Source organism: Bombus huntii, unplaced genomic scaffold (assembly GCF_024542735.1).
Source record: "Bombus huntii isolate Logan2020A unplaced genomic scaffold, iyBomHunt1.1 ctg00000106.1, whole genome shotgun sequence".
Taxonomy (NCBI): domain Eukaryota; kingdom Metazoa; phylum Arthropoda; class Insecta; order Hymenoptera; family Apidae; genus Bombus; species Bombus huntii.
The window spans coordinates 1-239,824 of NW_026099359.1; the positions used below are offsets into that span (position 1 = coordinate 1).

The 239,824-nt window shown below is 38.5% G+C and overlaps 8 protein-coding genes and 6 long non-coding RNA genes across 52 annotated transcripts; 5 read left to right on the top strand and 9 right to left on the bottom strand.

The window, feature by feature from the left end:
* Positions 1 to 13,955: 13,955 nt before the first annotated feature.
* On the bottom strand, positions 13,956 to 14,431 carry LOC126876920 (uncharacterized). Its single transcript, XR_007694621.1, has 2 exons — positions 14,292 to 14,431; positions 13,956 to 14,225 (listed from the first exon to the last, which is right to left on the bottom strand). It is a non-coding gene; the product is annotated as an uncharacterized LOC126876920 (long non-coding RNA).
* LOC126876921 (uncharacterized) lies at positions 14,428 to 15,198 on the bottom strand. Of its 3 annotated transcripts, XR_007694624.1 has the most exons (4): positions 15,180 to 15,198; positions 14,779 to 14,870; positions 14,517 to 14,661; positions 14,428 to 14,457 (listed from the first exon to the last, which is right to left on the bottom strand). It is a non-coding gene; the product is annotated as an uncharacterized LOC126876921 (long non-coding RNA). The 3 variants fall into 3 exon arrangements; XR_007694623.1 differs by lacking the exons at positions 14,428 to 14,457; positions 15,180 to 15,198 and adding an exon at positions 14,972 to 14,990 and having other exon boundaries at positions 14,633 to 14,661; XR_007694622.1 differs by lacking the exons at positions 14,428 to 14,457; positions 15,180 to 15,198 and having other exon boundaries at positions 14,633 to 14,661; positions 14,779 to 14,957.
* A 6,054-nt stretch (positions 15,199 to 21,252) lies between these two features.
* On the top strand, positions 21,253 to 76,168 carry LOC126876934 (uncharacterized). Its single transcript, XR_007694627.1, has 2 exons — positions 21,253 to 22,119; positions 75,162 to 76,168. It is a non-coding gene; the product is annotated as an uncharacterized LOC126876934 (long non-coding RNA).
* Positions 40,478 to 182,884, top strand: LOC126876932 (omega-amidase NIT2-A-like). 2 transcript variants are annotated; one of them, XM_050639798.1, is made up of 4 exons: positions 40,478 to 40,769; positions 41,170 to 41,338; positions 41,613 to 41,846; positions 182,661 to 182,884. In XM_050639798.1, the coding sequence occupies exons 1-3, from the start codon at positions 40,686 to 40,688 to the stop codon at positions 41,744 to 41,746; spliced, it is 387 nt and encodes a 128-aa protein (XP_050495755.1). In that variant the 5' UTR covers positions 40,478 to 40,685; the 3' UTR covers positions 41,747 to 41,846; positions 182,661 to 182,884. The 2 variants fall into 2 exon arrangements, with proteins under 2 accessions (XP_050495755.1, XP_050495754.1); XM_050639797.1 differs by lacking the exon at positions 182,661 to 182,884 and adding an exon at positions 41,998 to 42,353.
* Positions 43,870 to 51,127, bottom strand: LOC126876933 (uncharacterized). Its single transcript, XR_007694626.1, has 2 exons — positions 50,073 to 51,127; positions 43,870 to 45,165 (listed from the first exon to the last, which is right to left on the bottom strand). It is a non-coding gene; the product is annotated as an uncharacterized LOC126876933 (long non-coding RNA).
* On the bottom strand, positions 65,370 to 134,168 carry LOC126876925 (uncharacterized). Of its 2 annotated transcripts, none has more exons than XM_050639754.1 (2): positions 131,843 to 134,168; positions 65,370 to 65,423 (listed from the first exon to the last, which is right to left on the bottom strand). In XM_050639754.1, the coding sequence occupies exon 1, from the start codon at positions 134,148 to 134,150 to the stop codon at positions 132,021 to 132,023; it is 2,130 nt and encodes a 709-aa protein (XP_050495711.1). In that variant the 5' UTR covers positions 134,151 to 134,168; the 3' UTR covers positions 65,370 to 65,423; positions 131,843 to 132,020. The 2 variants fall into 2 exon arrangements, with proteins under 2 accessions (XP_050495711.1, XP_050495712.1); XM_050639755.1 differs by lacking the exon at positions 65,370 to 65,423 and adding an exon at positions 68,135 to 68,186.
* Positions 76,108 to 89,827, bottom strand: LOC126876928 (katanin p60 ATPase-containing subunit A-like 2). 6 transcript variants are annotated; one of them, XM_050639776.1, is made up of 10 exons: positions 89,623 to 89,827; positions 87,523 to 88,210; positions 78,559 to 78,629; positions 78,429 to 78,485; positions 77,945 to 78,142; positions 77,567 to 77,855; positions 77,222 to 77,423; positions 77,033 to 77,163; positions 76,638 to 76,837; positions 76,108 to 76,487 (listed from the first exon to the last, which is right to left on the bottom strand). In XM_050639776.1, the coding sequence occupies exons 2-10, from the start codon at positions 87,562 to 87,564 to the stop codon at positions 76,127 to 76,129; spliced, it is 1,551 nt and encodes a 516-aa protein (XP_050495733.1). In that variant the 5' UTR covers positions 87,565 to 88,210; positions 89,623 to 89,827; the 3' UTR covers positions 76,108 to 76,126. The 6 variants fall into 6 exon arrangements, with proteins under 6 accessions (XP_050495733.1, XP_050495734.1, XP_050495735.1 ...); XM_050639777.1 differs by having other exon boundaries at positions 89,619 to 89,827; XM_050639778.1 differs by lacking the exons at positions 78,429 to 78,485; positions 87,523 to 88,210; positions 89,623 to 89,827 and having other exon boundaries at positions 77,945 to 78,134; positions 78,559 to 79,535.
* LOC126876929 (katanin p60 ATPase-containing subunit A-like 2) lies at positions 77,391 to 194,807 on the top strand. Of its 13 annotated transcripts, XM_050639790.1 has the most exons (8): positions 192,272 to 192,312; positions 192,386 to 192,442; positions 192,737 to 192,926; positions 193,016 to 193,304; positions 193,448 to 193,649; positions 193,708 to 193,838; positions 194,034 to 194,233; positions 194,384 to 194,807. In XM_050639790.1, the coding sequence occupies exons 3-8, from the start codon at positions 192,844 to 192,846 to the stop codon at positions 194,742 to 194,744; spliced, it is 1,266 nt and encodes a 421-aa protein (XP_050495747.1). In that variant the 5' UTR covers positions 192,272 to 192,312; positions 192,386 to 192,442; positions 192,737 to 192,843; the 3' UTR covers positions 194,745 to 194,807. The 13 variants fall into 13 exon arrangements, with proteins under 13 accessions (XP_050495752.1, XP_050495751.1, XP_050495748.1 ...); XM_050639795.1 differs by lacking the exons at positions 192,272 to 192,312; positions 192,386 to 192,442 and adding an exon at positions 77,391 to 77,432; XM_050639794.1 differs by lacking the exons at positions 192,272 to 192,312; positions 192,386 to 192,442 and adding an exon at positions 143,880 to 143,921.
* Positions 137,328 to 140,558, bottom strand: LOC126876923 (uncharacterized). The gene is made up of 3 exons (XM_050639750.1): positions 139,436 to 140,558; positions 138,272 to 138,988; positions 137,328 to 138,196 (listed from the first exon to the last, which is right to left on the bottom strand). Exons 1-3 carry the CDS (start codon positions 140,556 to 140,558, stop codon positions 137,328 to 137,330), a joined length of 2,709 nt encoding a protein of 902 aa, XP_050495707.1.
* Positions 142,553 to 193,480, bottom strand: LOC126876926 (katanin p60 ATPase-containing subunit A-like 2). Of its 18 annotated transcripts, none has more exons than XM_050639766.1 (14): positions 166,727 to 167,781; positions 162,628 to 162,812; positions 162,062 to 162,230; positions 161,055 to 161,787; positions 160,785 to 160,991; positions 158,075 to 158,762; positions 145,048 to 145,118; positions 144,918 to 144,974; positions 144,434 to 144,631; positions 144,056 to 144,332; positions 143,711 to 143,912; positions 143,522 to 143,652; positions 143,127 to 143,326; positions 142,553 to 142,976 (listed from the first exon to the last, which is right to left on the bottom strand). In XM_050639766.1, exons 6-14 carry the CDS (start codon positions 158,114 to 158,116, stop codon positions 142,616 to 142,618), a joined length of 1,539 nt encoding a protein of 512 aa, XP_050495723.1. In that variant the 5' UTR covers positions 158,117 to 158,762; positions 160,785 to 160,991; positions 161,055 to 161,787; positions 162,062 to 162,230; positions 162,628 to 162,812; positions 166,727 to 167,781; the 3' UTR covers positions 142,553 to 142,615. The 18 variants fall into 18 exon arrangements, with proteins under 18 accessions (XP_050495723.1, XP_050495722.1, XP_050495713.1 ...); XM_050639765.1 differs by having other exon boundaries at positions 144,056 to 144,335; XM_050639756.1 differs by having other exon boundaries at positions 144,056 to 144,344.
* LOC126876931 (venom serine protease Bi-VSP-like) lies at positions 146,032 to 165,247 on the top strand. The gene is made up of 3 exons (XM_050639796.1): positions 146,032 to 146,635; positions 146,780 to 146,872; positions 164,902 to 165,247. Exons 1-3 carry the CDS (start codon positions 146,584 to 146,586, stop codon positions 165,222 to 165,224), a joined length of 468 nt encoding a protein of 155 aa, XP_050495753.1. The 5' UTR covers positions 146,032 to 146,583; the 3' UTR covers positions 165,225 to 165,247.
* Positions 194,808 to 196,800: 1,993 nt separating the features above from the next.
* On the top strand, positions 196,801 to 200,031 carry LOC126876924 (uncharacterized). Its single transcript, XM_050639751.1, has 3 exons — positions 196,801 to 197,923; positions 198,371 to 199,087; positions 199,163 to 200,031. Exons 1-3 carry the CDS (start codon positions 196,801 to 196,803, stop codon positions 200,029 to 200,031), a joined length of 2,709 nt encoding a protein of 902 aa, XP_050495708.1.
* An 8,600-nt stretch (positions 200,032 to 208,631) lies between these two features.
* LOC126876919 (uncharacterized) lies at positions 208,632 to 210,136 on the bottom strand. Its single transcript, XR_007694620.1, has 3 exons — positions 210,067 to 210,136; positions 209,463 to 209,968; positions 208,632 to 209,004 (listed from the first exon to the last, which is right to left on the bottom strand). It is a non-coding gene; the product is annotated as an uncharacterized LOC126876919 (long non-coding RNA).
* A 17,353-nt stretch (positions 210,137 to 227,489) lies between these two features.
* LOC126876922 (uncharacterized) lies at positions 227,490 to 231,939 on the bottom strand. Its single transcript, XR_007694625.1, has 3 exons — positions 231,636 to 231,939; positions 228,476 to 228,590; positions 227,490 to 227,632 (listed from the first exon to the last, which is right to left on the bottom strand). It is a non-coding gene; the product is annotated as an uncharacterized LOC126876922 (long non-coding RNA).
* Between the last annotated feature and the right edge of the window lie 7,885 nt (positions 231,940 to 239,824).

Consider the following 239,824-nt stretch of genomic DNA (forward strand, 5'->3'; position numbering starts at 1 on the left):
CGTAATACGTTATAACGTCATACCATATAACGTAATACGTTATAACGTCATCCCCTATAACGTAATACGTTCGAACGTCATACCACATAACGTAATACGTTATAACGTCTTACCATATAACGTATTACGTTATAAAGTTATAGCATATAACGTATGACGTTATAACGTTATAAGATATAACGTGCTACGTTATAACGTTATACCATATAACGTAATACGTCATAACGTCGTCCCATATAACGTAATACGTTATAACGAAATACCAAATAACGTAATACGTTATAACGTCATACCATATATCGTAATACTTTATAACGTTATACCATATAACGTAATACGTTATAACGTTATAAAGTTATAGCATATAACCTAATACGTTATAACGTCATCCCATATAACGAAATACGTTATAACTTCATACCATATAACCTATTACGTTATAACGGCAAACCATATAACGTAATACGTTATAACGTCATCCCATATAACGTAATACGTTATATCGTCATACCATATAACGTAATACGTTATGACGTCATACCATATAACATATTACGTTATAAAGATATAGCATATAACGTTATACGTTATAACGTCATAGCATACAACGTATTACGTTATAACGTTATAAAATATAACGTAATACGTTATAACGTCATCCCATATAACGTAATACGTTATAACGTCATACCATATAACGTAATACGTTATAACGTTATACCAAATATCGTAATACGTTATAACTTCATACCATATAACCTAATACGTTATAACGGCATACCATATAACGTAATACGTAATAACGTCGTCCCATATAACGTAATACGTTATAACGTCATACCATATAACGTATTACGTTATAAAGTTATAGCATATAACCTAATACGTTATAACGGCATACCATATAACGTAATACGTTATAACGTCATATCATATAACGTAATACGTTATATCGTCATACCATATAACGTAATAAGTTATAACGTCATCCCATATAACGAAATACGTTATAACTTCATACCATATAACCTATTACGTTATAACGGCATACCATATAACGTATTACCTCATTTTCGAGGATACGCATCGTTTCACGCAGAAGCGCGTATATTCTAACCGGTCGTACTTTATGGGATGGCTACCTGAGCCTATGAACATAGGTAGCCTTCAGGCCTTTAGAAGGAGTGACAGCTGCACCTCCTCTATCTCCCGCATAATCTCAGCGCCAATGTCGGTAGTTATTCGGACAATTATAGCGCTCTTGACATTGGATACCTGTTCAGAGTCGTCCCCAGAAAGGATAATATGACGACTTAAACTTGTTTTATTAGTTATCAAATGTCCATATCGTAAATTATTATGATTAGTTTATTAATGATAAATGGATTAAACAGATGTTAATTAAACAGAAAACAGTGGTTATTAAACATGACCCAATTGCAATAAACGTATAATAATTAAAACAATTAGACAATTAATTAACAATTTTCGTCAACGCAAATTCAACTCTCTTTTAACAACGCTAACAACACTATCTTGACAACGCAATCCGCACTCTCGGACTTCTCAATACATACTCCTGTTAATTCGTTTATCGTCCCCTAGCATCCCCTTGTCTTTTGTCATAGCCCCAGTACGCATATGCTGAGCAACCGCTTGTTTATAATTCACACCTAGGCAACCGCTTGTTTACGATCCGCACAACACCCCTTAGGCCCCTCGTTCATGATACTACATTCGGCCGTACCTGACAATCACATCTGCCCTCGGATGTGCTCATCATCACTAATTTCACCCTCACCTCTGACTTCAACAACGTCCCACCATTTCATGCGGTTAGCCACCGTGGTTGTTGTTCGTGACCCTTCGTGTTCGCCCTCTCGTTGTACCACATAGCAGTCATTCCGCAAGACTTTTACCACGCGGTACGGCCCAAGGAACTGCGACTGCAACTTCGGACCAGGACCTGCGTCCTCTCGATCGCCACTAAATCTCCTGTCTCATACGCTGGTGCCTCTTTACCTCTCTTGTTAAACGTCCGTCTGTTTTTAGCTTGAATTTCCTCGATCCGTTTTTTTTGCCTTTACGCGTAGCTGATCTCGCTCCTCCTAGAACATCACGGCCCACTCGTCTTCGATCAGCTGCGCGCATTCTCATCCGCGTTCCAAACAAGAGTTGGAACGGGGTAACATTCGTACTTCTGCTAGTGGTTGCGTTCAAATACCTTTGCGCTATCTCTAGGTGTAACCACTTGTCTGGTGTTGGCGCAGACAAATTCGTCAATAGGGGAACAAGCGTCCGTTTCACTCTTTCTACTTGTGCATTGTAGTCCAGCCGTGTTGTATACCTTTCTCATCCCAATAATCCTCAAAGGCAACGGCTGTGAATATCGTCCCGCGATCCGAGATAATTCTTCTCGAATTTCCGAAACCTACAGACTGCTTCCTCAAATGGCGAATAACTTCCGCAGAACTTGTTGATTTTGTGGAATACAACCAAACGAACTTTGTGAAGGCATCAATCGCCACGAAGATATACCGGTACCTTTTCTTCGTAGATGGCAATGGTCCAAGATGATCGACACGATAAGTGTCAAATGACAACTCCTCCTTGTCAATAGGGTTCAGGAACTCCTCTCGTTTTCCTTATTTTTTCTCCGCAAGGATACAATCGATGCAACTCTGCACTACCTTATCCACCTTCTCGCGCATGCCCACAAACCGATAGTCCCTTTTTAATAACGCTTCCGTTTTAGTGATGCCCAGATGGCCGTGTTCGTGAGCTCGTCGAACCACTTGAGTCTGCATTGACTTTGGCACGCCCAGCAATGGTATCTCCTTTACTTCTTTGTACAAAACTTCGTCCTTTGAAACGTATCCGCCAGCTTCGTGCTGTTCGATGTTGTCCCGGATCTACCGCAGATTATCTTCTTGCAAATGCGGCTTCCTTAGCCGTGCAACAATCCTTTGTTCGTCCTCGTCTAGCAGCATGATCATGAGCAACGGATTTCGACTTAGCGCGTCGATGTGCAGTATGCTCCTCCCTGGCCTAATTGAATTGCTCTAAAAGAATTGCCCACTTCGCAACACGCTCTGGTCCTTCTTCTCCTCCTTCCTTCCCTTTTTCTCCTGACCTCCATCTCCCTTTCTTTAGAAAGCCGGCATTTCATCGCCTTTGTGCAGAAATCATAAAACCTATTCCAAAACCGCTCCTCCGCGGCCATCTTCTCAACGGCCCGGTTCTCCAATTTAAAGTCTTCACCGATCGCGACCTCCAACTCCGTTCTCTCCTCCGTCCATCTAGGGCACCAAAAGAGCACATGTTCGGCGTCATCCAGCACCGCACCACAATCCCAACAACTGGTGTGCGACTCTTTGCCGATCCTATGACGGTACCAGTTGAAGATACCGTGTTACGTAAGGATCTGCATCTGTATGGTAGTTGATCTTCCTCTTCCTTTTGTAGAAGACCAGCGGATCTTCTACCAGTCTCGTAGTTCAATTGTGGGGGTTGTGGAACGCCCACTCCAATCTCCACCTGTCCTCTGCCTCCGTCTCCAAATCCTTCATTTCTTCTTGCCCAACATGTGCCATTTCTTCAGGGCTCTCGTTGATCCGCCTCTTCACTCCATACTGCTTCCACCGCAACCATGCCTTGATGTAAATCGGCATGCTACCGGTAAGCACACACAGACCCCCATGTGACACCGTACGGTAGGCGGTAGACGTACGGATCAACGCTGCCCTTTATACCCTTCTCATGATCGTCCTATTTGTTTCTCTTCCCAGGGAGGAGGCCCATATCTGTGCGCCATATAGAACCACAGACTCCCAGATACCATAATACAGTCTCTTGACTAAATCGTTGGGCCCGCCGACGTCTGGGAGTAGGCTCCGTATGGCGCCCAAGAACCGTTCCGCTTTATCACAAACTGCTTTGAGGTGGGGGAGAATCCCCTAGCACTATCCAACACTACCCCTAAGTACTTCACAACACGGCTAGTGGAAATCTCGCCCCCATCCCCCACGTCGAAGTTAAAAATCGTCGGTATCCTCTTCCTTGTTAAGAGGATAACCTCCGTCTTCTCCCTGGCCAGGTGCACTCCAGTCTCGCAGCACCACCTAGTGGCCAAGGCTATGATCGCCTTTATCTTCTCATTGACGCCGTGGAACCCTCAGAGCTTGAGTAGAACCGCCAGATCGTCGGCGAACGCTACTGCTTCGGTATCCTTCTCCCGGTCCAGCGACTCCAGCACCTCGTCATACACGAGATTCCACAGTAACGGTCCTAAGACCGATCCCTGCGGAACCCCCGCGTAGACGTTCCTCCCTACGACACCGTCACGACAGTGTACCAGTATTCTCCTCTCAGCCAGATAGTCCGCTAACAACTCCTGTAGCCGTCCCGGTAGCCGTCTCCTTCGATCCTCCTCCATTATCCTCTCCCACCTTAGAGTGTAGAAGGCGTTCTTCACATCAAGGGCGACCAGAACACACGCCAGGTCCTTCCTTCTGCACTCTTCAGCAACTGCGACCGTCCTATCCAGGGCTTCAAGAGTCCCCCTCCTTTATGAAGAAAGCCATACTGGTCCCTATGAAAGGGATCCAGACCAACGCTCCTCTCGATGAGCATTTTCAGCGTGTGCTTCCACACCTTTCTCAACGCCGACAATATGCTAATCGGCCTATACGCCGATGACGTCGCAGTATCTTTGCCAGGCTTGGGTATTAGTACCACCCTAGCCTATTTCCATACCGCCGGTATTTTTCCATAGGTATTTATTCCGTTGAGCACTGTCAGGAGAACGCTAGGCTTTTGCTCCGCCAATAATCTCACTACAGTGCCAGGAATCCCATCCACTCCAGCCGCCTTCCTGGAATCGCATTTCCCAACGGCCATCCTCATGTCTACTTCCTCGATGCCTAACCCTCCTTCTTCGCCAGGTAGGATCGATGTCTCTTCCTGTGCAGTTCGCTTCTTCCAACTCTCCTCCTTGCTACGCCCGATCGCCCTTTTCAGCCGCCTCCTAGCATCCTTGAATTCGGCCACCAGGACCTCGGCATCATCCTTGCGGGCCGCCACCGCTCGCTGGGCTCTTTTTCTAGCTCTTAGAGTTCGCTCCTTAACGTAGCGAGCTCATCGCTCCACCAATAGTTGGCGCTCCTCTTCGCACTCGCCGGGTATCTCCTCTTCAAGTCCACGGCACACGTATGCTCCAGACTCATGTGCAGCCCTTCGCCGCATGCCGTCTCGTCAAATTTAAAACCATTTTCGTCATAGACTCCGTCATATTTGTTTAAAAAACCCTCTACATCCATCTCTTTTGTCAAGTATTTAAAGGCGCCACCCTCCACTCGCTTAATATTATCCCTAAACTTATGCTCAATATAAAAATGGTCAGAGGCTGAGTACCAACCTAGGACCCTACTCCCCCTCCAACTCAGCCTTATTCGTCTATTAACACTAAGTATATCCGGGAAACTAGTCCTTTCATTTCTCAGAAAGGAATAGTTTCCCGTTGTCCTAATAGGTATAAGCTCGTTCCTCGTTGTAACGTCCAGCAGACATGTTCCCCTACGGTCCGTCTTAGACCCCCCCCCCCCCCCCACCGTGGATTTCGCATTAAAGTCACCATAATCGCCGGTGCTCTTTTTCTCCCCTCCTTTATGATCCCTTCCAGTTCCTTCAAATAATCGTTGAACTGGCCCTTACTCTTATTAGGGGAACAATACCCACTGACGCAAAATACGTCACAAACCCTGAACCTTACAATCCCTACATTTCTTATCAGGATCTCGCTTGCCGCATGTTTTCCATTAAACAGCGTGACCCATATCGATGCATCCCCACCCTCGTCATTAAACCAAAATGGCAACTGCCTATAGGGCTCGGAGATGACCACAATGTCCACCCTGCTTTCGCATACGCACTGCATCATTAGCTCTTGCGCAAGCCTGCATCTATTTAGATTTATTTGTAGAACCCTAACTGGGCCCCCGTCTATTCCTAACACCTAAACGCTCCATAGGGCACGCCAACGAACCCGTTACATGCCTTGCATTTATGCCACCATGTTTCAGGCACATTGCGCATCTCGGCTCTTTATCACAATCTCTCATTATATGCTCAGCGCTGCCGCTCCTCCTACACGACTCCCTGCCATGACATGCAGCAGTACACCCTGCCGCCACATGCCCCAACATGTGGCACCTATAACAACGCCGAATATTAGCTATCTGCCTTACAGAAGCTATCGTTAACCCCGTTCTCAGCCTCCTCTCTCTCGTCACTAGGCACTCCACTCGCTGGGCGGACCACCACCGCCTCTTGCGTGCCCCATGGTGCCGCTTTTATAGATTTGACTTCTATATCCGCATTCTCCTCAATTGCCCACTGCGACCTGATCTCGTCCACCAGCTCTTCTTTGCTGGTGAGGGGATCGATGTTCCTTATTTGTAGGGTCGCCCTGTGCACCAGAGCGGCCACCTTCGTACTATCACTCAAGGCGGCTCTCAATTTAGCCGCCTCCTCGCTAACCACCACCGTCCTATCGAATTCAATTAGGCCCGCTCTCGTCCTACGGACCCCCGTGGCTCCCTCCAATGAACTCCTCACCTCCATTATCCTCTTATAAACATGAAGTCATTCGCAACCTTCCCTTCCTCCACCTTAATTAGAATGGCTTCCTTCCTCCTCCTGTTCCTTGGTACGTCTCTCTCTTCGGCACCAACCTGCCGTTTATTTCCCGGACGCACCATCGGGGTAGCTTGCTCTAAGGGAGCTTTCCTCTTCCTCTTCCTTTTTTCTACCCTCATTCACCCTTCGGAGTCCTCGCTGAAGTCACCCCTTATCGCTCTGTTCTCCCTCCCACACGCCTCGGCGTATGTGACCTCTCCTCTTCGGGGCCTCTTATACTCCCCAACTCTCATAATTTCAGCCGGCGATACTATCTTTCTTTTTGGGTATCCGCCCTTAGCTATCGTCACTTCTCTCTTCATCTCTGCCCTGTCTGCCCTTTTTTAAACCTCGACAGGCTCTCTCCTTCTCCTTCTTCCTGTTTCCTTGTGATCCCCACACTGCTCCAAGGAAGACAGGATGCTTTTCATCAGGTTGCCATGTCAGCACATGCCCTGTCACGATCAATCCTTTGAAAACTGCGTTTATGAATTTCTGGAAAACAGCTGGTGAATTGCATAATCCGAACGGCACACTAATAAATTCATACTGTAGGAACTGTAAATGCTGTATATTTCCTGCTACTTTCTCCCACAGGAACACGAAAGAATCTATTCCTGGGGTCCAACGTACTGAATACTATCGATCCCTGTGACAAATCTAATTGATCCTCGATCAAGGGTAGCGGGTATCTGTCTTTCACTACCTTTCGATTCAGTCGCCTATAGTCGATGCAAATTCTAGTTGAACCATCTTTTTTTTCAATCAACGCGATCCGGCTTGCATAGTCGGAATGTGACTGGCGTATTATTCCGTCATTCAGCCACATTTTGATCTGACCGTTGACTTCGACCTTATCTTGCGGGGATAACCTTCGCGGTCTTTCATAACCGGGAAGATCATCTTGTAATATTAGATTCATTTCAACCCCTACTTCGAGCGTTTTCTGCGGCTTATAATTTCGAATCAGATTCTCTATCGCTTGCTTGTATTGTATATTCGTGATATGGGACAAATCTACCTCATGCCTCCCCCACTCCCAACTTTAGCACCCAAATACCTGAAGGCTCTTTCTGGGATTCTTCCGGGTATCCTTAATTTACCAATTTTTATTGCCGGGTCTTTAATAAACCAGGTGTCTTTTTCGCTATTACCTGGAACATTTGACTTTTCTCTGCTGATATTTTCATGCCCCGACCTCTCCAGGTATTTCTGAAGCTCGTCTATCTGGCTTTGTGCCGCCCTCGTATTTTCACCAAGCAAGACGATATCGTCTGCGAAGGCCAACACAGAGACTTTGTTCCCTTCATTTATATTAATGCCACCGATATTCTTTTCGATTACTTCAAGCAGCGGTTCGAGATACAAGTAAAATAGCAGCGGTCATAAAGGATCACCCTGCTTGACTCCTCTGAGAATTTCTACCTCGACCCCTATATTATTATTCGCTTTGATCGTAGTTTTACATCCTTTGTACATTTCATTTATAATTTCAATTATGGGGGTCGGAACGCCTTTTCTCGCCAGACATGGTTTTATAGCTGAATGGGGTATAGTATCGAAGGCCTTAGAGATGTCCAATATTGTGAAAATTCCCCTTCGATTTCTTTTACTATAATTTAAGGCTGCGCTCATTAGGTCAATATTGATTTTACATCCACTTTCGGATGTAAATCCTTTGCGCCTTTGTTGAGAATTGTGGATCTTTGAAGCCGAAATAATGTTATAGGAACATTAAATGTATATTGACAGTTATTACTAAAATAATGATATATTTATTACATGGACGATTCTATATATATTTATCGATACACACTTGCACGCGTCTCAGAACCTTCTACACCCTACTCTTCATCGACGACTCTTAACCGACTGACTGTTTACATTCCTTTGTTTCGAGACGCTGCGCACACACACATACTTCCACACACTGATATATACATATAAGTATTTCTACTACGCACTTAACTCAGTCCAGCACAGAAAATTACACATATCTCAACACACCTCCTTAATTTTTTGTGCTGCATATTTATAGTGGGTCTCGTTGTAACTGTTTTGAAATCGACTTAAATAATTTACACTATAGCTAACGTCTAATCTTGTTCCAGTACTAATATATAACAAAGCTCCTATGAGATTTCTATATCTTATATCGTCTAAAGCTGATTGTGCGGGTTCTAAACTTAAGTTTTGTTACATTGGTGTAAAATATAATTTGCTGTTTTCTATACTATAATGTTTCGCTAATGACTCTATATAACTACTTTGATCCAGTTTCATCTCACACTTCTTATTATCGTATTCAATGTTTATTCCTACGTAAGTCTTTACTTCACCCAAGTCCTTCATCAAAAATTTGTTTGACAATTTTTTTTTAATTTCATCGATTTTTCTTATGTTTTTTCCACATATTAATAAGTCGTCTACGAATAGAATTAAATATATAACATCATCGCTCTCATACTTCATATACAGACAATAATCACTCTTACTTCTTTGAAATCCTAATTTTTTCATATATTCGTCGAAACATTCATACCAAGCTCTTGAACTTTCACGCAATCCATATAACGCTTTTGATAATTTACATACTTTCCCGCTTTTATCGTCGTAACCTATAGGTTGTTTTACAAATACTTCCGATTTTATAGTTCCGTTTAAGAAAACTGTTTCTACATCCATTTGCATAATCGTCAAACCATATTGACAACAATAAGATAGTAATAACTTCAACGTTTGCATTTTTGCTACTGGAGAGTATAAATCTTCCAGTACTTCTTTTTGTTGGAAGCCTCGAACAACTAGTCGCGCTTTCTTACGATTATCAGATTTATTCGTATATATCCATTTCAAGTCTAATACTTTTTTGTCTTTTGGTTTTTCTACTAATTGCCAGGTCTTATTTTTCATTAAACTATTCATTCTCGATCCATTGCTTCTTTCCATGAACCGCTGTCATCTCCACCTAAAGCTTCTTCATAGGTTTGAGGACTGTGTGCACTAACTATATTCACATAAATGAAATATGAGCTCGTTTGGCCATATCTTTGAGGTTTCTTTCTTTCCCGTCCTGACCTTCTCAAATTACTTTCTGTGTCCTCAAGTTTTTCTTCTGATTCGTTACTTAAATTTCTCTCTTTTTTTATTGCAACCTGCTCGACCTTTTCGTTTACATCCGAATGTTCGTCAAAACCCTTTTCTGTCTCATTGCCTGGTCCATCTTCTCCTCGAAATCCTACTAAATTATCATCTTCACCTATAAATTCTACGTGTCTTGCAATTACAATTTTATTATTAACTAGTATCCTATATCCATTGTTTTCATAACCTACAAGTATCCCAGTGTCTGCTTTTTTGTCCCATTTCGAATTTCTTTTAACTTCGGGTATTCTTACGAAAACTCTACTTCCGTACAATCTTAAATTATTTATATTCGGTTTCCTTTTTAAAAATATTTCAAATGGTGTTTTATTTTCATATGTGTTTGTAACGGTTCTATTTTTTAAGTACGCCGCGGCTCTAACTATTTCCGGCCAATATTTAATATTCAGCTTTGAATCATGTAATAAGCATCTAGCGGAATTCATGATTGTTCTATTGTAGCGCTCAGCTGTTCCATTTAACTCGTGAACATAAGGTGGGCATGGTTCTACGACAATTCCCTTTTCCCTAGTTAGATTGTACATGCTTTTGTTCATATATTCTTTTCCATTATCGTATCTTAATCTCTTTATCTTTTTACCAGTAAGATTTTCGACTTTGTTTATGTAATCAAGGGAGCAATTGTAAACTTCACCTTTTGATTTCAAAGTATAAATCAATGCACACTTACTGTAGTCATCTATAAATGTCAAGAAATATTTGGATCCATCAAACCCGGTATTATTATGAGGTCCATTTAAATCGGTATGTACTAATTCTAAAATCTCGCGTGCTCTTCTACGGTTATTTTGGAAGGGTACATTTCTACATTTTTAGCATGAGATTCTTGCCCTTCAATGTAACTACTTATCTTATATAAACCATGATCTTTGAATGCTATCCCTATCAACTTTCTGTATTTGTTATATATCTTTAAAGTATTTCCTGCTGAGACTATCTTATTTTCATTCGTTACTCTCGCATAGCTAATTAAGTTATTATCCATTTCTTTCACGTAAAATACATTAGACATTGTAATTTTAATCCTCCTTTTGTTTACTTCAAAGTAAGTTAAAATTTTTCCGACTTTTGTTCCTTTTAGAATTCTACCGTCTCCTAACTTCACATTTATCGGGTTTTTTAAATTTTCGTACTCAACAAAATAAGAGTCATTATATATAATGTGATCTGAACATCCACTATCCAATATCCAATCTATTTTTCGCGTATCGCTAGTACATACCGTAATTTCATTTTTATTATTTTCGCGCTCTACTCTCGTTAGGAAAGATCCAATTTCTTGGTTGTCGTAGCCCTCGTTGTGTGAATAATTTGCGTCGTGTTGACTTGCCTCGTAGTAGCGTTGTTGCCGGCCTCTGCTTTGTCCTCGTTGGCCAAATCCTCGTTGGCCGTATCCTCGTCTTCTTTGGCCAAAACTTCGTCCGCCGCGACCCCTATTCTACTGCGGCTGATACGCACCTCCTTGCTGTTGCGTTCTTCCATTGTTTGCGCCATTGTTTCCGCCTCTATACGTGTTTGTGCAATTTTTTGCCATGTGACCGTACTTTCCACAGCCATAGCACTTTATGTCCTTTTTTTCGGCTGTAAATACATTTGACTTTGTTCTATCACTTTCTTTCTTGCTACGCGTTTCCCACATTATAATTTTATTTTTCAAAAATTCACAAGTCCGATCACTTTCTTTCACTGAGTCGATTAAGTCACCAACATAGCTCAATGATTCTGGTAGTGCTTTCAGCATGTAGTCGAGTTTTTCACGTTCGCTTACATTTGCACCGGCACTCTTTAATTCATTGATAGTTTTTTCAAATTCCGTGAAAAATGAATTTGATTCTTCAAAGTCTTTCAACCTCATCATGCCTAGTCTACTTCTTATACAAATTTGCACTGCTGTTGATTCCTTCATATACATCTCATCAAACTTTTGCATTATTTTTAAAGCAGTGTCTTGATCACCAACAAATTCTAATTGCTCATTCGTTATACTACTATAGATGTAGTTCATCGCCCATTGATTCTTTTCATCCCACTTATCTTGCGCATCCGTGTCCATTTTCTCTCGTGTAGCCGGTTCATAACATTTTTTACACTTTAGATACATTAATATTCTTTTCTTCCACATTCTGTAATCGCGTCCATCGAATATTTGAACCTTAATTTCGTCGTCCCTTGGCATCTTGATTCGTTTTCTATATTCACACCTTTTTTTTTTTTTTTTTTTTTCAAAAAATATTTCTCTTTATTATCCAAAATCTTTTTATTTGTTCTACCAATAGCCTTTTTATCTCTTCAGAACTTATTTCCAATTTTTTATTCCTTTTTATAAATCGACTTTTATACATTCACTCCCGGTTACACGTGGTTCCATAACCTTAAATCTCGGCAACCACGATCTTCTACCATGTTGAGAATTGTGGATCTTTGAAGCCGAAATAATGTTATAGGAACATTAAATTTATATTGACAGTTATTACTAAAATAATGATATATTTATTACATGGACGATTCTATATATATTTATCGATACACTTGCACGCGTCTCAGCACCTTCTACACCCGACTCTTCATCGACGACTATTAACCAACTGACTGTTTACATTCCTTTGTTTCGAGACGCTGCGCACACACACATACTTCCACACACTGATATATACATATAAGTATTTCTATTACTTAACTCAGTCCAGCACAGAAAATTACACATATCTCAACAGCCTTATATTTTGATCTATACCCCGTCTTAGCCGCCCATCGAGGATTGATGAGAAAATGCGGCCTAGAATTGGGCCGATCGTAATTGGTCGCCAGTTCTCGACCATATTTCCATCTTTATTAGCCTTTGGTATTAAGGCTGTCCTATTTTTCTTCCATGCGGTCGGAAAATAGGAACTATACCATAATATATTTGTCGGAGATGAAAGAACACCGGAGCCTTTGGAATTTTGGATAATCCCGCAACATTGTAACCTAGAGTCTACTATAGCTGTAATTGAACAATTGTAGTTATTCAATCCGATTGTAATTGTTCGAGAGTTGTGATAATGAGCTTGGGCTCGAGGCGACAGTCAGTCGCCGAACGTAGCCGCGGTCACAGGATGAACGCTTTGTCTAACAAAGGCATGGAATAATTCTATAACTCTCCTTAAGAAGGAAATAGTTGTAACACTCGACAGTAAACATTTCAACGGTCCCTGTCCCGTAGCTCGCCACACGCAGACCCTGTTCTTCGAGTAAGATGATCGAGTAAGATCGATCGTATATATATATGTAACTATGCACTAAATTTGAAACGTATGCGATGTATTGAAAGTTTTAAAAGTTTCTTTCAAGTTTCAGATATTTAATCTAAATTAGAGATATATTAGTAAAACATGAAATGAAATATATATATTTACATTATAATTTTTAAACATATTCGTATTTTTAAACATCATTAAGTAAATTTCTAAATAATTAAGAATATACTGCTTCTTATTAAATAGGTACGAAATGTTTTTATTAGCGAGAAGCTATTAAAAGTGATGGTTGACAAATTGTATCGATATACCACAAGTTGACGAAGTATACCAGTAATAATTTAACAAAGCAAATTCTTCACTGCGATCTTCGAGAGAAATTCCTTGGAATTGGAATTGTTGTAACGAACGCAGCTGCATTTATAACATGCGACATAAGTAAACTCTTTTATATACTAAGCTATTTGATTAATGCTAAGTATGTAAGAAATCTAAAAAGCTTTTAAAATCGTATATTTATCATTGTACTATTGATTTTCCTACCATTTCGAAATGTACAACTTTGAGAGTAATTACTATATCTTCGTTCTTAAATAATGGAGCAGCTAGCGAAAAAAATGAAGGAAAGGCGGAGAAACGATGCAGAATATTCATAACGTGCACGTGATTCATCTGCATGTTTCAGTTTTGTTGTATATTTCACAATCGAACATTTTCTTTTCTCTTCTATCGTACTCTTGTATCTTGTGACGTGACTGTTTCTCGTGGGAGATAAGAGCAAGACGAAATGCGGTTTCTAGCATTTCGCAAACAAAAAAGGACGAAACTGTTCGCTTTTCTTCTGTTTTCTTGTTTTTAAATAGAGATGAAAGATAAAAAGACATATCTACAGAATTTATTCTATTTCCATTACACTATTTTCATCTAAATCAATTGGCTTGCTGAATAAATTCTTCTTGTTTACAGGCATAGCTAATAGAGATTTGGATAGTCTAATATGGCTTATTTTCATTCTTTTTCTTAGCTCTAATACTTTCTTTAAATCTTTCTCGCCAAACCTTATAAATTTAAAATTATTCGCACACTGTAATTCATTATTCCAATTCAATAACATTTCACATTGAGTTGCATTTAAAATATCAGAAATTTCTGAAAAATAAAGGAGGGTTTGTACATCAGGATATATTGAAAATAAATTTGGCTGTAATTCTTTACCTATTCCACGTGTATGATATTCTCCTAGTTCTTTCTACTCTAATTATATGTTCCCTCCTAGCATGCTGTCTACTCCTGTTGCTACCTATAGACCTTTTAATAGTAATTTCTTCCATTTCTTCATCATTTCTTGCTGCATACCTTTGGATCAAATATAGAACTATAACTAATCACATCTTTAATGTACAATCTCTGTATCATCATGTGTATACATTTTTGTTTTACCTCCGTTTCTAACAAACTTGCAGTTATCTCTGGAGTATAGGGTCACACGCCTGGAATCATATTGTTTCTGATCCACGATATTTTCTCTCCTATTGAATTCTGTTTTATCAAGCAGGACATTTCTGCCTTCTGTCTATTTGATATTCTGAAACAAAACACATTGTCCATTTCCTTCTTTATTACACAAAAGTATTATATAATCATATAAAATAAATGAAATGTACATAACAAAATCACATAATTTAATAGTAATTGTATTTACTTTTTGGCTTTTTTCGTAATAGCGATAGACTTTCTGCTATTTGGATGTATCATTTTCTTTGGCTTCAGGAATTCTTTTCTCATTGCAGTGGCCTATAAAAGACAACAAAATAAATTAGTTAAAATATTACCATGGCTATGAATTATTTCGATTATCCTAATCATCAAAACTCCAACTCAGGCTATCCGTTTACTCAATGTATAATCATGCACAGGCGAATCGTCGACAGTATCACACGCTTAGAAGCACTAATAGAGTAGACAAAACATCCTACATGCCGCAGCTATCGAAACAATAACCAGATAGCAACGGATAGGCGCCTCTGATATACACCCGACGATAACCGCTTCAGAGGGACTAAAACCTCAGTACAAGAAGTCTCCCAAATCAGCGTTCTATACCTCTTTGTTATAACACTCTGAACCGTCACTCTGTTGGATTCATACAATAAATTTTACCACTATATCTAAAGTTTAATTCTTTAACTTATTTGTGAAACGTTCGAACTGCGACTCGAGGAGATCACCGGTGATTTGTCAATTTCGTGATTTGTTGTGTCTCGTATATGATAACAGCAACGACGGCGACGCCTATCGATAGTAAAAGTAATATCGAAGTATACCTTCCTACCATGACATTTCCGGACTAACAAACTTCAAAATTGGTTTCTTTTGTTTCAAGATATTTTTAGCTATTTTTTTTTAATCTTATAATGATAACCTATTTTAAAATGTGCAATGTTTGATAAATGTACATTAGTAAAATTTCATACGAAGAAAGTTTTTGGGAATCCGTATTATATCCAGCGAGCAGAAAACGAAGACTTGACGGAAGTTGACAACAATGGAGATAAAAGTCTTTATCGTAATATTGTTTTTATTGATTTTAACGTCAGATGGAACGGGTTTCGACAGAAAACGATCCACCAAATTTCAAAGAGGTAACGAGCAAACTTCAAGTAAAAACGAGCAGAAGTCAACACCCGATTATTATTATTACTGCGACTCAACAGAGTTTGGAGTAGTATTATACAAAAGATTCCGTATTTGCGTTCTTGTTCGCCGTGCGACATGATAGAAATTGATTTCTCTTCCGCTTGTATCAGATGCGGGATGTTGGTTGATCCTTTTTCGCCGGTCTCGATTATCCTATTTCTCTTTATTCGCCTATTTTTTAAACACAAATATAGATTTTTTACGATTATTTATATTGTTCATGACATCATTTGACGAATTCTTCGAGAACTTCGCAAGGGAACCAAGACATAAATGATATTTAAAATGTTTATAGCAGTTCTGAAGTAAAGAGAAGCGATATTAGTTTGAAATGATGGATCATTTCAATGACTTTATTATTTATTGCCTTAATAGCTATCTACATATTATTTTAGTTGCGTTTTTCTTTTGGATTTGAAATGACTATCTTGTGTTTCGTCAATAATTTGTCTTGCTTCTCTTGGTGCATTTCTAAACGTAGTATTGACATAAATGAATTTTTTACTGCAAGAGTCAACATCACTTTTTTTCGACTTCTCTTTTAGGTTACAAGAGTACAAAGCTATATATAGGCCAAAACATGTATGTATTTTTCGATAAAAGATAAATTTTTATTCAAAACCTACGAGACTGCACGCAGATATTTCAAATTGCAGCGAATATTATCACGAATACTTCGCGTTAAACATGTTATATCTTTTAACATTTTCAGAGACGCGTAAACATCTGCAAGCTATTTATCACTTTATTCGATTGCATATTGTAGCGGCATATGAGTCATAGGACGATGCGAATCGAGAGTAACTCATGTTGTTGTTTTGCCTCGGGGCATTGATACCGTCTCGAGGTACGAAACTTGATAATAAACAAACTCCAGACAGAACAATATCGCCGCTACGCGCAACCGTCAACCGAAGTCGAATTTAAATTCGTTAAAGGGAGATCGTTAGAAGAGTACTGCCGATAGTTTTAAATACATTTGACTACACCAAATATCAACTCGTCTCATCACTATATACACCAACGCGTTTAATCAACCTCCACATAATCGAGAAATGATTTCAAATTTGACCCACGTTTCTATCGACTTCGCTTTCTTCTTTATTTTGGAAGAAATGCACATTCACTATTTATCAGCTAAGCGAACTCGAAACGAATGAAAATTCCCAACCACCACGTAGACCAAAGCCTATCAGCCTTTTCCGAACCTGTAGGTTACAACGAGATTCTTAATTAATTAATTCGTTTCTTACAGGCTACAGAGTCTGAGAATAAAGAATTTTTTTGACCGTTTTGTTACGACCTATGTTAAAACCACATCATAGCAATAAGATAATAATACAGATCGTAATCATTATATATCGGCACATACTATCAATTTGATTGTGCAATTAAATAACATAATATCAAAAGTAATCAAATGTTGGGATACTTTTGCGCGATAGTGTATATGTGTAAAATAATATGATTCTATAAATTCATTCACAATAAATCAAAAACAATGTTGTGTTGCTTATTCTAGTAAACAATCCAACCATTTAACTATAAGATATTTGGAAAGTTCATGTAACAAGCATACAATATGCCACCCGGAAGGTACCAACTACGTTCCTCTATGAAATCAGTACAAATGTTTCAAGACTTATATATTATTAACATTTCACGCAACGTTTTTATAAGATACGTTAATCCGTAGAAATGACCCGTCGCAGTAAATTTATACATAGATCAGAGTTAGAAAATACAAAAGAACGATATTTTCTCTGAGTATACGAAGTTAAAATGGTGTTGGACGCAAATTAATTGGTTGGAAAGAGGCGCCTTGAAGCGTACTAAAAGAGGTAGCTTACCTCCTTGAAATACCATGGAACGAAACCCTGTTGGGCAATGGGCATTCTGCTGTAGCCTGGAATTCCTTTTGCTCCCGTATTCTTCTTCTGTTTTCCGTGGTTTTTGTTACAACACTCGCGACGTTTTCATTCAAACGAACACACAACGCATAAACGGAGAAAAACAAACGTTGAAGGTTGCGTCGCGTCACGCGAATCACTGACGCTACACTTATACGTTGGAAACAGGAACGAAACCGACGCAGGTGCAGCACGGGGCCCGTGAAATGTAAACTATCGAACTACGTATAATAGCACACGAAAGTATTTCTATTGTTTGTATATATATATGTGTGTGTGTATATTCGTGTGTGTGTGTGTATTCATATATATATTATATATTGGTATATATATATATATATATATATATATATATATATATATATATATATATATATATATATATATATATATATATATATATATATATATGTCGGAGATGAAAGGAAAGCCGAAGCCTTTCCTTGGAAATTTTGGGAACATCCTCTAGTACCTTAGCCTAGATTTTATTATAGTTGTAATTGCTTAAGATTTCTAATAAGCGAGATTGGGTTCGAGGTGACAATCGGTCGCTGAACGTAGCCACGGTCACGGGATGGATGTTTTATCTAACGGAAGTCTGGAGTGGTTGTATGTGTTTTCCGAGAAATGTGGTTGTGGCGGCATGCGGCCTCGAGAGCGGGCCTAGCCACGTGTGATGTTGCCTCGGAGGTGCCGATGCAATGGGACATACATTGTATTAGTAATCAAAACTCCAGGCAGAAACTGCCTAGCAACGGCGTTTGGAACTTTCTCGATGCTTCCAACGAGTGTGCCGAGCAACGGCGTTTGGAACCTTCTCGATGCTTCCAAACGGGTATAGAAAACAAAATGCAATCGTACAGGGAGAAAAATCTCCACGAGGCTGGCATTCTTGCGATTGCCTTGGAGAGTGATACATCGAGCATTTTCGACGATCGCATTTGCGTCTAAGTTAGTTTCGCTTAGTAAGGAGTTATCCCGGTGACCGTGGATTCGTTTGAACTCAAACATTGCTAATAGTATTATTTAATTTAATTATTCGTAGATCGTATTATTCATTAGGCTTAGTGTTTGTTAGACTTATTATTAGTTGTACTTATTATTTGTTAAGCTTAGTGATAGACCTGTATATACGTGTAAATAAAATCTCGGCTTTGTGAAACGATGGCTAGTCCACATGAAGAGTCGTCGCGCGCCCAAAATTCGAATCGTGATCCGACATATATGTGAGTGTATTTTATCAAAAATATGTTTTTTATGTTTTCTATATATATATATATATATATATATATATATATATATATATATATATATATATATATATATATATATATATGTATAAGATTTATAAAATGAATGCTCGGTAAAATGTCTGTGATAAATAATACCAATTAAAATTGAAAAATTTTTAATTGCATTGCTTCGACTATACATATACATATACTTAATGTGACTTACTTTGTATGAGAAAAATTCTGTTTGTCAATTCGATATCGAGAGCTGATAATGCTAACATACGATGAAACGATAACAGAAGAATCCGAATATTCAGAACTTTTCACGATATATGTTAAATAATATTATGAAATAAATTAAATAATTACCCCGCATTGCTTCCAGCGTACGTGTTCACGATTCTCGGCGAAACCGAATATGGCAGCAGGAAATCAACCAATCACAACTTCGGAAGAAAGTAAAGCGCGGGAAGAAATGGCGGCATCCAGCTTCCTGCGAATCTATTCTCGATCTCGATGTAAGCAGTAATCTTTCGATAATCGTTTTGCAAAATGGCGTGCCTTAAACGAAGTGTATAGTAAAATTCGTATTTGAGAGACGCATAAATAAACGATATCAGGCTATTTCCCGCGAGAAATTCACGTTCGGTTGCAACATAACATGTCACGTATGTATTTTCGTCGAAAACTGATTTCGAGGGACGTGTATATGTACGTATCAAGTTACTTGGCGAAAGTTCAACGACAGACTGTGACTTTAAAACAGTATGTAAGCCTATGTTTGTTGTCCGAGAATTGGAAGAATCTGTCATGTTTTGTTTACGTCGGCTGTAATGGAGTGGTATTTTTGTCTTGTGGTAACTGAATGTCTCAAACAACAAACTCGAGATTTCAATCGATCTTCGAAAAGAAGTCATACCCATTGGCCTTGGGTGAGTTGTGATTTCATTAACTTTTTAATTCATAATTGATAACATAAGGTTATTGTAAGACCGATGAAAATATGGATAGCAACCAATTGCAATTGAATATTTGGCCTGTCTTGCACTATTGAAATTTTGCAAGTCACTAAAGTTACCAGCATTAATATGTTCCCTTGCACAAGTTTGACGATAAAACAAATGAAATTTTACTAATTGCAAGTTATTTGATTATTCTATTTAACGAAAAATTATAAAATCATAAAATAGAATTCTATATAACCTGTAAATCGTAACTTGTCAATCTACTAGTACATATATTATAAATTGGTAAACTTTTGTGTGTGGGGGAGGGGGTGCTAGATGTAACACTGATACGACATTTTGAAAAAATATTTATAATCATGAAAGGCGTTATTGAAATATTGAATTTTTATTAATGTTCCTTGCAACTTCGAGTTTGCGTGCTATATTTAAAATGTACATAAGATATAAAGTATATTGACAAGTAACAGTCACAAAATTGTTTCAAATGAGGATAATCATCCTAATATCAACTTATCAATTGTGATCTGATAAACAAGAATTCAAAATACAGTTAAACTGTGTTCTACATACAATAATCTTTTTCGGATGAGATTTAAATATACGAACATATTGTGATATTTTGTCCATAATAACATGAATAATATAAAGTTTCGTATTACATATACTCTATTTTTTAATATATTCTGCATATCTCATTTTATGACAACAGACAAGCAAACTATATTCCCATTATAAGCTTCGCTCTAATTTCGCATCGTTTCACCTGAATATATCGTGAAATTTCATCCCGTCAAAATTTTGCGTCAATCTTTTTTATCTTAAAGGATTAAAGACAGTTGCAAAACGCCACGGTGTTTCGGGGTTTGTTTAAATTTCCGCCAAATGAAAAAGAAGTTTCGCGAAAAATGGTAGTTACTAACGGCACGTCTGGTTACAATTTTCGTTTACAATACTTTTGGCGAGTAAATATGACGTACTGGGTCGATACTAAGTAGTCGGTTATCCCTGAAATTTGAACTGTTGAGAACGAGGTAATAACAGGGCGACTGGTTTGTTGCTGTGTAACATATACACGTTTCTGAATAGTTTTCTACTTTAAATGAAATTAACTGCCACCCGACGGAGTTTCGACGTAGCGATAAACACGCCACTGAAAAAAGCGACGAATGGGAATGGAAAATACGTAAAGATTTTTTTGACAAAATAAAGAATCATTTTGTCAGATTTCAAGAAGAGTTTGGGTAAATTCAATTTATGCTCTTTGCTACTTGACTTATGTTTATAACACTAAAAGTTATCTTTACAAGCAGCGAAGTGATTTAGTTTCATCCGTAGTTCGGTTGCTTCCAATTTTTTCATTTTCACATTGTGTAAATTTCGACCAATTGCGGGGAGACGTAATCGCGAGGAGAGACGTCAACGGGGGTCGTAAATCCCCGTTACGATTATAACAATCGACACCACGAATTGATCGATCCCCTGATTTCCGTTGAGATAATAGGGGTGATTGAGTTTGTATAACACTGTGATTCACAGAATTATAAATTATATATTTCCAACACTTAGATTACACTGACGTAGAGAAATAAATAGTTAACAACTTGTCGCACGAAGATGCGATAGATATGTACGCTAGAGCAGGGCTCTTATAATGGAAATTAATGTATTAATGGACTTAGCACTATAATATATTTAGGAGAGAAGATGTGTGTTCGACAACACCGAGAACCGACAAAAGATTTGCGTGAAGTATGCGACTCTCGCGCTATGTGTAGACTGCCGCGTTAGGCGTTAGTTTTTAGACTGTCTGTCGCTCTTTTTCTAATACGGAAGAAAAGTTCGGTGTGGGTGTGCCCCTGTGCCTAAAGAACGCGGATTCGTTGTTCCCACTTTCGTTAGGAAAAGTGAGGGCAACGAACCGCGGTGTTAATTGGTCATGACCTGCACTACTGCTCGAAGGGATGAGTAGGGAGTCTCCTACCATCGCGGTGGATAGATGACTGTGTGCGTGAGAAAAACCTAGCTTGTTTTATTACAGGGCTATTCGGATTTTCCTAATGGGTGCATACCCGCTTTCTCCGTGTTTTAAGTGCGACTAATAAACCCAAGGACCTCTCTAAAAACCGACTGTGTTTCGAGAATATTTTTAAGCTTTAGAAATTCTTCAAGACAAACGGATTGAAGACACATGGCGAAACAATACAGGGAAGTGAAAGTTATGGTGAGTCCTTAGGTTTATTGATGGTCGAAGTGACGTTACGCAGGTCGGTTGTTGTCCGGTCGCGCGGGCTGGCGTGCAGATGTTTTAGGCGGCATAACACATTGCGTATTACAATATTGATGTTAAAATATTATTATAGAAAAACATGTTAGCAGCTTAATTTTCTATTTGTTCGTTTCTCTGTTTTCCTTATTCTGTTTTTGGATTTGTGGTTGATGATTTAAATAATGACGTGACGAGTTGATACTTGATATTGTCAAATATATTTAAAATTATTCTAAATACAGAATTAATCGCACGGGAGACAAAGATTTTGTAACGAATCCTAGCGGCTGCCATTTGTCGTTCACGCGCTGTTGCCGATACCGGATGCGCTAATGTCACGTAAAATAACCAAATAAAAAAAGAAATTTGAGGTGTAAATAAAAAAGAGAAACTTTATTTTTTTTCTAACAACAATTCACTTTACAATCCACTTCCAAACTCTAGGCGTGACTTTCCAAGACTGAAGCTCTTATGATTTGACTTTCGATCCGATTACTTTCTTTTGTCATCCCTCAACATCCCCACCATGCATTTGCATTTGCTAGGCGTCCGCGACCGTTGCCACGTGCTCTTTCTTCTAGAACCTTCGGCGGAAGGACCGTTGGGATGTTGATGGTTCATTAGACACTTCAGCGATATTGCCGCCGATTGTCGCCGAGTGCCGCCACATCTTTATCTCCATCGTCAGTCCATCGGATTTGAAGTATGCCGGTCGTGACACTAACATTGTGGCGTCAGAGACGATGCGTTTTGACTCGCGAAAGGCATTTTCGGTTTGCTTCGACCACTCGATTCGCCGCGAACAGCTCGTACGTATCTTTGTTCGCGGGTCCGCGTAGTTTGTTGCACGGGTATACGTTTATATTGACACCGGTGTTCACAAGGAAAGAGATCCTTGGTGCCCTGTCCGTCACGAAAATGCGACAGGATACTAAAGCCATCGCCACATGCCGCGTTTACGGACGGCTGGTCTCGTTTCACTGGGTCCAGTTGCAAGGGGCCCGGCACTTCCTTGCGCGGTCTCGAAAGTTCTCGTGGTAATAGCAGAGACCAGACTTTTGCGGTCTGTCCTTCTAACTTGATATCAATCTTGCCTTCCGTATGTAGAATAACGATGTGAGGTGGATAGTGGGTGAAGGTGCCCACCAGAAATACTCTTGATGTTCAACAAAAAAGTTAATTAAATTATTAACAATCAACAGTCAACAATTTATGATCAACAATTAACGACTAACGATTAACTGTCAACAACAATTAACGATTAATGATGAACGATCAAAAACAATTAACGATTAACGATGAACAACAATTAACGATTAACGATTAACGATTAACTATCAAGAGTCAATAATCACGTATCTCTAATTGTGTTTGCTTCGCTATGACGCTTAACCTTTCGCACTCCGCAGCTCGGGGCAGAATGAATTTTTGATTCGAAACCAAATGGATTCTTTTCTTTGTTGCCCCTCGATATCTCCACTACGCACGCGTTTATTAGATGTCCGCAACGGTTGCCGCGTATGCATTCTTCCGAATATTCGGCGAAAGAGCTGTAGGGATATCAATGGTACATTAGGCGTGTCGGCCTTACGCTTTGAAGGTATAGCGCTTTGTGTCGCGAAGCCGTTGGAAAGTTCCATGGTCGAGTGCCACCACAGATGCATGACGATTAGATACAAACGCTTCAAGTATTACAATTAATAGCTGATACAATTGCAACAAAACAGATGTCCTTTATGCAAGACTACTGAAATTACACAGCTACAATAAAATAAGGAATACGTCTGTACTATGGGAAACATAAATAAATATACACATAGTAGCTTATACAACATGTATGTGGAGGACGATTAAACGCGTTGTTGATTACTGACCAGACGAGTTGATACTTAGTGTAGTCAAATGTATTTAAAATTATTTGCAGTACAGAATTAGTCGTCGTTCGCTTAGTGTTGCTCGATATGTGTATACAAGGTAATGCTTACGTTCGTTCGATATTAATTCGCTATAAGAATGTTCGATACTAACTGTCTTAACGATCGTGTTCTTTTATTTATACTCGGGGGAGTATCGAAAACTTTAAATTCAACCTCGGTTGACGATTGCACGTAGCGGCAACATTGTTTTGCCCGGAGTTTGTTTATCGTTACGCTTTGCTTGTCACGTAAAAGTAATGGGAAAATAATAATAAAAAAATGTTGGGTTCTTGAACCAGAGTTCGAGATACCTCTATTCTATAATAGGATTACAAGTGTGCGATTAAACTGTTACCGAAAGACTGAAGCCTCGATCAAGAACCAGCCCTTCTAGATGTTCGTTTATCTTATGCCTACGTGCCGAATTCATAATCCTTTATTTTGGGAGTCGGTGTCGTGTGCAAGGCGGTTCAGGTTTCCTGAGTCGGTTGGAGATATTTGTTGACGTTACATTCCCCCAGTGTTAGAGTGCGGCTGGTCCTCCAGACTCTTATTTTCGGTGTAGTGCCTCCTTTTGTATGCCCTTTTGGAATCTTACATGCCTTGCTTCGAGGATGACTGAATTGGTGTCTTCAGGTAATTCTCGTAATGGTTGTATTTCAGGCGTGGAATATGTGTTTAAAGGTGCGCTAGGTGTCTCTATTGGTCTAGAGATATTGCTTATACCTGTGTCTTTTTTTTTCTTTGGTTTTACAACATAATACGCGAATACATAATTTGGAAGGTAGGCATTTGCTTATAATATCGAATAATCCTATTTTGTTAAATATACATATGTTCCTAGTAATGCTAGATCAATATAACTGATAATTTATAAGACACTTAGTTCCTATTTCTTAAGACTTCTAATTCTATGTTCATAATTAAGAGAGTTTACTTCGTTGGAAATTTGATTGAGGTGCATTCTATACGATTATACATTATTAATGATTTTTGGAGCGTTTTCAATTTTTATTAGGATTTCTTCTAGACTGTCAGTTAAGGGTAAAGCTATAGTTTTGAAATTTGTTTTGTAAGTTATATTGGTTTTTAAGTTATTGTTTTCATCAAAAAATTTATCTATATTTTTATTCATTAATTCTAAATTATCGTTATCCAGAGTTACAAATAGACTTCTAGAAATGGATCCAACAAAATTCAATGACCCTCTTCGGTAACAAGTGTGTGTCATAAATTTAATATGCATGATTACATTGTCTAAATTTCTTTTGCGAGCGCGTGTAATCATTTCATTGGAATACGGGCATTCACTTTTAAAATGTTCTGTTAACATTAGTCTAAATCTTTTAATTTCGCTGAGTTTTGCATATATATCCTTAATGTCTAAACCTATAATTACGTTTACGGATTCGCTATATAAGTATGCATGAGCTAATTTTTCTTGATATATAGAACTACCATTAAGGGGTATAACGTTTAGCTTAGCTAACTATGAAGAAGGTGAAGATCGTCCTGGAAAGTAAGGTTTAATACGGTTACCATGTATTTTCCTAATCGAGCGATTTACTATTATTTCATAATAAGGGGGTTTTCACTTTTTCAATGGTGTATGGCCCTGGCCATTCAGTATCTATCTTGTGTTCTTTATGATCGTTATGAATTAATACTAAATGTCCTTCTTTAAAAATAGATTGAGGTTTGGCAATTTTAGAGAAGTTTCTAATAAATTTTCTATAGTATCCAGCTAGCCCAAGGAATGATTTTACATCTGTAGGATTTTTTGGTAGTTTGAAATTCTTTACTGTTTCTATCTTTTTAGGGTTAGGTTTTACTCCATCTGCTGTCACTACATGTCCTAGATATTCTAATTCGGGCTTTAAGAATTCACATTTATTTGGTTGTATTCTTAGACCTACTTTCCCGAGTCTTTGGAATATAATGATTAAGTTTTTAGTATGTTCTTCTATCGATTGCCCGAATATAATGATATCATCGAGATAAACGAAACAATGATTGTTAATCAAACCTCTTAAATTGGTATCCATCATTCTTTGAAAGGTAGCAGGTGCGTTCTTGAGCTCGAATGGCATTCTATTATAGTGGAAGTGTTCTTGTGGTGTGCTAAATGCAGTGTATTTCTTTGAATTCTCGTCCATGGCTATTTGATGGAACCCTGAGGATAAGTCTAAAGAGGAGAAATATTTCGCATTTCCTAGCTGTGATAGTATATCGTCAATGTCAGGTAGTGGATACGCGTCTTGGTCTGTTAGTTCGTTTAACTTCCTAAAGTCAATCACTACTCGCCACTTTTGTTTCCCTGATGCGTCGATTTTCTTTGGAACGATCCAGACAGGAGAGTTATAGGGGGAGTCGGAGGGTTCTATAATCTCTTTGTTTAACATTTCAGTCATCTGTTTATTTATTTCGGTTTTATAATGTTCGGGAGGACGGTAGGATTTTACGTTGATGATCTTGTTAGGTAGATGATACATTTACACTGTACACGTGAATGTGTGTGTAAGCGTCAGAGGGCGTCCAGGTCTCAGTAGAGACAAAAGACGATTGGAGGCTGTTAGGAGAATCTAGAGGAGGTGATTGACAACAAGCGTGCGTGCAAGAAGGTTATCGAAGTCTTCAGAGTGTAATATATATATGTATAGCTGTTGTGTGCGAAATAAAGTAAACTATTTGTATTTTCGAATCCTCTCTATACCTTAACATGGTAGCAGAGCGTGGTTACTAGTTTTGCAAGCTACTTAGTGCGTGGTTTTTAGTCTTGCGAGTTTAGTAAGGGAAGAAACGTTCAAAGAATATAAAATAAAAGAAAAAGTACTTCAAGCACGTAGGAACGCTTGAGTAAAGAATAGGAAATCAATTAAAATGGAGAGATCGGAAATTATGCTATCGATATTCGATGGTGAGGGTTACGGTATGTGGAAGAAAAGAATAACAATGTTTCTGAGATATAAAGAATGTGATATTGTTATAACTAGAGTGAAGACTGAAACAGACAATCCAGACTGGGATAAAAAGGATCTGAAGGCGATAAATATAATTTACAGTGCCTTCTCAAATAGACAATTAGAATATATTAGGGAAGAAAAAACAGCGTATGAAATAATGAAAAAGTTCGACGAAGTGTACTTGAAAGAATCGACGGCACTAGATCGTGTGCAGAAGGAGATTGGAAAAGATAAGTCTTGATAAATACAGTGATTCAGCATCGTTTTTTAGCGATCTTGAAAAATTAATAAATGAATTAAAAGGTGCAGGCGCAAAAGTGAGTGAGAGGGAAAAGCTGAATTACATGATAAATACGTGTTACGTCGCGTAACACTCTACATAGCCCAGGCCACACACCGCGGGCAAGATGGCAACCAGATGTCTTCGGATACTCACTGCGTACCCTCAATAGTCTCAAGTATCTTCCATAAATCTTAGGAATTTCCTAGTCGAGGTCCTTCAAACTGAACAAACGTCTGTTTCCAAAGCATTTCTAAAGACCTTTGTCTACTACGGCTTGACAAGGGAAAGTTGGTTTTTCTCACGTATGATGCAACTTTCCTCCCACGAACCACTTTCTCTCGAGGGCGGTTAAGACCCTTCGTTTAACCAATTAACAACGAAGACTATTTCCCTCACTCCCTTAGTCAAAATCGTCACCAACAAATCCGATGGTCCCGTGCGCTAGACACACCCATCCTTAGCTTTCCTCCGCCACAGCATCGTTTCCGAACATCACTGATTTTACATCCTTCGAACAGTCAACATCCTTCGACCAGGTTTACACCCGAAGATCAGTCAGTCTCAATCAAGCATCTCGTCAAGCGGTCAGCAATTCGAATACAGTGAGTCGACAAATCCATCAGTATACGCGATAATCCGTCTAGAGACTCAGGTCGCACTCATTCGTAGTCATCTCATAACAAATATTCATTTTGTGTTACACCGAAGTTGTTGGTTTGTGAAAATATATAATAACCTGTTAGCAACAGCGTTATCCTTCATTTAACTACCCTTATTATCCTAAACGAAATAAGGGATCGAGCGATTCGCGGCGTCGATTAGCAAATCGTAACGGGAATTTACGACTCCCGTTGGCGCGCTTCTTCGAGATCGCGTCTCCCCGCGAACGTGCGAAAACAATACGTTACCCGAAGAGTATAGCTACATAGCGGATATAATAGATGCAGTGAAAGAAGAGAAACAAACGGTAGCGTGCGTGAAGAATAAAATAGAAATAGCGGAAAAGAAAGATAAGTCTAATCGAGGAGAAATGAAAACTAATGCCTTTGCTGCAAAAAAGGAAGGATGCTTCAAATGTGGAAGAGTGGGATATTTTGCATGAGAGTGTCAAAATGGCGTCCAAGCGGGAAGCAGTAACAGTTATCGGCGTGGGTCAACACGTGGTCGCAGCAGAGGAAGAGGAAACAAAGGCAATACGAACAGGGGGCGTGGAAACTTCCATCGTCAATCAGCAGCCGGCACGAGCGAATATGGCAACTCAGGAGCAGGCATATGGATGGCAACAGCGCACGCAGCACACAGCAGCGAGATAAACGAGATAAGTGGTAACGAAATAACATGCCTATTAGATAGCAGTTGTACCGATCACATTATTAACGACGTAAATTATTTTGATAAATCTATCGACCTTAAAGAACCGGTAAATATATATGTCGGAGATAAGAGGACACCGGTGCCTTCTCTCTGAAACCTCGGGAAAATCCATAAAAACATTGTAATTAAAATCTACAGTTGTAACTAAACGATTTGCCATCATTCTAACCAATTGTATTTGTTTGAGACTTGTGACAATGAGCTTGGGCTCAAGGCGACAATTAGTCGCCGAACGTAGCCGCGGTCAACGGGACGAACTCTCCACCTAACAAAGGCATTGAGTAATCCTATAGCTCTCCTTAAAAGAAAGATTTGTAGCGGCACGTGGCAGTAAACATTCCAACGGTTTCTGTCCCGTAGCTTGCCACACGCAGATCCTATTCTCCGGGCAGGATGTTTACCAGATGTCGACGCGTCTCCACAGTACGTGATCGGCTAGCCCGAGGACCGTCATAAACACTAATATCTAGTTACCTAAAATCCTTCAACAGATACACAGTCTTTGTCCCAGTTACGGGAAGACAGGAGAGACCTATTTTTCCACGAACGACGTCTCCCACTAGCAACCCTCCCTCAAGGGCAGCTAGCATCCTTTTCTAACTACCGATATGGAGATTGGCCAATTAGCAGCAACGTCAATTTCCCTTACTTTCCGAACGTAGGATGTCCCCGACGAATCCGATGATCTCGTGTCCTTAGACACACCCCGTCATAGTTTTCCTCTGGGGTATCACCGGGACCGAAAGTCATTCTCTCTTGCGGTCTCATCGACAAAAAAAAGGATTAACTCCTTACGGTCAGCGAATACTAACACAGAATCCGACTTAGATTTTTGCGAGTGCGTACGACTACCGTCCCGTTGTCCGCGGATTCGTTATTGAACCTAGGATCATTGTCATTAGTCTCTCGAGTATCTAATCACCACGGTTACTTGTCCGGTTCTATGGTAATCGTATTTGCACTAGCCAATGTCTTCTCTATTGCATAACGACGACGTGTAATCCAAACGAAGATTCGCTTTACGCCCCTAACCCTAATTCTAATGTTAACCCGACATATATTTGGGCGATAATAGATCGATAAAGGCAACAAAAGTATGAAATGTTATAAGATATTTTGAAGCATTTGAAAAACGAAATAAAATAAATATGAATAAAATTTTTTATGTGAAAGAAATGTCCGCAAACTTGATTAGTTTCGGCAAGTTAACGGATAATAATAATATGGTTATTTCAAAAGGAAATATTGCAAAAATAATAGATGAGAACAATAAACTTACAGCTTTAGCGGTCAAAGAGAATGGTACATATAAAATGAAAAGTATATTGAAAGGAAGAAGCACTTAGTAAACAGTGGCGAACGTAGTGATATGAGTAAAAAGGAAAGATGGCATAGGATGCTAGGACACGTAAATTTTAAATACCTAAATATTTTGGGTAAAGAGCAGCTAGTGACTGGCATATCGAATGAATTTGAAAAGGAACTTTTGAAATGTAGGGTGTGTATAGAAAGCAAAATGCATAACTTACCTTTCAAAAATAATCGAACTAAGGCTAGGGAAATAATGGAAATTATTCATACGGACGTATGTGGTCCCTTTAAGACTGCCGGATTCAATGGAGAAAAATATTTTATTTCATTTATCGATGATTATAGTAAAATAGCTAGGATCTATTATATAAAATCAAAAGAGGTCTTTGATTCTTTCGTACAGTTCGTAAATGAAGCCGAAAATTTAACGGGCAAGAGGTTAAAAATATTAAGATGCGATAATGGTAAAGAATATTTAAATAATCGAATTTATAAATTTGCTAGGGATAAAGGTATAAGAATAAATAATTGCCCAACATACGTACATGAATTAAACGGGACAGCGGAAAGGTATAATAGAACAGTGATGGACATGGCGCGTTGCTTGTTAGCGGAAGCGAAAGTACATAAAAGGTACTGGCCGGCAATAGTTTGTACAGCGGCATACTTGAAAAATCGAATATTAGCGAATACTATAGAAAGAAAGACACCTTTTGAAATATTCTTCGGGAGAAAACCAAGTGTTAAAAATCTACATCTATATGGAAGTAAAGTTTTTGTAAGAAGGCCAGAACAAAAAAGAGTTTCTAAATGGGATAAGAAGGCAGATATGGGAATTCTGTTAGGATATAGTGAAGTAGGTTAGAGAGTCCTATTAGGTGTAAAAATAACAGTAGCGACATGTAGAGGTCGTAGAAACAGACAAAAAATGTATCGGTTTTGAGGAGAATTCATTCGATGCAGTTAGCGATGATAGTAAAGATAATTATTTATTGGACAGCATGAATAAGGAAGAGTTAGAAAGTAGAGAAGATGAAAATGATAATAGTTTTGAAAGCTTAAAGATTCCTAGGAGATCTACACGTAATAAGAAAACTCCAGTAAGGTATCCAGAAAAGGAAAACAGTAGTGAGATTCACGCAAATTATTGTAGAGTAGATATCCTTTGCACATTTGAGGAGGCGATTTGTTGTGAAAATAGTGAAGATTGGAAACAGGCTATGGATAAAGAAATAGAGTGTCTCTATAAAAACAAAACTTGGAAATTGGTAGAGAGGGTAAAAGGCAAAGAAGTATTAGATGTAAAATGGGTTTACACGAGAAAATCAGATGACAAGTATAAGGCTAGATTAGTGGTAAGAGGATTTCAACAAAGAAACGTAGTCGTTGATGACATATATTCTCTTCTCTTCTATCATATTGTTGTCAAAATGGATTAATCATTGAGCAAATGGATGTAAAAACTGCCTTTTTAAATGGCGAAGTAAGTTCGGAGGTATATGTAAATCAAGCAAAGGGATATGCAGACGGAACGAATAGAGTTTGTAAATTATCGAAAGCGCATTATGGGTTAAAAGAAAGTCCGAGGGACTGGTATGAGTGTTTTGATAGGTATGTGACGACATTGGATTTTAAGAAGAATAACATAGAGTTGTGCCTATATACTCATGGAGAGGGGGAAAATGTTGTTTATTTGCTAATATATGTAGACGATTTGTTAATCTGTAGTAAAAACAAAAAAAGGATCCAAAATGTAAAGAAGCTATTACCTGATAAATTTAAAATGAAAGATGTAAGTGAAGTGAAAGAATATTTTGGAATAAATATAGAGTATGATTATATAAAAAATGAAATGAAACTAAGCCAAACGAAATACATTGAATCATTAGCGAACAAATATAAATTACAAAACAGCAAATTGTACTGTACACCAACGGAAACAAATTTAAAAATAGAAAACGCTGAGATAAATAGAAATGACATTGGATACAAGAACTTAATTGGTGCATTGCTGTATATTAGTACAAATACCAGACCCAATATAAGTTATAGTGTGAATTATCTTAAGTAGATTTCAAGATTGTTGTAGCGAGACACATTTTAAATATGCTTTGCGAATATTGAAATATTTGTACCGAAATATTGAAATATTTAATATTAAAGATTTAAGGTTACATTAGAAAAGGAATGAAAAGTGTGAAACGATAGATTGTTATGTGGACGCTGATTGGGCAGGAGATCATTTAGATAGAAAATCTACTTCTGGATATGTAATTAAATTGTATGGAAATGTAATCGGTTGGAAATCTAAAAAGCAAAGGTGTGTGACAAAAGCCTGGACGTATGCAGAGTATGTAGCTCTATCGGAAGCGGTGAGTGAATTAATGGCTATTAGAGAAATTATGAAGGTCTTCAATGTAAATCTAGACAATAACCCTGTAAAAATTTATGACGATAACTCTGGAGTGATAAGTATAGCAAAGTACGGAAATTTCACAAAAAATTCTAAACACATTGAAGTTCATTACCACTACGTTCACGAATGCTTAAAGGAAAATAAGATAAATATAATTTAAGTAGGTACAGACGAAAATACTACATAGGTTCTCTAAGAGGTTTTTCTATGTGCGATAGTCGAATCAAAGATTTGAATTTTTCGATTTGATCTACAGTGTTTATATTTTCAATAATGTTAGAAATTTGGACTGAAAACTTACCACCATTGATAAAGCATACTGGCGTTGGCTTTCCCTCGAGGTATACAATTTTTTGAACGATTTCTCCCGATGCGAGGGTTGTTTCTTGCTGCAGCAGAAGGGTATTATTATCTAATTTTAATGTTTTATTGGAGAGTTCGAATCGATATTGATTTAAACCGGGTAAGCCTAATATGCCGTCTTCTATGATAGGGAAATTATCATCTACTAAGGAAAATTCTATCTCTTTGTTGAATAAATTTAGTTTAATTTTGGAATTGGATTCGTATTTGGAATGTTCCATGGAGAATTTCTATGTGTCTGGTATTATTGTTCTTCCTGGGTAGCATCCTCGTTTAAGCAAGTTGATTCCTGCTCCCGAGTCAACGAAAAATCGCAATCCTCGTCGTCCTGGTAATTGTAGTCGTATTGTGGATAATCTTCCTGAGGTAGCATTGTTAATTCTGATTGTTCTTGAATGTGGTTTATTCCTGAAGGGGCTTTTGTTTGAGGCGGTATTCGAAAATTTTGGCATTGATTGGCAAGGTGTCCCAATCGATTGCATTTGAAACATTTCGTTTGTGGCCTTTCGTTTAATGGTCGATTTTCAAGCTTTGTAAAATTATTCATTCTTGGTAGAATGTTTTGTGTGGGTGGAGTTTTGTTATTCATGTTACTTGTAATCGTGAAGCGGTTACCTACTGGACGAGACGTCTGGTTACGATAAGATGGTGGAGTGGTTGTTTGTCGTGTCATCCGTCTGCGAGCGTTGTCTTCGCGAAAGTATTTTTCCACGTCCATTGCCTTTTTTTCTGCATCGATAATGTTTGGGGGGGGGGATTAGCCAATAGCACGTGTCCTATTTCTGAATGAAGGCCTCTTACATAGTCAATCACAGAAACCATGTATAGTCGATCGTTCATCGCTCATCGAGTTAGTTCGTCTTTATATTCATTGGTAATGCTGTATTGAAGTTTGTTGAAAACACGTCGAAATCTAATGTTATAATTTTGCACGCTTTCGGTTATTCCTTGCTTTATCACTCTTAACTGATCTTGGTGTTCCCTTACTGATGCTTGAGTAGCTACGTTACGTCTTAATCCTTCGTACAGAGTTTCGAATTCGTTAATATGGATATTGTGGATTGTCATTGCGGCTTTTCCTACAATTTTCTCTATTTTGATCATTTTTAATAATAACGTTTGTTCGCTACACATCATTCTCATTTCTTTTATTTCACGAATAAAATCTTCTACACCTATATCGTCTTCTCCGTTTAGTATCGGAGATACTAAACAGCTTTTAGATTTCCAGAGTTTGCAGCTGTTGGATTGGATGGTTGGACATATGTTGGTGGCTTTTGTGGCATAGGTGGAGGTGGATTAGTATCGTGTTTTAATACTGATATATTATCGCCATCGTCAGTCATCATAGAACCGAATTCGGTTGATTCTACGTTTATTTGTGGCAGTTTAACACGAGAGAGGTTTCTACCTAATATTTCCATTTCGTTAGCGCGTTTTCTATTTTCTTCGTTCGCTAATTTTAAAGCATTCTTTATTTCGTTAAATTGTTGTCGAAATTCTTCGTTCTGTCTCTGTATTAAGTCTAAAATTGCTCTGGTGGAGGAATCGAGTGATCCCGTTTTATTTTGGACTCCACTTGTAGAGGGTAAACTTGTCTCGGCTATTGAGTCTTTCTTGTTCATATTGTCTCTTCGCTAGAGTTACTAGAGAAACTAACTTTTCGCGTTCTATATTGTTTAAAAGAATTCCGACTTTTCTCACCTTGATACGTAAGTTCGTAGAATGAGGTTCCCTTGCGGTGTTTTCCTCTGTGGCGCGTTCAAATGTGTTGTTTGAGTGTCAAACTCGTTCTGTTGATTTGTTCTATGCTGACAGTGGCCTCGTTGATTTGGTCCACCGTGGTAAATTATTGACAGCAAAGTTCATAACACAAGTAGTTCGAATCCTTCGATCTTCAATAATGTCCGTAGACCGAAATCGTAACTTCGTTTACACTGAAGCGAATGGATCCTGGCAGGATCGCCAAAATGTCACGTAAAAATAATGGGAAAATTATAATAAAAAAATGTTGGGTTCTTGAACCAGAGTTCGAGGTACCTTTATTTTATAATAGGATTACAAGTGTGCGATTTGACCGTTACCGAAAGACTGAAAGACTCGATCAAGACACAGCCCTTCTAGATGTTCGTTTATCTTATGCCTATGTGCCGAATTCATATTCCTTTGTTTTGGGAGTCGGTGTCGTGTGCAAGGCGTTTCAGGTTTCCTGAGTCTGTTGGAGATATTTGTTGACGTTACATGTACGTCAAGACTGTGTAAGTGTCACGAGGCAAAACAATAATATGAGTCGCTCTCGATTTGCATCGTTCTCTAACTCATGTGCCGCCACATACTTATATAGCTATTATTTCTTACAACCTAGCGTATGCAGTTGTGTATGGGGCCTCAAGTTCACTGTTTATAGATACTGCTAGGAATTAATCGAACGAATTCAACGCAGTCGCGTTTACAGTGTTCCGTATTATCGGAAATGCCGAATTCGCGTGGTTTCGCTTTGACGTACGTCCACGTTGACGATTGTTCAAAGAACAACCGAGAGGCCTCCGCGTCGCAGCTACGAAAGACATCGAAGCCGCGACACCCTTCAGTGACTTCCCTATCTTTTCCTAAAACCAAGGATGACGCAACTCAGGCAATCGTTACAAGCGTTCGAACTTCACATTTTCTTACCATACTATCAACAAAAAATGAAAGCTGGTTTTCAATGAGTCATTATATAATTATATGTCGGAGATGAAAGAACACCGGAGCCTTTGGAATTTTGGATAATCCCGCAACATTGTAACCTAGAGTCTACTATAGCTGTAATTGAACAATTGTAGTTATTCAATCCGATTGTAATTGTTCGAGAGTTGTGATAATGAGCTTGGGCTCGAGGCGACAGTCAGTCGCCGAACGTAGCCGCGGTCACGGGATGAACGCTTTGTCTAACAAAGGTATGGAGTAATTCTATAGATCTCCTTAAAAGAAATATTCGTGGTGACACGCGACAGTAAACATTCCAACGGTTTCTGTCCCGTGGCTCGCCACACGCAGAGCCTATTCTTCGAGTAAGATGATTGCCAGATGTCGATGCGTCTCCGCAGTACATGTTCGGCTAGCTCGAGGGGCCGTTATAAATCTTAAGATTTAGTCAACTAAAGTCCTTCAAGCAGACAAACGGTCTTTGTCCCAACTACGGGAAGAAAGGGGAGACATATTTTTCAACGGGCGGCGTCTCCCACTAGCAACTTTCCCTCGAGGGCGGCTAGCATCTTTTTCTAACCACCGATATGGAGATTGACCAATTAGCAGCAACGCCAATTTCCCTTACTTTCTGAACGAAGGCTTTCCTCGACGAATCCGATGATCTCGTGTCCTTAGACACACCCCATTATAGTTTTCCTCCGTGGCATCATCGGGACGGGACGGGCATTCTTTTACGCGCTTCCGTCGACCAAAGAGTAACGTCTTTACGCTCAGCAATTATTTTTACGAGTCAGACTTAGATTCAGCGAGAACGCCCATCGGTCATCCCGTTGGCCGCGGATTCGTTATCGAACCGGAGACCATTGTCACTAGTGTCGCGGACATCTCACCGCCGTGGTAGATTGTCAAACCTGTGTTATTCATACCTGTGTCAATAAATCGTATCTTCGTTACACCGCAACGATGGCTACCTTCAATGAAGACTCCTCAAACACCGACAACCCTATCCCCAATGTCATTCCGACATATATATCCACCGAAAATGCGCTCTTGTAGACAAACGCTCGATTCGCGTCATAGCTTTTAAAGCTTGTCGCATCTCAATCCGTTGGAAAAAGTTTTTCCTGTAGCATATTTTATTTTTACGAACCAACAAGGTCTTTGTTTATTTCCTTCTGCTTTTGCTCCAATTTCCCCATTGTTTTTTCAAGGATAGTATTTCAGAGCCACTAGTCAAGTTTATTGTAACAATAAACGTACGTTTCGGAAACATTTTGTGCTGTGAAACAGAATACACTAAAGTTTGAAGGTCACATCGATTTTCGAAAGTTTATAAATGGAGGTGTATGACAGTATCACCAGCTGTTGCTGTCCAAGTAACTCCAACATCGAAATACTACAACGATTCCAATCGAAAACGCTAAGAGCCTTAATAGACGCACCTTGGTATGTTACCAACGAAACCATCTATCGCGACCTCAAGATACTGCAACGCTCGACATCGGATTGGTTGCTGTTTATCATTCAAAATGTTAATCTGCGCTGTGATGATTAGATCATTGGATAATAATTCGGATGCTATTGGTCTGATATGTTCGGTCATCAACGGAGTCGTCGATCGTCGGCGTCATTGGTTATGTGTTCGTCTGTCACTGGGCGGTGGACTTGGAGTCGCGGCTATTCGTGGTGTTTCCGATCTGTGGTCTGTTGTGTGCTTTTTGCGACGAGTGGGTGATACGTAGGGTGGCAAAGAAGGTGTTGTGGATCGGCTATTTGATGGGGAAGATTTCGGGCTGGACTTGCTGGAACGAGACCCTGAATGGCGTTTTGTCCTATGCAGCATTGTATGATGTCATTCTCCGCATACGCGACATGATCCTGCGAAACAATGCTTCGTTGCGTGCCCTTTCCCGAGGCAGTTGAGGCATAGTGATGCTCTTTTGACCTCCCGAATGCGTTCGCGAAGGGATTTGGTTTTGAAGGTGTCACATCTCCAAATGGGGTGTGGTCCTTGACAGGTGGGGCATGTTGGAGTAACCTGTGTCGCCGTAAGTGCATGTCCTCATGGTGCGCGTTGACGGACCGGAGTAGTTTGTTCCGGTGATTCTCTTGTTTGTTTGACCGTGGTGATCGGTCTGGAGCTTCGTGCTAATCTCTCTAGGAAGTTTAGTAAATGAATGTACGGAGGCACCTCGTTATTGGGCAGCGTCATTTCCCATTGTTTTTGGATACTTAGTGGTATTTTCGAGAGGATGAGGCTGTTGAGCATAGCACTGGTATCGGGGTAGGATTCTCCTAATTTGTTCAATGCATATATGTGTTGTTTAAATGTGTGGACTAAGCGCCTTAATTCCGTTGGAGATTCTTTGGTTATCCTTGGATAATCAATTATTGCCATGCAATGACTGAAAGCTGTGTATCGTGGACATTCGAAACTCTCCTTGAGAACGGCTATAGCCTGACTGTAGTTTACATTACTAAGGGGTAACGCGTTTAAACAATCGGCTGCTTCTCCTTGCAGGGCGGACTGCAGGTAATGGAATTTCTGTATATCCGTGAGACTAGGATTTTTTTCGATTTTGGAAGAAAAGGTATCATAAAACGTGTTCCATTTCTCTAAGCTTCCGTCAAAAGTAGGGAGCCGAAGATCTGGTAATTTAATGGCTATCGGATTTAAACTAGCGGATGATGCACAGGTTGGAAGGTTTATGGATGTCGACGGCGATGCTGCTTGCGCGTTCCTCAGAAGATTTTGTAGCTTTATGTCTACCGGGACGTACTGATTCCTTATTTCGAAGCCGCGCGCTTGTTCCTCCTCGTCTAATACTTCTAACTCGAGTTGGATCGCTTCGAATTGACTCGCAGCTTCGGTCAGTTGTTTCTCGTAGTTCGTTAACAAGGAGTTTTGCTGACGCTCGGATTGCTCGTACTCGTCCAGTCGGTTCGATACGTATGTGAATCGGCCGCTACAATAGCCTCGTCTCCGACGCAGGGAGATGAGTTCATCTTCGCTTGTCATCGTTGCCGAGGATAGGAGATGGTCGAAATAAGGAACGAGCTTACCTTACTATCGTGCGGCGTGAGGTCGCGTGTATGCTTAGCGAGGAACGCCTTGTTCCTTGCCGACGGCCACTCGTTCGGTTGTATTATTAAGTTGTGAAATTCGTTGCGTTGATGACTGTCCAGCTGCGGCGGAAGGCTGCGTGGTTGTGTTCCCTTGCCAATGGGATGTGCTTCTTCGAAGATGACGCGCCTGACGTCACTGGTTTCGCAGTAGTGGTTGCTCCCGCTCCCGCTGCTGGTCTTGATAAAGTCACGTGGCACTGTGTGGTCACTGGTAAGTGCACTCTTCACTGGCACGTGATTCAGCTCGAAAATGTTTCAACCGTTCGCGGAGAGACGCAATCGCGAGATAGCACGTCAACGAGAGTTGTAAGTTCCCGTTACGATTAAATAATCGACGCCACGAACTGATCGATCCCCTTATTTCGATTATGATAATAAGGGTAGTTCAATGAAATTCCACAGAATTAACACAAATAAATTAATGTTTATTTCAACAACTTATTAACTAGAAAGATATAAATGGAACAAAAAAAAAATGTAACTGCGTTTTGGTTGATAAGTAATGCGCGACATATCAGATGTGTAGACGGTTCGACTTCTCGAAAAGTTCTGAACGCCTTTCGATTTTTTTCGTTTTTTCTGGAAGGCGACCCCCACTACGTTCGGATCACGCCACATTCTTTTACGCGAGGTAAAATACGGGCCACGAGTCGACGTTTCTGGAAGTCGCCGTGCTTAATGAACCATGCTCTTGCCATTACAATGTTTGTTTGCCGGGCAGACACGACGATCCGTCGCCGACATTATAGTGCCGCGACCGATAGTTAAGAATATGACCTATGGTAAGCCGCATGGCGTAACATTCTCCCCCCGTTGAGAGGGTACCGATCAAACTAGCGAGGTGTGGTTGAAGTTCCCATCTTATTTCGTCTCGGTGGCTAGTTGTTCGGGTTTCTCGAGATCGGGTTGAATTGGCAGTGGGACAAGCCTTTTGACGCCCCGATCCAAAATGCTCTTTGCCGTCTGAACTGTAGCTGTCCGGATGACACCATCGGCGCCTGGATGAACCTTGATAACTCGGCCCAGAGGCCAATGCATGGAGGGAACGTTGTCCTCTCTGAGGATGACGATTGTGCACTTTTGGATGCTGTGTCCACCCTTGCTCCATTTATTGCGATTGGTTAGCTCGTTCAAATACTCCTTATGCCAGCGGTTCCAAAAATGTTGTTTAACCTGTTGGATATGCTGCCATTTGGAGAGTCGGTTCGATGGAATGTCTCTGAAATCTCGATCACGTAAGCACATTAATGAATCGCCAATGAGGAAATGTCCGGGAGTGAGGGCTAGGAGATCATTTGGATCGGTGGAGATAGGAGTTAGCGGGCGGGAATTGAGGACTGCTTCTATTTCTATTATAAGAGTATTACGGTGTTAAGCTCATATGTTTCTGTTCCTCCACTCGCGCTGCGCCATAATATCCTTTGATATTTCCGATCCTCTGGTCGTACGAGGAATTGCCGATACATTTTCTCGATGTCGCCAGTGAGTACGTACTGATGAGCGCGGAATCTAATTAATATACAAAATAAATTGTGAATTGATTCGAGAATATAGGATTTCCCCATTTTCATGATTATCGTGATTGTTGTATAAATATATTTTTTAAGATACTAATAATTAGGTACTTATAAATTAGTATTATCAATTATTTTGCATTTGTAATTCCGCCTCTAGTATAAGCGTTAATTGAAAACTAACTTTATGTTTCAAAAAGTACTAGCAAAGTCGTTGAGTAACAAGCCACTAATGCTAACACAAATAGCATTGTCGTAATTAAATATTTCTAAATATTCATTTCTCATTTTGAACCTGTAGAAACAATTTATTATATATACTATTAGCTAAGTAATTGCATATTTAATTAAGTCGAAATATAAAACATAGTTATTTTAATAATTTAAAAAATAAAAAACTGACAAACATTTCAATTTAATTTATGGTTGGAACAAAAGACAGTTATTTTTCATTAATTGAAATATTGCAATGCAGAGTACTTTCCAAAATACGCCGAGAGTATTCCTGATGGTGAAACGAGCGTTGCTTTATCGAACGCAGCTAAAGCAAACAACATCTATGTAGTTGGTGGTACGATGCCTGAAATAGAGTGCGATAAATTGTACAATACCTGTACTATTTGGGGTCCCGGTGGAACTTTGATAGCAAGACACCGAAAGGTAAGTAATATATTCCTTTATGGCTTTGAATTTGAAAATATTGGGGTGAAGAAAGTGACTCTATCTAGGAATAATTTAGGAATATACATATGTACATACGTATACTATAACCAATTCTATAATTTACGGTTTATAAAATACGTTATGATACGGGAAACGCCCATTTTTGTTGTAATGTGTTTGTGTTGTATAAATTTTTCACATACTTAAAATATTATTATACTTATTTTTTCTCCTTTTTAAACATTATTAAATGATAGGATTTTTTAATAAAAGAAAGTGATAAAAACGCTGTCAGTTATTAAATAAAAAATAATTAAAGTTTAGGAGTTGGTAACTTTGATATTAAATTACAAAAGTTGCAGCAATAGAATTAGCGACTACATTTTTATGTTATTAGGTACATCTATTCGACATCGACATTCCTAATAAGATTACTTTTCGAGAGAGTGATTCACTCAGTCCTGGTAACTCCCTAACGACGTTCGATGTGAAGGGCTGCAAAATAGGTATTGGCATTTGCTATGATATTAGATTCGAGGAAATGGCACGCATTTATCGGAACAAAGGTACAGTAACTTAATCGATCAATACTTAACTAGCAAAAAATTAAATATCTTTCTTAAATATATTCTATATAAAATTAATATAATCTGTAACTCTGTATAAAAAGAAGCTTAATTTAAAAAACCAGTATATTTGCTGAAAATGAAACAAATAAAAGAATTAAAAGCACAATAAGAGGACTGTCCTCGCATATTCAGAAATGATGGAATGTGAACCGTGCAACTACGAAGTTAATTGGTATTCGGTGGCTTCATATTTCCTGCTTCTCTGGGTTAGGTTGCCAAATGCTGATATATCCAGCGGCATTCAATATGACCACTGGACCACTGCACTGGTCATTACTTCAGCGTTTCAGAGCGAATGATAATCAATTATACGTTGCCTGCATATCACCGGCTCGTGTTCCTTAAGCAAGTTACGTCGCATGGGGACATACACAGTTGACCAATCCCTGGGGAAAGATTCTTTACGATTTGGAAACTCAAGAGAATATGGCAGTCACCGATATCGGTAATTTACAGCTTAAAATTAAAAGCGAGAGATCCATGATGTAATTAATTTTTAGTCTCGTTAATTTATCGATTTAGCCATCTTCCTCTGTATTTGTTGAATTTATTAGTAAGCATTACTTATTACTTCGTATGTTTCTTTTTTCTATCAGATCTAAAAGTTGTTGAGGAAGTAAGGGCTCAGATACCTACATTTTCTCAGAGACGTACAGATTTGTACGACACTGTCTGTAAGAAGGAGTAACTCTACACTAAAACAGAAAATGTTTTTTTATAATATTTCTACTACGATATCCTTTTTTTGTGAATTATTACTAATTTCTTATCATTTGTACTGAATGAATGACTCAATTAAGAAAATCAAAACGTTATAAATAATAATCTGTATATCTTGTGTATCAACATGTAATTAGATATTATAATAATATAGGAATGCTATAATAATATAGGATAATAATATAGGAGAATAATAATATAGAAAAAAATACATGCTTTTAAACACCTTTAATATCGATCACATAAATTGTTATAATTCACAATGATTACGCATACATAAAAGACCCCTTGATAGTAAAATTTACGATCAAAAGGCAATTACGTATCGTTTAACAACATTTAATTTATAACACCTTTTAAACATTTGGACAGATTAACACATAACACTTCTTATATATAAACATCAATTCGAAGTTATCAGCTTGGAAAAATTGGTCGATTAATACCTGTAGATTGTCTGTCTCGATGAAAGACTTAAAGAGAGCAAAAACATGATAATGCCGCTAATATAATATTCCTTCTTTCTTGTATCTGTCTGCCTCTCAGGTCGTTTTACTAATTACAATAAGTAATTTCGACTTCTTTGCGCTCTCTTTTAACGCATTCGAGACCGAAAGAAATTCATATCAGTCAGTAGGCAAGGGTATAGTATACATATTTTATATATAACTTATGTAGTAATGTATATATCATGTTAATTTCATATTTTTTTCAATATAGAATTATTATATATATATATATATGACTGTACATAATACATTATAGAATAACATAGTATATAATTTTATATTTTAAAAATATGAGGCATACTATTTAAGATTGTCATCGATTTAAAATCAAAGTATGAAAAGGATAGAGTTAAACACAGAATCATTCTAACTAAACATTCAGATCGTACCGACACCTAGGTATCGTCTTACAATTAAATCTCGGTCTCGAATGGATTAAAATGAAATACATACTTGCAGCTTCAACATCTTCAATATCGAGGAGATTCAAACTTTACAAATAAAAGCGGCCTGTTCCCCTTTCCACGACAGACTCTCATACCATATCCTCTCTTATCCAGGCTTTTACTTGGAACCAGCAATGCGTTCATTTACAATTTAAATTTACCCGGACCATCCACTGAATCGTCAGCCCTTTATAAATATATAATGAACCCAGAACATGTGCCTGTGCCCCTGGTATCGACGCTTGTGATGTTCGTACCGGAACCTTCGCACAATTTCAATTTGTTACGCGTGAACATCGATTCTTCCAAGGGTCACAGCTTTATGCAGCTAAATCCTTTAGAACGATTAAAATGATACTAATGATATGGTATTTTTTTTTACGAAGATTTAACATATCCATAAAATAGGAAGTTTCGTGCTCTCCTATTTTATATTAATTATAAATTAATAAGTTTTATATGTGTTATTTATAGATCTAATAAATTTTGTATTGGTTTACAGCAGGTGCTCCGGGTATAAACAGACGACAAACGAACAAATAGAAATTCAAACTATTGTCGTTGATTAACTCGCATGGGACTATAAGCTCGAATTGGACTTAAACGTTACGATCGTCGAGAATAATTACTATATGTACCCTGTACGACGGGCAGAGAATCTTAAGTTATTAACGGCAATTCCTTTGTGCATAATTCAGGTTTATTAACAACCTGTAATGGATAATCATCGATGAACTCTTTTTGAATAAAGTTCACATTTATAAAGCAAACACTATAAAATACGACAGGACAATTGTAATCGATAAATAACATTTTATTAGGATATTATAAGAAGCTAAGATATCGAGTTCTAATTGTGAATATCAAGCGCTCGTCGTTCGAGGAGATTACCAATATTTTCTTCCTGCTCCTCTACATGGCGCTACGCGGGACTCGCTTCTGAGCACGTCTTTCTCGTTGGAGGCTTCTTCTTTCTTTTCTTTCCCAGTAGAATTTTTACACAATTCTTTCTCCCTTTTATCATTAAATTACCTTTAATTCTTAACGATCTTTAATCTTTGTCTCTTCTTTCCTATATATATATTTTTGTTTACTTTTCTCCGTAGCGAATTTTGTCTTTCTGACGCGGGATTAGATTCCTGGACTTAGGGAGTTGCTACACGCCAGCTCCACCATGGCGACGGCATTCACTAGGCAGCCTACATAGCCACCTTTCAGCTCACGCTTCGGGATACTTTTTTCGCTGAGATTCTCCGCGATGAGGCATGAAAGCAGAGACCACCGTCTGCGGAGGCATGATTATTCTATTGTTCCTTTTAACGAGTAATCGTTTTACTCGAGTCCTCTTACTAAACCGTAAGTACAAAAGACTATTATACTTAGATAGGTACTTGGTCTCAAGAACCAACTTATTTTGGTCTTTCGATTAAGTTCTTAATTAAATGCTCAATTAGATATTCATAAATATATCTTCATAATATTTCCCTCATCTATTTCTTTGACATTCTAGCAACCTCGTTAAGACGTCCGCCACTTCAACTTCTATCTACAAGTGGCAAAAACTGAAGCTGACCTTCTTCATGGAGAAACATGCCGGAAATGGCATCCGCACGTGTGAATAATTATACTCAGTGTCCAGGTAGTTCTTTCGATCATCCGATAGAAGTCGTTTCTGTTTTTCAGAGTTCGTTCACGCCTCCAGAATGTAAAAATATCCAAGGAAGTACCATTAGGAAGCAATGAAATTCAGAGCTTCTGTGGTTATTCCTTTTTCTGATTGTTTCTTTTCTTTGCCCAAAATGGATGATTTCTATATCAAATTGTTTATTCGTATTTTTTTTTAATATTCCTTGAGATTTTCAATCAACTCGATTTCGAATTTTTTACCACCCGATCTTCTGGTTGACGTCGTTAAGAAAGAGGAACGAGTGCACAGGAAGCATGGTCGGCGTGAGCATGATTAGATCCGGTCTGCCCGATGACCTTGCCAGTGATAATAGCGGTTCGTTAAGGTGGTTGCAGTCTTGGTTTGCTTCTGTTTCGATTTCCAGCGAACTCGTCAGCCGGCATGGCTTCCGAGATGCTCCCCCTGAAACAAGTCGAAGGGAAATAATTAATGGACTCTCTGTTCGATTGTACGTGGATGACAAGCTGACCGTAAAAAGAAATATACAAATACGATTAGAAAATATAATCCGAACCCCTTTCGGTTTGATCTGAAGGTTTCTTTTTCTAGATGGAACCAAAGATTCTTATCTGGTTTATGGTGAGCTAAGGAACTCTTTGAAAACAGCATTTATAACTTTCGAAAAAGAGACAGGTATTTCTTGCGCGAACAATTGAATAATTAATTCGTTCTCTAAATATCCTTATCTGTTGTTCCTAAAATACATAATGATTGGAAGCTTCTTACGGGAAGCGCAATCAGCCGCTGATATCATTGAAGTCGAAACGCCATTAAAACCATATTACGATTCGCATGCGACATGCTCCATTCATGAAAACACAAAAGCAATAAACAAGTACAAATCAACGAAATAAATCCTCCGAGAACGAGACGTTACAGGAATTATACCATTGCGAGGATACAAAAGACTTGCTCATGAGCTACTTCCTTCAAGTAGTCGAGCGGTGTATTTTCCGGTCGTTAACTTCCATATAATGGGATATTAAAGAGTACGGATACAACGCTGCTATTTTTCAACTGTTCATTATCAAATTACGCAGCGGGAATCGTTGCAACGACAAAACTGTAACGACTCGTACCTGCGTATCTTCCATTTAGCTGCGGTAAACGCTGACTTGTCTGCGTTTTTTTTTTTTTTTTTTCACTTCCTCGTTACGGAAACCAGGAAAAGTGATTCACAATACAGTTTCTAACTGTACTTCTCGCGATTCTTTCTTAGAAACAAGCAATTGCTTCTTTTCAATTTCCTAAATCTATAATAAAACAGGCCATTCCTTGAATAGAAATTAACTTTAAAACTTTAGGCGCATACATTGTACGTATCGTATGTATGTATTTTGATTTGAAAAGAAACGCGGCAAACGCCTTTGAAAAGACGTTAGGTTTTCAACGCCTTAACTAACTTAATTCCAGCGAGTTGTAAATCTGCTGCATCTCCAACATCTGAATATCAATCTTTTACAATGACTTGTTCTCCAATTTATTAAAATTACATCTCTCCCGTTGCACCGACCTTCTTTAAAGGTTCCCGCGGCAGGTTGAACCCGCATCACGTATCTTCCCTCTTCCTTCCACCCCCTGTTCCCTTTCTCTTTCTATCGGACGGGAAGAGCGGGAACGCTTAAAACGCGCGAATCACGCGAGCGCCTCACGATTTGCGAAACATCACGTGAAAATCACCGATCCGATCTCCGTGCGCGCGGTGCACCGTGGGGGTAACGATTAAATCGACAGGATATACTTTATTGGCTATTCCGTTATTACAGGCTGTAGTTGGCGGGGAAATAGTCACTATGGATCGATGAACTCCATTGTAACAACGCACCTTCGAATTGCATCGGAAACGCTTCTGTATTGCGTCCACCGTATAACCTATCATCGTGTGTTTAGGGTAAATCAGTGGATCGGAAGTTACGTTTCTATGTTTCTCGCCTGTCAGTATAACACTGTGCAAGAGATACAGCAAGATCCTAAAATCATTCGAGTACAAGTAGCGTAAAATGGTCGTTTAAATTTCAATAAATTAACTATTCATACGTTAATTGTACGCGGTCAGGATTAAGGGGTACGGCGATGGAGAAGATTTTGTTAGCTAGATGTTGAGTAAATAATCGAAGATGATAATTTATAAATGTTTCGTATTTATGATGATGGAAAAGATTTAATTTGAGTTACGTTACATTTGAATAAGATAGACTTTTCCAAGAGTGGAGGATTTGTAGAGATAGTGGACGTAATAGTAGTATGATTTAATACTTGATGTGTCCTTTTTTTCTTTGACAGATAGGTCACTGTGGGGAGTAATATTGATCTAGATATAACTATCTTTTCTGAGAAGTACGTATATGCTTATGGGAACTATGTTTGGTTAATCAATAGAGCCATTCTTTTGAGAAATTGAATCTAGAAGAATTTGACGATATTTTGCCTTGTTTCAATAATACATCATTTTAAAGAAACGCCTGCGATTATAGTATATAATTGCACATAGGTATATGCAAAATTGCATTTTCAAATAATTAAATCAAAAATATAGGAATGTATCAATGGGAAGAATATTTGTTAAAGATCTTTCCTTTGTAATCAAATTCGTCCAACAACCCCATTCTCGTCAAACATAAAATGAACGGTGCCTTTCTCAAAGAAACAAGAAGAAAATTGCTGTCGTTCTAAAGTTCTTCTCCATTGCTAAATTACCGTTCGTGTTTCTAGTTACACTCCAATTATTCGATTGTAAGAAGCAAGCAATCCCTCCATCCAAGGGCTAGATATAGTTTCTCGAGTAGTTCTCTTCAATACCGTTATATCGATGAACTCTTTTTGAATAAAGTTCACATTTATAAAGCAAACACAATAAAATACGACAGGACAATTGTAATCGATAAATAACATTTTATTAGGATATTATAAGAAGCTAAGATATCGAGTTCTAATTGTGAATATCACGCGCTCGTCGTTTGAGGAGATTACCAATATTTTCTTCCTTAACAATATGAATTACGAAGTTTCGATACCGTTTATGACATTAAGATCTCTTGATAGAGTTGTATCGTTAAAATCTTACTGTTCCTAGGGAAAATATATAGTTAATATATATAGTTAAATATATGTCGGAGATGAAAGGACACCGGAACCTTGGGATAGCCCCGCAACATTGCAATCTAAAGTCTACTATAACTGTAACTAAACTATTGTAGTTATTCAATCCGATTGTAATTGTTCGAGATTAGTGACGGTGAGCTTTGGCTCGAGGTGACAGTCTGTCGCCCAACGTAGCCGCGGTCAAGGGATGAACGCTTTGTCTAACAAAGGTATGAAGTAATTCTATAGCTCTCCTTAAAAGAAATATTCGTGGCGACACGCGACAGTAAACATTCCAACGGTTTCTGTCCCGTGGCTCGTCACACGCAGACCGTATTCTTCGAGTAAGATGATTGCCAGATGTCGATGCGTCTCCGCAGTACATGTTCGGCTAGCTCGAGGGGCCGTTATAAATCTTAAGATTTAGTCAACTAAAGTCCTTCAAGCAGACAAACGGTCTTTGTCCCAACTACGGGAAGAAAGGGGAGACATATTTTTCAACGGGCGGCGTCTCACACTAGCAACTTTCCCTCGAGGGCGGCTAGCATCTTTTTCTAACCACCGATATGGAGATTGACCAATTAGCAGCAACGTCAATTTCCCTTACTTTCTGAACGAAGGCTTTTCTCGGCGAATCCGATGATCTCGTGTCCTTAGACACATCCCATTATAGTTTTCCTCCGTGGCATCATCGGGACGGGAAAGACATTCTTTCTCGCGATCTCATCGATTAAGGAGTAACGCCTTCGCGATTAGTGATTATTTTCAGACTTAGACTTTGTGAGTACGTTCTGTTGTCATCCCGTTGGCCGCGGATTCGTTATTGAGCCCGAGAGCATCGTCACTAGTGTTGCGAGTGCCGAACCGCCGTGATCAATTGTTAAGACTGTAATAACTCTATCATTGCAATAAACTACGTCTGTGTGTACCGTATCAATGGCTAATCCTCGAGAAGATTCATTTGACGCCCACAACCCCATTCCCAGTGACGATCCAACATATATATATATATATGCTATTGAGTATTACTGAAGTATTATATTCTGAAATTTCTTACTGTACACATATATTGTGTCATAAAGCGTGTACAATTCTTTCTCATACTTTTGGTCATTCGTTTCCTGCATTTTCATTTATTTTTTTATTTTTTGTAATTAAGTTACAGAGTTACTACAAACTATACGGTATCTGAAGACACGTCAATTCGAATTAACATCAAATCGACGTCTTAAACATTAAAAATAATAGATAAACACAATTTAATAGTTTTGCCCACTTCTCACACCTCGTTATGGTATTTAATCTAATTTCCTTCTAATCTTAGTTTTGCTCAAAATACATATAACATGTACGTTATAAATTGGAGTATTTCAATACACAAATCAATAGAAGATTATTACTGTATATAAGTATAATTTCAATACAATTCGATCGATATATTTCAGTATCTTTGATTAAAAATTTAACGATCCTTTCAGGCTGACCGCGGCGGACCACTGCTGATACAACATGAATTAACCTCGTATTTAATAGGTATTGTGTCTTATGCTTATAAGTGCGGCACAGCTGGGTATCCCAGCGTTTACACTAGGGTCACATCGTACCTTGACTTCATTCTCCAAGCGATGCAATAATATGATATTACTGTTCCATAAATATCATTGTGCAAAAAACGTAAAGTTGGATTTTCTTATTGTGGAGATAAGAAACAGCTCAAATTTACATTGTTTTGTACGTTACAAATTATAGGCTTAAAATGTACGAAATGTAACTTTGAAACGACACTAATTTTTTACGCACGATAAACCTCCACGACTTAGGTATGTAAAGATGATAAACGTATATTAATTCTATAAATTTGGTAATAATAAACCAACTTTCTGAGAAGTTCTGTAAATTTCGTTTCTGTTGTATCAAGAGAATAATGGAATATTCCACTTAGATCGTATACTTCTTGTACGTACGTACAAAATTTTCCGGCTAATCTAAAACACTTCATAAGATAGAGAGCTTCTGGAAATTCGGACACAGAGAGTGCATAAAATACAAGATAAGTCTCGTGTCTTTCAAAATTATTTTTTATTCGCTAAAAACGTCCTGTGTACTCATGCAATCACATGCAACCTCGAAACTTCACTTATTTTTTATCACTTTCCAATTCAATACACAGTTTCTGCATTTTTGACTATATGTAAGAGAAATTTCCATTCAGCCAAAGGTGTACTTACAGATTATAGATTCCTATACGACTCTCAGTAAAAATTTATCCGCACTCCAGATAGTTAAAACTTCTGTCGACCGTATTGATCCATCTGCACTCTTCGTATGACGTCAATATCTGTTCAGTGCTGCTGCGCAGGTTTCTTTGTGTTACGTCAATTCGTTTGTGACCGTTGCGCGAGTAATGGCGCTTTGCAATGGTGATTTGCAGGAAAACAGTGCAGGATGCTGTGATTCGTTTCTTGTGGTCGGAGGTTATGTTTGATGCCTATATTTATCAAAGATTTAATGCACATTATGGAGAAAGTGTTTTGTCACGAAGTGTGTTTGAATGGGCACAAAAGTTCAAAGAAGATCGCACAAGTGTTATGAAAAAACAGCTGGACGCCCGTCCACATCCACGATGACAACATTGAACGTGCTCATGAACTTATGCTCTATGGAATAGACGAGTGACACTGGATAATGTGGCAAATCATTTGCAAATCAGCCACGGCTCTGCTTATGCAATAGTGCACGACAGATTTGGATTTTAAAAAGTTTGTGCGAGATGGATGCCGAAAAAGCTGATGAAAAGGTGAAGACGACGATGCATTCGTGGTTCGCAGCTCAGCCCAAAACATTTTTTAATGAGAAAATACGAAGGTCCTTCGGCAAATGGACAAAGTGTATACAGAAATCGAGTGATTATGTCAAAAAATGATGTATGTCTTTTTTGACAATTGCTTAAAATAAATTCTACACCGACAGAGCGGGTAACTTTTTACTCACCCTCGTAAGACACTTAAATTTCCAATCTATTATGATGAATAAAAGAGCTTATACTATTAAATCTAATTGTATTTTGTTGAATGAGAGTACACGTGTATGTGATGTACATTACCTTTATATCCCCTTGAACGCTTCAATATTGCGCATATATACTATATTTTGTACAGCTTCTATAAAATTTTGTATGTTTGTTTAGGCTGTTAATCTAGAGGCTGGAGTACAAAGAAGTGGCACAATGATGTGGGCTGATGACATTTATAATTATCAAGGAATCACCCCTACATTCGCTCAGGTATATATCGTTGACTATAATGTATTTAACACATATGATTGTTAGAATATTAATAATTAATTTTTAATTCTATCAGAATTTTAATGAAACTGTCCCTTGGGAAGGAAGAACTGATACCTTGATATCACGGTTTGTACATCCTATATATACGACAAATTTTAGAACATTATATAACGAAGAACCAGATCATTTTATCATTAGTTGTATGATAATACAACTTTTTCATGAATTCTTTTATTATAAAAATATTACTTCTAAAATCCCCGCTTTAAGGGACCAAATCACATGGCTAAAATTTTTAATCTTTTTGATAGATAGTCGCTGTTGATACTTAACCGAGTATGGTCATATAGTCGGTTAAATAAAATTTCCATCCTTTCAAATATATATTATATTCGTCAGTGGTAAATGTTATCTGTGTTGGCATAGTGAATAAATATATTGACGTTCCGTGTTTTAATCAGCAGAATCGTAATCAATACGTGTTTTCTATGTGTATAGAGTGTTAAAAACTTACTTGTTATAGCCGTGGGAGATGGTGATCTGTTAGAAAAAATGGATTACAAAATTGATCTGGAGTATAATTTTCAAGGACAACAGTTTTTATTGCGTCATAAAGTTCTCATGACGAGGAAACAGAAGTGTTATAGTCCTTACACGGATATAACATGTTCTTTTGGAAAAAGCTGTTTAAAATTTCATTAACCTTTACTCTGTATTTATTACGTTGTTGAAAGTATGTTTCAAATAACAGTTAATATAAGCATCAAAATAAATAAACAACAATTAATTAGATAATATCGTAATAATATAATATAATGGGTGTAATAATAAGTAATAAAGCTTAGAAAATGTGCTCTTGATGAAGCCGGTGAAAATTATCCTTTGTTCCGTGGTATATATAGGGTAAAACGAATGGTAGACCGCAGCATAGTGGTTTCCAACGATCCACACTTGTTCTAATTCCTCACTCAACGTCTTTCGTGTCCATTGACGTAGAAAAAAGTAAGTTATTGTAATATCGGAATATATTAAAGGTGTAATTTTGTCCGATTAATTATAATTTATTAATAATGGATTGAAAATACAGATATTAGTTAGACAGAGAAACGATGTTTGATTAACAGGAAAACTAAATGCAACGCTCGTATTTACATCAAATAACTTGACAACTATTTGGTAACTCTCTCTCTCTCTCTCTCTCACTAGCAACTCTAACACTCGACAACACTCGCAACTCAATTCTAACGACTCTATGCTTCGACGTCTCGATCAACTCTGAACCTCGCCAATGCATTCCTGCTCGGTCCTGCACACACACACACACACACTTTTCGGCTCACATACTCTGGCCTCTCGATTGCCACTCCTTGAAATATGAAACCGTACTTCTGTTTTGACGCTGCTTATCTTTTCTCGTGTCACTGTTACTAGGCGCTCTTGGATGTAAACAAAGCACAAAAAGACGGCGTACACGGTGTTTTCTAATTTCAGCCGATCTCCAATCAAAGCTATTCTACGATATTACATTATCGTATAATAATAAGCTTTTAATCGTTTAATAATAACTCGTCAAGTAGAAATTCCACACGAAGCATTGTGAAGAATAATACTTGAAGAAGATCTATGTTCTTACGAGATTGGCTGTGTGCAAGAACTTTGTTGGATAGATTGTATCGTTTGACGAAAATTTTATTGTTGAAAGTTAAGAAAGTTGGAAAGAAAACCCACGCTGTCTCGAAGATATCTTGTTTTTCAGATGCTATAAATTGGCAAATAACTAGATATTAGTATTGACATTATTTGATGTCATATCTGACCTTAAAGTATAAATAAAATCAATCTAGGAATTAATGAAATTTCAAACATTTTTTCTAAGAAAACAGAGGTTTCGTTCCTCCTAATGAGTATCACATGATGCAATAGAAAAATAATTTGACATTGAAAATCGTGTCAAGATCAATTTCGAAGCTATAAAATCGTCTTAAAAAAACGCCGTGATAAAAAATTTTTTGACACCTTGTACAAAGGTGTATATCAACGTAAGTGTACCTGTATGTCTATATTCGAGGTTATTTATCTATTCAAGATAGCAAAGTAAAAATACTATATAGAGGATTTAATTAATGTGTATATCAACGTATGTATCACTATATATAATACAATGATATTCTCGATATACGTACACGCGTCATAGAAGGTCGTTCGGGGAAAAATGTTCATGACACCGATACAAAAGTACCATATGGAGGATTTAATTAATGTGTGGATCAACGTATATATCATTATATGTAATTATATCATTATTATCAATATTATATATAATTATTATATTGTTATCATTATATGTAATTATATCATTATATGTGCATTTGGCAAATATTATTTGACATCTGGAAGCGACATGTTATTTATCTATTCAAGATAGCAAAGTAGAAATAGCATATAGAGGATTTAATTAATGTGTGGATCAACGTATGTATCACTATATGTAACAATAATATTGACTGTATATGTACGTGTGTAATAAAAGATTTCCGGTTTACAATGTTTACGATACTGATATAAAAATACCATATAGAGGATTTAATTAACGTGTATATCTACGTATATATCATTATATGTAACAGTAACATTATGTGCATATGCGTATAATATTGGTTAAATGCGTTAAAGTGAAATGTTATTTACCTATTCAAGATAGCAAAGTAAACATACCATATAGAGGATTTACTACTGTTAACACTCGGTATTCTCGTATTCAAAGTATTTAACCAAATAATTTGGGAATCCAGCGGACGAGCTTGTATTTAATATGATTATATTTAATATAACAACTTTACTCAATATACGCGTAGGATTTTAAATGTCATGAGGGTTGCAGTGGACTCAATTTTAATGTACCACACTTATACGTTAAACGTTTTGCTCATTGGTGACCTTATCTTAATCTTTTTCTTCTGCTATGCGAGTGACACAGTAAGTTTGATAAGTAATCGGAACACGCGATTTCTTTAAAACACAATCTTGTTTTCCGCCCGACGAACACGATACGAGACGAGAGAATGATTTATGAACACGATTTTCGAGTGATTCTTTTCGACAACTATTAAGCTTCATTTATAGCAATAGTCACTACCATAATCATGGTCAATCGTGGATGACGCAGTTACGCATTAATTCACTTTAACAATCCTGAATAATGGTTAATATCATACTGTAAATGTATACGTTAAAATTACGCTAATGACAGTTGCCTCGTACAATTTGTTCATTTACTTTGCAACAAAAAGAACGCATCTGCAAGCGTGTTAATCGGATAACGACGAACTTCATTTCGCAAACACCGACACGTGAAACATTTTGAAGTTACGTCGACGCGAGAGTAATTGGTTCCCTTAAATTACTCAATTTCCATTTCTTTCGCCATGTATATTCGAGTATTGCATTTGAATTGCAGAGCAGTCGAAAGTAGAGGAGCACCTCGCCGATATATCGACAGGAACATGAATTTTTTTTCATAGGGCGAATATTTTTTCCATTGAATTATTAAACCGAGTCAAATTTTCAAACTCAACCACTTAATTTAATCGCTTTATATAAAACATTTCAATCTTTTTTCTTCTAAATACTTTACCTATATTTCATCTGGCTGAATATTCCATATTTTTAAAGCTTGTTGATAATTACAAATACGTAATTATCATTCTGAAGCTAGAAATTTGAAATAAAATTGCTCTGCGCGAAAGGAAATAATTCAACGTTTTATATATAGCTGTTAAAATGATATAATAAGTTTCAGTAAAATAGCTACACTAAAATTTGTGGTTTTTTTCCTTTTCTATTCTTTTTTTTTTGGTTTTATGTGTTCAAGGGCGAACGTTCCCTCTCATTTCTTGTATTTTTATGAGGAATTTAGCCTTTTTACACCACGAGAGCCTCAACGTTTTCATTTTAAACGCTCGTTAAACACGTTCTAATGAGACCATGTGCTGACATTGCGAGTTTTATTATTTTCGCACAATAATTTATCATTTTAGATTTCAAATATTACATTCATACATTTTTCGTTGTAAATTTCTTTCTCTATTTAAACAATTTACCATTGTTGCTACAATAAATCAATTAATTAAATTAATTGATCAGTTTAAACTTAAAATATCATTTCATAAGTTTTCGTCACTTGAATCTAAAAACAACAGAAAACGGTATACCCGCATCATACATAGAAAGGAGATTAAAACGCTAGAGTGATCATATTCAACGATCACAAAACGATAATAGGACATTGTGTTTCTTCTGAAGGGCATGAAATTGTCAGGAGATTATGCCATAAATGAAATTGGAAGCTGGCTGGTCAAAGGGATTAAACTCGGTTAAACTCAATTGTGCTATATTGCACAAAGACTTGAGAACTGCTACCAAATATCTACTAGCTTAAAGGTGTGCTGATTACACCTTACAAATTGTAATTATATTTCAAATACAATCTCCTAAGTAATAAGTAAATTAAATTAATACTTTACCTAGAATCTGTGATACATTAATATAACAAAAATACATTTCTTAAATTATTCATTAATTTGCAATGTAATTAGAATATTATCTTTATTTTCTGGTGTCTTTATTATTCTTAAAAGATACGCTGCTTGTTTGCAAATTTAACACTACGTATGCTATTAATAAATCATTTTATATTTAATTTTGCAACCTTCAATCATTGTTAAAATTGATTGATAATACCGTTGGTTAATAGAAATTTGAAAATGCTCTCGTTTCCACTCGATTAAAAGGTAATTGCACAAACTGTCACAGTGTTGACTACAAATCACGTGTGTCGTTCTATTAAATTTATACACAATAGTATTTATTCTCGTTTTAATTTAAAATGAAATATGTTATTCTATGAATAGCAGAATGTTCAAATAATTGAAACAACTTTTTGTCCTCTAATTAATGATTCTCATTTAAAAAAATTTAAGAATTTTAATCAAGAAGATTTTGAAGTCTCGATCTAAAATGACCAAGGATTGAAACAGAGAATATTTTGATGCCAACAAATACATATTCTTCAGATATGAAACAAATGTGATAATAAAAATCGGTGTACATGAATGAATGTTGAAATATTGGAAAATTGTATAATTATATCCATTCTCTGTCGCGTTTAGATGTTTCAATTAATGTTTCATCAGAATTTTTATCGAATATTTTAGAGGTACTGGCTGTAAGGTTTTTTTTTAAATTAAAATTAAAATTAAAATTAAATGTAAGAACAGATTCAAAGTATAACATTTAAAAATTTGTGGTTATAAAATTTGTGGTTATAAAATTTACTTGTATGTCATAATTATGTAAGTGAATTAATCTCATAATTAATTAAATGAATTTATTCTATGTGAGTAAATTATATTTATCTATAATAAGTCTTAACTTATTATTAATAATCAGCTAACACTGTATAATACTAAGTAAAGTAACTGAAAATTCTCGACGTGAGAATTAATTATAATTTCAACAAGAAAATAAAAAAGAAAAGAAAAGAAAAGAAAAAAAAAATTCTATGTAAGTGATTGTTCTATGTAAGTAATTCTATGTAAGTAATTCTATGTAAGTGATTTGGGGCTCGGCCAGTACCTTGCCCTTCTTTGGGATATTCCGAATTATCTGTCCTCTCCGAGCTGCAAATCTGATATCTCAGATGTTAGGGAAACCCCCTGGCCGGTAAGGCACGATAGACAGATGAGACTAAACGGCTGGTGGAGAGGGCAATCATCAACAGAGGGTCACACCGTGCGGATACAATACTGGGGTCTCAATAAAATCTTACAACCGTGGTGTTCAGAACATCAAACTCTGTTATGTTCAATTATATGTATATGTGCAATTATATACTATAATCGCAGGCGTTTCTTTAAAATGATGTACTATTGAAACAAGGCAAAATATCGTCAAATTCTTCTAGATTCAATTTCTCAAAAGAATGGCTCTATTGATTAACCAAACATAGTTCCCATAAGCATATACGTACTTCTCAGAAAAGATAGTTATATCTAGATCAATATTACTCCCCACAGTGACCTATATGTCAAAGAAAAAAAAGACACATCAAGTATTAAATCATACTACTATTACGTCCACTATCTCTACAAATTTGCACTGAAGTGAATAGATCCTGGCACGGATCGCCAAAAATGTCGTGTAAAATTAAGGTAAAAAATAAGGAACTTGTTAATTTCCGACAAGGAGATAAAGTTCTTTTTATTTTTTACTCAATTTATACAATTTTTTCGGTTCGCGATGATACACTTTCGATACTTGGATTAGTTAAGAATTTTTTTATTAGACTGACTGGATGATTTTGAAGGGAGAATTTATATTCTTCCATTCGTTGGAGTGGGAGAAGGTTTTGTTTATACTTAGTGTAAAATTCGGAGAACGGCTGGAGTGATCGAATGCCACTCAGGCGGCTGAGAACGGATGCTGACCGGACGGTCACACGCGATAAGGCGTTCGGAATTTCGGTTTGTTATATACAGCTGCTCGAATTTCGTCTGTGACAAGAGCATCGTCCAGAGACGTTTCCATCATACACAAATAACTTTGTTTTTCTTCTTGCAAGTCGGAAGCGTGGAGAATTCGATGTTTCTGGCTGATCTGTTGTTTTATCATTTGCGCGGCATTTTTTCGCGGTTAGAAGAAAGATGAGATTAATATCTTTGTGGTATTTTGATACTTATCGATCTGCCGATAATGTCGGTGCTGGTAGGGGAAAGCGTGGTTGAGAAGAAGCGCGCTTTTTCGATAAATTATGAATTATGGCTAACGGTAATTCACGCAATTTACATAATCTAGATGGAACAGACGCTTTTCAAGATCGCTTGTCGACTCATTTATGTTTATAATTTTCAGGAGAAGAAAATCTAAACCTTGAATATATTCAATTCGAATATGTACTGTAGCCTAAATTCGGGTCTTTTTTCGACTTTCAACGATATCGATTTTGTCTCGATTGACTTCCTGCCGGTTTACGTGCTTTTATTCTTACTCCTTCTTCTTCTTCCGGTGTCCAATGATTCCTTTGAAAATCGACGCGGTTAGTACCGAAGCGTACGCTTCCGATGCGGAAAGTACGCGATCGAAGCGCGTGGCTTCTAACCGGAAGCGTAGCTTTGCAAACGCGATTAGATTGCATTAGCTACGAGACTGAAATTAAATCTCGAGTCGGAATTGTATTTAATTTTCTTCGGGAAGTTCAATGCCGGAATCGAAAATTAGACGATTGAATAGGGATTCCTAGTTGATTTTAGACGTCCCTCTTCCTGTAACTCCCACCGAACTTGCATTGGGCGTTGTTCGTAGGCTTGTCGTGCGGCAAACCGTTTCGCAAGAGCTTATTTGCATTTCCTCTAACTGCGGTTCGCATAAGACGCATCAAAGGAATATTGACTACTATCTATTAGGTCAGATTTTTTCACTATTTTCTGCTTCTCGTAGGATTGTAATGTTACAGTACCGGTAACACGAAGCTTGATCTACGGCAAATAATAAAATATCTTTGAGATTAAAAAATATAAAGATTTGAAAATTAGGACATTTGAAAGTTTGTACTTACTCGACTGAATTGCTATTAAGTGACGTTTAAAAATTTTAATCACAAGGTTGAAAGTAATATAGTTAGTAATTCTAACGAACACCTATCCTCAGATAGATTGGTATACACACGCGAGTCGACCGTATTCTCCGGAAATGAAAACAACTATATCGAACGTTTGATTCGACTCATGGGAAATTTACGCGTTTTTGAATCGTCCCGAGTCGCACGCGAAATGCAGGTCAGAGAACCGTCTAATATTTATTGTTGAGATCGTGGGCTTGATCTTAATGGCGCGGCGGCACGCGATTCTTTACCAACTATGCTCCTTAACTCCAGCTCTCGACCTTCTTCCCTATTCAACTAGCTCGAGCAGTGAAATTGACTCTGCATGCCTGTGATTTTGGCAGGGAATGGGAGTCGAGTTCGTAGTGAATGCACATTGTGTATACGTGTTTTAGGTGGTTTGTGTGAGTTTGTTGCGGAGATTCGAGACATTTATTTAACCTCTTTATCATATTCGAGCCTGTGCGATATAACCATATCTTAAATGTAATAAGTTTTATTTTTTATTGCAAAGTTCTTGAAATATATAATGCACACAATAAGTGTATAATATTTTATATATATAAATTATATTTAAGAAGTTTGGGATAGTTTAAAGATGAAATAAATTGCTTTTTAAATTTAATCTCTTACTTTCGACGAAATCAAGTTTCTCTGGAATTTGGTGGAGTTTAAGATTTGATATCGGTGTCGTAGGAGTTATGTGACACTTTAAGGTGGAATAAATCTAGCGAGGAGTTTAAGGTGCGGCAAAGGAGCGTGGAATGTTGCAATAGAAATTTATTGCAGTGTTAGTGCATTGGTAGATTGATCAAATTTACGTGTAGCGTGGGTAACCAATGGTAAATATTTTGCAATGTGTATAATTTCTCAGTAATCTGAGGCTTATAAAATCTATTGACAACTAATGGAAATTGTTGATTTAACAGATCAATTTTAAATTCCTCGTTAATCTAAATTTTTTTAATCCTATTTACAGCTAAACCTTACGACGAAAAATTAACGAAGTGGAATAAAAATGGCATTGTGATTCTTCTCGTCGTGTATCGGTGTCACATCAAATTTAAGAGACAGTTTTACTTGCGGATGCTGCGTGTTACGTTGGTGAAGTCGACGAAAGCGTAAAATAGGAGCTCGTCCGAAATACACTAACGCGGAAGGTTAAATTTAACGCAAAAGGCTGAGAAATTAGTTTAGAACTCGAAGTTTCATTGGTACGACGCACTTGAAACGCATTCAAAGAGGTCGGCGACCTCGAAAGGGGATGAACGCAACTGTTTCGTGGGAATTTCTTATTGTGGCTTATTTGGATGAAGCTGCTTTAAAATCAGCGCTGGATTCGTCTGTTTTTTGCCCGGAAATCATAAAATGTTTAGGCCAGGCGACTCCATGTACAGAAAATGTTATGTCCACTTTTTACGTCCGTAGAATTCAACTCTTTACTACTATGCACTTCTTCTCCAAAAAAATATCGCGTTTCAATATTAAAAAAAGTTTCAATAATATACTATCCATTAGAAGAATGATAACATGATAACCTTACAAATTATTAGTATTAACAAATTCTTATTGTCGTATAGAAATGCCAACTATTGCTTCGGTAAAACAAACAAAGGAATTTTACAGGTAAATTTTACAAATTACAAGTCATCTTATAACGCAAAATACGACGTGTAAAATTGTCTCAATTTATTAATAGTATTAATAAATTATTATGATAAAAGATGCAGGAATCTTAGCCTCATGAGAAATTGGAGATGAAAATGAGTGGGAAAAGATTAATCGAGGACACAATAGTATTATTCCAGAAAGTGCTAGTTCTTCCTAGATTCCGGTTACAATGTTCTTAACGCGTGGAAATTAGTCTTGACCAGGAAACATCTATAACGGCATGTATTTTCTGCCGTGATTGTAAATCTGTTTGGAACATGCGGTTTGTCCGTTAATCTAGGCGCTGTTGTTCAATTGAGTCAATATTATTTGTTGGTAGATTAGTGTGTGCAAGAGCGCTCTGTTCATTATTGACCAATTCGAGCACGTATTGGTAAATTTCACACCGGCAATTACGGTGAAATCGTTCGTGGTCGCTGGAAATTAGCAGTATCGTTTGCGGTCGTGAGCTGATTGACACTGCGTGAGCGGGGAATTATGTGAAGCAGCTTTGCTTTGTCGTTTCATGCATTTAATAGGTTTACGGCGGTGGACAGAGTTTGTAAAAAATGAAGACAAGGTAGAAAAAGATTATTTTTCATTTTTTACTATTAGATTATTTTCAAAGTGATCTTTTCAGTGAAATATGATTGACAAAAAATAAGATCTATAATTGAATCATTATAGAAAGTAGAATAATATTGATAATAAAGAAATAAAAATCAATTATAGAATAACATATAATAATAATAATAATAATAATAATAATAATAATAATAATAATAATAATAATAATAATAATAATAATAATAATAATAATAATAATAATAATAATAATAATAATAATAATAATAATAATAATAATAATAATAATAATAATAATAATAATAATAATAATAATAATAATAATAATAATAATAATAATAATAATAATAATAATAATAATAATAATAATAATAATAATAATAATAATAATAATAATAATAATAATAATAATAATAATAATAATAATAATAATAATAATAATAATAATAATAATAATAATAATAATAATAATAATAATAATAATAATAATAATAATAATAATAATAATAATAATAATAATAATAATAATAATAATAATAATAATAATAATAATAATAATAATAATAATAATAATAATAATAATAATAATAATAATAATAATAATAATAATAATAATAATAATAATAATAATAATAATAATAATAATAATAATAATAATAATAATAACAATAATGTGGATAGACTTTATGTTTACTTTTATATGTATAATGATACTGTTTGATCCTTGAATTAAAGTTAAGATTAACGTTGCGATTATGATTATCCTTTGTCTGACTAAATATATTTGAAGTATCAATTACAGTAGAATTTTTGAAAGATTCTTGGCTGTTAAACAAAAGACTGGTTCCTTTATATTTCGCTCAATTATCATAGAATCGTGAAACTGACTTTCACTTCAAATTTTGTCTGTTTCAGGAGTAACAAGTACCTGCAAAAATCATCCATCAGCCGGATATGTGCTGTCGGAGGGTTTTTCATTAGCATTCCCGTCTTTCTAACTGGTAAGAACCAATTCCTTCAATTCTGTCAACTTTAACCTTTTGAAAGATACTAGTACTTAAGTTATACGTTTAATTTTTCTTGAATTCAGGCATGAATCTAAAAGATACTGTGAACTATCTCTGAGTGTATGAAATCAGTTTAGAAATCCAATGGAAATAAAGTTAATTTTAACGCCGAATAGTCATTATTTTTCTTAGAAAAATAAAAAATGATCGTCTTTTAGGGAAGTTTTAACAGATTAATTTATAAAGAGCTGAAACAGAATATTCATGTCATGCATGAATACGGCTGGTTGATGGATCGAGATCTAATCTAAAGTTTACGTTGTGTCATGCTAGTTTACACAGCTATCATTCGCTCGATCGATCGTTAAGCTGTTGAACTCGATTCAAGACGGACATTTTGACTCTGTTCAGAAGAAAACTGCGTTTTAATAAATTTGACGGAATAGAAATTTTGATAGACTACAATGTTTTTTTAATTATATCATAAAATTTATTTATTTTTTTTTAATGTCATGTTAGAAACCTCAAATACTGTCCAAAACTTCGAACGTAATCGTTTTAGAAATTTGTAAATTACTTAACGACCAAAAATATTGAATTCTCTATTGTCTGAAGATAGATTCTCTATAATTTAAGTAATTTATTCGTCGAGAATTGATATATAAAGACTTAAATAATAAATTAATTGAAAAATAATTTGCAACTAGTATTGAAAATTTCAATTAAAAGCATATGTATATAGTTTACGCTTCGAGAATTATATGTATTGAGAATATATATTTGCGCTGATTCTTTGTCCCGCTTGTTATGGCATACGTGTTATAATGATCCTCTAACAATGCTTTCAGATATGATATTGTATATATGCATCCAGTTTCATTCGACGCCGGTAATCGTTGCGTCGGTTTTCATAGGCCTTGGCATCGTGTTTTGTGGATGCGCAATGGTCCATAACGTCTTCGTGTGGCAGAGGGTAAGAACATATCGCTATTAAAAAAGAAAACGAACACGTTCAAACACGTCTAAATCATCTTTTATGTGTATTTCACCCGGAAATCATTTTATCGTAAAATTTTGTTTTTCAGAGTTACCATAATTTATCTGGTAGAGTTCATAAAAATTTTTCTGAAATCAATTGCAAGCTTTTAGGAAACCAGGATTTTTCACATTTTTAAGAAGCGTTATAATTATATTGCTGACCTTTATACGTTCGTGCGAAATTGAAAGGTACGCAAATGGCGCAAAATGCATAAAATGCGCTAAAATATACGTATATAAGAAAACAAATCTCGATTAAAATTTTATTTCTTTCATTATGTTCGTAAAACTACAAACTTGTATAAAAATACGCATTCTAGTTATAAGTGTTAAAACATTCGATCTAGTCCTTATCACATTCATGAAAACCTCCATTTAACCATTCGTTGTATCAACAAACATTCATATGCAAAACTTACCACCTACCACATCCTCCGCGTATTAATATAATCCCCTTTTATAAATTATACACTTTAGAGTGGACTGGTTGGGTCAGAGTGATATAAGCTTACAAGTTCTCGAGGAGTTCTACCGAAGTTACATTTACGTTTGCATAATTTCACCGAAAAAGATACTCTGTAGAATGACAGGTTCGTTTGTTTATGTGATCCGCGATCGCAACTATTTCAAGGGGATTTTATAAATAACCATACACACGATATTCAGTGTATTTTCGTATTCTCGTTTATTTTTGGGAGATTTGTAAAACTGTTGAACAAAATAATTGAGTAACGATTATATTTGCTGAGAAAAAGTCTTTTTCTCTGTACCCCTCCTTCTACTTCAAGCATGTAGTATTGACAATAAGATTGACAATGGCTGAAAGTAATCCAAAAGAGTTTTCACCATGGTTATCGGTAACGAAAAAGATTTGAATCATCTTTAATACTTATTCGTAACTAGAATCATTTCAACTAAAATGTAAATTCTTATATTATAACTTTTTTAATTTGTTATGGCCCCTGACTACAACCTAACCTATCATTCTTATTTCGTAGGAGAAGACGAATGCCGTGAAGGCGTTGCAGCAGCAGCTGCAACAGCACCAGAACCAGCACCAGCTACAACAGCAACAACAACTACATGGCCCGTTAACCATCCACCATGCTGGCTGCCCAACGAAAGTCGGGCCCGTGACGAACTAACTAAATACCAGCCACGCAACGCACGGCCGAGCTGCACAGTACCAACACTATCATCACCATCATCATCATCGACACGTGTCAATGTCTCCACCGCCCTTGTTGCTCTCATCGCCAGCTCCGATCGCGGCGACGCACAATCATCTGAACGTGAGCGGACACAGAAACGTGGTTACGCCACCGGATACACCAGCAGATAGATCGCCACCGAGTCCTGGAAATAAGCTAAATAGATCGCAGCATTTGCCACGGGAAGCAACCGGCAGCGTCAGTCCTGGTCTTCCGGCTGCCACATTGGATCTAAGTAGCGCAGCAACCACCAATAGTCCGCATGAATTGTCCACGTTAGTTTAGAAATTTGGTCCGAACATTATATCTTCACATAGGATTGGAGATTAATAGTTGATAGTTAATTTACACATCCATCTTTTTATTTGTAAATTGGGTCGTGGTTTAGAGTTGGTTTGTAAAAATTCGGTCCTAATTGTTAAATGATGAATATTGATTAAGAATAATAGGCATTGATGTACCAATCTTTTTTTAACTTATATACTTGAGCACACGCATTGGAGATTTCACTTTTATTCAGTGAAACAGCAACTTCATTACTCGCTTATTCAATACGGCAATTGCATATATTTCATGGACATTTTAACAATGTTTTGAATAATTTCTAACGGTACAATTGTGATGAAGTGAAAAAAATCGTGATAAGAAACAGAGAGAAAAGTTGCTCGTTAATGAATATTGACCAGAAATAAAGTAATTTCTAAAGAATATCCCGAAGACGTCGTAGATATTACGAAAGGAATGATTAATTTATACCCGCGTGTATCTTGCCATTACCATACTATTATTATTATTATTAATATTGTTAGTAGTACTCGATTACATTATTATTAATGTAATATCGTGATATAATGTGTTTACAAAGAGTGGACAATAGAGATGTTAATCAGACAGAAAAAGACGATTATTGTTCAACCTGAACTATTCACGCCAAACGTACAGAAAACAGCGCAATCCACACTCTCTCGGCAACGCCACTCGCAACCTCTGTCTCCGCTCAGCTCGCACTCGGCTCCTCGACTCGCACTCTGCTTTTCGACTAACTCTCTGGTCGTTGCCGCATTCTGTTGTCTTTTTCCTAGGCACACCGCACACGTGTTCTGCAGGCGCTCGTGGCCAGGGTCACGTAGGTCTTTTCCACGAAACTATGCACTTGAAAAGACCGATGACACATTGATGGGCCCGACGACGCCTCGGCTCTCGCGACATTGTTCATAGTTCGCCCGATATTTCTTAGGCCTTTCGTCCACGATACTACACTCGGCCATCCTGCAATAACATCTGCCCTCAGATGTTGCCTTCTATCTCGCTGTCATCAGATGCGTCACTTTCGGCGTTTAGGACCCAAGGTTTCATAAAATCGAGGTGTGTGCGGGTCCTTCCTTCGGTACTGCTTCGCACGCTTTCTTCTTTTCTTGTAACTTCGACGATTCTCCTCTTGAGTTGCGGCGATCTTCTTCTTCGCGTCCTCACGTAGCTCGCGACGTTGTTCTTCAAACCTCGCGGCCCCCTCTTCGTCGATCAGCTTTCTAATCTTCGCCTCTTCCCTGACTTGCATTTCGACCCCGACCAGTAGCTGGAAAGGAGTCTTCCCTGTGCTTCTGTTTACGGTGGAATTCAGGTATTTCTGAACCTGGTCGACATGCTGCCCGTTCCCCCTCGGCGCCAGTCTTCGCGGTCTTCGCGCTACCGGTTTGTCGCTTTTCAGAACTATTTTCGCGGTTATCCCGACGTCTCTCTTCTTCTCCGGCCTATACCCTTTAATAATATCCCGAATGGCTTCACGATAATGCGGTTCCTGTACGTGTGTTAGGTCTGTTTCGTCAGTCTGTTCTACTACGTTAATTCTAAACACATCCGACACGTCTTTGTTAGTCTGTTCGTCAAGCCGCAAGAAAGTCACTTCGCCCCGTTTAACCCGTAACTCTACCTGATCCAGAAAATCAGTGCCTAACAACAGGCCGTGCTTCGTCAATATTTTGTTTGAAACAACGTGCAAAGTGATTGGCAGTTTACACCCATCAACCGTCATTACCTTAGTGAATTCACCCCAGGTCTCATTGCCAGCGGAACCAAAACCGTCGAACTTAAACTTGCATTTACCTAGCGGTGGTGACCCTAACCTCGCATACTCGTCTGATCGGATGAACGTGAGATCACTACCCGTATCCACTAATGCCACAAACCTACAGTCATCTATCGCCACTTCTTTCACATACTTCCCTTTTTCGGATCTTGACACTACGCAAGTCTCTTTCGGTCGTGCCGTACACCTCGCTGCAATATGTCCAAATCCGCTGCACTCGAAACACCTAACACCTTCTCCCCTCTCCGGACACTTAACACTTAGATGATCCTCACTATCGCAAATGAAGCATCTTCTTTTCTTCATTGCATCTACAGATTGACTGGGCTTCCCGTTCTTCTGGGCTTTAGCCGGCTTCACAATCGACTTTGCTCTGCGACTCTTCTGTTCTTCGTACATCACTAACCTCTTCCTCAACTCTTTGATTGACGTAGCGCCGTACAATATAGCCTTATTGTTCTCGTCGTCTATTATTCCGTCCACTATGTATTCCACCTTTGCTTCCTCCTCCATGTCCACATGGCTGGCTATTTCGAGCATGCGGTACATGTAGGCCAAACATGCTTCATCACTCTCCTTTTTTGTTTCTTCAAGTTTCTGATGTACTTGCCTACTGTTGACTTTCCTCGAAAATTCTTTCACTAGCCCCCTCTTCAACTCATGCCAAGTCCTGGCATGACACTCGAAGCTCGCGAATATTTTCGCTGATCCCTTCAGCAGCTTCCTGGCGTAGACTGCCTTCTGCCCATCCGACCACATGCACGTATCAGCGACTTCCTCGAACGACTCGAACCATCGTTCGACATTTTCACCTTTGTCGCCACTAAACGACTCTAATGCATCTTCGACGTCTCTAAAACTCAGTGTCGAACCAACGCATGCCCTTCGACAACATTCGTCACGGTCCTGATACACCCTTCGCGTATCTCTCTTGTATCCTCTTGCGTTTTTCTTGTCATCTTCATCCTCACTTTCGTCGTCGCTTTCTTCTTCCGACGATATGTCGTTACCATCCATGGCCGCTTGTAGCCGTGCGCGTAATTCTACTTTTCTTCCCGTCGTTTTTAAACCCAAACTAGCGAGGCGCTCCTTCAACTCCTTCGTATTCATTTTCTCAACATCTTCATCTTCGTTACAATCACGCTCAGCTCTCTGTACGTTTCCTAGATCTCGTTGACCGGTTAGCTCTTCACCGCCCGTCGATCCCTTAGGACACGATTGTCCAGCCCTACACGCCCGATTCAGCCTTGCAATCAGCACTGACCTCGCACCCGATATAGGGAGGTTCATTCGCGCGAGCTTACTCCTCAGCTCCTCCATCGTCGAACCCTCTTCACCCGACAATCGCTCGTCCCCGACGTTTGCCATTTTTCACACTACACAAACTTAAACCGTCGACGATATCGTCTTTTACTGCACCGCGCACCGGTAAATTCACAACTAGCTCGAATAGCTCTGTTAAACCGTTTCGTTTTCTGTCTTGTCCAATCCCGGCTGAGCCCCCAAAAATATGTAATATCGTGATATAATGTGTTTACAAAGAGTGGACAATAGAGATGTTAATCAGACTGAAAAAGACGATTGTTGTTCAACCTGAACTATTCACGCCAAACGTACAGAAAACAGCGCAATCCACACTCTCTCGGCAACGCCACTCGCAACCTCTGTCTCCGCTCAGCTCGCACTCGGCTCCTCGACTCGCACTCTGCTTTTCGACTAACTCTCTGGTCGTTGCCGCATTCTGTTGTCTTTTTCCTAGGCACACCGCACACGTGTTCTGCAGGCGCTCGTGGCCAGGGTCACGTAGGTCTTTTCCACGAAACTATGCACTTGAAAAGACCGATGACACATTGATGGGCCCGACGACGCCTCGGCTCTCGCGACATTGTTCATAGTTCGCCCGATATTTCTTAGGCCTTTCGTCCACGATACTACATTAATATTAATATTATTGCCTTATTATTATTAATGTTATGGAACCTCTAGTCCTAGGTTACTTTCGCTGCCACGAAAGGATAAGATTTTCGAATTTTTTACTATTACGTGTAATTCCAGTTTTCCTGTTGCGCATGCGCAGTAGAAAGAAAGTTAGCGGAACTCAAATCTCGAACTATAGAGAGTTGAAAAGTAGTAAAAGTAAAAAAGCACGAATAACATTTGTATTTGTGCTGGATTAAGTTTGATAATTGAAAATTGAGTTTGATGATAACATTTTTTTCGTATTCGCTTTGGTAAATATTAGTTTTATTTAAAATTGAACAAAGCATTTTATGTTTTTCAAATACGGTACATAATCGTAATATCGAATTTTGTAAACTGATAGTAAGAAACTCTATAATTCGAGACTGGAACTTTGATCAAGTTCACATTGAACGTAAACTGACTTAATTTTGTTATTTAAGCGTGTATACTATACGTGTTTGTTCCTTCTTCTCTTGTGCGCAGGCTATAGCTTAATTACTTCCAATAAACGCAGTTATATCGAATCAATGACCGATACAAATTTAGATATTAGGAATATTTAAACAAGAGATTAAAAACTAAAAAGTATTGTTTTTATACTGCATATGTGTTACGCCGGGCGACTCTCTGCCTGGCCCAGGTCACACACCGCGGGCCAGACGGACATCAGATGTCCGCTCTTCCGTACGGCGTACCCTCAATAGCCTTAAGCACCCGTCATAAACCCGAGTCACTTGCCTGCTAAGGTCCTTCAAACCAAACAAACATCTGTTTCCGAAGAATTTCTAAAGACTATGTCTACCACGGAGGGACAAGGGAAAGTTAGTTTTTCTCACGTACGCTGCAACTTTCCTCCCACTAACCACTTTCCCTCGAGGGCGGATAAGACCCTTCGTTTAACCAATTAACATTAAGCCTATTTCCCTCACTCTCTTAACTAACATCGGCACCAACAAATCCGATGGTCCCGTGCGCTAGACACACCCATCATTAGCTTTCCTCCGACACAGCATCGTCACTCAACTTCACTTCTTCTACATCGTTGGAAAAGTCAACTACTAAGTATACCGCTAATGCCCATCGGGGCAGTCTAAGCATAACGCGAAAGTCGGTCTCGGTATTGTCGAGCATACATTTCCTCTCCTAAATATCTTATAGTGCTACGTCCACTAATACACTAAATCTAATTATAAGAGCCCTGCTCTAACGTACATATATATCTTATCTTCGTGCAATAAGTGATTATCTATCTATCTATGCTCATCAGTGTAACCTAAGTGTTGGAAATATATAATTTATAATTCTGTGAATCACAGTGTTATACAACCTCAATCACCCCTATTATCTCAACGGAAATCAGGGGATCGATCAATTCGTGGTGTCGATTGTTATAATCGTAACGGGGATTTACGACCCCCGTTGACGTCTCTTCTAACGACTACGTCTCCCCGCGATTGGTCGAATAAACAATATGTACATATGCAATATGAACGACAGTTTGTGTAATAATATGTACCTCTCTTCTTAGTTTACTTTTGTATATTTTGCGACAGTTGATATTAATTTTATGAGGAACGTACTTACACTTTATCTTTGTAATTAAATGTGAAATGAAAGAAAAGAAATGACATGAGAAAAGGAAATTCGATGTATGAGTATATACGAATTGACGGAATTAAAATTTAACGCTATATTTAAATAGAAGACGTGAAATATCTTGTCATCTTAAAATAACTTGATCATTCCTATTCTTTTACATAAAAACACTTTTCGACTGTAACTTAAGAAACATGTCTGCTAACGTGAAACGTGCCAGAAAAAATTAACAACTTCCATTAAATTGGCAAATTTCTCATTAATATCGTAAAACTCGCGTTTACAAAGATCAGATCAATGTACATAATATACAAAACAAATGCAGAATATATAAATATAGCACATACGTTCTGAATTATATTCGAATTGGGCAGGGTAACCAAGTGAAAATATGTAAATTTCACGATGTGTAATGTACACTTTATCGAACTTGTAAGTAGTGTAGAAATAGAATATTTTACACGTAACAAAATATACAAACGACAATGCACAAGTTAAATTATTTGTTAGATCCATGTATAACAAGCATAGTACAAAAGTGTTTTAGCTTTATGTACTGGTAATTATGAGAAGTACCAACTTAATAGATGTATTTGGTATGTACCTAGTTAAGAAAACAATAAATTATTCTGAACAGATAAAGCGTTTAGTAGCTTGTGAAGTATGAATTTTCGAAAACGTAAGTATTTTATATCTAAGTAGTTAAGAAACGCGAGCAAGGGAAATCAAACAAAGGAACAAAGTTTTTTTGTTTAAAAATATTTAATTTGTTGTTCTATTATCCGAGGTTAGAAGCGATAATGTACAAAATCTGAATAAATAAGATTCTTCAATATTATTGAATTTTAATTCTAGGGTAAAGTAATATATCCGCATATTTTATTTATATACAATATGTATAAATAATGATGTGATTTGACTAATTTTGTTGAAAGAATATTTGTACTTTTTACGTAAAACTTCAGTCTTTTACAAACTTTCTTGTAATTAATAAACCTTCAGACTTGTCCAAGTCCAGACTTGTTGCAAAATCATTTTTGCTCGAACGATTACCGGCGCGAGCAATCCTAGTGGATCATAGATTTGTGCGATGACTGAGCTGATTGATCGCTTTGTGATTCGGGAAGTGTCACTGTTCGTCTTGACCGAATATAGTATGGTATCGTCGGCTGAATCCCAAAAGACGCCGAGTGTTTTTAACGTGGATGACTCACCGAGATGTAATTTCTGGTTGGTGTCTTCCTCAGGTAGCCCTCGCAGCAGATCCCGATCGTTTGATGCCCATTTGCGGATATTTAGACCGGCTAGCTTAAGTAATTTCGTGAGATCATTCCTGACTGATAGGGCTTCGTCCTTCGTATCGGCTCCGGTCAACGCATCGTCGACATAGAAGTCTCGCCGTAGGATCTGCGCTGCTCTCGGAAATCGAGGTCCCTCGTCTTCTGCCAACTGTTTGAGACATCGGATGGCCAGATACGGGGCTGCGGATAGACCGAACGTTACGGTGTTGAGTCGGTAAGTTTCGATCTCTCCGTTGTCGGCACGCCACAGAATCTTTTGATAAGGACGATCTTCTGGACGTAGGATGAATTGACGGTACATTTTCTCGATGTCGCCGGTAAGGACATATTGAAATGACCGGAATCTCAATAGGATGTTTCTCGGGTCTTCTTGTAATTTCGGACCCGTATGAAGGGCGTCGTTTAGAGACATTCCCGTGGTACTTGAAGCTGAGCCGTCGAACACAACCCGTAGCTTGGTGGTGTCGCTCGATTCCTTGATCACGCCGTGATGTGGTAAATAATATCCGTGGTCGGTGGCGTGATCCGTGTTGATCTTCGTCATGTGACCCAAGTCTAAATATTCTTGAATCACAGCACATTACGCGGTTTCATATTGTTTGTCGCGTTGGAATCGGCGATGAAGAGAGGCGAGCCTGCTCATTGCAGTGGCCTTCGATGACCCTAGTGAGGAAAGCTTTTCGTTGAATGGTAATGCAACGATGTATCTGCCTTCCTTGGTTCGTCGGACATGGTTTCGGAAATGTTCTTCACATAATCGTTCAGATTCCGAAAGATGAGTAGTGGCCGGTCCCTCGCCGATCTCCCAAAACCGTGCGAGGTCCTCTTGCAGAGCCGTTGTGGTTGCGTGGAACGTATTTATCGCGGTTTGGGACGTGGGACTCCCCCCGATTACCCAGCCGAATCGTGTTTTTTGTAGACGTAGTTCAGGTTCGCCTCGTTGCGCCAGATTGACCTGCCCGATGCACAGCGACGCAAATGTTGATCCGGTACTAAGTAAGACATCGATCGGGTCTGGGCAATGGAATTGTGGATCGGCTAGTTGAATATTTCTGGGTAATCCCAGACTCGAGGGGTCGATGGGCTCGCTTGGTATGAAGGTCGATATGGCCGGGATAACAAGAAATCTCAATGTTTTCTTATACTTGCCGTCCGTCGACGTGATTGTGGCCGTGGTGAATCGTTTTGCCGTGGTGCTCAAATTGTCGAGGGCTCCGATCTGGATCGCACATCTCCTTTGCTTTATACCGAGGGAATTCGCGAGCTTGTCGGTCATGAAGTTCATGCTCGACCCAGTGTCGAGTAAGGCTCGGACTCGGATTGGTTGTGCCTGTTTGTTCAAAACCTTGATCTGTGCTGTGGCCAACAGATCATGATGCAGAGGGGTGTGGGCAGATGTGTTTGTTAGTCCGATCCCCCTTGCTGTCGTAGTCTCGGATAGTCAGTTTTGCCCCGGTTGGTACTTGGACGAGGAGGTTGGGGTGGTGTTCTGGATCCGGGCTGAGCGTGACTCGTACGAGGCATGCTCTTTCGTGCCTCTTGGAGCCGAAGATGTATGCTTCCGTGAAGTGTCGGATGTTCGCCTCGACTTGTGGGACGACCGCGACTTCGATGATCCCGATGGTGATTGTTCGGTGGAGGCTCGCTTGTGTGATGAACGACTGCCCGACGACCGACCGCTCGATGCGCGACTGCCCGACGACCGACCGCTCGATGAGCGACTGTCCGACGACCGTGAGTCTACCTGGGTTTGTTCGCGGTGTAGATAAGTATGGTGTCGGTGACCGCAGACACGACACGAACCCGATGTACACTGTGTCGGCGAATGTCCTGTGCCTAGGCAATTTATACACAACGATGCCTTCTTCACGATCTGAAAACGTTTGGTCGCTGATTTGGCCTTGAAGATTTTGCAGTGTCTGATCTCGTGAGGTCCGTTGCAGGTCGGACACACCACCGTTCTGCTGGTTGTAGCAAGGGTTCGCCCATGCGGTATGGTTGTTCGCTGACTGTGGTGTTTGTGGGTTGACCCTTTTGATTCCTTCTCTTTAGAGAGGAATTGAGTCCCGTTCGCCCGTGTTTTGAGAAAGTCTATCAGATGCTGATAGGATGGCACCTTTTGGCGGGGCAGTGTGCGTTGCCATTTACGCAGGCTGGACGAGGGCAACTTCGACGCGATCAATTCGATCATCGCTATGTTTGATGTGACGGGCTCTTTTAGGTGTTCGAGCGCCTTTAGATTTACGCTGATGGTTTCCAACAAATCCTCTAGGGCTTCTGGAGTTTCCTTTTTGATTTCCGGATAGTTGCGCATCAAATTCCAATGGCGCATGCAGATTTGGAGGGGGCAATTGAACTTGTCCTTCAGTGTGTCAAGCGCGATGGAATAGTTGGCCTCTGTGAGTTCTAATGACTGGATACTCTGTGCGGCCCGTCCAGTTATAGATGAGCACCGTCGAATTGGGGCACGCGGACCTCTGGAACGGTGGTCGGCTCTGGTTTCCGGCATGTCTCACCTATTTTTGTAGTCGACGGGGTTGTTGCTGATATTTGCTCAAAGAGACCTAGGAACCGCATGTCAAGCTCCCGATACTCTTGCGATAACGAATCTACACGCGCATCTTCCCCCTCATCTAACACATCTAACTCTTCTTGAACTTCGAGTATCCTCCTCCAAAGCTCATCGAACGAGCTGCGGCAAGATGTTAGGAAGATTCTGTTTGCCTTCCCAGGCGCTTCGTATTCATCGAGTTCGCGCCTTATGGTTGCAAGTCGACGGGCTAGGGCGCCTCGTCTCCGCCGTAACGTGCTGATTGGTTCAGCTTGGGCCATATTTGATTTTAATAATATGAACGATCTTACCTTGATCGAATGGACGTTGATCTGGGATTCGGTTGATAATCGTTACGATGCGGCGTGGGCTCGTGTAGATGCTGAGCGACGGAGGTGCTTCTCTCCGATGGCGGTTCCCTTGATCAGTTGGCTAAGTGGTTGGAACTTGGATTTCACGCGACACTGTATAGTCACTGGTCAGTGCACTTTTTGGCGGCACGAAATCCGGCTCGAAGGACCTTGTAAATTTCGACCAATTGCGGGGAGACGTAATCGCGAGGAGAGACGTCAACGGGGGTCGTAAATCCTCGTTACGATTATAACAATCGACACCACGAATTGATCGATCCCCTGATTTCCGTTGAGATAATAAGGGGTGATTGAGTTTGTATAACACTGTGATTCACAGAATTATAAATTATATATTTCCAACACTTAGATTACACTGACGTAGAGAAATAAATAATTAACAACTTGTCGCACGAAGATGCGGTAGATATGTACGCTAGAGCAGGGCTCTTATAATGGAAATTAATGTATTAATGGACTTAGCACTATGATATTTTTAGGAGAGAAGATGTATGTTCGACAACACCGAGAACCGACAAAAGATTTGCGTGAAGTATGCGACTCTCGCGCTATGTGTAGACTGCCGCGTTAGGCGTTAGTTTTTAGACTGTCTGTCGCTCTTTTTTTTAATACGGAAGAAAAGTTCGGTGTGGGTGTGCCCCTGTGCCTAAAGAACGCGGATTCGTTGGTCCCACTTTCGTTAGGAAAAGTGAGGGTAACGAACCGCGGTGTCGATTGGTCATGACCTGCACTACTGCTCGAAGGGATGAGTAGGGAGTCTCCTACCATCGTGGTGAATAGATGACTGTGTGCGTGAGAAAAACCTAGCTTGTTTTATTACAGGGCTATTCGGATTTTCCTAATGGGTGCATACCCGGCTTTCTCCGTGTTTTAAGTGCGACTAATAAACCCAAGGACCTCTCTAAACCGACTGTGTTTCGAGAATATTTTTAAGCTTTAGAAATTCTTCAAGACAAACGGATTGAAGACACATGGCGAAACAATACAGGGAAGTGAAAGTTATGGTGGGTCCTTAGGTTTATTGAGGGTCGAAGTGACGTTACGCAGGCCGGTTGTTGTCCGGTCGCGCGGGCTGGCGTGCAGATGTTTTAGGCGGCGTAACAATAGGTTTCACGAATAATGAATTTAATTAACGCTATTAACAATGTTCCGGGGTTCAAACGAATCCACGGTCAACCGGATAACTCTTTACTATGTGTAGAATAATTTTAAACACAAAATACAATTGCTGAGGCACCGGTAAATTGCTCGATGTATCACTTTCCAAGGCGATCACACGAATGAATATCTGATGAAAATCTTTTTCGCTATACTACTGCATTTGTTTGTTATATGCTCGCTGGAAACATCGAGAAGGTTCCAATCGTTATTGCTAGGCAATTTCTGTCAAAAGTTTGTTGTATACTCTTTGGAAACATCGAGAAAGATTCAAACGCCGTTACTAGGCAGTTTCTGTCTGGAGATTGATTCCTAATACAACGTGTGTCCCATTATATCGACATCTCTAAAGTACAATTCTATGTGATTTCTAGGGAGAACAATACAACCGATCCACACCTTCGTCAGGCAAAACGTTTATCCCGTGACCGTGACTACGTTCGGCGACCAGTTGTCACCTCGAACCCACTTTCGCTTTCACAAATATCAAACAATTACAAATGACAATTGCTTAATTACAGTTATGATAAAATCTAGGCTAAAGCATTAGAAGGCTTCCTCAAAATTGCAAAGGGAAGGCTCCGGTTTTCCTTTCATCTCCGACATATATAATACAAGGATATAATACAACCGAACATTTTAAACTTAGCCTATAGCGCGTGCGCGCACACACACGCACACACATGACACACATGACACACATGCGCGCACACACATGCGCGCACACACATGCGCGCACACACATGCACACACATGCGAATGATTTCTCGAACGATAATCCATTTATTTATATTTTTCAATATCTGTCCTTACGATTGCGTATTTATTTGTTCCACGTATCATATTTATCTATTTGCATAACTGTAGGTGACATTTTTTGTAACAATTTTGCTAATATTTCATAACTTTTTAATTCATATTTCAAAGTGGTAACAGGTGTTTCTTTCTTTTCAAGTCTCCTCCATATCGGGCTTATTTCTGGTAGCCACGCTTGCTTACAAAGCAATTTTATATCTGCACAAGAATATCTTTCAGTACATTTTACTATGTGGTTTACAATATCTGTATTTTCTAATAAGTGGTTGCTAAGGTATAATTTGAATATACCAAGTCGAGCAACTTCATTGGGTAATGATACGTATATTTGCTTTTCGAGACGCCTGAGTAAAGCTGCATCAATGCCCCTAATAACATATTTACAATAAATATTATCGTTCTATTATACTAATAATAATGAAGGAATACTTCAAACAACACAATAACATATTTGGAATTTGGAGAAATATTACGATATTTTCTACTTAGAAAACATTGAAATAACGTGATATACGTACCAAGGGGAATTAGTTGTAGCCAGAAGAACTACATTAGAATTCTCATTAGACACTAATCCATCCAATCTAGAAAGAAGTTCTGATCTGAATCTCTTTGCAGGTTCAGACAATATACAGTCTCCTTTATTTGTGGCGATCCAGTCAATCTCGTCGATAAAAATAATTGTAGGCGAATGACTATAGGCAAGTTCAAATAAAACCTGTTCAGTTTAACAAATGTATTATTCATTAAATATTATATTCGAAATTCCTTAAATTCATTGCCTCATCACGAATATGATATCATTTCGTTTTCCAAACAACTATTCTATTTATATATAAATGACGAAAAATAAAATCAAATCTTTTTATACCTAGAATCTCTCCTTCATAGACAAAGGAACAAAGAAACTTACATAGACAAAGCAACTTACACGTATATACTTCTCGGAATCGCCTCTCCATTTGCTGACCAATGAGCTGGCAGTTATGTTAAAAAAGGTGCAATGGCATTCTGTCGCGACTGCCTTCGCTAACTTCGTTTTCCCTGTTTTGTATATTTCTTGTAAACATGTACAGAAATGAAAAGAATACGAGTATCTTACCTGTACCAGGTGGGCCGTACAGCAAAATACCTTTCCAGGGGGAAAACGGGCCATCAAAAAAGATATGATACTTAAGGGGATACACAACGGCCTCCTTAACAGCGGTTTTACATTCCTCTAGGCCTATAACGTCATCCCAATGTACATTTAATTTGTTTACTATGATCTCCTGTGACGATACAAAGATAAAATGGCGTCTTCTCTATATTAAGTAAGTGTTACGTAATTTGATATTTGAAGCGTTACTGAAATCACGTCATCGTCGATATACGTTGGACGGTTTATCGACGGGAATTTTATCGTTTAAAAGCTTTACGATACGTATATTAATCGAAAATAACTTACGCATGAGATGTCCTCAGCAATCTTTCGTAATTCCGGATTATCTGAATAAAACTTTTCAATGCATTTCAATATCTTCGATTGCATGGATTGTTCCATTGGGACGTTAAATAGCTCTTCTGATGAACGTCCATCACTCTCATTGGGGAATATTGACGTCACTGTCATTGCGAGATTAATATGATTCGTATTGTCATCAGTTATCTTCTGCTGTAGATTCGTCTCTTTCACAGGCTCACTTCTCGCTTGTTTACTAACAGATTTGGCTTTTGTCTCAATACTTCTACAAACACTGGATCATATTGTAATACGATACGTTGAATACGATACGTTGAATACGTTGAATACCGTTTAATATCGTTAAATAATTTAAATTCTTACGTTTTGCTTGCATTTGTCACTTCCCTCGTCATTTCCCTTCCAGTTATTTTCTTACACAATATGGGATATTTTTGAAATTTCATCTTGTAATAATTTTCATACTCTGCAACGATAATTTCCAAATCGATGTTGTCGCAAACCCGATGTTCGGGAGATAGACGAGCTTCCCGGAATAATACATCGCTAACGTCTATATACCTAAAAAAATGTAGCTTTTAATTAATTATAGTTTTTAACTAATTAAAAATATTTTTCGCAATGACTGAACACTATAAGATAACCATCAAACAACTGTTTTATCTCTAGGTAAGACAGGCAAAAGAATGTATTTACTATATAAATCCTCGAAGATAATTTCTTGTCTTCTGCTTTTTAATTTCCAATTTTTAGATGGATAAGAATAATTTGAATTTATACTTCATATATTTGTTTATAACTAGTTAATCTACATTATCGATTGAGTTATTCTTAACTACTGAATTACCGATGTCGAATTTTCAAATTTGGTTTCGCCTTCTCTCTCCATGATGTCCACTGATTTCTATTTCGATTGGTCACTGACACTATTCAAAAGAATTGGAACTAGGAATATATTTTAATTATAATATACTCACCCATTGTGTTCCAAATAATCACATACAAGGTATAATATGTTCCGATGACTTTCCGAAATACGACTCTCCTCCTAATATAATTATTTTTTCATTACAATAATATAAGGTTTTTCATGTAATTTTTTGTTACATTTGCGAATTCAACGAGTTACACATGATTTTTCATGAAACACGAACGTTAAAAATATTTGATACAGCCTAATTATAAAAATTGTTAGAAGCAAAAGTCATAGATACTATGTGCGAGTATCGCATGAAACGAACAGCTATTAAGAGAACTGCAGCAATATTACAAATCAAATAACAAAACACACTCGTCTGTGACGTGGAAATTCTAAAATCTAAAATCTAGAATATTCCTTACCTTTTTTCGCAGATTATAAAATATCTTATTCATACTACCTTGCATCGATAAATCACCGTTCATAGTGATACTTTCAAATCGCCTATCGTTTCTCAATGGATACGAGAATTTCCGTTTATTACTTTAAAAACAACCCGTCCATTACGTTTCTCTTAAAAAATTCTTTTAACTCCGTTGAAAACCGAGCATCAAACAAGAGACAAACGATTTGTTGTCATGGAAATGTTTGGTTCACACATAAGCAACGCACAAATATAATGATAGAATAGCTGAGTGTGTGTACTGTATAGTAAGATGGATGCAACATGGAAATAGAAAGAGAACACCATGTATAGATACTTCCTGTTCTTGTTTAATCAGGCATGCACACTAGTGGACACTGACGCTGCTCGTATACCGCTGTTACATATTTCCTGTACAAGTGCGCGTCATTAGACAAGGACGGAACATCCTCTCTCTACTTCTCTATCGCGTTTTTAGTTCGCTCACGCGCTCTGTACTTATATCTATTACATTTCCACCATAAGCAGCGGCCGTGCAGTGACTTACAAAAGTTCCGAACGGTTCCATCCTGGGCGGACGGTTAATTGCGTTCGGTACTTCGAGGCAGGAAGGTGAGTACAGAATCGCTCCTCTTAGTACTCTTATTAGAAGTGTTATCATCGAATATAAGTTTTTTCAATAAATTCTTATCGTTTTACAATCTTTCTAGAATACAATGACGTCAGCAATCGATCATTTTCGCGAATTTATTGTAAATTAATTGGGGGAATATCTGGAGTTCTTTATCGGTTTCGACTGTAAAATCAGCAACTATTCGAATTTTTCATTCATAATTGTGACATTTTCGACTCTTCCGTTCCCAAGACCCTCTTGAGAGATTTTTGGCACGTTCCATCACCCTTGTTAAACGAGTGCACATTGGTGGATATATTGATTTTAAAAACCAATACGTGAACGAGGTTTATTATCTCACTGGGACAAAGAAATCCGTTTTATTCGCGAATTTTCCGTGTTTCTTCTTAATTTTCGTGAGTGTCTGGCGCGGAGCATTATTTGAATGAACTTTTCATCGTTCAGATTATATTTCGTTTAAAAAGATTGAAATTGATGTCGAGAAGAAATGAAACAAGGTGCTCGGGCATTCTTTCGTTTCCCGGGGAAAGAGAAATATGAAAAAAACGGTCGTTCTTCCTTCTGCCATTTTCGTCCATTACCAAAATGGTATGACCCAAGTGTCCCGGGCCGTGAATCAATCAAGCGAATTTTGAATAATTTTTGAATAATATCCAGTTAATAATTTGTGAAACAAATTAATTTCATTTTATTGTTGGAAACAAATTAGTTGGATTTTTCTTTCTTTAGCAGTTTTTGCCAGAGTTGACCTGACGTGCTACTTCAGTTTCCATCTTCGCTTCTCGAAATTTCCAACGTCCTTGGTGTTGGAGTCTCCTTGCCCAGGTGAGTACATAGCTTCTAGATACTCGTCACTGTTCATCCTTACGAGCCTCTCGAGCTTTAGTTGTCAATTGTTATCGTTAAATGAAGAGAAGCTCGCGACAGATGTTATCGAACAAATCGTTTATTCTCGAAAAGTTCGAACTTGTTCGTTGCGTTTGAATATATATGGACGGACGCCATTTTTCATGACATCATCATGATTTGTCATGTCGTGAGTATAGCTTCTGACTACCATATGTTTGTGATTTATGTGAAATTTGACCACTATACCGTGATAGAAAAATATTTCCAATGAATTATAAATATTTTACATTGTGAATTATAAATATTTGTTACAAATTATATCGTACTTGAGGTGAAAATGAACCATATATCTGCTTATGGAATATGAGGTAGTAAATCATTCGAAACATAATAACGATTAATTAAGCACATATACAATAACGTTTACGAATGAATATTGCGAATTATTGTATGGCTTTAACGCGGTATTTAATGTTTTGATTGCGGTCTTTGAAATGGTATCATAGGTGCTGATATAATATCGCGCGAAAAAGGAAAGACCAGTGGTTAATATTGCAGGTGCACCAGTGCGTTGCGCTCGTCGAGGGTGGTTCTGACGCTGGTGCCGAGGAAAGGCGCAGAACGTGTTCGATCGACCCGCGAACGTAGCCTGTGCTCATACTGCGACAGAGTTCGTTTCAGTTAGGCTCAGTCACTGTCCGTTGACAGCGTATAGTCGCGTCGGCCTACGATTCCTTTTTTCTTCTTGTTTCTTGCGAACTCTCTCGCAACAGCCGTTCTATACGTACGCCGCCAGTATATCGCGTGATCATCGTTCCCGTTGCTTCCCTTACCCTCTCACGTCCTTCGAAGAAGACCTCCCTTTGGTTTTTCCTTGTTTGGAGGGAATTCATCGCTCGGACACATGGACTGCGAAGCACGAGGGTTGATCGAGGCATCAGCGTGATGTACTTTTCAGGTTTCATATTTTCTCTATGATACTTTCTAAGGAGAATTTGGAAGATATACATTTTTAGGAAATAAAGGTTTTTATGGAGTCATCGATAGGTTAGAATTTAATTAACTCTCTTATAACAGGTATTCCAATTTTTTAATATATAAATTTAGTTTCCTCTATGGTGTTAGAGAACATAATGCGGGCATTTTATGATATAACGAATATATTCGTATATATTTTAGATTATTCATTCGTCAAATTTCCCTAGTAGGCCGGCCTGCAGCTCGCATGCAGCACTTAGTAAAAATTTGTTTTGTTAGAGGTTGGCCATTCTTCTTGCTACAAAAATATCGTGAAGTCATATCATATGATAAAGCACCTTCTGAAAGCTAGATGCTCGATAACGAGCCTAATGATTCTCGGTAGTTTGTAATGTCAAGCTTTGAATTGGCGAGATCGCTCTGCTGGCAAACCGCCGTCCAGCGGCGACCACATTCTTTAACCACGTTCAAGGGGTATATCACGCTACAGAAACCATCAAAGGGTTTGCAAGTTAGTTGCCTTTTAGAAGTGGGGCAGTTGGTTGTTACATGTAATCCGTAGTTGCTGGCTGTTCTCCTTAGTCGCCATACATCATAGAGACGACGGTTATAGTCGCCAGTTGTCCTTGCTAATGGTTGCTTGTTGTCGCTAGTTAGTTCTCGTTATCGTTATGTATTCCATCAATCACGCGAAATTTAACGTATGGGATTTTATTCTTCTTTATTCTTTCTGTAGGGAGATTTTTTAAGACGAGGAAAATATAGAATATTTCAAGACGACGGTAAGGTTTGAATTTAAGTAACTATTTTATGATACAACAAAGTGGAAAAACGATTTAATTTTATAAAGTTTAAGGTAATTTTTTAAAAAACTTCGAATTTAAAAGATTCAAATAGATATCTTAAACGTAATTAAACCCTCCATATCGTAAGAAATTAAATGAAATTGCGCAAGAAAGTTGATACATTTAATGTATTATTTTAAACATTTATTTAAAAACATTTATTTAAAATTTAAGTGTAGGCGTTGACGCGCGCGCGCCATTCGAAGCATTTGTCAGTTCGTTACATCTGCGGTAAAAGTTGTAACTACGAAGAAGCTTAACATATGGTGCGTCTCAAGACGACAGTAAAAAGTATTAAGAGATTTTTCGAGATTTTTTCTTTTAAATTTCCAAGTACTTTTTCTATTTAACTTCATTTTTTTGCATTTTCTCACAATATTCGATAAATAGAGACGAAATATGACAGTTCTTAGTTCGGGGATTTATTGGTTCGAAACTTACTTCAAAAGTGTTTCTGGAGTTCGTGCGGTTAATACTACTGAGTACGACTTATTCCGTATGGCTGGACAAATCTTTGTTGATACTGTAAGCGTAACTGGTCCGGATATTGTCTTGTGGAGATAGAAAAATACACGAAGTATTGATTGAACTACATATTTTTTTAATTCTTTTTTAATTCTTTTAGTTCTTCATATATTGATAATAGAACGATATTCCGCTACTTTGAGCACAATATAGTAATGTTTAAATAAATAATAAAATTTACGCATTTCGTCTTCATGCGTCGATAAGAAAATGCAAAAAAAGTTAAAGAAAGATGATGCGCAGATGCGAAGTTTAGTCAGCAATAATATTTAAAACCTCTAAAATACATTGTACACATTTATTTGCAAATAAGCTCAATGAAATTAAACTGTAACTGTGTTTCCAATAATGTCTTCGATGTATTGCTCGCCATTATGTCGGATTAACAACTCTAAGTGATCGACCTTAATCACTAAATGGCGGCCGTGATTCAGTGGTATAGCTTTACATATGACGGACATCGCAGGCGCTTATAAGACGTCTATTGTGAAACGTTTCCAATAGCACCGTTTATGTGATGGTGAAATCTGAATATATATATATATCGCTGAAATATATATCGCTTATCACTTGAGTCTGACACGATCGTTTTTAAATAGAATCACAATTTTTTATTCTTTACAAAATCAGTCTATAAAGATTATGTGCAAATAAAATAGATAAATAGATAAATGGTTGTACAAACTTATAAAACAGATATTACAAGTATATCTAAATAAATGATATATTTATAAATTGTAATATTTGATCTAAAGTTTAAATAAATAAAAGAGATACTCGTGACTTACAATAAACGTATTTTTTTTCAATTTTTAAACAAAGCAAAAGTGGATAACAATTTTTCAAAATGTAAAAATCAACACAATGGTTGTTTTCTTTAATTAATCAATAACGTTTAAAGTTAATTAATGTCCAGAGTGGTTTGTACATTTTCTATTTCGCCGTATTTCAACGTTCGATGTGTAAATAAAACTTGATGCCTGAAATATCGAAAAAATAATTAAATCCGATCGTTCCGTCGAATTTGCAAATTGTATACTCGTGTAAAATCGAGTGCGCTTGTGTATGCTGATACGAAAAGTGGTAGTATATTTTTCTTTTTTCGATTATCGTTATCACTTTTTGTGTGGAAAAATTAATTCCGTGAAATGGAAGTGCAATCAATACGGCTTATCACGAAATAATAGCACAACGACGGTACATATTGGTATTGACGTCAGCTTCACAAAATTTCTCGAGTATCGCGGTCGACTATTTGGGTTAAGAATTCATTTTCAAGATTCTACAAGCACGAGTATCTTATGGATATGAGATTTTCAGTGTACATTTTAATAACCATATTTCATATTGCATGCTGCGGTCCAAGAAAAATCCGCAGTTAATATTCTGCTAATCCCTGCTGCTTTTAAAGACCATAAGTAGTCGTCCGTAAGGTTTAAAAGATTTCGAGTAGATTTGTATTACGTATTTTATCTTCTAATTTTTAAAGAGAGGGTCGTGTTTAATTAATTGAAAATGACGAAACTGTAATGGGACATTATTATAAAATATTAAACGTGGTTCCATTGGGTACTTTTATGGTCTTTGCGAGATATATATGCATTATACGTTGCTATTAGCAACGCGTAGCGATGAACGATGGAGAGCAGTACCTTCGTTATCTCGTCTCGGTTGTGTACATATCAGTAATGCACAGTACTCGTACTAAATATCTTACAAATTCCATAGAGATTTTCAGATTAGTTTCGAATAATACCAACACGACCATGATAGTCACAGTACAGTATTAAATAGTGCCACTATGCATAATACACTCCTAAAATGTTTCTACAAATATATTTGTCCGAATATTCTTGTCAGCTACTATATCCTAGCCACGATTTATTAAACAATATATAGATTTAAAAAAGAATATATAACGACATTACTTGTTTAGGCTAGATTGGTTTAACTTGTATAGTTTTAATAACTGTGTAAGATCAAACAAGAACTTATCGTTAGTTTGGCGAGATTTGATTACACGAAGCAACATAATTGCTTTGAAACTCAGGACAGAAAACAATGTCAACCGGTAGACGCGTTTGTCTGGCGAACGTGTAACGCGTGAATAATAGATAGCGACAATCACGCGAACGCTAGTTACAGCTGACTTGGCTTACATTGTAGCATTCAAACTAGAGTATACGAGCCGTAAGCGCTATTGAAAGTTCAAAGGCCGACTAGTGAGCTTCATCCTATCTCATTTTTTAATCAGGCGATGGATCGACGAATCGTATTGATTTCGAGGATTATTATAGTTCTGTGGCAATTTTAAAGCGCGGTTTGTCTAATCTTGTCTCGTTAGCTACAGACTCTTTGGCGAGCAACCTGAAACTTGATCCAGTTTCGAGAAAATGAAAAATTCGTTTCTTCTCTTTGCTTCCCTGCTCCTTCTTTCCTCCTTTTTCCCTTTTTACATCGCATTAAGACCCGTTAAATAATATTGACTGCCGTGGACGCTGGCTGAGAAGTGCACTTTATAACTAGCTTTAAAATCACTGACGTCGATGAGGACAAAGGTAAGTTAGAGGGTCATTTATCTGAGCTGGTGTTATTCGACCTGAACTCTGCAGCTTTTCAGAGCTTCTTTCGTTTTTCTTTTAAGAGCAGAGATGTTAACTGGTCTTTTGTTACGTGTAAGAAGTATGTACTAAAGCTTATTTAGCACCAATTGGTTGCTCAAAGTCGAGATATACATACCTATTGTAATATCGTAGAATAATAAATAAGGAGGGATTATTGGTTCAGAGGAATGCGCGAAAAAGTAGAAAAGGTAGTGCAGAGTTGCATCGACTGTATCCTTGCAGAGAGAAAGCAGGGAAAACAGGAGGGGTTACTAAATACCATCGACAAGGGGGAATTACCGCTCGACACCTACCACGTCGATCACCTTGGGCCATTACCTTCTACAAAAAAAAGTTACCGACATATCTTTGTGGTGGTGGACGCGTTCACAAAGTTTGTATGGTTGTATCCCACCAAGTCGACGGGTTCTGCCGAGGTCATTAGTCGCTTGAGGAAGCAGTCTGTGAATTTTGGGAACCCGAGGAGAATCATTTCCGATCGCGGAACAGCATTTACGGCCGGCGCCTTCGAAGACTACTGCAGAGAGGAAGGCATACAGCACGTTCGGACTACAACTGGGATCCCGCGGGCGAACGGACAAGTGGAAAGAGTGAACCGGACGCTTATCCCACTGCTGACGAAGCTATCTGCACCAACGCCGGACAAGTGGTTCAAACACCTGGAGACAGCGCAGAGGTATTTAAATGCAGCTCCCAATGTAAGTACGAACGCTGCCCCGTTCCAGTTGTTGTTCGGAACACGAATGAGGCTGCGGGACGACCCACAGATCAGTCAGCTAATCGAGGACGAACAGGCCGCGGTGTTCCAAGAGGAACGAGATCAGCTGCGTGCAGCCGCAAAGAGACGGATTGAGGAGATCCAAATCCGAAACAAGCGGGCGTATAACAGGAGACGCAAGAAGGCGACAGCGTACAGGACGGGAGATCTAGTGGCAATCGAGAGGATGCAGAAGGGTCCCGGGCTAAAGCTGCATCCAAAGTTTCTTGGACCGTATCGGGTGATAAAAGTCCTACGAAATGACCGATACATAGTGCAGCGAGAGGGGGAGCACGAAGGGCCACGTACAACTTCCACGGCAGCCGATCACATGAAGTGGTGGAATGCCGACGATAGTGATGTAAGTGCGAGCAGCGATGATGAGCACATCTGAGGGCAGATGTGATTGTCAGGAAAGGCCGAGTGTAATATCGTAGAATAACTTTGATTGGAGATCGGCTGAAAATAGAAAAAAACCGTGTACGTCGTGTTTCTGTGGTTCGTTTACATTTAAGAGTGCCTACGTGACTAAAGGCACGTAGTTGGTAGTTCTTACATAGGTATGAGGGAAACAATAGACAACGTTAGAAGAAGGACGGTTTCGCTATCCAAGGCGAATCGAAAAGTGTGCGTGTTGCGAGAATCAGAGCTAATTGAGTCGTCGAAGAGTAGAGTCGTTAGAGGTTTTGAGTCGTCGAAGAGTAGAGTCGTGAGAATTGATAGAGTTGTTAGAGAGAGAGAGTGTGTGTGTGTTAGATTCGTTGTGACGAGAGTGGTCAAATAACTGTAAAGTTATTTGATATAGATACGAGTATTGCATTTAGTTTCCGTTAAATATCGTTCTCTGTCCAATTTATATTTGTATATTCAATTTAATATTAATAAATTGTAAGTAATCGAAAAAAAAAATTTCTATCCTTATTTTTCGATATTACACTATATTATATTAATACGTTACAGAAGATTACGCGTTGGTTAGCTTATGAGAATTTATAGTGTGTCACAGATCACAAAAGCAGAATGACTACTTTTTCATAAACGATATATGTATATGAATTGAAAGTTTAACTATTACGCCACATACTTCTCTCGATAAACGTCGTCGAGTGCATATTGTTAAGGAATATTAGCCATTTGAATTCAATAGTTTCGAAGATACTAATGCTTCTGTGAAGTTTTTGCAGGCTGTTAATTTTTTATTGAGATACTACAAATTTTGAATAACTTCGATTAGAAATAAAAATCACATTACATTAACGCGTAGAATGTAACGTAACGTAGATAATGTAAATATAAATTATATTACAAGGAAATAATACGGGTAAGTAATGTGAAACATTCTGGTTAAAATTGCATCCTTTAAAGGCTAGGACACACAGTACTTACGAAGTAGATTAAGTACCAAATGGGGTACTTAAGAAAATTCATGTTGTCATTGTTTAATAAACATCTTTAGCTAATAGCTTTCTGCAAAAGCTGGTTTAAGTTATGCTAGCTTATTCCTTATTAATTGCAATTATATTGTTCGTATCTCCTAGAGGATTAACAATCCATTTTTATAATGGATAATAAAAGTAAATTCCTATTAGGTTGTCCCAAGTTTCTTTCGTTTTAAAAAGAAATGACAGATGCACAACATATTTTGTTTTATGTTATTCTATATTATTTTACATTAAATTGGAAAAAGGTGGATCACACGTAATTCAATAAAATAATATAAAACGAAAAATGTTGTACATCTATTACTTTCTTATAAAACGAAAGAAACTTTTGAAACAACCTAATATTTCTCTACTACGACGCTTTTACAGTGCTAAAATATTTGATAAAAATGTTAAGAAATTCTAATATTGATTTAAGCGTATCGATTTATCTGCTCTTCATATTTAATCAAACAGAAATTGTTAATTATGATTTCCACTTAAAAGCGGATTGCATATTATGAGGATAAATTATCAAATTCATCTCTAATATAGACATTAGAGAATCATTCATAGCCGCAATCCTGTTTACCGCTAACATTCCTGGTACTCAATAATTCATTAGGTGACTGCTTTAGCCGCACAGAATACACCTACAAATAATTAATCGCGATTAATATTCCATCGACTTTTGAAAATCCCTCATGTGATCTATTTCATGCGATGAGAATACGTATACATTGAGATTGCGATCGACCATCCTCAGTCGGATAAATCGAGTGATTCAAATTATAACACAAAAAAAAGTTAAAACTAGTTACATTATCTTTTTCAATTTTTATGTATTATTTGGCGGAAGAAACTTTGGTAATTGGTAAGTAAAGTTCACCTCCTTAATGTTAATGATTTTAATATGTTATTAAGCTCAAAGTTCTAAGGAATTTTCTATACATATATACATATACATAACTGTGTGCGTATATGTGTAATATACGTATACAACCAAAGTTCAGCTCTCAAGTGTACGCAAAACTTTTATGTTCATTTTACGCTATACCAGTATGTTTCATGAATTTGTTTGCTAACAGTATCGAAACAAATAACAAGCAGAGGACGAGCTATTCATGAATTGTTTTGCCAGCGTGTACGCTCCCAATATTTTCTATTTGAGAAAACATACTTGTTGCTATTGCAACTACAAATATTTTTACAGTCGACGCTTTTGTCGTGAATCATTGGCTAACATGTAAAATCGAGAAAAAACATGGTTTATTGTGATGGAAATGTGGAAAACCGCAAAACCGACATAGAAGGGAAAATAAAGGAAAGGAAGGTAGATAAGTAGAAGCTTGGGGTCAAGTTTAATTCACTGAAACCGAGCTGCTTGTATTATCACAAAACAAAATTGCCAGTACGTCATTTCCGTACTCTCGTCCTCGCGAAAATGGTTTCGCTTGTTAAGGAAAAACGAAGAGACAGGGAAGAGAGGAAAAAGCAGACGGAGAGCGCTTTTAAAAAGCTGGCGAACAGTGTGTTACCACAACGAGATACGCGGTGCTATTTGTCGCTTTAAATTGTGCCGCAACTCGTTTTTGAGATCTTTGCCAGGGACGCGTTAAAACACGCTGCAAATATATTTCTGGCTTTTCTGGGGTTTAACTGAAATATGACAAATAACGTTGTAAAACATATGTACTTATGACTTACAGAGTAATTGAGTGTACAAAATATATAGTATACAAAATAGCCAGCGATTTAGGGCTTTAAAAGATCGAAAGGAAAGAAAAGAAAAGAAAAGAAGAAAGATAATATGTTGTGGCAGTCTAAGTCGATCTAAGAAAATAGATAAAGGGAGGGAGGGGCAAAGCTAGTTAATCTGGAAAGAATCCAAGCGTCAATTTCAAGCATTTACAGAAAATCAAGCGGGCTGGTTAAAGTCGTGGGTTGAGCAATTATCCCGCGTTAGGTTCAATCAGGTTAGTCCCACGCGAGATTGATCCAACCATGCGAAAACGAGTGTATTCTGATTTCTGTCGCAGATACTTCTGGCTAGTGCAGTACCTACACGGTGGTTGTTGAAATAGCCGCTTCTCGTCTATTTTCCGCAGCGCGGACATCATCCTTTGATCCCTTACGACTAACGAAGTTTTCGAAGATGTACGGCAGTTTGAGATTCTACTTGAAAATGATCATGATTGCGGTCTGTGTGCCGTCTGCTCTTCTTTTTGTCCTTCCGTTAAAGACTGGTAAGTAGATACTGATTAATTATGCGATCGAAACCCTATATAATGGCTACAAAAAATATTTGCATCATTATTCTCGTTTCCTAATGAATCGCTGTTTTAATCAAGTTTTATATTGCATCAAATTTCTGTAGTTACACGAAAGTACTAAATTATAGAAAACTTGATATACACGGATTTAATTAATTGATAAATTAGTCAATATATAGGCATTATTATTTCACGTGAAATTTTACAACGTCAAAAACCTAACATTCCTGTACGAGCAGTATTAATCACAAATTGTGAGAATGCCTACTGATAAGGAAGAAAGATAATATAGAAAACGCAGACTTATGGAAAGAGAATCCCTGACATTAGACACGAATACGCGATTTCACGAAATATTTTATGGTATATCTAAGATAGAGAATATATATAGAGTACATATAAGTATATATAGAGTAAGAATATATATAGAGTATATATAAGTACCAAAAATACATCCTAAGACGTGTATGCGATCTACGCTGTATGGGACGTGTTATAAATGGTTTCCGCCACTCAACCGCATTTGAATTTGTGAACACGATCGAACAATTGACACGAATTATTAATTCCCGTCTCTACTCTAGTAACGATTTGCTTTGGAACGAGGTCGAATCGTTCTGATTCCGCGCATGATTAACAAATAATTACAGAGGACATCAATTACTTGGTGGTCTTCGCCATTTCAACGTAGCATCGATGACATCCCGTAATTGGACTCAAAGTGATTTGCTTAAACCGATTAATTTGATCAAACCAACCAATTACTTTAATTAATACAAGCTGTACTCGAGATTCGCGCATCTTGTGTATACACACCGGGTCAGACAAAAGTTTTCATTCATCCCAGTAGAACTTTCGTAGTCTTTGAGGACGAGTGTCGCTTCTCGTGCATCTAAAGTTTCGTTCAAATTAGCCGATTTATTTGAATTCGATCGACTGGAAACCTCTTTGTCACTGTGAATTTGTTACTTAATTGATACTCTTATACTTTAAGCCTTTGTCCTTTAAGCTCTTACATCCATTTTTAATTAGTCAAGTCGTTTGACTTTTCACAAGTATTTTGAAACTATTTTACTAGCGCGAATCTACTTTTTTTACTTGAGATTATCTGCTATTTTTATTGAAATGTATATGTACGTATATACACTTTTGAATTTTAGCCTTCTATTATTCTTATATCCTTTAAACGTCATTTCAAGCTTCAAGCGACTTTAACTCAAATAGCTCGATTTCAAGTTCTAACCTATACTGTAAAGCACACTTGCGAAGTGAAACAGTAAACACGATATGAAAACTCTCTCCCCAGTAAGAAATCGAATATCCAATTTCAATCGTGCTTCATCGATGAAGCATCAATGCTACGTAGAAGCATCGTGGCAGCCGCAATGCGGATCCGTTGCGGATCCGAACAAAAATTTCCTGGCACGATCGTTTTCGTAACGTTATTAGCCGTTTCAGTATCAGGGATGTTTTAAAAATCCGTATCGGATTGTACCATGAAGCGCAATAGCGCTTCGTTTATTTATTTACGAGAAGTGCCGATCAACTCGATTGCTCTTTTTTTTTTTGTCGAAACATACCGTTCAACGCGTTCACGCTTCACTTCATCAGCTATATCAGAAACGTTACACTAAAGAGTCAAAAGGTTGCCAAATATTCGTGCTTTACCTTTTGTTTGTGTGACGTTCTGTAATTGGTTTTCCAATTCAAGAGGTAATTTATACATTAGTTTTTTCTTTATTTGGTTTACGATTATTTGAAAGAAAAGTAATTACGAGAGGAAACTCTGATATGACTAGCGACAAGCTACGTTCGGAACCGAGCGCGTTGTGAATTGACAATCGTAACCAAACATCGCGACACAGTTCACCACACTACGCGTACAGCATGATTACGCTGAGTGGCGTTGAAACGGTTAACGCAACTGCGCGTACGACCGTCGAATGGCAAAGATATTCAAGCTGAGAATCGTCTTCAGATGCTATAGACGACAACTGTACTGACTTTCAAGGAGAAACCATTCGACATGGTCTTATGCTTGTGCCGGGACCTGCGGTTTGCAGTCTCTACATCTGCTATCATTCGAAGCCGAAGTGGTGCCAGGTGATCTCATGCAAACCACCCGTAGTGAGTATATGCTCATTACTTAAACACTTAACACAACCAGAGAGAAACTAAAGCACACCGTTAACGCTTGCACGCTGGTCGTTAAAGCACATGCTACGCGAATAGGGTACACAGCGATTCATCTAACTTGCCTTGAATTACTTTTACAAAGAGACACATGGACAGGAATAATTTTTTGTTACGAGTCGTTTAATTTATTCGTTCGTTAAGACGATTGGTCTGACAAATTCAAAGTCTTGTTCCGTATAAATATTTTTAAATAAGCACGTCATAAGCTTTGTATATTTTTTTTATCGCAAAGAAGAAAGTTCAGAGAAATGTTGAAATTATTAATTACAAAAGAAGACATTTACGTAGTAAAAATGTTAGCGAAAACATTTGTGAAAAAGTTACTTTGTTATAAATTCTAGAAAAAGAAATATTGAAAATCACGTCCCATTTATTCAGTTGCACGTATGAAAAGTATTTTGCATTCGCGCAAAAAAATCCCTTAAGGATACATATTTTATAATAATTGGAGTGTCAAAGTTATTACGCGGATTGGCGTACCTTAACCACGTGCCTTTTAAAGAAACTAGGTTATTCATTTGTTATTCGTTCCTAACTTTCAACTTTATGATTTTTGCGGAATAAAATTTTATATTCCGGTTCAGTTTATGAATGATTCATTTTGAATTTAATAAAATTAGAGTTACAGCAGTGCAATTTAACAAAGAACAAATAATCATTTGTACTTTATTAAAATGTTCTTTTAGCGTCTCGTTTTAATATTTCTCTAATAATATTTTGTTAACCGTTATATTTAAATGAAGGTTTTCAAAGCAGAGACGTACTTTAACGTAGGAAATAGACGTACATTTATAATGAGAATTCAGAAGCAAAAATATTTCATACGAAAATAAATATTCCCCATGTGTAAATAGCTACGTTATGACTTTTATATGACTTTTATCTAACGTCTTTCTAAACCGTTCTAAACCGTTCTAAACCGATCTAAACCGTTGCGCTCACGCGTGGATTTTGCATTTCAATTTTCTTACTTACAGTCCAGTTCAGTGAGACCAAGTTAAATTTTTCAGCCCTCCGAGGTAGAATATGTTTTATAGAGAGACGTACAACGCCATGAAGGGGAGACAGATCAATAAATTGGGTTATCTTTAAATTACTGACAATCATTTCATCGACGCGGTTTCACCGACACCGAGTCCCCCGGCAACGTCTGTCAAAGCTTATTTACCGATACACTGAAATCAACCACAATCATTTTACCGACCTCTTCCTTTGCTGACAGTTATTATACTCGCTGTCATATGTTATCGTTGATTATACATCTTTATTTACAAATTCGTTCCTGTGTATAACGAAACAAAGGAAGAAACGAAAATGATACGTTTCATGACGCATTGTTAAATTATTAATTAACGAGAGTTACATATCTACATGAATGCTTTGAAATGTCAGTTATAATTCATGAAAATGGATACAAGCCATTTTACTATACATAAATAGAATTATAAAGACATGTTACGTACTAATGCTTTTACGAAATATATTTCTGTATACGTTTGACGTTTCTGTATTATTCCTTATGTGCTTTCTGCTCTTGTGTTTAGCTCGTCGGAAGTAAAAATACGTTAAGCGAATCAGCTAATCTATTCGAGCGTTTCAATGGCTCAGTCTTCTCTTATGCAACCATCAAAAGAGAAGATAAGTCTTTGGTTATACAACATTTCATAACGTCCAAAGTAACGGGGCACTAATTAGTTGAAACTTTAAGACAGACCAGATATCAGTCATCGTCCGTAAATACATTTATTACGATCGTTTAAAGTTTAAAGAAACACCGTTATAAAGTCGTAATACGAGACAAAGCGAAGAGAAAGTAAACTGTTGGATATATGACAAAATAATTCTATTTTAAATAAGAGACTGGTCAGCGTGGTTATTTAGTTTACAAAATCAAACGAATTTAATGAATGTAATGGTAAGGAAGTAACTATAAGTGGCTGTTAAACTATTTTTATGCTTGAAAAGTAATTCGCAAAGTAATGTAAAGCAGTACTACTGAGTTGTACATAACCTCTTTCAGAATTTGTTCTTAACCTCTTGCTTCATAGCTTCCTTAATTATACTCTTCAAACTTATTGACTACTTCGATGTTGTTACGAACAGAAACTGATAAAATATTAATCTTAAATATAGATTGAAATGAAAGCTTGTCACGTAAATATATATATATATATATATATATATATATATATATATATATATATATATATATATATATATACACATATGTACTACTTACTCAAACTATGGATCACATAACCTATACAAAAAAAAAAAAAAACGAATTATTGTACACTATAAAGCAAGAGGTTAAATCTTTAATCTGTTAAGAATTAAATTTTTTATTGTAACTGCGAAAATTATAAAAGTACCAAGCGAAGCAAGTACGGAATATATGCGGAATATGAATCGCTCAACGAACCAAAGAGCGACTCAGTGACAAAATTAGTAAAGTAAAGACCACAAATATTACAACATTATATTCTACCACAAAATAATTCTCTATACAAAAAAGGTACACAACGAATCGATTTTTCACAACGATAAGAGTCAACAGAACCAATCAAGACCAGGCGAGACTCTCATAAGACAACGATATCAGAGGGATCAAATCAGCGACTTCAATCTATGTTACAGAGTATAGTTATCAAGAAAAATTGCTCTTTTCATGAAAAGTATGGTAATGATACTCTTATAATACATTGTATATCTGGCAGTCGGATGTGCCCGTGGCCATCGGAAATGTAAAGACGACGCTTTTAGAAAGTGATAGCGCCATCGCGTTTTAAAAACGCGTTAGAAGAAGGACGGTTTCGCTATCCAAGGCGAATCGAAAAGTGTGCGTGTTGCGAGAATCAGAGTTGATCGAGACGTCGAAGCATAGAGTCGTTAGAATTGAGTTGCGAGTGTTGTCGAGTGTTAGAGTTGCTAGTGAGAGAGAGAGAGAGAGTTACCAAATAGTTGTCAAGTTATTTGTTGTAAATACGAGCGTTGCGTTTAGTTTTCCTGTTAATCAAACATCGTTTCTCTGTCTAACTAATATCTGTATTTTCAATCCATTATTAATATATTCCGATATTACAAGTGGGGGCTCGTCCGGGATTGAATAAGACAGAGAAACGATACGATTTAACGGAGCTATTTGTGCGGGAGTAGAAAAGAATAGAATAAAATGGCAAACGTTGAAGACGAACGATTGTCGGGTGAAGAGGATTTGACGCTGGAGGAGCTGAGGAGTAAGCTCGCACAGATGAATCTGCCTATATCCGGTGCGAGATCAGTGCTGGTTGCCAGGTTGAACAGAGCGTGCAAACCTGGTCGATCTACTCCTAAGGATTCGAAGCGTGGCGAAGAACCAACAAACCAGCGAGATCTAAGAAGCAAGCAGAGAGCCGAACGCAGTCAAGAGGGAGAGGAAGACCTCGAGAAGCTGAGGACGAAAGAGCTGAGAGCGCGTCTCGTTAGCTTGGGGTTGAAGGTAACGGGAAGAAAATCCGTACTACGCGCGCGGCTACAGGCGGCCCTAGAAGGAGACGATGTATCGTCGGAAGAAGAGAGCTCCGACGAAAGTGAAGGCGAGGACGATAAACAAGGCGCGCGAGAATACAGGAGAGGCACGCGAGCGGTGTATCAGGACCGCGATGAGTAGCAGCAGAAGGTATGCGTCGGTTCGATGTTGAGTCTTAAAGACGTGGAAGACTCATTGGAGAAATTCAGCGGGGATGATCTGCTGAGTGTAAATCAGTGGGTGGAAGACTTCGAGGAAATGGCAGAAGTGTGGGGTTGGTGAGACGCCCACATGGTGGCCTATGCTAAGAAATTACTCGCAGGCTCCGCTCAGGCCTTCGTACGACAAAAACGATGCGCGAAGTCCTGGGCAAAGCTAAAAAAGGCGTTGAGGAATGAGTTTGAAAATGTAGTAAGCGACCAACAGATACATGGCGAGTTATCCCATAGAAAGAAGAAAGCAGATGAGAGTCTGCAACAATATATGTATCACATGTGCGGGATTGCAAAACAAGGAAGGGTTGATACGCAATCCTTGATAGACTACATTATTCAAGGCATTCCCGACGAGGTCGCGAACAAGACTGTGCTATACGGAGCCAGGAATATCGAGCAATTAAAAGAGCGTTTCAGGCGCTACGAAACGATAAAAAGAGATATGGAGATGAGGACAAAATTTGAGGAGCCGAAGAGTAACAGGGTAAAGCCGGTGGCGAAGCTGTCCGAAACCGAGAGGAACAAGGAACCCGGTCGATCTGGAGATGCGAGGAAGACGCGATGCTACAATTGCTTCAAATGTAGGGAGTACGGACACATCGCATCAAGTTGCGACAATTTGGGTGAGCCCTCAAAAAAAGTTTACAGCGTGTTTCGGTCGTTACAAACAAGGCGTGGTAAGGATGTTAAGATGGAAAATTTCAAATTGAGCGCGTTGATAGACACCGGTAGTGAGCTGACTCTAATGCGAGCAGATCAGCATGTGAAAATCGGAGCGCCCAGATTAAGTCGGGAAATCGTTGGATTTGGCGGTGTCGGTTTCGGAAGGAATTTTACGCTCGGGAAATTTTCCACGAACATTATTATAGACAATGAGTCGTACTGTATAACCATACACGTAGTTCCAGACACAGTGATGCAACATTCGCTTATTATTGGCGCAGACTTTTTGGACACTGTTGAAATAAGTATAAAAGGGGGAGAATCTTTTATTAGTAGAATAAAGGACGAAAATCCCGATGAGTGTCCGGAAGTCCTCAAGATAGATGTAGAGACACAGGCGAGTGAGATAGATTTGTCACACGTTAAGGACATGCAACATAGGCTAAAAAGAGATTTGAAGAGAACCAAAGCATTGCTAAGAGACGCTCAAACGATGCTGGAGAGATCGAAAGGTGACTCGACGGGTAAAGCAGCTTTACGACAGCTGAAGAACCAGTTAGAAGATGCAGAATGCGCTAGAGCAGTTGCAGTTAAAGCGAAACAGGCACTGGAGCAAGAACCGAATGAGACGCAGGCTTCGTTGCAGGAAGTACTGCGGCAACGTTCCGAAGCAGAAGATCGTGTTAATGTAGCTAGTCGCGAACGAACTGAGCTACTGTCGCAATTGGAAGAAAATAAAGAAGAGTTAGCAGAAGTTTTGAAGAAGTATCGGGCAGCTGTGCAGCAAGTGTCGGAGGAACGGAGAATAGTGGCAAGACACGTGGTGATTGGTAAAGTGGACCAAGAGATGGTGTCCTCGTCGGATTCTTGCGGCCAGCAGGAGGACTTAGCGAACATCACGAGGAGGAAGAATCTGGCTAAGGATGTTGTTGATGATATTTGCGAATTTACTGAGAAGGATAGCGTTGCGGGTGTGAGGGTTGTTTCAAGTTTTCGGATAGACTCGAAGAGAGTGAATGCAAGGCGAACGAAAAGACAAGGGAAGTCGCACGTGCGGAATCCCTCCAATAATATCGATACGAAGATTCGATATACAGAGGATGTGGATGACGAAGACGACGATGGGACTGTCGAGGACACGATGAACGTGAAGACCTTCGAAAAAGAAGAGATCATAGTCTCGGTAGATGGTAAGTTGTTAAAGTCTTCCATGTACGAACCGAGCCTACGAAAATGTCACGATGCTGCCACGACGATCAAAGCCCCTGACAAGAGTGAAATGGGTAAACAAACAACGGAGAGGAGGATAGAGGAAGAGCGAAAGAGGAGCAGTAGCATCGAGGACGAACAGGCCGCGGTGTTCCAAGAGGAACGAGATCAGCTGCGTGCGGACGCAAAGAGACGGATTGAGGAGATCCAAATCCGAAACAAGCGGGCGTATAACAGGAGACGCAAGAAGGCGACAGCATACAGGACGGGAGATCTAGTGGCAATCGAGAGGATGCAGAGGGGTCCCGGGCTAAAGCTGCATCCGAAGTTTCTTGGACCGTATCGGGTGATAAAAGTCCTGCGCTGTGACCGATACATAGTGCAGCGAGAGGGGGAGCACGAAGGGCCACGTACAACTTCCACGGCAGCCGATCACATGAAATGGTGGAATGCTGACGATAGTGATGTAAGTGCGAGCGGCGCTGATGAGCACATCTGAGGGCAGATGTGATTGTCAGGAAAGGCCGATTGTAATATCGTAGAATAGCTTTGACCAATCAAAGATCTCCAAAGATCGGCTGAAAATAGAAAAACCGTGTACGTCGTGTTTCTGTGGTTCGTTTACATTTAAGAGTGCCTACGTGACTAAAGGCACGTAGTTGGTAGTTCTTACATAGATATGAGGGAAACAATAGACAACGTTAGAAGAAGGACGGTTTCGCTATTCAAGGCGAATCGAAAAGTGTGCGTGTTGCGAGAATCAGAGTTGATCGAGACGTCGAAGCATAGAGTCGTTAGAATTGAGTTGCGAGTGTTGTCGAGTGTTAGAGTTGCTAGTGAGAGAGAGAGAGAGAGGGAGAGAGAGAGAGAGAGAGAGAGAGAGAGAGTTACCAAATAGTTGTCAAGTTATTTGTTGTAAATACGAGCGTTGCATTTAGTTTTCCTGTTAATCAAACATCGTTTCTCTGTCTAACTAATATCTGTATTTTCAATCCATTATTAATAAATTATAATTAATCGGACAAAATTACACCTTTAATATATTCCGATATTACATTACCGTGATGTAATATTTATCATGCTTATTTTGTACGTAAAACGAATCGTTGGAATATTCCCGAAGCTAACGAAGCATTTCCCAAAAGTTAAACCGAAGAAATTAACGCGAATAGTTAAGTGAAATTTTTCCATTAACTTGCTGACCAACCGGCAAATAAAAAATCATAAAAATTGTTTCAATGTGTTGAGGTCACGCATAACTTCTTTTTTCATTGACGATTACCAAACAGGTAAAATTTCGAAATTGTACGAAGGCCACGTGACCAGATCGTATTGGAATTGGAAGTGCATGGAAAAAGACAACTCGAAGTACAAACCTTGAGCTGTACTACTCGAAGTACAAACGTGAACTAATGGATGCAGAAAAGCAATTAACGCCAAACATCCGAACAGCATCTTGGAGCCCGTCATTGTTCTGAAATAAAAGAAGTGACGAATTAAAAAGACGCAGGACTAATAATAATAAAGGAAACTTAGTTCGTATTATAAATTGAATTTACATCAGAAAAGAAGCACGATCAAGCGAAACAGATCGTAGAAATGACAAATATCATCGATATACGTTTCAGTGTAATTTCACTTTTGAAAATTATTTAGTTTAATACGATCGTATTCATCGCTCTGAAACTTTTATTGTGCTGCAATTTGTGCTGCGTCTTTTTAATTTCTCTATCTTTCTGTGTTTTCGGAAAAATTACTTGAAAGATTAAGAATTGCTTGCCTTATTTTATTTTCGATTAGTTAGGATTTGATTATTCCAGGTAAGGTTTATTATTTATAACAGGTTTTATCACTTGTTTATTATTTAGGAGTTTGTTATTTTAGGATTAGTACCTTTTAGGATTTCTTATCCTTCGAGTTTCTGTTTCAGATATCTAGGATTATTTATTCGATTAAGATAATTTAAGAGTTTCACAATGTACAAAGAAATAATCGTGTGAAATTTAGATTTATGCTTTAAACGTATTAAACACGCGGTAATTTCAATGTCTATAGCCTCGAACGTGTTCTGATTAGTTGTGTCATTGTCTGTGACATTGAAATCACAAAAATCCATTGCAAGTGTGCTGTCATGCAATGTGGATGTAATTGGGTTTTTTGGGTATTTCCTGTATCTGATTTGTACAGTACTATTTTAACGCAAGAACAGGAAACTTATTATATATTTCCCGTCCATTATTTGAATCGTTGTGAAGTGTAACGAATTATATTCGATTCGAGGAGATGTTAATGAATTACCCATTTCATATGTAATTACATGGAAATAAAAATCATTGCAAAAATAATTGATCTAATGACAACGGAATTTCCAATATTTTTTTGTTTCGTCACGTCTTTTTCATAATATATCTTTTATAGGTACGTGATTTATTAATCGTTCGAATGGAAATAATTATTCGTATAATATTCAAATGATTCTAGCCATAAAATAAATTAAAACGATACCTGTCAATGATATGCAATCTGCGTATGACGTCAACCTCGATCTATGCTTATACAAGAAATTTTATCAATCAATGACTAGATATACAATAATCAAATATCATAAAATTTCCTGAAAACCTTTAGGTGTTAATATTAAGGTGTTAATATCTTTAATATTTGCAAGTTATTGTTTAGCGCTAATTAGTTAGAATGTAACAAGTGGTGTACCAGAATTGAGATAACTAAGCCACACGAACAATCTTATTTAGATCTTTTTAATTTTTTAATTCTCTTTTGCTCTAATACTTCGTAAAATTAATCTTCATTAGCTACTACACTTCATAGAATAACAAGAGATAATTTTTCTTATATAACGTTTCATTCATAAAACCTATCATTAAAGTATATCTTCATAAAAATATCATTCCATACTAACGGTATATTTGGTGTCATACGAGATAACAGTTACCAGTGATGACATATGTAACTTTATAAAGATATCTCGTTTTATTATATATTAAAAGAATGTACTCATTGCTGCTATATTTCAGATGAAAAAAAGGAGGCAACGATTTTACAGTAAAATCGTTCGTTTACAACTGATTCATTTACATTTCATGATAATACTGTGCATTCTGAATATGCTATGATTTGGTTTAAAATAATAAATAGTCCATTCTTGCATACTATTGCTCCAGCTTTACTTGTATTTTCGATATTGGTATAAATAGAAAGACAATTAATGTCGTTCGAGTCTATTTTCGGATCATTTATATTACGTTTAATCCATATAGTTATTATATGAGACATAGTATCGTAAAATTTGGAAGAATAAAACGTTCGTACAGGAAGTACATTTTATAAGAACTCCAACAAATCTGCGTGTGCACCTAAAATACAAACTGATAGTGATTGTTCATAAGTTTATATACATTATCTAATGTCAATCGAAGGTATCAATTCTTTTTCTCCATAAGAGTACTTTTTCATTTATATGTGTTCAAAAATACATGTGTTCAACCGTGAAGCATATGTCACCTACAACGAAAAAGAGTTTTCCTATACTTAATATTTCCTTTATATACCTATGAAAGTCTATTCTTCGCGTAGTATGAAATTATGAATAAATCTGGAATATTGTTCAATCTGAAAAGAAAAATAACTTATTGACATCATTCATTGATACGAGATTCAGAATGTTTGTTTTGTCTTGCAGAAAAAGAAGGCAGCCCTCCCTTTCTTTTAATGTGAAATAGAAAGCGAAAATTTGAAAACAGATTTTTTGGAAATTTACTTGCAAATATCGTTTTCAATATCGTGATTTTCTTCCCAATGGTACTGTACTTTCAAATTTTCCAGTATTCCTCTAAAAACAAAAAGTCGAACCTCGTTATTATTAACATAGGCATTACAAGGAAGAGAAGTATTAGAAAGCAGCTCCTTTTTATTATGGATTTCTTTATAATCATGTAAATAAGAAATTCCGGAAATTTTTTCCTAAAGAATTTAATTCTTGTGTTTTGATTGATAATTATTACAATACATACTAACTTTTCGCATACTGTTCGCGTCTAACAATTTCCTAATAATAACTACTTCAAAATAACATATGTTCTTGCACGAATTCAAAAGTACGTATGATACAATTACAATTGATTCTAAAATAATAATTATTTAAAGATATTAAGATACTAATTAAACGTTTCACTATATTTCAAAATCTGGAACAACAAATTTTTATTTATAAAAAATGAAACTGTGTTTATATATTCTTTGTCATGATGCTATTTCTTATTACCATGTCGACATTTTTTAAAATTCATTTTGTTATCTCTACGCAATATGAAAATTCATATACTGCTTAATATTTTTTACATATTATCCATCCACCGCATGATATCTCCTGAAAAATCAAAATATTAATGTTATATTATTACAATGCTTCTTAAATTTCAATTTTTGACAAATTTGAAATCCAATATATTTTGCACAATTATTATTTATCAAAAAATTCCAAGTTAGTAACTTTCTTTTCAAACGGCAAATATCATATACTTTGACTTACCTGTAAGTTTTTGTTCCTAATCATCATTTCCTCTTATAGAACATCATTATTGTTCTTATAATTACTACCAGTGTCATAGATATTGTAGTGGCTACAACTGAATTAATAGAAAATGATAAATAACTGTGTATAACACTAACACATAACTGTGTATAACAATGACACATAACTTTTACTTACATATCAGTCGATAAGGGATTACTGTGATATCCTGTTGATGTTTCTTAAGGCACTTGATTAGGTGTGATACGGTATCATTCCTTATGGTATACTGTAGATAAGTATTTTAGAAAATAACAAGAATAAATCTAAATTATTCAGAGGTTCCAGTTTCGGCTTAGACATAAATACAGGACCATTTGCAAAGAAGAAAGGGTGCGTTTCTACAGCCTCGTTATAGTAACCATGAATACCAATCTCTGAATTACTGGTTACTAAACATAAATATCCCATAAAATTTAATATATTTCTTTAATTTTTAATACATACATGAGTTAGTAGTTCTAAATTATGAATCATCCTACCTGTGATATTACGCTTTTCCTTATAATATCATCACTCGAGTGAACAACATTAAGATCATGTAAACCATGTCATCCTATCTTACTGTGAAGATACTTAGTTATGTTATCTAACATTATAAAAATATCATCAAATTCAAGTCCTTTTATTCACATCACATGGCCACGACGATCTGGTTCTTCGTTATATAATGTTCTAAAATTTGTCGTATATATAGGATGTACAAACCGTGATATCAAGGTATCAGTTCTTCCTTCCCAAGGGACAGTTTCATTAAAATTCTGATAGAATTAAAAATTAATTATTAATATTCTAACAATCATATGTGTTAAATACATTATAGTCAATGATATATACCTGAGCGAATGTAGGGGTGATTCCTTGATAATTATAAATGTCATCAGCCCACATCATTGTGCCACTTCTTTGTACTCCAGCCTCTAGATTAACAGCCTAAACAAACATACAAAATTTTATAGAAGCTGTACAAAATATAGTATATATGCGCAATATTGAAGCGTTCAAGGGGATATAAAGGTAATGTACATCACATACACGTGTACTCTCATTCAACAAAATACAATTAGATTTAATAGTATAAGCTCTTTTATTCATCATAATAGATTGGAAATTTAAGTGTCTTACGAGGGTGAGTAAAAAGTTACCCGCTCTGTCGGTGTAGAATTTATTTTAAGCAATTGTCAAAAAAGACATACATCATTTTTTGACATAATCACTCGATTTCTGTATACACTTTGTCCATTTGCCGAAGGACCTTCGTATTTTCTCATTAAAAAATGTTTTGGGCTGAGCTGCGAACCACGAATGCATCGTCGTCTTCACCTTTTCATCAGCTTTTTCGGCATCCATCTCGCACAAACTTTTTAAAATCCAAATCTGTCGTGCACTATTGCATAAGCAGAGCCGTGGCTGATTTGCAAATGATTTGCCACATTATCCAGTGTCACTCGTCTATTCCATAGAGCATAAGTTCATGAGCACGTTCAATGTTGTCATCGTGGATGTGGACGGGCGTCCAGCTGTTTTTTCATAACACTTGTGCGATCTTCTTTGAACTTTTGTGCCCATTCAAACACACTTCGTGACAAAACACTTTCTCCATAATGTGCATTAAATCTTTGATAAATATAGGCATCAAACATAACCTCCGACCACAAGAAACGAATCACAGCATCCTGCACTGTTTTCCTGCAAATCACCATTGCAAAGCGCCATTACTCGCGCAACGGTCACAAACGAATTGACGTAACACAAAGAAACCTGCGCAGCAGCACTGAACAGATATTGACGTCATACGAAGAGTGCAGATGGATCAATACGGTCGACAGAAGTTTTAACTATCTGGAGTGCGGATAAATTTTTACTGAGAGTCGTATAGGAATCTATAATCTGTAAGTACACCTTTGGCTGAATGGAAATTTCTCTTACATATAGTCAAAAATGCAGAAACTGTGTATTGAATTGGAAAGTGATAAAAAATAAGTGAAGTTTCGAGGTTGCATGTGATTGCATGAGTACACAGGACGTTTTTAGCGAATAAAAAATAATTTTGAAAGACACGAGACTTATCTTGTATTTTATGCACTCTCTGTGTCCGAATTTCCAGAAGCTCTCTATCTTATGAAGTGTTTTAGATTAGCCGGAAAATTTTGTACGTACGTACAAGAAGTATACGATCTAAGTGGAATATTCCATTATTCTCTTGATACAACAGAAACGAAATTTACAGAACTTCTCAGAAAGTTGGTTTATTATTACCAAATTTATAGAATTAATATACGTTTATCATCTTTACATACCTAAGTCGTGGAGGTTTATCGTGCGTAAAAAATTAGTGTCGTTTCAAAGTTACATTTCGTACATTTTAAGCCTATAATTTGTAACGTACAAAACAATGTAAATTTGAGCTGTTTCTTATCTCCACAATAAGAAAATCCAACTTTACGTTTTTTGCACAATGATATTTATGGAACAGTAATATCATATTATTGCATCGCTTGGAGAATGAAGTCAAGGTACGATGTGACCCTAGTGTAAACGCTGGGATACCCAGCTGTGCCGCACTTATAAGCATAAGACACAATACCTATTAAATACGAGGTTAATTCATGTTGTATCAGCAGTGGTCCGCCGCGTTCAGCCTGAAAGGATCGTTAAATTTTTAATCAAAGATACTGAAATATATCGATCGAATTGTATTGAAATTATACTTATATACAGTAATAATCTTCTATTGATTTGTGTATTGAAATACTCCAATTTATAACGTACATGTTATATGTATTTTGAGCAAAACTAAGATTAGAAGGAAATTAGATTAAATACCATAACGAGGTGTGAGAAGTGGGCAAAACTATTAAATTGTGTTTATCTATTATTTTTAATGTTTAAGACGTCGATTTGATGTTAATTCGAATTGACGTGTCTTCAGATACCGTATAGTTTGTAGTAACTCTGTAACTTAATTACCGTACAAGAATCCTCTCCACCCTGAGCATGTTCGGCGCATATTATACCATCAGTGATATCAGGTGCATTAGGAAATTTGGAATAAGCTATTTTGCATTCGGCGTTCTTAATCACTGGCATTTGTACTTCCATTAATGCATTAGGTCGTGGTCGTCCTACGAAGAAAATGAGAAAGATATTTAAGACTGGAACTGTTTAATTTTATTATAAAATTGATATCACTTGCTATATCTTAACGCTCCCCATCCAGCAACAAGGGGGTTATAGCCGACGAAGTTGCTCTTTCGTACAAATGGGATATACGTACCCTGAAAAATAAAAAAATAAATGAAAATGCAGGAAACGAATGACCAAAAGTATGAGAAAGAATTGTACACGCTTTATGACACAATATATGTGTACAGTAAGAAATTTCAGGATATGATACTTCAGTAATACTCAATAGCATATATATATATATATTTGAGGACTTACTCGAAAATGGCACCTCCTCCACCAATCTAAGAATGGCAATATTATGATTGTGTATGTTTTCTATTCCATCCATATGTGCACAATGTGCTGCGGTCAAAACATGCCTAGCCGATATCAGGGAACCTCCGCACTTCCATAGTGGTTTGTCTGGGTTTCGGGGATTACGAAAACCTAATGCAGCGATCCATGGCCAAGCGCCTAAAATGCAATAGTCATAGTTGTGAATATACGTAATTTTTTCTCACATAACGAGTAACAACGATTATTACCTATTCGATATTCGATCATACAGCAGACGATAAGTACATACGTACAAATACTCTGAAATAGAGATTTGATAAAGACAGAAATTAAATTTTTATTCCAGTGGAATACAAATTATTAAATAATTCTATATAATTTCTATTTGAACTATACTGAACTATAAAGTTCAAACGTGTAATTTCTGCCCTAACAGTTTTTGATCTCTATCCATATTATTACTCCTATATCAATTTTTTATTTCAAGCAAAAAGATACTCTTCCTAACATGAAGTAAAAGAAAGAAATAATTCAAGTTAATAAGTAAAGTTACTACCGATAAAATCATGGCATTATTATTTAGTCTAATTGAAATGTACATTGATGTGCTGTTTAATGCCTTTAAAGTTCATTCTTTGCAGTAAATGGCTTATTATTAATCGGAAAGAAAGACATAAAACGTACCAAGTTCAGCTGGTTTACCATCGACCACCACCCTGGTATGAGAGACGTTGCTAAAACCACAGTATGGTGGTCGCAAAGCCTTATACTTATACACAGTTTTGATTAAAATTTCTCTCTTCTCTTTGTTTGGATCGTTCGGACAGCAAACGATCGTAACATTGCCCTGGTATCTGCACACTGATCGTCTATAAAAATCGGTGGCTGTACGGTACTGTATCTGCCATATTTCTTGCAGAGGTTTACATTTTCTGTAGTCAAGGCACCTGCCTTCTTGATTGTCCGGTGTGGTACATTCTGGATCAAACAATTTTAAAACATTTATACAGTTCAAAGATGCGTAAGAAAGCGACACCGATTACTCAACTTTCGAAGTAAAAAGCCGATCAAGTCCACCGGATTGCCCTACAGACACGTATTAATCCGTAAGAGTTAGTCATCATGTTGATAATAATTATCTAAAGAAACTTTTCACGTGAAAATATAAAATTTTAATTGATTAGATATTGTGTTAGCCATACTTAAGAAAGAAAATGAAAATGAATGAAATGAAAGAAAAGGACGACCTTCAACCTCATTTTTTAAATAAACACTTTGTCAGTTTTGCGGTAAATAAATTCTTAGGAATTCAGGACAGTTTTTAGTGAATCATTTTGTTTCGACCGTTCGCGGAGAGACGCGATCGCGAGATAGCACGTCAACGAGAGTTGTAAGTTCCCGTTACGATTAAATAATCGACGCCACGAACTGATCGATCCCCTTATTTCGATTATGATAATAAGGGTAGTTCAATGAAATTCCACAGAATTAACACAAATAAATTAATGTTTATTTCAACAACTTATTAACTAGAAAGATATAAATGGAACAAAAAAAATGTAACTGCGTTTTGGTTGATAAGTAATGCGCGACATACCACATGTGTTGACGGTTCGACTTCTCGAAAAGTTCTGAACGCCTTTCGATTTTTTTCGTTTTTTCTGGAAGGCGACCCCCACTACGTTCGGATCACGCCACATTCTTTTACGCGAGGTAAAATAACGACCACGAGTCGACGTTTCTGGAAGTCGCCCTGCTTAATGAACCATGCGCTTGCCACTACAATGTTTGTTTGCCGGGTAGACGCGACGGTCCGTCTGCGACATTATAGTGCCGCGATCGATAGTTAAGAATATGACCTATGGTAAGCCGCATGGCGTAACATTCTCCCCCCGTTGAGAGGGTACCGATCAAACTAGCGAGGTGTGGTTCAAGTTCCCATCTTATTTCGTCTCGGTGGCTATTTGTTCGGGTTTCTCGAGATCGGGTTGAATTGGCAGTGGGACAAGCCTTTTGACGCCCCGATCCAAAATGCTCTTTGCCGTCTGAACTGTAGCTGTCCGGATGACACCATCGGCGCCTGGATGAACCTTGATAACTCGGCCCAGAGGCCAATGCATGGAGGGAACGTTGTCCTCTCTGAGGATGACGATTGTGCCCTTTTGGATGCTGTGTCCACCCTTGCTCCATTTATTGCGGTTGGTTAGCTCGTTCAAATACTCCTTATGCCAGCGGTTCCAAAAATGTTGTTTGAGCTGTTGGATATGCTGCCATTTGGAGAGTTCGATGGAATGTCTCTGAAATCTCGATCACGTAAGCACATTAATGAATCGCCAATGAGGAAATGTCCAGGAGTGAGGGCTAGGAGATCATTTGGATCGGTGGAGATAGGAGTTAGCGGGCGGGAATTGAGGACTGCTTCTATTTCTATGATAAGAGTATTACGGTGTTAAGCTCATATGTTTCTGTTTCTCCACTCGCGCTGCGCCATAATATCCTTTGATATTTCCAATCCTCTGGTCGTACGAGGAATTGCCGATACATTTTCTCGATGTCGCCAGTGAGTACGTACTGATGAGCCCGGAATCTAATTAATATACAAAATAAATCTTCCTGTAACTTGGGTCCTGTGTAAAGTGTATCGTTTAGGGAGGTTCCAGTAGTGCTTGGTGCCGATCCGTCGAAAACTACACGCAGTTTGGTGGTTTGACTCGATGCTTTGGTCACGCCATGATGGGGTAAATAGTATCCGTTGTCGTCGGAGTGGTTGACATTGACCTCGTCATGTGTCCCAATGCCAGGTATTCCTGTATTACCGTTCGATATTCTGATTCGAAGCGTTTGTCGTGCTGGAATCGGCGATTGAGTGAGGCGAGTCGTTTAATTGCCAGCGTTTTAGAGGATCCGAGTGACTGAAGCTGATCGTTGAAAGGTAGAGCGACGATGTATCGTCCTTCGCTGGTGCGTCGGGTGTGGACTTGGAAATGTTCTTCGCATCGTCGATCTGCCCTCTGAGATATGTTTAATTGAGGGTCCTTCATCGATTTCCCAAAACCGCGAGGGGTCTGCTTGTAAAGTCGTCGTGGATGGTTTGGGAAGTTGGACTCCCCAACTATAATTATTTTACTACAGAATCCTCAAAAACATGATGTATGTATATATATCCTGAAATATTATCAGTCTATTGTCAAGTTATAGAACATTATGGAAATTGCCAGTTAAAGTCATAAAAAACAAAAAATAGGGAAGTTCGTTAAAATATGTGATTTTCCAATCAAGATATAGAATTTATTCGAGTAAAATAGATTACGGTAGAGATGGTGACGGTAACAATGAGTGGACTGATTCTTCGTGCGAAAGCAAATTGGAAGCGCAAAGCGATGTATTGTTTCAGCGAATATCGATTTTAAAGCACGGTTTTAAAGTACGTGTGCGTTTGACTAGGTGTGTTAATTAATATTGCTGTCTGATTTTCGATATGTAAATACAATATCTACATATCTTTAAACTTATAATAATTGAACTAACAATTTTTTTAAATTTAAATTAAACTTATGATAATTGAACAAACAATTTTTTTAAATTTATATTAATATTTATCCTTTTAAATGCAACAATTTTTTTTAATAATAACTTCACGCGTAAGTCAGCTGCGCACATATTTGATCGTTCTTTAAAGCTTGAATCTCTGCGAAGAGAAAAAATCTTTCAACCAACAAGAACTGGTTCTACGTTTTCTATCCATTTCCTTCCAGATAAATCTCTCTATCTAAAATCCTTATTTCCGTATTTCCTTGAAAAGGTTAAAGTCGTTTTGTATAAAATCCAATGTAGAGAAGAAGGAAGATCCGCAAAAGATTCTTTCAGCTTTCCCTATGTTTGAGCTCGAATCAAAGCAATCCTATTCCCAATAGGGTGACTATGCGTTTAACTTCTCATAGAATCTCTCTGATTCCGTGTGATACCTTCGGTGTTTTTGAAGTATGTAATTGATGTCGTAACGTCAACGCTTTGCAGTGCGAATTCAATTTTGCGTTGCAATTTCCCTGTTTGCGTGGCAAAAGCATAAAATCGATAGCGCACGTTTCGATAAACACGTTTTCTTTGCTGATGGCGCACTGTAAATATAAATATTTGAATAAATATCGCGAATTTCATGTTGCTAAAAGATTTATACTATTTATTCGTAAATAACTGTTGGATATGTTTAAGTTGAAACCACTGCATTAGGTCTTTTTTCTTGTTTAAAATTATTTGTATTGGTAAATTGAATGAAAGTTCTAACATGTAATTTGTTCTTCTTTTATAAATAGTTTACAGAGGATAAAGCGTGGGTAACTCACGACTGTCGCGATCATGACACTATACATACCTATGCATAGCACGTATACTAAGCTAACTAAAATAGCAAGTCAGAGAAATGGAAACTTAGGAAAATCTAAAGGAAGATAAAACGTTCGAGCCTTGCCAGGAATATAAGATGCTAAGTAATCTTCCTAAGTAATCTCCTCCAGCTTTTTCTACTTTGATCAATAATTATTAGTACATGTTAGGAAAACAAATAGAATTTTTGTTCTCAAGCGAGGTATAATTTAAATTTTGTATGTACACAAAAATGTTAAATATCTGTAATAAACATGGTATAATCAATTTTTTTACATAAAATTATATTGTATAGGCTATTGTTATTTAAACATTTTAAATTGGATGAAGAAAAAAAATGACGCAAATAAAACGTAGGACATTTTAATTAAAGAGACTAATATAGAGGTTTATCTACTTAACTGTGATTAAATCATCTCCACTTAACGCTCTACCTCTTCTGTTAATTATGCTTCGTTAAACTATGATTACAGAGGATGGGTTTTTTGATAAAATGACATTCTGACAAATATATATAGATCGATATATATAGATATAGATAGACAAATATATAGATTCTTACAACAGTAGTTATGAATGAACAGTAGATATTGTATCAATTCCGTTCTTCAGAAGCTTCATTTGTGAAAAGACAATTCGCCAGAATATGGATTCACTGTAGTTATAGCTATAGGATTTCAATCTAGTTGACAGACTTGCTTTACGTAGAGAATATCTGTCTCTTGTTCTACCTTATCGCGATTCTCTCCTCATCTTATACGCTTTGTCGAGCAACGTAATATTGGCATATATCTCGGCTCTGGTTACAATCATTAGTTTCCGCCTAAACGGTTAGAATCACATAGCTCGCGCTCTACTCTCGTTTATTCAACATTCAGGCCATATAGTCGCATGCGACGAGTTTTATGTTAATTCCGACCGATTACAATACCTTTCTTTCGTTTACAAGGAACGACGAGACTGGCAGTTGCGTGATTTCCAATGCAAAAGCCGCGATATCTGCACGATAACCTAACCTCAACCGATTTTGTTGTACTATTCTTATGTGGACAACGAAGCCTATTCCCTCACTCTCCTAACTAAAATCGTCACCAACAAATCCGATGGTCCCGTGCGCTAGACACACCCATCCTTAGCTTTCCTCCGAGACAGCATCGTCTCCCAAGACAGTTCTGATTTCACATCCTTCGAACGGTCAATATCCTTCCACCAGGTAGAACACACCCACAGATCAGTCACTCATTCATCTCATACATATTCTCAACGAGAGAATTGATTGTAATTTCAACAAATAAATAAAAAAAAAAAATCTCGTACATACGCACCAGCGTAACTGCCTTCGTTATAAGTTGTTGGAATAAACGGTGAAATATAACTTACCCTGCTGTGTCATATTCATTTAACCACCTCTGTTATCTTAACCGAAACAGGGGAACGACTACTTCGCGGCGTCGATTCACCGAATCGTAGCGAGAATTTACGCCTCTCGCTGACGCGTTTTCCTCGCGACCGCGTCTCTCCGCGAACGGTCGTAACACTGTGATTACCCTCAACGGACACGCCGTTTTGAGTTTTCTCTTCGGTTCTTTAATTCCGTCCTTTTTCTTTCGCTCAGTTTTTGGCCAGTGGCGGGTCTTTTATCGCGTGGCGAGTTTGATTCGCGTGGGAAAATGTCGTGTGCTCTTCGGCAAATAGAAAGATCATTGTTTCTTAAAGCATCCAGACGTTGTGCGTGATTGGCATATTAAAGTTTCTTGCGAATGTTACCGTGTGACCATGTCTCCCTTGTGACCGTAATCGTGCGACGATGTTTCCCTGCAAATATTACCATCTAACAAGTTTTTCCAACGAATATTACTGTTCGATCAGGTTTTACTCGAATCTTGTTCTTCCCTTGATAGGGTCCTTTCCTTATATAGAGTGTCCCAGGATTTCGCAGTCAAATCTATGCCACTATATTCCACTGACTATTTTAATGTACCAAACTACGAAGATGCGGCTGATATTGTGCTTGTTGCGTTATTCCACAACTAGGCTTGATTGGCAGGCCATTGGAACGAGATTTGTTCAAGCTGTTCGAAATGTTGGAGAACGAGCCGTTAACATTGTAATGTATGCAACTACAGAGACGTATCGTAACTTTTGTTTCGAGAACAAATAACAGAGAAGAAGAGAATAATGAAGATTGGACACGGACGAAATTAGCTGTCGATCTTGAAACTCGTGCACTGCGATTTCAGATAATCAAATTAGCATAGAATGAGATTTGGGAACGGGCAGAGTATATTCCGGAGTTTGGATATATATATATGGCGGAGATGAAAGAACATCGGAGCCTTTGGAATTTTGGATAATCCCGCAACATTGTAACCTAGAGTCTACTATAGCTGTAATTGAACAATTGTAGTTATTCAATCAGATTGTAATTGTTCGAGAGTTGTGATAATGAGCTTGGGCTCGAGGCGACAGTCAGTCGCCGAACGTAGCCGCGGTCACGGGATGAACGCTTTGCCTAACAAAGGTATGGAGTAATTCTATAGCTCTCCTCAAAAGAAATATTCGTGGCGACACGCGACAGTAAACATTCTAACGGTTTCTGTCCCGTGGCTCGCCACACGCAGACCCTATTCTTCGAGTAAGATGATTGCCAGATGTCGATGCGTCTCCGCAGTACATGTTCGGCTAGCCCGAGGGCCCGTTATAAATCTTAAGGTTTAGTTAACTAAAGTCCTTCAAACAGACAAACAGTTTTTGTCCCAACTACGGGAAGATAGGGGAAACATATTTTTCAACGAGCGGCGTCTTCCACTAGCAACTTTCCCTCGAAGGCGGCTAGCATCTTTTTCTAACCACCGATATGGAGATTGACCAATTAGCAGCAACGTCAATTTCCCTTACTTTCTGAACGAAGGCTTTTCTCGACGAATCCGATGATCTCGTATCCTTAGACACACCCCATTATAGTTTTCCTCTGTGGCATCATCGGGACGGGAAAGGCATTCTCGCTCGCGATCTCATTGATGAAAGGAGTAACTCTTTACGACCAGTGAATATTACGCGTCCGACTTAGATTTTGTGAGTACGTTCATCTATCATCCCGTCGACCGCGGATTCGTTATTGAACCTAGGATCATTGTCATTAGCATCTCGAGTACCTAACTACCACGGTTACTTGTCCGGTTCTATAATAATCGTATTTACACTAGTCAATGTCTTCTCTATTGCATAACGACAACGTGTAACCCAAACGAAGATTTGTTTCACGCCCCTAACCCTAATTCTAATGTAAACCCGACATATATTTAGATTAAAGATTGGTTCTTTGCGAGAAACGTTTTTAAGCAACATATGAAATTCTTCGTCTATTTATAGTATATTTCATATTACTATAGTGGGAGCAGTATTCTATAAATCGGTTTATAAGAGTGCGAATTTATTATCTTAACGCTAGCCTTGCTAAACCCGGTCAAATGACCGGTTTCAAAATTTAATTTGAAATTGTGCGTTCGTCGTTGTTTCTTTTCTTCCTCCAACTTTATGTAAATTCTTATATTATCCGACTAATCAATTTCTCAATTTTTGTTAACGTAAGAATCTACATAAAGTTAGAAGAAGAGAAGAAACAACAATGACTGTACAATTCTAAATTAAATGTTGAAACACGGCCTTTTGACCAGGCCTGGTAGAGTTAGTGTTAAATCATGCTTTGTAATTATTTATTTTGGCTGGTGGTAAGCAACGGTAACGCAAACACTGATCGAAGTAGACAGGTGTTCGTTAGACAGGTATTCAGGCCCCAGAATTTCCAGGTCACCGATTGGGGCCCCTGTTGTAAATTTCTGGTGACTCGCCCAACTATTGGTTAACTAAGAGTAAAGAGAAGAGGACAGTTTACATCTGAGCTACTGCTTCGATTAACCACATCTGGCTGAATGGCCTTTAGGGAAGAAAGTGTACCGTTTTCTGTGGTCGACCATCCTTTGTTTTCTTTTCTGAACAATAGATCTAGCTTGGACATTGATAACTAGCGGTTTATCGATCGTTCGATGACACAGGACACAGCCATTCTTTATGCTACGTTATCACCACGACTAACTTTTACAGCTGTCTGCCAAGTTAATATTACCGGTTGTGTCACACTATCGCAGTGTGCCCAGAAGAGATAACCGGAGGACGATTAAAATTGCAACGTCACCGGACGCTTCTCGTTTCCCTTCTTTCTCTCTTTTCCTCGTCCTTTCGCTCAACGGTTGTTTCCCCTGCTTTGCTTCCGGGGCTTCCAGACAATTCAAGATTCTGCTGAATTGGAATGCTCGATTTTCTCCTAGAGAGCTGTTTAGCTAGAAGGAATAGTCCGAGTGTCGACGGGTATGCGAAGAACTGTCTTCTTGTGCTCTTAACCATTTAACTACGTTCGACGTGTTTATTCGTTATTGCTTGATTTTACCTGCTCATCCCATAGAGGCATTTTTGAAATTAAACTTTAAAAAGTTAAAAATTAATTGTTTCCAAAATGTTTTCAAATACTCCGAAGATCGTTGGATATTTTCGTGTTAAAATTATTAACAAAGTAAAATATACACAGCTGTATCCGTATTATTAATAATTAATTATCCTACGATATTTCCCGGGTTACTCGCGCTCCTGAAAAATTTCTACCATAGATCTCCCCCAAATGTAAGGAAATAAACTTCACAGTTAACAAATTAATTGTTTCCAAAATGTTTTCAAATATTCCGAAGATCATTGGATATTTTCGTGTTAAAATTACAAAGTAAAAGATGCACAGCTGTATCCGTATTATTAATAATGGAGGCTGACTCCTACGATATTTTTCTACCATAAAAATTTCTACCATAGACCTCCCTCAAATGTAAGGAACTGCGGCATAAGTTCCCTAATAAACAATAGGAATTTCTGTTGTAAACTACAAATTACAAATTACGAAACCTTCCGCTCTAAATTAACTAAAGATCACCAACAATTCTCCTTCGTTCTGAAACTAATTCTCCGACAATGGTGTTCCCTATGAATGAGTCAACTGGCAACGAAAGACCAAAAGCAAGAGGGTTCTCGGTCAGTGTCTCTGGTGCACGCCAGCTAGGAAGCCTCAGCCGAAGGTCGTCCGGCTGAAGATAACTGCGAAGTCTACAAAGTGGCATTGTTAGCGAAGGAGAAGGAGCCCTGGGGTGTGCAGACGTGCTCCGAAAGAAGCACGAACTTTAATGGTGCGTCCCAGTAGTAGACGGCCGTTCCTCTTCGCTTGCTCATTGTCACTCGAAGCTCGGTGCCCGTCCCTCCTTCCGTACCACGCTACCGAGTCTGAGACGCGAGGATGAAAGAAAAAAAAGCCGAAGTATGACACAGGTCCAACGACGACACCAACGACGACACCAACGACGGCGACGACGATCACAGAGACACGAGAAGAATGAAAGACAAGCGGCGCTGCTAAGTGTCGGCTCATTATTTAAATGGTCCGTGATAAGGGATCTCTGGTGCTGCTGGCGCGAACACGCTGAACAGCAGACTTTTCGAATAAAGCCACTTTTGGACAAAGTAGTTGCTGGCTCACGAAGTTTTCTTCTTTCGTTGTTAGATGGCGCGATCCTAAAGTAGGCGCGCATTTCGATCGCGGATTTCGACTTATTGGGGAAACAGGTTAATTGGATTATTACTGGAGAGACGTGGATGGATGAACGTTTTCATCGTTTCGTTCAATGACGGGTGAAACGCGTGAAAAGAGTTCGTAAGGTTTAAGCTGGGTGAGAAAATACAGCTTTGAATTTCCTATAAATGAGAGTTTAACAACGACGTGTCAAACACGACGCATGGAGCATTTGTACTAAATTTCTTATTAAATCTTGTTAATTCACTAGCTAAAAAACCAACTATTACATCGAACATGATACGACCAATAAAAATAAAGATATCGATACGAAGAATACGAAACGTAGATTCTTATGAATATGTGCGTTTCTTTAGGTGTATCGCTCCTCCAAACGACAATTCGCCGAAACACACATCAACTTTAACCAATGTATGAGAAATCGTCTCTAGCGCGTTTTTATGCCAAGATGAACGCTACTGTGACCCCGAACGAACCGTGAAACTGAACGATTCGATCTGTCATTGAAAACGCCCATCGGTCGCGAAAGTCTTGTTCGTTTTTCATCGACGGCCCGGTTTAACGTTACACGCGTGTCTGGTTTCTGTTCACGGGCGGTTCTTCGTGCGTCAGAGCGTCCGAGCATACGCGTGCACCCGTTCGTCTTTCCACCAGAAAGAGAGAAGAGGGCTCTCTGTCGTGGCTGTTGGCATTCCACGCCTTCGAATCCGGCATTTCAAATTTTTTCACCGACACAGGGCACTACGGAACGGGAATAAATTTGGCGGGCCGTGACTGCGCCTTAATATTCCAACAAGCAGACAGAAAAATAGAGAAAGAAACGGGCACTCGCGTGTCTCAATGCTTGTAATTTATTTTTCGATTAATTCCCAATCACCAGCCGATAATTTTGATGTTTCCAGCTGATGATAAATCGAAAAAGTGAATAGAGGACTTCCAGTAGAATTTGCGTGATTCATTCTTGGCGTTGATTGGCGTGAATTGTTCGTCAAGACGTTATTTTTCCAAGGGTATAAAAATCTGTCAGTTAGGTGGAAACTATCAATTTGTATACGAAAGATACGATCGTATTTGAAGATTCTATCGTATAGGCTTCGAGGTCACGCTATAGCGCTAGGGGGAGGCTGTGTGGCGAATCGGTATCAACAGGACGCTCACTGGACGAGGCATCAACGCGGCGCAACACCTCCCGGGCGATCCGCGGGTACCAACCGCCAACACTAGAGGGCTACGACGACAACGAGTCTGTCTGTCTAACTCGCTAGTGGTCGAATATACGAGCGATTGATATAAATACCGCACCTAGCGAGACTCGCTCTACGTCTAAGGCAGGGACTACCGGGCATAGCCTTACTGACGAGTCCACCGGTAGTCCGGGGAGGAAACGCTCTCTCTCTCTTCTTCCGTCACATATGTAATGTTCGAATTTGTAAACTATTAACTTTTTCGACAAGGAGGTATAAGGAACAAGTTAAAGTAGACGTCATGTTATGAATCATCTGCGAGATATAAAAGACTTCTTTTATGAGGGATCAACACCTCGTGAAGTCAGATTTTATTTATAACATACTTTACGATTTTGATTTATTTGTTTGAGGTGGTATTTCGTGATAGGGTCGGAAGGAAAACTCAGATTTCTTGAACGATAAATGTTTATTCACTCTAATGTCAATGAGTACACTTGATACAGGATTCGCGATTGTATTCGGTTCGCGAATGCGCGGTTATAAGATAGAGCTTGGAGCGTCATGGCGTATAAATACGTATGGTGATGTTTCGAGCTCGCGGAACACGAAGGTTTTCTTCTCGCCGTGTCGCGTAATCGGGTGAGGACTGATTTTCTCTATTCGCTCCTTTAAACGGTTCGCGAATTCCGAGTTGGCCTGTTGCTTCGTTGGTACGAAGAATTCTGTCGGCAATCGTATGCCAGTACCGTAAACCATTTCGACTACCGTTGCGTTCAGGTCCTCCTTGATAGCGGTTTTTATGCCTAATAAAGCAATTGGTAGGACTTCTACCCAGTTGCTCATATTGTGACATTTTATTGCTGCTTTTAATTGTCGATGTAGGCGCTCTACCATTCCGTTGGATGCGGGGTGATAGGCTGTTGTGCGTAAATGCTTAATGCCGAGCAACCGGCATAGTTCATTGAATAGGTTTGATTCGGACTGGCGTCCTTGATCAGTCGTTATTTTTGAAGGTACGCCGAAACGAGCTATCTATGTAGAGAGGAGGGCCGAGGCAACGGTTGTCGCTATATTGTGAAGTTTCTGCCTTCTCAGGCGTGTCGAAAATGTTTGACTGCGGTGTATATCGCGAGTAGTTCGCGATCGTACGCGCTATATTTTTGCTGAGCGGGGGTCAAAGATTTCGTTGCGAATCCTAGCGGTTGTAATTGGTTATTCGCGCGTTGTTGTAATACTGCCCCCATTGCGTAGTCGGACGCATCTACCGTGAGGCTGATAGGCGCACCTGGTATCGGATGCGCCAGCATCGTGGCGTCCACGAGTGCACGTTGCGATTCGCGAAAGCTGTTTTCCTACTGCTCCGACCACTCGATGGGCGCGTTGCCCTTTTTCGCGCCTTTTAACAGGTCGTTGAGCGGCTTAAGTGTTTTTGCGGCCCCCGGTATGAAACGTCGGTAGAAGTTTATCATACCGAGGTACCTACGTAGTTGCTTGGCGTTCGCGGGCTTCGACAATTTTACAATCGCTTCGACATTTTCGGGCGGCGGCTTAATTCCGTCGGGGTTTACCGAGTATCCGAGGAATGTGATTTCGTGCACGCCGAATTCGCATTTCGTGGGGTTCATCACAACGCCGTAATTATTGAGACGGTTGAGCAAGATTTTCAAATGTTCGCGATGTTGGTTTTCGTCGTCCGAGGCTATGAGAAAATCATCGATGTACGCGTAGACGATATCGAGCCCGCGTATAATTTCGTCGACGAACCGCTGACATGTTTGCGTGGCGTTCCGAAGTCCAAACATCATATTTGTTGTTTCGAGAAGTCCGGTAGGCGTTGTTATCGCGGTTTTTTCAATGTCCTCGGACGCAATCGGAATTTGGTGGTAAGCGCGGACTAGATCGATTTTTGAAAAGATTCGCTTACTATGCAGATGTTGCGCGAAGTCTTCGATATGTGGCGGTGAGTATCTGTCGGGTACGGTGCGGGCGTTCAACGCACGGTAGTCGCCACATGGACGCAGGTTTCCGTCCTTTTTCGGCACTACGTGCAGGGGTGATGCCCACGGGCTTTTCGATGGTCGCATCACGCCTTGCTCGATCATGTGTTCGAATTCCGCTTTTACCTCTTTAAGTCGATGAGGTGCAAGCCGACGCGGTTTGCTGTAGACTGGTGGACCAGGTGTAGTTTCGATGTGGTGTAGCATACCGTGTCGAATTCTCTCTTTTCCGAAGATCGGTGGGCGGGTGAGGTCCGGGAATTCTGCCAGGAGTTGGTGGTATGGTGATTCGCCGATGACGGTCTTGTCGGACGCTTCGTCTGTTGTGGCGGTGTATCCCCTTGATGACGTCTGTGTTATCGTATCGATAAGCCTTTTGTTTCGCGAGTCCACGAGCAACCCGTAGTGGCTTAGAAAATCCATGCCGATGATGGGTGTTTTGACGTCGGCTACGGTAAAATCCCACTTAAATGCTCTGCGTAGGGACAGGTTTAGGTGGGGACAGGTTGGCCGCGAACAGCTCGTACTCGCTTCTGTTCACGTGTCCGTGTAGCTTGTTGCGCGGGTATACGCAAACATCTGCGCCGGTGTCGATGAGGTAGGAGATCCGCGAGTTCTTGTCCGTTACGAATATGCGGCGAGATGCCAAACCGTCGTCGTTTGCCGCTTTTACGGACGGCTGGTCCGGTTTCCCGAGTTCCAGGAGCAAGGGGGTGTGCACTTTCTCGCGCTTTCTCGGAACTGTGTGTGATAGTAACACAGCCCGTCTTACCGCTGCGTATCGCGAGGGCGCGAACGGCGGCGGGATCGTGTACGCGAGCGTGATTGTACTCGTGCCCTACGGTGTTCATTGCTTCTTTGCTCGGCTACTAGCGCTCGCATCTCGCTCATATGGGCGTCCATTCGCGCTACCCGCTCGGTGACCAAGTTGGCGAAGGCTGCCACGGCGTCGCCTATTCCGCTATTCTGGCCAGGTGGGAGGGTTATCGCAGGTAGTCGGCCTGCGCTGGCCGCGGCGATCTGCCCTGATTCCAGGGTGGCTTCGTAAATGTTATCGGCAATTTGTATGCGGGAGTCCGGATCGTTGTTCTGTACAGAGGCTAGGATGCTCCGTATGCGCTGTGGAAGTCGACCTTCCCAGACGGTGAAAATGACATCGTCTGCTAACGAATTGGTGGCTAGGCTTTTGAGATCACGGTAAAACTAAGAGGGCTTCCTGTCCCCCATTTGCTCGTTCTCGATTACCTGTCAGAGTCTCTTGGCGTACGACTCTCCCAATCGCTTGATGAGCTCCTTTTTGACGTACTCGTAACGCTCTGTCGCCGGTGCGGCGTCGAATACGTCTCGAATTAATCTCGCGTGCGACTTGTCGAGATTCGCGATGACGACCTGGTATTTTTCTTGGTCACTAGTGATCCGGGCAGTTTCGAACTGCACTTCCAGCATCTTGAACCACAAGTCGACGTCGTCAGACCAGAACGGTGGCACGCGGAGAAGGGCGCTAATCGAGTCTGCGTTGTCCCCGCCAGCCTTCGTACGTGCGGAGTGGGCGTTATTGGTCATTTCGAACTGATTTAGATTCATTGTGTTACGTTTCACGAGCACTCGGGGATAATCACGTCGGGGTCACCAATTTGAGGTGGTATGTCGTGATAGGGTCGGAAGGAAAACTCAGATTTCTTGAACGATAAATGTTTATTCACTCTAATGTCAATGAGTACACTTGATGCAGGATTCGCGATTGTATTCGGTTCGCGAATGCGCGGTTATTAGATAGAGCTTGGATAGCTACGATTCGAGATACGCTGCGAGTGCGGACAATGATTGCACGAGATGTCGAGAGCTTAGATAATTATTCGGCTCGAGCCGTGTAAGTATAACGATCGTGATATACTGCGGTAACTCGCGGTAATAGACTGACATTTTTGTCGCTATGCTGCTGCGGAGGAAGACTCGTTGGGATGTGTCTAAGGATGCGAAGGCATCGGATTCGTTGAGAAAAGCTTTGGTTCGGAAAGTGAGGGAAATGTACGTTAATGTTTATTGGCTAATTCGTGTTGGTCGTTGGAAAAGGATGCTAGCTGCCCTTGAGAGGGTGTTGCTAGCGGGCAGCGTCGTACGTGAGAGATAGCAGATTTCTCGTGTGTCCCCGTGGTAGGTGGTCGACTTCGAGACTGATAAACAAAGACTGTTTGTCTCTTTGGAGGACCTTAGCTAAAATAAATCCTAAGATTTATAGCGGTCCTTAGGCTAGCTGGAAATATTCGGTACGAATGTATCGACATCTGGCAATCATCTTTTCCGCAGGTATAGGGTCTTTGTGTCGTGCGTCAAGCGACGTAAACTGTTGGGAAGTTTACTGTCAAGTGCCGCCACATGTTCAAGGAAAATGTATCTGCAGCCGGTTATAGCGGTATTTACCTTACGGATGATCTATGGGAAGATTCACACGAACAAACCTTTATGGACTAACCAAATTTATTTTGTTATTAAAAACGATCTACAGAACCGATCGACGACTGGTGTTCAATTTAAAAATTGCTTCTCTATAAAAGCAAGAAATCTAATTTACATCGTGTTCTTCATCTGTCGCCTCCATATACATCCTGGTGGCAATAAAATTCTGAATTTACGAGAAATCCGTATTTCGACTTAAACTTATCGATGTTACCGACTGGACAAAGCCTTCGAGAGTTTAAATTAACCGATCGACCCTTCGTTGAAAGGACGAGCAAGTGCCAGGAAACTATCGCGGGAACGCTCGTAAAAGCGCGCAATGGTTCGGCGTGGTAACCTAGGAAGAGGAACAGGTGCGACTGAATCGTAACGGTTGTCGTGGCCCCTTTCAAACGATCCGTGGCCACCCTTCAGTTTCGGCGTCATTAACCCTTCCCTTCTTTCTTCCTGGTTCACTTAGAAACGAAGAAAATTCCGGAGGTAGTTTGCTCTTAGCAGCTGCCATTTTTTTTTCTTTGTTTAGTCGACACGAAGCATTTTGGAGAATTTCTGTGATTGCATCGCGAAGGTACAGAGAATAAGAAAAAGCGCTCTTTGTTCGTTGACGACTTTCTGTCAATTAGAAATAAGAGTAAACGGCATAACAGTTTTCTTCTTTGCCACTGTATACGTAATTTTTGTTAGACTTTAACAACTCGTATTTTTCGTGAGCAAATACTGTCGAGTGGTTATACACTGTATATGTGAAGCTTCGTTTTCTTCGCGCGAAATATCCATGTTGTTCTTTCTATACTTGTGTTCATATATCATGACGTTCAGCCTACACGTGCCCGAGAATGTAATGTAACAGATAATTGGGTTCGAGCTGTAAATCTTTCATTTGCAGCATGACGCGAATCTAACAATACTTCTTTCCTTGTTCAGATCATGAATATTTTTGTCGCGTGCAGGTAGAATCATATGTCTAGAGTATCCACGGGTTTCGTGTTTACTTATTTCTTTAACTAACTTCGGTTTTAACCAACTTCCTATTAACCAGCAAATTAATCAAATACTTTCAGAATCAATGACAAGAATATACCGAAAAGTGTCGAAAGAATTTTAAAGGTACAATCATTTTCCTAAAAGTTATCTTGAGACGTATTGTATCGTTAGTCTCATAGAGTTAACCACTTTTCTCTAGAATAATACTCGAACACAGCTGTAGCTTTCTATAAATTTCCTCGATATTCGATTGAATTTCCCGAGATCGTTTCCAATGACGAGATCGCAGCAGTTGTTACGAAGAATATCGGAAGAGCGAAGAACGCGTATGTGTGTCTGATCCATCATTCACGATAGTCTCTACGGTCCATGCGTATGATCCATCATCTGCGTAACCATTTTACAATCCTCACCGTGGAAATGCCGATCCGCGATGCTATTCTCGCGCGCACTCGACCGCTTAAGAGTGTCGTGTAAAATTAAGGTAAAAAGTAAGGAACTTGTTAATTTCCGACAAGGAGATAAAGTTCTTTTTATTTTTTACTCAATTTATACAATTTTTTCGGTTCGCGATGATACACTTTCGATACTTGGATTAGTTAAGAATTTTTTTATTAGACTGACTGGATGATTTTGAAGGGAGAATTTATATTCTTCCATTCGTTGGAGTGGGAGAAGGTTTTGTTTATACTTAGTGTAAAATTCGGAGAACGGCTGGAGTGATCGAATGCCACTCAGGCGGCTGAGAACGGATGCTGACCGGACGGTCACACGCGATAAGGCGTTCGGAATTTCGGTTTGTTATATACAGCTGCTCGAATTTCGTCTGTGACAAGAGCATCGTCCAGAGACGTTTCCATCATACACAAATAACTTTGTTTTTCTTCTTGCAAGTCGGAAGCGTGGAGAATTCGATGTTTCTGGCTGATCTGTTGTTTTATCATTTGCGCGGCATTTTTTCGCGGTTAGAAGAAAGATGAGATTAATATCTTTGTGGTATTTTGATACTTATCGATCTGCCGATAATGTCGGTGCTGGTAGGGGAAAGCGTGGTTGAGAAGAAGCGCGCTTTTTCGATAAATTATGAATTATGGCTAACGGTAATTCACGCAATTTACATAATCTAGATGGAACAGACGCTTTTCAAGATCGCTTGTCGACTCATTTATGTTTATAATTTTCAGGAGAAGAAAATCTAAACCTTGAATATATTCAATTCGAATATGTACTGTAGCCTAAATTCGGGTCTTTTTTCGACTTTCAACGATATCGATTTTGTCTCGATTGACTTCCTGCCGGTTTACGTGCTTTTATTCTTACTCCTTCTTCTTCTTCCGGTGTCCAATGATTCCTTTGAAAATCGACGCGGTTAGTACCGAAGCGTACGCTTCCGATGCGGAAAGTACGCGATCGAAGCGCGTGGCTTCTAACCGGAAGCGTAGCTTTGCAAACGCGATTAGATTGCATTAGCTACGAGACTGAAATTAAATCTCGAGTCGGAATTGTATTTAATTTTCTTCGGGAAGTTCAATGCCGGAATCGAAAATTAGACGATTGAATAGGGATTCCTAGTTGATTTTAGACGTCCCTCTTCCTGTAACTCCCACCGAACTTGCATTGGGCGTTGTTCGTAGGCTTGTCGTGCGGCAAACCGTTTCGCAAGAGCTTATTTGCATTTCCTCTAACTGCGGTTCGCATAAGACGCATCAAAGGAATATTGACTACTATCTATTAGGTCAGATTTTTTCACTATTTTCTGCTTCTCGTAGGATTGTAATGTTACAGTACCGGTAACACGAAGCTTGATCTACGGCAAATAATAAAATATCTTTGAGATTAAAAAATATAAAGATTTGAAAATTAGGACATTTGAAAGTTTGTACTTACTCGACTGAATTGCTATTAAGTGACGTTTAAAAATTTTAATCACAAGGTTGAAAGTAATATAGTTAGTAATTCTAACGAACACCTATCCTCAGATAGATTGGTATACACACGCGAGTCGACCGTATTCTCCGGAAATGAAAACAACTATATCCCTGGAACCTGGAACACGTGATTTTCCGCATATCCATTAAAGCAACATCGGTCAGTGACTCGTCTACGGTGCAGTCGCTAGACTCAATTAATGACCACGTTCTGGTCGTAAATATAGAAAAGGCAGCGAGATATTTTAGTTTGTTGGCTAACTGGGCTGAGGTTGGATCAATGTTTCTGTGGATTTCATTTACCTCTTCCGGCCTCCTTATATTTTCTGAATTCTTACAATTTCCGAGATACCAGTTCATAGCAAATTGATTCTTATTATGGCGTAGGATATAGTAAATCTTATTGTCTAAAAATACAGGAAAAGATTTCATTTTAGATGATTATTTCATTAAAAGATTATTATTTTTTTTAACATTTTATTCAAGCGTTTCTTAAGACATTTGTTCAAAGAGATGTCAGGTTATAAAAAATTGAATCAACCTTCCCAAAGCTCCTTAACCTCTTGTTATTTTTGATAAATCAATAGCATTACGCAATATATACCGTGTGATTTCCCTAGACGATCTAGTAGCACTCTTCTTTACAACCTTCTTTCAAAACGAGAAACAAGAAGAGGATTTACCAAATATCATTGTCATCGAAGCGCAGAGACGCTCCGGTGATTCTTATCTCCATTCATCTCTCCGAGTGAAACTATTTGACGTCGCCTTGAATAGGCTCAGACAGTTTTGTCGGGGGTCCGTGTCGTCGCCTGTAGCCAGCTCGCACGATCGTGAATGGAAAGACTCGTATAAAATCAAAGGGCCGACAGACTCTTCCTGCTTAGACGAGATCAATGAGATCTCGTTCAATAGAGAAGTTACCTTCTCGACCGCCGGCGCCGTATTACCCTTCAAAGTCACCGGAAAGTCATATAAGCCAACCGATGCAGCCTAACCTTTATCCACAGATAAAATAGGTTTCTCTTATTCCATCTGAATTTCTAAAGAAACCAAGACTTGATTTCAGTCTGGTTAAAAGCTTCGCTCGATTAAAGCTGTTTTTCAAGCAATAACCTACTTTGTGAATTTCATGCACGCGAATCCAAGTATGTATGCGGCAGAAATGAAGCTTTCGTGCATGTCTAATTGTAAGTTGATGCGAAACAATGCGCATGCGCCGAAATCCCACTACTTTGCGGACCCACATTGTGCCTTTTATTAAGGCGCCTTGTTTGTTTACTCTTCTCGAGCTAATTCTTCACTATTATTATCTACATTATTTTCACTGGCTAACAACTGGTTGGTCTGCAATTGACTAACCAATACAAATTTTTCGTTACGTGCATATATTCGAAAGAATTCGAAATTAAATTATCATGTATTACGGGCAGTTACGATAGAGTGACACAAAGCAATCTGTGTTTGAATGCCTCCACTCGTGGACAATATCGATATAACCTAAATGCGATAAATCGCGAACGTTTGATTCGACTCATGGGAAATTTACGCGTTTTTGAATCGTCCCGAGTCGCACGCGAAATGCAGGTCAGAGAACCGTCTAATATTTATTGTTGAGATCGTGGGCTTGATCTTAATGGCGCGGCGGCACGCGATTCTTTACCAACTATGCTCCTTAACTCCAGCTCTCGACCTTCTTCCCTATTCAACTAGCTCGAGCAGTGAAATTGACTCTGCATGCCTGTGATTTTGGCAGGGAATGGGAGTCGAGTTCGTAGTGAATGCACATTGTGTATACGTGTTTTAGGTGGTTTGTGTGAGTTTGTTGCGGAGATTCGAGACATTTATTTAACCTCTTTATCATATTCGAGCCTGTGCGATATAACCATATCTTAAATGTAATAAGTTTTATTTTTTATTGCAAAGTTCTTGAAATATATAATGCACACAATAAGTGTATAATATTTTATATATATAAATTATATTTAAGAAGTTTGGGATAGTTTAAAGATGAAATAAATTGCTTTTTAAATTTAATCTCTTACTTTCGACGAAATCAAGTTTCTCTGGAATTTGGTGGAGTTTAAGATTTGATATCGGTGTCGTAGGAGTTATGTGACACTTTAAGGTGGAATAAATCTAGCGAGGAGTTTAAGGTGCGGCAAAGGAGCGTGGAATGTTGCAATAGAAATTTATTGCAGTGTTAGTGCATTGGTAGATTGATCAAATTTACGTGTAGCGTGGGTAACCAATGGTAAATATTTTGCAATGTGTATAATTTCTCAGTAATCTGAGGCTTATAAAATCTATTGACAACTAATGGAAATTGTTGATTTAACAGATCAATTTTAAATTCCTCGTTAATCTAAATTTTTTTAATCCTATTTACAGCTAAACCTTACGACGAAAAATTAACGAAGTGGAATAAAAATGGCATTGTGATTCTTCTCGTCGTGTATCGGTGTCACATCAAATTTAAGAGACAGTTTTACTTGCGGATGCTGCGTGTTACGTTGGTGAAGTCGACGAAAGCGTAAAATAGGAGCTCGTCCGAAATACACTAACGCGGAAGGTTAAATTTAACGCAAAAGGCTGAGAAATTAGTTTAGAACTCGAAGTTTCATTGGTACGACGCTCTTGAAACGCATTCAAAGAGGTCGGCGACCTCGAAAGGGGATGAACGCAACTGTTTCGTGGGAATTTCTTATTGTGGCTTATTTGGATGAAGCTGCTTTAAAATCAGCGCTGGATTCGTCTGTTTTTTGCCCGGAAATCATAAAATGTTTAGGCCAGGCGACTCCATGTACAGAAAATGTTATGTCCACTTTTTACGTCCGTAGAATTCAACTCTTTACTACTATGCACTTCTTCTCCAAAAAAATATCGCGTTTCAATATTAAAAAAAGTTTCAATAATATACTATCCATTAGAAGAATGATAACATGATAACCTTACAAATTATTAGTATTAACAAATTCTTATTGTCGTATAGAAATGCCAACTATTGCTTCGGTAAAACAAACAAAGGAATTTTACAGGTAAATTTTACAAATTACAAGTCATCTTATAACGCAAAATACGACGTGTAAAATTGTCTCAATTTATTAATAGTATTAATAAATTATTATGATAAAAGATGCAGGAATCTTAGCCTCATGAGAAATTGGAGATGAAAATGAGTGGGAAAAGATTAATCGAGGACACAATAGTATTATTCCAGGAAGTGCTAGTTCTTCCTAGATTCCGGTTACAATGTTCTTAACGCGTGGAAATTAGTCTTGACCAGGAAACATCTATAACGGCATGTATTTTCTGCCGTGATTGTAAATCTGTTTGGAACATGCGGTTTGTCCGTTAATCTAGGCGCTGTTGTTCAATTGAGTCAATATTATTTGTTGGTAGATTAGTGTGTGCAAGAGCGCTCTGTTCATTATTGACCAATTCGAGCACGTATTGGTAAATTTCACACCGGCAATTACGGTGAAATCGTTCGTGGTCGCTGGAAATTAGCAGTATCGTTTGCGGTCGTGAGCTGATTGACACTGCGTGAGCGGGGAATTATGTGAAGCAGCTTTGCTTTGTCGTTTCATGCATTTAATAGGTTTACGGCGGTGGACAGAGTTTGTAAAAAATGAAGACAAGGTAGAAAAAGATTATTTTTCATTTTTTACTATTAGATTATTTTCAAAGTGATCTTTTCAGTGAAATATGATTGACAAAAAATAAGATCTATAATTGAATCATTATAGAAAGTAGAATAATATTGATAATAAAGAAATAAAAATCAATTATAGAATAACATATAATAATAATAATAATAATAATAATAATAATAATAATAATAATAATAATAATAATAATAACAATAATGTGGATAGACTTTATGTTTACTTTTATATGTATAATGATACTGTTTGATCCTTGAATTAAAGTTAAGATTAACGTTGCGATTATGATTATCCTTTGTCTGACTAAATATATTTGAAGTATCAATTACAGTAGAATTTTTGAAAGATTCTTGGCTGTTAAACAAAAGACTGGTTCCTTTATATTTCGCTCAATTATCATAGAATCGTGAAACTGACTTTCACTTCAAATTTTGTCTGTTTCAGGAGTAACAAGTACCTGCAAAAATCATCCATCAGCCGGATATGTGCTGTCGGAGGGTTTTTCATTAGCATTCCCGTCTTTCTAACTGGTAAGAACCAATTCCTTCAATTCTGTCAACTTTAACCTTTTGAAAGATACTAGTACTTAAGTTATACGTTTAATTTTTCTTGAATTCAGGCATGAATCTAAAAGATACTGTGAACTATCTCTGAGTGTATGAAATCAGTTTAGAAATCCAATGGAAATAAAGTTAATTTTAACGCCGAATAGTCATTATTTTTCTTAGAAAAATAAAAAATGATCGTCTTTTAGGGAAGTTTTAACAGATTAATTTATAAAGAGCTGAAACAGAATATTCATGTCATGCATGAATACGGCTGGTTGATGGATCGAGATCTAATCTAAAGTTTACGTTGTGTCATGCTAGTTTACACAGCTATCATTCGCTCGATCGATCGTTAAGCTGTTGAACTCGATTCAAGACGGACATTTTGACTCTGTTCAGAAGAAAACTGCGTTTTAATAAATTTGACGGAATAGAAATTTTGATAGACTACAATGTTTTTTTAATTATATCATAAAATTTATTTATTTTTTTTTTAATGTCATGTTAGAAACCTCAAATACTGTCCAAAACTTCGAACGTAATCGTTTTAGAAATTTGTAAATTACTTAACGACCAAAAATATTGAATTCTCTATTGTCTGAAGATAGATTCTCTATAATTTAAGTAATTTATTCGTCGAGAATTGATATATAAAGACTTAAATAATAAATTAATTGAAAAATAATTTGCAACTAGTATTGAAAATTTCAATTAAAAGCATATGTATATAGTTTACGCTTCGAGAATTATATGTATTGAGAATATATATTTGCGCTGATTCTTTGTCCCGCTTGTTATGGCATACGTGTTATAATGATCCTCTAACAATGCTTTCAGATATGATATTGTATATATGCATCCAGTTTCATTCGACGCCGGTAATCGTTGCGTCGGTTTTCATAGGCCTTGGCATCGTGTTTTGTGGATGCGCAATGGTCCATAACGTCTTCGTGTGGCAGAGGGTAAGAACATATCGCTATTAAAAAAGAAAACGAACACGTTCAAACACGTCTAAATCATCTTTTATGTGTATTTCACCCGGAAATCATTTTATCGTAAAATTTTGTTTTTCAGAGTTACCATAATTTATCTGGTAGAGTTCATAAAAATTTTTCTGAAATCAATTGCAAGCTTTTAGGAAACCAGGATTTTTCACATTTTTAAGAAGCGTTATAATTATATTGCTGACCTTTATACGTTCGTGCGAAATTGAAAGGTACGCAAATGGCGCAAAATGCATAAAATGCGCTAAAATATACGTATATAAGAAAACAAATCTCGATTAAAATTTTATTTCTTTCATTATGTTCGTAAAACTACAAACTTGTATAAAAATACGCATTCTAGTTATAAGTGTTAAAACATTCGATCTAGTCCTTATCACATTCATGAAAACCTCCATTTAACCATTCGTTGTATCAACAAACATTCATATGCAAAACTTACCACCTACCACATCCTCCGCGTATTAATATAATCCCCTTTTATAAATTATACACTTTAGAGTGGACTGGTTGGGTCAGAGTGATATAAGCTTACAAGTTCTCGAGGAGTTCTACCGAAGTTACATTTACGTTTGCATAATTTCACCGAAAAAGATACTCTGTAGAATGACAGGTTCGTTTGTTTATGTGATCCGCGATCGCAACTATTTCAAGGGGATTTTATAAATAACCATACACACGATATTCAGTGTATTTTCGTATTCTCGTTTATTTTTGGGAGATTTGTAAAACTGTTGAACAAAATAATTGAGTAACGATTATATTTGCTGAGAAAAAGTCTTTTTCTCTGTACCCCTCCTTCTACTTCAAGCATGTAGTATTGACAATAAGATTGACAATGGCTGAAAGTAATCCAAAAGAGTTTTCACCATGGTTATCGGTAACGAAAAAGATTTGAATCATCTTTAATACTTATTCGTAACTAGAATCATTTCAACTAAAATGTAAATTCTTATATTATAACTTTTTTAATTTGTTATGGCCCCTGACTACAACCTAACCTATCATTCTTATTTCGTAGGAGAAGACGAATGCCGTGAAGGCGTTGCAGCAGCAGCTGCAACAGCACCAGAACCAGCACCAGCTACAACAGCAACAACAACTACATGGCCCGTTAACCATCCACCATGCTGGCTGCCCAACGAAAGTCGGGCCCGTGACGAACTAACTAAATACCAGCCACGCAACGCACGGCCGAGCTGCACAGTACCAACACTATCATCACCATCATCATCATCGACACGTGTCAATGTCTCCACCGCCCTTGTTGCTCTCATCGCCAGCTCCGATCGCGGCGACGCACAATCATCTGAACGTGAGCGGACACAGAAACGTGGTTACGCCACCGGATACACCAGCAGATAGATCGCCACCGAGTCCTGGAAATAAGCTAAATAGATCGCAGCATTTGCCACGGGAAGCAACCGGCAGCGTCAGTCCTGGTCTTCCGGCTGCCACATTGGATCTAAGTAGCGCAGCAACCACCAATAGTCCGCATGAATTGTCCACGTTAGTTTAGAAATTTGGTCCGAACATTATATCTTCACATAGGATTGGAGATTAATAGTTGATAGTTAATTTACACATCCATCTTTTTATTTGTAAATTGGGTCGTGGTTTAGAGTTGGTTTGTAAAAATTCGGTCCTAATTGTTAAATGATGAATATTGATTAAGAATAATAGGCATTGATGTACCAATCTTTTTTTAACTTATATACTTGAGCACACGCATTGGAGATTTCACTTTTATTCAGTGAAACAGCAACTTCATTACTCGCTTATTCAATACGGCAATTGCATATATTTCATGGACATTTTAACAATGTTTTGAATAATTTCTAACGGTACAATTGTGATGAAGTGAAAAAAATCGTGATAAGAAACAGAGAGAAAAGTTGCTCGTTAATGAATATTGACCAGAAATAAAGTAATTTCTAAAGAATATCCCGAAGACGTCGTAGATATTACGAAAGGAATGATTAATTTATACCCGCGTGTATCTTGCCATTACCATACTATTATTATTATTATTAATATTGTTAGTAGTACTCGATTACATTATTATTAATGTAATATCGTGATATAATGTGTTTACAAAGAGTGGACAATAGAGATGTTAATCAGACAGAAAAAGACGATTGTTGTTCAACCTGAACTATTCACGCCAAACGTACAGAAAACAGCGCAATCCACACTCTCTCGGCAACGCCACTCGCAACCTCTGTCTCCGCTCAGCTCGCACTCGGCTCCTCGACTCGCACTCTGCTTTTCGACTAACTCTCTGGTCGTTGCCGCATTCTGTTGTCTTTTTCCTAGGCACACCGCACACGTGTTCTGCAGGCGCTCGTGGCCAGGGTCACGTAGGTCTTTTCCACGAAACTATGCACTTGAAAAGACCGATGACACATTGATGGGCCCGACGACGCCTCGGCTCTCGCGACATTGTTCATAGTTCGCCCGATATTTCTTAGGCCTTTCGTCCACGATACTACACTCGGCCATCCTGCAATAACATCTGCCCTCAGATGTTGCCTTCTATCTCGCTGTCATCAGATGCGTCACTTTCGGCGTTTAGGACCCAAGGTTTCATAAAATCGAGGTGTGTGCGGGTCCTTCCTTCGGTACTGCTTCGCACGCTTTCTTCTTTTCTTGTAACTTCGACGATTCTCCTCTTGAGTTGCGGCGATCTTCTTCTTCGCGTCCTCACGTAGCTCGCGACGTTGTTCTTCAAACCTCGCGGCCCCCTCTTCGTCGATCAGCTTTCTAATCTTCGCCTCTTCCCTGACTTGCATTTCGACCCCGACCAGTAGCTGGAAAGGAGTCTTCCCTGTGCTTCTGTTTACGGTGGAATTCAGGTATTTCTGAACCTGGTCGACATGCTGCCCGTTCCCCCTCGGCGCCAGTCTTCGCGGTCTTCGCGCTACCGGTTTGTCGCTTTTCAGAACTATTTTCGCGGTTATCCCGACGTCTCTCTTCTTCTCCGGCCTATACCCTTTAATAATATCCCGAATGGCTTCACGATAATGCGGTTCCTGTACGTGTGTTAGGTCTGTTTCGTCAGTCTGTTCTACTACGTTAATTCTAAACACATCCGACACGTCTTTGTTAGTCTGTTCGTCAAGCCGCAAGAAAGTCACTTCGCCCCGTTTAACCCGTAACTCTACCTGATCCAGAAAATCAGTGCCTAACAACAGGCCGTGCTTCGTCAATATTTTGTTTGAAACAACGTGCAAAGTGATTGGCAGTTTACACCCATCAACCGTCATTACCTTAGTGAATTCACCCCAGGTCTCATTGCCAGCGGAACCAAAACCGTCGAACTTAAACTTGCATTTACCTAGCGGTGGTGACCCTAACCTCGCATACTCGTCTGATCGGATGAACGTGAGATCACTACCCGTATCCACTAATGCCACAAACCTACAGTCATCTATCGCCACTTCTTTCACATACTTCCCTTTTTCGGATCTTGACACTACGCAAGTCTCTTTCGGTCGTGCCGTACACCTCGCTGCAATATGTCCAAATCCGCTGCACTCGAAACACCTAACACCTTCTCCCCTCTCCGGACACTTAACACTTAGATGATCCTCACTATCGCAAATGAAGCATCTTCTTTTCTTCATTGCATCTACAGATTGACTGGGCTTCCCGTTCTTCTGGGCTTTAGCCGGCTTCACAATCGACTTTGCTCTGCGACTCTTCTGTTCTTCGTACATCACTAACCTCTTCCTCAACTCTTTGATTGACGTAGCGCCGTACAATATAGCCTTATTGTTCTCGTCGTCTATTATTCCGTCCACTATGTATTCCACCTTTGCTTCCTCCTCCATGTCCACATGGCTGGCTATTTCGAGCATGCGGTACATGTAGGCCAAACATGCTTCATCACTCTCCTTTTTTGTTTCTTCAAGTTTCTGATGTACTTGCCTACTGTTGACTTTCCTCGAAAATTCTTTCACTAGCCCCCTCTTCAACTCATGCCAAGTCCTGGCATGACACTCGAAGCTCGCGAATATTTTCGCTGATCCCTTCAGCAGCTTCCTGGCGTAGACTGCCTTCTGCCCATCCGACCACATGCACGTATCAGCGACTTCCTCGAACGACTCGAACCATCGTTCGACATTTTCACCTTTGTCGCCACTAAACGACTCTAATGCATCTTCGACGTCTCTAAAACTCAGTGTCGAACCAACGCATGCCCTTCGACAACATTCGTCACGGTCCTGATACACCCTTCGCGTATCTCTCTTGTATCCTCTTGCGTTTTTCTTGTCATCTTCATCCTCACTTTCGTCGTCGCTTTCTTCTTCCGACGATATGTCGTTACCATCCATGGCCGCTTGTAGCCGTGCGCGTAATTCTACTTTTCTTCCCGTCGTTTTTAAACCCAAACTAGCGAGGCGCTCCTTCAACTCCTTCGTATTCATTTTCTCAACATCTTCATCTTCGTTACAATCACGCTCAGCTCTCTGTACGTTTCCTAGATCTCGTTGACCGGTTAGCTCTTCACCGCCCGTCGATCCCTTAGGACACGATTGTCCAGCCCTACACGCCCGATTCAGCCTTGCAATCAGCACTGACCTCGCACCCGATATAGGGAGGTTCATTCGCGCGAGCTTACTCCTCAGCTCCTCCATCGTCGAACCCTCTTCACCCGACAATCGCTCGTCCCCGACGTTTGCCATTTTTCACACTACACAAACTTAAACCGTCGACGATATCGTCTTTTACTGCACCGCGCACCGGTAAATTCACAACTAGCTCGAATAGCTCTGTTAAACCGTTTCGTTTTCTGTCTTGTCCAATCCCGGCTGAGCCCCCAAAAATATGTAATATCGTGATATAATGTGTTTACAAAGAGTGGACAATAGAGATGTTAATCAGACTGAAAAAGACGATTGTTGTTCAACCTGAACTATTCACGCCAAACGTACAGAAAACAGCGCAATCCACACTCTCTCGGCAACGCCACTCGCAACCTCTGTCTCCGCTCAGCTCGCACTCGGCTCCTCGACTCGCACTCTGCTTTTCGACTAACTCTCTGGTCGTTGCCGCATTCTGTTGTCTTTTTCCTAGGCACACCGCACACGTGTTCTGCAGGCGCTCGTGGCCAGGGTCACGTAGGTCTTTTCCACGAAACTATGCACTTGAAAAGACCGATGACACATTGATGGGCCCGACGACGCCTCGGCTCTCGCGACATTGTTCATAGTTCGCCCGATATTTCTTAGGCCTTTCGTCCACGATACTACATTAATATTAATATTATTGCCTTATTATTATTAATGTTATGGAACCTCTAGTCCTAGGTTACTTTCGCTGCCACGAAAGGATAAGATTTTCGAATTTTTTACTATTACGTGTAATTCCAGTTTTCCTGTTGCGCATGCGCAGTAGAAAGAAAGTTAGCGGAACTCAAATCTCGAACTATAGAGAGTTGAAAAGTAGTAAAAGTAAAAAAGCACGAATAACATTTGTATTTGTGCTGGATTAAGTTTGATAATTGAAAATTGAGTTTGATGATAACATTTTTTTCGTATTCGCTTTGGTAAATATTAGTTTTATTTAAAATTGAACAAAGCATTTTATGTTTTTCAAATACGGTACATAATCGTAATATCGAATTTTGTAAACTGATAGTAAGAAACTCTATAATTCGAGACTGGAACTTTGATCAAGTTCACATTGAACGTAAACTGACTTAATTTTGTTATTTAAGCGTGTATACTATACGTGTTTGTTCCTTCTTCTCTTGTGCGCAGGCTATAGCTTAATTACTTCCAATAAACGCAGTTATATCGAATCAATGACCGATACAAATTTAGATATTAGGAATATTTAAACAAGAGATTAAAAACTAAAAAGTATTGTTTTTATACTGCATATGTGTTACGCCGGGCGACTCTCTGCCTGGCCCAGGTCACACACCGCGGGCCAGACGGACATCAGATGTCCGCTCTTCCGTACGGCGTACCCTCAATAGCCTTAAGCACCCGTCATAAACCCGAGTCACTTGCCTGCTAAGGTCCTTCAAACCAAACAAACATCTGTTTCCGAAGAATTTCTAAAGACTATGTCTACCACGGAGGGACAAGGGAAAGTTAGTTTTTCTCACGTACGCTGCAACTTTCCTCCCACTAACCACTTTCCCTCGAGGGCGGATAAGACCCTTCGTTTAACCAATTAACATTAAGCCTATTTCCCTCACTCTCTTAACTAACATCGGCACCAACAAATCCGATGGTCCCGTGCGCTAGACACACCCATCATTAGCTTTCCTCCGACACAGCATCGTCACTCAACTTCACTTCTTCTACATCGTTGGAAAAGTCAACTACTAAGTATACCGCTAATGCCCATCGGGGCAGTCTAAGCATAACGCGAAAGTCGGTCTCGGTATTGTCGAGCATACATTTCCTCTCCTAAATATCTTATAGTGCTACGTCCACTAATACACTAAATCTAATTATAAGAGCCCTGCTCTAACGTACATATATATCTTATCTTCGTGCAATAAGTGATTATCTATCTATCTATGCTCATCAGTGTAACCTAAGTGTTGGAAATATATAATTTATAATTCTGTGAATCACAGTGTTATACAACCTCAATCACCCCTATTATCTCAACGGAAATCAGGGGATCGATCAATTCGTGGTGTCGATTGTTATAATCGTAACGGGGATTTACGACCCCCGTTGACGTCTCTTCTAACGACTACGTCTCCCCGCGATTGGTCGAATAAACAATATGTACATATGCAATATGAACGACAGTTTGTGTAATAATATGTACCTCTCTTCTTAGTTTACTTTTGTATATTTTGCGACAGTTGATATTAATTTTATGAGGAACGTACTTACACTTTATCTTTGTAATTAAATGTGAAATGAAAGAAAAGAAATGACATGAGAAAAGGAAATTCGATGTATGAGTATATACGAATTGACGGAATTAAAATTTAACGCTATATTTAAATAGAAGACGTGAAATATCTTGTCATCTTAAAATAACTTGATCATTCCTATTCTTTTACATAAAAACACTTTTCGACTGTAACTTAAGAAACATGTCTGCTAACGTGAAACGTGCCAGAAAAAATTAACAACTTCCATTAAATTGGCAAATTTCTCATTAATATCGTAAAACTCGCGTTTACAAAGATCAGATCAATGTACATAATATACAAAACAAATGCAGAATATATAAATATAGCACATACGTTCTGAATTATATTCGAATTGGGCAGGGTAACCAAGTGAAAATATGTAAATTTCACGATGTGTAATGTACACTTTATCGAACTTGTAAGTAGTGTAGAAATAGAATATTTTACACGTAACAAAATATACAAACGACAATGCACAAGTTAAATTATTTGTTAGATCCATGTATAACAAGCATAGTACAAAAGTGTTTTAGCTTTATGTACTGGTAATTATGAGAAGTACCAACTTAATAGATGTATTTGGTATGTACCTAGTTAAGAAAACAATAAATTATTCTGAACAGATAAAGCGTTTAGTAGCTTGTGAAGTATGAATTTTCGAAAACGTAAGTATTTTATATCTAAGCAGTTAAGAAATGCGAGCAAGGGAAATCAAACAAAGGAACAAAGTTTTTTTGTTTAAAAATATTTAATTTGTTGTTCTATTATCCGAGGTTAGAAGCGATAATGTACAAAATCTGAATAAATAAGATTCTTCAATATTATTGAATTTTAATTCTAGGGTAAAGTAATATATCCGCATATTTTATTTATATACAATATGTATAAATAATGATGTGATTTGACTAATTTTGTTGAAAGAATATTTGTACTTTTTACGTAAAACTTCAGTCTTTTACAAACTTTCTTGTAATTAATAAACCTTCAATGTCCAGACTTGTTGCAAAATCATTTTTGCTCGAACGATTACCGGCGCGAGCAATCCTAGTGGATCATAGATTTGTGCGATGACTGAGCTGATTGATCGCTTTGTGATTCGGGAAGTGTCACTGTTCGTCTTGACCGAATATAGTATGGTATCGTCGGCTGAATCCCAAAAGACGCCGAGTGTTTTTAACGTGGATGACTCACCGAGATGTAATTTCTGGTTGGTGTCTTCCTCAGGTAGCCCTCGCAGCAGATCCCGATCGTTTGATGCCCATTTGCGGATATTTAGACCGGCTAGCTTAAGTAATTTCGTGAGATCATTCCTGACTGATAGGGCTTCGTCCTTCGTATCGGCTCCGGTCAACGCATCGTCGACATAGAAGTCTCGCCGTAGGATCTGCGCTGCTCTCGGAAATCGAGGTCCCTCGTCTTCTGCCAACTGTTTGAGACATCGGATGGCCAGATACGGGGCTGCGGATAGACCGAACGTTACGGTGTTGAGTCGGTAAGTTTCGATCTCTCCGTTGTCGGCACGCCACAGAATCTTTTGATAAGGACGATCTTCTGGACGTAGGATGAATTGACGGTACATTTTCTCGATGTCGCCGGTAAGGACATATTGAAATGACCGGAATCTCAATAGGATGTTTCTCGGGTCTTCTTGTAATTTCGGACCCGTATGAAGGGCGTCGTTTAGAGACATTCCCGTGGTACTTGAAGCTGAGCCGTCGAACACAACCCGTAGCTTAGTGGTGTCGCTCGATTCCTTGATCACGCCGTGATGTGGTAAATAATATCCGTGGTCGGTGGCGTGATCCGTGTTGATCTTCGTCATGTGACCCAAGTCTAAATATTCTTGAATCACAGCACATTACGCGGTTTCATATTGTTTGTCGCGTTGGAATCGGCGATGAAGAGAGGCGAGCCTGCTCATTGCAGTGGCCTTCGATGACCCTAGTGAGGAAAGCTTTTCGTTGAATGGTAATGCAACGATGTATCTGCCTTCCTTGGTTCGTCGGACATGGTTTCGGAAATGTTCTTCACATAATCGTTCAGATTCCGAAAGATGAGTAGTGGCCGGTCCCTCGCCGATCTCCCAAAACCGTGCGAGGTCCTCTTGCAGAGCCGTTGTGGTTGCGTGGAACGTATTTATCGCGGTTTGGGACGTGGGACTCCCCCCGATTACCCAGCCGAATCGTGTTTTTTGTAGACGTAGTTCAGGTTCGCCTGGTTGCGCCAGATTGACCTGCCCGATGCACAGCGACGCAAATGTTGATCCGGTACTAAGTAAGACATCGATCGGGTCTGGGCAATGGAATTGTGGATCGGCTAGTTGAATATTTCTGGGTAATCCCAGACTCGAGGGGTCGATGGGCTCGCTTGGTATGAAGGTCGATATGGCCGGGATAACAAGAAATCTCAATGTTTTCTTATACTTGCCGTCCGTCGACGTGATTGTGGCCGTGGTGAATCGTTTTGCCGTGGTGCTCAAATTGTCGAGGGCTCCGATCTGGATCGCACATCTCCTTTGCTTTATACCGAGGGAATTCGCGAGCTTGTCGGTCATGAAGTTCATGCTCGACCCAGTGTCGAGTAAGGCTCGGACTCGGATTGGTTGTGCCTGTTTGTTCAAAACCTTGATCTGTGCTGTGGCCAACAGATCATGATGCAGAGGGGTGTGGGCAGATGTGTTTGTTAGTCCGATCCCCCTTGCTGTCGTAGTCTCGGATAGTCAGTTTTGCCCCGGTTGGTACTTGGACGAGGAGGTTGGGGTGGTGTTCTGGATCCGGGCTGAGCGTGACTCGTACGAGGCATGCTCTTTCGTGCCTCTTGGAGCCGAAGATGTATGCTTCCGTGAAGTGTCGGATGTTCGCCTCGACTTGTGGGACGACCGCGACTTCGATGATCCCGATGGTGATTGTTCGGTGGAGGCTCGCTTGTGTGATGAACGACTGCCCGACGACCGACCGCTCGGTGCGCGACTGCCCGACGACCGACCGCTCGATGAGCGACTGTCCGACGACCGTGAGTCTACCTGGGTTTGTTCGCGGTGTAGATAAGTATGGTGTCGGTGACCGCAGATACGACACGAACCCGATGTACACTGTGTCGGCGAATGTCCTGTGCCTAGGCAATTTATACACAACGATGCCTTCTTCACGATCTGAAAACGTTTGGTCGCTGATTTGGCCTTGAAGATTTTGCAGTGTCTGATCTCGTGAGGTCCGTTGCAGGTCGGACACACCACCGTTCTGCTGGTTGTAGCAAGGGTTCGCCCATGCGGTATGGTTGTTCGCTGACTGTGGTGTTTGTGGGTTGACCCTTTTGATTCCTTCTCTTTAGAGAGGAATTGAGTCCCGTTCGCCCGTGTTTTGAGAAAGTCTATCAGATGCTGATAGGATGGCACCTTTTGGCGGGGCAGTGTGCGTTGCCATTTACGCAGGCTGGACGAGGGCAACTTCGACGCGATCAATTCGATCATCGCTATGTTTGATGTGACGGGCTCTTTTAGGTGTTCGAGCGCCTTTAGATTTACGCTGATGGTTTCCAACAAATCCTCTAGGGCTTCTGGAGTTTCCTTTTTGATTTCCGGATAGTTGCGCATCAAATTCCAATGGCGCATGCAGATTTGGAGGGGGCAATTGAACTTGTCCTTCAGTGTGTCAAGCGCGATGAAATAGTTAGCCTCTGTGAGTTCTAATGACTGGATACTCTGTGCGGCCCGTCCAGTTATAGATGAGCGTAGATGCTGGAACTTTTGGACATTCGTCAAACCTTCGTTACGGTCCACTATGGATGAGAACGTGTCGTAGAAATAGGTCCAGTTCTCGAGGGCACCGTCGAATTGGGGCACGCGGACCTCTGGAACGGTGGTCGGCTCTGGTTTCCGGCATGTCTCACCTATTTTTGTAGTCGACGGGGTTGTTGCTGATATTTGCTCAAAGAGACCTAGGAACCGCATGTCAAGCTCCCGATACTCTTGCGATAACGAATCTACACGCGCATCTTCCCCCTCATCTAACACATCTAACTCTTCTTGAACTTCGAGTATCCTCCTCCAAAGCTCATCGAACGAGCTGCGGCAAGATGTTAGGAAGATTCTGTTTGCCTTCCCAGGCGCTTCGTATTCATCGAGTTCGCGCCTTATGGTTGCAAGTCGACGGGCTAGGGCGCCTCGTCTCCGCCGTAACGTGCTGATTGGTTCAGCTTGGGCCATATTTGATTTTAATAATATGAACGATCTTACCTTGATCGAATGGACGTTGATCTGGGATTCGGTTGATAATCGTTACGATGCGGCGTGGGCTCGTGTAGATGCTGAGCGACGGAGGTGCTTCTCTCCGATGGCGGTTCCCTTGATCAGTTGGCTAAGTGGTTGGAACTTGGATTTCACGCGACACTGTATAGTCACTGGTCAGTGCACTTTTTGGCGGCACGAAATCCGGCTCGAAGGACCTTGTAAATTTCGACCAATTGCGGGGAGACGTAATCGCGAGGAGAGACGTCAACGGGGGTCGTAAATCCTCGTTACGATTATAACAATCGACACCACGAATTGATCGATCCCCTGATTTCCGTTGAGATAATAAGGGGTGATTGAGTTTGTATAACACTGTGATTCACAGAATTATAAATTATATATTTCCAACACTTAGATTACACTGACGTAGAGAAATAAATAATTAACAACTTGTCGCACGAAGATGCGGTAGATATGTACGCTAGAGCAGGGCTCTTATAATGGAAATTAATGTATTAATGGACTTAGCACTATGATATTTTTAGGAGAGAAGATGTATGTTCGACAACACCGAGAACCGACAAAAGATTTGCGTGAAGTATGCGACTCTCGCGCTATGTGTAGACTGCCGCGTTAGGCGTTAGTTTTTAGACTGTCTGTCGCTCTTTTTTTTAATACGGAAGAAAAGTTCGGTGTGGGTGTGCCCCTGTGCCTAAAGAACGCGGATTCGTTGGTCCCACTTTCGTTAGGAAAAGTGAGGGTAACGAACCGCGGTGTCGATTGGTCATGACCTGCACTACTGCTCGAAGGGATGAGTAGGGAGTCTCCTACCATCGTGGTGAATAGATGACTGTGTGCGTGAGAAAAACCTAGCTTGTTTTATTACAGGGCTATTCGGATTTTCCTAATGGGTGCATACCCGGCTTTCTCCGTGTTTTAAGTGCGACTAATAAACCCAAGGACCTCTCTAAACCGACTGTGTTTCGAGAATATTTTTAAGCTTTAGAAATTCTTCAAGACAAACGGATTGAAGACACATGGCGAAACAATACAGGGAAGTGAAAGTTATGGTGGGTCCTTAGGTTTATTGAGGGTCGAAGTGACGTTACGCAGGCCGGTTGTTGTCCGGTCGCGCGGGCTGGCGTGCAGATGTTTTAGGCGGCGTAACAATAGGTTTCACGAATAATGAATTTAATTAACGCTATTAACAATGTTCCGGGGTTCAAACGAATCCACGGTCAACCGGATAACTCTTTACTATGTGTAGAATAATTTTAAACACAAAATACAATTGCTGAGGCACCGGTAAATTGCTCGATGTATCACTTTCCAAGGCGATCACACGAATGAATATCTGATGAAAATCTTTTTCGCTATACTACTGCATTTGTTTGTTATATGCTCGCTGGAAACATCAAGAAGGTTCCAATCGTTATTGCTAGGCAATTTCTGTCAAAAGTTTGTTGTATACTCTTTGGAAACATCGAGAAAGATTCAAACGCCGTTACTAGGCAGTTTCTGTCTGGAGATTGATTCCTAATACAACGTGTGTCCCATTATATCGACATCTCTAAAGTACAATTCTATGTGATTTCTAGGGAGAACAATACAACCGATCCACACCTTCGTCAGGCAAAACGTTTATCCCGTGACCGTGACTACGTTCGGCGACCAGTTGTCACCTCGAACCCACTTTCGCTTTCACAAATATCAAACAATTACAAATGACAATTGCTTAATTACAGTTATGATAAAATCTAGGCTAAAGCATTAGAAGGCTTCCTCAAAATTGCAAAGGGAAGGCTCCCGTTTTCCTTTCATCTCCGACATATATAATACAAGGATATAATACAACCGAACATTTTAAACTTAGCCTATAGCGCGTGCGCGCACACACACGCACACACATGACACACATGACACACATGCGCGCACACACATGCGCGCACACACATGCACACACATGCGAATGATTTCTCGAACGATAATCCATTTATTTATATTTTTCAATATCTGTCCTTACGATTGCGTATTTATTTGTTCCACGTATCATATTTATCTATTTGCATAACTGTAGGTGACATTTTTTGTAACAATTTTGCTAATATTTCATAACTTTTTAATTCATATTTCAAAGTGGTAACAGGTGTTTCTTTCTTTTCAAGTCTCCTCCATATCGGGCTTATTTCTGGTAGCCACGCTTGCTTACAAAGCAATTTTATATCTGCACAAGAATATCTTTCAGTACATTTTACTATGTGGTTTACAATATCTGTATTTTCTAATAAGTGGTTGCTAAGGTATAATTTGAATATACCAAGTCGAGCAACTTCATTGGGTAATGATACGTATATTTGCTTTTCGAGACGCCTGAGTAAAGCTGCATCAATGCCCCTAATAACATATTTACAATAAATATTATCGTTCTATTATACTAATAATAATGAAGGAATACTTCAAACAACACAATAACATATTTGGAATTTGGAGAAATATTACGATATTTTCTACTTAGAAAACATTGAAATAACGTGATATACGTACCAAGGGGAATTAGTTGTAGCCAGAAGAACTACATTAGAATTCTCATTAGACACTAATCCATCCAATCTAGAAAGAAGTTCTGATCTGAATCTCTTTGCAGGTTCAGACAATATACAGTCTCCTTTATTTGTGGCGATCCAGTCAATCTCGTCGATAAAAATAATTGTAGGCGAATGACTATAGGCAAGTTCAAATAAAACCTGTTCAGTTTAACAAATGTATTATTCATTAAATATTATATTCGAAATTCCTTAAATTCATTGCCTCATCACGAATATGATATCATTTCGTTTTCCAAACAACTATTCTATTTATATATAAATGACGAAAAATAAAATCAAATCTTTTTATACCTAGAATCTCTCCTTCATAGACAAAGGAACAAAGAAACTTACATAGACAAAGCAACTTACACGTATATACTTCTCGGAATCGCCTCTCCATTTGCTGACCAATGAGCTGGCAGTTATGTTAAAAAAGGTGCAATGGCATTCTGTCGCGACTGCCTTCGCTAACTTCGTTTTCCCTGTTTTGTATATTTCTTGTAAACATGTACAGAAATGAAAAGAATACGAGTATCTTACCTGTACCAGGTGGGCCGTACAGCAAAATACCTTTCCAGGGGGAAAACGGGCCATCAAAAAAGATATGATACTTAAGGGGATACACAACGGCCTCCTTAACAGCGGTTTTACATTCCTCTAGGCCTATAACGTCATCCCAATGTACATTTAATTTGTTTACTATGATCTCCTGTGACGATACAAAGATAAAATGGCGTCTTCTCTATATTAAGTAAGTGTTACGTAATTTGATATTTGAAGCGTTACTGAAATCACGTCATCGTCGATATACGTTGGACGGTTTATCGACGGGAATTTTATCGTTTAAAAGCTTTACGATACGTATATTAATCGAAAATAACTTACGCATGAGATGTCCTCAGCAATCTTTCGTAATTCCGGATTATCTGAATAAAACTTTTCAATGCATTTCAATATCTTCGATTGCATGGATTGTTCCATTGGGACGTTAAATAGCTCTTCTGATGAACGTCCATCACTCTCATTGGGGAATATTGACGTCACTGTCATTGCGAGATTAATATGATTCGTATTGTCATCAGTTATCTTCTGCTGTAGATTCGTCTCTTTCACAGGCTCACTTCTCGCTTGTTTACTAACAGATTTGGCTTTTGTCTCAATACTTCTACAAACACTGGATCATATTGTAATACGATACGTTGAATACGATACGTTGAATACGTTGAATACCGTTTAATATCGTTAAATAATTTAAATTCTTACGTTTTGCTTGCATTTGTCACTTCCCTCGTCATTTCCCTTCCAGTTATTTTCTTACACAATATGGGATATTTTTGAAATTTCATCTTGTAATAATTTTCATACTCTGCAACGATAATTTCCAAATCGATGTTGTCGCAAACCCGATGTTCGGGAGATAGACGAGCTTCCCGGAATAATACATCGCTAACGTCTATATACCTAAAAAAATGTAGCTTTTAATTAATTATAGTTTTTAACTAATTAAAAATATTTTTCGCAATGACTGAACACTATAAGATAACCATCAAACAACTGTTTTATCTCTAGGTAAGACAGGCAAAAGAATGTATTTACTATATAAATCCTCGAAGATAATTTCTTGTCTTCTGCTTTTTAATTTCCAATTTTTAGATGGATAAGAATAATTTGAATTTATACTTCATATATTTGTTTATAACTAGTTAATCTACATTATCGATTGAGTTATTCTTAACTACTGAATTACCGATGTCGAATTTTCAAATTTGGTTTCGCCTTCTCTCTCCATGATGTCCACTGATTTCTATTTCGATTGGTCACTGACACTATTCAAAAGAATTGGAACTAGGAATATATTTTAATTATAATATACTCACCCATTGTGTTCCAAATAATCACATACAAGGTATAATATGTTCCGATGACTTTCCGAAATACGACTCTCCTCCTAATATAATTATTTTTTCATTACAATAATATAAGGTTTTTCGTGGAATTTTTTGTTACATTTGCGAATTCAACGAGTTACACATGATTTTTCATGAAACACGAACGTTAAAAATATTTGATACAGCCTAATTATAAAAATTGTTAGAAGCAAAAGTCATAGATACTATGTGCGAGTATCGCATGAAACGAACAGCTATTAAGAGAACTGCAGCAATATTACAAATCAAATAACAAAACACACTCGTCTGTGACGTGGAAATTCTAAAATCTAAAATCTAGAATATTCCTTACCTTTTTTCGCAGATTATAAAATATCTTACTCATACTACCTTGCATCGATAAATCACCGTTCATAGTGATACTTTCAAATCGCCTATCGTTTCTCAATGGATACGAGAATTTCCGTTTATTACTTTAAAAACAACCCGTCCATTACGTTTCTCTTAAAAAATTCTTTTAACTCCGTTGAAAACCGAGCATCAAACAAGAGACAAACGATTTGTTGTCATGGAAATGTTTGGTTCACACATAAGCAACGCACAAATATAATGATAGAATAGCTGAGTGTGTGTACTGTATAGTAAGATGGATGCAACATGGAAATAGAAAGAGAACACCATGTATAGATACTTCCTGTTCTTGTTTAATCAGGCATGCACACTAGTGGACACTGACGCTGCTCGTATACCGCTGTTACATATTTCCTGTACAAGTGCGCGTCATTAGACAAGGACGGAACATCCTCTCTCTACTTCTCTATCGCGTTTTTAGTTCGCTCACGCGCTCTGTACTTATATCTATTACATTTCCACCATAAGCAGCGGCCGTGCAGTGACTTACAAAAGTTCCGAACGGTTCCATCCTGGGCGGACGGTTAATTGCGTTCGGTACTTCGAGGCAGGAAGGTGAGTACAGAATCGCTCCTCTTAGTACTCTTATTAGAAGTGTTATCATCGAATATAAGTTTTTTCAATAAATTCTTATCGTTTTACAATCTTTCTAGAATACAATGACGTCAGCAATCGATCATTTTCGCGAATTTATTGTAAATTAATTGGGGGAATATCTGGAGTTCTTTATCGGTTTCGACTGTAAAATCAGCAACTATTCGAATTTTTCATTCATAATTGTGACATTTTCGACTCTTCCGTTCCCAAGATCCTCTTGAGAGATTTTTGGCACGTTCCATCACCCTTGTTAAACGAGTGCACATTGGTGGATATATTGATTTTAAAAACCAATACGTGAACGAGGTTTATTATCTCACTGGGACAAAGAAATCCGTTTTATTCGCGAATTTTCCGTGTTTCTTCTTAATTTTCGTGAGTGTCTGGCGCGGAGCATTATTTGAATGAACTTTTCATCGTTCAGATTATATTTCGTTTAAAAAGATTGAAATTGATGTCGAGAAGAAATGAAACAAGGTGCTCGGGCATTCTTTCGTTTCCCGGGGAAAGAGAAATATGAAAAAAACGGTCGTTCTTCCTCCTGCCATTTTCGTCCATTACCAAAATGGTATGACCCAAGTGTCCCGGGCCGTGAATCAATCAAGCGAATTTTGAATAATTTTTGAATAATATCCAGTTAATAATTTGTGAAACAAATTAATTTCATTTTATTGTTGGAAACAAATTAGTTGGATTTTTCTTTCTTTAGCAGTTTTTGCCAGAGTTGACCTGACGTGCTACTTCAGTTTCCATCTTCGCTTCTCGAAACTTCCAACGTCCTTGGTGTTGGAGTCTCCTTGCCCAGGTGAGTACATAGCTTCTAGATACTCGTCACTGTTCATCCTTACGAGCCTCTCGAGCTTTAGTTGTCAATTGTTATCGTTAAAGGAAGAGAAGCTCGCGACAGATGTTATCGAACAAATCGTTTATTCTCGAAAAGTTCGAACTTGTTCGTTGCGTTTGAATATATATGGACGGACGCCATTTTTCATGACATCATCATGATTTGTCATGTCGTGAGTATAGCTTCTGACTACCATATGTTTGTGATTTATGTGAAATTTGACCACTATACCGTGATAGAATAATATTTCCAATGAATTATAAATATTTTACATTGTGAATTATAAATATTTGTTACAAATTATATCGTACTTGAGATGAAAATGAACCATATATCTGCTTATGGAATATGAGGTAGTAAATCATTCGAAACATAATAACGATTAATTAAGCACATATACAATAACGTTTACGAATGAATATTGCGAATTATTGTATGGCTTTAATGCGGTATTTAATGTTTTGATTGCGGTCTTTGAAATGGTATCATAGGTGCTGATATAATATCGCGCGAAAAAGGAAAGACCAGTGGTTAATATTGCAGGTGCACCAGAGCGTTGCGCTCGTCGAGGGTGGTTTTGACGCTGGTGCCGAGGAAAGGCGCAGAACGTGTTCGATCGACCCGCGAACGTAGCCTTTTTTTTTTTTTTTTTTTTGTACGTGGAGAAATCCTCATGGACACTCCGCTGCTGCAATAATCGCGTAACAGCAGAGTAGTGTCGGACTCCTACCGACTAAAACTCCACGATGACCATCTTATGCGCGTGACAGGGGTGCTCCTGGAACCTCTTATGAATTAACTTCAGTTGCATCCCCTTCTCGCGTTCTCTTGTTCGAGCCGGCTATTGAGTGGGCGTTAGGGGGAGGTCGTTGCCCCTAGTGCTGTCACTTCTTCTGGTCGTAGTCCGTTGGGGTGGTGGCGGAGCGGCTCTGGGTCGTCTGACTGCCATCCTTCTCCATCGTCTTATCCTGCAGGGGTGAGAGTTTTTCTTTCTCTCCCTTTCCGCTCGCTCCTTCACGAGCATAACTCGCTCGCAGAAGAGGCGGACGGCCTCGTATTCCTGTGACCCTCTCAACATCGCTTCCACAATCGCTGAGGGGGTCCACGTTTCTCCTATGGCGTGCCGCAGGGTGTAGCGGGGCAGCTCCCACGCCGGACAGAGCTCCAGGGTGTGCTGCGCTGTGTCCCTGCCCTCTCCGCAGTGGTGGCAGATGTCTGTCGTCTCTCGCCTTATTCTCTTCAGGAACTCGCCGAACACGCCGTGTCCGGGGAGTACTTGTGTCATCCTGAATGTGAGTGAGAGGCCGTGGCGGCTCCTCCATGCCTCCCAGTTTGGTAGGACCGCATCCGCGCCTCGGTGTTCGCTTCTCCCGTTGATCAGTTGGGATCGCCACAGGTTCCATGTGTCCCCCTCGGCGGTTCCTGTGTCGTTTGGAGCCGCCTGCTCGGTGGGGTCTTCTCCCGGGTGCCATTCTCTCCGGCTGGTGTATCTCTTTTTGAGCGCCAGCGCCCGCAGCTCCCACGGGGGGGGGGGCGCGGCTAGGGTGGACGCCGACGCGTGAGACACCGTCCGGTATCCCCTAATGATTCTGATGGCGGTCACTCTGTGCAGCCTTCTCAGGAGCAGGATGCTGCGACGGCTTGCCATCAGGTCGTCCGCCCATACTGGGGCGCCGTACATCACTCGTGACCGAACGACGCCCTCGTAGAGTCGGCGCACCGCGTCTCCGGCCCCGCCGATGTTCGGTAGTAGGCCGCACAGGGCATTGGCAGCCGCTGACATCTTCGAGATCAGTGAGTCGAAGTGCGGCTCGAACGTCCACTGGCTGTCGATGGTGAGTCCCAGATACTTCATCTGTGACCCCACCCGGACGGTTTTACCTGCCATGTTAATGCATAGGCCGGGCGGTGGTGTCCCTCGCCTCTTCCTGTCAAAGAACCAGGTGGCCTCCGACTTCGCAGGGGAGACTCTCAGGCCCAGTTCGTTCACGGCACGGATCGCACAGGCCGTTGCGATTCCGCCAATGCGCAGCGTCTCGTGCCAGCCACGACCCTCGACCAGGATGAGGGTGTCGTCCGCGCAGCATGCTATGGCCGCGCCTGGGGGTAGCGGGCATCGTAGTACCTCGTCGTACGCAACATTCCATAGCATGGGGCCCAGCACCGAGCCCTGCGGGACGCCACGCTCGACGGATCGCTTTTCCTCTCCTTCCTTACTGGCGTAACACACCCACCTGTCGTCGAGGTAGGCCCGGATCATTCGGACGAGGTAGCTGGGAACCTCGAAGTGCTCCAGGGCCGTCACTATCCTGTCCCATGGCATGGTGTTGAACGCGTTGACGATGTCCAGGGAAATCGCCAGCGCCACGCCTTTCCGGGAGACCATGTCCTCCGCAATCGCTCGTACGCGTCTGACCGCGTCAATCGTCGAGCGCCCCTTCCGGAAGCCGTACTGGCTTTCGTGCAAACCTGCCACTTGGCCCGCTATGTGTCGTTCCAAGCGGGCGGCGACTACCCTCTCGAGTAGTTTGCCGACCTCGTCCAGTAGGCATATCGGCCGGTACGCTGACGGCGAGGTCGTCGGTCGGCCCTCCTTATGGAGCAGGACCAGCCTCGCTGTCCGCCACGCCCGGGGGTTGACTCCCTCCCTCAGGCATCTTGTGAAGAGGTGCCGGAGTCTGGGGGCCATGACCCCCATCACATCCCCCCAGATCCGGCCAGGGATTCCGTCCGGGCCCGGTGCCACGTTGCGGGCGGTTATTCCTCTGGTTGCCTCCCATATCTCCTCCTCTGTGACTTCCTAGTCGTCCCTCCATTCCAGCGGTCGTGTCGTTTCCCGTGGCCGTTCCGCCGCTCTGTTTTCTTGTGGGGGAAAGAGCGTTCCGGTGATCCGCGTCAGCAGTGCAGGTTCCATTTCCGCCGTTATCAGGGGGCCCTTCGCGCGCAGTTTCCGTGTCACCGTCCTGCATGGCCTCCCCCATGGGTCCGACTCGACTGTCTCGACCAGTTCGGACCAGGCACGGTCCTTCTCTTTTTTAATTTCCCTTTGTAGCGAGCGCCGTAGCGCGCGGCACGTCCGGTAGCGCAAGGAGACTTCTTCTTCGTCGCGTCGTCGCCAGCGGCGGGCCCTTAGGTACTGTCTTCGGGCCCGGACAGATCTCGTCCTCAGTTCCGCGATGCCGGGGTTCCACCAGTAAACTGCTCTGCTTCGCACCGTGCCTGGTGTGGCTCGTGGCATGGATGCGTCGCAGATTGCTGTCATGGCTTGGCGGAGGTTCTCGGCCTCCTCTTCCACGTCTGCTTCGGTCGTCGCTGTCGAGGCCTCCCAGCTCCAAGCTTTTGCTATAGCAGCCGCCCGGAGTAGGTCTTCGTTCCTCTCCTTTATTTTCCATCTGGGTGGTGGGCGCGCGTGCCTCCCCCTCGGCGGGCCGCGCCCGTCGTTTGTCGTCGGCATTCCAGGTCCAGGTGCGTCCACCTCCATGAATATGTAGAGGTGGTCCGACAGCGTCTCGATCCCTTCGTCCACTCTGCAGCCTGAGATCCGCCTGAATGCCTCGGGGGAGGCCCATGTTATGTCAACAATGGAGCTCCCTCTGCACGTCACGCAGGTACTGGTCGAGCCCCTGTTCACTAGCAGAAGACCAAGTCCCGCGGCCCAGTTTGATAGCGTGCGGCCGCGCGCGTTGGTCCTGGCGTTCCCCCATTCCGTGGAGTGCGCGTTGAAGTCTCCCAGGACGAGCACTTGTCGGGGGAGTCGTCGCCTGACGCAGTCGCCAACTCCGTCCAGGAATTCTTCGAACGCTGCCCGTCCGCTGTTGGGTGACACGTACACCCCCACCACCATCATCCCTGCCCACTCGACCGCGGCGTACCCGTTGCCGCGTTCCAGCAGGGCTCCGTGGGCAAACGCCCCGGGCGTTGATGTCCAGGTGACGGCAACCATTCCGTCCGTGTCTCCGACCCACTCCGGGCCATCCAGAACTCTGTATGGTTCCGCCACCACCGCCAGGGCGACCGTGCTCTCCCGGATGGTTTGGTGGAGCAGGTCTTGTGCTCGCCTTGACCTTCCCGGGTTAGTCTGGAGGATGCGCATTCTCAGTTCCTTGGTGGCCTTTCCTTGTTCGTGGCTTCCTCCGTGCCTACATCCTTGTTCGCGGGCTTAGGGTCGCTTTGCGGCGGGGAGCCTTTCTCGCTGCCTCTTGCAGCCGTGGATCCGCGGGCGGCTCCTTTCGTTCCCTTCTTCGAGGGGGCGCAGGCCGGTCCCCCCATCCTGTGCACCGACGGTGTTCCAAGCGCCTCGCAGAGCAGGCATTTCGGGCTCGCAGTAGTGCATGCTCTCGCCTGGTGCCCTGGTTCGCCGCATCTGAAGCACAGGTGCCCCTTGTCCTCCTTGGCGGTGCAGGTCTTCCCCGTGTGTCCTATCCCAAGGCACCTGTAGCACTGTAACGGTCTCCGTTCGATGGCTTCGACCTTCGCCATCGACCAGCCTATGGCGACCTTTCCAGCCTGGGCCAGTTTCATCACTGCACTGGCAGGGCCTCGTATCCATACGGCGCCAAGTCCGTTCCGGGCTGGGCGGATTTCTCCCAGCCGGATGTCCTCCGGCTTGCAGCCGCTCTCCCTTGCCAGGGTGTTCTGGATTTCCGCCTTGGTGGCCGCTATGTCTATCAGGGACACCCTTGCCTCCGCGGCTCGGAAGGGGGTTGCCACGCGGACCTCGTTCGGGTCCAGAGCCCGCATCAGCTGTGCTGCGAGCGCTGCGACCTTCTCCCTTCCCTGGTCCTCAGGGACCTCTAAGATGACACCTCCGGTGATGGTCTTCCGCATCCTCATCGTGTTGATGCCGAGCTCGGCCAGGGAGACACTGTCCTTGGCCGCAGCCAGCACCTCCGCGTAGGATTGGCTCGATTTGTCCGTCAGGGTGATTGTTACCGCTGACGTCCGCGGTGCGCGCGGGAGGGGCCCCCTGCCTCCCCCTCTTCGTGTGTTCGCCGATCCACTCTCCGGAGTTTTCCTCTGGCTCTCCGCCCCTGTCTCGGGGATCAGCTTCGCCGTCTGCTTCCTCCCTGCCTCCTTCTTCTTTCCTCTTCTTTTCCTTCCGACGGTCTGCCATTCGGTGTCCGCCGTTCGGCCTCTCTTGGGCGCTGGGGCGCTTGGGGCTCCAGGCTCCATCCCTCCAGGCTCGTGTTCGCGGCAGGGGCGACCTCCTTTCCTTCTCCTTTTTCTGTTCCCTGCAGTTGTTCCTCCAGTCGGTGCAGCAAGGATCTCATCTCCTCTACTTGGTGCTCGACTGCAGCGAGACGCGCCCTGTAGCTGTTCTCATCCGCGGTGGGGCGCGAGGCCGGCTCTTTTCGGAGTGCCTCTACCTCCGCCTCCAGTGTTGCTATGCGTCCTTGCGCTATAGCGAGTGCGTCGGTGACAGGGTCCGTTCTCCTCACTAACTCTGTCACGCCCGCGGTAATGGTTCTCGCCGCCTCCTTCAGGGTTTTCCTCTGCGTGACCTTGTGGCCGCGGGGCGTCTCGGCAGCCCTGGCCACCTCGGCGGCCCGGCGAATCAGTTCGGCTCCTATGTCCGCCGTTGTGGCTGATCTCATTTCTTCAGCCGGGTCCGCGGAGAGTTCGGGGGATTCGTTGGCCTTCTTCCTCTTCGCTCGGGGTGCTTCTCTGGCGGGAGTTTCCTCCTCCTCTGTTGCTTCCTCAGTCCATATTCCCTCCTTGTCCAGCGTGAAGCGGGAGGGTCCCTCCTTTGGCGGCATCGCCTTCGTCATGCTCCTGGTGCTAACGTGCGGCGGCTCCGCAGCCAGTTCCGTTTCCCTCCGTCCCCTGGCGTTTTCCTCTACCTCCTTCTCTTTCGCCATGGATGCGTCCGTTTCCCCGTTGGGCGGGAAATGTCGCTCGGTCAGCACTTGCCACTCTGCCAGTCGCTGTCACTTTCAAGTGGCCCGCGCAACGCGCTTCGACGCACGCGCCAATATGGCTGCGTCTGGGTAGTTCCTCGAGTAGCCCGTGTAGCGGCGCTGTTGTCACGCGTCCTAATATGGCTGCTCCACCGTCCTAACCTCACACTTGTTGGTTTGGTTTAACTCCTCCTTGTCCAGGCAGGACTTCCCGTATCCACACCCGTTTTGCGCTCACAGACACTAGTCCTCCACTCTGGTTGCCTCCCTTGCCCAGGTCTCCAGTTTTCCGCAGATTTCGATTACGCTCGCAGCTCCGTCCTCTCTACGTCTGCCTCCCATGTATCCCCACCACTTTTTCCCGCGAACGTAGCCTGTGCTCATACTGCGACAGAGTTCGTTTCAGTTAGGCTCAGTCGCTGTTTGTCCGTCGACAGCGTATAGTCGCGTCGGCCTACGATTCCTTTTTTCTTCTTGTTTCTTGCGAACTCTCTCGCAACAGCCGTTCTATACGTACGCCGCCAGTATATCGCGTGATCATCGTTCCCGTTGCTTCCCTTACCCTCTCACGTCCTTCGAAGAAGACCTCCCTTTGGTTTTTCCTTGTTTGGAGGGAATTCATCGCTCGGACACATGGACTGCGAAGCACGAGGGTTGATCGAGGCATCAGCGTGATGTACTTTTCAGGTTTCATATTTTCTCTATGATACTTTCTAAGGAGAATTTGGAAGATATACATTTTTAGGAAATAAAGGTTTTTATGGAGTCATCGATAAGTTAGAATTTAATTAACTCTCTTATAACAGGTATTCCAATTTTTTAATATATAAATTTAGTTTCCTCTATGGTGTTAGAGAACATAATGCGGGCATTTTATGATATAACGAATATATTCGTATATATTTTAGATTATTCATTCGTCAAATTTCCCTAGTAGGCCGGCCTGCAGCTCACATGCAGCACTTAGTAAAAATTTGTTTTGTTAGAGGTTGGCCATTCTTCTTGCTACAAAAATATCGTGAAGTCATATCATATGATAAAGCACCTTCTGAAAGCTAGATGCTCGATAACGAGCCTAATGATTCTCGGTAGTTTGTAATGTCAAGCTTTGAATTGGCGAGATCGCTCTGCTGGCAAACCGCCGTCCAGCGGCGACCACATTCTTTAACCACGTTCAAGGGGTATATCACGCTACAGAAACCATCAAAGGGTTTGCAAGTTAGTTGCCTTTTAGAAGTGGGGCAGTTGGTTGTTACATGTAATCCGTAGTTGCTGGCTGTTCTCCTTAGTCGCCATACATCATAGAGACGACGGTTATAGTCGCCAGTTGTCCTTGCTAATGGTTGCTTGTTGTCGCTAGTTAGTTCTCGTTATCGTTATGTATTCCATCAATCACGCGAAATTTAACGTATGGGATTTTATTCTTCTTTATTCTTTCTGTAGGGAGATTTTTTAAGACGAGGAAAATATAGAATATTTCAAGACGACGGTAAGGTTTGAATTTAAGTAACTATTTTATGATACAACAAAGTGGAAAAACGATTTAATTTTATAAAGTTTAAGGTAATTTTTTAAAAAACTTCGAATTTAAAAGATTCAAATAGATATCTTAAACGTAATTAAACCCTCCATATCGTAAGAAATTAAATGAAATTGCGCAAGAAAGTTGATACATTTAATGTATTATTTTAAACATTTATTTAAAAACATTTATTTAAAATTTAAGTGTAGGCGTTGACGCGCGCGCGCCATTCGAAGCATTTGTCAGTTCGTTACATCTGCGGTAAAAGTTGTAACTACGAAGAAGCTTAACATATGGTGCGTCTCAAGACGACAGTAAAAAGTATTAAGAAATTTTTCGAGATTTTTTCTTTTAAGTTTCCAAGTACTTTTTCTATTTAACTTCATTTTTTTGCATTTTCTCACAATATTCGATAAATAGAGACGAAATATGACAGTTCTTAGTTCGGGGATTTATTGGTTCGAAACTTACTTCAAAAGTGTTTCTGGAGTTCGTGCGGTTAATACTACTGAGTACGACTTATTCCGTATGGCTGGACAAATCTTTGTTGATACTGTAAGCGTAACTGGTCCGGATATTGTCTTGTGGAGATAGAAAAATACACGAAGTATTGATTGAACTACATATTTTTTTAATTCTTTTTTAATTCTTTTAGTTCTTCATATATTGATAATAGAACGATATTCCGCTACTTTGAGCACAATATAGTAATGTTTAAATAAATAATAAAATTTACGCATTTCGTCTTCATGCGTCGATAAGAAAATGCAAAAAAAGTTAAAGAAAGATGATGCGCAGACGCGAAGTTTAGTCAGCAATAATATTTAAAACCTCTAAAATACATTGTACACATTTATTTGCAAATAAGCTCAATGAAATTAAACTGTAACTGTGTTTCCAATAATGTCTTCGATGTATTGCTCGCCATTATGTCGGATTAACAACTCTAAGTGATCGACCTTAATCACTAAATGGCGGCCGTGATTCAGTGGTATAGCTTTACATATGACGGACATCGCAGGCGCTTATAAGACGTCTATTGTGAAACGTTTCCAATAGCACCGTTTATGTGATGGTGAAATCTGAATATATATATATATCGCTGAAATATATATCGCTTATCACTTGAGTCTGACACGATCGTTTTTAAATAGAATCACAATTTTTTATTCTTTACAAAATCAGTCTATAAAGATTATGTGCAAATAAAATAGATAAATAGATAAATGGTTGTACAAACTTATAAAACAGATATTACAAGTATATCTAAATAAATGATATATTTATAAATTGTAATATTTGATCTAAAGTTTAAATAAATAAAAGAGATACTCGTGACTTACAATAAACGTATTTTTTTTCAATTTTTAAACAAAGCAAAAGTGGATAACAATTTTTCAAAATGTAAAAATCAACACAATGGTTGTTTTCTTTAATTAATCAATAACGTTTAAAGTTAATTAATGTCCAGAGTGGTTTGTACATTTTCTATTTCGCCGTATTTCAACGTTCGATGTGTAAATAAAACTTGATGCCTGAAATATCGAAAAAATAATTAAATCCGATCGTTCCGTCGAATTTGCAAATTGTATACTCGTGTAAAATCGAGTGCGCTTGTGTATGCTGATACGAAAAGTGGTAGTATATTTTTCTTTTTTCGATTATCGTTATCACTTTTTGTGTGGAAAAATTAATTCCGTGAAATGGAAGTGCAATCAATACGGCTTATCACGAAATAATAGCACAACGACGGTACATATTGGTATTGACGTCAGCTTCACAAAATTTCTCGAGTATCGCGGTCGACTATTTGGGTTAAGAATTCATTTTCAAGATTCTACAAGCACGAGTATCTTATGGATATGAGATTTTCAGTGTACATTTTAATAACCATATTTCATATTGCATGCTGCGGTCCAAGAAAAATCCGCAGTTAATATTCTGCTAATCCCTGCTGCTTTTAAAGACCATAAGTAGTCGTCCGTAAGGTTTAAAAGATTTCGAGTAGATTTGTATTACGTATTTTATCTTCTAATTTTTAAAGAGAGGGTCGTGTTTAATTAATTGAAAATGACGAAACTGTAATGGGACATTATTATAAAATATTAAACGTGGTTCCATTGGGTACTTTTATGGTCTTTGCGAGATATATATGCATTATACGTTGCTATTAGCAACGCGTAGCGATGAACGATGGAGAGCAGTACCTTCGTTATCTCGTCTCGGTTGTGTACATATCAGTAATGCACAGTACTCGTACTAAATATCTTACAAATTCCATAGAGATTTTCAGATTAGTTTCGAATAATACCAACACGACCATGATAGTCACAGTACAGTATTAAATAGTGCCACTATGCATAATACACTCCTAAAATGTTTCTACAAATATATTTGTCCGAATATTTTTGTCAGCTACTATATCCTAACCACGATTTATTAAACAATATATAGATTTAAAAAAGAATATATAACGACATTACTTGTTTAGGCTAGATTGGTTTAACTTGTATAGTTTTAATAACTGTGTAAGGTCAAACAAGAACTTATTGTTAGTTTGGCGAGATTTGATTACACGAAGCAACATAATTGCTTTGAAACTCAGGACAGAAAACAATGCCAACCGGTAGACGCGTTTGTCTGGCGAACGTGTAACGCGTGAATAATAGATAGCGACAATCACGCGAACGCTAGTTACAGCTGACTTGGCTTACATTGTAGCATTCAAACTAGAGTATACGAGCCGTAAGCGCTATTGAAAGTTCAAAGGCCGACTAGTGAGCTTCATCCTATCTCATTTTTTAATCAGGCGATGGATCGACGAATCGTATTGATTTCGAGGATTATTATAGTTCTGTGGCAATTTTAAAGCGCGGTTTGTCTAATCTTGTCTCGTTAGCTACAGACTCTTTGGCGAGCAACCTGAAACTTGATCCAGTTTCGAGAAAATGAAAAATTCGTTTCTTCTCTTTGCTTCCCTGTTCCTCCTTTCCTCCTTTTTCCCTTTTTACATCGCGTTAAGACCCGTTAAATAATATTGACTGCCGTGGACGCTGGCTGAGAAGTGCACTTTATAACTAGCTTTAAAATCACTGACGTCGATGAGGACAAAGGTAAGTTAGAGGGTCATTTATCTGAGCTGGTGTTATTCGACCTGAACTCTGCAGCTTTTCAGAGCTTCTTTCGTTTTTCTTTTAAGAGTAGAGATGTTAACTGGTCTTTTGTTACGTGTAAGAAGTATGTACTAAAGCTTATTTAGCACCAATTCGTTGCTCAAAGTCGAGATATACATACCTATATTATATTAATACGTTACAGAAGATTACGCGTTGGTTAGCTTATGAGAATTTATAGTGTGTCACAGATCACAAAAACAGAATGACTACTTTTTCATAAACGATATATGTATATGAATTGAAAGTTTAACTATTACGCCACATACTTCTCTCGATAAACGTCGTCGAGTGCATATTGTTAAGGAATATTAGCCATTTGAATTCAATAGTTTCGAAGAAACTAATGCTTCTGTGAAGTTTTTGCAGGCTGTTAATTTTTTATTGAGATACTACAAAGTTTGAATAACTTCGATTAAAAATAAAAATCACATTACATTAACGCGTAGAATGTAACGTAACGTGGATAATGTAAATATAAATTATATTACAAGGAAATAATACGGGTAAGTAATGTGAAACATTCTGGTTAAAATTGCATCCTTTAAAGGCTAGGACACACAGTACTTACGAAGTAGATTAAGTACCAAATGGGGTACTTAAGAAAATTCATGTTGTCATTGTTTAATAAACATCTTTAGCTAATAGCTTTCTGCAAAAGCTGGTTTAAGTTATGCTAGCTTATTCCTTATTAATTGCAATTATATTGTTCGTATCTCCTAGAGGATTAACAATCCATTTTTATAATGGATAATAAAAGTAAATTCCTATTAGGTTGTCCCAAGTTTCTTTCGTTTTATAAAGAAATGACAGATGCACAACATATTTTGTTTTATGTTATTCTATATTATTTTACATTAAATTGGAAAAAGGTGGATCACACGTAATTCAATAAAATAATATAAAACGAAAAATGTTGTACAACTATTACTTTCTTATAAAACGAAAGAAACTTTTGGAACAACCTAATATTTCTCTACTACGACGCTTTTACAGTGCTAAAATATTTGATAAAAATGTTAAGAAATTCTAATATTGATTTAAGCGTATCGATTTATCTGCTCTTCATATTTAATCAAACAGAAATTGTTAATTATGATTTCCACTTAAAAGCGGATTGCATATTATGAGGATAAATTATCAAATTCATCTCTAATATAGACATTAGAGAATCATTCATAGCCGCAATCCTGTTTACCGCTAACATTCCTGGTACTCAATAATTCATTAGGTGACTGCTTTAGCCGCACAGAATACACCTACAAATAATTAATCGCGATTAATATTCCATCGACTTTTGAAAATCCCTCATGTGATCTATTTCATGCGATGAGAATACGTATACATTGAGATTGCGATCGACCATCCTCAGTCGGATAAATCGAGTGATTCAAATTATAACACAAAAAAAAGTTAAAACTAGTTACATTATCTTTTTCAATTTTTATGTATTATTTGGCGGAAGAAACTTTGGTAATTGGTAAGTAAAGTTCACCTCCTTAATGTTAATGATTTTAATATGTTATTAAGCTCAAGGTTCTAAGGAATTTTCTATATATATATACATATACATAACTGTGTGCGTATATGTATAATATACGTATAACAACCAAAGTTCAGCTCTCAAGTGTACGCAAAACTTTTATGTTCATTTTGCGCTATACCAGTATGTTTCATGAATTTGTTTGCTAACAGTATCGAAACAAATAACAAGCAGAGGACGAGCTATTCATGAATTGTTTTGCCAGCGTGTACGCTCCCAATATTTTCTATTTGAGAAAACATACTTGTTGCTATTGCAACTACAAATATTTTTACAGTCGACGCATTTGCCGCGAATCATTGGCTAACATGTAAAATCGAGAAAAAACATGGTTTATTGTGATGGAAATGTGGAAAACCGCAAAACAGATATAGAAGGGAAAATAAAGGAAAGGAAGGTAGATAAGTAGAAGCTTGGGGTCAAGTTTAATTCACTGAAACCGAGCTGCTTGTATTATCACAAAACAAAATTGCCAGTACGTCATTTCCGTACTCTCGTCCTCGCGAAAATGGTTTTGCTTGTTAAGGAAAAACGAAGAGACAGGGAAGAGAGAAAAAAGCAGACGGAGAGCGCTTTTAAAAAGCTGGCGAACCGTGTGTTACCACAACGAGACACGCGATGCTATTTGTCGCTTTAAATTGTGCCGCAACTCGTTTTTGAGATCTTTGCCAGGGGCGCGTTAAAACACGCAGAAAATATATTTCTGGCTTTTCTGGGGTTTAACTGAAATATGACAAATAACGTTGTAAAACATATGTACTTATGACTTACAGAGTAATTGAGTGTACAAAATATATAGTATACAAAATAGCCAGCGATTTAGGGCTTTAAAAGATCAAAAGGAAAGAAAAGGAAAGAAAAGAAGAAAGATAATATGTTGTGGCAGTCTAAGTCGATCTAAGAAAATAGATAAAGGGAGGGAGGGGCAAAGCTAGTTAATCTGGAAAGAATCCAAGCGTCAATTTCAAGCATTTACAGAGAATCAAGCGGGCTGGTTAAAGTCGTGGGTTGAGCAATTATCCCGCGTTAGGTTCAATCAGGTTAGTCCCACGCGAGATTGATCCAACCATGCGAAAACGAGTGTATTCTGATTTCTGTCGCAGATACTTCTGGCTAGTGCAGTACCTACACGGTGGTTGTTGAAATAGCCGCTTCTCGTCTATTTTCCGCAGCGCGGACATCATCCTTTGATCCCTTACGACTAACGAAGTTTTCGAAGATGTACGGCAGTTTGAGATTCTACTTGAAAATGATCATGATTGCGGTCTGTGTGCCGTCTGCTCTTCTTTTTGTCCTTCCGTTAAAGACTGGTAAGTTGATACTGATTAATTATGCGATCGAAACCATATATAATGGCTACAAAAATGCCGCTAATATAATATTCCTTCTTTCTTGTATCTGTCTGCCTCTCAGGTCGTTTTACTAATTACAATAAGTAATTTCGACTTCTTTGCGCTCTCTTTTAACGCAAAAAAATATGAAATTAAAATGATATATACATTACTACATAAGTTATATATAAAATATGTATATTATACCCTTGCCTAGTGACTGATATGAATTTCTTTCGGTCTCGAATGCGTTAAAAGAGAGCGCAAAGAAGTCGAAATTACTTATTGTAATTAGTAAAACGACCTGAGAGGCAGACAGATACAAGAAAGAAGGAATATTATATTAGCGGCATTTTTGTAGCCATTATATATGGTTTCGATCGCATAATTAATCAGTATCAACTTACCAGTCTTTAACGGAAGGACAAAAAGAAGAGCAGACGGCACACAGACCGCAATCATGATCATTTTCAAGTAGAATCTCAAACTGCCGCACATCTTCGAAAACTTCGTTAGTCGTAAGGGATCAAAGGATGATGTCCGCGCTGCGGAAAATAGATGAGAAGCGGCTATTTCAACAACCACCGTGTAGGTACTGCACTAGCCAGAAGTATCTGCGACAGAAATCAGAATACACTCGTTTTCGCATGGTTGGATCAATCTCGCGTGGGACTAACCTGATTGAACCTAACGCGGGATAATTGCTCAACCCACGACTTTAACCAGCCCGCTTGATTCTCTGTAAATGCTTGAAATTGACGCTTGGATTCTTTCCAGATTAACTAGCTTTGCCCCTCCCTCCCTTTATCTATTTTCTTAGATCGACTTAGACTGCCACAACATATTATCTTTCTTCTTTTCTTTTCTTTTCTTTCCTTTTGATCTTTTAAAGCCCTAAATCGCTGGCTATTTTGTATACTATATATTTTGTACACTCAATTACTCTGTAAGTCATAAGTACATATGTTTTACAACGTTATTTGTCATATTTCAGTTAAACCCCAGAAAAGCCAGAAATATATTTTCAGCGTGTTCTAACGCGCCCCTGGCAAAGATCTCAAAAACGAGTTGCGGCACAATTTAAAGCGACAAATAGCATCGCGTGTCTCGTTGTGGTAACACACGGTTCGCCAGTTTTTTTTTTTTTTTTTTTTTTTTTTTTTTTTTTTTTTTTTTTGATATCGGTGACTGCCATATTCTCTTGAGTTTCCAAATCGTAAAGAATCTTTCCCCAGGGATTGGTCAACTGTGTATGTCCCCATGCGACGTAACTTGCTTAAGGAACACGAGCCGGTGATATGCAGGCAACGTATAATTGATTATCATTCGCTCTGAAACGCTGAAGTAATGACCAGTGCAGTGGTCCAGTGGTCATATTGAATGCCGCTGGATATATCAGCATTTGGCAACCTAACCCAGAGAAGCAGGAAATATGAAGCCACCGAATACCAATTAACTTCGTAGTTGCACGGTTCACATTCCATCATTTCTGAATATGCGAGGACAGTCCTCTTATTGTGCTTTTAATTCTTTTATTTGTTTCATTTTCAGCAAATATACTGGTTTTTTAAATTAAGCTTCTTTTTATACAGAGTTACAGATTATATTAATTTTATATAGAATATATTTAAGAAAGATATTTAATTTTTTGCTAGTTAAGTATTGATCGATTAAGTTACTGTACCTTTGTTCCGATAAATGCGTGCCATTTCCTCGAATCTAATATCATAGCAAATGCCAATACCTATTTTGCAGCCCTTCACATCGAACGTCGTTAGGGAGTTACCAGGACTGAGTGAATCACTCTCTCGAAAAGTAATCTTATTAGGAATGTCGATGTCGAATAGATGTACCTAATAACATAAAAATGTAGTCGCTAATTCTATTGCTGCAACTTTTGTAATTTAATATCAAAGTTACCAACTCCTAAACTTTAATTATTTTTTATTTAATAACTGACAGCGTTTTTATCACTTTCTTTTATTAAAAAATCCTATCATTTAATAATGTTTAAAAAGGAGAAAAAATAAGTATAATATTTTAAGTATGTGAAAAATTTATACAACACAAACACATTACAACAAAAATGGGCGTTTCCCGTACCATAACGTATTTTATAAACCGTAAATTATAGAATTGGTTATAGTATACGTATGTACATATGTATATTCCTAAATTATTCCTAGATAGAGTCACTTTCTTCACCCCAATATTTTCAAATTCAAAGCCATAAAGGAATATATTACTTACCTTTCGGTGTCTTGCTATCAAAGTTCCACCGGGACCCCAAATAGTACAGGTATTGTACAATTTATCGCACTCTATTTCAGGCATCGTACCACCAACTACATAGATGTTGTTTGCTTTAGCTGCGTTCGATGAAGCAACGCTCGTTTCACCATCAGGAATACTCTCGGCGTATTTTGGAAAGTACTCTGCATTGCAATATTTCAATTAATGAAAAATAACTGTCTTTTGTTCCAACCATAAATTAAATTGAAATGTTTGTCAGTTTTTTATTTTTTAAATTATTAAAATAACTATGTTTTATATTTCGACTTAATTAAATATGCAATTACTTAGCTAATAGTATATATAATAAATTGTTTCTACAGGTTCAAAATGAGAAATGAATATTTAGAAATATTTAATTACGACAATGCTATTTGTGTTAGCATCAGTGGCTTGTTACTCAACGACTTTGCTAGTACTTTTTGAAACATAAAGTTAGTTTTCAATTAACGCTTATACTAGAGGCGGAATTACAAATGCAAAATAATTGATAATACTAATTTATAAGTACCTAATTATTAGTATCTTAAAAAATATATTTATACAACAATCACGATAATCATGAAAATGGGGAAATCCTATATTCTCGAATCAATTCACAATTTATTTTGTATATTAATTAGATTCCGCGCTCATCAGTACGTACTCACTGGCGACATCGAGAAAATGTATCGACAATTCCTCGTACGACCAGAGGATCGGAAATATCAAAGGATATTATGGCGCAGCGCGAGTGGAGAAACAGAAACATATGAGCTTAACACCGTAATACTCTTATCATAGAAATAGAAGCAGTCCTCAATTCCCGCCCGCTAACTCCTATCTCCACCGATCCAAATGATCTCCTAGCCCTCACTCCCGGACATTTCCTCATTGGCGATTCATTAATGTGCTTACGTGATCGAGATTTCAGAGACATTCCATCGAACTCTCCAAATGGCAGCATATCCAACAGCTCAAACAACATTTTTGGAACCGCTGGCATAAGGAGTATTTGAACGAGCTAACCAACCGCAATAAATGGAGCAAGGGTGGACACAGCATCCAAAAGGGCACAATCGTCATCCTCAGAGAGGACAACGTTCCCTCCATGCATTGGCCTCTGGGCCGAGTTATCAAGGTTCATCCAGGCGCCGATGGTGTCATCCGGACAGCTACAGTTCAGACGGCAAAGAGCATTTTGGATCGGGGCGTCAAAAGGCTTGTCCCACTGCCAATTCAACCCGATCTCGAGAAACCCGAACAAATAGCCACCGAGACGAAATAAGATGGGAACTTCAACCACACCTCGCTAGTTTGATCGGTACCCTCTCAACGGGGGGAGAATGTTACGCCATGCGGCTTACCATAGGTCATATTCTTAACTATCGATCGCGGCACTATAATGTCGCAGACGGACCGTCGCGTCTGCCCGGCAAACAAACATTGTAGTGGCAAGCGCATGGTTCATTAAGCAGGGCGACTTCCAGAAACGTCGACTCGTGGTCGTTATTTTACCTCGCGTAAAAGAATGTGGCGTGATCCGAACGTAGTGGGGGTCGCCTTCCAGAAAAAACGAAAAAAATCGAAAGGCGTTCAGAACTTTTCGAGAAGTCGAACCGTCAACACATGTGGTATGTCGCGCATTACTTATCAACCAAAACGCAGTTACATTTTTTTTGTTCCATTTATATCTTTCTAGTTAATAAGTTGTTGAAATAAACATTAATTTATTTGTGTTAATTCTGTGGAATTTCATTGAACTACCCTTATTATCATAATCGAAATAAGGGGATCGATCAGTTCGTGGCGTCGATTATTTAATCGTAACGGGAACTTACAACTCTCGTTGACGTGCTATCTCGCGATCGCGTCTCTCCGCGAACGGTCGAAACAAAATGATTCACTAAAAACTGTCCTGAATTCCTAAGAATTTATTTACCGCAAAACTGACAAAGTGTTTATTTAAAAAATGAGGTTGAAGGTCGTCCTTTTCTTTCATTTCATTCATTTTCATTTTCTTTCTTAAGTATGGCTAACACAATATCTAATCAATTAAAATTTTATATTTTCACGTGAAAAGTTTCTTTAGATAATTATTATCAACATGATGACTAACTCTTACGGATTAATACGTGTCTGTAGGGCAATCCGGTGGACTTGATCGGCTTTTTACTTCGAAAGTTGAGTAATCGGTGTCGCTTTCTTACGCATCTTTGAACTGTATAAATGTTTTAAAATTGTTTGATCCAGAATGTACCACACCGGACAATCAAGAAGGCAGGTGCCTTGACTACAGAAAATGTAAACCTCTGCAAGAAATATGGCAGATACAGTACCGTACAGCCACCGATTTTTATAGACGATCAGTGTGCAGATACCAGGGCAATGTTACGATCGTTTGCTGTCCGAACGATCCAAACAAAGAGAAGAGAGAAATTTTAATCAAAACTGTGTATAAGTATAAGGCTTTGCGACCACCATACTGTGGTTTTAGCAACGTCTCTCATACCAGGGTGGTGGTCGATGGTAAACCAGCTGAACTTGGTACGTTTTATGTCTTTCTTTCCGATTAATAATAAGCCATTTACTGCAAAGAATGAACTTTAAAGGCATTAAACAGCACATCAATGTACATTTCAATTAGACTAAATAATAATGCTATGATTTTATCGGTAGTAACTTTACTTATTAACTTGAATTATTTCTTTCTTTTACTTCATGTTAGGAAGAGTATCTTTTTGCTTGAAATAAAAAATTGATATAGGAGTAATAATATGGATAGAGATCAAAAACTGTTAGGGCAGAAATTACACGTTTGAACTTTATAGTTCAGTATAGTTCAAATAGAAATTATATAGAATTATTTAATAATTTGTATTCCACTGGAATAAAAATTTAATTTCTGTCTTTATCAAATCTCTATTTCAGAGTATTTGTACGTATGTACTTATCGTCTGCTGTATGATCGAATATCGAATAGGTAATAATTCGTGTACGGTAATTAAGTTACAGAGTTACTATAAACTATACGGTATCTGAAGACACGTCAATTCGAATTAACATCAAATCGACGTCTTAAACATTAAAAATAATAGATAAACACAATTTAATAGTTTTGCCCACTTCTCACACCTCGTTATGGTATTTAATCTAATTTCCTTCTAATCTTAGTTTTGCTCAAAATACATATAACATGTACGTTATAAATTGGAGTATTTCAATACACAAATCAATAGAAGATTATTACTGTATATAAGTATAATTTCAATGCAATTCGATCGATATATTTCAGTATCTTTGATTAAAAATTCAACGATCCTTTCAGGCTGACCGTGGCGGACCACTGCTGATACAACATGAATTAACCTTGTATTTAATAGGTATTGTGTCTTATGCTTATAAGTGTGGCACAGCTGGGTATCCCAGCGTTTACACTAGGGTCACATCGTACCTTGACTTCATTCTCCAAGCGATGCAATAATATGATATTACTGTTCCATAAATATCATTGTGTAAAAAACGTAAAGTTGGATTTTCTTATTGTGGAGATAAGAAACAGCTCAAATTTACATTGTTTTGTACGTTACAAATTATAGGCTTAAAATGTACGAAATGTAACTTTGAAACGACACTAATTTTTTACGCACGATAAACCTCCACGACTTAGGTATGTAAAGATGATAAACGTATATTAATTCTATTAATTTGGTAATAATAAACCAGCTTTCTGAGAAGTTCTGTAAATTTCGTTTCTGTTGTATCAAGAGAATAATGGAATATTCCACTTAGATCGTATACTTCTTGTATGTACATACAAAATTTTCCGGCTAATCTAAAACACTTCATAAGATAGAGAGCTTCTGGAAATTCGGACACAGAGAGTGCATAAAATACAAGATAAGTCTCGTGTCTTTCAAAATTATTTTTTATTCGCTAAAAACGTCCTGTGTACTCATGCAATCACATGCAACCTCGAAACTTCACTTATTTTTTATCACTTTCCAATTCAATACACAGTTTCTGCATTTTTGACTATATGTAAGAGAAATTTCCATTCAGCCAAAGGTCTACTTACAGATTATAGATTCCTATACGACTCTCAGTAAAAATTTATCCGCACTCCAGATAGTTAAAACTTCTGTCGACCGTATTGATCCATCTGCACTCTTCGTATGACGTCAATATCTGTTCAGTGCTGCTGCGCAGGTTTCTTTGTGTTACGTCAATTCGTTTGTGACCGTTGCGCGAGTAATGGCGCTTTGCAATGGTGATTTGCAGGAAAACAGTGCAGAATGCTGTGATTCGTTTCTTGTGGTCGGAGGTTATGTTTGATGCCTATATTTATCAAAGATTTAATGCACATTATGGAGAAAGTGTTTTGTCACGAAGTGTGTTTGAATGGGCACAAAAGTTCAAAGAAGATCGCACAAGTGTTATGAAAAAACAGCTGGACGCCCGTCCACATCCACGATGACAACATTGAACGTGCTCATGAACTTATGCTCTATGGAATAGACGAGTGACACTGGATAATGTGGCAAATCATTTGCAAATCAGCCACGGCTCTGCTTATGCAATAGTGCACGACAGATTTGGATTTTAAAAAGTTTGTGCGAGATGGATGCCGAAAAAGCTGATGAAAAGGTGAAGACGACGATGCATTCGTGGTTCGCAGCTCAGCCCAAAACATTTTTTAATGAGAAAATACGAAGGTCCTTCGGCAAATGGATAAAGTGTATACAGAAATCGAGTGATTATGTCAAAAAATGATGTATGTCTTTTTTGACAATTGCTTAAAATAAATTCTACACCGACAGAGCGGGTAACTTTTTACTCACCCTCGTAAGACACTTAAATTTCCAATCTATTATGATGAATAAAAGAGCTTATACTATTAAATCTAATTGTATTTTGTTGCATGAGAGTACACGTGTATGTGATGTACATTACCTTTATATCCCCTTGAACGATTCAATATTGCGCATATATACTATATTTTGTACAGCTTCTATAAAATTTTGTATGTTTGTTTAGGCTGTTAATCTAGAGGCTGGAGTACAAAGAAGTGGCACAATGATGTGGGCTGATGACATTTATAATTATCAAGGAATCACCCCTACATTCGCTCAGGTATATATCGTTGACTATAATGTATTTAACACATATGATTGTTAGAATATTAATAATTAATTTTTAATTCTATCAGAATTTTAATGAAACTGTCCCTTGGGAAGGAAGAACTGATACCTTGATATCACGGTTTGTACATCCTATATATACGACAAATTTTAGAACATTATATAACGAAGAACCAGATCGTCGTGGCCATGTGATGTGAATAAAAGGACTTGAATTTGATGATATTTTTATAATGTTAGATAACATAACTAAGTATCTTCACAGTAAGATAGGATGACATGGTTTACATGATCTTAATGTTGTTCACTCGAGTGATGATATTATAAGGAAAAGCGTAATATCACAGGTAGGATGATTCATAATTTAGAACTACTAACTCATGTATGTATTAAAAATTAAAGAAATATATTAAATTTTATGGGATATTTATGTTTAGTAACCAGTAATTCAGAGATTGGTATTCATGGTTACTATAACGAGGCTGTAGAAACGCACCCTTTCTTCTTTGCAAATGGTCCTGTATTTATGTCTAAGCCGAAACTGGAACCTCTGAATAATTTAGATTTATTCTTGTTATTTTCTAAAATACTTATCTACAGTATACCATAAGGAATGATACCGTATCACACCTAATTAAGTGCCTTAAGAAACATCAACAGGATATCACAGTAATCCCTTATCGACTGATATGTAAGTAAAAGTTATGTGTCATTGTTATACACAGTTATGTGTTAGTGTTATACACAGTTATTTATCATTTTCTATTAATTCAGTTGTAGCCACTACAATATCTATGACACTGGTAGTAATTATAAGAACAATAATGATGTTCTATAAGAGGAAATGATGATTAGGAACAAAAACTTACAGGTAAGTCAAAGTATATGATATTTGCCGTTTGAAAAGAAAGTTACTAACTTGGAATTTTTTGATAAATAATAATTGTGCAAAATATATTGGATTTCAAATTTGTCAAAAATTGAAATTTAAGAAGCATTGTAATAATATAACATTAATATTTTGATTTTTCAGGAGATATCATGCGGTGGATGGATAATATGTAAAAAATATTAAGCAGTATATGAATTTTCATATTGCGTAGAGATAACAAAATGAATTTTAAAAAATGTCGACATGGTAATAAGAAATAGCATCATGACAAAGAATATATAAACACAGTTTCATTTTTTATAAATAAAAATTTGTTGTTCCAGATTTTGAAATATAGTGAAACGTTTAATTAGTATCTTAATATCTTTAAATAATTATTATTTTAGAATCAATTGTAATTGTATCATACGTACTTTTGAATTCGTGCAAGAACATATGTTATTTTGAAGTAGTTATTATTAGGAAATTGTTAGACGCGAACAGTATGCGAAAAGTTAGTATGTATTGTAATAATTATCAATCAAAACACAAGAATTAAATTCTTTAGGAAAAAATTTCCGGAATTTCTTATTTACATGATTATAAAGAAATCCATAATAAAAAGGAGCTGCTTTCTAATACTTCTCTTCCTTGTAATGCCTATGTTAATAATAACGAGGTTCGACTTTTTGTTTTTAGAGGAATACTGGAAAATTTGAAAGTACAGTACCATTGGGAAGAAAATCACGATATTGAAAACGATATTTGCAAGTAAATTTCCAAAAAATCTGTTTTCAAATTTTCGCTTTCTATTTCACATTAAAAGAAAGGGAGGGCTGCCTTCTTTTTCTGCAAGACAAAACAAACATTCTGAATCTCGTATCAATGAATGATGTCAATAAGTTATTTTTCTTTTCAGATTGAACAATATTCCAGATTTATTCATAATTTCATACTACGCGAAGAATAGACTTTCATAGGTATATAAAGGAAATATTAAGTATAGGAAAACTCTTTTTCGTTGTAGGTGACATATGCTTCACGGTTGAACACATGTATTTTTGAACACATATAAATGAAAAAGTACTCTTATGGAGAAAAAGAATTGATACCTTCGATTGACATTAGATAATGTATATAAACTTATGAACAATCACTATCAGTTTGTATTTTAGGTGCACACGCAGATTTGTTGGAGTTCTTATAAAATGTACTTCCTGTACGAACGTTTTATTCTTCCAAATTTTACGATACTATGTCTCATATAATAACTATATGGATTAAACGTAATATAAATGATCCGAAAATAGACTCGAACGACATTAATTGTCTTTCTATTTATACCAATATCGAAAATACAAGTAAAGCTGGAGCAATAGTATGCAAGAATGGACTATTTATTATTTTAAACCAAATCATAGCATATTCAGAATGCACAGTATTATCATGAAATGTAAATGAATCAGTTGTAAACGAACGATTTTACTGTAAAATCGTTGCCTCCTTTTTTTCATCTGAAATATAGCAGCAATGAGTACATTCTTTTAATATATAATAAAACGAGATATCTTTATAAAGTTACATATGTCATCACTGGTAACTGTTATCTCGTATGACACCAAATATACCGTTAGTATGGAATGATATTTTTATGAAGATATACTTTAATGATAGGTTTTATGAATGAAACGTTATATAAGAAAAATTATCTCTTGTTATTCTATGAAGTGTAGTAGCTAATGAAGATTAATTTTACGAAGTATTAGAGCAAAAGAGAATTAAAAAATTAAAAAGATCTAAATAAGATTGTTCGTGTGGCTTAGTTATCTCAATTCTGGTACACCACTTGTTACATTCTAACTAATTAGCGCTAAACAATAACTTGCAAATATTAAAGATATTAACACCTTAATATTAACACCTAAAGGTTTTCAGGAAATTTTATGATATTTGATTATTGTATATCTAGTCATTGATTGATAAAATTTCTTGTATAAGCATAGATCGAGGTTGACGTCATACGCAGATTGCATATCATTGACAGGTATCGTTTTAATTTATTTTATGGCTAGAATCATTTGAATATTATACGAATAATTATTTCCATTCGAACGATTAATAAATCACGTACCTATAAAAGATATATTATGAAAAAGACGTGACGAAACAAAAAAATATTGGAAATTCCGTTGTCATTAGATCAATTATTTTTGCAATGATTTTTATTTCCATGTAATTACATATGAAATGGGTAATTCATTAACATCTCCTCGAATCGAATATAATTCGTTACACTTCACAACGATTCAAATAATGGACGGGAAATATATAATAAGTTTCCTGTTCTTGCGTTAAAATAGTACTGTACAAATCAGATGATACAGGAAATACCCAAAAAACCCAATTACATCCACATTGCATGACAGCAAACTTGCAATGGATTTTTGTGATTTCAATGTCACAGACAATGACACAACTAATCAGAACACGTTCGAGGCTATAGACATTGAAATTACCGCGTGTTTAATACGTTTAAAGCATAAATCTAAATTTCACACGATTATTTCTTTGTACATTGTGAAACTCTTAAATTATCTTAATCGAATAAATAATCCTAGATATCTGAAACAGAAACTCGAAGGATAAGAAATCCTAAAAGGTACTAATCCTAAAATAACAAACTCCTAAATAATAAACAAGTGATAAAACCTGTTATAAATAATAAACCTTACCTGGAATAATCAAATCCTAACTAATCGAAAATAAAATAAGGCAAGCAATTCTTAATCTTTCAAGTAATTTTTCCGAAAACACAGAAAGATAGAGAAATTAAAAAGACGCAGCACAAATTGCAGCACAATGAAAGTTTCAGAGCGATGAATACGATCGTATTAAACTAAATAATTTTCAAAAGTGAAATTACACTGAAACGTATATCGATGATATTTGTCATTTCTACGATCTGTTTCGCTTGATCGTGCTTCTTTTCTGATGTAAATTCAATTTATAATACGAACTAAGTTTCCTTTATTATTATTAGTCCTGCGTCTTTTTAATTCGTCACTTCTTTTATTTCAGAACAATGACGGGCTCCAAGATGCTGTTCGGATGTTTGGCGTTAATTGCTTTTCTGCATCCATTAGTTCACGTTTGTACTTCGAGTAGTACAGCTCAAGGTTTGTACTTCGAGTTGTCTTTTTCCATGCACTTCCAATTCCAATACGATCTGGTCACGTGGCCTTCGTACAATTTCGAAATTTTACCTGTTTGGTAATCGTCAATGAAAAAGGAAGTTATGCGTGACCTCAACACATTGAAACAATTTTTATGATTTTTTATTTGCCGGTTGGTCAGCAAGTTAATGGAAAAATTTCACTTAACTATTCGCGTTAATTTCTTCGGTTTAACTTTTGGGAAATGCTTCGTTAGCTTCGGGAATATTCCAACGATTCGTTTTACGTACAAAATAAGCATGATAAATATTACATCACGGTAATGTAATATCGGAATATATTAAAGGTGTAATTTTGTCCGATTAATTATAATTTATTAATAATGGATTGAAAATACAGATATTAGTTAGACAGAGAAACGATGTTTGATTAACAGGAAAACTAAATGCAACGCTCGTATTTACAACAAATAACTTGACAACTATTTGGTAACTCTCTCTCTCTCTCTCTCTCTCTCTCACTAGCAACTCTAACACTCGACAACACTCGCAACTCAATTCTAACGACTCTATGCTTCGACGTCTCGATCAACTCTGATTCTCGCAACACGCACACTTTTCGATTCGCCTTGAATAGCGAAACCGTCCTTCTTCTAACGTTGTCTATTGTTTCCCTCATATCTATGTAAGAACTACCAACTACGTGCCTTTAGTCACGTAGGCACTCTTAAATGTAAACGAACCACAGAAACACGACGTACACGGTTTTTCTATTTTCAGCCGATCTTTGGAGATCTTTGATTGGTCAAAGCTATTCTACGATATTACAATCGGCCTTTCCTGACAATCACATCTGCCCTCAGATGTGCTCATCAGCGCCGCTCGCACTTACATCACTATCGTCAGCATTCCACCATTTCATGTGATCGGCTGCCGTGGAAGTTGTACGTGGCCCTTCGTGCTCCCCCTCTCGCTGCACTATGTATCGGTCACAGCGCAGGACTTTTATCACCCGATACGGTCCAAGAAACTTCGGATGCAGCTTTAGCCCGGGACCCCTCTGCATCCTCTCGATTGCCACTAGATCTCCCGTCCTGTATGCTGTCGCCTTCTTGCGTCTCCTGTTATACGCCCGCTTGTTTCGGATTTGGATCTCCTCAATCCGTCTCTTTGCGTCCGCACGCAGCTGATCTCGTTCCTCTTGGAACACCGCGGCCTGTTCGTCCTCGATGCTACTGCTCCTCTTTCGCTCTTCCTCTATCCTCCTCTCCGTTGTTTGTTTACCCATTTCACTCTTGTCAGGGGCTTTGATCGTCGTGGCAGCATCGTGACATTTTCGTAGGCTCGGTTCGTACATGGAAGACTTTAACAACTTACCATCTACCGAGACTATGATCTCTTCTTTTTCGAAGGTCTTCACGTTCATCGTGTCCTCGACAGTCCCATCGTCGTCTTCGTCATCCACATCCTCTGTATATCGAATCTTCGTATCGATATTATTGGAGGGATTCCGCACGTGCGACTTCCCTTGTCTTTTCGTTCGCCTTGCATTCACTCTCTTCGAGTCTATCCGAAAACTTGAAACAACCCTCACACCCGCAACGCTATCCTTCTCAGTAAATTCGCAAATATCATCAACAACATCCTTAGCCAGATTCTTCCTCCTCGTGATGTTCGCTAAGTCCTCCTGCTGGCCGCAAGAATCCGACGAGGACACCATCTCTTGGTCCACTTTACCAATCACCACGTGTCTTGCCACTATTCTCCGTTCCTCCGACACTTGCTGCACAGCTGCCCGATACTTCTTCAAAACTTCTGCTAACTCTTCTTTATTTTCTTCCAATTGCGACAGTAGCTCAGTTCGTTCGCGACTAGCTACATTAACACGATCTTCTGCTTCGGAACGTTGCCGCAGTACTTCCTGCAACGAAGCCTGCGTCTCATTCGGTTCTTGCTCCAGTGCCTGTTTCGCTTTAACTGCAACTGCTCTAGCGCATTCTGCATCTTCTAACTGGTTCTTCAGCTGTCGTAAAGCTGCTTTACCCGTCGTGTCACCTTTCGATCTCTCCAGCATCGTTTGAGCGTCTCTTAGCAATGCTTTGGTTCTCTTCAAATCTCTTTTTAGCCTATGTTGCATGTCCTTAACGTGTGACAAATCCATCTCACTCGCCTGTGTCTCTACATCTATCTTGAGGACTTCCGGACACTCATCGGGATTTTCGTCCTTTATTCTACTAATAAAAGATTCTCCCCCTTTTATACTTATTTCAACAGTGTCCAAAAAGTCTGCGCCAATAATAAGCGAATGTTGCATCACTGTGTCTGGAACTACGTGTATGGTTATACAGTACGACTCATTGTCTATAATAATGTTCGTGGAAAATTTCCCGAGCGTAAAATTCCTTCCGGAACCGACACCGCCAAATCCAACGATTTCCCGACTTAATCTGGGCGCTCCGATTTTCACATGCTGATCTGCTCGCATTAGAGTCAGCTCACTACCGGTGTCTATCAACGCGCTCAATTCGAAATTTTCCATCTTAAAATCCTTACCACGCCTTGTTTGTAACGACCGAAACACGCTATAAATTTTTTTTGAGGACTCACCCAAATTGTCGCAACTTGATGCGATGTGTCCGTACTCCCTACATTTGAAGCATTTAGGTCCTCTCGACTTGCTCGGACACTCCGCACACACGTGCTCCGCATCACCGCAATTGTAGCATCGCGTCTTCCTCGCATCTCCAGATCGACCGGGTTCCTTGTTCCTCTCGGTTTCGGACAGCTTCGCCACCGGCTTTACCCTGTTACTCTTCGGCTCCTCAAATTTTGTCCTCATCTCCATATCTCTTTTTATCGTTTCGTAGCGCCTGAAACGCTCTTTTAATTGCTCGATATTCCTGGTTCCGTATAGCACAGTCTTGTTCGCGACCTCGTCGGGAATGCCTTGAATAATGTAGTCTATCAAGGATTGCGTATCAACCCTTCCTTGTTTTGCAATCCCGCACATGTGATACATATATTGTTGCAGACTCTCATCTGCTTTCTTCTTTCTATGGGATAACTCGCCATGTATCTGTTGGTCGCTTACTACATTTTCAAACTCATTCCTCAACGCCTTTTTTAGCTTTGCCCAGGACTTCGCGCATCGTTTTTGTCGTACGAAGGCCTGAGCGGAGCCTGCGAGTAATTTCTTAGCATAGGCCACCATGTGGGCGTCTCACCAACCCCACACTTCTGCCATTTCCTCGAAGTCTTCCACCCACTGATTTACACTCAGCAGATCATCCCCGCTGAATTTCTCCAATGAGTCTTCCACGTCTTTAAGACTCAACATCGAACCGACGCATACCTTCTGCTGCTACTCATCGCGGTCCTGATACACCGCTCGCGTGCCTCTCCTGTATTCTCGCGCGCCTTGTTTATCGTCCTCGCCTTCACTTTCGTCGGAGCTCTCTTCTTCCGACGATACATCGTCTCCTTCTAGGGCCGCCTGTAGCCGCGCGCGTAGTACGGATTTTCTTCCCGTTACCTTCAACCCCAAGCTAACGAGACGCGCTCTCAGCTCTTTCGTCCTCAGCTTCTCGAGGTCTTCCTCTCCCTATTGACTGCGTTCGGCTCTCTGCTTGCTTCTTAGATCTCGCTGGTTTGTTGGTTCTTCGCCACGCTTCGAATCCTTAGGAGTAGATCGACCAGGTTTGCACGCTCTGTTCAACCTGGCAACCAGCACTGATCTCGCACCGGATATAGGCAGATTCATCTGTGCGAGCTTACTCCTCAGCTCCTCCAGCGTCAAATCCTCTTCACCCGACAATCGTTCGTCTTCAACGTTTGCCATTTTATTCTATTCTTTTCTACTCCCGCACAAATAGCTCCGTTAAATCGTATCGTTTCTCTGTCTTATTCAATCCCGGACGAGCCCCCACTTGTAATATCGGAATATATTAATAATGGATTGAAAATACAGATATTAGTTAGACAGAGAAACGATGTTTGATTAACAGGAAAACTAAACGCAACGCTCGTATTTACAACAAATAACTTGACAACTATTTGGTAACTCTCTCTCTCTCTCTCTCACTAGCAACTCTAACACTCGACAACACTCGCAACTCAATTCTAACGACTCTATGCTTCGACGTCTCGATCAACTCTGATTCTCGCAACACGCACACTTTTCGATTCGCCTTGGATAGCGAAACCGTCCTTCTTCTAACGCGTTTTTAAAACGCGATGGCGCTATCACTTTCTAAAAGCGTCGTCTTTACATTTCCGATGGCCACGGGCACATCCGACTGCCAGATATACAATGTATTATAAGAGTATCATTACCATACTTTTCATGAAAAGAGCAATTTTTCTTGATAACTATACTCTGTAACATAGATTGAAGTCGCTGATTTGATCCCTCTGATATCGTTGTCTTATGAGAGTCTCGCCTGGTCTTGATTGGTTCTGTTGACTCTTATCGTTGTGAAAAATCGATTCGTTGTGTACCTTTTTTGTATAGAGAATTATTTTGTGGTAGAATATAATGTTGTAATATTTGTGGTCTTTACTTTACTAATTTTGTCACTGAGTCGCTCTTTGGTTCGTTGAGCGATTCATATTCCGCATATATTCCGTACTTGCTTCGCTTGGTACTTTTATAATTTTCGCAGTTACAATAAAAAATTTAATTCTTAACAGATTAAAGATTTAACCTCTTGCTTTATAGTGTACAATAATTCGTTTTTTTTTTTTTGTATAGGTTATGTGATCCATAGTTTGAGTAAGTAGTACATATGTGTATATATATATATATATATATATATATATATATATATATATATATATATATATATATATATATATTTACGTGACAAGCTTTCATTTCAATCTATATTTAAGATTAATATTTTATCAGTTTCTGTTCGTAACAACATCGAAGTAGTCAATAAGTTTGAAGAGTATAATTAAGGAAGCTATGAAGCAAGAGGTTAAGAACAAATTCTGAAAGAGGTTATGTACAACTCAGTAGTACTGCTTTACATTACTTTGCGAATTACTTTTCAAGCATAAAAATAGTTTAACAGCCACTTATAGTTACTTCCTTACCATTACATTCATTAAATTCGTTTGATTTTGTAAACTAAATAACCACGCTGACCAGTCTCTTATTTAAAATAGAATTATTTTGTCATATATCCAACAGTTTACTTTCTCTTCGCTTTGTCTCGTATTACGACTTTATAACGGTGTTTCTTTAAACTTTAAACGATCGTAATAAATGTATTTACGGACGATGACTGATATCTGGTCTGTCTTAAAGTTTCAACTAATTAGTGCCCCGTTACTTTGGACGTTATGAAATGTTGTATAACCAAAGACTTATCTTCTCTTTTGATGGTTGCATAAGAGAAGACTGAGCCATTGAAACGCTCGAATAGATTAGCTGATTCGCTTAACGTATTTTTACTTCCGACGAGCTAAACACAAGAGCAGAAAGCACATAAGGAATAATACAGAAACGTCAAACGTATACAGAAATATATTTCGTAAAAGCATTAGTACGTAACATGTCTTTATAATTCTATTTATGTATAGTAAAATGGCTTGTATCCATTTTCATGAATTATAACTGACATTTCAAAGCATTCATGTAGATATGTAACTCTCGTTAATTAATAATTTAACAATGCGTCATGAAACGTATCATTTTCGTTTCTTCCTTTGTTTCGTTATACACAGGAACGAATTTGTAAATAAAGATGTATAATCAACGATAACATATGACAGCGAGTATAATAACTGTCAGCAAAGGAAGAGGTCGGTAAAATGATTGTGGTTGATTTCAGTGTATCGGTAAATAAGCTTTGACAGACGTTGCCGGGGGACTCGGTGTCGGTGAAACCGCGTCGATGAAATGATTGTCAGTAATTTAAAGATAACCCAATTTATTGATCTGTCTCCCCTTCATGGCGTTGTACGTCTCTCTATAAAACATATTCTACCTCGGAGGGCTGAAAAATTTAACTTGGTCTCACTGGACTGGACTGTAAGTAAGAAAATTGAAATGCAAAATCCACGCGTGAGCGCAACGGTTTAGATCGGTTTAGAACGGTTTAGAACGGTTTAGAAAGACGTTAGATAAAAGTCATATAAAAGTCATAACGTAGCTATTTACACATGGGGAATATTTATTTTCGTATGAAATATTTTTGCTTCTGAATTCTCATTATAAATGTACGTCTATTTCCTACGTTAAAGTACGTCTCTGCTTTGAAAACCTTCATTTAAATATAACGGTTAACAAAATATTATTAGAGAAATATTAAAACGAGACGCTAAAAGAACATTTTAATAAAGTACAAATGATTATTTGTTCTTTGTTAAATTGCACTGCTGTAACTCTAATTTTATTAAATTCAAAATGAATCATTCATAAACTGAACCGGAATATAAAATTTTATTCCGCAAAAATCATAAAGTTGAAAGTTAGGAACGAATAACAAATGAATAACCTAGTTTCTTTAAAAGGCACGTGGTTAAGGTACGCCAATCCGCGTAATAACTTTGACACTCCAATTATTATAAAATATGTATCCTTAAGGGATTTTTTTGCGCGAATGCAAAATACTTTTCATACGTGCAACTGAATAAATGGGACGTGATTTTCAATATTTCTTTTTCTAGAATTTATAACAAAGTAACTTTTTCACAAATGTTTTCGCTAACATTTTTACTACGTAAATGTCTTCTTTTGTAATTAATAATTTCAACATTTCTCTGAACTTTCTTCTTTGCGATAAAAAAAATATACAAAGCTTATGACGTGCTTGTTTAAAAATATTTATACGGAACAAGACTTTGAATTTGTCAGACCAATCGTCTTAACGAACGAATAAATTAAACGACTCGTAACAAAAAATTATTCCTGTCCATGTTTCTCTTTGTAAAAGTAATTCAAGGCAAGTTAGATGAATCGCTGTGTACCCTATTCGCGTAGCATGTGCTTTAACGACCAGCGTGCAAGCGTTAACGGTGTGCTTTAGTTTCTCTCTGGTTGTGTTAAGTGTTTAAGTAATGAGCATATACTCACTACGGGTGGTTTGCATGAGATCACCTGGCACCACTTCGGCTTCGAATGATAGCAGATGTAGAGACTGCAAACCGCAGGTCCCGGCACAAGCATAAGACCATGTCGAATGGTTTCTCCTTGAAAGTCAGTACAGTTGTCGTCTATAGCATCTGAAGACGATTCTCAGCTTGAATATCTTTGCCATTCGACGGTCGTACGCGCAGTTGCGTTAACCGTTTCAACGCCACTCAGCGTAATCATGCTGTACGCGTAGTGTGGTGAACTGTGTCGCGATGTTTGGTTACGATTGTCAATTCACAACGCGCTCGGTTCCGAACGTAGCTTGTCGCTAGTCATATCAGAGTTTCCTCTCGTAATTACTTTTCTTTCAAATAATCGTAAACCAAATAAAGAAAAAACTAATGTATAAATTACCTCTTGAATTGGAAAACCAATTACAGAACGTCACACAAACAAAAGGTAAAGCACGAATATTTGGCAACCTTTTGACTCTTTAGTGTAACGTTTCTGATATAGCTGATGAAGTGAAGCGTGAACGCGTTGAACGGTATGTTTCGACAAAAAAAAAAGAGCAATCGAGTTGATCGGCACTTCTCGTAAATAAATAAACGAAGCGCTATTGCGCTTCATGGTACAATCCGATACGGATTTTTAAAACATCCCTGATACTGAAACGGCTAATAACGTTACGAAAACGATCGTGCCAGGAAATTTTTGTTCGGATCCGCAACGGATCCGCATTGCGGCTGCCACGATGCTTCTACGTAGCATTGATGCTTCATCGATGAAGCACGATTGAAATTGGATATTCGATTTCTTACTGGGGAGAGAGTTTTCATATCGTGTTTACTGTTTCACTTCGCAAGTGTGCTTTACAGTATAGGTTAGAACTTGAAATCGAGCTATTTGAGTTAAAGTCGCTTGAAGCTTGAAATGACGTTTAAAGGATATAAGAATAATAGAAGGCTAAAATTCAAAAGTGTATATACGTACATATACATTTCAATAAAAATAGCAGATAATCTCAAGTAAAAAAAGTAGATTCGCGCTAGTAAAATAGTTTCAAAATACTTGTGAAAAGTCAAACGACTTGACTAATTAAAAATGGATGTAAGAGCTTAAAGGACAAAGGCTTAAAGTATAAGAGTATCAATTAAGTAACAAATTCACAGTGACAAAGAGGTTTCCAGTCGATCGAATTCAAATAAATCGGCTAATTTGAACGAAACTTTAGATGCACGAGAAGCGACACTCGTCCTCAAAGACTACGAAAGTTCTACTGGGATGAATGAAAACTTTTGTCTGACCCGGTGTGTATACACAAGATGCGCGAATCTCGAGTACAGCTTGTATTAATTAAAGTAATTGGTTGGTTTGATCAAATTAATCGGTTTAAGCAAATCACTTTGAGTCCAATTACGGGATGTCATCGATGCTACGTTGAAATGGCGAAGACCACCAAGTAATTGATGTCCTCTGTAATTATTTGTTAATCATGCGCGGAATCAGAACGATTCGACCTCGTTCCAAAGCAAATCGTTACTAGAGTAGAGACGGGAATTAATAATTCGTGTCAATTGTTCGATCGTGTTCACAAATTCAAATGCGGTTGAGTGGCGGAAACCATTTATAACACGTCCCATACAGCGTAGATCGCATACACGTCTTAGGATGTATTTTTGGTACTTATATATACTCTATATATATTCTTACTCTATATATACTTATATGTACTCTATATATATTCTCTATCTTAGATATACCATAAAATATTTCGTGAAATCGCGTATTCGTGTCTAATGTCAGGGATTCTCTTTCCATAAGTCTGCGTTTTCTATATTATCTTTCTTCCTTATCAGTAGGCATTCTCACAATTTGTGATTAATACTGCTCGTACAGGAATGTTAGGTTTTTGACGTTGTAAAATTTCACGTGAAATAATAATGCCTATATATTGACTAATTTATCAATTAATTAAATCCGTGTATATCAAGTTTTCTATAATTTAGTACTTTCGTGTAACTACAGAAATTTGATGCAATATAAAACTTGATTAAAACAGCGATTCATTAGGAAACGAGAATAATGATGCAAATATTTTTTGTAGCCATTATATAGGGTTTCGATCGCATAATTAATCAGTATCTACTTACCAGTCTTTAACGGAAGGACAAAAAGAAGAGCAGACGGCACACAGACCGCAATCATGATCATTTTCAAGTAGAATCTCAAACTGCCGTACATCTTCGAAAACTTCGTTAGTCGTAAGGGATCAAAGGATGATGTCCGCGCTGCGGAAAATAGACGAGAAGCGGCTATTTCAACAACCACCGTGTAGGTACTGCACTAGCCAGAAGTATCTGCGACAGAAATCAGAATACACTCGTTTTCGCATGGTTGGATCAATCTCGCGTGGGACTAACCTGATTGAACCTAACGCGGGATAATTGCTCAACCCACGACTTTAACCAGCCCGCTTGATTTTCTGTAAATGCTTGAAATTGACGCTTGGATTCTTTCCAGATTAACTAGCTTTGCCCCTCCCTCCCTTTATCTATTTTCTTAGATCGACTTAGACTGCCACAACATATTATCTTTCTTCTTTTCTTTTCTTTTCTTTCCTTTCGATCTTTTAAAGCCCTAAATCGCTGGCTATTTTGTATACTATATATTTTGTACACTCAATTACTCTGTAAGTCATAAGTACATATGTTTTACAACGTTATTTGTCATATTTCAGTTAAACCCCAGAAAAGCCAGAAATATATTTGCAGCGTGTTTTAACGCGTCCCTGGCAAAGATCTCAAAAACGAGTTGCGGCACAATTTAAAGCGACAAATAGCACCGCGTATCTCGTTGTGGTAACACACTGTTCGCCAGCTTTTTAAAAGCGCTCTCCGTCTGCTTTTTCCTCTCTTCCCTGTCTCTTCGTTTTTCCTTAACAAGCGAAACCATTTTCGCGAGGACGAGAGTACGGAAATGACGTACTGGCAATTTTGTTTTGTGATAATACAAGCAGCTCGGTTTCAGTGAATTAAACTTGACCCCAAGCTTCTACTTATCTACCTTCCTTTCCTTTATTTTCCCTTCTATGTCGGTTTTGCGGTTTTCCACATTTCCATCACAATAAACCATGTTTTTTCTCGATTTTACATGTTAGCCAATGATTCGCGGCAAATGCGTCGACTGTAAAAATATTTGTAGTTGCAATAGCAACAAGTATGTTTTCTCAAATAGAAAATATTGGGAGCGTACACGCTGGCAAAACAATTCATGAATAGCTCGTCCTCTGCTTGTTATTTGTTTCGATACTGTTAGCAAACAAATTCATGAAACATACTGGTATAGCGCAAAATGAACATAAAAGTTTTGCGTACACTTGAGAGCTGAACTTTGGTTGTTATACGTATATTATACATATACGCACACAGTTATGTATATGTATATATATATAGAAAATTCCTTAGAACCTTGAGCTTAATAACATATTAAAATCATTAACATTAAGGAGGTGAACTTTACTTACCAATTACCAAAGTTTCTTCCGCCAAATAATACATAAAAATTGAAAAAGATAATGTAACTAGTTTTAACTTTTTTTTGTGTTATAATTTGAATCACTCGATTTATCCGACTGAGGATGGTCGATCGCAATCTCAATGTATACGTATTCTCATCGCATGAAATAGATCACATGAGGGATTTTCAAAAGTCGATGGAATATTAATCGCGATTAATTATTTGTAGGTGTATTCTGTGCGGCTAAAGCAGTCACCTAATGAATTATTGAGTACCAGGAATGTTAGCGGTAAACAGGATTGCGGCTATGAATGATTCTCTAATGTCTATATTAGAGATGAATTTGATAATTTATCCTCATAATATGCAATCCGCTTTTAAGTGGAAATCATAATTAACAATTTCTGTTTGATTAAATATGAAGAGCAGATAAATCGATACGCTTAAATCAATATTAGAATTTCTTAACATTTTTATCAAATATTTTAGCACTGTAAAAGCGTCGTAGTAGAGAAATATTAGGTTGTTTCAAAAGTTTCTTTCGTTTTATAAGAAAGTAATAGATGTACAACATTTTTCGTTTTATATTATTTTATTGAATTACGTGTGATCCACCTTTTTCCAATTTAATGTAAAATAATATAGAATAACATAAAACAAAATATGTTGTGCATCTGTCATTTCTTTTTAAAACGAAAGAAACTTGGGACAACCTAATAGGAATTTACTTTTATTATCCATTATAAAAATGGATTGTTAATCCTCTAGGAGATACGAACAATATAATTGCAATTAATAAGGAATAAGCTAGCATAACTTAAACCAGCTTTTGCAGAAAGCTATTAGCTAAAGATGTTTATTAAACAATGACAACATGAATTTTCTTAAGTACCCCATTTGGTACTTAATCTACTTCGTAAGTACTGTGTGTCCTAGCCTTTAAAGGATGCAATTTTAACCAGAATGTTTCACATTACTTACCCGTATTATTTCCTTGTAATATAATTTATATTTACATTATCTACGTTACGTTACATTCTACGCGTTAATGTAATGTGATTTTTATTTCTAATCGAAGTTATTCAAAATTTGTAGTATCTCAATAAAAAATTAACAGCCTGCAAAAACTTCACAGAAGCATTAGTATCTTCGAAACTATTGAATTCAAATGGCTAATATTCCTTAACAATATGCACTCGACGACGTTTATCGAGAGAAGTATGTGGCGTAATAGTTAAACTTTCAATTCATATACATATATCGTTTATGAAAAAGTAGTCATTCTGCTTTTGTGATCTGTGACACACTATAAATTCTCATAAGCTAACCAACGCGTAATCTTCTGTAACGTATTAATATAATATAGTGTAATATCGAAAAATAAGGATAGAAATTTTTTTTTTCGATTACTTACAATTTATTAATATTAAATTGAATATACAAATATAAATTGGACAGAGAACGATATTTAACGGAAACTAAATGCAATACTCGTATCTATATCAAATAACTTTACAGTTATTTGACCACTCTCGTCACAACGAATCTAACACACACACACTCTCTCTCTCTAACAACTCTATCAATTCTCACGACTCTACTCTTCGACGACTCAAAACCTCTAACGACTCTACTCTTCGACGACTCAATTAGCTCTGATTCTCGCAACACGCACACTTTTCGATTCGCCTTGGATAGCGAAACCGTCCTTCTTCTAACGTTGTCTATTGTTTCCCTCATACCTATGTAAGAACTACCAACTACGTGCCTTTAGTCACGTAGGCACTCTTAAATGTAAACGAACCACAGAAACACGACGTACACGGTTTTTTTCTATTTTCAGCCGATCTCCAATCAAAGTTATTCTACGATATTACACTCGGCCTTTCCTGACAATCACATCTGCCCTCAGATGTGCTCATCATCGCTGCTCGCACTTACATCACTATCGTCGGCATTCCACCACTTCATGTGATCGGCTGCCGTGGAAGTTGTACGTGGCCCTTCGTGCTCCCCCTCTCGCTGCACTATGTATCGGTCATTTCGTAGGACTTTTATCACCCGATACGGTCCAAGAAACTTTGGATGCAGCTTTAGCCCGGGACCCTTCTGCATCCTCTCGATTGCCACTAGATCTCCCGTCCTGTACGCTGTCGCCTTCTTGCGTCTCCTGTTATACGCCCGCTTGTTTCGGATTTGGATCTCCTCAATCCGTCTCTTTGCGGCTGCACGCAGCTGATCTCGTTCCTCTTGGAACACCGCGGCCTGTTCGTCCTCGATTAGCTGACTGATCTGTGGGTCGTCCCGCAGCCTCATTCGTGTTCCGAACAACAACTGGAACGGGGCAGCGTTCGTACTTACATTGGGAGCTGCATTTAAATACCTCTGCGCTGTCTCCAGGTGTTTGAACCACTTGTCCGGCGTTGGTGCAGATAGCTTCGTCAGCAGTGGGATAAGCGTCCGGTTCACTCTTTCCACTTGTCCGTTCGCCCGCGGGATCCCAGTTGTAGTCCGAACGTGCTGTATGCCTTCCTCTCTGCAGTAGTCTTCGAAGGCGCCGGCCGTAAATGCTGTTCCGCGATCGGAAATGATTCTCCTCGGGTTCCCAAAATTCACAGACTGCTTCCTCAAGCGACTAATGACCTCGGCAGAACCCGTCGACTTGGTGGGATACAACCATACAAACTTTGTGAACGCGTCCACCACCACAAAGATATGTCGGTAACTTTTTTTTGTAGAAGGTAATGGCCCAAGGTGATCGACGTGGTAGGTGTCGAGCGGTAATTCCCCCTTGTCGATGGTATTTAGTAACCCCTCCTGTTTTCCCTGCTTTCTCTCTGCAAGGATACAGTCGATGCAACTCTGCACTACCTTTTCTACTTTTTCGCGCATTCCTCTGAACCAATAATCCCTCCTTATTTATTATTCTACGATATTACAATAGGTATGTATATCTCGACTTTGAGCAACCAATTGGTGCTAAATAAGCTTTAGTACATACTTCTTACACGTAACAAAAGACCAGTTAACATCTCTGCTCTTAAAAGAAAAACGAAAGAAGCTCTGAAAAGCTGCAGAGTTCAGGTCGAATAACACCAGCTCAGATAAATGACCCTCTAACTTACCTTTGTCCTCATCGACGTCAGTGATTTTAAAGCTAGTTATAAAGTGCACTTCTCAGCCAGCGTCCACGGCAGTCAATATTATTTAACGGGTCTTAATGCGATGTAAAAAGGGAAAAAGGAGGAAAGAAGGAGCAGGGAAGCAAAGAGAAGAAACGAATTTTTCATTTTCTCGAAACTGGATCAAGTTTCAGGTTGCTCGCCAAAGAGTCTGTAGCTAACGAGACAAGATTAGACAAACCGCGCTTTAAAATTGCCACAGAACTATAATAATCCTCGAAATCAATACGATTCGTCGATCCATCGCCTGATTAAAAAATGAGATAGGATGAAGCTCACTAGTCGGCCTTTGAACTTTCAATAGCGCTTACGGCTCGTATACTCTAGTTTGAATGCTACAATGTAAGCCAAGTCAGCTGTAACTAGCGTTCGCGTGATTGTCGCTATCTATTATTCACGCGTTACACGTTCGCCAGACAAACGCGTCTACCGGTTGACATTGTTTTCTGTCCTGAGTTTCAAAGCAATTATGTTGCTTCGTGTAATCAAATCTCGCCAAACTAACGATAAGTTCTTGTTTGATCTTACACAGTTATTAAAACTATACAAGTTAAACCAATCTAGCCTAAACAAGTAATGTCGTTATATATTCTTTTTTAAATCTATATATTGTTTAATAAATCGTGGCTAGGATATAGTAGCTGACAAGAATATTCGGACAAATATATTTGTAGAAACATTTTAGGAGTGTATTATGCATAGTGGCACTATTTAATACTGTACTGTGACTATCATGGTCGTGTTGGTATTATTCGAAACTAATCTGAAAATCTCTATGGAATTTGTAAGATATTTAGTACGAGTACTGTGCATTACTGATATGTACACAACCGAGACGAGATAACGAAGGTACTGCTCTCCATCGTTCATCGCTACGCGTTGCTAATAGCAACGTATAATGCATATATATCTCGCAAAGACCATAAAAGTACCCAATGGAACCACGTTTAATATTTTATAATAATGTCCCATTACAGTTTCGTCATTTTCAATTAATTAAACACGACCCTCTCTTTAAAAATTAGAAGATAAAATACGTAATACAAATCTACTCGAAATCTTTTAAACCTTACGGACGACTACTTATGGTCTTTAAAAGCAGCAGGGATTAGCAGAATATTAACTGCGGATTTTTCTTGGACCGCAGCATGCAATATGAAATATGGTTATTAAAATGTACACTGAAAATCTCATATCCATAAGATACTCGTGCTTGTAGAATCTTGAAAATGAATTCTTAACCCAAATAGTCGACCGCGATACTCGAGAAATTTTGTGAAGCTGACGTCAATACCAATATGTACCGTCGTTGTGCTATTATTTCGTGATAAGCCGTATTGATTGCACTTCCATTTCACGGAATTAATTTTTCCACACAAAAAGTGATAACGATAATCGAAAAAAGAAAAATATACTACCACTTTTCGTATCAGCATACACAAGCGCACTCGATTTTACACGAGTATACAATTTGCAAATTCGACGGAACGATCGGATTTAATTATTTTTTCGATATTTCAGGCATCAAGTTTTATTTACACATCGAACGTTGAAATACGGCGAAATAGAAAATGTACAAACCACTCTGGACATTAATTAACTTTAAACGTTATTGATTAATTAAAGAAAACAACCATTGTGTTGATTTTTACATTTTGAAAAATTGTTATCCACTTTTGCTTTGTTTAAAAATTGAAAAAAAATACGTTTATTGTAAGTCACGAGTATCTCTTTTATTTATTTAAACTTTAGATCAAATATTACAATTTATAAATATATCATTTATTTAGATATACTTGTAATATCTGTTTTATAAGTTTGTACAACCATTTATCTATTTATCTATTTTATTTGCACATAATCTTTATAGACTGATTTTGTAAAGAATAAAAAATTGTGATTCTATTTAAAAACGATCGTGTCAGACTCAAGTGATAAGCGATATATATTTCAGCGATATATATATATATTCAGATTTCACCATCACATAAACGGTGCTATTGGAAACGTTTCACAATAGACGTCTTATAAGCGCCTGCGATGTCCGTCATATGTAAAGCTATACCACTGAATCACGGCCGCCATTTAGTGATTAAGGTCGATCACTTAGAGTTGTTAATCCGACATAATGGCGAGCAATACATCGAAGACATTATTGGAAACACAGTTACAGTTTAATTTCATTGAGCTTATTTGCAAATAAATGTGTACAATGTATTTTAGAGGTTTTAAATATTATTGCTGACTAAACTTCGCATCTGCGCATCATCTTTCTTTAACTTTTTTTGCATTTTCTTATCGACGCATGAAGACGAAATGCGTAAATTTTATTATTTATTTAAACATTACTATATTGTGCTCAAAGTAGCGGAATATCGTTCTATTATCAATATATGAAGAACTAAAAGAATTAAAAAAGAATTAAAAAAATATGTAGTTCAATCAATACTTCGTGTATTTTTCTATCTCCACAAGACAATATCCGGACCAGTTACGCTTACAGTATCAACAAAGATTTGTCCAGCCATACGGAATAAGTCGTACTCAGTAGTATTAACCGCACGAACTCCAGAAACACTTTTGAAGTAAGTTTCGAACCAATAAATCCCCGAACTAAGAACTGTCATATTTCGTCTCTATTTATCGAATATTGTGAGAAAATGCAAAAAAATGAAGTTAAATAGAAAAAGTACTTGGAAATTTAAAAGAAAAAATCTCGAAAAATCTCTTAATACTTTTTACTGTCGTCTTGAGACGCACCATATGTTAAGCTTCTTCGTAGTTACAACTTTTACCGCAGATGTAACGAACTGACAAATGCTTCGAATGGCGCGCGCGCGTCAACGCCTACACTTAAATTTTAAATAAATGTTTTTAAATAAATGTTTAAAATAATACATTAAATGTATCAACTTTCTTGCGCAATTTCATTTAATTTCTTACGATATGGAGGGTTTAATTACGTTTAAGATATCTATTTGAATCTTTTAAATTCGAAGTTTTTTAAAAAATTACCTTAAACTTTATAAAATTAAATCGTTTTTCCACTTTGTTGTATCATAAAATAGTTACTTAAATTCAAACCTTACCGTCGTCTTGAAATATTCTATATTTTCCTCGTCTTAAAAAATCTCCCTACAGAAAGAATAAAGAAGAATAAAATCCCATACGTTAAATTTCGCGTGATTGATGGAATACATAACGATAACGAGAACTAACTAGCGACAACAAGCAACCATTAGCAAGGACAACTGGCGACTATAACCGTCGTCTCTATGATGTATGGCGACTAAGGAGAACAGCCAGCAACTACGGATTACATGTAACAACCAACTGCCCCACTTCTAAAAGGCAACTAACTTGCAAACCCTTTGATGGTTTCTGTAGCGTGATATACCCCTTGAACGTGGTTAAAGAATGTGGTCGCCGCTGGACGGCGGTTTGCCAGCAGAGCGATCTCGCCAATTCAAAGCTTGACATTACAAACTACCGAGAATCATTAGGCTCGTTATCGAGCATCTAGCTTTCAGAAGGTGCTTTATCATATGATATGACTTCACGATATTTTTGTAGCAAGAAGAATGGCCAACCTCTAACAAAACAAATTTTTACTAAGTGCTGCATGCGAGCTGCAGGCCGGCCTACTAGGGAAATTTGACGAATGAATAATCTAAAATATATACGAATATATTCGTTATATCATAAAATGCCCGCATTATGTTCTCTAACACCATAGAGGAAACTAAATTTATATATTAAAAAATTGGAATACCTGTTATAAGAGAGTTAATTAAATTCTAACCTATCGATGACTCCATAAAAACCTTTATTTCCTAAAAATGTATATCTTCCAAATTCTCCTTAGAAAGTATCATAGAGAAAATATGAAACCTGAAAAGTACATCACGCTGATGCCTCGATCAACCCTCGTGCTTCGCAGTCCATGTGTCCGAGCGATGAATTCCCTCCAAACAAGGAAAAACCAAAGGGAGGTCTTCTTCGAAGGACGTGAGAGGGTAAGGGAAGCAACGGGAACGATGATCACGCGATATACTGGCGGCGTACGTATAGAACGGCTGTTGCGAGAGAGTTCGCAAGAAACAAGAAGAAAAAAGGAATCGTAGGCCGACGCGACTATACGCTGTCAACGGACAGTGACTGAGCCTAACTGAAACGAACTCTGTCGCAGTATGAGCACAGGCTACGTTCGCGGGTCGATCGAACACGTTCTGCGCCTTTCCTCGGCACCAGCGTCAGAACCACCCTCGACGAGCGCAACGCACTGGTGCACCTGCAATATTAACCACTGGTCTTTCCTTTTTCGCGCGATATTATATCAGCACCTATGATACCATTTCAAAGACCGCAATCAAAACATTAAATACCGCGTTAAAGCCATACAATAATTCGCAATATTCATTCGTAAACGTTATTGTATATGTGCTTAATTAATCGTTATTATGTTTCGAATGATTTACTACCTCATATTCCATAAGCAGATATATGGTTCATTTTCACCTCAAGTACGATATAATTTGTAACAAATATTTATAATTCACAATGTAAAATATTTATAATTCATTGGAAATATTTTTCTATCACGGTATAGTGGTCAAATTTCACATAAATCACAAACATATGGTAGTCAGAAGCTATACTCACGACATGACAAATCATGATGATGTCATGAAAAATGGCGTCCGTCCATATATATTCAAACGCAACGAACAAGTTCGAACTTTTCGAGAATAAACGATTTGTTCGATAACATCTGTCGCGAGCTTCTCTTCATTTAACGATAACAATTGACAACTAAAGCTCGAGAGGCTCGTAAGGATGAACAGTGACGAGTATCTAGAAGCTATGTACTCACCTGGGCAAGGAGACTCCAACACCAAGGACGTTGGAAATTTCGAGAAGCGAAGATGGAAACTGAAGTAGCACGTCAGGTCAACTCTGGCAAAAACTGCTAAAGAAAGAAAAATCCAACTAATTTGTTTCCAACAATAAAATGAAATTAATTTGTTTCACAAATTATTAACTGGATATTATTCAAAAATTATTCAAAATTCGCTTGATTGATTCACGGCCCGGGACACTTGGGTCATACCATTTTGGTAATGGACGAAAATGGCAGAAGGAAGAACGACCGTTTTTTTCATATTTCTCTTTCCCCGGGAAACGAAAGAATGCCCGAGCACCTTGTTTCATTTCTTCTCGACATCAATTTCAATCTTTTTAAACGAAATATAATCTGAACGATGAAAAGTTCATTCAAATAATGCTCCGCGCCAGACACTCACGAAAATTAAGAAGAAACACGGAAAATTCGCGAATAAAACGGATTTCTTTGTCCCAGTGAGATAATAAACCTCGTTCACGTATTGGTTTTTAAAATCAATATATCCACCAATGTGCACTCGTTTAACAAGGGTGATGGAACGTGCCAAAAATCTCTCAAGAGGGTCTTGGGAACGGAAGAGTCGAAAATGTCACAATTATGAATGAAAAATTCGAATAGTTGCTGATTTTACAGTCGAAACCGATAAAGAACTCCAGATATTCCCCCAATTAATTTACAATAAATTCGCGAAAATGATCGATTGCTGACGTCATTGTATTCTAGAAAGATTGTAAAACGATAAGAATTTATTGAAAAAACTTATATTCGATGATAACACTTCTAATAAGAGTACTAAGAGGAGCGATTCTGTACTCACCTTCCTGCCTCGAAGTACCGAACGCAATTAACCGTCCGCCCAGGATGGAACCGTTCGGAACTTTTGTAAGTCACTGCACGGCCGCTGCTTATGGTGGAAATGTAATAGATATAAGTACAGAGCGCGTGAGCGAACTAAAAACGCGATAGAGAAGTAGAGAGAGGATGTTCCGTCCTTGTCTAATGACGCGCACTTGTACAGGAAATATGTAACAGCGGTATACGAGCAGCGTCAGTGTCCACTAGTGTGCATGCCTGATTAAACAAGAACAGGAAGTATCTATACATGGTGTTCTCTTTCTATTTCCATGTTGCATCCATCTTACTATACAGTACACACACTCAGCTATTCTATCATTATATTTGTGCGTTGCTTATGTGTGAACCAAACATTTCCATGACAACAAATCGTTTGTCTCTTGTTTGATGCTCGGTTTTCAACGGAGTTAAAAGAATTTTTTAAGAGAAACGTAATGGACGGGTTGTTTTTAAAGTAATAAACGGAAATTCTCGTATCCATTGAGAAACGATAGGCGATTTGAAAGTATCACTATGAACGGTGATTTATCGATGCAAGGTAGTATGAATAAGATATTTTATAATCTGCGAAAAAAGGTAAGGAATATTCTAGATTTTAGATTTTAGAATTTCCACGTCACAGACGAGTGTGTTTTGTTATTTGATTTGTAATATTGCTGCAGTTCTCTTAATAGCTGTTCGTTTCATGCGATACTCGCACATAGTATCTATGACTTTTGCTTCTAACAATTTTTATAATTAGGCTGTATCAAATATTTTTAACGTTCGTGTTTCATGAAAAATCATGTGTAACTCGTTGAATTCGCAAATGTAACAAAAAATTCCACGAAAAACCTTATATTATTGTAATGAAAAAATAATTATATTAGGAGGAGAGTCGTATTTCGGAAAGTCATCGGAACATATTATACCTTGTATGTGATTATTTGGAACACAATGGGTGAGTATATTATAATTAAAATATATTCCTAGTTCCAATTCTTTTGAATAGTGTCAGTGACCAATCGAAATAGAAATCAGTGGACATCATGGAGAGAGAAGGCGAAACCAAATTTGAAAATTCGACATCGGTAATTCAGTAGTTAAGAATAACTCAATCGATAATGTAGATTAACTAGTTATAAACAAATATATGAAGTATAAATTCAAATTATTCTTATCCATCTAAAAATTGGAAATTAAAAAGCAGAAGACAAGAAATTATCTTCGAGGATTTATATAGTAAATACATTCTTTTGCCTGTCTTACCTAGAGATAAAACAGTTGTTTGATGGTTATCTTATAGTGTTCAGTCATTGCGAAAAATATTTTTAATTAGTTAAAAACTATAATTAATTAAAAGCTACATTTTTTTAGGTATATAGACGTTAGCGATGTATTATTCCGGGAAGCTCGTCTATCTCCCGAACATCGGGTTTGCGACAACATCGATTTGGAAATTATCGTTGCAGAGTATGAAAATTATTACAAGATGAAATTTCAAAAATATCCCATATTGTGTAAGAAAATAACTGGAAGGGAAATGACGAGGGAAGTGACAAATGCAAGCAAAACGTAAGAATTTAAATTATTTAACGATATTAAACGGTATTCAACGTATTCAACGTATCGTATTCAACGTATCGTATTACAATATGATCCAGTGTTTGTAGAAGTATTGAGACAAAAGCCAAATCTGTTAGTAAACAAGCGAGAAGTGAGCCTGTGAAAGAGACGAATCTACAGCAGAAGATAACTGATGACAATACGAATCATATTAATCTCGCAATGACAGTGACGTCAATATTCCCCAATGAGAGTGATGGACGTTCATCAGAAGAGCTATTTAACGTCCCAATGGAACAATCCATGCAATCGAAGATATTGAAATGCATTGAAAAGTTTTATTCAGATAATCCGGAATTACGAAAGATTGCTGAGGACATCTCATGCGTAAGTTATTTTCGATTAATATACGTATCGTAAAGCTTTTAAACGATAAAATTCCCGTCGATAAACCGTCCAACGTATATCGACGATGACGTGATTTCAGTAACGCTTCAAATATCAAATTACGTAACACTTACTTAATATAGAGAAGACGCCATTTTATCTTTGTATCGTCACAGGAGATCATAGTAAACAAATTAAATGTACATTGGGATGACGTTATAGGCCTAGAGGAATGTAAAACCGCTGTTAAGGAGGCCGTTGTGTATCCCCTTAAGTATCATATCTTTTTTGATGGCCCGTTTTCCCCCTGGAAAGGTATTTTGCTGTACGGCCCACCTGGTACAGGTAAGATACTCGTATTCTTTTCATTTCTGTACATGTTTACAAGAAATATACAAAACAGGGAAAACGAAGTTAGCGAAGGCAGTCGCGACAGAATGCCATTGCACCTTTTTTAACATAACTGCCAGCTCATTGGTCAGCAAATGGAGAGGCGATTCCGAGAAGTATATACGTGTAAGTTGCTTTGTCTATGTAAGTTTCTTTGTTCCTTTGTCTATGAAGGAGAGATTCTAGGTATAAAAAGATTTGATTTTATTTTTCGTCATTTATATATAAATAGAATAGTTGTTTGGAAAACGAAATGATATCATATTCGTGATGAGGCAATGAATTTAAGGAATTTCGAATATAATATTTAATGAATAATACATTTGTTAAACTGAACAGGTTTTATTTGAACTTGCCTATAGTCATTCGCCTACAATTATTTTTATCGACGAGATTGACTGGATCGCCACAAATAAAGGAGACTGTATATTGTCTGAACCTGCAAAGAGATTCAGATCAGAACTTCTTTCTAGATTGGATGGATTAGTGTCTAATGAGAATTCTAATGTAGTTCTTCTGGCTACAACTAATTCCCCTTGGTACGTATATCACGTTATTTCAATGTTTTCTAAGTAGAAAATATCGTAATATTTCTCCAAATTCCAAATATGTTATTGTGTTGTTTGAAGTATTCCTTCATTATTATTAGTATAATAGAACGATAATATTTATTGTAAATATGTTATTAGGGGCATTGATGCAGCTTTACTCAGGCGTCTCGAAAAGCAAATATACGTATCATTACCCAATGAAGTTGCTCGACTTGGTATATTCAAATTATACCTTAGCAACCACTTATTAGAAAATACAGATATTGTAAACCACATAGTAAAATGTACTGAAAGATATTCTTGTGCAGATATAAAATTGCTTTGTAAGCAAGCGTGGCTACCAGAAATAAGCCCGATATGGAGGAGACTTGAAAAGAAAGAAACACCTGTTACCACTTTGAAATATGAATTAAAAAGTTATGAAATATTAGCAAAATTGTTACAAAAAATGTCACCTACAGTTATGCAAATAGATAAATATGATACGTGGAACAAATAAATACGCAATCGTAAGGACAGATATTGAAAAATATAAATAAATGGATTATCGTTCGAGAAATCATTCGCATGTGTGTGCATGTGTGTGCGCGCATGTGTGTGCGCGCATGTGTGTCATGTGTGTCATGTGTGTGCGTGTGTGTGCGCGCACGCGCTATAGGCTAAGTTTAAAATGTTCGGTTGTATTATATCCTTGTATTATATATGTCGGAGATGAAAGGAAAACCGGAGCCTTCCCTTTGCAATTTTGAGGAAGCCTTCTAATGCTTTAGCCTAGATTTTATCATAACTGTAATTAAGCAATTGTCATTTGTAATTGTTTGATATTTGTGAAAGCGAAAGTGGGTTCGAGGTGACAACTGGTCGCCGAACGTAGTCACGGTCACGGGATAAACGTTTTGCCTGACGAAGGTGTGGATCGGTTGTATTGTTCTCCCTAGAAATCACATAGAATTGTACTTTAGAGATGTCGATATAATGGGACACACGTTGTATTAGGAATCAATCTCCAGACAGAAACTGCCTAGTAACGGCGTTTGAATCTTTCTCGATGTTTCCAAAGAGTATACAACAAACTTTTGACAGAAATTGCCTAGCAATAACGATTGGAACCTTCTCGATGTTTCCAGCGAGCATATAACAAACAAATGCAGTAGTATAGCGAAAAAGATTTTCATCAGATATTCATTCGTGTGATCGCCTTGGAAAGTGATACATCGAGCAATTTACCGGTGCCTCAGCAATTGTATTTTGTGTTTAAAATTATTCTACACATAGTAAAGAGTTATCCGGTTGACCGTGGATTCGTTTGAACCCCGGAACATTGTTAATAGCGTTAATTAAATTCATTATTCGTGAAACCTATTGTTACGCCGCCTAAAACATCTGCACGCCAGCCCGCGCGACCGGACAACAACCGGCCTGCGTAACGTCACTTCGACCCTCAATAAACCTAAGGACCCACCATAACTTTCACTTCCCTGTATTGTTTCGCCATGTGTCTTCAATCCGTTTGTCTTGAAGAATTTCTAAAGCTTAAAAATATTCTCGAAACACAGTCGGTTTAGAGAGGTCCTTGGGTTTATTAGTCGCACTTAAAACACGGAGAAAGCGGGTATGCACCCATTAGGAAAATCCGAATAGCCCTGTAATAAAACAAGCTAGGTTTTTCTCACGCACACAGTCATCTATTCACCACGATGGTAGGAGACTCCCTACTCATCCCTTCGAGCAGTAGTGCAGGTCATGACCAATCGACACCGCGGTTCGTTACCCTCACTTTTCCTAACGAAAGTGGGACCAACGAATCCGCGTTCTTTAGGCACAGGGGCACACCCACACCGAACTTTTCTTCCGTATTAAAAAAAAGAGCGACAGACAGTCTAAAAACTAACGCCTAACGCGGCAGTCTACACATAGCGCGAGAGTCGCATACTTCACGCAAATCTTTTGTCGGTTCTCGGTGTTGTCGAACATACATCTTCTCTCCTAAAAATATCATAGTGCTAAGTCCATTAATACATTAATTTCCATTATAAGAGCCCTGCTCTAGCGTACATATCTACCGCATCTTCGTGCGACAAGTTGTTAATTATTTATTTCTCTACGTCAGTGTAATCTAAGTGTTGGAAATATATAATTTATAATTCTGTGAATCACAGTGTTATACAAACTCAATCACCCCTTATTATCTCAACGGAAATCAGGGGATCGATCAATTCGTGGTGTCGATTGTTATAATCGTAACGAGGATTTACGACCCCCGTTGACGTCTCTCCTCGCGATTACGTCTCCCCGCAATTGGTCGAAATTTACAAGGTCCTTCGAGCCGGATTTCGTGCCGCCAAAAAGTGCACTGACCAGTGACTATACAGTGTCGCGTGAAATCCAAGTTCCAACCACTTAGCCAACTGATCAAGGGAACCGCCATCGGAGAGAAGCACCTCCGTCGCTCAGCATCTACACGAGCCCACGCCGCATCGTAACGATTATCAACCGAATCCCAGATCAACGTCCATTCGATCAAGGTAAGATCGTTCATATTATTAAAATCAAATATGGCCCAAGCTGAACCAATCAGCACGTTACGGCGGAGACGAGGCGCCCTAGCCCGTCGACTTGCAACCATAAGGCGCGAACTCGATGAATACGAAGCGCCTGGGAAGGCAAACAGAATCTTCCTAACATCTTGCCGCAGCTCGTTCGATGAGCTTTGGAGGAGGATACTCGAAGTTCAAGAAGAGTTAGATGTGTTAGATGAGGGGCAAGATGCGCGTGTAGATTCGTTATCGCAAGAGTATCGGGAGCTTGACATGCGGTTCCTAGGTCTCTTTGAGCAAATATCAGCAACAACCCCGTCGACTACAAAAATAGGTGAGACATGCCGGAAACCAGAGCCGACCACCGTTCCAGAGGTCCGCGTGCCCCAATTCGACGGTGCCCTCGAGAACTGGACCTATTTCTACGACACGTTCTCATCCATAGTGGACCGTAACGAAGGTTTGACGAATGTCCAAAAGTTCCAGCATCTACGCTCATCTATAACTGGACGGGCCGCACAGAGTATCCAGTCATTAGAACTCACAGAGGCCAACTATTCCATCGCGCTTGACACACTGAAGGACAAGTTCAATTGCCCCCTCCAAATCTGCATGCGCCATTGGAATTTGATGCGCAACTATCCGGAAATCAAAAAGGAAACTCCAGAAGCCCTAGAGGATTTGTTGGAAACCATCAGCGTAAATCTAAAGGCGCTCGAACACCTAAAAGAGCCCGTCACATCAAACATAGCGATGATCGAATTGATCGCGTCGAAGTTGCCCTCGTCCAGCCTGCGTAAATGGCAACGCACACTGCCCCGCCAAAAGGTGCCATCCTATCAGCATCTGATAGACTTTCTCAAAACACGGGCGAACGGGACTCAATTCCTCTCTAAAGAGAAGGAATCAAAAGGGTCAACCCACAAACACCACAGTCAGCGAACAACCATACCGCATGGGCGAACCCTTGCTACAACCAGCAGAACGGTGGTGTGTCCGACCTGCAACGGACCTCACGAGATCAGACACTGCAAAATCTTCAAGGCCAAATCAGCGACCAAACGTTTTCAGATCGTGAAGAAGGCATCGTTGTGTATAAATTGCCTAGGCACAGGACATTCGCCGACACAGTGTACATCGGGTTCGTGTCGTATCTGCGGTCACCGACACCATACTTATCTACACCGCGAACAAACCCAGGTAGACTCACGGTCGTCGGACAGTCGCTCATCGAGCGGTCGGTCGTCGGGCAGTCGCGCACCGAGCGGTCGGTCGTCGGGCAGTCGTTCATCACACAAGCGAGCCTCCACCGAACAATCACCATCGGGATCATCGAAGTCGCGGTCGTCCCACAAGTCGAGGCGAACATCCGACACTTCACGGAAGCATACATCTTCGGCTCCAAGAGGCACGAAAGAGCATGCCTCGTACGAGTCACGCTCAGCCCGGATCCAGAACACCACCCCAACCTCCTCGTCCAAGTACCAACCGGGGCAAAACTGACTATCCGAGACTACGACAGCAAGGGGGATCGGACTAACAAACACATCTGCCCACACCCCTCTGCATCATGATCTGTTGGCCACAGCACAGATCAAGGTTTTGAACAAACAGGCACAACCAATCCGAGTCCGAGCCTTACTCGACACTGGGTCGAGCATGAACTTCATGACCGACAAGCTCGCGAATTCCCTCGGTATAAAGCAAAGGAGATGTGCGATCCAGATCGGAGCCCTCGACAATTTGAGCACCACGGCAAAACGATTCACCACGGCCACAATCACGTCGACGGACGGCAAGTATAAGAAAACATTGAGATTTCTTGTTATCCCGGCCATATCGACCTTCATACCAAGCGAGCCCATCGACCCCTCGAGTCTGGGATTACCCAGAAATATTCAACTAGCCGATCCACAATTCCATTGCCCAGACCCGATCGATGTCTTACTTAGTACCGGATCAACATTTGCGTCGCTGTGCATCGGGCAGGTCAATCTGGCGCAACCAGGCGAACCTGAACTACGTCTACAAAAAACACGATTCGGCTGGGTAATCGGGGGGAGTCCCACGTCCCAAACCGCGATAAATACGTTCCACGCAACCACAACGGCTCTGCAAGAGGACCTCGCACGGTTTTGGGAGATCGGCGAGGGACCGGCCACTACTCATCTTTCGGAATCTGAACGATTATGTGAAGAACATTTCCGAAACCATGTCCGACGAACCAAGGAAGGCAGATACATCGTTGCATTACCATTCAACGAAAAGCTTTCCTCACTAGGGTCATCGAAGGCCACTGCAATGAGCAGGCTCGCCTCTCTTCATCGCCGATTCCAACGCGACAAACAATATGAAACCGCGTAATGTGCTGTGATTCAAGAATATTTAGACTTGGGTCACATGACGAAGATCAACACGGATCACGCCACCGACCACGGATATTATTTACCACATCACGGCGTGATCAAGGAATCGAGCGACACCACCAAGCTACGGGTTGTGTTCGACGGCTCAGCTTCAAGTACCACGGGAATGTCTCTAAACGACGCCCTTCATACGGGTCCGAAATTACAAGAAGACCCGAGAAACATCCTATTGAGATTCCGGTCATTTCAATATGTCCTTACCGGCGACATCGAGAAAATGTACCGTCAATTCATCCTACGTCCAGAAGATCGTCCTTATCAAAAGATTCTGTGGCGTGCCGACAACGGAGAGATCGAAACTTACCGACTCAACACCGTAACGTTCGGTCTATCCGCAGCCCCGTATCTGGCCATCCGATGTCTCAAACAGTTGGCAGAAGACGAGGGAGCTCGATTTCCGAGAGCAGCGCAGATCCTACGGCGAGACTTCTATGTCGACGATGCGTTGACCGGAGCCGATACGAAGGACGAAGCCCTATCAGTCAGGAATGATCTCACGAAATTACTTAAGCTAGCCGGTCTAAATATCCGCAAATGGGCATCAAACGATCGGGATCTGCTGCGAGGGCTACCTGAGGAAGACACCAACCAGAAATTACATCTCGGTGAGTCATCCACGTTAAAAACACTCGGCGTCTTTTGGGATTCAGCCGACGATACCATACTATATTCGGTCAAGACGAACAGTGACACTTCCCGAATCACAAAGCGATCAATCAGCTCAGTCATCGCACAAATCTATGATCCACTAGGATTGCTCGCGCCGGTAATCGTTCGAGCAAAAATGATTTTGCAACAAGTCTGGACATTGAAGGTTTATTAATTACAAGAAAGTTTGTAAAAGACTGAAGTTTTACGTAAAAAGTACAAATATTCTTTCAACAAAATTAGTCAAATCACATCATTATTTATACATATTGTATATAAATAAAATATGCGGATATATTACTTTACCCTAGAATTAAAATTCAATAATATTGAAGAATCTTATTTATTCAGATTTTGTACATTATCGCTTCTAACCTCGGATAATAGAACAACAAATTAAATATTTTTAAACAAAAAAACTTTGTTCCTTTGTTTGATTTCCCTTGCTCGCGTTTCTTAACTGCTTAGATATAAAATACTTACGTTTTCGAAAATTCATACTTCACAAGCTACTAAACGCTTTATCTGTTCAGAATAATTTATTGTTTTCTTAACTAGGTACATACCAAATACATCTATTAAGTTGGTACTTCTCATAATTACCAGTACATAAAGCTAAAACACTTTTGTACTATGCTTGTTATACATGGATCTAACAAATAATTTAACTTGTGCATTGTCGTTTGTATATTTTGTTACGTGTAAAATATTCTATTTCTACACTACTTACAAGTTCGATAAAGTGTACATTACACATCGTGAAATTTACATATTTTCACTTGGTTACCCTGCCCAATTCGAATATAATTCAGAACGTATGTGCTATATTTATATATTCTGCATTTGTTTTGTATATTATGTACATTGATCTGATCTTTGTAAACGCGAGTTTTACGATATTAATGAGAAATTTGCCAATTTAATGGAAGTTGTTAATTTTTTCTGGCACGTTTCACGTTAGCAGACATGTTTCTTAAGTTACAGTCGAAAAGTGTTTTTATGTAAAAGAATAGGAATGATCAAGTTATTTTAAGATGACAAGATATTTCACGTCTTCTATTTAAATATAGCGTTAAATTTTAATTCCGTCAATTCGTATATACTCATACATCGAATTTCCTTTTCTCATGTCATTTCTTTTCTTTCATTTCACATTTAATTACAAAGATAAAGTGTAAGTACGTTCCTCATAAAATTAATATCAACTGTCGCAAAATATACAAAAGTAAACTAAGAAGAGAGGTACATATTATTACACAAACTGTCGTTCATATTGCATATGTACATATTGTTTATTCGACCAATCGCGGGGAGACGTAGTCGTTAGAAGAGACGTCAACGGGGGTCGTAAATCCCCGTTACGATTATAACAATCGACACCACGAATTGATCGATCCCCTGATTTCCGTTGAGATAATAGGGGTGATTGAGGTTGTATAACACTGTGATTCACAGAATTATAAATTATATATTTCCAACACTTAGGTTACACTGATGAGCATAGATAGATAGATAATCACTTATTGCACGAAGATAAGATATATATGTACGTTAGAGCAGGGCTCTTATAATTAGATTTAGTGTATTAGTGGACGTAGCACTATAAGATATTTAGGAGAGGAAATGTATGTTCGACAATACCGAGACCGACTTTCGCGTTATGCTTAGACTGCCCCGATGGGCATTAGCGGTATACTTAGTAGTTGACTTTTCCAACGATGTAGAAGAAGTGAAGTTGAGTGACGATGCTGTGTCGGAGGAAAGCTAATGATGGGTGTGTCTAGCGCACGGGACCATCGGATTTGTTGGTGCCGATGTTAGTTAAGAGAGTGAGGGAAATAGGCTTAATGTTAATTGGTTAAACGAAGGGTCTTATCCGCCCTCGAGGGAAAGTGGTTAGTGGGAGGAAAGTTGCAGCGTACGTGAGAAAAACTAACTTTCCCTTGTCCCTCCGTGGTAGACATAGTCTTTAGAAATTCTTCGGAAACAGATGTTTGTTTGGTTTGAAGGACCTTAGCAGGCAAGTGACTCGGGTTTATGACGGGTGCTTAAGGCTATTGAGGGTACGCCGTACGGAAGAGCGGACATCTGATGTCCGTCTGGCCCGCGGTGTGTGACCTGGGCCAGGCAGAGAGTCGCCCGGCGTAACACATATGCAGTATAAAAACAATACTTTTTAGTTTTTAATCTCTTGTTTAAATATTCCTAATATCTAAATTTGTATCGGTCATTGATTCGATATAACTGCGTTTATTGGAAGTAATTAAGCTATAGCCTGCGCACAAGAGAAGAAGGAACAAACACGTATAGTATACACGCTTAAATAACAAAATTAAGTCAGTTTACGTTCAATGTGAACTTGATCAAAGTTCCAGTCTCGAATTATAGAGTTTCTTACTATCAGTTTACAAAATTCGATATTACGATTATGTACCGTATTTGAAAAACATAAAATGCTTTGTTCAATTTTAAATAAAACTAATATTTACCAAAGCGAATACGAAAAAAATGTTATCATCAAATTCAATTTTCAATTATCAAACTTAATCCAGCACAAATACAAATGTTATTCGTGCTTTTTTACTTTTACTACTTTTCAACTCTCTATAGTTCGAGATTTGAGTTCCGCTAACTTTCTTTCTACTGCGCATGCGCAACAGGAAAACTGGAATTACACGTAATAGTAAAAAATTCGAAAATCTTATCCTTTCGTGGCAGCGAAAGTAACCTAGGACTAGAGGTTCCATAACATTAATAATAATAAGGCAATAATATTAATATTAATGTAGTATCGTGGACGAAAGGCCTAAGAAATATCGGGCGAACTATGAACAATGTCGCGAGAGCCGAGGCGTCGTCGGGCCCATCAATGTGTCATCGGTCTTTTCAAGTGCATAGTTTCGTGGAAAAGACCTACGTGACCCTGGCCACGAGCGCCTGCAGAACACGTGTGCGGTGTGCCTAGGAAAAAGACAACAGAATGCGGCAACGACCAGAGAGTTAGTCGAAAAGCAGAGTGCGAGTCGAGGAGCCGAGTGCGAGCTGAGCGGAGACAGAGGTTGCGAGTGGCGTTGCCGAGAGAGTGTGGATTGCGCTGTTTTCTGTACGTTTGGCGTGAATAGTTCAGGTTGAACAACAATCGTCTTTTTCAGTCTGATTAACATCTCTATTGTCCACTCTTTGTAAACACATTATATCACGATATTACATATTTTTGGGGGCTCAGCCGGGATTGGACAAGACAGAAAACGAAACGGTTTAACAGAGCTATTCGAGCTAGTTGTGAATTTACCGGTGCGCGGTGCAGTAAAAGACGATATCGTCGACGGTTTAAGTTTGTGTAGTGTGAAAAATGGCAAACGTCGGGGACGAGCGATTGTCGGGTGAAGAGGGTTCGACGATGGAGGAGCTGAGGAGTAAGCTCGCGCGAATGAACCTCCCTATATCGGGTGCGAGGTCAGTGCTGATTGCAAGGCTGAATCGGGCGTGTAGGGCTGGACAATCGTGTCCTAAGGGATCGACGGGCGGTGAAGAGCTAACCGGTCAACGAGATCTAGGAAACGTACAGAGAGCTGAGCGTGATTGTAACGAAGATGAAGATGTTGAGAAAATGAATACGAAGGAGTTGAAGGAGCGCCTCGCTAGTTTGGGTTTAAAAACGACGGGAAGAAAAGTAGAATTACGCGCACGGCTACAAGCGGCCATGGATGGTAACGACATATCGTCGGAAGAAGAAAGCGACGACGAAAGTGAGGATGAAGATGACAAGAAAAACGCAAGAGGATACAAGAGAGATACGCGAAGGGTGTATCAGGACCGTGACGAATGTTGTCGAAGGGCATGCGTTGGTTCGACACTGAGTTTTAGAGACGTCGAAGATGCATTAGAGTCGTTTAGTGGCGACAAAGGTGAAAATGTCGAACGATGGTTCGAGTCGTTCGAGGAAGTCGCTGATACGTGCATGTGGTCGGATGGGCAGAAGGCAGTCTACGCCAGGAAGCTGCTGAAGGGATCAGCGAAAATATTCGCGAGCTTCGAGTGTCATGCCAGGACTTGGCATGAGTTGAAGAGGGGGCTAGTGAAAGAATTTTCGAGGAAAGTCAACAGTAGGCAAGTACATCAGAAACTTGAAGAAACAAAAAAGGAGAGTGATGAAGCATGTTTGGCCTACATGTACCGCATGCTCGAAATAGCCAGCCATGTGGACATGGAGGAGGAAGCAAAGGTGGAATACATAGTGGACGGAATAATAGACGACGAGAACAATAAGGCTATATTGTACGGCGCTACGTCAATCAAAGAGTTGAGGAAGAGGTTAGTGATGTACGAAGAACAGAAGAGTCGCAGAGCAAAGTCGATTGTGAAGCCGGCTAAAGCCCAGAAGAACGGGAAGCCCAGTCAATCTGTAGATGCAATGAAGAAAAGAAGATGCTTCATTTGCGATAGTGAGGATCATCTAAGTGTTAAGTGTCCGGAGAGGGGAGAAGGTGTTAGGTGTTTCGAGTGCAGCGGATTTGGACATATTGCAGCGAGGTGTACGGCACGACCGAAAGAGACTTGCGTAGTGTCAAGATCCGAAAAAGGGAAGTATGTGAAAGAAGTGGCGATAGATGACTGTAGGTTTGTGGCATTAGTGGATACGGGTAGTGATCTCACGTTCATCCGATCAGACGAGTATGCGAGGTTAGGGTCACCACCGCTAGGTAAATGCAAGTTTAAGTTCGACGGTTTTGGTTCCGCTGGCAATGAGACCTGGGGTGAATTCACTAAGGTAATGACGGTTGATGGGTGTAAACTGCCAATCACTTTGCACGTTGTTTCAAACAAAATATTGACGAAGCACGGCCTGTTGTTAGGCACTGATTTTCTGGATCAGGTAGAGTTACGGGTTAAACGGGGCGAAGTGACTTTCTTGCGGCTTGACGAACAGACTAACAAAGACGTGTCGGATGTGTTTAGAATTAACGTAGTAGAACAGACTGACGAAACAGACCTAACACACGTACAGGAACCGCATTATCGTGAAGCCATTCGGGATATTATTAAAGGGTATAGGCCGGAGAAGAAGAGAGACGTCGGGATAACCGCGAAAATAGTTCTGAAAAGCGACAAACCGGTAGCGCGAAGACCGCGAAGACTGGCGCCGAGGGGGAACGGGCAGCATGTCGACCAGGTTCAGAAATACCTGAATTCCACCGTAAACAGAAGCACAGGGAAGACTCCTTTCCAGCTACTGGTCGGGGTCGAAATGCAAGTCAGGGAAGAGGCGAAGATTAGAAAGCTGATCGACGAAGAGGGGGCCGCGAGGTTTGAAGAACAACGTCGCGAGCTACGTGAGGACGCGAAGAAGAAGATCGCCGCAACTCAAGAGGAGAATCGTCGAAGTTACAAGAAAAGAAGAAAGCGTGCGAAGCAGTACCGAAGGAAGGACCCGCACACACCTCGATTTTATGAAACCTTGGGTCCTAAACGCCGAAAGTGACGCATCTGATGACAGCGAGATAGAAGGCAACATCTGAGGGCAGATGTTATTGCAGGATGGCCGAGTGTAGTATCGTGGACGAAAGGCCTAAGAAATATCGGGCGAACTATGAACAATGTCGCGAGAGCCGAGGCGTCGTCGGGCTCATCAATGTGTCATCGGTCTTTTCAAGTGCATAGTTTCGTGGAAAAGACCTACGTGACCCTGGCCACGAGCGCCTGCAGAACACGTGTGCGGTGTGCCTAGGAAAAAGACAACAGAATGCGGCAACGACCAGAGAGTTAGTCGAAAAGCAGAGTGCGAGTCGAGGAGCCGAGTGCGAGCTGAGCGGAGACAGAGGTTGCGAGTGGCGTTGCCGAGAGAGTGTGGATTGCGCTGTTTTCTGTACGTTTGGCGTGAATAGTTCAGGTTGAACAACAATCGTCTTTTTCTGTCTGATTAACATCTCTATTGTCCACTCTTTGTAAACACATTATATCACGATATTACATTAATAATAATGTAATCGAGTACTACTAACAATATTAATAATAATAATAATAGTATGGTAATGGCAAGATACACGCGGGTATAAATTAATCATTCCTTTCGTAATATCTACGACGTCTTCGGGATATTCTTTAGAAATTACTTTATTTCTGGTCAATATTCATTAACGAGCAACTTTTCTCTCTGTTTCTTATCACGATTTTTTTCACTTCATCACAATTGTACCGTTAGAAATTATTCAAAACATTGTTAAAATGTCCATGAAATATATGCAATTGCCGTATTGAATAAGCGAGTAATGAAGTTGCTGTTTCACTGAATAAAAGTGAAATCTCCAATGCGTGTGCTCAAGTATATAAGTTAAAAAAAGATTGGTACATCAATGCCTATTATTCTTAATCAATATTCATCATTTAACAATTAGGACCGAATTTTTACAAACCAACTCTAAACCACGACCCAATTTACAAATAAAAAGATGGATGTGTAAATTAACTATCAACTATTAATCTCCAATCCTATGTGAAGATATAATGTTCGGACCAAATTTCTAAACTAACGTGGACAATTCATGCGGACTATTGGTGGTTGCTGCGCTACTTAGATCCAATGTGGCAGCCGGAAGACCAGGACTGACGCTGCCGGTTGCTTCCCGTGGCAAATGCTGCGATCTATTTAGCTTATTTCCAGGACTCGGTGGCGATCTATCTGCTGGTGTATCCGGTGGCGTAACCACGTTTCTGTGTCCGCTCACGTTCAGATGATTGTGCGTCGCTGCGATCGGAGCTGGCGATGAGAGCAACAAGGGCGGTGGAGACATTGACACGTGTCGATGATGATGATGGTGATGATAGTGTTGGTACTGTGCAGCTCGGCCGTGCGTTGCGTGGCTGGTATTTAGTTAGTTCGTCACGGGCCCGACTTTCGTTGGGCAGCCAGCATGGTGGATGGTTAACGGGCCATGTAGTTGTTGTTGCTGTTGTAGCTGGTGCTGGTTCTGGTGCTGTTGCAGCTGCTGCTGCAACGCCTTCACGGCATTCGTCTTCTCCTACGAAATAAGAATGATAGGTTAGGTTGTAGTCAGGGGCCATAACAAATTAAAAAAGTTATAATATAAGAATTTACATTTTAGTTGAAATGATTCTAGTTACGAATAAGTATTAAAGATGATTCAAATCTTTTTCGTTACCGATAACCATGGTGAAAACTCTTTTGGATTACTTTCAGCCATTGTCAATCTTATTGTCAATACTACATGCTTGAAGTAGAAGGAGGGGTACAGAGAAAAAGACTTTTTCTCAGCAAATATAATCGTTACTCAATTATTTTGTTCAACAGTTTTACAAATCTCCCAAAAATAAACGAGAATACGAAAATACACTGAATATCGTGTGTATGGTTATTTATAAAATCCCCTTGAAATAGTTGCGATCGCGGATCACATAAACAAACGAACCTGTCATTCTACAGAGTATCTTTTTCGGTGAAATTATGCAAACGTAAATGTAACTTCGGTAGAACTCCTCGAGAACTTGTAAGCTTATATCACTCTGACCCAACCAGTCCACTCTAAAGTGTATAATTTATAAAAGGGGATTATATTAATACGCGGAGGATGTGGTAGGTGGTAAGTTTTGCATATGAATGTTTGTTGATACAACGAATGGTTAAATGGAGGTTTTCATGAATGTGATAAGGACTAGATCGAATGTTTTAACACTTATAACTAGAATGCGTATTTTTATACAAGTTTGTAGTTTTACGAACATAATGAAAGAAATAAAATTTTAATCGAGATTTGTTTTCTTATATACGTATATTTTAGCGCATTTTATGCATTTTGCGCCATTTGCGTACCTTTCAATTTCGCACGAACGTATAAAGGTCAGCAATATAATTATAACGCTTCTTAAAAATGTGAAAAATCCTGGTTTCCTAAAAGCTTGCAATTGATTTCAGAAAAATTTTTATGAACTCTACCAGATAAATTATGGTAACTCTGAAAAACAAAATTTTACGATAAAATGATTTCCGGGTGAAATACACATAAAAGATGATTTAGACGTGTTTGAACGTGTTCGTTTTCTTTTTTAATAGCGATATGTTCTTACCCTCTGCCACACGAAGACGTTATGGACCATTGCGCATCCACAAAACACGATGCCAAGGCCTATGAAAACCGACGCAACGATTACCGGCGTCGAATGAAACTGGATGCATATATACAATATCATATCTGAAAGCATTGTTAGAGGATCATTATAACACGTATGCCATAACAAGCGGGACAAAGAATCAGCGCAAATATATATTCTCAATACATATAATTCTCGAAGCGTAAACTATATACATATGCTTTTAATTGAAATTTTCAATACTAGTTGCAAATTATTTTTCAATTAATTTATTATTTAAGTCTTTATATATCAATTCTCGACGAATAAATTACTTAAATTATAGAGAATCTATCTTCAGACAATAGAGAATTCAATATTTTTGGTCGTTAAGTAATTTACAAATTTCTAAAACGATTACGTTCGAAGTTTTGGACAGTATTTGAGGTTTCTAACATGACATTAAAAAAAAAATAAATAAATTTTATGATATAATTAAAAAAACATTGTAGTCTATCAAAATTTCTATTCCGTCAAATTTATTAAAACGCAGTTTTCTTCTGAACAGAGTCAAAATGTCCGTCTTGAATCGAGTTCAACAGCTTAACGATCGATCGAGCGAATGATAGCTGTGTAAACTAGCATGACACAACGTAAACTTTAGATTAGATCTCGATCCATCAACCAGCCGTATTCATGCATGACATGAATATTCTGTTTCAGCTCTTTATAAATTAATCTGTTAAAACTTCCCTAAAAGACGATCATTTTTTATTTTTCTAAGAAAAATAATGACTATTCGGCGTTAAAATTAACTTTATTTCCATTGGATTTCTAAACTGATTTCATACACTCAGAGATAGTTCACAGTATCTTTTAGATTCATGCCTGAATTCAAGAAAAATTAAACGTATAACTTAAGTACTAGTATCTTTCAAAAGGTTAAAGTTGACAGAATTGAAGGAATTGGTTCTTACCAGTTAGAAAGACGGGAATGCTAATGAAAAACCCTCCGACAGCACATATCCGGCTGATGGATGATTTTTGCAGGTACTTGTTACTCCTGAAACAGACAAAATTTGAAGTGAAAGTCAGTTTCACGATTCTATGATAATTGAGCGAAATATAAAGGAACCAGTCTTTTGTTTAACAGCCAAGAATCTTTCAAAAATTCTACTGTAATTGATACTTCAAATATATTTAGTCAGACAAAGGATAATCATAATCGCAACGTTAATCTTAACTTTAATTCAAGGATCAAACAGTATCATTATACATATAAAAGTAAACATAAAGTCTATCCACATTATTGTTATTATTATTATTATTATTATTATTATTATTATTATTATTATTATTATATGTTATTCTATAATTGATTTTTATTTCTTTATTATCAATATTATTCTACTTTCTATAATGATTCAATTATAGATCTTATTTTTTGTCAATCATATTTCACTGAAAAGATCACTTTGAAAATAATCTAATAGTAAAAAATGAAAAATAATCTTTTTCTACCTTGTCTTCATTTTTTACAAACTCTGTCCACCGCCGTAAACCTATTAAATGCATGAAACGACAAAGCAAAGCTGCTTCACATAATTCCCCGCTCACGCAGTGTCAATCAGCTCACGACCGCAAACGATACTGCTAATTTCCAGCGACCACGAACGATTTCACCGTAATTGCCGGTGTGAAATTTACCAATACGTGCTCGAATTGGTCAATAATGAACAGAGCGCTCTTGCACACACTAATCTACCAACAAATAATATTGACTCAATTGAACAACAGCGCCTAGATTAACGGACAAACCGCATGTTCCAAACAGATTTACAATCACGGCAGAAAATACATGCCGTTATAGATGTTTCCTGGTCAAGACTAATTTCCACGCGTTAAGAACATTGTAACCGGAATCTAGGAAGAACTAGCACTTCCTGGAATAATACTATTGTGTCCTCGATTAATCTTTTCCCACTCATTTTCATCTCCAATTTCTCATGAGGCTAAGATTCCTGCATCTTTTATCATAATAATTTATTAATACTATTAATAAATTGAGACAATTTTACACGTCGTATTTTGCGTTATAAGATGACTTGTAATTTGTAAAATTTACCTGTAAAATTCCTTTGTTTGTTTTACCGAAGCAATAGTTGGCATTTCTATACGACAATAAGAATTTGTTAATACTAATAATCTGTAAGGTTATCATGTTATCATTCTTCTAATGGATAGTATATTATTGAAACTTTTTTTAATATTGAAACGCGATATTTTTTTGGAGAAGAAGTGCATAGTAGTAAAGAGTTGAATTCTACGGACGTAAAAAGTGGACATAACATTTTCTGTACATGGAGTCGCCTGGCCTAAACATTTTATGATTTCCGGGCAAAAAACAGACGAATCCAGCGCTGATTTTAAAGCAGCTTCATCCAAATAAGCCACAATAAGAAATTCCCACGAAACAGTTGCGTTCATCCCCTTTCGAGGTCGCCGACCTCTTTGAATGCGTTTCAAGTGCGTCGTACCAACGAAACTTCGAGTTCTAAACTAATTTCTCAGCCTTTTGCGTTAAATTTAACCTTCCGCGTTAGTGTATTTCGGACGAGCTCCTATTTTACGCTTTCGTCGACTTCACCAACGTAACACGCAGCATCCGCAAGTAAAACTGTCTCTTAAATTTGATGTGACACCGATACACGACGAGAAGAATCACAATGCCATTTTTATTCCACTTCGTTAATTTTTCGTCGTAAGGTTTAGCTGTAAATAGGATTAAAAAAATTTAGATTAACGAGGAATTTAAAATTGATCTGTTAAATCAACAATTTCCATTAGTTGTCAATAGATTTTATAAGCCTCAGATTACTGAGAAATTATACACATTGCAAAATATTTACCATTGGTTACCCACGCTACACGTAAATTTGATCAATCTACCAATGCACTAACACTGCAATAAATTTCTATTGCAACATTCCACGCTCCTTTGCCGCACCTTAAACTCCTCGCTAGATTTATTCCACCTTAAAGTGTCACATAACTCCTACGACACCGATATCAAATCTTAAACTCCACCAAATTCCAGAGAAACTTGATTTCGTCGAAAGTAAGAGATTAAACTTAAAAAGCAATTTATTTCATCTTTAAACTATCCCAAACTTCTTAAATATAATTTATGTATGTCGGAGATAAGAGGACACCGGTGCCTTCCCTCTGAAACCTCGGGAAAATCCATAAAAACATTGTAATTAAAATCTACAGTTGTAACTAAACGATTTGCCGTCATTCTAACCAATTGTATTTGTTTGAGACTTGTGACAATGAGCTTGGGCTCAAGGCGACAATTAGTCGCCGAACGTAGCCGCGGTCAACGGGACGAACTCTCCATCTAACAAAGGCATTGAGTAATCCTATAGCTCTCCTTAAAAGAAAGATTTGTAGCGGCACGTGGCAGTAAACATTCCAACGAGTTCTGTCCCGTAGCTCGCCACACGCAGATCCTATTCTCCGGACAGGATGTTTACCAGATGTCGACGCGTCTCCACAGTACGTGATCAGCTAGCCCGAGGACCGTCATAAACACTAATATCTAGTTACCTAAAATCCTTCAACAGATACACAGTCTTTGTCCCAGTTACGGGAAGACAGGAGAGACCTATTTTTCCACGAACGACGTCTCCCACTAGCAACCCTCCCTCAAGGGCGACTAGCATCCTTTTATAACTACCGATATGGAGATTGGCCAATTAGCAGCAACGTCAATTTCCCTTACTTTCCGAAAGTAGGATGTCCCCGACGAATCCGATGATCTCGTGTCCTTAGACACACCCCGTCATAGTTTTCCTCTGGGGTATCACCGGGACCGAAAGTCATTCTCTCTTGCGGTCTCATCGACAAAAAAAGGATTAACTCCTTACAGTCAGCGAATATTAACACAGAATCCGACTTAGATTTTTTGCGAGTGCGTACGACTACCGTCCCGTTGTCCGCGGATTCGTTATTGAACCTAGGATCATTGTCATTAGTCTCTCGAGTATCTAATAACCACGGTTACTTGTCCGGTTCTATGGTAATCGTATTTGCACTAGCCAATGTCTTCTCTATTGCGTAACGACGACGTGTAATCCAAACGAAGATTCGCTTTACGCCCCTAACCCTAATTCTAATGTAAACCCGACATATATATGTACTATTTGATCCGCTTCAATGTGATTTCGGCCTATTTTCAAGAAGGAAAGGGGAAATATAACCCTCCCTCCTTTTTATCGATTTACTTTCGCGTTTCGTCTCAAAATTATGTTAAAATTATGTTTGCTTGTTACAGTACCACGCCAAAAGAATTTACTTATAATTCTCAATGAGAGTTGATTGAAAATAGTTCGGTCGAGTAATAATAACTCCATTTGATTTTAGGATTGAGTTCGACTCTATTTTATTTTGAATATCTTGAATTTCCTTATAAGATCTCGAGTATGTTGCTGGTCCGTGATTGAATGTTGCTTTTTTCACTATGAAGTGATATGTGTCATCAACGGCATCAAAAGACACAATGAGGAACCGAACGCACAAGACAAGATAGATAGTTTATTTTCTAACTGTGAGCACAGGAACTACTACATACTTAATCCTTAAAGAACAGGGCACAGTAGATAATTATTATTATTAAATAATTTCCATTGAAGTACTTTTTACTATCAACTCAACATATGTGTAAATATATGTATATAAATGAAATGAATGCAAATGAATTTTAGAGAATTTTAAAGAATGCTTTGCACTGTTTCGGTAAAGTTATAATTCAGTCCTAAGCGGTACAAAGTAAAGTGTATAATTTATTTATTTTAATTTACAATGAAGAACGCAAGAATGATCATTAGATCGCTTATGCAAATAATAAATTTTCATTATTTTTAAAAATGCAATAATTATTTTAAGTTTAACTGGGAATTGTCAAGATTTATAGCTATTTCGTTTATGATTAATAAATATTGATTGGGTGAAACTATAGAACCGTAACGTCTTTTCCGATTTCAATGACTTTTGAATATGTTGTCAAGTGCATGATTGCGAACAACTTCCTTCTTTAACTATCTAAGAAATCTGTCTATATCATTACAATGAATTCTGTTTATAAATTACATATCATATAATTATATAATGACTCATTGAAAACCAGCTTTCATTTTTTGTTGATAGTATGGTAAGAAAATGTGAAGTTCGAACGCTTGTAACGATTGCCTGAGTTGCGTCATCCTTGGTTTTAGGAAAAGATAGGGTAGTCACTCAAGGATGTCGCGGCTTCGATGTCTTTCGTAGCTGCGACGTGGAGGCCACTCGGTTGTTCTTTGAACAATCGTCAACGTGGACGAACGTCAAAGCGAAACCACGCGAATTCGGCATTTCCGATAATACGGAACACTGTAAACGCGACTGCGTTGAATTCGTTCGATTAATTCCTAGCAGTATCTATAAACAGTGAACTTAAGGCCCCATAAACAACTGCATACGCTAGGTTGTAAGAAATAATAGCTATATACGTATGTAGCGGCACGTGAGTTAGAGGACGATGCAAATCGAGAGCGACTCATATTATTGTTTTGCCTCGTGACACTTACACAGTCTTGACGTACATGTAACGTCAACAAATATCTTCAACAGACTCAGGAAACATGAACCGCCTTGCACACGACACCGACTCCCAAAACAAAGGAATATGAATTCGGCACATAGGCAAAAGATAAACGAACATCTAGAAGGGCTGAGTCTTGATCGAGGCTTCAGTCTTTCGGTAACGGTCTAATCGCACACTTGTAATCCTATTATAAAATAAAGATCCTATTAAAAAAAACCTCGAACTCTGGTTCAAGAACACAACATTTTTTTATTATTATTTTCCCATTATTTTTACGTGACATTTTGGCGATCCTGCCAGGATCCATTCGCTTCAGTGTAAACGAAGTTACGATTTCGGTCTACGGACATTATTGAAGATCGAAGGATTCGAACTACTTGTGTTATGAACTTTGCTGTCAATAATTTACCACGGTGGACCAAATCAACGGGGCCACTGTCAGCATAGAACAAATCAACAGAACGAGTTTGACACTCAAACAACACATTTGAACGCGCCACAGAGGAAAACACCGCAAGGGAACCTCATTCTACAAACTTACGTATCAAGGTGAGAAAAGTCGGAATTCTTTTAAACAATATAGAACGCGAAAAGTTAGTTTCTCTAGTAACTCTAGCGAAGAGACAATATGAACAACAAGAAAGACTCAAAAGCCGAGACAAGTTTACCCTCTACAAGTGGAGTCCAAAATAAAACGGGATCACTCGATTCCTCCACCAGAGCAATTTTAGACTTAATACAGAGACAGAACGAAGAATTTCGACAACAATTTAACGAAATAAAGAATGCTTTAAAATTAGCGAACGAAGAAAATAGAAAACGCGCTAACGAAATGGAAATATTAGGTAGAAACCTCTCTCGTGTTAAACTGCCACAAATAAACGTAGAATCAACCGAATTCGGTTCTATGATGACTGACGATGACGATAATATATCAGTATTAAAACACGATACTAATCCACCTCCACCTATGCCACAAAAGCCACCAACATGTGTCCAACCATCCAATCCAACAGCTGCAAACTCTGGAAATCTAAAAGCTGTTTAGTATCTCCGATACTAAACGGAGAAGACGATATAGGTGTAGAAGATTTTATTCGTGAAATAAAAGAAATGAGAATAATGTGTAGCGAACAAACGTTATTATTAAAAATGATCAAAATAGAGAAAATTGTAGGAAAAGCCGCAATGACAATCCGCAATATCCATATTAACGAATTCGAAACTCTGTACGAAGGATTAAGATGTAACGTAGCTACTCAAGCATCAGTAAGGGAACACCAAGATCAGTTAAGAGTGATAAAGCAAGGAATAACCGAAAGCGTGCAAAATTATAACATTAGATTTCGACGTGTTTTCAACAAACTTCAATACAGCATTACCAATGAATATAAAGACGAACTAACTCGATGAGCGATGAACGATCGACTATACATGGTTTCTGTGATTGACTATGTAAGAGGCCTTCATTCAGAAATAGGACACGTGCTATTGGCTAATCCCCCCCCCCCCAAACATTATCGATGCAGAAAAAAAGGCAATGGACGTGGAAAAATACTTTCGCGAAGACAACGCTCGCAGACGGATGACACGACAAACAACCACTCCACCATCTTATCGTAACCAGACGTCTCGTCCAGTAGGTAACCGCTTCACGATTACAAGTAACATGAATAACAAAACTCCACCCACACAAAACATTCTACCAAGAATGAATAATTTTACAAAGCTTGAAAATCGACCATTAAACGAAAGGCCACAAACGAAATGTTTCAAATGCGATCGATTGGGACACCTTGCCAATCAATGCCAAAATTTTCGAATACCGCCTCAAACAAAAGCCCCTCCAGGAATAAACCACATTCAAGAACAATCAGAATTAACAATGCTACCTCAGGAAGATTATCCACAATACGACTACAATTACCAGGACGACGAGGATTGCGATTTTTCGTTGACTCGGGAGCAGGAATCAACTTGCTTAAACGAGGATGCTACCCAGGAAGGACAATAATACCAGACACATAGAAATTCTCCATGGAACATTCCAAATACGAATCCAATTCCAAAATTAAACTAAATTTATTCAACAAAGAGATAGAATTTTCCTTAGTAGATGATAATTTCCCTATCATAGAAGACGGCATATTAGGCTTACCCGGTTTAAATCAATATCGATTCGAACTCTCCAATAAAACATTAAAATTAGATAATAATACCCTTCTGCTGCAACAAGAACCAACCCTCGCATCGGGAGAAATCGTTCAAAAAATTGTATACCTCGAGGGAAAGCCAACGCCAGTATGCTTTATCAATGGTGGTAAGTTTTCAGTCCAAATTTCTAATATTATTGAAAATATAAACACTGTAGATCAAATCGAAAAATTCAAATCTTTGATTCGACTATCGCACATAGAAAAACCTCTTAGAGAACCTATGTAGTATTTTCGTCTGTACCTACTTAAATTATATTTATCTTATTTTCCTTTAAGCATTCGTGAACGTAGTGGTAATGAACTTCAATGTGTTTAGAATTTTTTGTGAAATTTCCGTACTTTGCTATACTTATCACTCCAGAGTTATCGTCATAAATTTTTACAGGGTTATTGTCTAGATTTACATTGAAGACCTTCATAATTTCTCTAATAGACATTAATTCACTCACCGCTTCCGATAGAGCTACATACTCTGCATACGTCCAGGCTTTTGTCACACACCTTTGCTTTTTAGATTTCCAACCGATTACATTTCCATACAATTTAATTACATATCCAGAAGTAGATTTTCTATCTAAATGATCTCCTGCCCAATCAGCGTCCACATAACAATCTATCGTTTCACACTTTTCATTCCTTTTCTAATGTAACCTTAAATCTTTAATATTAAATATTTCAATATTTCGGTACAAATATTTCAATATTCGCAAAGCATATTTAAAATGTGTCTCGCTACAACAATCTTGAAATCTACTTAAGATAATTCACACTATAACTTATATTGGGTCTGGTATTTGTACTAATATACAGCAATGCACCAATTAAGTTCTTGTATCCAATGTCATTTCTATTTATCTCAGCGTTTTCTATTTTTAAATTTGTTTCCGTTGGTGTACAGTACAATTTGCTGTTTTGTAATTTATATTTGTTCGCTAATGATTCAATGTATTTCGTTTGGCTTAGTTTCATTTCATTTTTTATATAATCATACTCTATATTTATTCCAAAATATTCTTTCACTTCACTTACATCTTTCATTTTAAATTTATCAGGTAATAGCTTCTTTACATTTTGGATCCTTTTTTTGTTTTTACTACAGATTAACAAATCGTCTACATATATTAGCAAATAAACAACATTTTCCCCCTCTCCATGAGTATATAGGCACAACTCTATGTTATTCTTCTTAAAATCCAATGTCGTCACATACCTATCAAAACACTCATACCAGTCCCTCGGACTTTCTTTTAACCCATAATGCGCTTTCGATAATTTACAAACTCTATTCGTTCCGTCTGCATATCCCTTTGCTTGATTTACATATACCTCCGAACTTACTTCGCCATTTAAAAAGGCAGTTTTTACATCCATTTGCTCAATGATTAATCCATTTTGACAACAATATGATAGAAGAGAAGAGAATATATGTCATCAACGACTACGTTTCTTTGTTGAAATCCTCTTACCACTAATCTAGCCTTATACTTGTCATCTGATTTTCTCGTGTAAACCCATTTTACATCTAATACTTCTTTGCCTTTTACCCTCTCTACCAATTTCCAAGTTTTGTTTTTATAGAGACACTCTATTCCTTTATCCATAGCCTGTTTCCAATCTTCACTATTTTCACAACAAATCGCCTCCTCAAATGTGCAAAGGATATCTACTCTACAATAATTTGCGTGAATCTCACTACTGTTTTCCTTTTCTGGATACCTTACTGGAGTTTTCTTATTACGTGTAGATCTCCTAGGAATCTTTAAGCTTTCAAAACTATTATCATTTTCATCTTCTCTACTTTCTAACTCTTCCTTATTCATGCTGTCCAATAAATAATTATCTTTACTATCATCGCTAACTGCATCGAATGAATTCTCCTCAAAACCGATACATTTTTTGTCTGTTTCTACGACCTCTACATGTCGCTACTGTTATTTTTACACCTAATAGGACTCTCTAACCTACTTCACTATATCCTAACAGAATTCCCATATCTGCCTTCTTATCCCATTTAGAAACTCTTTTTTGTTCTGGCCTTCTTACAAAAACTTTACTTCCATATAGATGTAGATTTTTAACACTTGGTTTTCTCCCGAAGAATATTTCAAAAGGTGTCTTTCTTTCTATAGTATTCGCTAATATTCGATTTTTCAAGTATGCCGCTGTACAAACTATTTCCGGCCAGTACCTTTTATGTACTTTCGCTTCCGCTAACAAGCAACGCGCCATGTCCATCACTGTTCTATTATACCTTTCCGCTGTCCCGTTTAATTCATGTACGTATGTTGGGCAATTATTTATTCTTATACCTTTATCCCTAGCAAATTTATAAATTCGATTATTTAAATATTCTTTACCATTATCGCATCTTAATATTATTAACCTCTTGCCCGTTAAATTTTCGGCTTCATTTACGAACTGTACGAAAGAATCAAAGACCTCATCTTTTGATTTTATACAATAGATCCTAGCTACTTTACTATAATCATCGATAAATAAAATGAAATAATTTTCTCCATTGAATCCGGTAGTCTTAAAGGGACCACATACGTCCGTATGAATAATTTCCATTATTTCCCTAGCCTTAGTTCGATTATTTTTGAAAGGTAAGTTATGCATTTTGCTTTCTATACACACCCTACATTTCAAAAGTTCCTTTTCAAATTCATTCGGTATGCCAGTCACTAGCTGCTCTTTACCCAAAATCTCTAAATATTTAAAATTTACGTGTTCTAGCATCCTATGCCATCTTTTCTTTTTACTCATATCACTACGTTCGCCACTGTTTACTAAGTGCTTCTTCCTTTCAATATACTTTTCATTTTATATGTACCATTCTCTTTGACCGCTAAAGCTGTAAGTTTGTTGTTCTCATCTATTATTTTTGCAATATTTCCTTTTGAAATAACCATATTATTATTATGCGTTAACTTGCCGAAACTAATCAAGTTTGCGGACATTTCTTTCACATAAAAAATTTTATTCATATTTATTTTATTTCGTTTTTCAAATGCTTCAAAATAGCTTATAACATTTCATACTTTTGTTGCCTTTATCGATCTATTATCGCCCAAATATATGTCGGGTTAACATTAGAATTAGGGTTAGGGGCGTAAAGCGAATCTTCGTTTGGATTACACGTCGTCGTTATGCAATAGAGAAGACATTGGCTAGTGCAAATACGATTACCATAGAACCGGACAAGTAACCGTGGTGATTAGATACTCGAGAGACTAATGACAATGATCCTAGGTTCAATAACGAATCCGCGGACAACGGGACGGTAGTCGTACGCACTCGCAAAAATCTAAGTCGGATTCTGTGTTAGTATTCGCTGACCGTGAGGAGTTAATCCTTTTTTTGTCGATGAGACCGCAAGAGAGAATGACTTTCCGTCCCGGTGATACCCCAGAGGAAAACTATGACGGGGTGTGTCTAAGGACACGAGATCATCGGATTCGTCGGGGACATCCTACGTTCGGAAAGTAAGGAAAATTGACGTTGCTGCTAATTGGCCAATCTCCATATCGGTAGTTAGAAAAGGATGCTAGCTGCCCTTGAGGGAGGGTTGCTAGTGGGAGACGTCGTTCGTGGAAAAATAGGTCTCTCCTGTCTTCCCGTAACTGGGACAAAGACTGTGTATCTGTTGAAGGATTTTAGGTAACTAGATATTAGTGTTTATGACGGTCCTCGGGCTAGCCGATCACGTACTGTGGAGACGCGTCGACATCTGGTAAACATCCTGCCCGGAGAATAGGATCTGCGTGTGGCAAGCTACGGGACAGAAACCGTTGGAATGTTTACTGCCACGTGCCGCTACAAATCTTTCTTTTAAGGAGAGCTATAGGATAACTCAATGCCTTTGTTATGTGGAGAGTTCGTCCCGTTGACCGCCGCTACGTTCGGCGACTAATTGTCGCCTTGAGCCCAAGCTCATTGTCACAAGTCTCAAACAAATACAATTGGTTAGAATGATGGCAAATCGTTTAGTTACAACTGTAGATTTTAATTACAATGTTTTTATGGATTTTCCCGAGGTTTCAGAGAGAAGGCACCGGTGTCCTCTTATCTCCGACATATATATTTACCGGTTCTTTAAGGTCGATAGATTTATCAAAATAATTTACGTCGTTAATAATGTGATCGGTACAACCGCTATCTAATAGGCATGTTATTTCGTTACCACTTATCTCGTTTATCTCGCTGCTGTGTGCTGCGTGCGCTGTTGCCATCCATATGCCTGCTCCTGAGTTGCCATATTCGCTCGTGCCGGCTGCTGATTGACGATGGAAGTTTCCACGCCCCCTGTTCGTATTGCCTTTGTTTCCTCTTCCTCTGCTGCGACCACGTGTTGACCCACGCCGATAACTGTTACTGCTTCCCGCTTGGACGCCATTTTGACACTCTCATGCAAAATATCCCACTCTTCCACATTTGAAGTATCCTTCCTTTTTTGCAGCAAAGGCATTAGTTTTCATTTCTCCTCGATTAGACTTATCTTTCTTTTCCGCTATTTCTATTTTATTCTTCACGCACGCTACCGTTTGTTTCTCTTCTTTCACTGCATCTATTATATCCGCTATGTAGCTATACTCTTCGGGTAACGTATTATTTTCGCACGTTCGCGGGGAGACGCGATCTCGAAGAAGCGCGCCAACGGGAGTCGTAAATTCCCGTTACGATTTGCTAATCGACGCCGCGAATCGCTCGATCCCTTATTTCGTTTAGGATAATAAGGGTAGTTAAATGAAGGATAACGCTGTTGCTAACAGGTTATTATATATTTTCACAAACCAACAACTTCGGTGTAACACAAAATGAATATTTGTTATGAGATGACTACGAATGAGTGCGACCTGAGTCTCTAGACGGATTATCGCGTATACTGATGGATTTGTCGACTCACTGTATTCGAATTGCTGACCGCTTGACGAGATGCTTGATTGAGACTGACTGATCTTCGGGTGTAAACCCGGTCGAAGGATGTTGACTGTTCGAAGGATGTAAAATCAGTGATGTTCGGAGACGATGCTGTGGCGGAGGAAAGCTAAGGATGGGTGTGTCTAGCGCACGGGACCATCGGATTTGTTGGTGACGATTTTGACTAAGGGAGTGAGGGAAATAGTCTTCGTTGTTAATTGGTTAAACGAAGGGTCTTAACCGCTCTCGAGAGAAAGTGGTTCGCGGGAGGAAAGTTGCATCATACGTGAGAAAAACCAACTTTCCCTTGTCAAGCCGTAGTAGACAAAGGTCTTTAGAAATGCTTTGGAAACAGACGTTTGTTCAGTTTGAAGGACCTCGACTAGGAAATTCCTAAGATTTATGGAAGATACTTGAGACTATTGAGGGTACGCAGTGAGTATCCGAAGACATCTGGTTGCCATCTTGCCCGCGGTGTGTGGCCTGAGCTAGGTAGAGTGTTACGCGACGTAACACGTATTTATCATGTAATTCAGCTTTTCCCTCTCACTCACTTGTGCGCCTGCACCTTTTAATTCATTTATTAATTTTTCAAAATCGCTAAAAAACAGCAGAGAAGCGCTCACAGAGGAAAAAAGCCATTCAAGCAGTGGTGTAAACAAAAAAAGGAAAGACACGAAGAAGAAGGAATGTAGAAAATAAAGAGGATCAAAACAGAACAAGAAGCGTGGAAATATATAAATAAATACAGAAGAAGTAGAGATGGTATAGATGAGGATATAAGCGAAGAAGAGTGGAAAAATCACTTTATGGAAATTTTAGAAGGGACAGAGCACAAAGAGGGCAGAAAAACGGGGCATAGAGAGGAAGAGAAAATAACGGAGGAGAGAGAAGATGCTGCGTCGGACAACACTCTAAACCAGGCCACACACCTCGGGCAAGATGGCAGCCAGATGTCTTCGGATCCTTACTGCATACCCTCTATAGTCTCAAGTGCCCTCCGTAAATCTCAGGAATTTATCTCGAGGGCGGTTAGCATCCTTCTTCATCCACCACCATAGTAAATAACCAATTAACAACGAAGCCTATTTCCCTCACTCTCTTAGCCAAAATCGTCACCAACAAATCCGGTGGTCCCGTGAGCTAGACACACCCATCCTTAGCTTTCCTCCACCACAGCATCGTCACCGAACTGCACTGATTTTCCATCTTTCAAACAGTCAACATCTTTTGACCGGGCTTACACCCGTAGAGCAGCCACTCACTTATCTTATACATACGCACCAGCGTAACTATCTTCCTTACAAAGTTGTTGGAATAAATTGTGATTTATAACTTATTATACAGTGTTACATTCATTGAACCACCTCTATTATCTTAATCGAAACAGGGGAACGACTATTTCGCGGCGTCGATTAACCGAATCGTAGCGAGAATTTACGCCTCTCGCTGACGCGTTTTCCTAGCGACCGCGTCTCTCCGCGAACGATCGTAACATTTTGGTCCCTTGAGCCGGATTCAGTGGCAAGTGAAAAGTGTGAACACGTAACCGGTCGAATCATTTTGGTCCTTCGAACCGGATCACGTGTCAAGTGAAAAGTGCACGCCAGTGACACCCACTGCCATACAGTGCCACGTGAATCCAATACAAACAGCAGCAGAAGCGTTACCACTCCAGCGAAGTCAGTAACGCCAGAGTCCATCAGTTTTTTGAAGAGGCATAACCCGGTGGTTGAAGAACGCAACCACGCAGCCTCGCGCCAACAACTAGAGGGTCAACTTCCGCAAGAACACGTCTTACATGTCAAACGAGACACACACGGTGACGAGTAACATTTAAACTCACAACCACGAGGTAAGCTCGTTTATTGCATTGTCTTCACAATCTACTATACCAATGGAGAACACAGACAAAATTACCTCCTTGCATCGGAGACGAGGCTTTCAAATCGGCCGATTTACTACTCTATCTACACAACGGTACCAACTTCGTTGGCGCCAACAACGAATTACGAGAGCTCTGAAACCTTCTGCAGTCCGACGATCATAAGGTAAAGGTTCAGTCCTTTTTAACCGACCGACGGATCGAATGGCGCTTCATTCCTCCCAACTCACATCACTTCGGCGGGTTGTGGGAGGCTGCAGTGAAATCCTTCAAACCACATCTCAGACGTATCGTAGGTATCGAGCTCTTAACATTTGAAAACTTCAACACACTCATCATTGAAATCGAGTCTATCCTCAACTGACTCCTGACTCCGTCCGCTGACTCCAATATCATCAGACCAAAACGATTTTCTTGTCCTTACTCCCGGTCACTTCGGTGATTCATTAACAAGTTTCCGAGAACGAGATTTCAGGGACACTCCATCCAATCGTCTCTCCAGCTGGCAACATATTCAAAAACTCAAACATTTCTGGCGCCACTGGCATCGAGAGTATCTGAACGAGCTGAACATCCGAAACAAATGGAGTAAGGGCAGTCACGGCATACGAGAAGGCGCCATTGTCATTCTCAGAGAAGACAACGTTCCCCCAATGCAATGGCCACTGGGCAGAATCATCAAAGTCCAACCCGGCGCAGACGCATCATACGGACGGCTACCCTTCGATCGGAGCATCAAGCGGATGGTACCACTCACTACCATGCAGGGATACTGGACGAACGACTGAAGGCAGAGGCAGAAAAGAAACGGAGAGAGCCAATTCGGATTCAGAAAAGGAAGAGAAGTGACCGATACGGTTTATGTAATAAACCACATCACAGACAAGCAGCTAGATGTGGCGACACTCGACCACGGAAATTTCCAACGGCTTCGCGGCACAAAGCGCTATACCTTCAAAGCGTAAGGCCGACAGGCCTAATGTACCATCGATATCCCTACGACTTTTTCGCCGAATATTCGGTAGAATGCATACGTGGCAACCGTCGCGGACTTCTGATAAACGCGCGCGTAGTGGGGATATCTAGGGGCGACAAAGGAAAGAATCTGTTCGGTTTTGAACCAAAAAGATTCATTTTGCCCCGAGCCGCGAAGTGCGAAAGGTTAAGAGAAGCAAACACAATTAGAGAAACGAGTCGTTAAAACTACTCTTGAGAGTTCAGTTTTAATCGTTACTTGTTATTAATTGTTGCTAAACGTTAACCGTGGTTAAACGTTATTTGTTGTTAATTGTTAAGAGTCTAATAAACGTTATTGTTGAAAATCAAGGGTATTTTCTTGCGGGCACCTTCACGGACGGTCACCTTCAAGGAATGTCACCTCATAAGTGTGAATAAATATCTTGGTTGTTAAACATATCCAAATGTTCCTTCAGTACCTATCACGACCTATCCACCTCATAGGTGAAGAAAGAGGGAAATTATATACCTGCCTAAGAGCGGCGTTCGACAGACTAAACAGAGAGAAACTGGAGGAGAAAATGAGGAAAATGGGGATTAGTACAAGTGTACTCATCGAATATTACTGTTAATAAATATTGATTGTTGAATACATCTGAGTATTTCTTCCGCACCTATCACGACATCCCACCTCATGGCCATGAAGGGAAAAGAACAAGAAAGAGAAAGAAGGGGCTAGAAGATGTGAGAATGGGAAGGATAGAAACAGGAGAGGAATAAGAAAGGATGACAGCAGACCAAATTATAGAAGAAAGAAGAAAGGAAGAAGCAGAAGAGAGGGAGAAAATGATAAGGGAATCCAAATATAATATACACTACAGAAACATAACCAAAGAAAAATTACCAAAATACTTAGAAGGGAGGATGAAGTTGAAGGACAGAAAAATACTGGCAAGATTCAGATGCGGAAACGAGACCAAAGCAACGGAATACTAGAAAGAAGAGGGAGATAGAGATGCAGACTATGTAGAAGGAAAGAAGACCTGAGGCATGTAATAGAAGAATGTGAAATAAGGGGAGGACCAAAGAACATAGGAAATACGCTAAATGAGACTGGAGAAGGTTTAACAGACCTGAAGGCAATAATAGAGAAGAGAAGGGCAAACGACAGGAGGGATGCACAGCAAGGAGGCTAAAGACCAAAGTTGCAATAGTTTTTTAGTCATTAGTTGCTAATTTGTAGTTTCTGCTTTTAGTTTTTAGAGGTAAAATTAGCAAGGTAGTGCAATAGAATAGAGTGAAAAAGAGATGTAAGAGATGTAAAACCGAAAGTTCATTCAAAGCCGAAAGGCACGAACTAAGCAATAATAAAATAAAAGAATAATACAAGAGGATCCAACAGACCAACAGGCGATCAACATTGTGTAGTAAGCCCTATTATCATAAGAGGTAGAAACGCTACTATTCACTTCTAAGGACGTAGGAACGCTGTCAGTGATGTCTAAGGATGCAAAGCCTTCAGCATTTATATTTATATAATCAAATAATAATCAAATCTATCTGCCAAGCAAAGGAAAGAGTAAAGAAAAAAACAAAGAAAAGAGGGAACACTGTAACAATCATCTCGGAACAATGTAAAAGCCAGGTCGAACAAGAACATGGGTACATGAAATTTGCATAAATGTTGAGGACTGATGGTTTAACTAACTAGCACTGCTCATTAGATTAATTATATGATCTCTTACGTCGTATCGCAACATATTCCGGTTATGTCCATGAAGTGTGAGTTATCTGTAAAATTTAATTGTAGCGTTTAGCTTCCCTTCATAGACTTAGCTTATTGTAGTTCGTATCGTTGTCGTCTGTCTTGGAGCCTATATATTCATGCACACCATCAACAGAATGTTTGGATCTCTCATAAAGCGTCTTTTAACTGTTTTTCCAACCGATGCACTGATAAGGCGTCTTACTCCAACACTCACTGCTGAAGTCATGAAGACATGGATTGCATTGGGTGATCGACAGAACGACGAGTTTTTGAAATTGCATGGTCGTCCCGCGGCCTACTCTAAGAGAGCGTCGAACGATAACACCGCGCTCCTTTCTATCTGCCTAGTCGTCAAGTCACTTCAAGTCCGTTCGAATCTATCAGTTTAGAGAATCGGTACCAGTGCACTTCGCTGAGCATATGTTCTCGTACACATTCGCGGGACATTCTCTTTATATTAAACATTGTAGAAACAAACTATGTGTGGACATGATTAGCCTATCGTGCAGATAGCTAGAGAAAGAGAAAAAGAGAAAAAGGGATTAAAAAATTTAAAGGAAGGAAGAAAGCGATTTGGAAAAGAGAAAAAAAGGGCTGAAAGCCGAAAAAACATTTCTTGACTTGGGCGAACTGGAACGCCCAAAGAACAAAAAAGAATGTAAGACAATTAATGGGGAAAATTAATTTTTATTATAAATTTATGGAAGATGCCTGCAAACTCCTGGAACCACTTCATAACTTATTAAGGAAAAATGTCAAATTCATCTGCAATGAAGAATGTGAGAAATCATTTCAGAGGATCAAGGAACATCTCTGTTCAAGTCCGGCCCTAGCAACATATGAGCAAAACAAAGAAATATTCATTTATACAGATGCAAATGGTGATGGTTTAGGAGCCGTTTTAAAACAACCCCAAGATAACGGTATGTTACACCCGGTTGCGTACTTCTCAAGAAAACTGAAACCAAACAGAATCAAAGATGAAAGCAATCTATCTCGAATGCCTTCCTCTTAAAGAAGCGATTCAATATTGGCAACATTACACATTACTGTTGCTTTGCACAGAATGCTTGATATAAAATGAACCTTATAGCGATAGCGTTCGTAATGAGAACTAGCTGCAGTACGTATATAGCAGCAGATGGGTTCACGAAAATTGCATCAGGTCTAATATGGCGTTCTGCGTGTACATCAACTGTAACTCGAATGATACACGTTGCTGAACCGAATAACAAGCGTATCAACTAAAAAATTGTAAAATAGAGATAACAATGAAGTATTTGCAAGTGATCTTAGTTAATATATCTTGAAGTTTGTTGCTGTATTTTCGATGATAGCGACTAGTGTTATTTGCAAGAATTGCAAAAGAAAAATTCAATCTTCTAGAACCAGAAACCGCGGCTTAGGTTCCAAAATTGCAAGTAAGTGTGAGTACTGGATGAAATTTTTCAACTCATCTCCACTAATTGGCAATGCCAATCCATACCAAAAGTCATCTGAAATAAATCGCAGGATTGTGTTGGCGACTTTTAGAGAACGGAATGGAAAAGATAAATTTATTTTGTGGGCTAATGGATATTTTTCAGGGATCGGCTATCAATAGATACTATGGCTGTCCGGAAAATTTACATTCTGTTGTCTTACGGGTATCTAATCGTCCAATTTCGAGAGCTACCGAAAAAGACAGAAGAAAAGTTAGCGTTTCGGAAGAGAGAACGCCAGGAAAATGAGAGAATTGAATTTTTCGTTCGGGCTTGCTACACTCCTCGGGAAACACAGTAAGAATGTGCTTGATATAATTGTAAAATCTAGGTTTCCCAATCTTGCAGCGTTGCATGGGAGAATAAAACGGGCACAGAACAGTACAATGATTAGTATGAAGGTGACAAAGATAATTGCACTATAAGCCATATCAGTGCTGATAAAGTGGAAACTTATGTCATCACAGAAATGTTTATGAGATCAGGAAAGAAACATCATGCCAAGTATAGTACATGTATTGGAGATGGAGATAGCGAAACACATAAAGACATTAATCCATACGAAGACATTGTTGTTTAAAAGAAAGAATATGTTGGTCATGTATAGAAACGAATAGGCACAAGGCTAAAGGACGCCAAATAATGTTAAATAAACTGTTTTCGGATAATTACAATAGCGTTTTCACAAAAAGTGGAATTTCTAACTTGAGAAGGACAAACACAATAATTTGTAAATGTCCTAGGAATAGCGAAGAGTATAATCCATGCATGTTTTAAACCAGTTAAAGCTGGATTCCAAGTCACTTTACACAAAGTTCATCTGAAACAGAACTTTTGTTTGTAATTGCTTTTGTTTGTATTTGCTTTTTAGATGAATATAATTAAGTGCTGTGGTCAAAATCTGAACCCTCGTCAATATTTTATTGCCGATCTATTAAATTTGTATTTATGAAAGAAAATGAGGCATTGGTTAGGGAAGAAGGTAATAATGGAAATAAATAATCTTTCTCCCAATACATACAATTCAAACAATGATAATATAAAAGTTATCTTTGCTTTGCGCTTAGCCATGTTATACGGTAGCGTTGGTAATATTTTATCAAATATAAATGTTGGTCCCAAAATGTTGTACCGGTGGAGAATCTTCAAAGAAAATGAATTCGATAGAAATTATTCAAAAACCTCGCGTGTGCAGATATTTCGACGTTAGCACGCGAGCTAAGAATTTAATCGTAATTCGACCGTGCCAGTTTGTACTTTCAGGAAGAAAACAACTTTATTGACTGGACAGTTCTATGTAAATATTTATAAATCGCACATTAAGCGAACTTGTTTACGAGTTAAAATCCAAAGGTCTCAGCTGTAAGAACCACAAGAAAAGATAAAAGAGACCTACCTTCAGAATTTCAACCTCATAAACGTCGTGAGGTAAACTGTTTTCTTTTTGGGTTCACTCAAAACAGAATATTGGTATCGTATGATCCCAAGAATTATGATGCCATTAATACAAATATGTATATAACAAAACAAAAATGAAACGTATTCTTTTCATTTGTAATTTTAAATAACGCATAGAAAACATAACGCATACATGGAGTTTATCACCTTCTTTAAATGGTATAATGCATTCCATAATTAAAAGCGAATAAAGAAACGAACTTACCAAAGCACCATAGGAAAGAATTTATGAAGTTTTATCTTACTCGGGAGTCAGTTTGCCTGAATATCACAAAATCCATTCACCTTAAATTTCTGGCAACGAGAACTCTTCAAATTTCCTAAAAAATGAATTTTAACAGACTTTTTTTTCAATTTTTTAAATTTTAACAGGCAATGTAATATTTTGACAGATAATTTAACATTCTAACAGAAATAGTAAGAAGGGAAAGATAGCGTGTGCAAAAATGCGTGAAAGGGCATTTAGAAAAATCGAAATAATTGGAAATATAATTAAAAAGTGAAGAGAAAATATCATGGGTTTCATAAAGCATAAATGTGAAAAATTTCCGCTTTTGTAACAAATTCTACATCCTTTTCTTTTTTTGTTTAAATTGAGGTGTGCATTGAATTTCATGACAAAATAATATATATTCATATATAAATATCAAAAATAGTAGTCATTTTCCTTAGTTTATTTATCAAAATGTCATTTCCTTATATTATTATGATACAAAGAATTATATATATATATATATGATGTATAATGCAAAATAAGGATATAAAAATTAAAATTGATTTCACAATTACACTTGAATATGGTATGAAAAGTAAGGTTTGAAAGAAAATTTCAGATACATTGATTTCCGGAGTTATTTAATTGCTTTTCATGTTTAGTTGTAAATTTCCACAATTGGCCAAATTGCAAAATTCATGCCAATGACATTAAGGAAACAATATAGAGTGTAATAAAAGGAAAACAAGAAAATACAAATTCTGACAGTGAATTTAGTAAAAAATCAAGAAAAAGTAAGACAGACGTTAGGAAACTATAGCAAAATAAAAGAAGCTCGAGAGGGCAGCGGTAACCATAACAATAAGAAAGAAACACAAGAGAAAGGTCACTAAAATAAATTACAAAGTGTAAAATAGCAGTAGAAGACAAAAAACAAACAACAAGTAGGAGCAAGGAAAATAAGTTATACAATAAAGGAAATGAAGAAATGATTTTAAATCAAACCTTCAATCCTACAGAAAGTACATATAATGTTGAAGGGAACAAAGAATATGAAAGACAAATTAAAGAAGGTAAGAAAAATTTATCATTAATTAAGAGAGATTTTATATTATAATAGAAAGATACCAGAATATAGAAAAAGGTAGGAGAAAAGAAAAGAAAATGAGCAGATGAACAAAGCAAAATGGGCAGAAGAAAGAAGCAAACTAACAAAAAAAAGTGAGGTAATAGAAGAGTTAGACAAAATTAAAAGAAGAAAAGAGAGGAAAAACTATTATTATAAAAAGGTTGTAAATAAGAGATAAAGTAGAAGAACCCAAAATGAAATTGAACATAAATAGATTAAACTTTGTTTCAGGGCATCACTCTTTTCTGGTCATTGTTTGTATCCTCTAATGTTATTTCATGAATATGAAAATGAATATGAGAACGAAAAATAACAGTTTTGAGTTTAGTGATCAATTGTTTCACAAGTAGTGATCAATATATAAATTGATTTGGCAAAGGCAACTTTTGGTATTTTGCACGAGGAGAAAAATATATATAACCCAACTTATATTATAGCGAAAACATTCATGGTATGGACAGAAATTAATGCTTTAATGGTAATCTGACATAAAGACAAAGTCAACCATACACAGTGTAGGTATATGGTATAAGAATATGGGTTCTCCACTACTCAACAAGAATAGATAAAACACAAACACATTTCCTAAAAAGAATATTATACATACTGAAATACCATGTAATGCCAGATTATGTGATTAAAAGCAATAAGAATAGTATTGGAACACAAAATAATAAAATGAGGCATAAACTACATGTTAAAACTGGCAAACATGGGAGAACACATAATTAGACAGGAAAACATTGCAAAAAGTAATACACACATAATAAACTCAAATAGAGTTATGGAGCCGATGGTACAGAAATAATAATAAATTTAAACTGAACAATAATAGAAGAAATAACACAAATACTTGCTGGATAAAAGAAAGAAAGAATAGAATAATCTACTTATAGTGAAGTATATAAATATGCTAAAAATATAGAAAAAAATAATTAAAGTTTCTTGCATATGAAACTGCTATTAATAACTAAAAGGATAATCAAAGTTAGAGTAGCTGGGAGACAGGAACGATCAGTGAATGCAGAAAATAGCATAAAATACAAAACAGATGAAAACAAAATGTATAATATGTGTAAGAAAAATATATTGGATAATATTAAGAATTTACAACAAAATTCATTAAAAAACAACAATAGGATGGTGATTTTTTTTCTGACAAAGAAAAATAGTTACAAGGACTGACAAATTTTATTAAAAAGCAAAAGCAGCATTAAGCTAAGATCATTTTATCATAGAAGAATAGCAATTCAGACAAATTCACAAATTATAATAATCTAAGAACAACTTAAATACTTTGTTATGTTTGTTTTGCAGTAACCAACAAATTTAGAGACTTAGCCTAAGTATAAATATGCCATAAATAATTCTATGTAGAAATAAACATAAATAATATTAAATAAATAGAACTTTTCTTATTGAAATGTGACAGTCTGTAATAAAAGATAAATTAAAAAAGAAAAAATAACTTTAACAAAAAAGAAATTTATAAAAATTTATTCTTAAAAAATTGTGGCCAATCAGATACGTGAAATAAAAGATTATTAGAAGAAACATGATTAGTCTACAAGAAGATCATACGAAAGGAGAAATGAAACATGTACCGTATTCTCTCAACATACGATTGCGAAGAAGTTTACTTACTCTATATTTCATTTCCGAACTTCTTCGTTTCCACGCAGTCATAGCAGTTTAGAACTATTTTATGAAAATCAAGAATTTCCTACATCAAATTATTTGATTTGCAAGACCTCATATATTTCTAAATTACTTACACAAAATTAGGACAGCCTATGAACAATGCAAACATTAAAAAGAAATAAGCGATACAGTAGCCCAAACAAGGACAAAGGTTGAAATAAGACAACAAAAATAGCAGTTATTATTCAAATTTGTATGAAAAATCCTTCAGAAATTAAATTCTTCTTTTAATGAAAGACGGTTATGTATATGAAAATCAAAAATGCAGTAAAAATACAAAAAATATAAAAGAAGAAAACTGTATTTGTTATTACGACTTACTTTTGCATGTAGAATAATTTCCATTTCGGTTACTGCACTACCCCTGTTATTAAATAGGTTTTGGAGTTCGATATTTAATTGATTCACACAGATTCAGTTTTTATATTCTGTATTTCACTACCATGTACAGCCATATGAACACACCGGATACTCTCAGATAATTAACACGTGGCAGAAGCCAAAACAAAAGGGCGTCGTTAGAAGTCGTACCAACTTCGCATGTAGGAACTAGTGATCATACCAACATGACATTTATCTCAACAGATTAAACAGTACTGAACTCTATGATGATGCGCTAGCATGATATAATGTCGACGACAAGGTAGTGTTGTTTGCTGATTGGTTATACTTCAGGACTACATGTGGGACCTCTGTACGATCGCTGGTTAAATCGGTCACTTTGCGATATGCTTATGAAATCTAAACGTAATTCTTTTGTTAACATTTTCATAATTATACTTCAATTTTAGGATTAATTAAACAAATATTTAATAATTATTTTAATATCGATTACTATATATAACGATTATTATAATGCGAAATTTTATGTGTAAATAGTATGTTAAAATATGTAAATGTATATAAAATAAAATATATAAATGTGTGCATATCCAAAATATATTACATGTGTGTGTACCTACATTCAAAACACGTAACAGTAATACAATATTCTAGATTACGAATTTGGATTTATCGTTCATTATGTTCTTTCATTACAATTTAGTTGTCAGTTGCAAATCGATTCATAAGATTCATAAGGGAAGGATCTTTTTATTGCAAATAGACTAATGGAAAGTTTTTCTCTAAAATCAATTGCAAATAATAATTTTGAATAAAAACGGAAGAAGAAATGTCTTTCCTAAAGGAAGAAAAATGAATAAGGTATGAAAATCTAATAGCTGATAAAATTTTATTCGTTATTCCTTATTGACAGTCGATATTAGACCTTGATATTTCGTGTCAGGTATCCCTATCTCTGACATTCAATAAGGAAGGAGAACGTTTGTTTAGAACCTTACGTCCTCGAGAATGTTTCTAGTCCTATAACAAACAGTTTTTGTAAACAAAATCTTATTTTTAAAATTACATATTTACATACATTATATTTAAAAGTCTCGCTCTGACAAAATAATATTATTATACACATGTATAGCATTACAAATTAGAAACAGAAAAGACATGTACCTCTGTAGCTCATAACTTTCTTTGACGAAAATTTATTCCTATTCTAATTATAAAGTTTTTAGTAATAATAATAACAAAATAATGACTCGATGATTGAGTACATATTAACAAAAATACCCGTATCTGAAATGTTTATTATTTTGAAACTTAGTGAGGTACAATTATTTCATAAAGTTTATTATTCTCGCTTTGTTTCGTGCAAAATCAATAATTATATCTTCGTAATTTCAATTTTCACATAACTTATTCAAATTAAATAATCAATTAGATAGTCTTCCCTGAGACATAGTAGTATGTATATAATTTTTAATTAATTTTAATCTAGAGAAAGCACGCCCTGCAGAAGCGATTGGAATAATTAGTAATATTCTTAAAGTAACATAAAATTGGAAAATAAATCCTTAATTTTATGTATCATATTCGAACATTGCATTGCTGTTATATACAACAAATTTTTACTGTATATGTCACAAAATATTTTTATTTCATTAAGCATATCGCTTCTATCTACATTTCGATGATTTTCATTTTCTAAAATAATGTCCAAATTCATACGGTGTTTAATCGGTTCTTCTGCTTTCATATTTTTTAGTATTGTTATGTTATATAGAAATCTGAATGGTACAGACTCATGCTCAATGCTCAATTTGCATGAACCTTTCTCCGATCGAAAATATTCTCTGATCAGTCATAACTAAAAAGTGCTTTTTGAAAAAGATAACTTCGGTGTTATGCGAACGTGTATCTCCGCTTCATAGGCATAACAAATTTTCGTTTTCTTAATACGACGTCTTAAAAATTTAATGAAATGTCATTATTAGAGCAGGTGAACCTGTCGAAGAGCTACTTGCTCATCGATTTCGATGCCCTTGAAATATATCGTGAGATCATGATTCTGAACAACATTTTCTTATAGATACGAATGCTCGGTCTTAGTTTTCGTTATATTCATGCAAAAGTATGTTTGGTATCATAAACATATAAATCCTTTTTTTATATTTTATATAAAATTAAGAGAATAATGTTTGACATCTTATCTGTAAATAAAATAGTAGACGGTATTATTTCTTCTTCTAATGTCAACCAGCAATTTTCTCTTAATGTCCCTTTAAGATGTCTTAGAACCAACAATTTATTCTACACCGGTCAACACATATTGCTTTAATCGTGAGCTAAATCATGCTAACTCCTTTTATTCGAAGATAGATCAACTTTGGCAAATCACAGTCTCCTTAAAACACTTGCTGGAACGTTTATTTTAATTTATTTGTATGCTTGTATCTATATTTAATATATATATTATTTCGAGCATGTATATGTCGCGTTCACATTATGATTAGGGTTAGGTGAGTGTAACGAATCTTCATTTGGATTAATCATTGTTGTTATGTAATAGAGAAGATATTTACTAGTGCAAATATGATTATTACAGAATTTGACAAGTAGCCGTAGTAATTAGATACTCGAGATGCTAATGACGATGATGTGAGATCGGACGAGAACGAGTGCACTCAACGTGGTATGAGAGTTGGCTGAAGTAAGTAGTTTTGTTACTTGCTCTTAATATTCAAGAAAAAAAGAATATTAAAAAAACAGATGTATGTAAAAATGAGAATGATACAATGTATGGCAATAGTCGCGTAGTACTAAAATATTTCTTTTTTTCGATGCTTATATTATAGATTATTAAAAATAGATTATTAAGGAAAGCAAAAAAAAAAAAAATTGTAAAAATGAAAAAACCAATACCACACGGAGTTCCCAAACGGTGAACCATCTAAGTACCATTCGTGCCTAGCGTTGCTTAACTTTCGTGATCAAACGAAAACGAGTGCTTTTTTAATTTTAATTATAACGTTTATTGCCCAAAGAAATACATATTTTGTATATAAGGCCGAAAATTTTTACTATATCGAATGCTTTTTCAAGGCAGGCGGCTACTCGTTGCTTTGCATTGGAAGCCCACCAGATGTTTGACGTTAGTTTATTTATTGCGTACAGTGTGGAATGTTTGTGTCGGAAGCCGATTTGATTGTGTTGGATTACGTTGTTTTTTGTGCGGAAGGAAACTAGGGGGTTGTTTATGACTATTTCGAATACTTAGCTTATGTTGGATAGGAGGGGTCGCAGGTTTGATTTTGTCTTTGTTTCCGCGTCTTCTTTTTTTATTTTGCACTTGCCTGGTCAATGCGACTCAATATATTTTACGCACCGATAATTAAGGTTACAGTTTTGTGAGATATGACATAACAGTTGGCATTTGTGGCATTGCGTCATGTAATTTTTTCTGGTTTTTCCCCATTTTACCCTAAAGTAATTCAGACGGCTAATTTTTGGTAAGTTACTAATATTGCTATGAGAGAATACTTGGACTATGTAGATTGGGAGCAGTACGTTGTTATCTATTGATTTTTTATTGAGATGCGTGAAACTTTTTTTAATTGGACGTCGGACATCTATAATGCTTGCAACTCTACGAGTATTTCTATCTCAGAGATTTATTATTTACATATGTATAGAGGAATATATATAGGTACTGAATTAAACCATAGATAAACATATGATAATGAGTGGACTTGTGGAAAAAAATTACTTCCTCTTCGATTTCGATGGGTTTTAAATATATTATCCGAATATATTATTATATTGAATATATTAGTATCCGAGATATTCGCAAATAACTGTCGATAGTACTATAGTGTAGTCAGCCTATAATTGTGTGCTGAGGCAGCGTATGGGTCAGTATTGGTTGCCCAAGTCCACCACAAATCTATCTCTTATCTTCTGTTTATAGTATATATAAACGAGAATTGGGCTAACTCAATGTCCCGTGCATAACTGCATAGGTTGTAAGAAATGTCTATTGTAAACCAATTAAATGTAAATGTCATCAATGTATTGCGTTAGGGTTAGTCTTTTTAATAGCTTGCTTGAAATAAAAACAAGTTAATTATACAAATACTGAACGAATTGATAATTGATATTATTTTTCGAAATAGAACAATTATTATTTTATGCTAATCATTTCGCGTGTAACCTACGAGTGCACTCAAATTTTTCACTCTTAACTCCTTTCTAACCTCATCTTTTGTAATTATTGCGGCTTATTTACGGTGTATTTACATGCGTGTAGTATTCGCTGGATAAACACTTCTCAAGCTTGTCGAAGGCGCGGCCCCTTTCCCCCACAGTAGTTACATGATAATAATTTTATTTGCACTAAAGTTCGTCGATTCGCGGATAAATATATCGAAAACTAAATTGAGAATGCGATAATCATGAGACTATCAATTTATATTATTTTAAATATAATTATTTTATACGTCTTTCAAATTTATTTGTGAAATTAGAAGTATTTTGAAAAATAAAGAACAAAATAAAGGATTCTGTTACATTGAACCGCTTAATTGAGCTTAATCACTAAATAAGTTCGGATTATCCTTTTCTCTTTCTTGCTTCAGTTTTTCCTCGGTCCTGTCGTTTTCGACGAACTGATCGATCGTCATAATGACATTAACAAATTAATATCTTATTCGACAATGATAACGGATTTATTTTCATTAGAAAATCGATTGACTGTGTTTACAATCAGAGCATCAGCATTTTCTTTGGCCTGATTGGTTACAAATCTAACAATGTGAAATTCACCATGAAGCATGAAGATAAATTTGCATTTAATTTCATCGTTTGAAAAAAATTGTCTTTTGAACGACGCATTTTCACCTTACGAAAAAGCTTTGTTGCTTTTGTACAAGAAGAACTGTTTTCATCGCAATGGTTATCCGAAAGAATAATTTGAAAAAACACTCTGTATAATATAAATGTGTATATCTGTACTATATGCGAATTCACCGCTAATCTACATCGACCCATTAGCACCTATTCTATGGTCATAACTGACCATATATCAGATCAGTGCTTTTCTATTCTTCGAACGAATTTCTGGTTTTTACGAACATTCATAGTAAACTTGTTGTATGTAGCGATAGTTTATTTTTTGGGAATTGTTCACTGGTAGAATGTCTACAATGAGTCAGTACATTTTCTTCCTTTTGAGTCTGATTTGCTCGATTTCTTTATTTATGTGTTGTTTCCAAACAAATTTGTCTGGATGTAGATGGTCCGGGCAAAGACCTGATTATCTAACTGTTTTGATTTGCTGTATGATGTGGTGGTTGAGAATAATAAGAGATGTGGTACCTTTCCTTAATGTGAATATAGTGAGGTTGCATTTACCCGTATTTTCAGTTTATTTCTATCTATTTGGCCGTTCCTCGAGTATTTCGATGTGAGTTTGTAGCTGTAGCTACATTAGAGTAGGTTCTAATTTATTTTATATAGTGTCGTACAGTGACAACTATCTACTTGCCAAGCCGCGTTACAAGAAAAAACCTGGGAGCACAGGAAATTACTTTGAACCCCGAGACAGTTGGGCTGATATAGTCGGCTGCCCGAAAGTTCCATTATAATATTTCCGAATTAAACATGATAGAATTTGGAAATATTGCGCTATAACGGTTTGTGAACAATATAAAGGAATACCGATAATGTGTAGGTCAAGGTGGGTGTAGGTCGTAAGATAAAGGATAGTGTAGATAAATATGACAAGGTGTATTTATAAACAAGTTATTTACTATAAATTATTTAATATGTATACAGGCCAGTCGTATTATAGCGGCGATAGTTAGAGGCAAATTATTAATTTTGGTTTTTTATCGTAGTTAATATTATGTTGGTTGTGGCCATGTTGAAGGCGAATCAGGATAGTCCTGGCCGAGGTCGGTGGTCTGGCCCTATAACAAATAATATCAACAATAATACAGCAAATAAATATCATAAACATCGATATCATTTGTAAGGGAATGCACTTTGAGCATAGTGAATTTATGTTGAACAGTTTTTGGGTACTAGATTGAAATTAGATAATAATTTTGTTACTTATGTTATAGATTTACCCGTTAATTTTAAGGAGATGCAATTGTTCAGGCGCCGCTAATTCACTGGATATGTCGTCCTTGTAGAGAAATGTTAGGTTGGCATGATCGCTAGTTACTACAAGCTAAGTTGGTACGACTTCTAACGACGCTCTTTTGTCTTAGAAGTCGACCACGTGTTAATTGACCGAGTGTATTCTGTGTGTTAAGACGTGTCTTACGAGGCGATATATTATTACAAAATATATTGGAGAAAGTCGAATCTGCGTGAATCGATTAATTAATAAACCCAAACCTATATCCTTTAACAGGTTATGGGCCCAGGGCAGTAAACTGCGGTAATAAAAGGCATTGCTTTTGAGTTTTTGTGTTTTCTGAGATAATCCAAGAAGAGACCACGCCATGGTCGACCAGGAGAGAATAGGTGATGTGGACAGCGATATGAAGCCGGCCCTAAGAAAGGGGAATTACGAATATTGGAAGACAATGACGGAAGCCTCGTTAATTTTCTTGGGTTGCTGGAAAGCAATAGAGCCAGGATTTACGGCAGCAGAAAGGTTGAACCCAGAGTGCATGAGGATGGACAACATGGCACGTGCGTACCTTCCCGGCATATTCGCCCCAAATATCTTGGGGAAATTAGGACTTTGAAAACAGCAAGGGATTCCTGGAAGGTGCTAGAGGACGTCCACGGGAGGTCTACGTCGATGGACACTGTTTTATGCATACGGGAACTGGGAACTATAGAGAAGACCCCCAACATGGATATCTCCACATACTGCGGGAGGATATACGACCTATGCGACAAGCTCTCCAACGTAGGATTAAAAATTGAAGACCATATGATGGCATGTTTCGTTTTGGCCGGCCTCATGGCGGATCCAAATTATGCAATGTATATTAGAACAATAAAAATCGATAAGAGTCTAACCGTGAGGATCGTGAAGTCCGATCTTCTACTTGAAGAAAAACAGATCGAAGCGGCCATGGATTCATCCGAGAAGAACAACGCAATGGCGACCTGGAAACAATGGAGGCCCAAGCCTCAACAAAGCAAAGATGGCGCGAAACCAAAGCACAAAAACCAAAAGGATAAGAAGTGCTACAAATGTGGAAAATGAGGCCATATGTCGTACCACTGCCATGAGGGAAAGGGAGATAAGGAGGACCAAAACCAAGGAGACAAAAGGGAGAGAGAATCAGAAGACAAACCGAAGTCCAAGGGACTTATCTCCACGCTAACTCTATCATCTATCAGCCACATGGAAAGGGACAGGATCAGCTACCTTGACTCGGGGGCCTCAAATCACATGACTCCGGACAGGCATCGGTTCGTGGATTTCGTGCCTGCAACTGGACAGATCAGGATTGGTAAGGTGTATCTGGAAGTCAAGGAAAAAGGAACGATCGTCGTGAAGATGACTAAGGCCTGTGGCGGGTGGAACCTATACTTGTCGAACGTCCTGTGGGTACCTGAATTAAATGTGAATCTAATCTCAATCAGGCAATTGGCAGTATGTACGAGGGATGAGGCCATCGGTACACATGATGATGGGGATGTAATATTCAATTCAAAGGCAGGAGACAATGTGTACTACCTAGAGACAATACCATCTGAAAGGCATGTAGCAAACGTTTCCGTGGAGAATGATCAGGAAAGACCTAGGAAAGATGACGACGACATTGAGGTCATTGAAGCCGGGGCATACAAAAGTATCGTATCATGGCATGAGAGATTAGGTCATCTACATGGGAATGCGATGAGGAAAATCCCTGTAAGTAGTGTGAAAGAGGACTCGAGGAAACATGAGGAACCATGCAGAGTCTGCGTGAAAGGAAAGATGACCAAAGTACCATTTCCGAGGACAGCTCACCATATGTGTCAACGCCCTTTAGAGATTGTTCACAGCGATATTAGTGGCAGAACTCAATGCAAGTGGCTGGGCGGAGGTAATTATTTTGAGACCCTTATTGATGACTTTTCTCGTTTCATGCACGTCAGAATCATCAGTAGGAAGAATGAAGTACTCAAATGTTTCAACGAGTACCAGGTGGAAGTGGAGGCTTTGC

What these genes read in the sequence shown, in the direction of transcription:
- LOC126876929 (XM_050639782.1), top strand. An exon ending in TTGCTGAGGACATCTCATGC is followed by an intron (nt 193,305 to 193,447) that starts GTAAGTTATTTT and finishes TACTTAATATAG; the next exon opens with AGAAGACGCCATTTTATCTT. An exon ending in GTGTAAGTTGCTTTGTCTAT is followed by an intron (nt 193,839 to 194,033) that starts GTAAGTTTCTTT and finishes TAAACTGAACAG; the next exon opens with GTTTTATTTGAACTTGCCTA.
- LOC126876925 (XM_050639754.1), bottom strand. Translation starts at nt 134,150, where the DNA reads ATGGCAAACGTCGGGGACGAGCGATTGTCGGGTGAAGAGGGTTCGACG.
- LOC126876932 (XM_050639798.1), top strand. Translation starts at nt 40,686, where the DNA reads ATGCCTGAAATAGAGTGCGATAAATTGTACAATACCTGTACTATTTGG. An exon ending in TGATAGCAAGACACCGAAAG is followed by an intron (nt 40,770 to 41,169) that starts GTAAGTAATATA and finishes TTATGTTATTAG; the next exon opens with GTACATCTATTCGACATCGA. An exon ending in ACGCATTTATCGGAACAAAG is followed by an intron (nt 41,339 to 41,612) that starts GTACAGTAACTT and finishes TCTCTGGGTTAG; the next exon opens with GTTGCCAAATGCTGATATAT.
- LOC126876924 (XM_050639751.1), top strand. Translation starts at nt 196,801, where the DNA reads ATGGCCCAAGCTGAACCAATCAGCACGTTACGGCGGAGACGAGGCGCC. An exon ending in GCCGACACAGTGTACATCGG is followed by an intron (nt 197,924 to 198,370) that starts GTTCGTGTCGTA and finishes TGTTGGCCACAG; the next exon opens with CACAGATCAAGGTTTTGAAC. An exon ending in ATCGAAGGCCACTGCAATGA is followed by an intron (nt 199,088 to 199,162) that starts GCAGGCTCGCCT and finishes CTGTGATTCAAG; the next exon opens with AATATTTAGACTTGGGTCAC.
- LOC126876928 (XM_050639776.1), bottom strand. Translation starts at nt 87,564, where the DNA reads ATGAATTTTCTTAAGTACCCCATTTGGTACTTAATCTACTTC. An exon ending in TTTGGTACTTAATCTACTTC is followed by an intron (nt 78,630 to 87,522) that starts GTAAGTACTGTG and finishes TAATTATATTAG; the next exon opens with GAGGAGAGTCGTATTTCGGA. An exon ending in TTGCTGAGGACATCTCATGC is followed by an intron (nt 77,424 to 77,566) that starts GTAAGTTATTTT and finishes TACTTAATATAG; the next exon opens with AGAAGACGCCATTTTATCTT.
- LOC126876926 (XM_050639763.1), bottom strand. Translation starts at nt 158,116, where the DNA reads ATGAATTTTCTTAAGTACCCCATTTGGTACTTAATCTACTTC. An exon ending in TTTGGTACTTAATCTACTTC is followed by an intron (nt 145,119 to 158,074) that starts GTAAGTACTGTG and finishes TAATTATATTAG; the next exon opens with GAGGAGAGTCGTATTTCGGA. An exon ending in GATTATTTGGAACACAATGG is followed by an intron (nt 144,975 to 145,047) that starts GTGAGTATATTA and finishes CAATCGAAATAG; the next exon opens with AAATCAGTGGACATCATGGA.
- LOC126876931 (XM_050639796.1), top strand. Translation starts at nt 146,584, where the DNA reads ATGAAAAAAACGGTCGTTCTTCCTCCTGCCATTTTCGTCCATTACCAA. An exon ending in TTTCGTCCATTACCAAAATG is followed by an intron (nt 146,636 to 146,779) that starts GTATGACCCAAG and finishes TTTCTTTAGCAG; the next exon opens with TTTTTGCCAGAGTTGACCTG. An exon ending in GTTGGAGTCTCCTTGCCCAG is followed by an intron (nt 146,873 to 164,901) that starts GTGAGTACATAG and finishes TGTTTGATCCAG; the next exon opens with AATGTACCACACCGGACAAT.
- LOC126876923 (XM_050639750.1), bottom strand. Translation starts at nt 140,558, where the DNA reads ATGGCCCAAGCTGAACCAATCAGCACGTTACGGCGGAGACGAGGCGCC. An exon ending in GCCGACACAGTGTACATCGG is followed by an intron (nt 138,989 to 139,435) that starts GTTCGTGTCGTA and finishes TGTTGGCCACAG; the next exon opens with CACAGATCAAGGTTTTGAAC. An exon ending in ATCGAAGGCCACTGCAATGA is followed by an intron (nt 138,197 to 138,271) that starts GCAGGCTCGCCT and finishes CTGTGATTCAAG; the next exon opens with AATATTTAGACTTGGGTCAC.